This window comes from Bos javanicus, chromosome 12 (genome assembly GCF_032452875.1).
Source record: "Bos javanicus breed banteng chromosome 12, ARS-OSU_banteng_1.0, whole genome shotgun sequence".
Classification (NCBI taxonomy): Eukaryota; Metazoa; Chordata; class Mammalia; order Artiodactyla; family Bovidae; genus Bos; species Bos javanicus.
Window position 1 is genome coordinate 16,111,690 of NC_083879.1, and position 217,770 is coordinate 16,329,459.

At 40.1% G+C, this 217,770-nt stretch overlaps 2 protein-coding genes and 1 non-coding gene across 12 annotated transcripts; 1 reads left to right on the plus strand and 2 right to left on the minus strand.

Annotated features, from left to right (window-relative positions):
• Positions 1 to 51,168: 51,168 nt before the first annotated feature.
• Positions 51,169 to 154,734, minus strand: ZC3H13 (zinc finger CCCH-type containing 13). Of its 9 annotated transcripts, none has more exons than XM_061434562.1 (20): positions 154,643 to 154,734; positions 148,827 to 148,952; positions 148,409 to 148,518; positions 145,669 to 145,780; positions 124,090 to 124,198; positions 114,693 to 114,832; positions 113,255 to 113,415; positions 107,091 to 107,288; positions 89,472 to 89,782; positions 86,496 to 86,960; positions 77,530 to 77,721; positions 73,371 to 73,454; positions 72,472 to 73,024; positions 68,259 to 68,362; positions 66,724 to 67,902; positions 65,518 to 66,036; positions 62,944 to 63,093; positions 60,778 to 60,978; positions 55,547 to 55,710; positions 51,169 to 53,432 (listed from the first exon to the last, which is right to left on the minus strand). In XM_061434562.1, exons 2-20 carry the CDS (start codon positions 148,941 to 148,943, stop codon positions 53,262 to 53,264), a joined length of 5,040 nt encoding a protein of 1,679 aa, XP_061290546.1. In that variant the 5' UTR covers positions 148,944 to 148,952; positions 154,643 to 154,734; the 3' UTR covers positions 51,169 to 53,261. The 9 variants fall into 9 exon arrangements, with proteins under 9 accessions (XP_061290546.1, XP_061290544.1, XP_061290545.1 ...); XM_061434560.1 differs by having other exon boundaries at positions 62,944 to 63,096; XM_061434561.1 differs by having other exon boundaries at positions 62,944 to 63,096; positions 148,827 to 148,949; positions 154,643 to 154,732.
• Positions 154,735 to 155,664: 930 nt separating this feature from the next.
• On the minus strand, positions 155,665 to 216,918 carry CPB2 (carboxypeptidase B2). Of its 2 annotated transcripts, XM_061434582.1 has the most exons (11): positions 213,215 to 216,914; positions 197,339 to 197,414; positions 193,329 to 193,453; positions 191,420 to 191,528; positions 187,565 to 187,666; positions 185,338 to 185,442; positions 175,890 to 176,000; positions 173,121 to 173,214; positions 163,628 to 163,830; positions 159,334 to 159,421; positions 155,665 to 156,008 (listed from the first exon to the last, which is right to left on the minus strand). In XM_061434582.1, exons 1-11 carry the CDS (start codon positions 213,286 to 213,288, stop codon positions 155,824 to 155,826), a joined length of 1,272 nt encoding a protein of 423 aa, XP_061290566.1. In that variant the 5' UTR covers positions 213,289 to 216,914; the 3' UTR covers positions 155,665 to 155,823. The 2 variants fall into 2 exon arrangements, with proteins under 2 accessions (XP_061290566.1, XP_061290567.1); XM_061434583.1 differs by lacking the exon at positions 193,329 to 193,453 and having other exon boundaries at positions 213,215 to 216,918.
• Positions 198,897 to 198,969, plus strand: TRNAG-CCC (transfer RNA glycine (anticodon CCC)). Its single transcript has one exon. It is a non-coding gene; the product is annotated as a tRNA-Gly (tRNA).
• Positions 216,919 to 217,770: the final 852 nt, after the last annotated feature.

Sequence of the window (217,770 nt, forward strand, 5' to 3'; positions counted from 1 at the left end):
AGTGGGTTGCCAGTTCCTTCTCCAGGGGATCTTCCCGACCCAGGGATCAAACCTGTGTTTCCTGTTTGGCAGGCAGATTCTTTACCACTGAGCCACCTGGGAAGCCCTAAACACAAATGGAAAATAAACATATGGAATCTTAAAAACCTGAAGGATGTTAAAGTCACAGAGAGTGTGGTTCAGTTCAGTTACTCAGTCGGGTCCGACCCTTTGAGACCCCATGAATCGAAGCATGCCAGGCCTCCCTGTCCATCACCAACTCCTGGAGTTCACCCAAACTCATGTCCATAGAGAGTGTGGTAACTTAAGTCAAATAGGCAGATTCATTGGAAAAGTGAAAGGTGCTCAGTTGTGTCCAACTCTTTGCTTCCCCGTGAACTATACAGTTCCAGGCCAGAATACTGGAGTGGGTATAGCCTTTCCCTTCTCCAGGGGATCATCCTAACCCAGGGATCGAACCCAGGTCTCCCACATTGTAGGCAGATTCTTTACCAGCTAAGCCACAAGAGAAGTGCAAAAAAACTGGAGTGGGTAGCCTAGCCCTTCTCCAGGGGATCTTCCTGACCCAGGAATTGAACCAGAGTCTCCTGCATTGCAGGTGGATTCTTTACCAACTGAGCTACCAGGGGAAGGAGGCTTTATTGAAGGGAGTGTTTGGCTGGTGAAGAGGAAGGGAGAGGATAGCCCACACTGAGAAAGGAGGCGTGACAGGCAGGTACTGTCCTGGTGGCACCAGGTGGAACCCCTGCAGGGTCGTGCCCTGGTCGTGCTGACCGACCTGCTCCAGCCTGGATCTCTTGTCCCTTCTTCCCATTTAATCCCACTGCTTCTGCAGGGAAGGTGGACAGCAGAGCCTGGCAAAGGGCTAGCAACTCAGCCACAGTAGAGCACAGGGAACTCGGAGGCCAGGACATAGACAGTGTGGACTTGGGGAACCACAGAGGAGCTCCAAGCCACAAAAAATGCTGTGGGTTTTTTATATTGTTATGGGTTTTTATATTGTTATTGAAATTCCTAATTTTTAGGTCAAGCACCATAAACTGGAGGGTCTGTGCCATATGAGTCATGGCCATGCTTTCCTGCCTCCCACCCAGCCACCAGGTAGCTCTACTTCAGGCTCAGGACAAAGTCGCACGTTTCAGTTTTCAACCAGTTGACGTGAAACTAGTAAAACCATATGTAGCATTCCTGGAAATTCTGCCCTGATCTACATGCAGTGTGTTCCTGTGAGAACATCAGGACCAAGGATGGTGGTGCTGACTGACTACGTAGATGGGGTGAGAAGCCAAGCTCCTCTCTCCTTCCTTCCTTCCTATTACCCACAGCATTTTTTTACACTGGGGGGATGCATTACTTAGAAAATCATAGGGCTTTAAAATCTTAATGGAAAGAAAAATTTCAGCCTGGTCCCGATTAAGACTTGGTTAATGGAATGGTAACCCTTCCCAAACCATCCCAGGCCTGTGGAAAGAGTGGCAAATCTGGCATTTGCAGAGTTAACATTGTGCAGAGTCTAAGGCTCAAAACTGCTGAACTGGAGTCAGTCACCTAGTGAGCACCTCAGTATGACTTTATCTTTTAAAAAAAAAAAAAAAAGTTGGTTTTATGGGAAGATTATGTGTTTGGGAGAACTACGAAGGTTGCAGAATATTTCTTGCAAATATTGGAGTTATATATACATTCCCTGGTGGCTCAGACTGTAAAGAATCTGCCTGCAATTCGGGAGACCTGAGTTCCATCTCTGGGTTGGGAAGATCCGCTGGAGAAGGGAATGGCAACCCACTCCGGTATTCTGGCCTGGAGAATCCCATGGACAGAGGAGCCTGGCAGGCTACAGTCCACGGAATCGCAGAGAGTTAGACGTGACTTAGCAACTGAACAACGAACAACAAATATACCTTCTTATAGGCTATTTATATTTTATTTAGTCGGTCAAATTATCTGAGTGCCTACAATGTGTCAGGCATAGTTCTAGATGCCAGGGCTGTGCTGTGATTAAGACAGATAAGGTTCCTGCCCTCACTCACATCTATTTGGAAGTGAAGGAGAATAAACAAGGAGACAGATCATCTTAGCTTGTTATGCGTAGAAAGTAAAACAAAGCTAGAGGATGACTAGGGCCGGCCAGGGTCTCTGCGGAGGCGGTGTTTGGGCTAAGCCCTGGGGAGTGAGGCGCCAGCAAAGCCACAGAGCAGCCTCACCTCTCTTGGCTACAACCTGCTCATCTCATAGAGCGAGGGCACTGGGGTGACAGGCCAGTACTAGATTTTCCATGTTTATAAATAAGGAGCTTGGTTACACCACTTCCAACAGCACTTTGGAGCCATAAGCCCGTTGGTAGAGGCAGCCTCAGATCCTCTTCAGAGGATACTGGTGAGGTTCCAAGTTTCCTGGTGAATGATTGTTAGGTAGATTAAAGTTTGTGGAAAACAGTATGGTCGTTCCTGAAAATGTTAAACATTGTATTATCATACGCTTCAGCAATTCCACCTCTCAGTATGTATTAATAGCTCAAGAAATTGAAAGTAGAGACTCAAACAGATATTTATATAACACTATTCATAGCGGCATTACTCACATTAACCAAAAGGTGGAAATGACCCAAATGCCCACAACATATGAATAGATATACAAAATGGAGTATACGCCCATCCAATGGAATGTTATTCAGCCTTAGAGAATAAAGTCCTGACACACGCTGCAGCATAGATGGATATTGAGAACATTACGCTAAGTGAAATAGACACGGGAGAATAAATACGGTATGGTCTTATTTGTATGAAGTAACTAAATTAGGCAAATTCATAGAGACAAAGTAGAATGGAGGGGAGTGGAATGCGGAGTTATTGTTTAAGTACAAGAGTTTCTGTCTGGGGTCAGAAAGTTCTGGAAATCGGTAATGGTGACGGTTGCATAACAATATTAATGTACATACTCCCACTGAGTAGTACACCTTAACACAGTTGAAATGGTAACTTTTGTGTTGCGTATATTTTATCACATTAAAAAAGGAGCCCATGGGAATGGGTAGGGAGTTTGGGAAAGAACAGATGCATGTGTGTGTAAGGCTGAGTCCACCTGAAATTGTCACAGAATTGTGAGTCAGCTCTGCATGCTAAGTCACTTCAGTCATGTCCGACTCTCTGCAGCTCTATGGACTGTAGCCCACGAGGCTCCTCTGTCCATAGGATTCTCCAGGCAAGAATACTGGAGTGGATTGCCATGCCCTCCTCCAGGGGATCTTCCCAACCCAGGGATCATTATGTTTCCTGCATTGGCAGGAGGGTTCTTTACCACTAGCACCATCTGGAAAGCTATACTCCAATACAAATTAAAAAGTTTAAACAAAAGTGGATCAGAATGTAAAGACACTTTCAAAACAGTGAAGAATTAGAATCTAATTAAACTTTTAAAACATTTTTTTGTAATCTCCAAAAAAAAAAAAGCCCACAGGAAGCTGAGAAGAGGTTGATAGGCCCCTTGCTCTTAGATGTTATATAAAACAAACCAGAGGGTTGTGGAGGCAGAGGGGGATCACGCCAGGTCTGGGGAGGCTGGCATACAGAGGCTGCCTTTAATTCCATGCCCCTGGCACCTGCAGGACAGACCTCGCAGTTCCCAGTGGAGTAAGAAAGGCCTGGAGCCCTCAACTCGGGCAGGGGCTGCGGGAGGGAGATAACCCTCAGGCGATCCACTAGCAGGCCAGGCCTGCAGACCAGGAAGAGACACACTTGCCCACCTAATGCCTCTGTTAGCAGTCCCCGTGTGGAGGGTGTGGCTCTCAGGTAGAGGGGGCAGCCCTGAGTCCCCTGGGTCTCAGCGTGGCCCCTGGGAATATGTGATAAATGCAGATTCTCAGGCCCCACCCTGGACCTGTTGATCCGAAGCACCAGCTGTGGAGCCCAGACGAGTGTTTTCACGGGTCATCCTGTGGGAGATTCTGATGTTGGTGAACCACTGTTCTCAACCGTTGTGGAAAGAACTGGATGTTCTTCTGGGCGGTAACTCAGCACACTTAGTGAGCGCCTCCTGAATGCAGAGCCCCAGAATGTGTGCAGCCGGGGGACACCAAGCAGGCCATCTTGTGGTGCACCATCCCTAGGTGATGCTAGGTCCCCCAAGGACACCAGAAGGAGTGAGTGTCTGTGAGCCTGCCTCATACCCCCCTACACACCATGTGGGCACATCGGCAAGGTGTGCCCCAGCCCCTTCATCACAGTGCCGTGGTGCTGCCTTGTCAGCGCTGTGATCTCAACCCGGCCGCCTGTCTACATAAACCAGATGTGTCTCCCCCTCCCCCGACTTAGTGTCCCAGCCGGGCCGTGTGGACGCTCACCATACCCCTGTTGGGTAGAGGAGTCCCTCAGAGCATCTTGGCCAGGTACCTTTCAGATGACTGAAGACTTTAAAGTGCATTCCAGCCCGGTTTGAGACTTCCGGTCTCGTGGGCATTCCCAGCTCACCTTTTCCTCTTCCCAGGATGCCAGGACCTGTGGTGGGACGTTAGGAATGGCAGCATGATCCTCCCTTGAGCTGCCTCAAGAGAGAGGTGGCTCTCTTCTCAGAAACTGGGGGGAGTGAGGGAGGCTGGATGGAGTGGGGGAGGCACACTGCTCTGCCCCGGGATCCAGCACTATTTTTCTGATGCCCTCGGTGAGGCAGACGTCCCATCAGTGGCCCCCTCACAAAGTGTGTGAAGACTCTGAGTTCCTGAAGCGTCTGTAGGGCCTCCTCCGGGCTCAGTTCCCTGGTGTGCAGGGGCCTGCTCAGCCCGACGTCGTTCCCTATTCTATTCAGCCTCTACCATCAGGAGACTCCAGTTTTCTTGTTATCAGAGTGCTTTGCATGGGAGTGGATTTTTGTTAGGGTGTCAGTAAGATGGTTGCTGTCAGCCCTCCAGTGGTTGACCAACGGAAACCACTATATCCTTTCCATCTCAGATGCTGGGCAGTACTGGGTCCCCCAGTGCCACCCTCTCTCTGCTCTGCATGGAGCCACAGGATGGACAGCAAGTCCACTGCCTGGGAAGTGTCCCCAGATGATTGATGGCCCTCAGGATGGGCCCCTTAATTTTCAGGACCCAGTGCAAAACTATTGAACTGTTAAGCATTCCAAGATGGCCACAGCAGAGCATTAAACGAGTGGGACCCTCCTGGGTGCTGGCCCTGGGGGACTGCACAGCTCTCATGCCCACAAAGCTGGCCCTGAGTTGTCAGGCTCCCCTCCTCGATGACCCATCACTCCAGTGTGATTCTCTCCGTGCCTCCCTCGACTTGGGGCGGGGGGCGGGCAGGAGAGCACCCCTCTCCTTGAATGATCTCACTCCATCCACATGAGGTCTAAGCCCAAATCACTGTCCCCCTCTCTCCCTCCAGTCATCTCACAGGGGTTAGGAGGGCCCATCTGGCATGATGGTTGGGTCAGCTTGGTAATCTCTTGGGTACACTCTGGAGGTGACTCTCTTCACGAAGCAGGAGTATGCCTCCTTGTTTTTGTTTTGTTTTGTTTTTTGCTGGAGTTGAACTCACCATTTCTAGGCAACAGAAAAAGTCTCAACATCTTTTGACACTGGAGTGCTGCTGCTGCTGCTGCTAAGTCACTTCAGTCGTGTCCGACTCTGTGTGACCCCATAGACGGCCTCCTACCAGGCTCCTCTGTCACTGGGATTCTCCAGGCAAGAACACGAGTGGGTCGCCATTTCCTTCTCCAATGCGTGAAAGTGAAGTCGCTCAGTCGTGTCCGACTCTTAGCGACCTCATGGACTGCAGCCTACCAGGCTCCTCCGTCCATGGGATTTTCCAGGCAAGAGGACTGGAGTGGGGTGCCATTGACGCTGGAGTATGTACTGTGAATTCCCAGGCCTGGCCATGTTGATTTATCCAGGGCAGGACACCTGGGCAAGGCAGGCCAAAGAGGCCCCCAGGTGGGCTTCTCGAATTTGGATTCAGCAGTTGTGCCAAACTCCTGCTGGTGGTTGAGATTGAAGCTCTGAAGTTTGGTAACGTGGCGTTTACTGACACATGTCTCCGAACGGAGAGGAAGCTGGTGTGGAAGGGGTGGGGGTAGGTACAGGGGAGAGGGGAGAGGGGCAGACACAGTGTGGCCGGCCTGGTTCCAGCTGTCCCGACCCTAGTCCTATCTTGTCCAGGGTCCCCTGCAGGCCCAAGACTTCTGCAATGAGTTCTCCTTTCTGCTTAAGGAAGTCAGGGTTCAGTTTCTGTCACTTGCCCTAAAAATTCCAATCCTCCCCATTGCTCAGCAACAGTCTGAACTGCTTGGCTCCAATTTCCCTGGAACTGCAGGAAATAAAACGAGGAACCCAGAAAACAGGATCTGAGTGGGAAGGAGGGTGGTTTCAGGTCATGTGTGATGGGAGCTTGTCAGGTTCTACAGGGATTCAGGACATCACGTATCATCACACCTCAAACTAGTTCACCTGTGAAATGGAGGCATTCAGCCCAATTTGGTAGTTTTTGTTTTTTATGTAATTAATTTTTGGCTCTGCTGGGTCTTCACTGCTGCATGTGCCTCTCTCTAGCTGCAGCAAGCAGGTGGCCACTCTCCAGTTGCTGTGCTCGAGCTTCTCGTTGCAGAGCATCGGCTCCAGGGTGCACCGGCTTCAGTAGTTGAAGCACATGGGCTCGGGATTGCAGTTCCCGGGCTCTAGAGCACAGGCTCAGTAGTTGTGGCCCATGGGCTTATTTGTCCCATGGCATGTGGGATCCTCCCTAACCAGGTTCCAACCCATGTCTCCTGCACTGGCAAGCAGATTCTTTGCCACTGAGTCCCCAGGGAAGTGCTGGTAGTTGACTTCTAGCTAAATGGTAGGCTCTGTGCTGACTCGACAAGTCTTGCTCAGATGATCACTTCTGTTTAGACTGATTTGCCTCTGCACGGGCAGAATCACACACATTACCTGTCCTGCAGAGATTCAGTGTGATTCATTTATTCTTTCAACACTACTGAGAGAGATGGTAACTGGATATAACAGTGAGTAAGAGATATAGTTCCTGTTCTTATGGAGCTGAGAGCAGAGGAGTTGGATTCAAAACAACCCATCACGAAACGTATTAATGTGGTGGTAGTTAATTGTTCAGTTGCTAAGTCATGTCCAACTCTGCAGCCCCACAGACTGCAGCATGCCAGGCTTCCCTGTCCGTCACCAACTCTCAGAGCTTGCTCAAACTCATGTCCATCAAGTCGGTGATGCCATCTCATCTCCTGTCGTCTCCTCCTCCTGACTTCAGTCTTTCCCAGCATCAGGGTCTTTATCCAATGAGTCAGCTCTTTGCATCAGGTGGCCAAAGTATTGGAGGTTCAGCTTCAGCATCAGTCCTTCCAGTGAATATTCAGGGTTGATTTCCTTTAGGATTGATGTGGTAATTACTGCTAAAAATGAGTTATTTCAGAGATAAGAGATTCTATAATAGGAGTCCTAACCATCTTGAAGTTTCTCCTTTTGCTTTTTTCCAAAATCCCTCCCTCTCTCTTTCCTGTGATATATCGAGACAGCTAGTACCACTACTAACACTATTTCAGGGATTGAAATCCTCCTGTACTCCGTATAGATTTCCAGAAGGCCCAGGATGTCAGTCTGTCCCAATGCTACCTACACGTGTGTGTGGAACACTTGAAATACTGCTGGTTCAACTGAGGATCTGAAGTTTTAATTTAACTTATTTCGATACAAATTTTAAAATGGGACCAACATGAAATATTTTCCCATTAAACACAGCCTTGTTGTTTTGTTAGAACCACATTTCACGTCATCTGTTGAACACCTTGCATGTGAATGGAGATGTGCTCTGAGTATAAAGATGCCAGATTTCCCTCCCTACTTAGGAGAAAGCGTGAAAGCTCTCATGAATGGTTTTTATATTATGTTGATGTGATCAAAATTTGAATATATTGGATTAAGTTTATTATTTCAAGTTGATTTGGCCTTGTTTCCAGCCTTTTTAATGGGGCTACGAGGAAATGTAAAATTACATCTGTTGGGACAGTATTGTGTTTGTGTTGGCCAGTGCTGGAAGAGAGCATGCTGCACGGTGGAGAAGGGGTGGGGGTAGACAGGTTCCTGGGGGATCTTCCAGGCCTGAGTCGCTGTGGAGAGGTCCAGTCAGGCTTTTATTTCTCCCCTTTTTTCCCCTACTTCCTAAATGCCATGCGCACTGACTTGTGGGGTGGTGTTGAGCTCTTCCCAGGGGAAGATTTGAAGCAACCGGCGTGCAGGGCCCCGCTCCCTCCTCACCATCCTGTACTAAGGAAGGGCTTCTCTCCCTGGTCCAGGGGCCTCCCCGTCTCCCCTCCCTTCTTCAGGGACACTGGCAGCATTCTTAAGACCCCCACGCTTGCCAGGGTGGCTGGATGGCTAAGACGGTCACTTTAATACATTAAACTACTTTCATCCCCTCTTTATCTGAAACCTGCAGACAGATCATGGTCGCAGATAGACTCTGACAGACTGAAGAACTTGGTGAAATCCTAGCCTCCGCGACTGGGGGTGACTCCTGCTCCCGGGGATGGACTGTAACCTGAGGTTACAGGTCTGAGATAAAATCAGGAGCCATGTGACTGAAGGAAGACACCAGGGTCTGGGGCACCTTAAGTCTTTGGTGGTGGGGGAAGTGGGACTTATACAACTTTAAGGATCTGCTTTGAGAAATTAACATACAAATGTCTTCTTAAGTTTATAAATATTATGAAAACATTTTAGGGGTCTTTGTAAGAGAAGGAGACTCACCATATGGCAAGGGGTCCCCAGGCCAGCAGCAGCATCTGGGAATTTGTTAGAAATGCCAGTTCTTGGGCCCCACTACAAAGCTACTTAATCAGTAACTCTATAGTGGAGCCCTGATATCTGAGTGCCTCCTAGACTCTAGGTGATTGTGAGACCCACTCATGTTTGAGAAATATTGACACATTGGTCAAAAGCATGGATTCTAGAGTAAGACTATCCAGTTTGACTCTTTATTACCTGGATGACTTTACCAAGGTAACCAATCACTTTTAGCCTCAGTTTCACCATCTGTAAAATGGGGGAGTAATAGATCTTATGTTGTATGGATTAAATAAGATAATGGAAGTAGTGCTAAGCAGAGTACCTGTCATGCTGTATACATGTAATAAATTATGTAGCTATATTATATGGGCTTCCCTGGTGGCTCAGATGGGAAAGTATCTGCATGCAATGCAAGAGACCTGGGTTCAATTCCTGGGTCAGGAAGATCCCCTGGAGAAAGAAACGGCAACCTACTCCAGTATTCTTGCCTGGAGACTCCCATGGGCAGAGAAGCCTGACAGGCTACAGTCCATGGGGTTGCTAAGAGTCAGACCAACTGTTTCACTAACCGAGTGACTAACCTTTTCACTTTTCAGGATTGTAGGGTAACTATATGTTTGACTTTACTGGATGCTCCTGAGCAGTTTTCCAAAGTGATTTCCAGTTTGTGGGGTCACAAAGAGTTGGACATGGCTGAAGCAACTTAGCACGCACACAACATACACACTCTTTGGGGAGTCATGGACTGCCTTGAAAATACAATGGGAGCTAGAGGCCTCTCTCTAGAGGGCCGTGTGTCTGCAATACATGCACTGAAGTGACAGAGCATGTCAGGAAACCACTGAAGGGCAGGCCTTAGTTAACAGCCCTTGAGATACAGATGGTCACCCAATAATATTTTAAGAAGGAAGAAGTGAAAGCGAGGAGAGAGGACTGTGTTAGCCCAAAGGTCTGTTTTGAGTAATGGACTTGACTTTTAGCAGACGACTTCTGAACTCAATACCACATCCCTGTAACTGTGGGAATTTCAGGCGTTGTGGCAAGGAAGAAGTTCTGGGATCCGAGGCTGCCTTTTAGCACCTTTCAGATCACATCATGAAACTCCTTCAAACTCTTCTGATATGTCAGGGGAGTTTGGTGTGGAAACGCTCACTTCAAAAGACATTTACAATCCCAAAAGGACAATTTTGTGGCTTAAGATTATCTAGTGCCGATAAGTGTGGTTAAATCAGAAAAAAAGAGACAAGGCAAGAGATATGTGTGTGACATATTAATTTTTCAGCCTGTTTCTGTCATTCTCACTGAGCTTATGAGGTTTATGACTTGTTTGTGTTGTATTTAGCTGTCACCTAGCTGCAATTTACAGCGTTCCTTGGAATAATACTTTGGGTTGACTGGGTCAGAGAGAGATTCACAATAACAGTGTATGTGGCTTCAAGCGTTTCAAGTCCCTCTGATGATGGTTGTTGCTTGGTTTGAAATTAGATCAGAAAGAAAATGACACCTTTCCTGGAACAGAGAGGCCATAGGTCAGGACAAAGAGGTGGCATGTGTCCTAGGACTTGGGGAATTTTTCAGGACCTCCCTGACATTCCCTCGCGCAGGGTGCAGCAAGCAAAGATGAGGAAAGAGTGAGCCTGGAAGCTGGCCTATCTGACCTCCAGCCCAGGAGGCACCAGGGCTGTCCTCGCACCAGTTCATGGGAGGGGAGGTCAAATGCCAGGCGTTCGCAGCGGCAGCAGCGTGGGTCCCGGCAATGGTGAGACAGGAAGTCAGGGGGTAGACGGAAGTGAGGACGGAAGCCTGGGGCCGAGCTGAGGGGCCGGAAGAGTCCCTGACAGACTGGGCGGGGCTGAGGAGGAAGGTTCCGGGCTCTGCTGCCGCCTCCCTGCCCATCTCCACACGCACACACGCCTTAGTGGGGCAGCCTTCCACAGCCTGAGGGCGGCCCAGGGCAGGGGGGCTCCAGCCTGAGACACTCTGGCACCTCCAGCCCGCAGCTACCACCCCACCCTTCTCTTTCCAAACACCGGGCGCAAACCCCTGCGTGGCTCCCCCGCCCCGGGGCCGAGCGACTGCCCTCAGGCCGGCCCTGCCGCCTTGTGCCGCCGCTTTGGGAAGTTGGCCTGTCTCATCAGGGCGCGCTGAGGGACAGGGGCTCGCTCTACGCTTGTCTCCTTCGCCTCTTTGGGGAGGGGGCTTCCCCGCGCTGTCTTGGGAGGTCCTAACCGCCTGCCGAACGGAGCGTCACCCTCTGCCATCCTGCCAGGGCCCTCTCCCAGGAAGAGCCCTTGAACCCTGACCCTGAGCCTTGGCTTTGGAAGGAAAGAGAAAAGGAAGGGGGTCTAACTGAGATATTGGCCGGTCGTGCAGTAAGGTCCCCCTCCTCCCCCCCCAGCAGGGCTACTGTTTCCTGACGCTGGGGTGTCACCCGACTTTTCCGAGCCTCAGGTTTCTGCATCTGACAGCCTGGGGTGGTGAAGACCACGCCACGTGGGCAGGGGTGGCCGTGCCTTGTGGGTAAGGTGTCAGGCCCGTTCGCTCCTCTTCCTGTTCTCCTGGCGTTGGGAAGGTAGCACCTTCACTGTCTGAGGGCAGCTTTCGGGCAGGAAATGGGTGGTGGTGGCCGAGACAGCCCAAGCCACCGTGCAGACAGGGCCGAAGGTCCCAGGCCACCCCCTGGCCCTTCCTGTCTGCCCTCCTGCCCCTCCTCTTCTTCCTGTCCCCTCTTTATTTAAAAAAAAAAAATTATTCTTTAAAAAAATTATTTATTTTTGGCTGCACTGGGTCTTGTTGCTGTGGTGGGCTTTCTCTAGTTGCAGCGAGCAGGGGCCACTCTTTAGTTGCGGTGTGTGGGCCTCCCACTGCAGTGGCTTCTCGTTGAAGAGCATGGACTCGGGCACGCAGGCTTTAGCAGCAGCACACAGAGGAGTGAGTTGTCCCGTGGCATGTGGAATCTTCCCAGACCAGGGATCAAACCCATGTCCCCACTTCACTGGCAGGTGGATTCTTAACCCCTGGGCCACCGGGGAAATCCCCTTTCTCCTTTTTAAATGAGGCAGAGATAGGCAGTGGCTCACTCACAGCATTCTGTGGGTTGGGAATCTTTGCATAGATTATTAATTAACTTAATCCCTGCCAAAACACCACATTGACGCTGATGAAATAGATGTGAAGAGTGTAAGCACCTTGCTCCAGGTCACAGAGGTGGTGAAAGACAGGACCAGGACTCGCGCACAGGCCGTCTGACTGCCAAGCCTGTGCTTTAAACTGACTAGTCTGTCATCCAGTACTTCCCAAAGTGTGCTCCCTGTAGCATCACCCTGACCTGGGAATATATTAGAAATGCAAAATTCTTGGGCGCCACCTGTAGAACGACTGAATCTGAAAGCCGGAGCTTGGAGCGCCCTCATCGAGGTGTTCCCAACCTCTCCAGGACATTCTGAGCACAGGGAACATTGAGAACTACTGCCCTCAGGTCTTCCAGCAAGTCTGAGGCTTAATTTCCTTAATGTCCATGTGAACTTGGCTACAGCTGATAGCATCTTGTTTTTTAGGATACGGGAAGGAAATTGATGGAAAATATTGACGTGGAGGCAAAGAGTGGGGCTGGCTGGTTTGAGCTTCTTGTTGAGAGAAGAGGAACCATTGGTCCCAGGGAGAAACCTGAGTCTCAAACTGGCCTTTTTCTTGTTCCTCACCTTTGACCTGCTCTTGGAAAGTGACTTCTTAAAACCTTTATTTCACTGTCTCCCAGCCTTGATGATTAATAATGCAGCTCAGTACAAAGAGCCTGGAGTTGCTCATTTTATTTTTATTCTGTTCCTTTCACACATATTTACAAAAGATCCATGCATATGTGTATGTATGCATGTGTGTATTCTCTCTCACTAAGCTTGACTCAACCTTCTATTTCCAAAGGTATTTCTGGAAGGCTTTGAGCAAAGGTGGTGCTTCTCAGAGCTGCCAAGTATGGTTGCTAAGGGTGTGCACTGCACAATCCAGGAAGCACCATTTACAGACGTGACCACTCAACTGGCCCAGGAGGGTTGACTACTGTCAGCCACCTCCTCCCTTCCTGTTTGGCCTCAACCTCTAACCTAGGCCAGCCAGCTTTTTTTTTTTCCCTCTCCCGTGGCATTCCTGCTTTAAATGTTTGCCTCGACAGAGTATTGGGTTTGCCTGCTCAGAGCTCCACAGACTCTTGGTTTCTAGGATCAAGAACAAAATTTCCTGTGGGCCCCCTCCACCCTTCACCATCATTCCCAGATTATTCTAATCAGCCCAGGAGGACGGAGGAAGTAACACTGTTCTGGGTAAAGCCCCAAGGAGATGGCATCTGCCTGCCACTAAACACCATTAGGAAATGACAGGTTCTTACACACCAGTCAGCACCAGCAGCGCCTAGGAGAAGCATCTGTAGTCCTAGACAGCATGGGGAAGTGGTGACTCTGACTCTGCTGTTGTTTAGTCACTGAGTCATGTCCCACTCTTTAGTGACCCCATGGACTGTAGCCTTCCAGGCTGCTCTGTCCATGGGATTTCCCAGGCAAAAATACTAGAGTGGGTTGTCACTTCCTTTGCCAGGACTCTGGCCCTGACTGTCAGTCAAACACTGTTCACAGTGAGGGACGGGGTGAGAGGGAGGAGAGAATCTTACAGGAGAAACACCACTCCTTGAAAGTCTGCTTCCCTGGTGACACCGGAAGAGCTTACAGCTTCCTTTCCTACGTGTATCTTTTCCCATTTATTTCTCACATACCTATGGCTTGCAAGACTTTTGTTTGCTTTTTCAATTAGAAGATAAAAAGTTAATAAAATGTCAACTCTGGGGAATTCCCTGGTGGTTCAGTGGTTAGGACTCCATGGTCTTACTGCTAAGGACGTGGGTTCAATCCCTAGTCGGGGAACTAAGATCCTGTAAATCACATAGTGTAGCCAAAAATAATAATAATAATAAATATATCAACTGTGAATACTCCAGGCCCTTCTGGCTGATATTTCAGTCCCTGCAGGCCTTGAACTCAGGGCTGGGTCCCAACAGCTACAGGCTCCGTGTTCACTGTCTGACATGTTTTAAGAACAAACTTGCCTTTCTTTCCACCAAGACAATGTCACTTAGCCAGAAAGACTTGCTCAAAGAACTACCCTGTGGCTTGAGCCTCGCTTGTATCCGGATGTCTTCGATGTGAATCTTTATGTGGAACAAAAGCATCTGGCTTTCCATTAGGCTCTGCCAACCAGTTCTGTATCCTTAAGAAAACATTTCTGAGCCACTTGCTTTCATCCCAGGTTTTCCCGCCACCCCCCCCCCCCCAACCTGTCACTTGGAAATAACGATAGTAATTGCATTGGCCTCCTGGGACTGTTCACAGCAGGGCTGGCAAAGCTTTTCTGTGAAGGGCCTCCTAGCAACTAGCCTAAGCTTTGCATAATGGTCTCTGCAGCGACTACTCAACTGTGCCATTTTGGGGAAAACAGCCGTAGACAAAACGTGGGAGAAGAGGGTGGGGTGAGTTCCAGGAACAAAAATAGGCAGGATGTGGTCCATTTTGGGGGGTGGGGGGCAGTTTGCCAGCTCCTGATTTAGCCGATGAGACCAGAAATGGATTTGAAAGTCAACTGTAAAGTGTCATTGAAAAGTGAGGGACTGTGGGGTGATGAGGCTGAGCCAGCAGCGTCAAGTACACATCCGGAAGCCTCACTGGTACAGACAGAACCGCCACTGGAAGGGCCAACAGTCGTGCACCCCTGCCCCCGGGTGAGGTGCTGGGAGGCGGGTGTGCAGGTATGCTCGCCAGCAGAGGAGACTCCTTCCACTAACGTGCTTTTTTTTTTTTTTTTTTTTTTAATGTGGACCATTGTTTTACAGTCTTTACAGAACTTGTTACAATATTGCTTCTGTTTTATGTTTTGGGTTGGGTTTTTTTTTTTGGCTACAGAGCATGTGGGATCTTGCTCCCCAGCAAGGGATTGAACCCATACTCCCTGCATTGGAAGACCAAGTCCTAACCACTGGACCACCAGGGAAGTCCCACCAGCTCCCTTTTCATTAGAATAAGCCTCAGGGTGGAGTTGAAGCTCAGAGCAAAACCAGTCTATGTTTGGGCAGCAAATGATCTTTGCTTTGGTGCCAGCTGTTTGCAGCCATGCTTGGGTAAGTCGGCTGCCCACAGCTGGATACCTTGGGGGAGCTTGGCTCTGTCCATCTGCTAGGGGAAGAGGGTGTTGTTGCTGTTCAGTCACAAGTCGTGTCTGACTCTGTGACCCCATGGACTGCAGCACACCAGGCTTCCCTGTCCTTCCATCTCCCGGAGTTTGCTCAAACTCATGTCCATTCAGTCAGTGATGTCATCCGTCTCATCCTCTGTTGTCCCCTTTGCCTCTTGCCTTTAATTTTTCCCAGTATCAGGGTCTTTTCCAGTGAGCTGGCTCTTTGCATCAGGTAGCCAAAGGATTGGAGCTTCAATTTCAGCATCAATCCTTTCAATGAATATTCAGGGTTAATTTCCTTTAGGATTGACTGGTTTGATCTCCTTGCTGTCCAAGAGACTCTCAAGAGTTTTCTCTGGCCCTACAGTTCAAAAGCATTAATTCTTTGCCATTCAGCCTTCCTTATGGTCCAATTCTCCATCCATACATGACTAGTAGAAAAACCACAGCTTTGACAATATGGACCTTTGTTGGCAAAGTACTGTCTCTGCTTTTTAATACACTGTCTAGGTTTGTCAGAGCTTTCCTTCCAAGGAGCAAGTGTCTTAATTTTGTGGCTGTAGTCACCATCTGCAGTGATTTTGGAGCCTAAGAAAATAAAGTCTGTCACTGTTTCCATTTTTCCCCATTTATTTGCCATGAAATGATGGCATCCAACCCATGATCTTAGTTTTTTGAATGTTGAGTTTTAAGCCAGATTTTCCACTCTCCTCTTTCACCTTCATCAAGAGGCTCTTTAGTTCCTCTTCACTTTCTGCCGTAAGGGTGGAATTATCTGCATATCTGAGGTTGTTGATATTTCTCCCAGCAATCTTGATTCTGGCTTGTGCTTCATCCAGCCCAGCATTTTGCATGACGTACTCTGCATGTAAGTTAAATAAGCAGGGTGACAATATACAGCCTTGATGTACTCCTTTAGCCTCTGATAACTGCTGGCTCATCATAGGCCACCCAGAGAGAGTCCTCGGGCTCTTTCCAGGCAACCCTTCTTATTTCCATGGATGACAAGGGCAGTTGTACTGCCTGTAAGGGGGACAGTGTGGAGTCCTGGCAAGACTAGAAGCTACAGAACCAGGTAAAACTGGATTCAGGGACCATTCCCACCATATAATAGACAACATTTGGTGCCACTTACCTATAAATTAAGTAATTCTCTGAAATTCTTTGTCAGAGTAAAGAGTACTACTTATGGCTGTGGTGATGATCAAGTTAGATAATATACATACAGTATGTAGCGCATAGTATCCTTCAAGAAATCTTGGTCCCTTTCTTGGTAGAAATGTGTCATGAGATAACTTTCCTCCATGAGGAAGGCATGGTGATCTTGAATGCACAAGCGGAGGCTGAACAGGGAAGATGGCCCTGCTCTTCCTGGGGTGATGCTGTTACAATACTGAGACACCATGGTAAGCTATCCCTTTTCCCATATTGAAGATTATACAAAATTTAATGGGCTCACATTTCAGCATGAACAGTTCAAGGCTTCCTTTTAGACCTAAGAATTAATGACTTTTGGATGAAGGAAGACTTATAAAACTGAGTATCCACGAGGAGGTAGCATTTTATTACCTAGAAATTCAAGTTCTCGGATCAGGGCCAGAACCACTGTCCACGGGGTCAGTAGGTGGTATTGTCTGGGCTCCATCTTGACATTCAGAGATTGAAGACACTGGTTGTTGTTTAGTCACTAAGTTGTGTCTGACTCTTTGCTATCCCAGGAACCAGTTCTCCAAGAACTCAGTTTAGTGGGGACGACTTTACATGAACTGTGATGGTTGGTTCTAGGTGTCAGCCTGACCTGGGCCTCAGGGTGCCTGGATATTTGCCAAATGTTATTCCTAGTGTTTCTGTGAGGGCGTTTTTTGGATGAGGTTAATATCTTTTTAGTCAACTGATCTTTGTTATTTTTTTTTCTCATATAACTATTTTATTGAGGTATGTGGATATTCTAAAAGCTGCAGTTTTAATGTATACAACCTGATAAGTTCAGAGATAAGTGTACACCCATGAGGCCATCACACAATTGTGTGATGAGTGTGTCTATCACCCGTGAAGCTATCACAACCACACAACCTGTGCGGTGAGTATGTCCATCACTCCCAAAAGTGTCTTCCCACCTCATTATTTGTGTGTGATTAGAACACTTAACATAAGATCTACTAAATATGCAATCCAGTATTGTTAGCTCTAGGTGGAGGTGGAGATCTCTAAGACTTATCTCGCATAAATGAAACTTTGTACCCTTCAACTGATACTTCTGTTTCCCCCTCCCCCCAGCCCCTGACAACCAAATTCTTCTCTGAGTTGGAGTATGTTAGATTTCTCATGCAAGTGGTGTCATGTAGCATTTTTCCTTTTCATGTCTGGTAGATTTCACTTGGCATATTATCCTCTAGATTCATCCATGAAGTTGCAAAAGGAGGATTTTCTTCTTTATGGCTGAAAAATATTCTATTTTAAGAATATACCACATTTTCTTTACCCATTCATCTATCGGTGGACATTTAGGTTGCTTCCGCGTCTTGGCTATTGTGAACAGTGCTGCAAGGAATATGGGAGTGTAGATATAGCTTTAAGATCTTGGTTTCAATTCCAAGCAAAGCAATGAAGCAAAGCACAGTATCCAGAGTATACCAATATACTCACTGGGTATATACCCAGAAATTGGGATTGCTGGGTCATATGGCAGTTCTACAGACAGACTTCGTTTTTATTGAGCTTTGCTTTATCTCACTTTGCAGATGTTGTATTTTTTTTTAAACAGATTGAAGGTTTTTGGCTACCCTGCATTGAGCAAATCTATTGGTACCATTTTTTCAACAGTATTTGCTTACTTCCTCTCTTGATGTCACATTTTTGGTAATTCTTATAATATTTCAAACTTTTCCATTATTATATTTGTTATGGTGATCTGTGATCAGTGATCTTTATTATTGCAAGAAAATCATGACTCACTGAAGGCTCAGATGATGGCTAGATGTGTGTGTAATATATATATATATAATATATATGTAATATATATATATAAATATTTATATAAAATATGTGTGTGTATCCATCCTAATTTGTTGAGGTGAAATCTCATTGTGATTTATATTTCCCTAACGATTACTGATTTTGAGTACCTTTTTCATACCTACTGGTCGTTTATGTGCCGTCTTGGGAGAATATCTATTCAGTTCCCTTGCCCATTTTAGAATCAGGTCATGTGTTCTTGTTTTTGTTTTTTGGCCCTTGAACTGTAGGAGTTCCCTACACGTGGGGGTGGGTGCTGACACTGGGCCAACCAGGGCCTCTGTTACAGTCACACCCAATCTCTATGAAGAGTTTTAATAACAAGAATATGTATGGCGCTCTTATTATTTGCCGGACATGGCAGTAAGCGCTTTCCAAGCAGTTCTCAGTTAAGTCTCCCGACAAATGAGGGAAGTACCCTCTTCACCCTTTGATAGGTCAACTCCTAAGATGATCAAGGAAGTGCAAGGCAAAACTGGGGCTCAGACCCACATCTACCTGATTGAAAAGTGCATTCATTGCTCTAGGCATCGTGGGCTCCCCATTTACCAGCATCCAAGGCACTGGATTGTGCATCATCAACCATTTCTTCCCTGCTGCTGGCCCTCACTCCCATTCACCCTCGTGGATCTCTAGATCCCAACTCATCCTCATCTTTGTTCATTTATTCACCAAGTATTGGGCATGTACTAGTGTGCTCAGCCGTGAGCTGGGAATGGGATGTAGACAATGGATCAAATGTGCATAACCTACTGTCTTGGAGCCCACAGTCCAGGAAGGCAGATAATCACACAGGCAGAAATGTCCACGTGATGAAGGATGGGGTGAGGGGAAGCAGCGTGCGGTGATATTTGGTGCTGTTTGGAGGAAGGGCCACTTCATCTGAAACCTAAAGAATGAGAAGGTGTTGAAGGGGCAAAGACTCAACTCCTCTGAGTCAAGAGAGGCATGACTAGGTTTGAGTGATAGTTTGTAATTTTTTTTCCTTTGCTGTGCTGGGTTTTCGTTGCTGTGCACGTGATTTCTGTAGTCGTGGTGAGCAGGGGCTGCTCTTCATTGCCGTGCCTGGTCTTCTCATTACAGTGACTTCTCTTGCTATGGTACATGGGCTTCAGTAGTTTTGGCTCTTGGGTTTAGTTGCTCTGAGGCATGTAGGATCTTTCTGGACCAGAGATCAAACCTGTGTCCCCTGCATTGGCAGGTGGATTCTTAACCACTGGATCACCAGGGAAGCCTGAGGGTTTGTAATTCTATCAGATGCAATATGCCATTTTCTGTTTTGTTTTTAAATTGTATGAAAGCTCTTTTCAGTTGTAATTTATCTACATGTATAATTTTAAAAAAAACAATATAAAGTCCTAATTGTAATATAGAAGAAGCAAAGGGAAAACAGTTTGAGATTTTTTTGCTTGTTTTTTTTTTTTTTTTTTTTGGTATTTGGTTTTTGTTTTCTTTTTTTGGCCATGCTGTGCAGCACGTGGGGGTCTTAGTTCCCCAGTCAGGGATCAGATCCATGCTTCCTGCATTGCGAACATGGAGTCTTAACCACTGAACCGCCAGGAAAGTTCTAAGGGAAAGTAGTTTAAGTAAAATGGACTGCATTTCCATTTACAAGTGCTCAAGCACGACTACACTAGAAGATCCGATGAAGTAGGCAGAATATTACACCTCCCGGTGGAATGACAGTGGAAGGTGATGATCGTGTTGGCAACTCAGACACCATGAGCTGTGTTGCCAACACTGCTGGGAATTTCTAAAGCAGTGAACGATGTTTGGTATGTTCCAGATGACACAAAGTGCACCATTTCTTTGATTTACACAGTAGCTGTGTCCTTGGAAATCTTAGTTGGTGCAAAAAAACACAGAAAACAAAAACTGTGCTTACATGTAAAATGGAGTTTGGTCTAGGCGTTCATTATAACCAATTTTTCATCTGTTTCACATCTGATGGGACACTCAATGATGCACGTCATGGATAACTTTTCAGTTGCATTGGACTGTTCTGATAACTGTGGGACTAACCACGTTCCTCACATCCAACATGTTATATGTCTGGAGCATCTCTCCTAGGCAGTGTGACCCCAAAGAACTCTCCAAAATTTCCACAAGACTTTCCACGAGTGATAACAGCCTCCCACCACCTAAGAAACACCAAGCTACAGAAATTCTAGAGCACTAGTGTCTTACCGAAGTGTGAGTCACACAATGTAGTTTTAAATTGTTGTAACAATATTGAAAAAAAGGGAGAATGAAGCAGTTAATGTTGACTTTTTCCAAGTTTATTTTATTCAAGTATAGCAGATGACACCACCCTTATGGCAGAAAGTGAAGAGGAACTAAAAAGCCTCTTGATGAAAGTGAAAGTGGAGAGTGAAAAAGTTGGCTTAAAGCTCAACATTCAGAAAACGAAGATCATGGCATCCGGTCCCATCACTTCATGGGAAATAGATGGGGAAACAGTGGAAACAGTGTCAGACTTTATTTTTTTGGGCTCCCAAATCACTGCAGATGGTGACTGCAGCCATGAAATTAAAAGACGCTTACTCCTTGGAAGGAAAGTTATGACCAACCTAGATAGCATATTGAAAAGCAGAGACATTACTTTGCCAACAAAGGTCCGTCTGGTCAAGGCTATGGTTTTTCCTGTGGTTATGTATGTGGTTAGACTGTGAAGAAGGCTGAGCTCCAAAGAATTGATGCTTTTGAACTGTGGTGTTGGAGAAGACTCTTGAGAGTCCCTTGGATTGCAAGGAGATCCAACCAGTCCATTCTGAAGGAGATCAGCCCTGGGATTTCTTTGGAAGGACTGATGCTGAAGCTGAAACTCCAGTACTTTGGCCACCTCATGTGAAGAGTTGACTCACTGGAAAAGACTCTGATGCTGGGAGGGATTGGGGGCAGGAGGAGAAGGGGACGACAGAGGATGAGATGGCTGGATGGCATCACTGACTCGATGGACGTGAGTCTGAGTGAACTCCGGGAGTTGGTGATGGACAGGGAGGCCTGGCATGCTGCGATTCATGGGGTTGCAAAGAGTCGGACACAACTGAGCCACTGAACTGAACTGATAGTTGATTTTCAATGTTGTGTTAATTTTTGCTGTGCATCAAAGTAATTCAGTTATATATATATTCTTTTTCATATTTCCATTTTGGTTTATACAGAGTATTGAATATTGTTCCCTGTGCTATTCAGTAGGACCTTGTTCATTCTATACATAATAGTTTGCATGAAACTGACTTTAATATTTTCTTTAACCCAGTTTGGCCAAAATATTACCATTTCACCAACACAATCAACATAAAAGGTAATTACTCGTCTTCATACTAAGCCTTTGAAATCCAGTGTGCATTTTATACTCACAGTGCACCTGAGTTCAGGCTGGCCACATTGTAAATACTCAACAGCCTTGTCGGATGCCCTATGGATGGCGCAGCCTTGTTAAGTCCCCTCCTTTGGCACAAGGACTTCTTTTCTGAATCCTGAGTTTCCAGAACTCTGACACTTAGGGATATCTGGACTCGGGGCTGGGACCCTGCATCTCGGTGGGCACACGGCTCCAAGCGGACCACAAAGCACGTGAGCGTGGTGTCTGGGTCACACTGTCCACTCCCAGCTCCTGGACACAGCACGGTGGGGAGTCACCAGCAACTGCGATAATCACATGGCTCAATGCTGCCTGGAAATTGAAGGCCCCCTTGAAAATGCTGGAAACAGATGTTCGGAAATCTCTGACCTCTCATCATTAATTTCAGAATTTAAATGCCCGTTAATTTCCCCTTTTTATTGCTGAGCTCCACACCGCGGCATGCTCAATGTCAATGGGAATATCCTTCAGAGGTGTTCAATATATCACATCTGAAGGTCGCTGGAAATCTGAGCACTTGGAGGAGAGGACTGGGAGAGAAGGGAGGGGCTCCTGGGACACAGTGAGGCTGAAAGGAGGCTTCTCTGGTTTGGATCAAGGCCTGAGCAGAGCACCTGAACACATCCGATTGCCCTTAGCCTGGGCGCACACTGCTAAGGGCTCTAGAAAGGAAACGTACGAGAGCGTTGGAAAAATTGAAAGCTGTGGTATGAGGGAGCCTCGCTGCCTCGCTGGGTCTGACACCTGCCTTTCCCATCTGATGACCTGAAATGACTTCCTGAGAGCTGTGTCCAGGCAGCGGACAGCAGGCAGACCTAGAGGCAAGCTGAGCCAGGTTCAAGCTGCGTTTCAGCCTTCTATCCGGGATGGTCTACCAAGCAAATCACCTCCATTTGCATGGTAGAAAACGGGGGCAAGAGCCCACATTGCAGCGGTGGAATAAAATTCATATTTTATAGCAAGGCAAGACAAATTTAAACATAACATTTTTCCTCTGCCCTTTGATGACCTCTTTCACCCCTTACCGTGCACTGGGTATCTGCCTTATGCATTGACCAGCCCTCCCCATTGGCAGAAATACCTGCTCATCCATAAAGAGCAACATTCCCTTAGCATCAACAAGACAACTCCTTAAAAGATAATTCTTTCTTAATCCTGTAAGAAGCCACAGTGATCCATGACCCACTACTCACTAGACTGTATAAACAGTCAATAACACATCATTTGATGTACAGGCGTCTGTCTCCAAAATTTACATAAGTGTGCTTTGACCTCTAACGGGTAGAACTATTCCTGGATCTTTCTGAGAGGCTGATTCTGGCTTATAAGTCTCAGTTTGGCTCAAATAAAATTTTCCATTTCTTTCTTGGATCGACTGATTAATTGTTTTTTGTTGACACAGTTTTATGAGAACTTCATGCTCTAACATGTGCTGCATCTGCCTCGATGTCTGACACACAGCGAGGTTGTAACAAATACCTGTTCCCGCCTCTGTCTCCCTCCTCAGAGCCTACTGGATGGCAGCTACGGCATTTACAGTGGCAGGTGATGTCTTTAGAGAGCTGACGTTTTAACCATCGAAGGAATCTCCCAGACCCGTGCTCTGGGAAATGGAAGTGTTTTGAGCCCCAAATCTCTGGGAGAAAAAAATCAAGGCAGATTCCTCCTTAGACCAGAAGCCCTAGAAAAGCATCGTGGCTGCAACCAAGCTGGTACCTAGTGGGTCCACATGAGGAGCCCCTGAACTCAGCTCGTGTGACGCAGACCCCCCAAGTCCTTGGGGAGTTAGGGGAGGACACCACGCTGAGAACAGAGGGAGTGTCCCCCTTGTCGCCAGGGAGAGGAGACCCCACAGGGCCACTCTGGGCCACCCCCTCGTGTCTGCCTGTCCAGCCTGTTCAGGGTCAGCCACGGCCACGCCTTGGGATGTGACCCGGGAGGAGCTGTGACCTTGACTGCCTGTTCCCCCTCGATCCTTGGCCAGAGGTGCCCCCCTCCCACCATGAAATCACTTCTCGTCTAACCTCTTGGGCTTTCTTTTCTTTAGATGTTTCTCTGCAGTGCCCTAGTTTGGCCTGGGGTTTTCAACCAATTTTTGTGAAAGAAAATCATTATACTTTATTAGTACTTTGGGGCAAATACAGTTTCTTTCACAAAAGAAAGACCTCTGGGGCTTTTAACTTCCTGAGGGGGAAGCCCTCAGCAGACTACAGAGAGCCGGGCAAAGCTCCAGAGAACACCCCAACGTTCACTTTCACGTCGGCACTTTGTCGTTCAGTCGCTCAGTCATGTCCGACTCTCGGCGGCCCCATGGACTGCAGCACACCAGGCTTCCCTGCCCATCACCGTCTCCTGGAGTTCACTCAAATTCATGTCTGTTGAGTTGGTGATGCTGTCATTTTTTATGAAATGCTGTCATTTCTTATAATTTGGTCACTCCCTGGGGGGCGTGATGGAGGGAAGGGACACAGACGCTGGTAGGTCATCCCAAGTGTCCTGAGAGCTCCTCCCAAGTCCAGACGGGGAGGGGGAAGTGGTGCCCGCCAGCACCTTGGTGGCCCTCGTGCCCTCCAGCTGCAGAGCCTGCTGGTGAGATGACCTCACCAGACGGTCTGGGGTCACCGTGCCTGCCTTCACCAGCGGTGATGAGACATTTTCTCTACTGAACAGCAGTCACCAGACTCTCCAAATTGTGGCTTTGCTTTGGGCATTTGCACCCCTGTTTTACAGCCACCTTGACAGGTGTTTCCTGGTATTTGTTGGACAAAGTCTTCCCTTCTCCACCACCAGATGCTGTCTCAAGTTCCCTGCTGGCCAAGAGGGAGGCGCAGCAGAGGAGGGACCCAGTCTTACTGGTTTGTCAGGATCGGTTTCAGGACTGACATTCAACACTGACGTTGCAGTAGTGTCTCATCACGGTTCCATGTCGTAACGGGCCATTCAGATCTATGCGTGTGCTGTCATTCTGTGGCACCATGCGCTTGTGCATATACACACACGTGTGCATATTAAAGCTGGTAAAACCAAATGAAAGTTTCTTTTTAAAAATTATATTTATTTTTAATTGATTGATGATTGCTTTACAATATTGATTTCTGCCATACATCAACATGAATCAGCCATAGGTGTACCTATGTCCCCTCCCTCTTGAACGTCCACCCCACCTCCCACCCCATCCCAGCCCTCTAGGTTGTTAGAGAGCCCCGGTTAGGGTTCCCTGAGTCACACAGCGAATTCCCGTTGGCTATCTGTTTTCCATATGGTGGTGTAGACGCTTCAATGCTGCTCTCTCCATTCATCTCACCCCCTCCTTCCTCTCCCCTGCCCTTGTCCGTAAATCTTGAAACAGTTTCTTTTTTTAAACAAATTGTTTTCTTGAATATAGTTGATTTTCGGTGTTGCATTAATTTATGCTGCACAGCAAAGTGATTCAGTTATATGTACGTATACATTCTTTTTCATAAAAATTTCCCACAGAATATTGAATACCGTTCCCTGTGCCATACAGTAGGGTCTCATTGTTTATCTGTTCTATATATAACCGTCTGCATCTGTGAATCCCCAGCCCCGAGTCCATCCCTTCCCCAGCCTCCCTCCCCCTTGGCAACCACAAGTCTGTTCTCTGTCTCTGTTTCGTAGATTTTATGACATAGTTTATGTTTCCACATGTAAGTGATATCGCATGGCATTTGTCTTTCTGACTTATTCCACTTAGTACTATGGTAATCTCTAGGTCCATCCGTGTCGTCGGAACTGGCATTGTTTCCCTCCTCTTCTATATGAGTTGTGCTCCATTGTATTGATACACATACATGTATTCCTTGTCCACTCATCTGTAAATGGGCCTTTAGGTTTCTGCGTCTTGGCTGTTGTGAATACTGCTGCTATAAACACAGGGGCCCGTGCATCTTTTTGAATTATAGTTTGTCTGGACATATACCCAGGCGTGGGATCGCTGGATCATATGGCAACTCTATATTCAGTTTTCTGAGGACTCTCCATACTGTTTTCCATAGTGGCTGCACCAATTTACGTTCCCACCAACCATGTGGGAGGGTTCCCTTTTCTCCACACCCTCCCCAGCGTTTATTTGTAGACCTTTTTAATGATGGGCATTCTGACTGGTGTGAGGTGATACCTCGTTGTAGTTTTGATTTGCATTTTTCTAATAATTACTGATGTTGAATGTCTTTTCATGTGCCTGTAGCCATCTGAGACCTGCAGTTTAATTAACAGTATTGTACCAGTGGCAGTTTCCTAGTTGTAGAAGTGGACTGTGGTTGCATAAAATGTTATCACTGGAAAGAAGCTTGGGGAAGGGTACATAGGAACTCCTGATGCTTTTTTTTTTTTTTGGCAACTTCTTTTGTATCTTAAATTATTTCTAAATCAAAGGTCTTCTCCAGAAGGTCCCTCAGGTTCTCTGGGAAACAAAGGCCTGGAGACTGGCTCCCACCAGCCAGGGAATATTTCCTTGTGGGAGCTGTTTATCCAGCTTCCCTTTGGGATGTTGGCTCAGGAAGACTTTCCTCACTGGGCACGAGACAGTGGTTCATACTCGCTGTGCCTTTGGTCACTGGTTCTTTGGTTCTCAGGAATCTTTCAAAACCCAGTTTATGGTGTCCACTGCCTTCAAACTCCCCAAGAACACCATTCTTATCCTCTTCATCTCTGCACTCACCCAAGGGGTGGTGCAGCAGCTGTTGTGAGCTGCTTACATGCTACCAAGACCCCTCCTCTAGCTGATCACACATATATCTTTACCCAGCTCATGGGCCCTCCATGCTTCATTGCTCATCCTCACACATTTGAGTCAAATAATGTCCCAAATGTCACAGATGCTCCAACAGCACAGGAAGTTGCCATCTGAAAAATTGGTCAGAGATAGTGATCCCAGGAGATTTCTTGGATGTGGTGCATTTTGAAAAATAATCATTATTTAGAGTAAAAGGGCTCCCCACATGGCACAGTGGTAAGGAATCCACCTGCCAATGCAAGAGATGCAAGAGACATGAGTTCAACCCCTGAGTCGGGAAGATCTTGTGGTGTAGGAAATGGCAACCCACTCCAGTATTCTTGCCTCAAAAAATTGCATTTTGGGAGGGCTACCGTCTATGGAGTCACAAAGAATCAGACATGACTGAGCACACATGCAGAGTAAAGGGGGAAGAAGTGATGTCAGGCAGAGGAGCAGCATGTGGGGAACCACACAGGGCTGTGAAAGGGGCCACATGTAGCATCTGAAAGTTGAGCAGAGGAAAGGCCAGAAGGAAAACCTGTGTGCAAGACCCTGAAGGGGCAGAGTGTGAGGACCTAGGACGTGATGTCAAACAGTGAGCTTATCCTGATGGCTGCATAGAACCATGGAGAGTTTCAGGCAGGAAAAGACTTCAGAATTGTGTGCAAAGAATTATTCTGGTGGGGCATGAGTGTTCTTGGGCAAACGAAAGATAAGGAAGCTACTGTATAAATCTAGGCGAACAGCGATAACAGTCTGTGGGAGAATAGTGGACATTCTTGTGTTTTTTACTCCTGTCTTCTTGATAAAATGGGAGGCAAGCTGTTATGGCCTGAGTGTGTGTGTCCTCCCCAAATGCATATGTTGAAACCTAACGCCCTAGGGGATGGTATTGAGGCAAATGATTAGGTTAGGAAGATGGGGCCCCCATGAATGTGATTAGTGGCCTTATAAGAAGAGGGGTGAGAGCTTGTGTGTGCGCGCCCTCTCTCCCCACTCATCCCCCCTCTCCCCTCCTTCCCACCACGCGAGGGCAAAAGGAGGAGATGGCCATCTGCAAACCAGGAAGTGGATGCTCAGCACAGACTCTGGATCCACTGCTGCCCTGATCTGGGGCCCCCCAGCCCCGAGCTGTGAGGTGACAAGGTTCTGTTGTTTAAACCACCCAGTCTATGGGAATTTCTTATGGCAACCAAAACGGACCAAGATATGCTCATCAGCTGACCTTGAGGGTGCAGGGAAGATACAGGGGTGTTGGAGGTTTGAGGAGAAGGGGACTGTTCAGCCGTGGAAGTTTCCTGAGAAGGCAGGAGGGGATATCATCCAAGTCCCAGAAAGGACATTCAAGTTCTCATCGCGAAAATGGAAAAGGGGGCATGGCTGAAAGGAAGGTTGGTTGTGTGCAGATGACAGCAAGCCCCCTGGGGACCCTGGGTCCTGCTCTCACTAGTATTCCAGGGTGTACAACGTCAGTGGTACAACCCCTCCCCCACCGCCGACTCAGGCAGCTACTCCACAGGGCATGTTCAGGACCGCAGTGGTTTATACTGACAGGGGCTCCTACCTTCAAGCATCAGAAAGAGGAGGTTGGGGACTGTCCCTGGAGTCTCAGGAAGCCCCTGGATTGTTTGTTTGTTTTGCAACTTCACAGTCAGCCCCACCCCAAAATTCTGCATGCCAGGGAAGGACAGCCTCCACTTTACCAGGAATGACAACGAAGTCTGAAAAACTCAGAAGTGCTATTGCACTCTTCAGGCTTATTCACGAGGGTCACATAAGGTAGCTCGCTGTCACCGCCTCCAGACATAAAGAGAGGCTGGCTTCTTTGTTGTTCTACCCCAGCAGGTGCCTGCAGAGGCTTTTGAGAAGCTTTGGCAGAGTCTTGGGTTAAAGGGCCCCTCCTGACACCGCCATAGATGAGGAGTCTGGATTCCAGAGCCCCTTCCTCAATACAGTTTGCTGCTGCTGCTAAGTCGCTTCAGCCGTGTCCGTCTCTGTGCGACCCCTTAGACGGCAGCCCAGCAGGCTCCTCCGTCCCTGGGATTCTCCAGGCAAGAACACGAGTGGGTCGCCATTTCCTTCTCCAATGCATGCATGCATGCTAAGTCACTTCAGTCATGTCCGACTCTGTGCGACCCTATGAATAGCAGCCCACCAGGCTCCTCTGTCCACGGAATTCTCTAGGCAAGAATACTGGAGTGGGTTGCCATTTCCTTCTCTGCAATACAGTTTAATACAGTGAATTAGAATCTTGGCTTGTTTTTTTACCCTAAAATGGAATTAAATAGCTCTGCTGACTTAACCAGCCAGGGCACGCTGCTGTCCAGAGACCACACAGTCTTGCCTCATTCTGCGCTCACGCCATGTGAGGTCCCCCCCTTCCCATCGTCCTCTCTCTGACTCCTTGTTATTCTCTCCTCCTTACCTCCTATCCCATCTCTTCAGTTTCCTCTCTTCCCAGTTCCCCACAGAAGCCCCTCCAGCTTTGTTCTCTTCTCTCATTTCTCCTCTGGGAAAAAGGCAGAAGTCAAGCACTCAGGGCTTCCCCTAGTGTATCTCACACAGGGATGAAACCACGATGACATATGTAACACAGACAGCCAATGGGAGTTTGCTGTTATGACTCAGGGAATTCAAACCAGGTCTCCATAAAAACCTAGAAGGTGGGACGGGGAGAGAGGGGACATAGCTATACCTATGACTGGTTCATGCTGACGTTTGGCAGAAACCAACACAATTCTGTAAAGTGATGATCCTTCAATTAAAAATAAATTTAAAATAAAAAAACAACAACACAGTGAGAGACCAGCTCTCCTGGTCAGGGAGGTGGTGTCGGGGGAAGGGCTGGTCATTGCCAGCTGGAGGAGGCTGGCTGTCCCTAGGTGGCAACCCAGACCCACCGGCCCACGACTGCACCGCCAGGAAGAGGACTTCGTTCTGATGACACTGACTGTGTTCAGCAGTGTCACAAACACCACGCAGTCCCTCAGCATGAGAATCGAGGATAAAGAATTCCATGAAGAGTTAGACAAGAGCTGGAGATAAGGGAAAATGCCCAAATCACACATGCTGGCCTTTCTGGAGGTGTAGGAAAGTGTTAGTCTCTCTGTCGTGTTCAATTCTTTGCAACCCCATGGACTGTAGCCTGCCAGGCTTATCTTTCCATGAGATTCTCCAGGCAAGAATACTGGAGTGGGTTGCCATTTGTTTCTCCAGGGGATCTTCCCGACCCAGGGATCAAACCTAGGTCTCCTGCATTAGTAGGTGGATTCTTCCCTTTGAGCCAGCAGGGAAGCCCTGGAGGTGAAGGAGCTGGGAGGCTAACCCAGTGGGAGAGTGTGAGGCTTTCTTGTCCTCAGGGTTCATCCCATTTGCGACAAAAAGCTCCTTTGCTGGGGTCGCTTAATGTAAGATGCTTCATATGACAAGCAAAGGAACCAACCATACACGGAATGTCCAACTCTTTTGCGACCCCATGGACTATAACCTGCCGGGCTCCTCTGTTCCTGGGATTTTCCAGGCAAGAATACCAGAGCGGGTTGCCATGCCCTCCTGCAGGGAATCTTTCCCACCCAGGGATTGAACCTGCCTCTCCTGCATTGGCAGGTAGATTCTTTACCACTGAGCTACCAGGGAAGCCCGCTTATAAGATGTGTATGTAAAACACAGGTCAGCGGTGTTTGACGGAGCAGTACACCCAGCAGTGCTCCTTCGATAATTAAAGGGGAGGCAGAGGTCCTGCTCACCAAAACCATGGGTGTCCCGTGTATGCTGTGCTCACAAGCAGACAGGGAAGTGTGCGTTTACTCCTGCATGAAAAAGGCGATTGGCAGAGTATATCTGCAACCCCTGGGCCCAATCAGTGCCCCGCTTGTTCAAAAGATTAGTTGCAGTGAGAATTTTTTAATTTAATTTTTTAGTATTTATTCCTTTGGACGCACCGAGTCTTAGTTGTGTCATGTACATTTTGTTGTGGCACACGGACCCTCTAGTTGTGGCACACGGGCTTAGCTGCTCCTTGGCATGTGGGGTCTTAGTTCCCTGACCAGGGATTGAACCCACATCTCCTGCACTGCAAGGCAGATTCTTTTCCCACTGGACCACCAGGGAAGTTCCCCAGTGAGAACTTTTAAGAGTTCATATAAAGTGAGAAAGAAAACTGGGAGTCAGGGAGGGGCTGCTTCATCCATCCAAGGTTAGGAACTTTCCCCTTTTCCAGCTTAGATCTCCAAGGTTAAAACTTGTTCATCAGACTGTTAGCTGCAGAAGCTCTGAAGCGATGTCAAGCTATCAGTGACGCTATGAGTTCCCAGATGCTTATCACTGTGTGTGTCAGCCCATTGCAGAATAAACCCTGCTCATCAGAAACACATTTTGAGATTATTCTTGTTCTGAATAATAGAAATGCATCCTTAGGGAACATCCAGCAGAGTGCTTTGTTGATTGGAAATTTAGATAACTGGTAAGAAATTGTGCGTGAGAGATAGAATCTAGCAAACAAATTTCTTGTGACTGTTAGGCCACCCTTCATGCTAACAGGATATTTTCATTAGTTAATGGGTCTGCCCCAAAGAACTGATAAAGCTGGCTAAACATTGATCATTTGATCAGTATTATTTAAAGAACTCAAGGGACTGCACTAATTGGGAGTCTTTTCAGAACGTGGAGAAGGGCAAGAGTTGAAAGAAGCAATGCCAAAAAAAAAAAAAAATCCTATTGAAATACAAGGACTATAACAGAAAGGAAGATACACCATTTTTCTTCAATATTAAGCTAATTTCTCTTTAAGTTGCTTCCAGTCACAAAAGCATTTTATAAAGTTACTGAAATATGAGTCACTATTGACTATGATTTGTCGGTGGCGCCAAAAACTTTGGTCTTAAGTTTTAAAACTTGACAGAAAGAGCTGTCCTCTTCAGAGGGAACCTGTCAGCACAACAGGCTTCCTGGGGTCCTTTACAAAGAGTCCTCAGAATCATCTTACTGCCATCCCCACTTTGCAGCTGGGGCATAAGAAGGTTATTAACTCAGCAGAGGTCACAGCAGCTGTAATTCAGAGGAGGGAGGGTTTAACCCATCTCTCAAGCTTGCAGAGACAGAGTGTCATTTTCAAAATTACATACTGACCAGAGACTGGCAATCAAGTTACTTTTAAGGGACAAAACTTAACATTAATGTCAGACTTTTGAACTACAATGTTTTACACCATAAGGTAAGGGGTAGCAAATGTAAAAGAAAATGCAAGGCAAGCACTGAGACAAACTGGCTTTCAAGAAGAATGTCTACAGACATGTTGTTATGAATATATTAGAATCTGCTGCTGCTGCTACTGCTGCTAAGTCGCTTCAGTTGTGTCCAACTCTGTGCGACCCCATAGATGGCAGCCCACCAGGCTCCCCCGTCCCTGGGATTCTCCAGGCAAGAATACTGGAGTGGGTTGCCATTTCCTTCTCCAATGTATGAAAGTGAGAAGTGAAAGTGAAGTCGCTCAATCGTGCCCGACTGTTAGCGACCCCATGGATTGCAGCCTGCCAGGCTCCTCCATCCATGGGATTTTCCAGGCAAGAGTACTGGAGTGGGGTGCCATTGGCTTCTCCAATATTAGAATCTAGGGAATATCATTCCCATGAGGAATCTTTTTGAGAACAAGCTTGAACCAACTAAAATGATGAATGAGACATGGGCATAAGGACTGATGGGAAATATTAATGCACAGAACTAATACTAAATGATAGAAATATGGGAGATGGTGTACGAAGAACTAGGAGTTGACACTGTGTGGAGCACAACCATCAATATATAGAGAACATGGAGAGCATATGGAAAGTAGAAAAGCTAACTGATGACTTTGTAATATTTATTGTGAATAAACATAATTTTCAAATTAAATGCTGAATGATAGGGAAAGAAGTTACTTGCTACTGTCAAGATTGCTCAAAGCAAAGAATATGGACTTCCCTGGTGGTCCAGTGGTTAGGACTCTGCTGGCCACTGCAGGAGACACGGGTCTGATCCCTAGTCCAGGAAGATTCAACTTGCCACAGGGCGACTGGGCCCATGCACCACAACTGCTGAGCCTGTGCACCCCAGAGCCTGTGTTCCCAACAAGAGAGGCCGCTGCAACAAGAAGCCCGGGCGATGCAGCTAGAGAGTGGTCCCACTCGCTGCACTAGAGAAAGCCTGCGTGTAGCAATGAAAACCCAGTACTGCCAAAAAAAAAAAAAAATATTGATGGTATCCAAAAAAGTGGAATAAGGGTATGAAAAAGAAGCGTTCATTTAAAGGACAAAAACACAAACCTTCCTAAACACAGCAAATAAGACAGGAGTTTACATAACCAAAGAATATGAGGCAAAATATATTATCCAAAAGTTAATGAGCTTGATTTACCAATAAAAATAAAAAAGGCCTTCAGATGGGCTTCCCTGATACCTCAGTTGGTAAAGAATCCACCTGCAATGCAGGAGACCCTGGTTCGATTCCTGGTCGGGAAGATCCCCTGGAGAAGGGATAGGCTACCAACTCCAGTATTCTTGGGCTTCTCTTGTGGCCCAGCTGATAAAGAATCTGCCCGCAATGCAGGAGACCTGTGTTCAATCCCTGGCTTGGGAAGATTCCCTAGAGAAGGGAAAGGCTACCCATTCCAGTGTTCTGGCCTTGAGAATTCCATGGACTGTATAGTCCATGGGCTCACGAAGAGCCAGATACAACTGAGCCACTTTCACTTTTCAGACTGACTAACAAAGCAAAATTTTTAAATTAGGCTGTATTTAAAAATTGCTTTTAAAACAAAGATTCAGATAGGTTAAAAATAAAAGGATGAAAACTGAAAAAAATGCAAACCTATTTTAGCAATCATGTAGTAAGTGTTTGTGGGGCTTCCCTGGTAGCTCAGCTGGTAAAGAATCTGCCTGCAACGCAGGAGACTCGGGTTCAATCCTTGGATCAGGAAGATCCCCTGGAGAAAGTACACAGTTCATAGGATTGTAGACTCAGACACAACTGAGTGACTGAGCACAACAGGCAAATAACATCGTATTAGTTTCAGCTGTCCAACATAATGGCTATTGGACAGTATAGTATTCTTGGGCTTCCCTGGCAGTTCAGATGGTAAAGAATCCACTTACAATGCGGGAGACCTGTGTTTGATCCCTGGGTTGGGAAAAGGGAAAATTCCCTGGAGGAGGGAGGGCATGGCAACCCACTCCAGTATTCTTGCCTGGAGAAGCCCATGGACAGAGGAGCCTGGTGGGCTACAGCCCATGAGGTCTCAGAGTTGTACATGACTGAGTGACTAAGCACAGCAGTGTTTGTATCAATATTCTGAGGTACTACATTAGCTACTGAGGGCAGGGAGTAAATGACTAGTTATGCTGATGTTGAGAAGCAGAATTTTTTTTATTCAGATATAACAGGCTTCCCAGGTGGCACTAGTGGTGCCACGGTGCCACCTGCCAGTGCAGGAGACGTGAGGGACAAGAGTTCGATCCCTGGGTTGGGAAGACTGGGAAGATGCCCTGGAGAAGGAAGTGGCAATCCACTCCAGAATTCTTGTCTGGGAAATCCCATGGACAGCGGAGCCTGGCAGGCTATAGTTCATACGATTGTAGACTCAGACACAACTGAGTGACTGAGCACAACAAGCAAATAACATTGTATTAGCTTCAGCTGTATATATAGTGAAATTACTACTACAGTAAGTTTAGTTAACATTGATCACCACACAGTTACAACTTTGTGTGTGGTGAGAATTTTAAAGATCTACTCTCTTCAGCAACTTTCAAATATACACTACAGTATTGTTAACTGCGGTCCCCATGCTGTGTGTCCTTGGGGCTTATTTATCTTAAAACTGAAAGTCTGTGCCTTTGAACCACTTTCTCTCATCTTGCCTACCTCTACCTACACCCTGCCTCTGGCAACCAGCAATCTGTTCTCTGTATCTGAGTTTTTTTTTGTCTGCTTTAACGAGTTTCTAAAGATTTCACACGTAAGTGAGATTATATAGTATTTGCCTTTTATGCTAAATATTCATTTACCATAAGGCCCTCAATGTTCATTTGTGTTTTTGCAAATAATAGGGCTTCCTTTTTAATGTCTGAATAATAGTTGTGTTACATATACCACACTTTCTTTGACCATGGATGGACACTTTGGTTGTTTCCATGTCTTGGCTCTTATAAATAATGCTAGAATGAACAGGGGATTACAGGTATCTTTTCAAGATAGTGATTTCATTTCCTTCAGATAAATACCCAGGAGAAGGCAATGGCACCCCACTCCAGTACTCTTGCCTGGAGAATCCTGTGGATGGAGGACCATGGTAGGCTGTGGTCCATAGAGTCGCGAAGAGTCTGACACGACTGAGCAACTTCGCTTTCACTTTTCACTTTCACGCATTGGAGAAGGAAATGGCAACCCACTCCAGTGTTCTTGCCTGGAGAATCCCAGGGAAGGGGAGCCTGGTGGGCTGCCGTCTATGGGGTTGCACAGAGTCGGACACGACTGAAGCCACTTAGAAGCAGCAGCAGCAGCAGACAAATACCCAGAAGTGAAATTGCTGGATCATATGATATACTTTTTAGTATTTTGAGAAAACTCCATACTATTTTCTGTAGTGGCTGCGCCAGCTTACCTTCCCACCAACAGTGAGAAAGGGCTTCCCTTTCTCTAAACTCTAGCCAACATTTGTTATTTCTGGTTTTTCTGATAATAGCCATTCTAACAGGTGTGACATGATATCTCATTATGATTTCGATTTGCATTTTCCTGGGTGAATAATGATCTTGAGCATCTTTTCATGTATCTGTTGGCAATTTGCATATCTTCTTTGGAAAAGAATGTCTATTCAAATCTTCTGCCCATTTTAAATCTATTTAGGGGTTTTTTTGCCATTGATTTATATCATTTATATTTTTGATATTAACCCCTTATCAGATATATGATTTACAAATATTTCCTCCCAGTTGATGAGTTGCATTTTCACTTTGTTGATGGTTTCCTTTGCTGCACAGAGCCTTTTAGTTTGATGCAGATTCACTTATTATTGCTTTTATTGCCTTTGTTTCTGATGTCAAATCTAAAAGATGGTTGCCAAGACTCACATCAAGAAGCTTGGCCACTGGGTTTCTTTTTCTGAGTTTTATGGTTTCAAGGTTCACATTTAAGTCTTTTAACCCATTATCCTTTCCCCACTGTATAATCTTATTTCTTGTAAATTTATTGACTGTATGCATGGGTTTATTTTTGAGCTCTTTATTCTGTCCCATAGATCTATGTGTGTGTGTGTTATGCCGATAATCAAAACCATGAGTGTTTTGATTACTGGAGTTTTATAATGTAGTTTGAAATCGGGAGGTGTGATGCCTATAGCTTTGTTCTTCATTCTCAAGATCCCTTTGATTTTTAACGGTCTTTGTGATTCCATACACACTTTAAGAGTTTGTTGTATTTCTGTGGAAAATGCCGTTGGTATTTGGAGAGGAACTGCATAGAATGGACATTTTAACAATATTAATTTTTCCAATCCTTGAGCATGGACTATATTTCCATTTTTGTCTTCAATTTCATCCATATCTTAACAGTCTTTAGTGCATAGGTCTTTCACCTCCTCAGTTAAATTTATTTGTAGGTATTTTTTTTTTTGGACACACTATGCAACTTGCAGGATCTAAGTTCCCCAACCAAGGATTGAATGTGTCCTCTGCAGAGGAAGCATGGAGTGCTAACCACTGGACTGTCAAGGGATTCCTTATTTTATTCTTTTTCACTTATAAATGGGATTTTTAAAAACTCTGTATCTGATAGGTTGTTATTATATATAAATGCAACTGACTTTTGTGCCTTGATTTTGTATCCTGCAACTTGACTGAACGTGTTTATTAGGTCTAACAGCTTCTTTGGCAGCATCTTTAGTGTTTTCTATAGATACTACCATGTCATCTGCAAACAGAGACAGTTTTACTTTTTCCATTCCAATTTGGATGCCTTTTATTTCTCTTTCCTAATTGTTCTTGCTAGGACTTTCAATAATATATTGAATAAAAGTGGCTGCAGTGGGAGAAAGCAGAATTTTTAATATGAAAGAAAAACGATACTGATGTAAGATAGAAAAGATTAAGTGGAAACTTTGTAGTTGTGAATTGAATTGTGAGCATCAGTTCTAGGTGTAAACTCATAAAATGTATTTCATCTTTCCAAAGAAGTATATGTATTTCCTAGATCTCTCTACTGAAAGGGCCTAGAGGCAAGATCTTGGTCTTTAGATACCACCCTCATTAAAAGAAAGATGGACGTTTGGAGAAATGGCTGATTCTCCAAAAATGGCAAGAAATGTAAAAAATAATCGGGAAACATCTTATACTAGAAACTACGGAAACTTAAAAAAAGAATGGAGTCGTGTCAAAAAGTTTAGTAGTCATTTTGCAAAAGGTTCCCTTCATCCAGATGGGTCTAACTGCACATCAACAGGAATAGTAACTCCATTGGATTTAGTCAGATCAGATGTGTAAATGCATGAGTATTTGATTATATTTTAAAAACGCTCAGATGTAAGCTATTATATATAGAATGGATAAACAAAAATGTTCTACTGTATAGCACAGAGAACTATATTCAATATCCAGTAATAAGCCATAATGAAAAACAATACATATATATGTATATATATATAATATATAACTGAATCACTTAGCTGTACAGCAGAAACTAACACAACATTGTAAATCGACTCAACAGTACTTCAATTAAAAAAAAAACCACTCAGTTACTTTTGAGGGGTGGTGGTGACTGGTGAATAGAAGGAAACTGTAAGTGCTTATCTTTTTATCCATATGAATTATATCTTATTGTAATCAATTGATAAGGAAAGCTTCTCCTTATGAAAGGCTTCCAACTTATAAATGGAGAATGATGGAATGTAATTATATCAGTATATTTTCAACATGCAATAAAGTAATGGATATAGATAATAATAGTCAATGCCTAGTATTATCACAAACCAAAACATAAGCAGATAGTACATGTTCCTTTTGGAAGTACACACCACCACCCATGAAATATTTTTGCCCAAATCACCTAATTTCATTGTATTCAAGCCTCTATTTCTCAAAGAGGTTACCACTTTTTTTTTTTTTTTTTTGGCATTACCACTTTCATGTGGGATCTAGTTCCTTGACCAAGGATTAAACTCAGGGCCCCCCTGCACTGGGAGCATGGAGTCTTAGCCACAGGACCAGGGAAGGCCCCAGAAGAGGGCTTTTCTTTGATGGGACAAGAAACAGGGCTGGAGAGGACAAGAATGAGCACTGGGGATGAATGGGTGGTGCGACTGGAGCGCTGATCAGGGACTGTTCGTCTCTGCAGGCAAGGTAGGCGATTCTCATGAGGGTGTGTAAGGAGGAATGGCTCCCTGTTCTTCAAGATGAAGGTCAAGACCCAGGGGTTTGTGGGGAGGGGCAAGAAAGCCTGATTGAAGTTTCGTTAGGTTAAATTAGTGGATGTGTAGTGCTAATTGGCCATGGGGACCAACAGTTCAGCTTACAGTTCAGCTGATCACTTATGAGACAGAGAGTGGGAATTTGGAGGGTCTAGGTCTAGCCTTGTCATGGATAGACAAGCGGGTCATCCACGAGTCTATTTAAGTTTGTGGGGAACGGTGGGTCTTTGCAGAAAGCCATTTCTGGGACCCACAGGACAAAGCTTGGTTCAACATTGTCAACAGAATACCAAGAATTATGTAAATGATAGGAATGTGAGAAAGAAAAACAGCTGACTCCGGTAGTTAACTTTCACTTCTCTGATCTATTTGAATACATCATAATGCTAAGTCCTAGAAAGGATATACATCTAGGACAAAGTATACCAGGATTAGGACAATACTATGAGTTATGAAACACTGATGTTACATTTCAGTGTTATCCAGAAAGCCTCTGGCATTTGGGATTTTAATTCAAATAAAAATAGAAGTTCAGCCTGCTTGTGATTAAGATTAGGTTGAAGTCTTTCTGATTCAATAGGTTTTTAGTTCCCCATTTTCAATGTTTTAAAAACTGTTTTCAAATGAAGAAGTCTTAAACCAGCTTAAGCTATCTACAGCTTAAAGTATGTATGCACTTAAGAGAGTTCTTATTTAAACTTATATTTTATGAACTCACTCTTAGTCATTAAAGGCTGATATTACTTACGCTCAGCAGGTTCATTTCAATTCCCAGTATTTAAGCTCTTCACAGTTAAAATACCAAAAAGGCTTACTCTACATTATGTACCAACAGCAGGAAGAAACATTTTCATAATTGAAACAATTCTCAACTTATGCATACCAAACATGTTCAAGATCATGGAAGTACCTCCTACCCATCCTCGGTATCATCAACAGAGGAATTTTCTCTTCCCACACAAAGAGGAAAGAAATTTCCACACAGATGGTTTTTGGAGTGTGGGTGGGGGAAACGGCAGAAAGGAGTTAATGGCTAGCAATTGTCAGCCACTTCAAAAATAGGCACCCCTACCTCACCTGTGCTGCTAAAGTCTCCTTCCCTGCGCACACCCACCCCTGGGGGCAGGGCCTTTCATGTTTCCATTAATGACTGGTTTAGTTCACGTTCTGAATGGGAAGGAAAGCCCGTGCAACACTGGATACCAGTGTGCATGGGCACGGGTACAAGCCCTGACCCACAGGGCCACTCCTCCCCATACACGGACCCCACGTGACAGACCAATGCCCAGTAAACAGGTCTCTCTCAATTAAAAAGCAAACCAGCTTCCTCTGCTTTAATTATATGAAGTTCTGCATAGAATTTCCCCTAACCTAACAGATTCTTGACTGAACAGTGACACCACTGGCATGTGCTATTTCCCATCCCTGCTAAGTCTGCTTGTTGAAGATAAGTGCCCCAAGTTTAATTTATGCTGTATCCTGTGGAGTCTGATGGAAAATAAAAGCCAGTATCTATTTAAGAATTGTAATATGAGATTCTTTTCCAAAGGAACAAAGATCTTCCGGCGAGATGGTAATAATCTTATATGTAGCCACTAGAAATGTCATCGACTTATTATGAAATTATCCACTAGCCCTTTTAACTTCAAAATGACTAAAAGAGCTTCTTGGTTGGATGCCTGACTTTAATAGGAAACCTGTCCACATTTGCCCCTTAGGGAATTCACATTCTCTCTGAACCATCCAATTCAAGGATGAACCTATTTAACATTTTCATTAACACAATTCAAAGATTAATTAAACAATCATCTCTTCAAGGCTCCTCACCAGTGGTTGTTACCAGGTTTGCTAGTTAACTTCCAGAACCTAAATCCATGGTGGTGAATGTTCTAGGCAGCTGGTTAACCATAGTAACAGTATTGACAAAGTTTATTGCTGCATTTAATTGCCCTTGATAGTTTGGAACAGTTGTAATGAATTTATAAATACTTCGCATGAGACAGCAATGCAGATGGAAAGAATTGGCATTTATCCATGGGGGAACCTGAGACAGAGCAAGAATGAAGATCATAATCGAGACAAGATTGCTGCCACCAATGTAAAACCTCTAGTTTTCATTAAAAAAATAATTGTTATTTTAATCATTTTGTCCTCCCCCCATCACTTACAGATGAAACTGCCGTGGAAAAAATAATGCAGAGAACTAAAGTCTGGGAACTACAGAGTACAATTTAATGAGGCCTAAGAAATCTCCATGACCTGTATTTGCATGTTAATATGAAAAAAAAAAAAAAAAAGCTACACTAAAAGGATGGCAATTTTAAGTGAACTCAGCTAAAATCTGACCATTTATAATGGTTTTATCACAAAACTCCTGTCCTTACTTAGAGGAATAAATCCAAAGGAAAAAACTGTCCACAAATTGTAAGACAGAGTAGAAAAGTTTTAGCTCCTCCCATGCCTGGATTCAGTAAACACTTGTATTCTCTATTGTTAAAAGATAAAACTAAAGCATATAAAAGAGATTCAGAAACAGAATCAGGGACACAGGGACTAGATTAGTGGTTGCCGAGGGGCTGGAGGGATGAACAGGAAATCTGGGACTGGCAGATGCAAACTATTATATATCGGATGGACAAACAACAAGGTCCTTTTATATAGCACGGGGTACTATTGTCAATACCCTGTGATAAATCATAATGGAAAAGGATATGAAAAAGAATTCATGTAACTGAGTCACTTTACGGTACAGCAATAATTAACACAGCATTGTAATTCTACTAAAGTAGTAGTAGTGTTAGTCAGTCAGTGTTCAGCTCTTTGCGACCCCACAGATTGTAGCCCGCCAGGCTCCTCTGTCCAAGGAATTCTCCAGGCCAAGAATACTGGAGTGGGTGGCCGCTCCCTTCTCCAGGGAATTCTTCCCAACCCAGGGCTCCAGCATTCTTGCCTAGAAAATCCCAAGGAAAGAGCCTGATGGGCTGCCATCTATGGGGTCGCACAGAGTCAGACACAACTGAAGCAACCTAGCAGCAGCAGGGATCAACCAGTATCTCCTGCATTGCAGGCAGAGTCTTTACCATCTGAGTCACCAGGGAAGCCCAGTTTTTAAAAATTCTTAAGAGTTTCAAATGGGCAGCACCAAACCGGAAGTGATTAGGAGCCCCCTTCTCCAAGGGGAGCTGTGACGTGACTTTTATAGAGAAGAGGGTGAAGCAAAGCAAGGAAATGATTTGATGGGCTGTAGCTTAAGCAGCTGCCTCATTTGGGAAACGTTCGTTGGCTGTTTGTGATTGGTTATCCTTAAGTTTGGGGTTGTTTTTTTTTTTTTTATATAAAAATATAATTTTATTGAAATATTGATTTACAATGTGTTAATTTCTGCTGTGTAGCAGTGATAACAGTTATTCGTGTGTGTGTGTGTGTTCAGTCACGTCTGACTGCAACCCCAGACTGTAGCCCACCAGGCTCCTCTGTCCATGGGATTCTCCAGCAAGAACACTGGAGTGGGTTGCCATGCCCTCCTCCAGGGGATCTTCCCGACCCAGGGATTGAACCGAATCTCTTGCACTGGCAGTCAGATTCTTTACCATTGGCCACCTGGGAATCCTTAGTTACACGTAGATACATTCTTTTTCTATACTCTTTTCCATTATGGTTTATCACAGGATACTGACTACAGTTCCCTGTGCTATGCAGCAGGACCTTGTTTTCATCCACCCTATGTGTAAGTTTGCCTCTGCTAACCCCAAACCTCTAATCCATCCCTCTCCCACGTCCCCTCCCCGATGGCACCCACAAGGCTGCTCTCTCTGTGAGTCTGTTTGTTTCGTCGATAAGTTCATCTGTGTCACAGTCTAGATTGCACGTGTAAGTGACAGCACATGGTATGTCCTTAGACTTTGATTTCTTAACCGTGAAGCATTTTGGGCTGCGGTTTCAGGTGGCTTACATAAGCTGCTAAGGCATTACAGCCTCGTCAGTCTAATGGCCTTCTTGTTAAATTAACACTGTGTTCAAGTAAAAAAAACCACTAGAATGAGATGGAAACAGGGACTAAAAGGTACAGTTACAAATGGTGTTTGAATACAAGCTGTTCCTAATTTGGAAAACAATCTGGACATGCATCCCACCAGCGAGAATGTTAACTACAGGAGTGACATAACAGGGACTGTGATAACGTACAGAAGAGATGTGCCGTGACAGACAGAAAGTGCAGAGAGGAGAGAATGTTTGACTGGAAACAGGAAAAGAAAAAAATCACCAGGTGGCATTCAACTGTATCTAAAGGATAAACACCAATTTAATAATAAAGGAGGCACTGGAGTGTAAGCAGGCAGGTGTATTCAAGGAGGAAATGGCAAACATCAACATTTATTAATAAAGTATTTACATGTCTGGCTGTAGGGGAGAAAAAGTTTCCCTCAACCCTCTGAGGATCCCTAGCTGGGTCTGAAAATTAAACAGATTAACAGGAGAAAAGCATTCAGATTTATTTAATATAAATGTATGCAACACAGGAGCTTACATAAGAAAGTGACTTGAAGCAGCAGGTACACTCAAGTTTTTCTACTAGGTTTGAGTGGAAAGTTGTGGAGAAATACAACAGGACAAAGGGACTAGGACCTAAATGTAAGAAACTGGTGAAAGCTTTGCAAGACCTGCTTGCATAGATGCTTCTCCATATCTCACCATCTCGGAGATAGGGAGGGCACCTCTCACACGAGGGTCTTGTGACCTGTTTCACGGGAAAGGGAGTGGGAGAAGGTCAGAGATCTTTCTGCTTCTGCTGTTTTTCTCAAATTCCTTCAGCTTAAAATAGTTAATACACCAAGGGGGCATATTTGGGGGTAGCTTGTTCTGAACCCTGTCAGTGTCCTATATCAGACACACAAAAGTAGGCAAGATACAATAGCCACGATGCTAAGGCAATGGCACCCCACTCCAGTACTCTTGCCTGGCAAATCCCATGGACGGAGGAGCCTGGTGGGCTGCAGTCCATGGGGTCGCTAAGAGTCACACACGACTGAGCGATTTCATTTTCACTTTTCACTTTCATGCACTGGAGGAGGAAATGGCAACCCACTCCAGTGTTCTTGCCTGGAGAATCCCAGGGACAGCGGAGCCTGGTGGGCTGCCGTCTATGGGGTCGCACAGAGTCGGACACGACTGAAGCGACTTAGCAGCAGTAGTCTCACAGAGGATGAGCAAGCACATGGAGTCACTCGAGGTCCACTGGGTGTGAAAGAAAAATCGTGATGGGAGGGAGATGCAGCTAGAAGGTGGATTGGGGAGAGACTGTGAAGGGCCTTCACAAACCAACTATGTATTTGAATTTTGTTCTATGGAAAACAGGAACTGTTCACAGATTTCTAAGTGGAGGAGTGACAGAGAAAGTCCTGGAAACTTAAAACAGTCTACAACCCAACTTCCTTACTTTATAGATTGAGAAAGTGATGCTTAAGAGAGATTAAGTGACTCACTTAAGCTTATTACTTGACAGTGGCAAGGCCCCAGCCAGAAAAACAAGTCGATAACATCTGTATTTTAGAGTAACTTATTCTGATGGCAGCATGGAGAATGGATGAGGAAGCTGGGGCTAAGATAGGGTGTCTGAATATTAAGCAGCATGGTCCAAATCAAGAAATGAGACCTAGGATTTAGTATTAATGGATGTTTCTCTGTCATTTAGAAGTTTTTGTTTCGTTTCCAAACATAATGGGCTTTAAAATCAGAACCATCATTCATATCCCTTTCCGTACAGTTCTCCTGATGCTTCTTGTGCACACATGTGCACTTGGTCACATTTGACTCTTTGCAACCCCACGGACTGTAACCCACCAGGCTTCCCTGTCCATGGGATTTCCCAAGCAAGGAGACTGGAGTGGGTTGCTATTTTCTCCTCCAGGGGATCTTCCTGACCCAGAGATCGAACCCTCATCTCCTGTTTCTCCTACACTGCAGGGGGATTCTTTACCGCTGAGCTATTAGGGATGCCATCTGATGCTTATTATGATGCACTAAATAAGGTGGAATTCCCCACTCCCTGCCTGCAAGTGCTAGGAGCTGTCTTGTATAAACTGTAGGGTGTTTTGCCCTAACTTATTGGTTTTGCAAGAATGAACTATTGTTGGGCTTGATTAATTAGTAGATTGTTGGGGGTACACTTAACAGTTATTGGATGCTATTTGCAATGCTTAATAAAAAATACATTGAGTATTTTAACAATAATGCTGTGGACCTATACTTGGACTATGGCTGTGAGGACGTACAGGATGGATTAAGTGAAGTGACCCTCTGTATCCATTTGCTAGGGCTGCCATAACATGACATCACAGACTGGCTGTAAAACAGAAATTTATTTTCTCACAGTTCTGGAGGCTGCAAATCCAAGACCAAGGTGCCGACAGGGCGATTTCCTCTCTCCTTGGTGTGCAGATGGTTCTCTCTCTTGCTGCCTCTTTCAGGCATACACACTACTCCTGGTGTCTCTTCCTTTTCGTATAAGGGCAACAACAGTCATATTGGATTAGGGGCCCATCCTGTTTCATCGTAACTTAATCACCTCTTTAAAGACCACATCTCCAAATATGTTACCTTCTGATGTATTTGTTCATTGGTATTGGGGGTTGGGATTTCAACATACCAACTTGACAGAGGGACGAAATTCAGCCCATTAACATTACAAAGAACTGGTCAGATGAAAAGGAGAGCTGCAGGTATCTTGTAGAGTAGATTACAATTTACACAGCAGTTTTACATGCTTACCTCATTTAATTGGAACAGACCTTTGTTATCTGGTCCAAAGTTTTCTTGGATATAGATGTACCTACAGAAGGATTCTGCTGACAGATTTATCTGGAATGATTAAAGGATACAGCTTGAAGGATCTGCAAAATATATTCTAGTAATCTTCAAATCCCAGCTAGCTCTAGGTATAGCTTATATTGAGAATAATACACAAATGTTTAAACTGTGATTTAAATGGCACATCTTTTACCTCTTCTGATGAGGAACAAATTCAGTGAAAACAGCATTAAACTAAGCCAAGGAACTATAAAGAAGGCTTGAAGGCTTGACTGGGGCTGGAGGATGGTGCACTCAACCGGCTGGTGACACAAAGTCTGGGTTTCTCCATATGGACTTCTCTGCAAAATGGTTTGAAATGTTTTCATGACATGGCAGCTGGCTTCCTCAGAGTAAGTGATCTAAGAGAGCAAATAAGAAACTATTGTGTCTTTTATGACCTAGGCGTAAAGTCACTCACCTTTACCATTCATGTTTCTCCATTTGTTTTGAGTCAAGTCCAGTCCATGTTCAGGGAGTTCCCATAATTATTTTATTTTAAAATTGAAGTATAGTTGGCTTAGATAATTAAAGTGATTCAGTTATATATACTTTAAAAAAATATTCTTTTCCATCCTGGTTTATCATTGGAAATGGAATATAGTTGTGTGTGTGACACAGCTGGATCTTTTTTATCCTCCTATATATAAAGCTTGCCTCTGTTCACCCCAATCTCCCACTCCATCCTTCCTCCAACCCCTTTCCCCTTGGCAACCATAAGTCTATTCTCTATGTCTGTGACTCTATTTGTTTCACTGATAGATTGGTGTCCTATTTTAGATTCCACATATAAGTGATACCATTCAGTATCTTTCTTTCTCTTTATGACTTCACTTAGTATATAATTTCTAGGTTCATCCATGTTGCTGCAAATGGCACTGTTTCATTTTTTTTATGACTGAGTAGTATTCCATCGCATATATGGACATCTTTTTTATTCATTCATCTGGCGAGGGACATGCAGCTTGTTTCTGTGTCTTGGCTATTGTGAATAGTACTGCTATGAACGTAGGAATACATGTATCTTTTTGAATTAGTTTTTGCATGGATGTATGCCTTATTGCCAAATTCAGACTTAAATTGAAGAAAGTAGGGAAAACCACTGGACTATTCAGGTATGACCTAAATCAAATCCCTTATGATTATACAGTGGAAGTGAGAAATAGATTTAAGGGACTAGATCTGATAGATAGACTGCCTGATGAACTACGGACGGAGGTTCGTGACATCGTACAGGAGACAGGGATCAAGACCATCCCCATGGAAAAGAAATGCAAAAAAGCAAAATGGCTGTCTGGGGAGGCCTTACAAATAGCTGTGAAAAGAAGAGAAGCGAAAAGCAAAGGAGAAAAGGAAAAATTTAAGCATCTGAATGCAGAGTTCCAAAGAATAGCAAGAAGAGATAAGAAAGCCTTTCTCAGCAATCAATGCAAAGCAACAGAGGAAAACAACAGAATGGGAAAGACTAGAGATCTCTTCAAGAAAATCAGAGATACCAAGGGAACATTTCATGCAAAGATAGGCTTGATAAAGGACAGAAATGGTATATCCCTAACAGAAGCAGAAGATATTAAGAAGAGGTGGCAAGAATACACAGAAGAACTGTACAAAAAAGATCTTCATGACCAAGATAATCACGATGGTGTGATCACTCACCTAGAGCCAGACATCCTGGAATGTGAAGTGGGCCTTAGAAAGCATCACTATGAACAAAGCTAGTGGAGGTGATAGAATTCCAGTTGAGCTCTTTCAAATCCTAAAAGATGATGCAGTGAAAGTGCTGCACTCAATATGCCAGCAACTTTGGAAAACTCAGCAGTGGCCACAGGACTGGAAAAGGTCAGTTTTCATTCCAATCCCAAAGAAAGGCAACAGCAAAGAATGCTGAAACTACTGCACAATTGCACTCATTTCCCATGCTAGTAAAGTAATGCTCAAAATTCTCCAAGCCAGGCTTCAGCAGTACGTGAACTGTGAACTTCAAGATGTTCAAGCTGGCTTTAGAAAAGGCAGAGGAACCAGAGATCAAATTGCCAACATCTGCTGGATCATAGAAAAAGCAAGAGCAGTTCCAGAAAAACATCTATTTCTGCTTTATTGACTATGCCAAAGCCTTTGACTGTGTGCATCACAATGAACTATGGAAAATTCTTCAAGAGATGGGAATCCCAGACCACCTGACCTGCCTCTTGAGAAACCTGTATGCAGGTCAGGAAGCAACAGTTAGAACTGGACATGGAACAACAGACAGGTTCCAAATAGGAAAAGGAGCATGTCAAGGCTGTATATTGTCACCCTGATTATTTAACTTCTATGCAGAGTACATCATGAGAAAGGCTGGGCTGAAAGAAGCACAAGCTGGAATCAAGATTGCCAGGAGAAATATCAATAACCTCAGATATGCAGATGACACCACCCTTATGGCAAAAAGTGAAGAGGAACTAAAAAGCCTCTTGATGAAAGTGAAAGAGGAGAGGGAAAAAGTTGGCTTAAAGCTCAACATTCAGAAAACTAAGATCATGGCTTCTGGTCCCATCACTTCATGGGAAATAGATGGGGAAACAGTGGCTGACTTTATTTTTCTGGGCTCCAAAATCACTGCAGATGGTAACTGCAGCCATGAAATTAAAAGATGCTTACTCCTTGGAAGGAAAGTTATGACTAACCTAGACAGCATATTCAAAAGCAGAGACATTACTTTGCCAACAAAGGTCCGTCTAGTCAAGACTATGGTTTTTCCTGTGGTCATGTATGGATGTAAGGGTTGGACTGTGAAGAAAGCTGAGTGCCAAAGACTTGATGCTTTTGAACTGTGGTGTTGGAGAAGACTCTTGAGAGTCCCTTGGACTGAAAGATCCAACCAGTCCATCCTAAAGGAGATCAGTCCTAGGTGTTCATTGGAAGGACTGATGCTAAAGCTGAAACTCCAGTACTCTGGCCACCTCTTGGGAAGAGTTGACTCACTGGAAAAGACTGATGCTGGGAGGGATTGGGGGCAGGAGGAGAAGGGGACGACAGAGGATGAGATGGCTGGATGGCATCACTGATTCGATGGACGTGAGTTTGAGTGAACTCTGGGAGTTGGTGATGGACAGGGAGGCCTTGTGTGCTGCAATTCATGGGGTCGAAAAGAGTCGGACACAACTGAGCAACTGAACTGAACTGAACTGATGCCTAGGAGTGGGATTGCTGGATCATATGGTAATTCTATTTTTAGTTTTCTGAGAAACTTCCATACTGTTTTCCATACAGTTGCACCAATTTATATTCCCACCAACAGGTAGAAGGGTTCTCTTTTCTTCACACCCCCTTCAGCATATATTGTTTGTAGACTTTTAAACGTATCTCATTGTAGTTTTGATTTGCATTTCTCTACTAATTAGCAATGCTGAACATCTTTTCATGTGCCTCTTGGTCATCTGTATCTCTTCTTTGGAGAAATGTCTATTCAGAGCTTCTGTCCATTTTTGGGTTGAGTTGTTTGGGGTTTTTTGTTGAGCTGTATGAGCTATTTGTTTATTTTAGAAATTAAGCCATTGATGAGTCACATTGTAAATAATTTTTTCCCATTCCATTTTCCTAATTGGAGAAGTAGATAGGTAAGTAGATAGTTTGCTATCTACCTAGCTAACAGATATATCTAATGTACATTAATGTCAGGAGGAAAATCTGACCTAGAAGCCATAACTTTTTTCAGAAGCAAAAAGCTGAAGTTTCCTATCCTGTGCTCTGAGCTCCTGACGAGCCAACTGACACATCTTTGGCATGTCTCTGAACCACTCTGTCTCAAAGCTTCTAAAATTTCTCTTTTGATTTCTTCTTTGACCCACTGAAGTAGCCTCCAAATACTTGCAAATTTTCCAGTTTTCTTGTAATTGACTTCTAGTCATACTCTTGTGCTCAGAAAAAATGACTGATACTGTTTTGCTCTTAAACTTATTATTTTTTTGTGTCCTAATATATGGAGAAGGAAATGGCAACCCACTCCAGTATTCTTGCCTGGAGAATCCCAGGGACAGGGGAGCCTGGTGAGCTGCCGTCTATGGGGTCGCACAGAGTTGGACACGACTCAAGCGACTTAGCAGCAGTAGCAGCAACGTATTCCATGTGTGCTTAAGAAGAATGTTACTTTGAGTGGAATATTCTGTATTTTTCTTCTAAGTCCACTTGGTACAACATGTCCTTTTAAGGCAAATATTGCCTCATTAATTTTTATCTGGATGATCTATCCATGATGAAAATGGAATATTAAAGTCACCTACTATTACTGTCAATTTCTTTGTAGGTTTATTAATATTAGCTTTATTTTGCCTGGAAGGTCCCACGGATGGAGGAGCCTGGTAGGCTGCAGTCCATGGGGTTGAGAAGAGTCGGACACGACTGAGCAACTTCCCTTTCACTTTTCACTTTCATGCATTGGAGAAAGAAATGGCAACACACTCCAGTATTCTTGCCTGGAGAATCCCAGGGACGGGGGAGCCTGGTGAGCTGCCGTCTATGGGGCTGCACAGAGTCGGACACGACTCAAGCGACTTAGCAGCAGCAGCAGGTGCTCCTATGTAAGGTATGTAAATATTATAAAATGTTACATCCTCTTGTCAGGTTGACCTCTTTATCATTATACAATGACCTTCTTTGCTTCTTACTACAGTTTTTGTCTTAAAAGTCTATTTTGTTTGATATAAGTATTGCTACTCCAACTTTCTTTTGGTTTCCATCTGCAAGGAATATCTTTTGCTATTCCTTTGCTTTCAGTCTGTGTCCATAGATTTGAAGTGAATCTCTTATAGGCAGACTATAGCTAGGTCTTGGTTTTTTAATCCATTCAGCCACTTGATGTCTTTTGATTTGAGAATGTAGTCTCGTTACATATAATTATTGGTACTGCTACTGCTAAGTCACTTCAGTAGTGTCCGACCTTGTGAGACCCATAGACGGCAGCCCACCAGGCTCCCCCGTCCCGGGGATTCTCAAGGCAAGAACACTGGAGTGGGTTGCCTTTTCCCTCTCCAATGCGTGAAAGTGAAAAGTCAAAGTGAAGTCGCTCAGTCGTGTCCGACTCTTAGCGACCCCATGGACTGCAGCCTACCAGGCTCCTCCGTCCATGGGATTTTCCAGGCAAGAGTACTGGAGTGGGGTGCCATCGCCTTATGTACTTATTATCATTTTGTTGTTTTCTGGCTACTTTGTAATTCCTTTTTTTTCCTTTTGATCTCTTTGTGATTTGATTTTCTGTAGTGGGTATGCTTAGATTTTTCTATCTTTTGTGTATCTTTTATAGTTTTTGCTTTGTGGTACCATGATGCTTACATAAAACAACTTATTTATTACAGTCTATTTTAAGTTGATGACAAGTATGAGCTCAAGCTAATGGTAATTACAATTCTACACTGTAATCCCATTTTAAAATTTATTTATTTATAAATGTTAAAATTTGTACCTTTTTATTAACAAACATTAACAAATCATTATGGCAGAAGTTATTTTTACTAATTTTGTCTTTTAACCTGCACACTAGCCTTATAAGGACTTAACCCATTACTGTTACAGTAGCTTTTTCTGAATTCTACTATATATTTACTTTTACCAGAGATTTATACTTTGCTTTTCTTGTTAATAGTGCTTTCATTTCAGCTTAAAGTCCATTTAACATTTCTTATAAAGCTGAGACCAGTGGTGATTAACCACATTAGTGTTTCCTGTCTGCTACTGCTGCTGCTGCGTCGCTTCAGTCATGTCCGACTCTGTGCGACCCCATAGACGGCAGCCCACCAGGTTCCCCTGTCTCTGGGATTCTCCAGGCAAGAACACTGGAGTGCGTTGCCATTTCCTTCTCCAATGCATGAAAGTGAAAAGTGAAAGTGAAGTCGCTCAGTCATGTCCAACTCTTAGTGACCCCATGGACTGCAGCCCACCAGGCTCCTCCATCCATGGGATTTTCCAGGCAAGAGTACTGGAGTGGGGTGCCATTGCCTTCTCCGAGTGTTTCCTGTCTAGGAAAGTCTTAGTCTCTCCATTAACTTTGCCAGGCAGAGAATTCTTGGTTCGAAGTTTTTTTCCTTTCAGCACTTTGAATATCTCATCCCACTCACTTCCTTCTCGGATGTAAAGTTCCAGTTGATGAAGTCTGCTAAGAGTCGTATAGGGCTTCCTTTATTAAGTATCAAGTGGTTTTTTCCCTTGCTGCTGATAAGATACTCTCTTGGTCTTTAACCTGAACCTTAATTACATGGTGTCTCAGTGTGGGTCTCATAATTTATGTTGTTGTTTAGGGGCGTTGTCTCTCCAGGGCAGGTCTTAGAAGTTGGGATGCAAGATGTGGAGTTCAAACTCTTCACTCCTCAGGGAGAATGCAGGGTTGCAACTTCCCTCCTGATTGTGGGTCTCCACACTGAGAGTGGAGTTGATGGTGAGATTTTTGTCTCAGCCTCTACCAGCTTAGAAATGGGTTTTTCCTTGTAGGAATCTCTCGGCTAATGCTGTTTTTTCTTTTTTTCAGAGGAAACTGTTATCTTGAGCTGGAACCCATATCCTTTTAAAATAACAAATTGAAAGCATCACTGACACTATAGATACTGTTTACCTTAATCTTTACCCAACTGAACAGTAAGGAATAACAGAGGATGTTCTGCTGATGCCACAAATTCTCAGATTAATAGAGATAAGTCACAAGTGGTCATGGGGAAGGATGGGAAAGATAACCTGCAGTTACTGATCAGAATAAAGAGAAGTGACAGGTCAGATTTTAACATATTAAGGTACTACTTGAGTATGGTGAGAATTTTTTAATGAAAAAGTTAGTACAAGACTTTACAAAATAGGAAATCTGTCCTTCGCAAAAGAAACCAACTGATTCAACAGAATGTAAGTATCTGTTAACTGTCATTTTATTTACTGTGGATTGCAGACACAGTCTTGCCTCTTCTCTAGCTGGACAAGTCCTTATTGCAAGCAGCTAGAGTCCAGTTGTGACAAGTGGACAAACTTCATCAGTTACGAGACAGAAGACTTTACTAACAAATAGTTCATAGATCAAAAGATGTTTCCACAAATACTGGTCCAAGAAATTTTATGGAAAATCCAACAAAAGTTCACTTCAGAAAAATTTTATGGGTATATGATTAGCAATACATAGAATGTTGTTGAGACTTAACACTGCATTCCCATTGGGAGCATAAAGCTCTGAGTACTGTGATTAAGCAAAGAGAGAGTTTAAAATTTTTCTTTTACAACTTAACATATTCAAACTAAAAAGGCAACAGATTTGACTAAATGGCAAATCTACCTGTATAGTTTTCATTCTGTAAAGAAATATTCCTAAAAGTCAATGGACAGAACAGGATAACCATAACTTTTGTTATACTCCACATGTCTTTGAACTCAGAGAATCTAGGACTTTAAATCTTTATGCTACAGAGAACACTATTATCCACTAAAACAGAAGGTAATTTTCTAAAGGGTATTCATTCTCCAGGTCATTAAGGAATTTTACATTTTTTCCTTATTCAAAAGATTTACCAATTGGTAAGAAGAAACAGACACCTGAAAAATCTTTTTGCTTACCTTTTTGGTTTTTGCTTTGCTACTTGCAGTTTTCTTATACACGCTTTCCAGGTCATTTGGAAATATGACTACTTCCTTTTCTGGTTAAGTATTTTATAAAAATTAAGTGCACAATGACTACAATATATGTTCCTGAATATAAACTTTCAACCTGTTATTACCCACAGAGACAAGGTACAAAACTACTGAGACAGCTAACGTAGAATTACAGTTTTAACAAAAACCTGTGAAAGGCAATTGGAAAATTACAATTTTGATTGGTTTCCTTCATTATTTTTACTGTCTGCCCACAAATTCTGCACTTTGGAGTCCATTTCAGATACTTCTAGGAGTCCACTTCATGAGTTAAATATGTACATACAAAATAAAGCAGATATACTGTAACTTATAAAAAGTAAATTGTTTATATATTATAGGTTAGAGGCAGATTAATATAATCAAAGGTTACAGTTCTGAAAAGTATGGTTTGTTTCAAGTATTACTGAGCTATACTTAAAGTACATCCTCAACTCTTATCACATTATTTACAGCCGTCCAATAACTCAAGCAGTAAAATATGTTAAGTACGAAACATATAATGTTGATGACAAATGTTTTTGAACATCAGGAATAAGATTAATGAACAAAGTAAATCTAGAACAAGGAAAGGGAAGGTACATTTATTAAAAATAAAAAGTTGACAATCTCTGATAACAAAACCATTGAGAATTGAAATATATCCAATATACATTGTAACAATGCACATATATTTTAACAAACTGAAGAGTCATTAAGTAGTTCTACTTAGAATTTCAGAAAACAGGACTGTGGCTTGCTCCTGCGGGAGGCCAGCCTACACACAGCAGCACCCCTCTGTGTCCTGTGCATCACGGTGGTGCATGGTGTGTGTATGTTTATTCAGTGAACACACTGTTTCTGGAGAAAATCGCAGTTTCTGTAAGGATGATCCAGTACATAAGTCAGTGGCTCTGGCTCCATTTCATAAAAAAATCTGTGTAGGCTAGAAGCGTAAGGATGACTGTTTTCAAAAGCTTCAGTTTTACCAAAAGGTATAGAATAAATTACAACTCAATCTAGATGCTTTCACATTATTTTGGACAGTGTAAAAATTTATGTAAAATCTTAAGCTCGCCAAACTAGTGTCTTTAAACTTTATTAAAAAAGTTCATCACTATTTTAGCATGGCTGGTAAGTCTTTTCTGTCTTTGTCACTAATAATGCTTGTCACACCACAGAACTTTGAAAAAGAATACACACTGCTGAAGGAAAATAGTACCAAAAATGTACCTGGACTTCAGTCTTAAGACACACAGAGTTCCTGTTGGATACCGGACTGTGAAAGTTTATCATCTTCAGTCTTTTCAGGTCCTGGGGCTTGGCACATCGTCTTTCGCTTAAATAATCGAAGACTCAGTCGTAACAGTTCATTGTCTACCACTGGAGCATTTGTATAAGCTTGTTTTACGGTGCCCTATTTGGAGAAAAAGTTTAAAAAGATGTAGATTAGGTGACAGTAGAAAAGACAGGTTTAACTGCTAACAAAAATCAGTTATAAGAAAAATCAGTTTGCGATAGGTATTAAGTTAGCTGTGTGTACATGCTCAGTCGCTTTAGTCGTGTCAGACTCTTTGTGACCCCATGGGCTGTAGCCTGCCAAGCACCTCTGACCATGGGATTCTCCAGGCAACAATACTGGAGTGGGTAGCCATGCCCTCCTCCAGGGGGCATTCCCAACCCAGGGATCAAACATCTCCTGCATTGGCAGGCAAGTTCTTTACTAGTAGCGCCACATGGGCTGTACTGGATATTTAAAAGCAAAATTAAGTAATGCTGTTTTCAGACTCAAGGAATCTTACAAAAGAAAGCAATCTTCTTGACAATCCCTGACAGGTAATCAAGTAGCTTTCACTTCACTGTTTCCAATGACAAAACAACAAAAACACATGGCACATTGTATGAAGTTCCACACTAATTCAATCTTACTTTCACAGGGCACCGAACATTCCACACTCCTTACTGGTCTGCTAATGTGCCATAAGATGCAGGCTCTAGAACTGAACAAATTCTCCAAAGACAGCTGATCCACGCCATCTACTGCGAAACTACCATCTCCTTTGTTCTAAGAGGTAGACCTCTATTATTGGAACCTAAAGCTATCTTAGAGGAGAAGGCAATGGCACCCCACTCCAGTACTCTTGCCTGGAAAATCCCATGGATGGAGGAGCCTGGTAGGCTGCAATCCATGGGGTCGCTAGGAGTCGGATACGACTGAGCGACTTCACTTTATTTTTTCACTTTCATGCACTGGAGAAGGAAATGGCAACTCACTCCAGTGTTCTTGCCTGGAGAATCCCAGGGACGGTGGAGCCTGGTGGGCTGCGGTCTATGGGGTCGCACAGAGTCGGACACAACTGAAGCGACTTAGCAGCAGCAGCAGCAGCAAAACTATCTTAGAAGTTTTGAAAGTTACTGTCGTGAAATTTTGTTTAACATTCTCCAACCATGAATAATGAAATAAGGTAAGATTTGCTATTTCCAGCATTCTGCTATTTCTCTTCTAGAATCCTTAAAGGAACAATGATGCCTTGGTCACATTTGCATTACAAAAAAAGATTTTTTTTTAAGTTGTGATACACTAAAACTAGCTTTTTATGTATACAGTTCTATGAGTTTTTAACTCATGTTTATAGTTAAGAAACCATGACCACAATCAGAATAGAATAGAGAAATTTCATCATTCAAAAAAAACCAAAACCTTCCTTTGTTTTCCCTCTGTACTCCACCGTCTTCCCAACTCTAAGCCCTTATAACCAATGATACAAGGGCCAAACCATAACAGAACTTTGATAATGTCATATCCATGGTCTACCCTGAACTGGAAGGATTTACAAGGTTCTGAACAATGGTTCTTAATAAGAAATTTGCAGGGGTGTTTTTGGGCATCATAATTTTTGAAGGGTACTATGGCACATTAGAGAAGGAACCAGGAAATGTTACAAAATATTTTTTATAAAAAGGGAGCAGGAGTCTGATGATACTGCAAACCATACAGCCTCTCAACTGGGGTTCCTTACCTGAATCAAACAGAAAATAGCTGGGTTTCAAGTCCCTTTATTCTGCTCAAGTAAATGCTTACACATAATCACTTCTATTTGTTTCCTCTCTTCAACTTGGTATATTTTCATAAACACTATATATATAAACATGCTCTATATAGTAATAAAATCTCCTTACCACTCTGTATCTGGGAAATGTTTTTCCTTGATCTTCAATTTAAATAAATTTCTAGTATATTTTATTACTGAAAGAAACTTTACAAATGAAAAGTATTTCACAGGAATATTTTAAATTTTCTTTAAGCCTCTAACAATTTGCTATTCAAAACAAATGTTCTTCAACAGTATTAAAGTAAAATAAAAGGTATTATAAATTCTAATAAAATTTTTTCTCTTACATGTGTATATGACTGGGAAACCAATGCATAAAAACAGGTAATGAGACCTGAACCTCACTGTAAAGCAATCAAATGAAAAATATGTCCATACGACTCAACACTTTCCGATTTTTCTAAGGAAATAACAGTACCTTCTCATTTTTAACAAGCTGCTTTCGGATTGCAGAATCCCGTCTGAAGCATAATGCTTTACAACATGGTCCAAGATTACTAAGCAGATTTGCTCTTTCCTCTTTTCGTAGTAATGCAGCCATGTTGAGAGCCCCAAGTTCATGTTCAAAGAGACTGTCTGTATCTTTCAAAAAAAGAACACACATTAAGGCTTCTGAAAACAGAAGTGTTAACTGCTTGGATGAATAGTCCACAAAGTCTATATATTATCGAAGTTACCAACATTGACTTCCTTGGTGGCTCAGATGGTAAAGCATCTGCCTATAATGTGGGAGACCTGGGTTCAATCCCTGGGTTGAAAAGATCTCCTGCAAAAGGAAATGGCAACCCACTCCAGTATTCTTGCCTGGAGAATCCCATGGACAGAGGAGCCTGGTAGGTGACAGTCCATGGGATCGCAAAGAGTCGGACACAACTGAGTGACTTCGCCTCACTTCACCAACATTGGTGAAAATTATTTTGTAATATTAAATGCGACCTGCGCTCTGTGAGAGAACGCCAACATATAGCTTTGCTGCTGCTGCTGCTTAGTTGCTTCTGTCATGTGCAACTCTGTGCGACCGACCCCATGGACTGCAGCCCTCCAGACTCCTCTGTCCATGGGGATTCTCCAGGTAAAAATACTGGAGTGGGTTGCCATGCCCTCTTCCGGGAGCTCTTCCTGACCCAGGGATCAAACCTGGATCTCCTGAATTGCAGGCAGATTCTTTACCACTGAGCCACCAGGGAAGCCTAGTTTTACTGCTAGTCTCAAACAAAAATAAATATTCGGATAGTCACTTTTTTTAAGATATAAGAAAAGCAAAATGGAGAGACAGAATTTAGACATGGGTTATATACACAGTACATCATGAGAAACGCTGGACTGGAAGAAGCACAAGCTAGAATCAAGATTGCCGGGAGAAATATCAATAACCTCAGATATGCAGATGACACCACCCTTAGGGCAGAAAGTGAAGAGGAACTAAAAAGCCTCTTGATGAAAGTGAAAGTGGAAAGTGAAAAAGCTGGCTTAAAGCTCAACATTCAGAAAACGAAGATCATGGCATCCGGTCCCATCACTTCATGGGAAACAGATGGGGAAACAGTGGAAACAGTGTAAGACTTTATTTTTTTGGGCTCCAAAATCACTGCAGATGGTGACTGCAGCCATGAAATTAAAAGACGCTTACTCCTTGGAAGGAAAGTTATGTCCAACCTAGACAGCATATTCAAAAGCAGAGACATTACTTTGCCAACAAAGGTCCGTCTAGTCAAGGCTATGGTTTTTCCTGTGGTCATGTGTGGATGTGAGAGTCGGACTGTGAAGAAGGCTGAGTCCCGAAGACTTGATGCTTTTGAACTGTGGTGTTGGAGAAGACTCTTGAGAGTCCCTTGGACTGCAAGGAGATCCAACCAGTCCATTCTAAAGGAGATCAGTCCTGGGATTTCTTTGGAAGGAATGATGCTAAAGCTGAAACTCCAGTACTTTGGCCACCTCATGCGAAGAGTTGACTCATTGGAAAAGACTCTGATGCTGGGAGGGATTGGGGGCAGGAGGAGAAGGGGACGACAGAGGATGAGATGGCTGGATGGCATCACTGACTCGATGGACGTGAGTCTGAGTGAACTCCGGGGGTTGGTGATGGACAGGGAGGCCTGGCGTGCTGCGATTCATGGGGTTGCAAAGAGTCGGACACGACTGAGCGACTGAACTGAACTATGAGAAGAAAAGTTCAAGTTAATTAGTAAAGTCAAATTCAATATATTGCTTACCATCAACCACTAAAAGTTTTAGGTTCAGGACTTTACTACATTTGAATCTTGCTATAATAATGTGACTACAGTGTGATCCCCGAAAATCTCTGTTAGGAAAGTGATGAGGTGTTTAGATCTACAAATTTTATCCAATATTCAGTCACTATAAAAACCAGGGACAAGGTATCAAATTAAAATCACTGTAAGTTACAGCTTGCAAGGTGAGGAGAAAATCTGTTAAAAGTAGACAAAAAGGAAAGAAAAATTCAGAAAATAGGACCAGTCAATAATTGAAAAGAGTAAGAATAGTAACTTCAAAGCTAGCACTCTAAGAGCTGGTCAAGAGTGCAAAATGGTACTGGGTAGTGTTTCTATAACAACACGATCAAACAGGTTACTGCTAGCAAGGAAAAGAGTAAAGAACCACCAGATAAAAACAAAATGGACACATGTGACTAAAAATTGATGGACTTGCATTATATATTTCATTTCCTGAACTGCTAGGCATAAACAGTGAGATAAGATATTTAGTTAAGAAAAAAGTTGTCTTATGTAATATAGTTGATGATAAAAAGCAAAAATGTAAATAAAAACTCAAAAATAGTTCACAAACTCTGATGTCTATCTGAATCATCTGCAGAGCTTTTTAAAATACAGTGGGAGCGTCTTCCCACTAGATCTACAGACTCTCCACAGTTGGAACTAGGTTACCTTGGGAAAAGGCACTTCCTCACGTGATTCACACAAAGCAGTGTTTGAGCCGATGACACAGCCATATAATGCACACTATTTAAAAAAACAAACATTAACAACCATTCTACTGTAACTACAAAGAAAGAAACCTGCATTTAGTCCAAGCACTTCCTTGAAAACTGCTCATTAGGACAAATTACTTTTATAAAGTACAAAACACACTTGCAAACATCACTGGAAAGTGTAACATGGCTAGCCTTAGTCCCTTCCTGGATCTAAACTGACCAGTACCAAATGACTCGAGAAGATTAAACCTAAGTGCAAGTAAACCAAAGAAACTAAAATAACTGGGAAAGTTTAGTTCAAAAGTACTTAATCATACTATAATCAAAAAACCTAAGACAAAAGAAATTTAGATTTTAGTACACATGCAAGTTTTCTGCTTTAAGCCTTTAGAATTTAAAACATATCCTGGGAAATTAGGAGTGACATATACACACTGCTGTGTGTAAAATAGCTACTGGGAAGCACTGTACAGCACAAGAAGCCCAGCTCAGTGAGGACCTAGAGGGTGGGATCGGGGTGTGGGGGGCGGCGGAGATGGTGGGAGGGACGTCCAAGAGGGAGGGGACATATGTATACATATAGCTGATTCACTTCACTGCACAGCAGAAGCTAACACAAAATTGTAACGCAATTATACTCCAATTAAAAAATTACATACTGAGTAGGGATATACTTTCTTCAGTATTGGGACACAGAAACAGACAAAATGGATTAGAAAAAAAAATCAGTATCAGTTATTTCACAAATATTTATCAAATACTATGTGTCACATACTATTCAAGGCAATGGCAAAATTAGTAGTACAGATCATCAGACACTGGATATAGCAGTAAATACAGTCCTATTCCTTAGAGAACTTCTATTCAGTATCATATATTAGTTGTCTAATAAAGCTACTCACCACCAAAAAACAGGACTACTTGGTAAAGTGTTAGTCGTTCAGTCGTGTCCGACTCTTTGAGACCCCATGGACTGTAGTCCACCAGGCTTCTCTACCCATGGGATTTTCCAGGCAAGAACACTGGAGTGGGTTGCCATTTCCTTCTCCAGGGGATCTTCCTGACTTAGGAATCGAACCTGGGTCTCCCACATTGCAGGCAGATTCTTTACTGTCTTGAGCCACCAGGGAAGCCTGGACTACTTGGTAAGGAAAAATCAAATCCTCCTTCACAGTGTATATTTTCATTGTTTAAGTGATCATTAGGGACAAACTATAGTCTAATTTTGCTAACTATGCAACAGATTTTAACTTGAAATGCCATTAACAAAAGTCACAGAAGCAAACAGCTGCAGATATGGATAAGACCTTAGGGATTTCACTACATCATTTTATGCCCACAGGAGTTACATGCTTAAGATCACAGAGCCAATCAAACAAGGGGGAAAGAATGGGGCAAGAACTTAAGACAGTGGTCATTTGTCAGATTAACACATATTCACTTGTAATTTATGTTCTATGTATATTGGGCCGTATTAAAACCAAGACAGTTTCTGCTTATGCTAACAGCTGAAGAGAGAACATGTATTCATGAAACATAAAACAAACTTTTTCCAATTTTATATTAGTAAAAAGCTCAATTCTTTTACCTCAAACTTTTTCACTCTCATGAACATGATAAAACATTAAATAATCTTACTGCTTTCATCTTTTACCCCCTATCCTTTTCACATTCCTCTTCCCCATTAATAAAGTATTAATAAGCTGCCAAAACACAGGGGATCTTCCCAACCCAGGGACTGAAACTAGGTCTCCTGCATTGTAGGTGCATTCTTTACCATCTGAGCCACCAGGGAAGCCCAAGAATACTGGAGTGGGTAGCCTATCCCTTCTCCAGGGGAACTTCTTGGCCCAGGAATCAAATTGGGGTCTCCTGCATTGCAGGTGGATTCTTTACCAGCCAAGCTACCAGGGAAGCCCAATAAGCTGCCAAAACACCGTGAGGTAGGTTTCAGATAACAGGAGGAAAAAAAAATTCTACAAACTAAAAATGTTCTGGAATAATAAAAAGCTGTAGCTGTTTTCACTGTCTAAAATCAATGTGATAAAATACTTTCAAACTAAACAGCAGTAGTAATATTTACTAGGCATCACTGCATGTCAGAAACTATTCTAAGTGTTTTACTTGTGATAACTCATTTGCTCCTCCTAACAATCAGGTGGCTTGGCAGTATAATTTCTCCCAGTTTGCAGATGGTGACAGTAACATATAGATTGCCTATAGCTATTAAGTGGTGTACCTATTGGAATCCAGGCCATCTGGTTCACAGACTGAGTTCTTAAGCACTTTCTAAGTCTCAATCTAAACATCTGCATTTGAGCAAAATTCTCCATTTCCCAGGGGAAAGCCCTGCCAAGATTATCAATCTGCTTAGATAAGAGAAATATCTAGGTTCACTTTCCTAAGATCTACCTCATTTGGCCCTGGGCAAACCACTGAGCACTTTCACACTTACCTGTTAAAAAGTAATTGTGATGCAGAAAGATCATTGCGCTATGTTTACAACTCATCTGTAGGTTTAAATTTCTCTCAAAATAAAACAAACTTTGACCATGAGGATTAAATAATGAAAATAAGTGATTCTTAAAAAAAAATTCTTATATCATAACTGCTACATGAGAACAGAACAGAATCCTTTTCAAAGGCATCTTTATATTTATATTAGACATTACACACTTAAACTGGGATGCAATTACCTTTGGGCTTTTCTAAAAGTCTCTGACATGTTTCCTTGACTTTCGTAAAGAGCTCAGGACCAGCCAACTTTTTAGAAATGCCAACTCGCAGCATAACAGCTCCAGGTGTGAATTTTAAGAGCGCGGCTCCAGGCTCTCGTGGCTCTTTTGGATGCTTTGGCATAAGACCAGACCAATCCACGTCTATCACATCTAGCGGATCTACAAAAAGTTACAGAATTTTCTTACACCAAGAAATACCATTCCTGTTATCCAGGGAGAAATACAGATTGCAAGACACAGGAAAGCAAATGATAAGTAATTTAAATTAAAAAAGGCATATTCTTAAAAAGATTTTCTATAAAAACTAGTATTTAGAGTCTAAGAAATTTTACAAATAAACTTCCTCACCAAAGGAAAATAGTAAAGAGGTCATAGGCAAGTGCTCCCACCCACCTGCATTTCTTTTATTTGTGGAATCTAAAAGAATCAAACAAATAAAAAGAAATCCAAACTCATAGATATAGAGATTGGTGGTTTCCAGAGGGGGAGGGATCCAAAGGTCAGACAAAATGTGTGAAGGGTATCAAGAGGTACAAACTTGCAACGATAAATAAATCATGGCAATGCAATGTAGTGTGTGGTGACTCTAGTCAACAACATTGTATTCCAACATGAAAAGTTGCTGCTGCTGCTAAGTCACTTCAGTTGTGTCCGACTCTGTGCGACCCCATAGATGGCAGCCCACCAGGCTCCCCCGTCCCTGGGACTCTCCAGGCAAGAACACTGGAGTGGGTTGCCTTTTCCTTCTCCAATGCATGAAAGTGAAAAGTGAAAGTGAAGTTGCTCAGTCGTGTCCGACTCTTAGCGACCCCATGGACTGCAGCCTACCAAGCTCCTCCGTCCATGGGATTTTCCAGGCCAGAGTACTGGAGTGGGGTGCCATTGCCTTCTCCTAAAAGTTGCTAGAAAGTATGAAAAGTTCTCATCACAAGGAAAAAAACTATGTAACTTTGCATGGCGGTAGATGATACCATGTCAAGGTAACTAGACAATGTGGTGATCATGTTGCGATGTATATACAAATGTCTAATCACTATGTTGTGCACCTGAAATTAATGTAATTTATGTCAATTATACTTCAATAAAGAAAAATCCAAAACAAACAAAACGCAAGCAAACAAGCACCTAAGCAAACCCATTCCTACAAATAATGCCTTTAAATTGCTTGAGAGAGTCTCAATGAAAGAATTCCACTATTTCACTAAGACTAGGTCTGACATTTTGAAACTTGGTACCAGAATCATCCAAGGGTTAATTAAATCTAGGAATGTATTTAGTTTGAATGTGTACATGCACAAACAGACAAATACACAGACACTACTTTTTAAAAAACAAATAATTCATTATGAAAACTTTAAGAATCAGGCAGTGGCTATAATTAAAATTGAGAATAATCTATCCACTGACAGGGAACAGTTTAGGAAATTAACAAAATAATGTTCTATTCAGAAACACCTAATAGCTGATAATAATAAAGATAACATACATACATTATACATTAGTATAAAAAACTGTAAAATACAAGAGCAAATTAAGTCAAAATAAAGATTTAATATTCTACATACCCCAAAACCCTTACTATGATAAATTGTTAGTAACAATTAGACTAATTGGGATGATTCAACAAGAACAATAAAGGTTGTTGATTCATGGTGTAGTCACTGGAGTAAGCTCTGGCAATGAATAAAACACTGTAAGTGAAAATATTACTGAATTTGGAAAATCAAGAGAAGTATAGAAATAGTGTTCAAATACAACCTCAAGTTACTAAGTTTCTGAATGGTCATTTCAACAGTTTGTGGAACACAGCTGTGAAGCTCTGTACCATATACCTACCATCTGTTTTAAATTCCAGGTCCTACAATAGGAATCAAACTCTGGAAAGGAAATCTTACACTTGTGCTATTTTAGATACTGCCCTTTTCAATTTATAAGCAATGTCTATTTAAAAATGAACAGAGCATAATAACTATAATTTTCACTTTATTGGCCTTTCAATGTTAATTAAAACACAACTGGGAAGATTCTGTGTTTTATCAATTCTTACAGCATGAAAGGAAACAAAGAATACCTCAATATCTTAATTAAATACCTTTTATGTTTAACCACCTCTGCAATGATTACCTGGCATCTTCTCTTCATCCTGTTGGTCCTCCCGCTTTTCAGCATCACCTGCCAGAATTTCATCTAGTTCATCATCACTAATTGGCTCGTATCCTTCTCCAGCACCAGATCCCAATGAATGTGCATCATCTAGCTTGGATTCGTCGTCTCCTGCTAAACAGAAAAATTAATTTCATGCCAAAGAGAGCATTAAAAGAAAGGGACATCTAAGTGAAACCAAAGAGGAGAGGCTGGGCACACTAAAAAATTGAGAAGCATTTTTTAATTTAAAACTACTTTTCTTAATTATTCAAAACACTTGATAATTTCAAAAGAAAACTTAAAAATGAATTAATTTAGTTTTAATGACAAGAACACAGTATGGACAGCAATATTAAAATAGGTTATAAGAATACAACTAAAATATGAGAAATAAAATCCACCACTAACATTAATACTAGTTAACTTTAATAAAACTGATTCAGAAAATCTACTAATTTCAAAAGGATGCATTAATTTATCAAAATTAATTCAATTTTTAAAAGCTTGCAAACTAATTACTAGAATTAATTCGAAGTTTAAGTCTTAGCTCATAATATTTTATTCATGATATGAAGACCTAACTCTACAGTGGAGAGGTAGAAATGTAAGTGCCATTAATCCCCATCCCCCTCCACCACCGATCTCCCAATTATCTTCCCTATGCCAATGTTTTCCTTTAATTAATAAATGCAATTTTAAAAGATTGCTGTAATATAATTTTAAAGTATTTTTGTTATTAACCACTAGTGTATCTTCCATTTCTTTATTTACCAACTTGTCTCAACTACCTACACTAAAGCTTTGTCTCTTGGTGAGTTACTTATAAACTTGAATTATCACAGTACTACACAGTACATTTAAGATTTCTAAGCAGGTTCTATCCATATACTTTACTGAGTTTACAACACTAGGTTTCAAAATGCAACAGTATCCTTTATAGATATAAACTTGCAGCAAATAAACTATGGGATGTTTCTAGTCATTTCTAATAATTTTCTACTGTATTAAATTCTGTACTAATCTCCTCATACCCCCACCAATTCACTTCTAAACAATTTTAACTTCATTATACAAATATACATCTAAACATAAATGCAAATAAAAGGGTTTTTAACTTCTCAAGCTTATCAAACTGTCCTACCTTAAGTGGGTAAAGTTTTTCATTTCACTTCTAAATCTCCATGCCACATTATCCATGATCACAAACAATGAATGGTATATTTTAGGGATGAAGGGCACAAATTCTAGTCACAGGAGAGTGATTATAATGATTAATTCAAATTACATTCAATTATACCCCAAGGTTGTACCTCCAATAGTACTATGGCTGACAAATTGATGCTACTGAAATTCAAATTTTAGATAAAAATGATTGTGACGACCACGAGGTAGAAACGTTTTTGTCAAGTAGAAAAAATATGTTAACAGTTTGGTGTACTGAAATATATCTAACCAAATAACCAAAAGATACAAGGATGTTTATAGTTTTAAAAGAATGTGAACAACTTTATTCTGGGACTAGTACAACAATACAGCAAATAAAAGGAATGTAAAATATTACTGCTCATGTACTAAGCATCCGAGAAGTTTCTTGGGGGCTTGAAGTGGAAAGGGCACATAAGCACTGGTATCAGAACTGGACAGTTCATGGAGGCAGAATTTCCAGGAGCATTCTCAGGGGAGGCCATTACTGTTGTTACCCTGGGCTATAATTCACCACAGAATAAGACGTAGGACAGGTATGGACAGGCAGGACAGATTTTCACGCATCAGCTATTTATTGTGTCCTTGCTAGCGGCTCGAAGATAAAGAAATAAAAACCTATGGTGCCTAACAAAGGAGTACAATATAATGGGGAGAGAACCATGGAAAAATAATTTACAATATGGTGCAGAGATGCTATTAAAGATGTATAAACAAGGTGCTTTGGCAATTTTAAAGAGCACCTTTAGCAGAGACGGTTTCACAGAGGAAATAATGCATAAACTGGGACTTGCTGTTTGAGTAAGAAAAGATAGAAGGGAAAAGGTCTGTCAGGCAATGGGAAGAGCAGACTCAGAGAAGGCTTGAGGAGGGAGACCATCCAGAGAACACAGAGGTGAGTCAGTTTGTACAGCAGGCTGGGGGTGAAGGATGGACAATGGAGGGCCACACAGCGGAGGCTGGCTCTGACTGGGTAAAAGGGTGTACGTGGCCTTCTCAGAGTCCCTCATTCTAGGAGCTGGGAGTCAGTTTTAATAAAGGACCTGAGCATCCTCAGATTTTACTACCTGTGGCAGGCTCTGGAACCCACTCCTGCAGAATCTGAGAGACTGAAGGATGACTATAATTTTATCTCATTTAGGCTTATTAGAACCAAGTCTACCTTAAAAGTACTAACAAGGGGAACAAGTTTTTTAAGTATCATAGGCCTTTTCCTTATAAAATCTATTTTCCCTAAAACAATGGAGTCAATAATCTTATCAGATGACCCTTCAAAAGGGAAGTGCTGGTTTCCTATGAGATCTGAGAAGAAACGGGGCAGTGAAAGAGACGGAAAGGAGTGACACTCACCTTCCACACTCTCAGTCCTCTCAGCTCTACTTGTATCTTCAAATCCCTGCACAGATCCCAGATCTTTATCCAGCCTTTCTTTATCCAAAGCTCCAGAGTCTCGGGAACTGCCTTCTAGGTCTCTGTCATGCTCACTCTCCAGTTTGACTTCACTGCGTTTCACAGACTCTACTTGAGAACCCTCAAACGTTCTGTCCCTGTCCCTTTCCCGGTCCCTTTCCAGGGCATCGGAGAGTAGTCTCTCCCTCTCCCTGTCCAAGTCTCTCCTTTTGTCCCGTTCCCTCTCCCGTTCCCGCAGTCGATCCCGGTCCCTATTCCGGGGCCAATCTTTATCGGCATCCCGCTCCCAGTCTCTCTGCCGGACGTCCCTCCTTTCTCGCTCCCGCTCTCTCTCGTGCTCATAACGGTCGCGCTCTTGAAGCCTCTCTCTGCTGTCAAACGACCCTGATCTTGAATGGACCTGTCGATCTGACTCAGGAGAACTTCTTCTGGAACTATGGCTTCTTGAATCCTGGCGATCTAAAATCAATGAAGCATATACAAAGACTTAACACATGATAAAACAGAAATAAAACGCTTTAATACAAGGTCTTTTAAAACTTACAATTTCTCTTTTTCTGTACTTATTTTAAATTATCTAAAGAACTCATCTTAAGGAAAAAATCCATCTCAAAGAAAGGCATCCACCACTCTTCAGTAGTGTCAAATATGCAAAAGGCATGTTTGTTTCCTTGTTTATTTCCACTATAACCACAAAAGATCTTTAAAGAAATAAGTATGTAAAAATAAGTAAGCATTAACAGAACTGATCATTTCATTATGTACTTCCTCCTCTCCCCCTACCTTATTTACGCAGTCAACAGAGAAAAAGCATTGGTTGCAAGAAGCAGAACCAGAAGGTTAAAATTTTTAGGCATCAATAGAGAGACCCTTAACATGTAAGTGCTTTCCACCAAGATATACTACTAATATGCTGGTGTTAAACTGAGTGACATCACTGAATGTACCTCTACTCTATTGGTATTAATGTGATAATAGGTAACATCATGGTGGGATGGCTAAGCTTTTTAAGCTCCTTGAAAAATTTAAGGCAGTGTATAAACAACTTAGCATTTACTTTAAAATTATAATTCGAACAAAACATAAAAATGTACAAAATATACTCACATAAGAAACACTGGTTAGGTTATAATTTGTTTTTATTACCTGAGGAAGTACTTCGACTAGGTTCTCCACGCTTTAGCTGATCAATTCTGGATTTTCTCTCTCCTGTGATTTCCAGACTTTTAGTTTTTTCTCTGTCTCTTGAGCCGCTATGCAGCACTCTCTTTCGACCGTTCTGGTCATCCCCACTTCGATGAGCAGAGTCGTTGGATGGGGAGCGGAGACGGCCAGACGTGTGACTGCGATTGCTCCGGTTGCTGCCGAGGCTGCTGCTCCGCTTCTGATCCACTGGCTTGCGATGTGGTGCGTCTTCTATAGTAACATGAGGCGCCTCTACCTTTTCCGCCCGTGTTCTGTGGCACTTCCTATGGGAGTCTTCACTGGTAAAAGATGTATTGGTGGTGGGGAGGGCGGAGGTGGAAATGGTGGTGGTCGATGTGCTGAAGGCTGTGGCAGGGGTGGCCGCGGTAGCAGCCAAAGGAGGCGGTGGAGGAGGGAGAGAAGACGGCGAAGGGGTCCTTCCAGGGGTAGTGGCAGTGGCGCCGTGCTCTGGCTCCGTCAGGTCCGTGCGGTCAGGCACGTCCTCATCAGACCAGTCACTGAACGCTGTATCCTCTTTCTTCTGAGGGTCCTCCAGAGCGCCATCCTTATCACTGGGCATGTCAGCCGGCTCCTCTTTGGCTGTGATAGGCGGAGTCCTCGGGCCTCTTTTCTTCTTACTCTGCTGCACCGTTTCTTCATCAGAGATGTCAGAATCACCTCTGGACCGCTTACGCTTCTTTTCAACACTTTTCTTCTTCTGTCCTTTTTTTGGTGAAAATACTTGACCATCTTCAGACGCTATCTCTGTGTTACCCCTCCCCATTCCAACATCATCATCTTTCTTTCTCTTAATAGGTTTCTTTTGAATCTTTGCTTTTCTCTTGCTCTCCTCATAAGCTCCATCAGAGGTGTCTCGATCTTCAGATGGGTGGTGTCCTGTCAGGTCTTGTGAACGAGTTCTGGAGCTCTCTGTGATTTCTGTTTGTTCTCTCTGCTTATCTACAGAAGAAACTTTCTCTTTGAAATCCTGCTCTTCATAGCGCCTTGAACTTTCTTTTCTTTCTGGTTTACGATCGTCTTCTCTCCATCTACCCTGCCTGTCTTCTGTAAGGTGTGATGGACTAAGAGAACGTGATTCTTGAGGTCGAACAACCTGGCTCAAGAGTCTATGTTTTTCATCTAGACCAAAAGATAAAAGTCATCAGACTTTCATCATGTTAACAATACTGCATGTTACCTATAAATAACAAACCAGAGTCTCCCTTTTCATTTTAAGTGTAAAAATAACAATAATTTCAGTAAAAACCGAAGTACAGCTTTACTACAACTAGTGGGAAATGACAAGTGCCACTGTGGTAAAATGACTATATAGTTCGAACACATACTTTTTTTAGTCGCAATGTGATATATTCAGAAGCAGCAGAGCAAGTAAAAATTTTAAATCTTAATTCATCATTTCCTATTGATGTAAAAGAATTGTCTCATGGTTACAAATGAGTCTGACTCTAGAAACAGGGAACACAGATTCTGCTTACTTTTATCATCTCCACTGTTGTAGGCATCACTGTCAGGAGAATGCTCTCGCCGGCGCTTAGGTGACTGCCGAGGGCTAGGACTCCCTTCATTTCTATAGCGCTTCCTAAATCAGACAAACATAATTTGTAAGATTCCAGGGGATGAAAAAGATTTCCTTGTTTTTTACTATTATTTTTTACTATAAGATATAACTGCAGGATAACAATACTATCAGAGCTATCTGTATCATACAAAGGGCATTTATTTAGTATCTTTAACAAAATTCTTCATTTGTTGAGACTTAATGATTGTGGACTTAAAATACATGGTGCCATCTCTGCTTTTTTTTTTTACCATACATGTAGAATCGCTCACTGAAATTCGCCCAGTTTAATTACTATAAAGTGGTGACACAGCAGAGGATTCAACTCTACTAAAACTTATTCATCAGTTTTACTGTTTTATGATATAGAAATACCTTTCGTTGGAAAGACAAATGAGAAAACCTAGTATTGGCTTTGTGGTCAAATAAGACTTGAGTTCAACTTTTAGTCATGTTACTTATTATGCAATTTTAGGTAAATTCCTTGAAGTCATTCTTAGCTTTTTCATGTGAATATAGGTGAAAAATGGGGGTCCATCTCATAAAACTGCAGTGAGGAATACATTTGTTATGTCATAAGCCCAGTGCCTGTCATGTTGTGGGCACACTAGGAAAAACTGGTTCTAACTCACCTCTTAGAACTAAATCATCTACTTAATGACAAATTAATAAAATAATTCATATGTTCACTATTTCTTACTCTTTAAACTTTAGATGACTAGTGTTCTCTGTATCTCTGGATACTTGCGTTATTCTAGTGTTTTCCTATATTTTCACTGAATTTTGACCACTTTTTTTTTTTTTTAAACAAACACTGTTTATAAATACTATGACCAGAAGTTGAGTAACACTGTAGCACATGTACCTTCTTGATGGCTCATTTATACAGATGAGCAACCAGGTAGAAAATGAGGCCCCAGATGTAGTATGACGCCTGCAGGCCCAAGCTTGTAACAATTCCTTATCTAAAGCTCCTGCCATCATCAGGTAGTCTATTTCCCCATCCTCTGAATCTGGGCTAACCCAGTGACTTACTATATATGACAAGAGGATGTGGTGAAAATGACACCGTGTAAGTCTGGAGATTTAGGATTCAAGAGGCCTTTCAGCTTCTGCTTTTGCCTTCTTGGTGTGTATCTATTATCATATGCAAAAACAGAGTTTAGAGTATTAGAGGAAAAGAGGTCAAGATGCCCTAAGCAACAACCAGCACCAACCAGCACATCGCCAGACATGTGAGGAAGGCCATTTGGGGTCATTCAGACCTAGCTGACCTGCTAGATTGACTGGAGAAACAGAGTGATCCTACATGAGACCAGCAGAAGAGCCACTCTGCTGAGCTGAGTCAAACTGCCAACCCACAGAATCATGACCAAATAAATGGTGGTGGTTTTAAACTTCCACCATGACAATATACTGAGATAACAATAGATAAAAACATCAAGATATTTATCTCATATACCAAGTTACTTTATTGAGCAGCTGACTACTAAATTTCTGGGGCTCTTGTCAATGCTTGGAATATTTAACCACAACAAGCTCCAAGAAATTCTGGCTACTGTACATTGAGATTAGAAGCATGAAAATATAATCAAAGCATAGGACTAAAAAACAAATAACAAATATTTCAGAATTTTAATCTTAGAAGACAGAGAGTTAAAGAGGCCAGAGTAAAGAGAAATAATACATATTTTGCTCTACATGTGTTAAAGGTAGTATCTGAATTTTATGTTTAATGTGAGATATTTTCTTTTAATGCAGAGTGAGGGAAGCCAGAGAGTGAACTATAGAAAACCACCGCTGCAGACTGAAGGGAAGGCAAGACCTAATGGAAGAAGCCTCCATTTCTGTGGTATGTTGTTTGTTTATAACCAAAATCCATAACAGCAATGATGAAAATGCCTAAAGCAGAGAGTGTATTCACCATGAGGCAAATGAGCTAGAAGTAGGGGCAAAGAAACTGAAGCTATATAAATGATTTTCAGTTTGTCTTAACAAATTTAACTGCGTCCTCTATTCTAGTTGGCATTAAAAGAAAAAAAAAGGCCTTTAATTTGGATGTTTGGTTTTAGGTCTGTAAAACCTGAAAACTGACCAATCAGAGTCTGGGATTCTTGTGGCTATAGTGACTGGCTTAGCTCTCTTGTTTACTCCTCAAATGAAGGCTTTAACTGAGCTGACAGGTATAACCCTGGGGTCATCCTAGCCGTCATTTGGGGAAAAGCTTTCTAAGTCTAAAACTAACACATAAGAAAATAGTGCAGAAATACCATTCTTGATGCTTTGAGAATCTGAGTATAATCACATCAGAACAAATAAAAACCCTGGACTTCCCACATATCTGAGCAATAAGTTTTTTGGTATTAAAAAAAAAAAAAGAGTAAGAGAGAAAAGGAAAGGGAAATGTCCTCGGTATATAATAACAACACATCTAGGTCTCCAAATAGGAAAAGGAGTACATCAAGGCTGTATATTGTCACCCTGCTTATTTAACTTCTATGCAGAGTACATCATGAGAAACACTGGGCTGAAAGAAGCACAAGCTGGAATCAAGATTGCTGGGAGAAATATCAATAACCTCAGATATGCAGAAGACCCCACCCTTATGGCAGGAAGTGAAGAGGAACTAAAAAGCCTCTTGATGAAAGTGAAAGAGGAGAGGGAAAAAGTTGGCTTAAAGCTCAACATTCAGAAAACTAAGATCATGGCTTCTGGTCCCATCACTTCATGGGAAATAGATGGGGAAATAGTGGAAACAGTGTCAGACTTTATTTTTTTGGGCTCCAAAATCACTGCAGATGGTGACTGCAACCATGAAATTAAAAGATGCTTACCCCCTAGGACAGTTATGACCAACCTAGATAGCATATTCAAATGCAGAGACATTACTTTGCCAACAAAGGTTCGTCTAGTCAAGGCTATGGTTTTTCCAGTAGTCATGTATGGATGTGAGAGTTGGACTGTGAAGAAAGCTGAGCACCGAAGAATTGATGCTTTGAATTGTGGTGTTGGAGAAGACTCTTGAGAGTCCCTTGGACTGCAAGGAGATCCAACCAGTCCATTCTGAAGGAGATCAGCCCTGGGTGTTCACTGGAAGGACTGATGCTAAAGCTGAAACTCCAGTACTTTGGCCACCTCATGCAAAGAGTTGACTCATTGGAAAAGACTCTGATGCTGGGAGGGATTGGGGGCAGGAGGAGAAGGGGACGACAGAGGATGAGATGGCTGGATGGCATCACCGACTCGATGGACATGGGTTTGGGTGAACTCCGGGAGTTGGTGATGGACAGGGAGGCCTGGTGTGCTGCAGTTCATGGGGTTGCAAAGAGTTGGACACGACTGAGCGACTGAACTGAACTGAACCTTTGCAATGCCATGGACTGTAGTCCGCCAGGCTCCTCTGTCCATGGGATTTCTCAGGCAAGAATACTGGAGTGGGTTGCCATTTCCTTCTCCAGGGGATCTTCCCAACCCAGGGATCTAACTCACGTTTCTTGCTTGGCAGGCAGGTTCTTTACCACTCTTCCACCTGGGAAGCCCATACTAAACAAAACAACTATAACTCCACAGTCCAGAGAGGACCCCTCTCTCTCTCTCTTCTTTGGTGGTTCCAGAAGTTCCTCAGTTCTAAGACATTATGAATGCTTCTGTAGCCTGCCAGCGGTGATTCTAAACTTCTAAGTACACCAAACTCATAAAGGACTATCAGGAACGGGACAAGCATTATGTCCTGGTGACAAGCCAACTCTATTAACTTGTTATACAGTGGATATGAAGGGATGGGATACAAATCCATTGGTTCTACCACTGTTAGGTTGGATTCCTGTTAAAAACAAGTCTCCAGCAGTCAAACCAATGTGCCATCAAAAATGGCTGCAATCAAACAGTAAACAAAAATTATTAACTGTATCTGTTGGATACAGAAATAAAATAATGGGAAAACTGTTACTTTTTTCCGTCGACAATTCAAAAGATGTTGCATGCCAAATATAGAAAATAAAGCTGAGATACACGAAAATGCAGAGAGGAAAAAGAATGAACAGGGTATTAGGTGCCGCTGAGAAACTTAATGTAAGGAACTTTCTGAATTCCTCCACTAAAATGTAAAAGCCTGGCTCGCGGTCACTTACTTGGACTTTCTCTCCTCGTGGCCGTCTCTGGGGTTCCGGTCTTCTCGCAGATCTTCCCGCTTTTCCCTGCGGTCCTCGCGAGCTTTCTCCTTGTCTTCCCACTCCCTCTGGCGCTCGCGCTCGCGCTCCCTCTCCCTCGCTCTCTCCCGCTCGCGCTCGCGTTCGCGCTCCCTCTCCCGCTCACGCTCCCGCTCTCTCTCTTCGCGCTCGCGCTCCCGCTCTTTCTCCCGCTCGCGCTCCCTCTCTCTCTCCCTCTCTCTGTCGTGCTCCCGGTCACGCTCTCGCTCCCGGTCTCTCTCCTTCTCTCTTTCTCTCTCGCGCTCGCGCTCCCGCGCCGCCCGCTCTCTTTCCAGTTCTCTCTCTTTCTCTCTCTCCCGGTCCCTCTCCCGCTCGCGCTCCCTCTCCCGCTCGCGCTCCCGTTCCCGGTCTCTCTCCCTAGCCCTTTCGTCTCTTCTATCATCCGTTCTGTCTACTCTTCGTTCCTCTCTTCGTTCATCACGCTCAAGCTCGTCATTCCTTCCCTGATGTCGAATTGGTGAGCTTGGTCTTTGATCTACAATGAAAATCAAGTTTCATCAGTGATTAATTTGACAGATTAAAGCTATTGTTAAGACAGTATGGCAAATCTTAAACTTTATCTGTGTATAGGGTCACACTGGCAACAAATATAAATCAGGTACTATATTTACTTTTAATCATCCAAATAATCACCACTAGATGTTTAAAAGTATTCTTTTCTTAAAGGTCAACTTTATTTGCCCTCTAACTACCGCGTTTTCTGCTCCCATCAACCCCGCTCCCACCTCCCGCTGATCCGCCTTTCATCTTTCTCTGCATGCTCCCTACCCTGCCTCCAGCCCACTGCTCCAACCCCATTTTCTGCCATCTCTACCCTTCACCTCTGATCTTCTCTGTCCCCCCAGCAGGGCCTGAGAACACTGGTGGCAAAGGATAGGGGCAGCAGGAGGTGTAGAACATAGGAGCTAAAGGAAAAAAAAAATTTCCCTCGTAAGTCACACCTCTAATTTCAGGCCGAAAATATATACACAAAGTGTAGCTACTATGTGAGGAAAATATAGAAGAACAAAACATCTGTCAGTAATTGTTGCTGTGATGTCAATTTACCATAAAATAGAATATAAGGGTACTGATGCTTAGCCATCTTGAAATAAATATAAAAAGTGTTTCATATTAGTGATCTATATTTATAAATACTAATAAACTGAAAACTTTAATCATATAATTACTCAGATGAAGAGCTGTTTTCTTAAAATGCTAAATGATGATAACCTCATCAAATTTATATATATATATATATATATATTTTAATACACGAATCATATAAACACAGACTGAATGCATGCTGCCCAATATGCCCAATTGAGCAAAAAATTAGTCTGGGATCAAAAAATGTCTAAGAAAATGGCATGAACCTTTCCACAGAGATAGCCATGTTTGAAAAGCAGGTCACTGTGCCTGGATCTAGGCTACTATGATGTCTCTATTTTCACACTACAAAGTAATGTTTACTAGTTAGTCATAAAGGTCCAAAACAATATGGCCAACAGGGTTGGTACATGAAATCTCTAGCATCAACTTATTAATCAGAATAATTTTAGGATATCTGTAGGGAAGGGGCCAATATAGTAATATTGAATTTCCTTTCTTATCACAGGTAAAAGAAATCAGAATTATCCATGCTTATTCTTTATATATCAAGCTATGAAAGTTCACAGAATTTTAAAACTTAAAACTGAAAGAAAACTAAACTCTGTCCACCCCTCCTTTCCTCCTGTTCTTCTTAGAATTTATGGTCCAAAAGTTGATTTATCAAAGTCACAGAGATGGTAAATACATGAGGCTCTCAGGACTAGAAGTCAGTTCCCTTACACCCAGTCCCCCTCTTTTTTTTTTTTTTTTTTTGCTGAAATCAATTTAAATTTAAAATGGTTCCATGTACTATACTCTAGTTCCTGGAAAGCTATATACTCATGTCTTTGTCTGAATTCCTGGTTTGGGGGTCATACTAATGTCACAAAGCTTACAAAACAACCTGAAACAAATTCAATACTGTAATTTATAGCAATTCATATTTGAAATTTCTGATTATAGCAATGTTAGGAAATAGACTGCTTTACTCAGGCAAGCTTTTTCTGACAAATGAAAACTTATCTTCCCAACCACGCTGACAAAGTTCCATACTTCAAAGAAAATGAAAAGGAACATCACTTAATACATCTCATCTTCTGTATCCTTCCCCAAAAATGTGTTTTTCAAAGGTACACCTCTCTTCATATACTTCCTTACTTTAATGAATGGCATGCCCACTCATGAAACCCATTCTGAGTTGTCCAAGTCCCACTGTATTCAAGTACCATAAATTTCACTCTCAAAATATTTCTTTTTTCCATTTCCTCTCTCAATTCCTACAATTCATATTATTAACTTAGACTTTGGTCAGTTCTTCTTGGATGCCCATGTTATCAGGGGTCTAATGTTGTCTTTGGTCTTTTCGTAGACTCTCTAATGTTTTTATTTTTATTGATGAAAACTAATTTTTTCCCCCAACTGCTTAAAAAAAAAAAAAAAAGGCTGTTTAAAAGCACTTATTATAGGCAGTGAAAAAGGCAATTAAATCCAAAATTTTTAGCCTGACTTATTAGGCTATTTACAACATGGTCTATGGTCTCTCACCCATCCTTTTTCCTAGCTTCTTTCCTTTCCTTCCAATTGTAGCACACCTCTGCTCCAACCTCATGATTCTTTACTCTCCAAAGCATATTTTTTTTCCAGTCCTGTGTGTCTACACATGCTAGACTCTCTACCTGACAGTGTTTCTTTCATGGCTCCTTCTAGCCAACTCCTATTCATCCCTCAGGCCCTAATTCAGATGTCTCTTCTTCAGGATGCTTTTGTGGATTGCCTCAAAATTCTGTGTGCATCTGTCTTCTCACAGAACTTCACACAGTAGCAGTATTTATCATATCTGGTTGTCTACCCTAATCAGCCTGTGAAGAACATGAGAAGATTTAAATTCCTGAGCACAAGAACAAGGTCCTGAGCACATCTCTACCTCTGACCTCTACCCATCTCCCTTTGCTCACTGTACTCTAGTCACACTGATCATCTTCCAAATTCTAGGACACATGAAGTTATTTCCCATCTCAGAGAACTGGCACATATTCTTTTCTCTCCATATAATGTTTCTACCCTCAATACCTACAATGCTAGCTTCTTTCCTTGCATTTATGCCTCTAAATATATGTCATCTCAAAATTTTTCATAAGCACACTATTTAAGGAAAGTAGGTCCCACTCATCCTTTATTTCTATCTGGATCTCTTGTGTGTTTCCTTCATAGCATCCACCAATCATTTCTTTCTTCAGGAGGCATACTGTCCCTTTTATAAAGTTCTACAAGTGCAAGAACTGTTGTACTCCAAAAACCCAGCAAAGTGTGGTTGTACTCCTTAATCATTTGTAGAATATATAATCAAAAGTATATTTCAATTGTACAAGTGATATTTACTGAGGTAGTTATAGTAAAGTAAAATAGAAACAACAGGACATGTAGTCAGAAAACCTATAGTTTGAATTTTAGCTTTAGAACTTTATTCTCTGACAATGAAAAGAATCATTACCCTTCTCTTGGCCCAAGTCTCCTAAATTATAAACACAGATTTCCTTATTATACCTACGCTCACAAATATTGAAAGATAAAAGGATTTAAAACATACATTTTCTGACTTAATACTGTAAAAAAATATTAAGCCAGAGAGTATATAAAGAGCAACTTTCAAAGTTCTTGGTAACTCAATACATATGTGGTTGAACTAAATAAGGCTGAAACCAAATGTTATACTGAATTCAGGCATGAGATGAGAAAAATCTGAGAGGGACATCAAACTAGAAAAAAAAGAAAAATAAATAAGATATTAAAAAAGCATTACCAGAACACAGTGTTAGATTAAAGAAAATAAAGACTGGTGAATCAGTGTTTGGGAAGAAATCATTTCAGGCATTAACACAGGTCGTATCAACTCCAGCCTCATCTGTAACTAAGGAAATCATACACATCTTTCAACCCAAACGTATTAGGCTTGCTATAACAAACTCAACTCAGCAGCGCGCATCTATGTCTCTGATCTCATCTATGCTCTCAAAAGTACAAGGTTTCTTACTGTCTTTGCTCTCCTCTTATTCCTACCCATATCAAGATGAATGTTGCCTCATATATAATGCAGCCCACTCTGAAGCATCAACACTCAGTCCCCTACTCCAAGTTATATATGATGTTAACTTCAGCATTATAGCAAACCTTACTTTAGTAACTAGGCAAAGTTAGTAAGACCTTCATAAGGTCACAAATGCTCAAAGGCCTAACACATACTGACAATAAAAGCTTGTTTAAGAAAGTACTTATAACCCTTCTAAACTGCTTTCTAGTATCTTGCTTCAATACTGATTTAAGAGGTCTTCTAGTAGAATAACAGAAAATGTTTTAGCTTAGCTTAACATATACAAGAATATAAAGTTAGCTAAACTAAGTATTACATATTCTCAGGAAGAAACACGAATAAACTATTTCTCCCTAACCCTATCATCACTGCCTTTGTCTTGTCCCTCCCTGGCGGTCCTTACAAGTCTGTGTATCACAGCTAGTGAGTGAGTGAGTGCTCAGGACACTCAGATGAGACGCTATCTCCTGAATCAGAAATACCTGAAATGGCACCCAAGCACCTATGTTCTTTAAAACACTGTGAGCTGTTTGGTTAAGGTAAGAGGCATACAGCAAGGCACCTCAACTCTTGCAGTATACAAGTACCTACTAATTCAGTACCTGCTCTGTTACCAAGTGAGTACTGGTAGCCAGTTATTTAGATAATCTCTACTAAACTAAGTAAAAAAAGATTATATGAATAAATAGTTTAAAATGTGCCAACGAACAAAAGACTTAAAAGATATTTTATGTTAAAAAGTAAACTGATAATGGTTGGAAAAAACTACAATTCTCCCAATCACTGTTGGTGACTATTTAATAGTATCTCAGTTAACAAACCTCTCTCTCTGTTGTCGCGACGGTCTCTCTCCCCGTGTCTTCTCTCAAATGAAGAATCTCTTGCTTGCTCTCTGTTGTCTCTCTCAGGGTATCTGTCTCTTTCAGGATAGCTGCTTCGCGTCTCCCAGCTGTCATGATAGTTGCTACTACTACTGTGACTATCAATCTGAGAACCTCTTGTGCCTCGACTTCCTAAACAAAGAATATTCACACAAATATTTAACACGTACACTTCATTCAACAAGTTGTAAGTCACAATCCTTCCTCCCCCAAAACATATAAAGATGTGTGGGTTGTTGTTGTTGGGTTCTTTTTGGTGAGTTTTTATATTTGAAAGTGTGATAACGTTGAAAACGATATTATATGCTGGATTAGAATACTCAAAATGTCTAATGACTGACTTGAGTAAGCTTAAGTCCTCGTTTTCCCTTCCTATAAAAGAAAGGGACACATAATGAAATCATAAAGCAAACAGACTCATTTCAATTAAGCCAAAAACAATGAAACAAAAAATAAAAACTATTAATGCATATCTAAATTACAGAAATACCATAAAAACATTTAAAATATGAATTATGGATATATCACATTGACTACACTTTATAGTGAAAACATTCTAATATAGAACCAAGGTACTTTGTTGACAGTAGGTGATACCTGAAAATTTTCATTAAAAAAATTGGGAAATGAATGTTCACAGTTGCTTTATTATAGCCCCAACCGTAAAGTACCCAAATGTCTTTCAAATGGTGAAAGGCTAAACAAACTGTGGTACATCCAGATCATAGAATATTATAAGTTACAAACTACTGATACATGCAATTACTTGGAAACTTAAGGAAATTCTGCTAGTGAAAAAGCCAATCTCAATAGGATACACACAGCAGGATTCAGTTTATGTAATACTTGTGAAATAATAATTACAAGATGATAGACATATTAGTGGTGGCCAGGGGTCAAGGACAGGGGAGGGGGTCTGAATGTGCCAACAAAGGGATAACAAAGGGAGTCCCATGATGATACAGTTGAGGATCCTGATTGTGGTGATGGTAATGCAAGACTACAGAGTCACTATGGAAAATATTGAATAGTATGGAAGTTCATAAAAAAATTTCAGAACTACTATCTGATCCACCAGTTCCACTTCCGGGTACAGAGCCAGAGAAACTGAAATTAGGATCTGAAAGAGGTATCTGTATTCCAATATCTGTATTCCCAGGTTCACTGCAACATTATTCACAACAGCCAAGACAGAAACCACCTATATGCCCAATGACAGATGAATGGGGAAAAAATGTCGTATATACATAGAATACTTTGGCCACCTGATGCGAAGAGCCGACTCATTGGAAAAGACCTTGATGCTGCGAAAGACTGAAGGCAGGAGGAGAAGGGGATGACAGGAAAAGATGGCTGGATGGCACCACTGACTCAATGGACATGAGTTTGAGCAAACTCCAAGAGACGGTGAAACCTGGCGCATTGCAGTTCATGGGGTCGCAAAGAGTCAGATGTGACTCAGCGACTGAACAACAAGAGATATATATATATAATGGATTTCTCTTTGTTGTTTTTAGTCACAAAGTGGTGTCTGACTCTTTTGCAACTCCATGGAATAGAGCCTAGCAGGCTCCTCTGTCCATGGGATTTCCCAGGCAAGAATATGGAGTGGGTTGCCATTTCCTTCTCCGAGTGATCTTCCCGACCCAGGGATGGAAACTGCGTTTTCTGCATTGGCAGGTGGATTCTTTACCCCTGAGTCACCTGGGAAGCCCTATAAAGGATTATTCACCCTTTAAAAAGAACACAGTTCTGCCATTTGCAACAACATGGAAGACATTTTGCTAAGTGAGATAAGTCAGACACAGAAGGACAAATGCTACATGATACCACTTACATGTGGAAACTAAAATAGTCACACTCATTGAATCAGAGAGTAGAATGGTTTTACCAAGGGGCTGGTCAGAGGGGGAACATGGAGGACTAGTCAAGGGGTACAAAATTTCAGTTGTATAAGATGAGTAAGTCACAGAGACCTACTGTACAGCATGGTGTCTACAGTCGATAATACTGTACTGGAAACTCAAAAATCTGGTAAGAGGACAGATCTTATATCAATAACATTCTCATCACACACACACACAAATAACAATAGAGAGGAAACTTTCACATGTTAATGGCACAGATTTCGGTGGTGGTTTCAAGGGTATACACTTATCTCCAAGCTTATTAAGCTGTATATATTAACTGTGTATAGATTTCTGTATGTCAATCATACCTCAGTAAAGTGATTTTAAAAAAATTGCATAGAGCTACACACACATCTTACAGGTAACAGGTTTTGAGCACTGAAAGAATTATAGTATAATTCTAAATGCTTTAATTGTGATGTTTTAATAATCAAAATATCTATAAAGACTATTTTAATAATTAAAGACTAGAGAAAGAAATTTAAAAAAGACTACAAATGAGCTACATATAACATCAAGGAATGAAAAGGTAAATGTCAGATAGATGCTAAGAGAAAATTGGTTAAAAAAAGTCACGTCTGAGGATACAACTCAGAAAATGAAAGAGAGAAACAGAGATGGAAAACCTGAAAGTTAAGAATCAAGGAGAACACAATGGGAAGACCGAACAAATGTCTGAAAGTGAAAGTAAAGTCACTCAGTTGTGTCTGACTCTTTGCAACCCCATGTCCATGAGAAGTATTCTCCAGGCAAGAATACTGGAGTGGGTTGCCATTTCCTTTTTCAGAGGATCTTCCTGACATAGGGATCAAACCCAGGTCTCCCACACTGCAGGCAGACTCTTTACTCTCTGAGCCATGAGGGGCTCAAACATATATCTAACTATATGCTAAGACAGAAAGATTGAAAGGATAGAATAAGCTATATCATACAAATACTAACCAAAAGAAATCTGTGAGTGGGATAATCTTTTTTAGACAAAAAGATAACATTTAGGATGAACAGGATCATTCTGTAACAATAAAAGGAATAATTTGCCTTACATGTGCCTATGAGCAAAGCCTCAAAATATTCAAAGCAAAAATTGATCAAATCATACAAAAATCAACAAATTCAAAGTAATAATGGAAGATTCGGCTCACATCTCTGTAATGATAGAAAAAGCAGACTAGAAAGAAAATGAAATGCAGTTTTGAAAGCATGATTAACACACCTAACTTCAGAGACACACTTTACATACTTTGCAACCATTAAAAGCACATGCAGAATACATGAAAACTGACTGACAAGCCACAAAATAAGTCCTAACAACAACAAAAAAAAGCCAAAAAACTGAGTTCAAATAGTCTCCTCCAATAACAATTAAAATTGAGGGTAGGGGATTTATTTTAAAAAGCATGACTGGAAATTTAAAATCCTATTTCTACACAACTCATGAGTCAAAGAAAAAAACCATACCAAACTTCAGAAAGTGTTTAGAACATATAAATATAATCAGACTGTCAAAGAACAGATAAATGCTCATTTATACACAAACTGTTCTCTTTTAGAAAAGAGAAAAAACAGAAGCAACACTTTCCAACACATTTTGATCTCCAAACCAAACAAAGACAGTATTAAAAACTAAAACCTATGCAATGGTATGCTGGCTCCAAAGAGCCACCAGTGTGCTTCTCTTCTCATCTTCACACTGAGTGGCCTTGTTAGCAGCTCAAAATCTGCTATGGTAGGAGTAATTTATACTATGGAAACTGGCATTAGCTACAAGCCAGGGCTTTCTTTCTGAAGAGTAAGTTGCTAAATATTTACAGTCATACAGTGATTATATACCAACCTCAATTATAGAAAAAGATTTTTTTATTTAAAAATTAAATTTTAACAAACCTATTTTCGAACTTTTAAAAGAAATGAAATATAAATTTATTTTAGAAATGCAAGAATAGTTCTGACAATGAAAGTGTTAGTCGCTCAATTGTATCCGACTCTTCGCAATCCCATGGACTGCAGTCCACCAGGCTCCTCCGTCCATGGGATTCTCCAGGCAAGAATACTGGAGCGGGTTGCCACTTCCTACTCCAGGGGATCTTCCCGACCCGGGGATTAAACCCTCATCTCCTGCATTTGCGGGCTGATTCTTTACCACTGAGCCACCAAAGAAGCCCTGCTGCTGTAGCTTCAAGCTATTAGCTCTTCTTTGAACCTCAGTTAAAGGTGGTCTCCTGCATTGCAGGTGGTTTCTCTACCATCTGAGCCACCAGGAAAACCTATTTAGAAGAATAGTTGTAAATTAAAAAAAAAAATTAACATAAGTAACAAGGTAAAAGAGAATGACTATATGATCTTCTCAAGATACAAAAAAACAGGCATGACAGAAGCTGCCGGCTAAGTTAGGAAAATAGGAGATTCCCTTTGCTGGTAGCTTAGCTGTAAGAAACCTCCTGACAACGCAGGAGCCGCAGGAGACACGGGTTCCATCCCTGGGTCGGGAAGATCCCCTGGAGGAGGGCATGGCAATCCACTCCAGGATTCTTGCCTGGAGAATTCCATGGACAGAGGAATCTGGCTGGCTATAACCCCTGAGACTGCAAGGAGTCGGACACAACTGAAGCGACTTGGCACACATGCACGCACCCTAAACACAATAAAAAGCATCTGCAAGTGGAAAAGAACTCCCCTGCCAAGGGAGAAGACTAGGGTTTGATTCCTGGGTTGGGAAGATTCCCTGGATAAGGAAATGGCAACCCACTTCAGTATACTTATCTGGGAAAAGGAAACCCCACTAACAGAGGAGCCTGGTGGGCTACAGTCCACGGAATTGCAAAGAGTTGGACACAACTTAGCAACTAAACAAACAACAAAAATCTACAAACACCATGCTTAATGGTGAAATGTCAGCAATAATTCCTTAAAATATGAAACAAAGCAAAGAAGCCCATTATACCACTTGTAGTCAACAGTGCGTTGAAACAGCTGCTCAGCAGGTTACTGACAACAAATAAATATTACTCAGAAAGAAGAGCTAAATATGTCTATTCCCAGATGTAAATGTTTAAGAGAATCTAATTATATCTACCAAGAAAATACAGCAACATCATAATGTAAGATGAATATAAAAAATTTAATTAACATTCCATACACCAGCAATAAGCATCAGAAAATGTTTTAAAATATATCATTTGGTGTGCCTGTATGCATTTACTTAAGCACTATTAAAAACCAAAAAAAAAACAGTCACTTCAGTGAAGTTCAACTCTTTGCAATCCTAAGGACCATAGCCCGCCAGGCTCCTCTGTCCATGAGACTCTACAGACAGAATACTGGAGTGGTTTGCCATGCCCCTCTCCAGGGGATTTTCTCAACCCAGGGATCGAACCCGTGTCTCTCAAGTTTCCTAAACTGGAGGTGAGTTCTTTACCACTAACGCCTCCTGGGAAGCTCGAACATAAAGGATTCAATAACTTACGGCATACCCTACAATATACACTATGCACCAAAAGGAGGATGTGGCTGTTTACCAAGCTGACTTATATGTAACTATCTCTAAGATATTTTAAAGGGAAAACAGCAGTGTACAGAATATATAGTTGTTTTTTTTTTAATAAAAAATTCTTAAAAATTATATTTGTAAAACCAGAAGAGAAAGTGAATAAACATACATATTTGCTTGTATAGCATGTTCTTCAGCTGGTTACATACAAAATTGGCTAGGACCAGGTCAGGAACAGAGGGGAGGCTTTCACTATGTATCTTTTCATAGCTCTGAAATTCTGCACCATGTGAACACATTATTAAAAAGAGAATCTTCTGGAAAAGAAAATGGCAACCCACTCCAGTACTCTTGCCTGGAAAATCCCATGGATGGAGGAGCCTGGTAGGTTACAGTCCATGGGGTCGCAAAGAGTCGGACATGACTGAGTGACTTCACTTTCACTTTTGACCAAAATAACTACATCCCTATGGAAGAGAGAGACAAGAGGCATCAAAGTGTTTGAGTTTCTCCTGCCCTGTACCTTCCTTTTCTAAAGCCAAAGCTATATCCAATAGAAAGAACGTATGGAATTTGAGAATTAATGGAATCTTGGTTTATTTCTCCTTCTGTTTACTCTATAATGCCCTGAGTAATGCCTTATTTGGGGCTTCCCTTGAGGCTCAGATAGTAAAGAATCTACCTGCAATGTGGGAGATGAGGGTTCAATCCCTGGGTTGGGAAGACCCCTGGAGAAGGGATGGCAACCCGATCCAGTATTCTTGCCTGGAGAATTCCAGGGACAGAAGAGCCTGGTGGGCTACAGTCCATGGGGTCACACACAGTCGGACACAACTAAGAGACTAACACACACACACACACACACACACACACAAAGTAGTTTAAAAGTCAAGTGGGAGACTTGATTCGTTATTGGTGTACTGGCTGGGGCTAAAATTAAGGTGATCTTGTTACAGTTAACATATAGGTTGAAGCCACAAGACTCATGACCTGGGTCACAGAAAATTATCATAATGCCTTATATATCATTTGTAAACTCTAAGGCAAAATGTTGTTAAGGACTTCAAACTTGTCACTGATTTGGCATCAATCCGGTATTAACTTTTTGTAAATTTCTAAATAAAAGCAAATCTACCCTGTGGGGCCTCCAGAACAGAAACCCAGAAGCATCTGCTTGGTATCCATCCACGTGCTTATACACATGTGATTTTAAATAGAGTTCTTTAAAAAAAGAAAATGTTGAGGCTGCTGCTAATGAAAATATATACCATGGTGCTAAAATTCCACCTATAATCTATTCTTTTGTTTTTATTTCACTAGAGTTTGGGTTAGGATAATTTTGACATAAATGAAAGTCTATTGTTTAAACAGTCAGAATTTATAATACTCTGCTGTTTCTAGCTAATACCCTATAATTACCATTCAGTGTGAGTTTTTTGGTACATATATATCAATGCATAACAAAATTTAAAATTTTATAAAGCCAAATAAAATAAATGTTTTTAAAAAAAGAGAATTTTTTAAAAAAATACCATTTACAATGGCAACAAAAATAGAAGTTACCCAGGAATAAAACATGCACAGGACCTTAATAGAAAAAGTTACTAATCAATAAATTTAATGTATTTGAAGTAAAAACCCAACAGTTTTTTCATGAAGCTTTAAAAAAATTCATTTTTAAAAGACAGCCTTCAGAATGGCAGAAAATCATAGCAAACGAAGCAACTGACAAAGAATTAATCACAAAAATATACAAGCAACTCCTGCAACTCAATTCCAGAAAAATAAACGACCCAATCAAAAAATGGGCCAAAGAACTAAATAGACATTTCTCCAAAGAAGACATACAGATGGCTAACAAAACACATGAAAAGATGCTCAACATCACGCATTATCAGAGAAATGCAAATCAAAACCACTATGAGGTACCATTTCATGCCAGTCAGAATGGCTGCGATCCAAAAGTCTACAAACAATAAATGCTGGAGAAGGTGTGGAGAAAAGTGAACCCTCTTACACTGTTGGTGGGAATGCAAACTAGTATAGCCTCTATGGAGAACAGTGTAGAGAGTCCTTAAAAAACTGGAAATAGAACTGCCATTCGACCCAGCAATCCCACTGCTGGGCATACCCACCAAGCAAACCAGAACTGAAAGAGACACGTGTACCCCACTGTTCATCACAGCACTGTTTATAATAGCCAGGACATGGAAGCAACCTAGATGTCCATCAGCAGAAGAATGGATAAGAAAGCTGTGGTACATATACACGATGGAGTATTACTCAGCCATTAAAAAGAATACATTTGAATCAGTTCTAATGAGGTGGATGAAACTGGAGCCTATTATACAGACTGAAGTAAGCCAGAAAGGAAAACACCAATACAGTATACTAATGCATATATATGGAATTTAGAAAGATGGTAACGATAACCCTGTATATGAGACAGCAAAAGAGACACAGATGCATAGAACAGTCTTTTGGACTCTGTGGGAGAGGGCGAGGGTGGGATCATTTGGGAGAATGGCATTGAAACATGTATATTATCATATGTGAAACGGATCACCAGTCCAGGTTCGATGCATGAAACAGGGGGACAGGATGGGGAGGGAGGTGGGAGGGGGGTTCAGGATGGGGAACACATGTACACCCGTGGCAGATTCACGTCAGTGTATGGCAAAACCACTACAATACTGTAAAGTAATTAGACTCCAATTAAAATAAATTAATTTATATAAAAAAATATATATGAAAAAGCAAAAGGTTAAGAAAAGCCAAGACAACTATGAAGGAGAAGGTGGCGGGCCTTCATCTTACTGTGAAACTATAATAAACCAACAGGCCTATAGAAAGAGTAAGAATGGTCAGAACTCTGCAGCAGTGTTTTGGGGAGGGGAGCAAAGTGGGTGGAGGAAGAGAGATGTCAAAGTTGACCCAGTCCAGGAAGTGTGGAGATAGTCAAATTCACTTAGGTAGGTGGTTATTGATGATAATGGTGATGCCAAATTCTTTTTAGAGGAAGGTAAGAAAAAATGGCTCAAGATTCTGACATGGGATGTTTTGAGGTGGCTTTGAAGCAAGCACAAGTACTGAAGAACACATGAGTCAGTCATTTCTGACACCACCAACTTTGAAAGTCTATCGTTTTAAATTCCATTTTAATGATCATTTTATCATATATTTACCTATTTATTAGAAATTACTTCTTTTTGATTTTTATTTCCTGATAGCAATTTTCTTAGTGTTCCACATTAACCAAGATGGTAGCCATGACTGGACATAATTCAAATGGGGGGGTGGGGGGAGGGGTCCCTAAGTCAGGCCCCGTTTATCTTCTGCAATTTTAGCTAATAATTCCTACTCAGAATTTATAGAGAAGATGATAAATGCAATTAATTGAAAATTACTTTGACAAAGTGATAATGAATGTCAGAAATAAATCTTAGGAGATTTCATAATTTCTGTATGAACATACAAGACACAGTTCACTGACAAGTCAAACACCTTACCCTTTTCAGGCATCTCTGGAGCTCTTCCTCTACTTCTGCCCATCCGGTCATTCCTAATCTCACTTCGAGACTCATTTCTGGAGTCATTCCTTATTTCAGTGCGAGAACTTTCTTCCCTCAGATGGTTTCTGCCATAACTTCGGGATTCTTCCTGATAGGCGTCCTCCTTTCGATGAGCATCTCGACTTTCACGGTCCCTGTAGTCGTGGGCATCACGAGTAGACCGAGAATCCCTGGGGTCTCGGCTCTCTTTGTTATCTCTGCTATAATCTCTCACCTCTCTGGAGTCCCGAACATCTCTAGAGTCTCTTAGTTCCCTTCGGTCTCTAGTATCTCTGGCATCTCTCCGATCCCGCCCATCTCGAGGTTCTCGGTCATCCCTGTGGTCTCGAGAAGAGCTCTGATCCTGTTCATACTCTCGTTCTTCTCTTGTGTCCTTTTCTCTGTCCCTTTTACCTCTAGTCTCTGTAAACATAATTTAGGAAATACACTGTAATTCCTTTCACAAAACTGTAGGAAACTAGACAATGTATTCAATACACAGCTTTAATTTTTATTACAATGGTAATTCATGTTCTTTACAAAAACTAAAAGGAGAAAACATGGGCAAATAAGAAAATTAAACCTATCTGTAAGCTAAAATTCCAAAGGTAATTTCATTAACACCTGGATTATTTGTCTTGATTGAACAAGATATTCTGGTATCAACATACCCATACGTAAGATGTGAAATAAGTAAGCTGATCTCCTATCAATCCTATCAATGATGGAGTACTTTTAGAAATCACTTTGAGATTCAAAGGTACAAGTGACTTTAACTCATCTCTACTAAGTATTAGGCCAGACTAGTTCACACATGACCTCCAATGTACTTAAGCACTTGAGAGTAACCTATACTTAATAAGCTGGTGGCAAAAAGATACTGCTATTCACCCTTTCTCTCTCTCTCTTTTTTTTTTTAAGCTATTTAATGGACTCACACTCCCATCTCTAAAGCTTTTTCTACTTAAAGCACTTTCTAACATTTCATGGGAAAACTTTAAAAAACAACTTCACTTTTAAAAAAGCTGGAATGAACCTCAATAGTTATTTAATTCAAACTCATCACTGTATACATGAAGGAACAGAGGTCAAGAGCTTAAGTGGTTTAGTCAGCCCCATACATGGTGGGAATTTGCAAAGATTAGAAACTATTCTTTAGAGACATCTGGAGAAACATAAATTGATGACAGCATAAATTGAAAAGAACTGAAAGAATTAACGAGAGACCCTCAAAGAACAACCCCTGTACTTTTTTTTTAATCAGATTCCTTTGTAAATTACTCTTATACTCTGGAACAACCACAAGATCTGACGCTATTTTAGCCATTTTATAGTAGCCTAGGACCTATGGGTAGGTCCGTAGACTTTCCCTGTCTAGTATCCACAAGATCCTCATCAATGACTTATCTCCTCTGCCTACATCCATAAACGCCACCTAAGGATAGAAGCCCTAGGCAAGAATCTGACAATGTCTCAATTTTTTTTGACTACATCTATGACTTCAAGTCCTCCTCCAATACCAAGTGTGCCTAGAAATTTGATCACTTCGCACTAGGTTCTCTTTTATGATGCCCCCAGCTGTCTTTACCAAAGACACTCAGTTCCTGTATTTGCTCCTTACCTTCCTTCCCATCCTTTCACTAAAATTATTCTTATTTCAAAAAATGACTTTCGGAAGATTAAAGAAACATCCTCCTTACAAACAATCAAAAAGTGTATGATTTATTATTAAAAGGATTCATATACCATAAAACTCCCTTACCACAAAACAAAGCATTCTTGTAAGAATCAACTGCATACTAAATTTTCCTTTCATTAAGGAAACTGTGTTTAATAAATAGTATTTTGAAATAATTAAGAGTTTTCATTCAATAAGTAGTCACTAAAAATATACCATATTCCCAGTCAACCTTAGTTGTTGATAGGTGTAAGAGCATTTTCCCCACTTACCAATGTTTTATATATACTGCTGTGCTGATCTGGTTCCAAAATCATGTATACAAGCAATAATTCTCTAAAATACATGCCCTGTCTAAGTCCCTATCTATGCATCCATCATTTCTAGAAAAAAATAATTATTTCTTGCACTGTTGACTGGAGAATAAGTTCAACATGTTTCACAGGAGATGCTATGTGATACAGAGACTTTAAAAGTGCACATTAAATAGAAATGCTGTTGCAAGTAAGCACATATTTCCTGAGTATTCTTTATGTTAAAAAAAACTAACTTAGAAGATTTTAGGAAAAAGGCTTGCTAAGTTAAATAAACAACAAGAAGCTTAGACAAGAATTACAGAAAGAGATGAGAGTGATTCAATTGTACTGCTTCAACTGTACTACTTCAATCTCAGTTTGAAGACGGAATAGCAAATTCAAAGTTAATGTAATGCTCAGGAATCTAAAAACTGTCTTGCTTACTTCTTTGTTGAGTTAGACCTGGAAAATTGATCACTTGGTTCCCATGGACCTGCTGAACATTCCCCCAGCCCACACCTCTTTGTTAAGACATCTCTGATATGTTCCAACTCTGCTCCCTGGTTTGTTGCTTTTCTTTTAACCTCTTCTGTTGTTTTTAAAGAATTAACTAAGCAATTAGACGGACACTCTTAAGAACTATATAGTCCCAAATTTCTAGAACTTGAGACTACTCAAGTAAAACAATGTACCGAAAGAAAGCAACAACTTAATATACATATAAATGCCCAATTACATATATCTATAGCTTACATTTCCATGTCCTTAAGCATGGAAATTGCCTATTGCCTATTGCCCTAAAGAGCTCTGATCCACGTGTTACAGAAAACGTAGTATATAACACAGTTCTCTTCTATCCCTTATTCTAACAATAAATCTGAATGTCCGATTTTTTAATAAAGAAAATATCCACTTACATAAAAGAACTCTAAAAAACCCACAACACTGCCGAGTATTTACCTTCCCTCCTTTCATGACGCCGATCGTGAGACTGTGAAGCTCGCTCATGATCGTGCCTCCCCTTCTCTCTCACTGGAGAGCGATGTCTTGGAGGGCTTTGCTTTCTCTGAGGAGAAGCCAGAGAATGTGAAGGATAGGGAGAAGCAGAGCGGCGTAAAGGTGGAGTTATTGTCCTCTGATAAGATGGTGAAGGAGTTCTTTTTCGGCGAGGAGAAGGAGAATGTCTTTGAATCGATGATCCTGACTGTGAGGAAGATGAGTGATGTCTAGAAGATATTGGAGAATGATGTTGTCCTGCTGGGGAAGTGGATCTGTAAAGAGAAACAATAAAAAACTGGGTTCAAGAGCCTTCACTTTCCACCAAAGGAAAGTCTTTTAAAACAACAACAAAACCCTGAATATAAAAGTTAAAGCTAAAAGTGTGAATAATAATTTTAATTCAAAATGATGTAAATCATTAACAGGTTGATTTTTAAGTCAGTTTGAGGCAACAGTTCTAGATGAGACACATATTGACCTCCTGAGCTTTGGCTCCAAGGCACACTTCCTTTTTCCAGGTAACATTCTCCCTGATCACAAACGGTTCTTATTATCACATAAAGTACGGAATTCACTCTTAACCAGAGATGATCCCTGACAGTGTGAATGGGTACTTAGAGGACAGAATCCACAAAGAACTAAAGAGAAAACATACCAGTGAGATCTAGATAGATATTACTGGCTGTGAGAATGCCTATAATTCAGGGTTGTGGGAGAAACGAAAAGCTATCACCAGCTATACCAAACATAAAGTTTGACTGCCTGGGCTGACATGTAGGATGGGGAAAGAACACTAGGGTTAAGGACAGGACATACTGCCTATACTGTCTTTATCTTAAATAACCTACCTTTCACTCTTGGGCAGTACAAATTGAAATTTAGTTCATAAGCTTTGGTTTAACTAAGGCTCCCTCTACTCCCTTCAAATCATGTTGCTTGACTGCTGCCAGAGAAATAACTTAAAAACACATGAAGCACATCTGAATCACTCCTATGATTTGTTAGGTCCTGGGCTCTGTCTACAATGAATATGCAAAAGTTAAGTGTGACGGAGAGCTAGAACACATGCATTTGCACATTAACTGAAAAGAAACATGACTAACATATAAAAAAACAGCATTCCAGACATCACATACTGAGATACCACATACTGAGATAAATATCATATTTCTCAAAGCAATCATTTCAAGGCTACATGGTTGCTCAAAAAAATTATGAGTTTCTGTTAACATATTATGGAATTACCTTCAGTGTCTATGATGAGTATTTTTTAACTTCTGCAATGCTGACAAAGTTATTAAACCAAGATTTCTCAATCTTGGAACTACTGGCATTTTGTATGCAGTGCTTCTTTGTGCTGGGGGCTATCCTGTACATTGGAGGATGTTGAGATCATCCCTGGCCCCTACCCATAGAAGCCAGTACCATCTGACTCCCACCCCCATTCATACCAGTAAAAATTACTTCATATAGCTCCAAATGTCTCCAGGCAGGTAAAATCAAACCTTCTGGAGAATCCTTGCCCTAAACTATGTTGTTTATAAATGATGCCTTAGTAGAACTTTTATCAATAAAAGGTTTAAATCTATGAAATACATGTTGCTGAGCCAGGAAAGTGGTCTAATACATTGGAAAGGATTTTGTAAAATAATGAGTTGAGCGAACAGAAACACTTTTTGGATAAAAGTTGACAGTAAAACAACAACAATCAATAAATATCAGCTAACTAGAACACCACACTTATCTAAACATTCTAGCTATTTATGATTACAAAACTTTCATACTTTTAATAAAAACTGTTATTCTTTCCTTATATACAAAAAATAAGACATAAACCACCAGAGTTAAACTGACTCTAAACTGGAATATATTTACTAACAGGTATGAGCAGAAATGCTCCATGAGTCTTAGCCAAATCTGGAAAACCATTTATGACCAAAGGCTACTCATATACTGAACAGAAAAATTATTGCAGGACTGAGAAATTCTCATTCTAATTTGACTATTGTTTGGTGCTTTCCAAATTCAATTTCCTTAGGTTCTGATCAATTTGGAAACACCTAAATTGAAAAAATAAACAATGTAGCTCTCCACTGAACTGACATTTTGCTTAACTTTGAGTTTATTTCTGAGATAAACTCAAATTGTTTCAGGAATGTCTGCAACTCCTTTTGGTGATTTGTTCACAAACTTAAAACAGTTCACAATACTGTCTTTTAAAAAACACATTACAGTCTAATCACATCTCTGTTCAAATTTGGTGTCTACTGTTGCTGTTGTTCAGGTATTAGGACATGTCTCTTTGTGACCCAATAAACTACAGCATGCTAGGCTCCTCTGTCCTCCATTCTCTTCCTGAATTTGTTCAAGCTCGTGTTCACTGAGCTGGTAATGCTGTCTACCCATCTCATCCTCTGTTGCTTCTTTCTCTTTTGCCTTCTATCTTTCCCACCGTCGAGGACTTTTCCAATGAGTCAGCTCTTCACATCAGGTGGCCAAAGTATTGGAGCTTCAGCTTCAACATTAGTCCTTCCAATGAATATTCAGGGTGAATTTCCTTTAGGTTTGATCTCCTTGCAGTCCAAGGGACTCTAAACAGTTTGCTCCAACACCACAATTCAAAAGCAACAATTCTTACACACTAGGCATTGTTTATGGTCCAACTTTCACTTCCAAATGGGACTACCTGAAAAACCACAGCTTTGACAACACAGACCTCTGTTGGCAAAGTGATGTCTCTGTTTTTTAATACACTGTCTAGGCTGGTCATAGCATTCCTTCAAAGGAGCAAGCATCTTTTAATTTCATGGTTGTAGTCACCATTAACAGTGATTTCAGAACTCAAGAAAATCTGTCACTGCTTACACTTTTTCCCCTTCTAACTGTCATGAAGTGATGGGAATGGATGCCACGATCTTAGTTTTTGGAATGTTGAGTTTCATGCCAGCTTTTTCACTTTCCTCTTTCACACTCATCATGAGACTCTTTAGTTCCTCTTCACTTTCTGCCATTAGAGTGGTATCATCTGTAAATCTGAGCTTATTGATATTTCTCCCCGTGATACTGATTCCAGCTTGTGATTCATCTAGCCCAGGATTTCACATGATGTACTCTGCATATAAATTAAATAAGCAGGGTGACAATATACATCTTTGTCATATTCCTTTCCCAATTTTGAACCAGTCAGTTGTTCCATGTCCAGTTCTCACTGCTGCTTCTTTACCCAGATACAGGTTTCTCAGGAGACAGGTAAGGTGGTCTGATATTCCCATCTTTTTACGAATTTTCCAATTTGTTGTGATCCACACAAAAATGGAAGAAAAACTTCAGTTCAAGCTTAGATAATCAAGCTATCATATTAAGGACTGAACACCAATGTGTTGTCAAGTTATGTTCAGCATTTTAACCATATTTTTCTACTTATCCTTTTGGGCAGGGAGAGGGGAGTTTGTTGATTAAATCATCTGTTATCAAATGAATGTTTGCGTCCCCTCCCCCTCCTACTCCAAATTTATATGTTTGAGGCCTTAACCTCCAATGTGATGCTATTTGGAGGCAGGGCCTTTGGGAATAATTAGGTTTAAATGAAGTCCTGAGGATGAGGCTCCCATAAGGGGATAGTGTCCACATAAGAGGACAAAGAGAGAGACTACAGAGTTCTCTCTCCCCTGTAAATGAGGACACAGTGAGAAGACAGCCACCTACAAACCAGGAAGAAGGCCTTCACCAGGAACCAAATCTGCTAGCACCTTGACCTTGGACTACCCAGAAACCAGGTCTGTGAGAAATAAATGCCTGTTGTTTAAGTTACCCAGTCTATGATATTATGTAAAAATCACAGCATTTTTACATTTTTTTCTGTTACTATTTTTTTTTTAAGTCTGAAGACTGAAAAATAGTGAAAAGACAGAGAGGATCTATTACCAAAACAAGATGAGTCAAATTATGGATATAAGCCTAATTGGTCCCACACCTATGTTCATTCTGCATATATAAAAGACGTGACTCTAGGTTATAAAACAGTTTTGAAATCTGACCTAAACTATTAGCAATTAGGCTTCTAGAATATTGCAGGGATGTAGTAAAATACATTTCACATTAACTAGTACACTCTAGTTCCTGAAGAATTATGGATGGAGGTTCAGGCCATTGTATAGGAGGCAGTGATTAAGACCATCCCCAAGAAAAAGAAATGCAAAAAGGCAGTCTGAAGAGGCCTTACAAATAGCTGAGAAAAGAAGAGAAGCTAAAGGCAAAGGAGGAAAGGAAAGCCATACCCATTTGAATGCAGAGTTCCAAAGAAAGCAAGGAGAGATAAGAAAGCCTCCCTCAGTGATCAACGCAAAGAAATAGAGGAAAACAATAAAATGGGAAAGACTAGAGATCTCTTCAAGAAAAGCAGAGATACCAAGGGAACATTTCATGCAAAGATGGGCTCGATAAAGGACAGAAATGGTATGGACCTAACAGAAGCAGAAGATAGAAAGAAGAGGTGGCAAGAATACTCAGAAGAACTATACAAAAAAGATCTTCAAGACCCAGATAACCATGATGGTGTGATCACTCATCTAGAGCCACACATCCTGCAATGTGAAGGCTATGAACAAAGCTAGTGGAAGTTATGGAATTCCAGTTGCGCTATTTCAAATCCTAAAAGATGATGATGTGAAAATGCTGCACTCAGTATGTCACCAAATTTGGAAAACTCAGCAGTGGCCACAGGACTAGAAAAGGTCAGTTTTCATTCCAATCCCAAAGAAAGGTAATGCCAAAGAATGCTCAAACTACCACACAACTGCACTCATCTCACACGCTGGTAAAGTAATGCTAAAAATTCTCCAAGCCAGGCTTCAGCAATATGTGAACCGTGAACTTCCATATGTTCAAGCTGGTTTTAGAAAAGGCAGAGGAACCAGAGATCAAATTGCCAACATCATCGAAAAAGCAAGCAAGTTCTAGAAAAACATCTATTTCTGTTTTACTGACTATGCCAAAGCCTTTGACTGTGTGGACGACAACAAACTCTAGAAAATTCTCACAGAGATGGGAATACCAGACCACCTGACCTGCCTCTGGAGAAATCTGTGTGCAGGTCAGGAAGCAACAGTTAGAACTGGGCATGGAACAACAGACTGGTTCCAAATCGGAAAAGGAGTATGTCAAGGCTGTATACTGTCACTCTGTTTATTTAACTCATATGCAGAGTACATTATGAAAAATGCTGGGCTGGAGGAAGCACAAGCTGAAATCAAGATTGCTGGGAGAAATATCAATAATCTCAGATATGCAGATGACACCACCCTTATGGCAGAAAGTGAAGAAGAACTAAAGAGCCTCTTGATGAAAGTGAAAGAGGAGAGTAAAAACGTTGGCTTAAAACTCAACATTCAGAAAACTAAGATCATGTCATCTGGTCCCATCACTTCATGGGAAATAGATGGGGAAACAGTGGAAACAGTGGCTGGCTTTATTTTCTTGGGCTCCAAAATCACTGCAGATGGTGACTGCAGCCATGAAATTAAAAGACACTTGCTCCCTAGAAGAAAAGTTATGACTAACCTAGACAGCATATTACAAAGCAGAGACATTACTCTGCCAACAAAGGTCTGTCTAGTCAAAGGTACAGTTTTTCCAGTAGTCATGTCTGGATGTGAGAGTTGGACTATAAAGAAAGCTGAGCACCGAAGAATTGATGCTTTTGAACTGTGGTGTTGGAGAAGACTCTTGAGAGTCCCTTGGACTGCATGGAGATCCAACCAGTTGATCCTAAAAGAAATCAGTCCCAAATAATCACTGGAAGGACTGATGCTGAAGCTGAAACTCCAATACTTTGGCCACTTGATGTGAAGAACTGACTCACTGGAGAAGACTCCAATGCTGGGAAAGACTGAAGGCAGGAGGAGAAGGTGATGACAGATGATGAAATGGTTGGATGGCATCACGAACTGGATGGACATGAGTTTGAGCAAGCAAGTTGGCGATGACAGGGAGGCCTGGCGTGCTGCATTCCATGGGGTCTCAAAGAGTTGAACATGACTGAGCAACTGAATAGAACTGAACTGAGTACACTCTAAAACTGAATGATTTCCTATCAGAAGGGAAAAAAGAGGTGACATTTGACACTCAAATAAAGAACAAAGGAAAGCTTATTGCACAAACAGAAGCCTCAATACCTTAAAACAGAAAACTGTAGACTGTCAGCAAGTGCACTGTGATTTATAAAACACAAGGAAAGCTAATCTTTAGCTTGAGTTGATGCCATTCAAAAGCTTTTTAATGCTGCTATAATTACGACACAACATGGAATGAGAATATTCAGGGTATACTTGAGGAAAAGATATGAAAATTTATGCAATTTAAAATGAAAGTTCCTTTCATTTGAGATGCAAGTAATTCCACCTACAAACTGATATGTTTACTCCAGACTTTCTTAAAATTTGTAACACCAATTTTTCTCAATAAATGGTTTCTATGTCTCAAATATGAAAATATGCTTATATAATGTAACTAAGAGAGTCAATTCTTAGGTTGATAAGAAGTCCGGGGTCCCTGAGGAGGAGGAGGATGGGGAGGAGGAAAAGAAAAGGACACATGTTTTTTTCTTTAAGCCCAGAGCTGATGATTACACAACAAAACAACTCAGCTTAAACTCTGTACTAAGGATTATATAACAACAATGTATCACCGATTCAATGGACATGAATTTGAGCAAGCTCGGGAACTGGTAATGGACAGGGAAGCCTGGCGTGCTGCAGTCCATGGTATCACAGAGTCAGACAGGACTGAGTGACTGGACTGAACTGAACTGAACTGAACTGAACATAACCTGCTTGAGGACGTGTTTCTCCTTCTTGAGAACCTTCTGACTAATCCTGTCATCTTAAAATGTATATTGTGGGAGTGGGTCTTATAAAATCTTTTTATTGTTAGTTCTAATTCCGTTACTTTAAAATGTATATTATGGGGGTGGGTCTGATAAGGCCTTTACAACCTTTAAACATTCTTTTGATTTACTGTAATAACCAATTACAAAAGTATATAGCTCCCTTTGCTAAGACTAGCAGGGGGCACTGTCCATCCCCTTCTGATGTTGGTGTCAGAAGCTTTCTCTGTCCCTTTTTCACTTTAATAAAACTCTGCTACACAAAAGCTCTTGAGTGATCAAGCCTGGCTCCTGGTCCCGAAGCTAAATCTTCTTTGGCGATCACAAATCTAACATTGTTCACTGTAAGCTATCAGAGCTAAAATTCATAATTCAACCTTTAAAATCATCATGCAAAAAAGCACACTTAAAAAACACTAAATGAACTATGGACACTATCAAAATCAACTCTCCTTTCAGTGGTAAAATAGAACACAAAATGGTACACATTTCACACATAGAAATATTTAGGCTTTATTGTTTACATAAGAAACTTATTTTAAAAAGTAAGTCACTACTAGGTATAAAATAAGCTACCAGGATTTATTGTACAGCACAGGGAATATAGCCAATATTTTATAATAGCTCTAAACGGACTCTATATAAACAGGGGCTTCCCTGGTGGCTCAGATGGTAAAGAATCTGCCTGCAATGTGGGAGACCTCAGTTTGATCCCTGGCGTGGGAAAATCCCCTGGAGAAGGAAATGGCAACCCACTCCAGTATTCTTGCCGGGAAAATTCCATGGACAGAGGAGCCTTCTTTATTGTAAGTTTCAGGTGTACAACATAGTGATTCAACATTTTTGTAGAGTATGTGCTTAGTCGCTCAGTTGCAACTGACTCTTTGCAACCCTATGGACTATAGCCCGCCAGGCTCCTCTGTCCAAGTACTAATAACTGTGGTTCAATTTCATTTTTGTATTTATGTAGAAATGAATTATTTAAAAAACCTCAATTAAAGAATAAAGAAGAATGTTAAGACTTATTATCAGCACACCCTTCAACCATATTCAAGCCCAGAATTAGGTGCCATTTAAATAAAGTGATTTTTCAGAATCTGGCTCAAGAGACTTACATGACTAGAGTGAACTAAAAATTGTACCCATCACTGTGATCAAAAGTCAGAAGAAAATATTCAGCATCCCTAGCACACGAAGAGACTGTTTCCAAGCTCTTGGACTGCAAGGAAATCCAACCAGTCTATTCTAAATGAGATCAGTCCTGAGTGTTCATTGGAAGGACTGATGTTGAAGCTGAAACCCCAATACTTTGGCCACCTGATGCGAAGAGGTGACTCTTTTGAAAAGACCCTGATGCTGGGAAAGATTGAAGGCAGGCGGAGGAGGGGACGACCGAGGATGAGACGGTTGGATGGCATCACCGACTCAATGGACATGAGTTTGGGTAGCCTCCAGGAGTTGGTGTTATACAGGGAGACCTGGCGTGCTGCAGTTCATGGGGTCACAAAAAGTCGGACACGACTGAGCAACTGAACTGAACTGAAGAGTAAGACAGCTGGTAGTTAAAATGTAATAAAGCCCAGAAACAATGCACACCAGCATAACACAAATTTAAGACAACTGGCTCCTATCTTCTATTTGGCGCATCAAGTTAAAGTTATCCCTTTCTCCTGAAATAGGATGGAGTGGTGAAGAGATAGAGGATCAGCCCCTGCCAAGAAACAGCAAGCAATCCAGTCTTGGGGGAGAGAGAGGTAAAGAATGGTTTTCAAGTCCCTAGACCAACTACTCAGACTCCCAATGTTTTCAGCTCAGGCCAACAAACTGTATGTCAAATTAGGGAGATTCTTGAAATCCCTGCCACTGTCTCGGGAGTTCTATCCAATGACAGGTCATTTAACTGTCAGTAAAAAAAAAAAAAAAACAAAAACAAAAACCACCAGACAGAATCGAACCATAGCCAGCAATAGATTTCGATAGTGTGGCTGGTTATCTGTTATTTCATTAATCTCACTACATACAACACAGTCCCACATATTTACTGGATTGAATTTTCAGCCTCTATATGCTATTTTATGCATTTCTGATTGGATCAATCATTAAATAGGGCTAAACTTTGCAACTACTTAATGCTACTGAAAACCTCCCTGAAAAACAATTTTCTTCTTTAGTCTCTAAACATCATAGACAAAGGGTTGAGAGCACAACTTCTGGAACATAAATACCATTCTAGATTTTGGCTGCAAAATACAAGCTTCTCTTTTGGTTCAACAAATTTTTTCAATATCACACCTATAAAAGAGAGCCCAAGCCTTGATCAACTGGACTAAATATAAAAGATTTTGCCCCCCTCAATGCAGTTATTTTGATATTTATAAAATAATTTCATTTTAACACAAGGTTACCATGAATAGGGGCTTCCAAGTGGTACAGTTGTAAAAAATTTGCCTGCCAATGCAAGAGACACAGAAGACATGGTTCAAACTCTGGGTTGGGAAGATCCCGGGAAGAAGGAAATGGCAACTCACTCTAGTGTTCGTGGCTAAAAAACCCCATGGACACAAGAGCCTGGCAGGCTATAGTCTATGGAATTCCAAGAGTCAGCTACAACTTAGTGACTAAACAACAATTATGAATTTAGCATATAATTATGTTGAGCTATATTTATTTAAGTGTCTTAATTTTATATCCCTAGCCTAAATTATGCACCTAAAAATACTTTTTAGGTCTACAGACAAGGCTCAAATAAATGCAGAAAAAAAGACACCAACTCAATCAATTCCCTACCTGAATACAAAGGTTCCATATTACTATTAAAAGGTTTGCATATCCTTCATGATATTATTTGTGCTAAAGTCCACTAATTAGGAAGATATTACAAATTCACCAATGATTTTAAAGTTTGAATTTTAAATTTATATTATACTCCTTTTTTCCTTATAGATGTGATACTGGCTTTTTCTTTTTTGGGAGTACGGTTCATTTACAACATTGTGTGAGTTTCTGGTGTACAGCAAAGTGATTCAGTTATATTTCTGGTGACTGCGTATGTGCGTACAGTGACTATATATTTTTAAGTATCTTTCTTTTTGGTGATATATACTAAAATATATGCAAATGAAATAAAGTAAGATGTCTGGATCATCAAAAAAGCAATAGAGTTCCAGAAAAACATCTATTTCTGCTTTACTGACTATGCCAAAGCCTTTGACTGTGTGGACCACAACAAACTCTAGAAAATTCTCAAAGAGATGGGAGTACCAGACCACCTGACCTGCCTCTGGAGAAATCTGTATGCAGGTCAGGAAGCAACAGTTAGAACTGGACATGGAACAACAGACTGGTTCCAAATAGGAAAAGGAGTACGTCAAGGCTGTATATTGTCACCCTGATTATTTAACTCATATGCAGATTACATCATGAGAAATGCTGGGCTGGAGGAAGCACAAGCTGGAATCAAGATTGCAGGGAGAAATATCAATAACCTCAGATATGCAGATGACACCACCCTTATGGCAGAAAGTGAAGAGGAACTAAAGAGCCTCTTTATGAAAGTGAAAGTGGAGAGTGAAAAAGTTGGCTTAAAGCTCAACATTCAAAAAACGAAGATCATGGCATCTGGTCCCATCACTTCATGGGAAATAGATGGGGAAACAATGGAAACAGTGACAGACTTTATTTTCTTGGGCTCCAAAATCACTGCAGATGGTGACTGCAGCCATGAAATTAAAAGACACTTGCTCCCTGGAAGAAAAGCTATGACCAACCTAGACAGCATATTACAAAGCAGAGATGATACTTTGCTGACAAAGGTCCGTCTAGTCAAAGCTATGGTTTTTCCAGTAGTCATGTCTGGATGTGAGAGTTGGACTATAAAGAAAGCTGAGCACCGAAGAATTGATGCTTTTGAACTGTGATGTTGGAAAAGACTCTTGAGAGTCCCTTGGACTGCAAGGAGATCCAACCAGTCCATCCTAGAGGAAATCAACTCTGAATGTTTATTGGAAGGGCTGATGCTGAAGCTGAAGCTCCAATACTTTGGCCACCTGATGCAAAGAACTGACTCATTGGAGAAGACCCTGATGCTGGGAAAGATTGAAGGCAGGAGAAGAAAGGAATGACAGAAGATAAGATGGCTGGATGGCATCACTGACTTGATGGACATGACTTTGAGCAAGCTCTGGGAGTTGGTGATGGACAGGGAGGCCTGGCGTGCTGCCATCCACGGGGTCGCAAACAGTCAGACACGACTGAGCGACTGAACTGAACTGAAGATGTCTGTTGGTTTGGTTTAGTCACTAATTCGTATCTGACTCTTGTGACCCCATAGACTGTAGCCTGCAGGCTCCTCTGTCCATGGGATTCTCGAGGCAAGAATATTGGAGTGGGTTGCCATTTCCTTCTGCAGGAAGTTGTCTGGGGTTTGCTTCAAAATAGCACTGGAGTGGGGAAGAAGACAGGGGTACAAATGAAACTATGGATATGAGGATCATTATACTACTGTCTACTTTTGTGTGTGTGAAATGCTCCATAATAATGTTACTGTAACATTTTTCCATTCTCTCTATATAACTGAGTAACATTAGCATACACTTACTCAAGAAACCTATCAGTTCATTTTATAGACATGCTTATTGAGTGCACCCATGGATTCCTCCCTGACCTGTCCTTAATGGACACAGAATAAGATTCACCAGTCCACACTATGAATGGCAGATACTTAATAAATAAGATGCTGAATAAACCAAAGAATTAATCCAATATGTAACAGTCTTTGTCAAAGGTCTGAAACATTCTGATTTTAATTATTCCGATGTGCACAATCACTGAAAGAAAATAAGACTATCAGTTTGGTGGTAAGCTGTTTATTCTAGTAAGGTGATGTCAGTCAACAAATTCAGAATGATCACACCTGTCTTTAAAATATCTGGGTAAGACTCATACAGGCATTTATATTTGATACTATCAAGACATATTCAGGTTAATTACAATAAAGTGATAAAAAAAAACTTACTATGCTCTTTATATTACCTTATTAAACCATAAAATTCTGCAACCTAGTATTCTGATTAAAGCATATTAACCATCATAAAACTGTATTTAACCAGCAGAATGAACTATATGCAATAATTAGCTAACTTTTCTGGTTAACTACTATCCAAAAGGATTTTGTGTTTGCTTAATCCCTTGTTCTTAAACTACACTAATATACTGCCTCACATTTGAGATTCAGCAAAGTGTATAGAATATTTTCATGGACATTATTTGCTTCAAAAACAACTACATGACAGAATTTAGTGTTATTCAAATTAACAAACTATTCTGGGAACAGAGTATATTCTTAAGTTTGACATGGACAATAAAGATTTAGGAGGAAAGTACTTGAATTCTCGATGCCAGTAGTGCCAAAGGCCTAAAGAATGATTAATAATTCTAAAAAACTTTTAGAAGGCTATGGACATACTCCCCCTCACCAAAACACACACAGGCAAATTCTAACTCACAAATCAGACCCTAAAATCCAGGTCAGTCGCCCTTGATATAGAAAGTTGAAGAACTAACTGAGACACAGAAGACAGGGAGAAGGACTTCAAAGTCATAGAATCATGTGGCTTTGTGGCATCATCTGTCTCACATGTAGGCACATACATTTGGACCACCCTTTAAGAAATGTAAGTGATCCCCTAAATCCAACAGGCCTAGTAAGTCTTCTTTACTTGAAAGGAAAAAACAAAAAAACCCTATACGTGCAAAGATGTTATTTTACACATACATGATTACTATATTACTTCCACCTGTGGTAACAAAGCTTTGGCTAACATTTTAGTTCACTGGTGCATCACTATCTTTTAAAACAGTGTCCCCCCACCACACCCCACACACTAGGAAGGCAGTAACAATTGAATGAATAAATGTATCAGCATACTTTCACTTAAGCCCAGCACATTCTGATAACCAAAACACTCCCAATAAGCCCATTATAACAACTAAATTAATTTTAAAGTACAATTGTCTCCAAAAGGAATTTAGATACTAATCTTCAACCATATATCCCAGAATCTGAAAGCAATGACAAAGATTCTTAAATACATGGTTTGGCTTTAGAATTAATAAATTCCTTATAAAAGTGAAAGAGGAGAGTGAAAAAGTTGGCTTAAAATTCAATATTCAGAAAATTAAGATCATGGCATCCAGTTCCATCATTTGATGGCAAATAGATGGGGAAACAATGCAAACAGTGACAGGATTTTTTTGGGCTCCAAAATCACTGCAGATGGTGGTGACTGCAGCCATGAAATTAAAAGACACTTGCTCCTTGGAAGAAAGCTATGACCAACCTAGACAGCATATTACAAAGCAGAAATGATACTTTGCTGACAAAGGTCTATCTAGTCAAAGTTATGGTTTTTCCAGTAGTCATGTTTGGATGTGAGAGTTGGACTGTGAAGAAAGCTGAGCACCGAAGAATTGATGCTTTTGAACTGTGGTGTTGGAGAAGATTCTTGAGAGTCCCTTCGACTGCAAGGAGATCCAACCAGAACATCCTAAAAGAAATCAGTCCTGAATATTCATTGGAAGGACTGATGCTGAAGCTGAAACTCCAATACTTTGGCCACCTGATGTGAAGAACTGACTTATTGGAAAAGACCCTGATGCTGGGAAAGATTGAACACAGGAGGAGAAGGGGACGACAGAGGATGAGATGGTTGGAAGGCATCACCAACTGGATGGACATGAGTTTGAGCAAGCTTCAGGAGTTGGTGATGGACAGGGAAGCCTGGCAAGCTGCAGTTCATGGGGTCACAAAGATTTGGACACAACTGAGCTCAACTGAATGGAAATAAGTTAACAAATCTGCCTTAAAAATAAACAAAAACCTATTAATCAAATCAGTTTCTCCTAACTCAAAGCGGGCCCTTTCAACCTTGTCGAACACCAAAGTCAAACTGGACCCCTTTAGGGGTTTCAGGCTTTAGGACTCCAGTGCCAACAGGGTACCTGTGCAGCCCTTCAGTAATCTGCTGCTTAGTTTCCTTACACAGAAGAAATAAACCAAATTCAGAGGTTTCCATACAGAGAGCAACAGGTGAGTCCTAGACATATCTTATTACTTCTGATACAGACAGTCAAGGAGAAAAACATGGAATGGCAAACTACCCCAGGGACATAAGAATCACCTCTCACAACAGATTTCTGGGTCAAAATAACAAAATAACAGCACTGAGAAGAATAAAGACTTCAGCAAGAACATTTAACATGATTTATACCTGATTTACATGTCATTTTCAAAAACTAACCTATCAGACTGAGTAAGATAAAGAGTATATTTTAGGAAAATATGTTCAAGAATTATGGATGTTCCAGTTAACCAATTCTTATTGCTCCACTAAGACATAATGTTGCTAGATCCTACAACAGCTGACACAATCATTCTGGTTCTTTCAAGTCACCGGAGGGGGGACAGAAAGAAAAAAAAAAAAAAATTTTCACCTAAATGAGTTAGACAAGATGATCTCTCACAAAGACAAAAAAAGTGGTGGCGGGGGGCGGGGGGGGTGGTGGTGGGGTGGTTAAGCGTATCACCAAAATCTATTTTGGGGAAAAGGATGGGTTTTATTGAACTTACATATTATAAAGTTGTATTAACTGCTTACTGAGTGGATAATTTATCCTGAATGATCTCAATATAACACAGGCTGTTTATGAAAAATCCACAGCAAACATCCCTCTCAATGGTGAAAGACTGAAAACTTTTCTCTAAGGTACAAGGCAAAGATGCCCACTTTCACCACTTCTATGTAACTCAGTACTCGAAGTTCTAGTCAGGACAATCAGCTAAGAAAAAATTTTTAAAGGCATCCAAATTGGAAAGAAAAAAATAAAATCTCTACCTGCCGATGGCACGATCTTATATTTAGAAAACACTACAAATTTCACATTGCTAGAATAAACAAGTTCAACAAAGTTGGAGGATGCAAAATCAACACACAAGATCACTTGTGTTTCTACACAGTAACAACAAACAATTTGAAAAGGAAATTTAAAAAATAATTCCATCTACAATAGAAAACACAAAAAACACAACATAAAAAATACTTAGGAATAAGCCTAACCAAAGGGGTCAAAGACTTGTATACTGAAAACTACAAAACTATGTTAGACACAAATAACCAGAATGACGTTCCATGCTCACGGACTGGAAGATTTAATATGGTTAAGAGGTCCATGCTGTCCAAAGTGATTTACAAATTTAATACAATCCCTGTCAAAATCCTAAAGGTAGTTTTTGCAGAGGATTAAAAAACCACCCCAAAATTTACATGCAATTTCAAGGGATTCCAAATAGACAAAATCATTTCAAAAATAACAGTCAGAGGATTCATGCTCCTGATTTCAAAATCAGTGCAGTTCAGTATTATCAGTTCAGTCACTCAGTTGTGTCCGGCTCTTTGAGACCCCATGGAATGCAGCATGTCAGGTTTCCCTGTCCATCAACCAATTCCCGGAGCTTACTCAAACTCTTGAGTAGGTGATGCCATCCAACCATCTCATACTCTGTCATCCTCTTCTCTTCCCACCTTCAATCTTTCCCAGCATCAGGGTCTTTTCCAAAGAGTTGCTTTTTCGCATCAGGTGGCCAAAGTATCAGAGTTTCAGCTTCAGCATCAGTCCTTCCAGTGAATATTTAGAACTAATTTCCTTTAGGATTGACTGACTGGATCTCCTTGCCATCCAAGGGACTTTCAAGAGGCTTCTCTAACACCACAATTCAAAAGCATCAATTGTTCGGCATTCAGCTTTCTTTATAGTCCAACTCTCATATCCATACATGACCACTGGAAAAACCATAGCTCTGACTAGACAGACCTTTGTTGGCAAAGTAATGTCTCTGCTTTTGAATATGCTATCTAGGTTGGACATAGCTTTTCTTCCAGGGAGCAAGTGTCTTTTAATTTCATGGCTGCAGTCACCATCTGCAGTGATTTTGGAGCCCAAGAAAATAAAGTCTGTCACTGTTTCCACTGTTTCCCCATCTATTTGCCATGAAGTGATGGGACTGGATGCTATGATCTTAGTTTTCTGAATGTTGAGTTTTAAGCCAACTTTTTCACTCTCCTCTTTCACTTTCATCTAAGGTAATCACAATGTGGTACTCGCACAAAAACAGACAAGAAGACCAACAGAGTAAAACAGAGAGCCCAGAAATCCTTCCTTCCATATATATGGTCAAATGATCTTTAAGGGCGCCAAAAACACTCAATGGGGAAAGGAAAAGTTCCTTCAAAAAACAGTGCTGGGAAGTGTGCTTTTCTACACACAAAAAATGAAGTTGGAAGCTTATCTTACACCATACACAAAAAATTAACTTAAGAGGTATTGAAGATTTAGATGTACGGTCTAAAACTATAAAACTCCTACAAGAAAACATAGAGGAAAGTCTTCATGACACTGGAGTTGGCAATGATTTCTTAGTTCTCATATCAAAAGCACAGGCAACAAAACCAAAATCAACAAACAGGACATATCATACTTTAACAACTTCTGCGCATCAAAAAACACCATCAAAGGAATGAATAGGCCACGTATGAAAAGGGAGAAAATACCTGTAAATCATGTACTTGATAGGGAGTTAACATCCAGAATAATGGATTTCTATAATTCAACAAGAAGAATCAAATTAACTCAATTTAAAAATGCATAAAGGACTTTAAATAGACATCACTCCAAAGATGACATACAAGTGGCAGGCAAAGAAAAGATGCTCCATATCACCAATCATTAGCAAAATACAAATCAAAGTCACAGTATCATCTCACACCAGTCAGGATGACTGCTATCCAAAACACAGAAAACAACAAGTGTTGATGAGGATGTGGAGAAACTCAAACTCTGTAACCCTCTTAACAGGACTGTAAAGTGGTGCAGCTGGTATGGAAAACAGTTATGAAAGTTTCTCCAAAAATTAAAAATGAAACGAAACTACCATATGATCTGGAAATCCCATTTCTGAGTCTATGTCCAAAAGAACTGAAAGAAGGGTCTTAAAGAGATGTTTACATACCCATATTCATAACAGCACTATTCACAATCGCCAAGAGGTGGAAGCAGCCTGTATGTTCACTGACAAATGAATGGATAAACAAAATGTGGCATATCGGTGATGGAATATTATCCACCCTTAAAAAGGAAAGCAATCCTGTTATGTGCACAGCGTGGGTAAACCTTGAAGACCTAATGCTAAGTAAAATAAGCCAGTCGCAAAGAGACAAAGTGATTCCATTTATGAGGTATCTAAAGGAGTCAAATTCACAGAAACAGACAGAATAGTGGTTACTAGGGACTGGGGAGTTGGGGATAGGTTGTTTTAGGGGTACAGAGTTTCAGATTTGCAAGATAAAAGTTTTGGAAATCTGTTTCATGACACTGTGGAAAAAATATATATATATATACACACACGCATATATAGAACAATACTGAACTGCACATTTAAAAGTGGGTAAAATTAGAAATTTTATGTTTCTTAGGTAATAATGATTTGTTATGTTATTAACATTTATTGAAGTAGTCATACTTCAATATGGTAATTATTAGGTAGAGTTTAAAAAACACTAAAAAATCCAGGATAGTAATGCCTGAAAGCTTCTGAATAGTATTACAGATTTTAAGAAAGTAAGATTATTAAAAATCCCACTTACCTCGGCTTGTCTCTTTTTTCTCTTTGTCTTTCAAAATCTCGTCCTCTGTCCTTTCCATCTCTTGGTTTTTCCTCTATCCTGTCTTTCAATTTATATTTTTCTTTGTATTTTTTCCCCAGAGCAATATCTTCCTGTATAGGAGGGGGAGGGCTAGGAGTTCGAGGTCCTTTCTTCTTACTTTGGTTGCTTTTTGAATTCCTAAAGTTAACACAAAGCTGTCAGAAGTCTAAAGACTTTTAGAAGGTGAAATAAGGTGTTTTTTGTTTTTTGTTTTTAACAAAGCATGATTAAAGAATGGTTAGCACTCCTTTCAGTAACTTGCCATTTACTATTTTATATACTAGTAATCAATATCCCCCCCCCAACAACAACAAAAAAAAAACAGAGAAATGAGGAAAGATTTACTTGCTACCTATTTCATTAACAGTGCTTACTATATAATTTTAAAAGGTAGATTTCTGAGAAAAGAAAGAGGTGGAATAGGAAGAGATTCAGGAAAGAAAATGTCATTAAAAAAAACTGAAAAAATTTTAAGATTATAAAAAAGTAGATAGAAAAGTAAAAATCACCTACAATTCCATTACCCAAGGACAGCCAATAGTAACACCATGGATAAACGTCCACACTTTTTCTGTCTCTTTTCCTTTTTTCCTCCCTGCCCACCCCCATATGCACAGTCATAATGCAATGTTTTTTAAAAATTGTCTGTACTAAATACAGTATTGGTACATTTCTATAACAAAAAGTGGATTCCTATAATTATTCTTATGGACTGTACAGAATTCCCTTAATAGATATGCTCTATAACTTCTTTCAACAATTTCACATTTATAAGGTTTTTAGGTGGCTTCCATGTTTTCAGCATTATAAAGGACATCAAGTATAAATGAAACCCTAAGCATTATTAGTAAATATTTATTTAAATCTTTGTTTTGTATCTTAAATATTCATTTAAACCTTTTCCAACTCTTAGACTACAGAGATGATCTTTTAAATTTTAGAATTTTGTCTTTCATGGTTTTACTCCATCTGGAACTAAGTGCTATAACTCTGAGCCCTTACACATTACAAATTGTCTGTCTTCATACCTTGACAGTGGTTTGACTGAATACTAGAGCATTTCAGAATGATATCCTTTTCCCTCAGAGCTCTATAAATACTGTTACACTATCTTGCAGCATTTAGTGTTTTGGATGAAAAGTCCAAAGAGTCAATTACTTTTCCTATGCAGGTTTTTCAGCTTTGCTGTTGGTATGCTTGTAATACATTATTCCTTGGAAATTAAAATTTTCATCAAGATAAATCTAGGTTTTCTTTTTTAAACTTTTCCAGTACTCAATGTGCTGTTTCAATCTGAAACCTTAAGTGTTTTGCTCATTGTTTTTCCTATTCTTATTTCATCCGTTCTCCATAGGACATAGGACCTCCTAAAAAGACCTATGGTCTCACTAGGTCTCTCTAGTGTGCTTTATTGCAGTTACTGCATATCTCCTAGGCCACTTCTCCATTATTTTTCATTATTCCCATCTCTCCCTTTGCTTTCCAGTATCTTAAATGTGTTTTCAAATTCAGTAAGTTTTCTTTTATTTCTAAATTTGGCAATCTCATTATTCTGCTATTCCCAGTACAAAAATCATTTTCATTCCAAAATATCCTTGTTCACAGACTGCTTTAATTTTTTCACGATCAACTGCTCTCAACAGATCAATGCAATATCCTCTCAAATCATACTAAAATTTTGAATGAATTTATTGTCTAAATTCATTCCTATTTTCTGAAACATGGATGGTCAGTCTGGTACTGAGTTTTAAAGGAGTCCTTTCTTTTCAGATATCTGGAAAGTTTTCACTAGCTATATATTTCAGTACCTATTGATATTTATAAATGATGACCTAAGCCAAAATCCCAGAACTTACTACCTGTGACCTAGAGTTCTCTAGCCCAAGATTCCTTAGCTAAATTAAAAAGTAACCAGTAGTATCTTCCTCAAAATTGCTGATGAAAAACAGATAAAAAAAGGCAACTGACTCAGAGTGGGCATTCAGAAAATTTGCCTTAGTCTTTCTCCCTACTTATTATCACAGACAGGGTAAACCATCTAGCAAGTCAGAAATTATTAAAATATGACCAAATCTGCTTTTCATCTTCGTCTTCTGCCAAAAACCATTATTAGCTACATTATCTCACTGCATATTTATGAGATGACTGAAACTTTTAAAGTATTTAACAGATAAGTGATAAATGTCTTTTTCATTTAAAAGACACACTGGGGGTGGGGGAGGGAAGCAGAAGAGGAAGGGGACATGTATACTTATAGCTGACTCTAGTTGTTGTATTGGAGAAGGCCATGGCACCCCACTCCAGTACTCTTGCCTGGAGAATCCCATGGATGGAGGAGCCTGGTGCGCTGCAGTCCACGGGGTCTCGAAGAGTCAGATACGACTGAGCGACTTCACTTTCACTTTTCACTTTCATGCACTGGAGAAAGAAATGGCACCCCACTCCAGTGTTCCTGCCTGGAGAATCCCAGGGACGGGGAGCCTGGTGGGCTGCTGTCTATGGGGTCGCACAGAGTCGGACATGACTTAGCAGCAGCAGCAGTTGTGGTATAGCAAAAACTGAAACATTGTAAAGTAATTGTCTTCCAATTAAAAAAATGACACACTAATCAACAGTTGGTACAGATAGTATCAAAATTACTAAAAAGCCATTTTTAACCATTATCATTTCAAAATGATAGAGGAATTCTTGACACAAACTGTATTTTCACATTACTGCCTGTGACAGAGACTAACTAGGTATTTACTAAACTTTTGTCCTGGCCATACTGTTGAACAATACTCTAGACATTTATAAAGTTAGATGTGACCAAATGACCAAGTTCTGGCCAAAAGAACATAAGAAGAAGTGATGTATACCACTTCCAGGCCTAATTAATAAAAAAGCCTCTCATATTCCAGGTAATTATAGACTATATAACTAAATAAGTACAATACTCTTTTTTTCTTTGCATATTTCATTTTTTGATCCCAATAATATAGGATAGTGAAGCCACAGTCAGGAGCTTAGTTACTCAATATCCATGTATAGGAGAGTCACCTCTTAATCAGAAACACCCATTTCTTACTTGAGTGAGAAATAAACTTCTGGTTGTGTTAAAAGTTTAAAAATAAAATAAAATTAAAAAAATAAATAAATAAAAGTAACAGTAGAACTATAATTGGAAAATGTTGAAATTTTTATTTCTGTTCAACTAACTCCAAATAAACTTTTAATTTAAAAAAAAATAAATAAATTCACATTCTGGGAGTAAGCTATCATAACAACCAAGATTATGCCATTACACTCATTCAAGTGCAGAATTTCTTCAAATACCTTAAAAAATATATGTATTCAATAGTTGGGAAACAGTTGTGTTACAGATAAGAGTTTACAAGTGTCTTCCAACAGAATGGGCCAAAATTGGTCTTGTGCACTCTGCAGTCAGCAAGATCTTTCAACATTTTTTTAAGTCAAATGATCGTCCTTTTAGGGGCACAGAGCCCACTTCCTATTTGTGGCACAGAGCTCAATTATCTACTTCCACCACTTTTTAGAGCCTCTCTCTCTCTCTCTCTCTCCCCAAAACTTAATTCTTTTGAATAGCTTTTGACATACTTCATGTATCATCTTAGCATAAAGCTTAGTATCAGACTATCTCTCACAACAAATGTCACAGAAAACTGCTAACTTTCAGGGAGAAGTGTGAGTCTTAATTTGTCTGTGATTATCTCTGCCCCTTCAATATGATAACCACGTAAAACCAAGGAGTTCGTTTACCTGATTTCCCCCTCGGTTTACTTACTGGCATTGGTTGCAATATTCCACTGAATTTTAACTGAAATTCTAATCATTATTTGTTGTTGAATGTCTTCAAACAGTTTATCATATGATCCACAATGAAACTATAAGTTGATGATCTGACACACACTAGGCAATTTAAACTGCATGACTACAGAAGTGCTATATCCAACTCAGTGTTTTCTTTGTATCTTCAATGTACTGTTTTTCAGATCCTTCTGTTTCTATTATTAAATTAATGATGCATCTTAAACTCAGGATCACATAATACAGAAATATAATAGTTAAATCAATATAATTATTCATGTGTGCATGCTAAGTTGCTTCAGTGATGTCTGACTCTTTGTGACCCCATGGACTGCAGCTTGCTAGGCTCTTCTGTCTATGGGCTTCTCTAGGCAAGAACACTGGAGTGGATTGCCATTTCCTTCTCCAGGGATCTTCCCAACCCGGGGATTGAACCTGCGTCTCTTAAGTCTCCTGCATTGGCAGGCGGGTTCTTTACCACTAATGTCACCTGGGCAGCCCCCAATAATTCATGCTCAATATTGAAAGGATAAGTGAATCACCAATAAGAGTGTTAGAGAAGACTATAGGAAAAACAGAATGAAACTAACCCTTCAACTAAATAGGTATCAAAACTTTCTATGAAGAGATTAAATACTGAAGATTTCATAAACACGGATAAGAAAATAAAAAGGAGTATTTCTGGCATGCTGGGTTTTGGGGGGGAAATAAATGGAATTAGGGGAATTTATATAATTGGTTAGTTAAAAGGAAAAAGAGCAGGTGGGTTAAATAGTATCACTCTGTAGTTTGACTTCTTTCATATCCCTTTACTCAATTCCAGGAGCAAAGGAGAGAATTAAGCCTGCTTTACAAAGTGTCTTATTACAGCGCAAAGCTCTTTGAAGAGTAGGTACTATGAAAGACAGAATAGTGAACCATCAAGATGCCAGTCTTCAGGGAGCTTAAGTTTAATAAAAGTTGTAAAACATGTATGCCACAGCTAAAATATAATAATAGAAATAGCAGCTAGTATTATGCAAAAGGTATAAATAAAATCTGATAGATATACAAAGGGAGCAGAAATTATATTCAGTAAGGAGAAATGTGAAATCTTAATGGAAAGACAGAATTTGAGCTAGACACTGAAGGACTAAAGATGATGAGTGTAGGAGGAACATTGGACAAAAACATGGACAAGACTGAGAAGATCAATGTATGAATTCCCTTCTAAAAAATCTGAATTTCATTCAACAGAATGGAAAACTACTGAGTTTTTCAATGGCGTAATAAATTAATAGGAATTTTTCTTTTAAGATAACTCTTACAACATTTGTAAAGTGAACGGTTATGGCAGCTGAATGAATATGTTTACATGTGTGAAGGAATGGACCCTAGATAAAGTAAATATAGTTTGTAGGATGATATATTAATAATAAACTAGGCAAGAAGTAAATGAAGTCTAGAATAGGGTTAAAGCCTCCAGAAACTAGAATATAAATTTCATTATAGGATCATACAGACATCTACCAACTGGTCAAATATTGAGAAAAGGTTTAGCCTTGTTCTTAAATAATAAATTACTGTATGCCCTTTAATTGAAATCAAATTTAAAGAGTACAGATGACACTATATGGAAAACTATCTCCTGCCTTATTTTCAACCCTCCAGTGTAATTTATTTCTATCCTTATTCTTTCAACTGGCTACTACAACAATTCTAAAAAATGCATTCATACTGCTTCATACACCAGGAGACAGAAGAATGTTGTTCACTGTGCATAATTTGTAATAACTAAAACCTGGAAATGACGTAAATGTTCAATAACAAAAAAGTAAATATATATATTAATATGCAAGAACTATGGCTATATATATATCAACATAGGTAAATGTAAAAAACTGCAAAAAAAAAAGCTAAGTAAAACAGTAAATTGCAGAAGAAAAGTTATATCTATATTAAGACTAAATAAATGAAAATATTATATACTGTAAGATAATACGATATGGAAGTATAAACACACATGCACAAGTATCATAAACAACAAATTCAAGAGGGAAGGACAGGAAATACACCTGCTTAGTTTTTTGGGGAAAAAATGTTCTGAAGCATATATAGGTATGACACAGATCTTTGTTTCATTGTTCTCTATAATTTTAAGTGGAAACTTTCCATACTTTTTTATTTTTTAAGAAAAAAGCTTATATGAAATGCTCAATGTATTTAAAAGTATCCTTTTGTAATCTACTAAGTAATTCTTCTGAATATCATGTCAGAAAAAGCTATTTCATTCTGGCACTATTTATCACCCTACTGACCTCTGCTGGTCCAACAATGGAGAGGAAACTGCAGTTGTCTTCCTGTCTTTCTTGCTAGTTGAAGATGATGACTTAGGGCTTGATTTTCTCTTTGGAGATTTGCTAGACTTTCTTAGAGAAGGTGACGGAGACAACTTTGATCTAACCACTTCTGGTGAAACCTTTCAAAAGAATTCAGTAAGTCAGAAAGTATACCAATCATGGTTGCTTCAATCAGACAAAAAGCAACAACAACAAACTTCAGATAAAACATTAAGTGTTATGACAGCCACCAGACATTACTATCAGCCTGGCTTCTAAACCTATACTGTTAACCAATACCCTAATTGCCCCAACATTAATATCAAAAGTCAAAGTGAAGTTGCTCAGTCATGTCTGACTCTTTGTGACCCCGTGGACTGTAACCCACCAGGCTCCTCTGTCCATGGGATTCTCCAGGCAAGAATCCTGGAGTGGGTTGCCATTTCCTTCTCCAGGGGATCTTCCTGACCCAGGGACTGAACCCAGGTCTCCTGCACCGCAGGCAAACTCTTTACCATCTGAGCCACCAGGGAAGTCATAGGCAGTTTGTAGGCTATTATTTGGAGCTTATGACTGTTAACAGGGAAGCGACAGCAGGGTTGCAGAGAGGACTGACTGGAGCTGGCATGGCTGGGGCAGGATGTTCAAGTTCATCACAGACAGTCTAAAACAAAACTCTGCTCAGCACCTGGGGGCATCAGGTTCTCCAGCCCCTTCTATATCTGCCACACAGCTATTAACATGAGTATCAATAAAGCAAACTAAAATTATGAAATTTCAAAATCTCCTCAGAAAAATCACAAATTATATTCAAATATATTTTATCTCTTTCTACTCTTTAGAAAAGAAACAAGTACTCTATAGAGATACTGCTAAGTCGCTTCAGTCGTGTCCGACTCTGTGCGACCCCATGATCTGCAGCCCACCAGGCTCCCCCGTCCCTAGGATTCTCCAGGCCAGAACACTGGAGTGGGTTGCCATTTCCTTCTCCAATGCATGAAAGGGAAAAGTGAAAGTGAAGTCGCTCAGTCGTGTCCGACTCTTCTCGACCCCATGGACGACTGCAGCCTACCAGGCTCCTCCGTCCATGGGATTTTCCAGCCAAGAGTACTGGAGTGGGGTGCCATTGCCTTCTCCACTATAGAGATAACATGGGCCTAAAAATCAGGTGTATATAGATTCAAGTTCCATTTCACATTAGTTGGTGACTCCAGGCAACAGAAACTTAGCTTTGTTTGTCTGTTTAATATTAAAAATATGCCCTATTTATCTAATAGAGTAATGTGAAGATTAATTGATTAACACGTATAAGTATCAATATCCCAATACAATTTTAGATGTAGCAAGCAGTTAATGAGTTCTCCAATCAATATCCATGTTGATGTTAATTACTAACATATTTCAATAAATAGCATACCTCTTTTTTAATAATAATTTCTTCTCTTTTCTCCATGTTTTCTTGTTCCAGCTTCATTAATTCCCTCTGTATCTTTTGACGCTTCATTTCCAATGACAACTCATGAACATAATCATAATTAATATCTCCGTTGTCAGAATCTTTAAAATAAAAATTCCATTACTTTTCAAAAACTATTATAGTTATCTATACCAAAAATTATAGCAATTTTTTCAACTATTTTTTATACAAATTAAAATCATAGATTCTTTAATAAGAGTAACACACTTCTAAAAAATAAAGAAAAAATATACTGTTTCTACCTGGAGGAGGGCATGGCAATCCACTCCAGTATTCTTGCTGAGAGAATCCCCATGGACAGAGGAACCTGGCGGGCTACAGTCCATGGGGTGACAGAGAGTCAGACACGACCGAGTGACTAAGCACACTTAGCATACTGTTTCTATAAACACTTAAAATTGATATAGCTAATTTCTTTATGAAAAACCAGTCTTAAGGTTCCTAGTTTTCTGTAAGTCATTTTGGGTTGTTTGGGGGTTGGGTTTTTGGTTCGATGGAATTTTTAAAAGATATAATTAAAATACTCAGCTACAAATTCTAAGTATTAAGGCTACCAAAACCTTTAATATTTCATACTGTAAATGATGTGATTCATTATCTCCCTGCTTTTCTTAAAGACTCATTAGTATTAAGGTTATATTAAATGTACAATCCTGTTTCTGTAGTTTTGTTTTTAAATTAATATCATTACTAAAAGTAATTTTAATACTAATGTGTACATGAGCTCATTTCTGAATGATCTATAACATTTTCACTGTAAGTGGTTTGTAGCAGTTCCTTAGATTAGAACTGTCCATCTCTTCAATAGATCTGATACCATGTATCTATTTCTATTTACCCTTTCAAAGAAAAGAATATGAAGATTAAAGAGGGGAAAACAAGGAAGAGTGACGTACAGACTATTTCATTACAAATGCATATAGATGTCTTCAGAGCCAACTGGCACTGTTATCTCTTTGTCATTAATGTCAACAAGCCTAGAGGAGGAAATTTCACTGACTGGTATCCTAACACCTGACCACATTGGGACTGACCACTTACAAACTGAAGAGCCTTCTCAAGTCACACATTTAGCACTTAAGATCATCATTTCATAACCTGGGGTAAATAAATAAAATGAAGAACTAAAAACAAAGATAAAGGAGTCCTACTTGATTGCTTAAAGCACAAAAATATGGACATCACTGACATTCTTTATATATAAAGAATTCCTACTAATTAAAAGGGAAAATGGTCAAAGGACATGAACAGGCAATTCATAAAAAGAAATGCAGATGATAGAAAAATAAGTCTTTTTTATGTACTAAAGAGCCATTTTCCCCCCTTAATGGTAATATTTGGTACTGGCAAAGGTACAGATAAAAGCCATGTTCATTCTCTGGAGGTAGCAATGTAAACTAATACATCCAGCCTGGACAATAATTTGATAGCCATGAATAAAAGCCTTAAGAACATTCATACCCTTTAATATCACAATTTTACTTTTAGAAATCTATTGCAACTAATAATAGATATAAAAATAAAGCTTTAAATTTATAGTCTTCTACACTGCCGTACAGAAAGATCTCTCCATGTCATACACAAGGTCAAACAACTTCATTTTAACATCTGCGACACATTTCATGATATGAACATATCATAGTTTATTTAACCATTTTCCTTCTGACAATTAGTTTGTTTTCAATATTTTGCTATTATAAACAAGACTTCATTGAACATTGTGATACCTACTTTGGTTTACAAGTGCAAATATTGTCTTTTCAGAACATATTTCTTGAATTAAATTTGCTGGAGTAAGTGTAATTTTTAATTTGCCAAACTATACTTGTTTGTTTGGCAAACAATATATTTTTTTTTCCTGACAAACTATACTATTGCCAAATAGTAGTATATTGCCAGATATACTCAGAATTTGATTATATTAATATTTATATTAATATAATTTATATTATATTTTTATAATATTGCCAAACTATACTCAGAAATTTTGGGGGCTTCCCTGGTGGCTTAGATGGTAAAGAATCTATCTGCAATATAGGAGACCTCAGTTCAATCCCTGGGTCAGGATGATCCCCTGGAGAAGGGAATGGCAACCCAATCCAGTATTCTTGCCCAGAGAATTCCATGGACATAGAAGCCTGGTGGGCTACAGTCCATGGGGTCACAAAGAGTCGGACATGACTAAGAGACCCCACTTTCATACTCAGAAACAGATTTACCAAAGTAAACTTCCACTTGATAATATTAGTCAGATAATATTTTTTTATTATTTAAAAATTATTTTAATTTTTATTTTAATTATTTTAATTTATTATTAAATTATTTTAATTTAATTAACTTAATTATCTCTCACTTCTTCCAGTATGATGGGTGAAGAATGTTATCTATTTTCACCAGTATTTCCCTATAGTAAAGCTGAGCATTTACTGGCCATTTCTATTTCCACTATGAATCACATATTCAATTTTTTTATTTTTTGCCCTCATGTATTTGTGGAAGTTCATTATATGTTAATACAGTGTTTTTACTATATGCCTACACATGACACGTCAAATATTTTCTTTTGTGATCTATTTTTAATAGATGACGTCTATGTTTAGTTAGATACAAAATTTTAAATCCTTATACAATCAAATATTTTATGGATTCTGCATTTTATGCTTATTTTAGGAGAATGTACATACCTCCAAGATTTCCTAAATATGTTCATACATTTTCTCTTCTACTACAATGGTACTTTTGCTTTTTATATTACTGCATTGTATTTTGTAGTAAACAAATATGGTAAGTTTAGAGAACCAAACAAAAAATAACCACTTGGGGAATGGGAACTGGAAATACATAAAACAACTGGGATGATGAAAAGTTTTACAGGTACATAAGAATCTATATTTGATCCTGTAGGCAATGGGAAATCAGAGAATTTTAAACAGGGGAGTGAAATGAACTAATTTATTCTTTTAGAAGTTCACTCTAACTCACAGAGTGAGAGAAGATATGTATAATATGTATACTGATTAAGAGATTTCATATTTAGACTATATAAAGAACGTGCTGTGTGCTTCAGTCATGTCCGACTCTTCGTGACCCTATGGACTGTAGCCTGCCAGGCTCCTCTGTCCATGGGATTCTCCAAGCAAGAATACTGGAGTGGGTTGCCATTTCCTTCTCCAATATAAAGAAAATTCAACAATCAAAAAAAGCAGTAACAATAAAGAAGTAGGCAAAAGTCTATAGAGTTTACAAAACAGGTGGTACAGTGGCCAGTAAATGTGAGAAAACTGTCAACTTATTACTCATTAGGGAAATGTACACTAAAATCACCATAGTAAGAAACAACCACCTATCTCTAGAATGATTATGATGAAAAAGGCAAAAAATACCATAGAAAGGAGAACTATTTTTGACTTGACATTATCTACTGAAGATGAACATATGTAGACTCAATGGCCCAACAATCCTACTCCCAAACATAAACTCAAGAGAAATGAGTACATGTTTATCAAAGGTATGATTAGGAGTAGCAACTTATTCAAAATAGCCCCAAACTAGAAATTAACCAAATGTTTATTGACAGAAAAATGAATAAGTTATGGTATACTCATACAATGAACTACTATATACCAATAAGAATTAATGAACTATAACTATGTTCAAAAATCTCACAAACATATAGTTTTGGCTAAGAATAGAAAGAGTACATGCTAAAGATTTCATTTATGTAGACTTCAAAAACAGACAAAACTAACCCATGGTAGTAAAAATCAAGACAGCAAGTACCTTCAGGAGGTGGAGGCTGGGAAAGTAGTGACTGAAAAAAGGGAGTATGAAGGGGCTTATGGGATATGAGTAATTTTATATGTATTGATGTGTGCTGCTTACACAAGCCTGTTCTATTGGTGAAAATTCAGTAAGTTGTACACATGAATCATGTACTCTTCTGAAAGTTATTATTATACTTTAATAAAAAGAAATCTTTTGTGAAGATTAGTCTGGGGTTCAAGTGGAGAATGATTTAGAAGACAAGACTAACCTCAACGCATGAGGTTAGAGAATTATTTGTAAAACACACTTATAGCCAACAAATAAGTATCTTAAGAACTAGAATATTAGTACTAATAATTTAGAGAAACAGGTGGTTTTGAAAGACACTCAACAGATAGAAATGTTTAGATTTATCTTAAGTGTCTGGGTTGATCAGAAGGACTCTCAATAATGACCTTTAGACTTTCGGGAAACCAGTAGGAAAACTGGTGCCTTTAAGATATGGAACTCAGGTAGAGATATCTAATTGGTAATGCCTCAATTAAGAGCTCTACATATTGGAGTCATTAATATGTAGATGTTAATGATGCCCTGGGAGCATGATTTCATCTGGAGAGAAAAACTGAAAGTGAGGGGGAAAAAAGTTTTGGAAAGTGGGAAGAGGAAACAATTAAAAATTTTTAAAGCAGCTTCTAAAGACAAGTGGGTCTCAAAGAGCAGTATGAGGACTCCCTGAGATCCCCAAGACAATTTCTGGAGTTCCAGAAGATCAAAAGTATTTCCATAATTCTACACTATTTGCCTGGTCCACTCAATCTCTAGAGTATATTGTGGCATTTTCCAGGTGTCACATGATATGTGATATCATTAACAGACTGAATCTGGAAGAAGACACAAAAATCTAGGTATCTTTCATTAAGGTGGTTAAGAAGTTTACTTTAAGAAGTTAAAACGATTTGCAAAAACATTTAAAACATTGCCACCTCCTCCAATTTTTATTTTTGCTTTGCAAAGCATGGCTGTTTTCCATAAAACTGTATGCTAGATTTACTACTGTCAGTTTTATGGAAAACAGCCATGCTTTGCAAAGCAAAAATAAAAATTGGAGGAGGTGGCAATGTTTTAAATGTTTTTCCAAATCATTCTAACTTCTTAAAGTAAACTTCTTAACCACTAACTTCTAAAATGGAAACTACTGAAGCAGATAATCCACAACAAGAAAAGCCCTCCAGGGTCCTTAAAAAGAGCAACAAGTGTCCTGAGACCAAAATGTTTGGGAACTACTCATACAGACCAAACTTCTTCTGAGTCTAGCTAAAATTGCTATTTAGATTGAAAATGCAGAGGGTAAGCACATTAAATGAAGTCAGTCCACTCTCTAACTCTATGCTTCAACATTTCTTCAAACAGAAACTTTTATTTATTTATTTATTTTATTTTTAAACTTTACAAAATTGTATTAGTTTTGCCAAATATCAAAATGAATCCGCCACAGGTATACATGTGTTCCCCATCCTGAACCCTCCTCCCTCCTCCCTCCCCATACCATCCCTCTGGGTCGTCCCAGTGCTCTAGCCCCAAGCATCCAATATCATGCATTGAACCTGGACTGGCGACTCGTTTCATACATGATATTTTACATGTTTCAATGCCATTCTCCCAAATCTTCCCACCCTCTCCCTCTCCCACAGAGTCCATAAGACTGTTCTATACATCAGTGTTTCTTTTGCTGTCTCGTACACAGGGTTATTGTTACCATCTTTCTAAATTCCATATATATGCATTAGTATACTATATTGGTGTTTTTCTTTCTGGCTTACTTCACTCTGTATAATAGGCTCCAGTTTCATCCACCTTATTAGAACTGCTTCAAATGTATTCTTTTTAATGGCTGAGTAATACTCCATTGTGTATATGTACCATAGCTTTCTTATCCATTCATCTGCTGACAGAAACTTTTAAACCACAGCGATTTATAATAATCAGAACCTATGAGTTTTAAAATCAAAAGAAAACCTAAGAAACAGCCATGTGAATATTTTGTATGTAAAAGTACTATAAAAGACATTTACTCACCTTTTAAAAGAATTTTACATATAAAAGGCTCTTGCAGTAAAAATCAGTTTAGTTTTTTAAAAGATGAGTCTAGAGCAAAGCGTTGGGAAGGGATAGATAGCACACAAGGGGCCTCTGGAAGGCCAGAGTTTGAAGAGGAAGACAGAAAACCCCACGAGTGACATATGGATGCCAAGGGGAAAGTGTTTCAAGAAGAAAGGTTATGGGATGTGTCACATGCTGCAGGAAGATTACAGGAGAGAGGGACAAGTATGTCTTCATTTATTTAGTAAAAAGGAGGTTATTGTGACCTTAAAGAGCAGTTTTAGTGAAGATGCGCATCAGAAGACGGAATAAACATGAAGTGAAAAGGTACAATTTAGCTGTAAAGTGGGAATAAACAAGGAAATGACTAAAAATAATATGGTGAAAAGAGAAAATGTGCCAAGATGGATCTTAAAGCTAAAAAACAGAATGTAAGATAAATGAATAAGATTGCAGAGGTGGAAGGAAATCAGGGGACTCTAACCTATATTAAGCCTCTTATTAAGAACACGAAGGAAATTTAAAAACTTTAGTGAATAAAAACTAGTTTACAGATGTGCTGGCAGGAAGCTAAGAGAGTCTGTGGATAAAGAGTTACATTATTTGTGTGTTATAAATAGCAAGCAGGAGAAAGGGCTTGGAAGGGTGGAGATTTAAGGACAGGGTTCGAAAGAGCTACTATGAAAAAAGGAGCAAACTGACCTAGGCTTTTCTGAACCATTAAAATATTCAACAATTAGGATGTACTACTGTAATGGAAATACAGAAGTTTCTATTTTTAAAAATAAGTATCCAATGTATTTCAGAATGCTTTTTTCAAAAAAATAATTAAAATGAGAAGGAAAATCTTAAGCGTTAATCCCTTAGAATTTAGAAAAAGCCATTTTTGAACAGTCAAGGTTTGGAATATTTACTGCTATTCTGTAGGAGGTATTACTGTTACTTTTGAAATCCCAATGAACTAATAGAGAAGTTTCCTATTCTTAGAAGCAACTTTTTAACAGACAATACTGTATAAAGATGAAATGGATTTCCTTAAAAAGTACTAATGTTCAAATTGCTGGAGCTAGTGGAGGTGATGAAATTCCAGCTGAGCTATTTTAAATCCTAAAAGATGATGATGTGAAAGTGTTGCACTCAATATGTCAGCAAATTTGGAAAACTCAGCAGTGGCCACAGGACTGGAAAAGGTCAGTTTTCATTCCAATCCCAAAGAAAGGCAATGCCAAAGAATGCTCAAACTATTGCACAATTGCACTCATCTCACACTCTAGCAAAGTAATGCTCAAAATTCTCCAAGCCAGGCTTCAGCAATACGTGAACCGTGAACTTCCAGATGTTCAAGCTGGTTTTAGAAAAGGCAGAGGAACCAGAGATCAAATTGCCAACATCCGCTGGATCATCAAAAAAGCAAGAGAGTTCCAGTAAAACATCTATTTCTGCTTTATTGACTATGCCAAAGCCTTGGACTGTGTGGATCACAATAAACTGTGGAAAATTCTGAAAGAGATGGGAATCCCAGACCACCTGACTTGCCTCTTGAGAAACCTGTATGCAGGTTAGGAAGCAACAGTTAGAACTGGACATGGAACAACAGACTGGTTCCAAATAGGAAAAGGAGTACGTCAAGGCTGTATACTGTCACCCTGCTTATTTATTTAACTTACATGCAGAGTACATCATGAGAAACGCTGGGCTGGAGGAAGCACAAGCTGGAATCAAGATTGCAGGGAGAAATATCAATAACCTCAGATATGCAGACGACACCACCCTTATGGCAGAAAATGAAGAAGAACTAAAGAGCCTCTTGATCAAAGTGAAAGAGGAGAGTGAAAAAGTTGGCTTAAAGCTCAACATTCAGAAAACTAAGATTATGGCATCCGGTCCCATCACTTCATGGCAAACAGATGGGGAAACAGTGGAAACAGTGGCTGACTTTATTTTCCTGGGCTCCAAAATCACTGCAGATGGTGACTGCATCTATGAAATTAAAAGACGCTTACTCCTTGGAAGGAAAGTTATGACCAACCTAGATAGCATATTAAAAAGCAGAGACATTACTTTGACAACAAAGGTCCGTCTAGTCAAGGCTATGGTTTTTCCAGTGGTCATGTATGGATGTAAGAGTTGGACTGTGAAGAAAGCTGAGCACCAAAGAATTGATGCTTTTGAACTGTGGTGTTGGAGAAGACTCTTGAGAGTCCCTTGGACTGCAAGGAGATCCACCCAGTCCATCCTAAAGGAGATCAGTCCTGGATGTTCATTGGAAGGACTGATGTTGAAGCTGAAACTCCAGTACTTTGGCTTGATGCAAAGAGCTGACTCATTGGAAAAGACCCTGATGCTGGGAGGGATTGAGGGCAGAAAGAGAAGGGGATGACAGAGGATGAGATGGTTGGATGGCATCACCGACTCGATGGACATGGGTTTGGCTGGACTCCGGGAGTTGGTGATGGACAGGGAGGCCTGGTGTGCTGCATTTCATGGGGTTGCAAAGAGTCGGACTCGACTGAGCAATTGAACTGAACTCTTAAGGTACTTTTCAAGTATTAGTCTGTAAGTTTTCAGGGATATTTCTTAAATATTATAGTAAATAGTTTAGGTTTGCAGTCTCTTGGCTGTCACACATATTCAACTCATCTACTGCAGCTCAAAAGCAGTCACAGAAAATACGTAACCAATGGACATGGCTGTTCTCCAATAAAATTCTACTGCAAAAACAGGTGGTTGGTCCACAAGCTATAATTTCCTAGCCCCTGGACTAAGTTTTTGGCTATCTGATGAGGAAGGAAGTTACATTCTAAAGTCTTTAGTTTTGTCAACTACAGTAGAGTAACAAAGCTGAATTACTAAAATAATTATATAAATCATATTAAAATGCTCAGTGTAACTACAGATGTGAGTTCCCTCTCTCTGTATTTGGTAGTGTGAGACTATAGTGCTCAACTTCTAGATCACAGAAGAGAAGGCAGAACACTCATGGGGTGGAAAACAAATGCTTATTTGTCAAAAGACAATGACTTAAAGGTGATTTTCCTAATTTTCCATGAACAAATCCCCCCGTTATCATCTGATATCACTTTCTTGAAAGATGAAATCCAACAATTTCTTGCAAATAATCTTCCTAGGTCTTTAAGGTTTAAAAATCTCACTTTTAATATTTTATGGAAAACAATAAACATAAATTTCAATTCTCTTAAACCTTGATACTGAGAAACTTAAAGATTGACAAGTGCAATAAATTTCAAAGTAGCATGATGCTTAACAGGTAAGTTCTAGAGAGAACAGCTTTCTTGGCTTTTATTCAGCTACATGCTATTTCCTGCCTTATAACTCAGTAAGACACACAAGTCAATTAGATTCTGAAACAATAGGGAGATCACAGCTAGAAAGTGTTTTGAACCCCACAGAAAAACCTACAAAGTGAACAATCAATACACTGACTATATAAGCAAAGATTTTTGAAACTCACCATCTCTATTAGTTTCCCATTCTACATTTTCTTCTTCACTTTCTGGAGTTCTCTCCTTAGTGATTTTTATGTCTTCCTTTTCCCTATGTCTCCCTCTTGAAGATTCTTTCTAAAAAGTACATACATATATACATATGGGTTATTACATTTATACAAACTACAAGAGGTAGTTACTATAATGCAGAATATTTCTAACTTCATCTTTGTTTCATTAAAGAATCATTTTTGCACTCATCCACTAAGTGGAGGAAGTAACAAATTCTAGAGTATCATCACAATGAAAAGACTGTACTATTATCTATTTTACTAAAAAACAGCAAATGTATGAAGTTTTTAAAAGATACAATGAAAATCAAATACTTTAATATGCATTTGGTAGTATACTACATATTCAGTTTCTATATGAACATTACAGGGGTAAAGTTTAAAACAGATAAAATACAACAGGAGGAACTGTGATTATATTTTAAAACAACTAGAAAAAGGTTACACTGTTCACAGTAGAGTCTCAAAAATAACTGCTGATCCAGGACGTGTTATATATTACTAACAAACGAGCATTTAAAGACACCTAAAGGTAAATCCAAAGTCATCTAATAATTTTATAAATGCCTTAAAAGAGGGGATTTTCCCTATTTTGGTGTAGTAACTACAATATTTAGAAAAGTTATCTTTATATTGCAGCTGCAAAGTGAAAAAGTTTAACATTTTATTCCAGGTATAACAGTAGCCTACACACAAAGCAGGATAATAGTAATTCAGCTTGTAAAATTTAATGAAATATCCTATTATTTAAGATGAAAACTTGAAACCACATTTTACTAAGTGGAAAGAAAACATAACCTGTGTCATGGAATTCTCACCTTCCCATCACAGTGTCTCACTTTTATTAAGACTAAATCTTGACTATGAAAGACACTAATACACAAGGATATTAAGTGCTGTAAATTCTTTCCGGGCATTACCAGACATAAAATTTGGCTGCCTACAACACAAATTAACTTTTCTTTGTCTTCTTTTTAAAGAACTCTAGTGCCCCTAAATTTTATTTATTTAAGTAGGAAGTCATGTTTTAAGTATTACTTGCTAAATGACATATATAGTTGTTGATACAACAGAGGCTGACAAATATTAAAAGACTATATAACAGAACCAGTCACGACAAAATGGTGAAAGATCAAAAAAAGAAAAGGAAAAAATAAATGCAGTCCTATCTGTACATGAGATAAAAGGAGAAAAAGGAACACCATCTATTTTTACTCTTAAAATATATTGTGGAATATTAATGAAGAATTATTCTATATGCCATGCAACTTTTGAATGTTCTGTGAATTAAACCCACATACAAATGTGTGTATATAAATATATTTATGTAAATATTTAATAACATTTACCCTACATATTGAAATTATACAATTTTTGCATTGCCTATTGTTTTCCAGTATGACTCTAATACTGTCTCCAAAGATCATATATAACTGTTATTAAGTACTAGGGTAGGCTTCAATATGTGGTGGAATTTCAAGTTAGGAGATATGCTTTTGCCTAAAACTTTGTCACTATCTCACCTCAAATCAAAATCCTATGGACAGAGGAGCCTGGTGGGATACAGTCCATGCGGTGGCAAAGAGTTGGAAATGACTGATGGATTAAGCACACCTCAAATCATAACAGAGGAAACAATTTTGATAATACCTAAGGCTCAGGTCATCTTTTAAAATGTTGTATTTCCTCATTTTTTCCTCTTCAAACAACAGTGTATAACTTGTTAGGCATGTTATTCCTTGTAAAATAAAATTATTTCTCTCCTCTTGTCATATTCAAATGTAAGGGGTCTGCCATTGCTTGTCTCATGTAGTACAGAATGGTTTGCTCTACAACTTCTTGTATTTCTTGAATAGAATGGTTTGTCATCTTGCTACTCTTAAATGCAAATTACAAGTACAACCATTTGATTATTATGTATTCTAAATTAATCATTCTGGAACATGTACATGCTGAAATATTTGTTAGAGAACCGCAATATTTTAGCCAATACCTATGAGATGAGATATTTTATGAATTCAGAATTATTTGGATTTCAAAATATACTAAGTAACAATGCCAACAGGGTCTGGAGCAGCAACCTGTGATCAAACATTCTGTTATTTTTGCAGCAAAATATATGAATTCACCAACTGGATAAAGGCTATATAATAAGCTTCTTAACAATTAAGATCTGGTTTTGTTGCCAAATAAGTCTTTACCTAACTTAGGAAAAATGTTTCTTTTAGTAAAAGTCTTTTACGTTTCAGAAATGCAGTAAATAATTGTGAACTTTTACTTTCACTTTATTTCTACTTTATATCACTCATATTTAGTTCTTAAACATTGTATGTATGGACAGATTATATTTATTACAAATTTTATTTCTAGCTAGTAAGGAGCCATTAACAAGATTATGATTTGAAAAGAAGTATTGAGGCTAAAAGAACAGAAAGACAATATTACTAATATAATAAGTGATTAGCAACCATAATAATAAAATAATAGGGGTCCTTGAAGGAACATAATCCAACCTCATACCCCATGTAGAAAATTTTTTCCTAAATTTTGTGTAGTTGTACAAGTTTTCTATTAGAAGAATTTCAGGGGAAAAAAGTTACTCCCAAGGTCTCCACTGATAGTTCTCCACTACTGCATTGCTCCCATTTTTAGACAGTTCTAAACATTAGAAAATTATTTCATATACAGATCACAACTTTCTTATATTGCTACCTCTCCAGAATGTCTACTGATTGGAACTACTTTTGACCTCTACAATCATGTAAAAAATCAATTTACATGATTTGACATCTAAATCATGTAAAATCTAGTAATTCTTCCACATTACTAGAAAGTGGAATACTAGTACTAAATCTTTTCAATATCTTCTTATATCAGGACAAAAGTACTCTTCACACTGATCATATATTAACATTTCATATTTTCATACCCTTTACTACTCTCTCATTTTCTCTGACACACTAATCTTGCAATGTTGCTTCAATAAAATGTGATAACTAAAATTAATTTAGTCTTGCCAGAGTAGCATTGAGTATATAGCTTCTACCTCTCCCAGTACAGAATCGAAATTATTCTTGTGTTAATGAACTTGTTTTTTGGGGGAAAGGTGTTTGGAGGAGGGAGAGGTGTTTTGGGTGGAATTTAAATAAATTATAATTTTAAAAGCTATATAAATGTAAACTACAATTTCACATATAATGAAGCCTGTGTGTCGCACAGTCGTGTCCAACTCTTTGCAACTCCATGGACTGTATATAGCTTGCCATCTCCCTCTCCAGGGTATCTTCCCAATCCAGGGATTGAACACAGGTCTCCTGCATTGCAGGCAGATTCTTAACCCACTGAGTTACCACGGAAGCCCCATCAAAATGAAGCCTAGAAATAGGGTAAACTTCAGGGCTGGGTAAAGTAGTAATACAGTGAAATCATTGGAGATCAAATTTTCTTACTGTTTTTCTCCTTTCTCACAACACTGCTATTCCTATTGTTGACTTCACATGAAGGCACATTTCTTTTACCACAAGGACAAGCAATCTAGATTCACCCAGTATGCGCCTTTCTCCAATCAAAAAATAATGTTTTCTTTTAGTCTAAATAAGCCAACTTCAGTCACATGGCCACATCTGAATCAATAATTAATAAAGATAACAGCCACCAGCTAAATCAATTAGGCCTGGTTCCTAAGTCAACTGAATTAGCAAGGAGAATGGGATTGTTATGACTGCTGCTACTGCTGCTAAGTCGCTTTAGTCATGTCCGACTCTGTGCAACCCCACAGACGGTATCCCACCAGGCTCCCCCGTCCCTGGGATTCTCCAGGCAAGAACACTGGAGTGGGTGCCATTTCCTTCTCCAGTGTGTGAAAGTGAAAAGTCAAAGTGAAGTCGCTCAGTTGTGTCCAACTCTTAGCGACCCCATGGACTAGCAGCCCACCAGGCTCCTCCATCCATGGGATTTTCCAGGCAAGAGTGCTGGAGTGGGGTGCCATAACCAATGAGGGTCCAGCAGTGAATCTGGGGTCAATTCCCCAAATAGCAATGCAGCTTCAAAACGAAAAAGCGAATGGATTCTGGGAAGTTCAAAGTAATTTACACTATACCTTTGGAACTACACTTTACTTCCTCAAAGTACTGTACAATACAACACTTTTGAGAGGACTCTTGAGAGTCCTTGGACTACAAGGAGATAAAACCAGTCAATCCTAAAGGAAATCAACCCTGAATATTCATTGAAGGACTGATGTTGAAGCTGAAGCTCCAATACTTTGGCCACCTGATGCAAACAGCTGACTCACTGGAAAAGACCCTGATGCTGGGAAAGATTGAAGGCAGGAAGAGAAGTAAGAGAGTAAGATGGTTGGATGGCACCCCTGACTCAATGGGCATGAGTTTAAGCAAACTCCAGGAGATGGTGAAGGACAGGGAAGTCTGGCGTGCTGCAGAAGTTTATGGGGTTGCAAAGAGTCGGACATGACTGATGGACTGACCACAACACTTCTGACAACCGCAGAGGCCATAAAAGTAAAAAAATATACTTTCCAACCTACTGAAGATTTTCTTTGTTCACCTTGACTAATGCATTTCGGACCCTCATTCTAAGGTCATTTTCCATCTTCCTGATGTATATCCTTTTAGAAATTATGTAATCAAAGTTTCCTAGTAATCAACACCCTCAATTTTACCAAAAATTTTCTTTATTATATCTTCATTCTTGAAAAACAGTTTTTCTGGGCAAATAACTATGGGTTCACATATTCATCTCAGCTTTGAAAATATCATTCCACTGTATTTTGGCTTCTATTGTTGTTACTGATGTTGCCCATCATCCCTTTGTAGAAAGATCTGCCTTTTATCTTTGGGTGTTTCCAATATTTTCTCTATGCCTCTCATGTTCTGCAGTTTTAATACTCTACTTGATGATATGTATTGTGCTTTCTGTATCTGCAGGCATATGTCTCATCAATTATGGAAAATTCTCAGCCACTATTTCTTTCAACACTGCCTTTCCCATATTCTATTCCCCTCCCCCAAGGATTCCAATTAGATGTACATTAGATTTACTAAGTTTTTCACCCACAATTATGAATTTCTTATATATTTTTTATAACCTTGTCTTTATAGGCTACATTCTGGATAAACTCTTCAACACCACTTTCCAACTCACCAATTCTCTGTTTGGAGATTATGGTTCTCACCTTAAGGTTTTCAAACCTTTTCAGTTGGGACACTTTTGACCAAGGCTGAAAACTTAAATGAACAATGCTTCATTGTGGCTTCTGGCCTGAACACGAGCCCAACAACTTAGCTCACTATATGCCTTTTAGGATACACATAACTGACATTTTGAAATTTTAAAATGATTCACAGATGTGAAATTTTGGATTATTTCAACATTATAGAAATATGGACAGCAAAGAAATTTAGATCTACACTTAGGAAACTATATTTTATTTGTACTATACTGAAGAAAAATCCCATAATAGGGTTATCAGAGGTTTTCTTTTATGAAGAAAAAGAAAACCTAGCTTGTCTCAGAATAAGCAGAGTCACAAATAAATAAGATTATAAACTTCAAAAAACATTCAACAGATAACAAAGATCAGGTCATCTTCAAACACCACATTTTAAAAATACAAACGGGAGAGGACAATTATTAATATCTTTGTAACTATGTACCTAATAATATTGCACTGAACAGCACAAACAGGGACAGGGAGAGAACTAGATAGAAACACACTGCTACTAAGATACTTTAAAAGGCATCCTCAGTGTTCCAGTTCAAGATAGCAGAGTAGAACAATGTACACTTATATCCCCCTGTGAGAGGACCAAAATCACAGCAAGCTGTGGAACAACCATTGACAGGAGGATGCTGGAACCCTCCAAAAAATGATAGCCCAAAGTATATCAAGTCTAAAGACAAAGAAGCTACAATGAGATGGTAGGAGGGGCACCGACATGATAAAATCCCATACACACCGGGTGGGCAACCCACAATCTGGAGAACGATAATACCTAAGAAATTTTCCCACTGTTGTCAAGGTTCTGAGCCCCATGTCAGGCTTCCCAGCCTGGGGATCTGGCAAAAGGACAGGGAATCTCCAGGGAATCTTGACTTTGAAGGTCAGTGGAATGTGCTTACAGGATTTCCACAGTACTGGGGAAAACAGAGACTCTACTCTTGGAGGGCAGCACAAACAAAATCCTGTGTGCATCAAGACCCAGATGAAAGGAGCAGTGATCCCACAAGAGGCTGAACCAGATCTACCTGCTAGTCCTGGAGGGTCTCCTGTGGAGGCGTGCATCGGTAGGTGCTCACCACAAGGACTGGGGCACTGGCAGCAGTTCTGGAAGGGGCCCCTTTGCATAATCCTCTTGGAGGTGGCCATCAACCCTAACACAGAGCCTCTAGATCCCAGGGCTGGGTCACCTCAGGCTAAACAACTAACAGGAAGGGAGCACAGTCTCACCCATCAGTTCAGTTCAGTGGCTCAGTCGTCTGACTCTGCAACCCCATGGATGCAGCACACCAGGCTCCCCTGTCCATCACCAACTCCCACAGCCTACTCAAACTCATGTCCACCGAGTTGGTGATGCCATCCAACCATCTCATCCTCTGTCATCCGCTTCTCCTCCTGCCTTCAGTCTTTTCCAGCATCAGAGTCTTCTCCAATGAGTCAGTTCTTCACATCAGGTGGCCGAAGTATTGAGTTTCAGCTTCAGGATCAGTCCTTCCAATGAATATTCAGGACTGATTTCCCTTAGGACTGACTGGTTTATCTTCCTGCTGTCCAAGGGACTCTCAAGAATCTTCTCCAACACCACAGTTCAAAAGCATCAATTTTTCGGCACTCAGCTTTCTTTATGATCCAACTCTCACATCCATAGATGACTACTGGAAAAACCATAGCTTTGATTATACAGACCTTTGTTGGTAAAGTAATGTCTCTGCTTTTTAATATGTTGTCTAGGTTTGTCACAGCTTTTACTGAGCATGGCCCTGCCCATCAGAACAAGACCCAGTTTTCCCCACCACCAGTGCCCCCATCAGGACTCTTATACAAGCCTTCTAGTCATCCTCTCAGCCGCTGCCTGTGACCTCGGGCATCGGGTAGCTCCTCTAGGCCGCTGCCCCTGACCTCGGACGTGGTAGCTCAAACTACCACACAATTGCACTCATATCACATGCTAGTAAAGTGATGCTTAAAATTCTCCAAGCCAGGCTTCAGCAATACGTGAACCGTGAACTTCCAGATGTTCAAGCTGGTTTTAGAAAAGGCAGAGGAACCAGAGATCAAATTGCCAAAATCCGCTGGATCATCAAAAAAGCAAGAGAGTTCCAGAAAAACATCTATTTCTGCTTTATTGACTATGCCAAAGCCTTGGACTGTGTGGATCACAATAAACTGTGGAAAATTCTGAAAGAGATGGGAATCCCAGACCACCTGACTTGCCTCTTGAGAAACCTGTATGCAGGTCAGGAAGCAACAGTTAGAACTGGACGTGGAACAACAGACTGGTTCCAAATAGGAAAAGGAGTATGTCAAGGCTGTATATTGTCACCCTGCCTATTTAATTTATATGCAGAGTACATTATGAGAAATACTGGGCTGGAGGAAGCACAAAGCTGCAATCAAGACTGCCGGGAGAAATACCAATAACCTCAGATATGCAGATGATACCACCCTTATGGCAGAAAGTGAAGAAGAACTAAAGAGCCTCTTGATCAAAGTGAAAGAGGAGAGTGAAAAAGTTGGCTTAAAGCTCAACATTCCGAAAACGAAGATTATGGCATCCGGTCCCATCACTTCATGGCAAATAGATGGGGAAACAGTGGCTAACTTTATTTTTCTGGGCTCCAAAATCACTGTTGATGGTGACTGCAGCCATGAAAGAGAAACAATATATAAATCCAAAAGCTTACTCTGAAAATAAACTACTGACTAATCTAATGAAGAAAACAGGGAGAAAATAACAAGTATTCAAAATCCTCTGACAATGTGAAAACAGTTATTAGAACAGAGAAAAAGGAAAAATGTGACTTCACACAACTCTATGCAAACTAGTTTAAAAGTCTATTCAAAATACACAATTTTCTAAAAAAAATATTTAACAAAACTGACTGAAAGACCAAAAGTCTATTCATTTCCATTGGAAAAATAAATTCTTAAAAATAAAGAACTTCTTCATACAATAGTACCAGACTCAGGTGGTTTCACATAGGAATTCTACCAAATCTTTCAAGAGCAGAAAATCACAATACCACTTAAGATATTATTAGAGCAACTACTATGTATAAAATAGATAACTAATGAGAACCTCCTGTGTAGCACAGGCACCTCTACTCAATGCTCTGGTAACCTAAACAGGATGGAAATCCAAAAAAAGAGGGGATATATGTACAGGCTTCCCCGGTGGCTCAGCTGGTAAAGAATCCACCCGCAACGCAGGAGACCTGGGTTTGATCCCTGGGTTGGGAAGATCTCTTAGAGAAGGGAATAAATGGTTACCCACTCCAGTATTCTCACTTGGAGAATTCCATGGACTATATAGTCCATGGGTGGGATCACACAGAGTCAGAGGTGACTCAGCAACTTTCACTCTCATATATACAGCTAATTCACTTTGCTGTACAGCAGAAGCTAAAACAACACTGTAAAGCAACTTCAGTAGAATACACACTCTTCTCAAGCTCACAAAGAATACTCGCCAATGTGGGCCACATTCTGGACCATAAAACAAACTTTTAAAAGAATAAAAATCATATAATGTCTAATCTCAAACCACAATGGAATTAAACTTGAAATCAATAACAGGAAGATGGCTGGATAATTCCAAAATATGTGGAGATTAAATAAAATACTTCTACTTAACACATGGGTCAAAGAAGAAATCTCAAGAGAAAATTCAAAATATTTCAAACTAAATGAAAATACAATTCAATTTCTCTAAATTTGTGTAATGAAGTGAAAACTGTTGAGAGAAATTTATAGCATTGAATTCATATAGTAGAAATGAAGAAAGTTCTAAAATCAATAATCTAAGTTTCTACCTTAGAAAACTAGAAAAAGAGCAACTGAAATCTAAAGTAGAAGAAAAACAACAAGTAGAGCAAAAATCAGTAACAATGAATATAGGAAATCAATGGGGAAAAAAAAAATCAACCAAAGTCATTTCTTTGAAAAGATCCAAGTTTCTATACAAGCTAAGAAAAAAAGAAGAGAAAAATTACCAACATCAGAAACAAAGAGAGACATCAATACAGATTCCAAGGATATTTAAAGAATAAAGCAATACTATAAACAATGCTATGCCCACAAATCTGATAACCTAGACGAAATGGACTAATTACTTGAAAGACATAATCTGCCAAAACACACACGTCAACCATAAACAATCTGAACAGAATTATATCTATTAAAGAAACTGAGTTAATAGTAAATCTTTCAAAACCTAAAGCACCAAACCCATATGGGTTCATGTGTGAATTCCATCAAGCATTTAAGAAAGAAATTATACCAATTCTCTACAATCTCTTCCAGAAGACAGAAGCAAAGGGAATACTTTCTGATTATTCTAAGGATAGCATTAGTATCTAAGTATTTGATACCAAAACCAGATGAAGACATAACAACAACAACAACAAAAACACACAATTATTTCTCATGGACATCAATGTAAAAACCCTAAACATATTAGCAAAATATAAGCAAATAAAATCCAACAACATGTAAAAATAATTATACACCACAACCAAGTGAGATTTATACCAGATATGCAAGGGTGGTTCAACATTCAAAAATCAATCAAGGTAATCCATCACATTAACAGACTAATAAGAAAGAAAAGAAAAGATGACATGATCATATCAATAAACATAAAAAGTATTTGACAAAATGCAACACTCACATTTGTGATTAAAAATCCTTAGCAAACTAAAAAGGGAACTTCTTCAACTTGATAAAGAACATGTATACAGAGCCTACAGTTACCATTATATTTAATGGTGAGAAGTTTTCTTCCAGTAGGATTGCTAACATGTTTCTCTCACCATGTCTTTTCCCCATCATAATGGAAGTCCTAGCCAATGCAATAAAAGAAAGAAAGTATACAGATTGAGAAGGAAAAAATATGTGTCTTTGTTCACAGATGACATGACTGTCTATGTAGAAAGAATCAACAAATCTGTGGGTTGCTTTGAATAGCACAGGTATTTTAAGAATACTAATTCTTCCAGTTCATGAGTACAATATATCTTTCCATTTGTGTTGTCTTCAATTCCTTTCATCAATGTCTTAACAGTTTTCAGTGTATAGATCTTTTACTTCCCTGGTTAAATTTATTTCTATGTATTTTAATCTTTGTGATCCAGCTGTAAATAGGTTTTTAATTTCTCTAATAGATCATTAGTGTATAGAAATGCTACAGATTTCTGTATACTCATATCCTGCAACTTCACTGAATTTGTTCATTAGTTCTAACGGCTTTCTGATGGATCTTTAGGGTTTTCTATATATACTACCATGTCACTTGCAAATAGTCAGGTATATGTGTGTGTATATATGTTGGTATACTGAAGTGGCAGGATAATCCAATCATTTAGTTTCTAGGTTACCTATAGAGAAACAAGTAGAGAGATCAAGAAGATAAAAGGTAGATTTTTCTGAATGTAACCCATTCTGTAGATTTAACTGTGAAACCATGAGGTCCTCATTAGAGCAGTAGGAATCAGTCTCATAACTTTGAAACCATGGAAATGTTCTACATATTTAACAAAATTTAAAAAAACCCTAAAACTAAAATCAAACTGTAATGAATCAACTCAACCACATCATATTTGTGGTTTAACCACACAGACTGCTCAAGTGACTTAAAATACAATAATTTGCACTTTGCTGTACAGCAGAAACACACTGTAAGTTAATGAAAATTAATTTTTTAAAAATACAATAATCTGACTATCTATCCCTAACAAATTCATGGGGCAGGAAGATCCCCTGGAGAAGGGATAGGCTACCCACACCAGTATTCTTAGGCTTTCCTGGTGATTCAGATGGTAAAGAATCTGCCTGCAATGCAAAAGACCTGGGTTGGATACCTGGGTTGGGAAGATCCCCTGGAGGAGGACATGGCAACCCACTCCAGTATTCTTGCCAGAAAAATTCCCATGGACAGAGGAGCCTTATCAGGCTACAGTCCATGGGGTCGCAAAGAGTCAGACACTACTGAGTGACTAAGCACAGCATCCCTAACATCAATTTCACAGATATTTCCCTCATGGGTTATAGTCTAAGAACTACAAAGATCTTAAACTGTTCTAAGTAATCGTATTATTAGTAACACTACTGTTAATTATTCTGTAACTATTAAAAAGTAAGATAATGCAAATGAATGTCAGCAGGGACTAAAATCTTTAGCACAAAAGTGATACAACTATAAAATCAAAGAATTAGGTAAAAGCCTTTCAATTCTAAATTTGAATTATTTGAATTTGTGCTTGTTTGCAAATTTTTAAAGAGTACTTTTAAAAAGTACTTGTACTTTTGTACTTCCCAGTTGAGATGCAATGAAAAGTCCTAAAAAATGACTAAGTTAGTGGTTTCCAAGTAGTGGTCCTGAAATACCGTACCCCAATAAAAGAACCTGGACTATAGGGGAAAATGGCTGACTGAACAGAGGGTATAAAATACACAAAATGAGCTGCAAACATCTTAACAGAAACAAAGAAACTATCAAGGACTACTGAAGCTGTGTCAATATACGGCAGGATATATTAATAATTGGACTTCATCAAAATTAAAAGATATCTTAAAAGACACGACCAAGGAAATGAAAAACCAAGTCACAATACTGGGAAACAGCTCCCTTGGTTGCTCAGCTGGGAAAGAACCCGCCTGCTAATGCAGAAGACACAAGAGACGTGAGTTCCACCCCTGAGTAAGGAAGATCCCCTGGAGAAAGATACAGCAACCTGCTCCAGTATTCTTGTCTGGAAAATTCCATGGACAGAGGAGCCTAGCGGTGGAGTCAGGCAGAGAGTCAGACACAACTGAGTGCACATACACACACACGTACCAGGAAAATATATTTGCAGTACATATATCTTCCATATGACTGGTGTTATTCAAAACATATAAGAACCATAAATCTGTATAAGACAAACAGCACAACTTATAAGCAAAAGATGGAAACAGACACTTCACCAAAAAAAAGGCAATAAACACATGAAAAGATGCTCAACATCACTAAACACAGAGAAATGCAGATTAAAACCACTAGATACCTAGCAGAACAATGTCAAGTGTTGGCCAAAATGTAGAGCAACTGAAACTCCCATACACTACGGGCTGAGATGTAAAATGAAATAACCATTAGGGAAAACTATCTGGCAGTTTCTTATAAAGCTAAAAGTACACATGACGTAAGACTCAGCAATTCCACTTTTAGGTATTTACCCACAGAAAACATACATCCACACAAAGACCTGTACACAAATGTTAATAGAAGCTTTATTCATAATAGCCAAAAACTAGAAAACAACTCTTAAGTATCCATCAACTGGGGAATGGATAAACAAATTCTGTTTATCCATTTGTCCCATTACATCCATATAATAGGACACCAGTCCACAATAAAAGGAATAAACTGTTGACACAAACTACAACATGGCTGCATTTCGAAAGTATTATGCTAAAGGAACCAAGATACAAGAATATATAACATCTGACTCCATATAATGAGAGACCAGAGGTTGTCAGGAGCCTGGTTTGGGAGGAAACTGACTCTAAAAGGACATGAAGATAGGTTCTGGAGTTGACGGAAATGCTCATATCTTGACTGTGGTGGTGGTTATACAGCTGTGTACATTTGACAAGACTCAAATGGTACACTTTAAATAAATACATTTTATTCTTTGCAAATTATTCACAGCAAACTTTTTAAGAGCTCAGGATCTAATACCAAGACCTCCCACAAGCTAAGGAAGGAACATTTGAGCAAAAAAAAAAAAAAGAATAAAAGAATAGTAGCAGTCTTTTGGACTGTGAAGAAGGCTGAGCGCCGAAGAATTGATGCTTTTGAACTGTGGTGTTGGAGAAGACTCTTGAGAGTCCCTTGGATTGCAAGGAGATCCAACCAGTCCATTCTGAAGGAGATCAGCCCTGGGATTTCTTTGGAGGGAATGATGCTAAAGCTGAAACTCCAGTACTTTGGCCACCTCATGAGAAGAGCTGACTCATTGGAAAAGACTGGGATGCTGGGAGGGATTGGGGGCAGGAGGAGAAGGGGACGACAGTGGATGAGATGGCTGGATGGCATCGCTGACTCGATGGACATGAGTCTGAGTGAACTCCGGGAGTTGGTGATGGACAGGGAGGCCTGGCGTGCTGCAATTCATGGGGTAGCAAAGAGTCTGACATGACTGAGCGACTGATCTGATCTGATCTCTGATCTGAGCAGTCTTAGATTAAGTCAGAGACATCAATAAGAACTCATGTTTAGCTCAATACAGATAAAGACTGTTACTAGTAATATTTATAGATATATGGATATAAATCAGTTAGTATACACACATGTATTTCTTTGCTCTGTCAGCTGAGAGGGCCTAAAAGGAAGACCAATCCAGCAGGAACAAGCACACCTAGCACCCAGATTTTTGCTCTCTCCTAGCCATCAGAGAGGGCAATGGCACCCCACTCCAGTACTCTTGCCTGGAAAATCCCATGGATGAGGAGCCTGGAAGGCTGCAGTCCATGGGGTCGCTGAGGGTCAGACACGACTGAGCGACTTCACTTTCACTTTTCACTTTCATGCACTGGAGAAGGAAATGAAAACCCACTCCAGTGCTCTTGCCTGGAGAATCCCAGGGACGGGGAGCCTGGTGGGCTGCCGTCTCTGGGGTCGCACAGAGTCGGACAAGACTGAAGTGACTTAGCAGCAGTAGCAGCAGCAGCCATCAGCGAAAAACCCTGTGCTACCAATACAAATAGGCCCACATGGAAACTAAAGACACCAGCTGACTACCAGCATCCACAACCAGACATGTGGGTACAGAAACTTCCAAATGACTCCCACCTCCAGCATTCTAGTACTTTACTGAGGTTACAGACATAAAGGAAGAGGTAAGTCATGCTTACTGTATCCTTTCTGATTTCCTGACAGAATACATGAACAAAACAAATGGTTGTTTTACACCAAGGTTTGCTAACTGGAACTCCTTTTAATGCTATCAAAGAAGTATTTGCAGATCATGCAAGACTAAAAAACATACTAATTTTTTATATAAAATAAACGTTTTTATCTACACTTAAAAATTACCATAATCATTCCTGTACTATACATTATCAAAGTCTTCAGTTCAGTTGCTCAGTATTGTCTGACTCTTTGTGACCCCATGGACTGCAGCCAGGCCTCCCTGTCCATCAGCAATTCCTGGAGCTTGCTCCAACTCATGTCCATTGAGTCCGTGATGTCATCCAACCATCTCATCCTCTGTCATCCCCTTCTCCTCCTACCTTCAGTCTTTCCCAGCATCAGGGTCTTTTCAAATGAATCAGTTCTTTGCATCAGGTGGCCAAAGTATTGGAGCTTCAGCTTCAGCATCAATTCTTCCAATGAATATTCAGGACCAATTTCCTTTAGGATGGACTGGTTGGATCTCCTTGCAGTCCAAGGGACTCTCAAGAGTCTTCTCCAACACCACAGTTCAAAAGCATCAGTTCTTTGGCGCTCAGCTTTCTTTATAGTCCAACTCTCACATCTATACATGATCACTGGAAAAACCATAGCCTTGACTAGACAGACCTTTGTCGGCAAAGTAATGTCTCTGCTTTTTAATATGCTGTCTAGGTTGGTCATAACTTTCCTTCCAAGGGGCAAGAGTCTATTTCATGGCTGCAATCACCATCTGCAGTGATTCTGGAGCACCCCCCCCCCCAAATAAAGTCTCTCACTGCTTCATTGTTTCCCCATCTATTTGCCATGAAGTGATGGGACCAGATGCCATGATTTTAAAGTTTTTTGAATGTTGAGTTTTAAGCCAACTTTTTCACTCTCCTCTTTCACTTTCATCAAGAGGCTCCAGGTGGTTTATACTGTATTTCCACTTATACCCTTATCCTTCTCTTCTAAACCTTTTCCTTTGAAATAAATAAGACTACTCACCCATTCTACTTAATCCTATAGATTCACTTCTCAAATTTTTAATTTGATGACTCTCTACTCTTCCTGTTTTACATTTACTGTGTTTTATTCTTTCCAGAGAATTTTCACATGTATGTAAATTCCAAAGAACTTTCACATATATGCAGTTATAGTTATGTTCTCACTATAACTTGTGACATATTGGTGCAGGTATCTTTATTCTAAAGATGAAAAGCAAGGCCAAGACACTTACTTAAGAATAGATATAAAACTTTAATTACCCTTTGTGACTTAAAGTCCTCCACTACATGAGTCAGCTTTTTGTAACAGATCTAGTCTTGTGCTCTTCCTTAGTCAGTGCGACTTCTTTTTCATCTAGGCAGATGCACCAAGATGCAGAAAAACAAGAAGGAAATTTTTTTAGGTGATGAGGGGATGGCAATGGGGAACAGGAATGAACTGTGTGGGGGACTATGAAGCAAAACTAATGATTCTGTATACATTCTGGGAGGTACAGATCCCAGAGATAGAAAACTTCACGTTAGAAATCAGTTCTCAATGCATGCCTTAATCATCAACAAATGCTTAAATATTCCTCCTGACTCTACAACAGAATTTGGCTTTCAAAGCTATTTATCTTTGTTTTCGAATTACATAAAATAACAAACCTCTGTTAGAGAAAACACAATTCAACTACGGCATCTGGAAAGCTGTACAGATTGGGTGAAAGTTTCCAGCACCGTAAGAATACACATACTATTTCATAAATGTTCTAAAACCACATAACAGTGTCTGCGCAAATACAGAAAACAGTGTCAAAAAATAGTTGTCCATGATGCTATGAGCAGAGTGTACAAAAGAGCCAGAAAGCAATTTTCTCTCATTTCCATCTTGGTTAATGGCATGGAAAGCCTGTAGTTACACTTAACAGCTTCCTTCCACTCATTCTGTTAGTCATCAAATCCTACCTGCTCTATCTCGTATAAGCCTTTCACCATGTTAAATTCAGTTCCATTATATCAAGTTTGGTTTAGATCACCCAGACCAGCCAATATGTCCAAAATACTGCCAACACACAACCAACATAAAAGTTATTAACAAGATATTTGACTTTCTTTTCATACTAAGTCTTTGAAATTCAGTATGTTTTTTATACTTAACAGCATATCTCAATTTAGACTAGCTACACTTTAGGTCATCAGGAGTTCTCAACACTGGCTACACATTAGAATGACTTTTCATTCATTCAATAAGTGACCTTACTAGTTCCAGGGTATGGAGGTGAATTGGTAAACAAGATAGATCTCGTCAGCCCTCATCTCACATACGCATGCAATTCAGTTTCACAGATTCTCAAACACACCAGTCCTCTAAAACCCCATATTGTTATAACGTGTTGGTTTTCTTCCTCTTCCTAGACTTTCACCTCTCCCCTCCATCTATTCTTCAATACCCATTGCAAATGTCACTTCTCTCTGAAGTGTACTCTGCTTCCCCAGGCAGTTATTTTTTCCCCTCCATTGTGAGCTTTGCTCATCTTTCTAACACCACACTCTATAGAATTAGAGTCTATGAATTTGTCTCTCCACAAAATCAGGGTGTGTCAACCTCCTAATTCAGACACATTGGAGTTGAGACCAGTGACAGAGAAACAGTGGACTCACAGTTAGTTTGTGGAAAACCACACACATGCTATCTTAGTTACGCTATGTTATCTGCTATAGTTGCCCCCACCTAAACTACATCTGATTTGCCCACAGAAATTCATCACGTGAAGATCAAGAGTCATACATGTTACAATAGGGAATGTATCACAGAAATGATCAACACCTGTTTTCATGCCAGATATGTAACTCAATATAATTAATACCTGGCATCCTAACTTATTAACAGTTTTCTCTAAATTTGAATAATGAATTCCCTAAAACCTGACTACTTGTGAATCTTGAGACTTTATCCCTTAGGTGTACATGAAGCTCAGTGTCTTTGAGGGCTTTCTCATCAAGGAAAAGGGAGAATCAGGCTTTGAATTTCTTAACAAAATAGCAACTTTGCTGTCTACTAAAATGATATGAACATATAAACTTTTATGATCAATAACTACTTACATTTAGGTATCTGTTAAAAACCTAAATCTTCAATGTCTATATTCATCTTCTATTAACAGCCTCAAACTATAATAGAGAGAAAAACCTAAAGAGCTATTCTTATACAAGAACATACCATTTATTAAGCTGTCATCATAGTCAGTCATGTTACTTGATTTACATATATTTTCTTCACAGTAACACAATAATATGGATATCACCTCCGTTTTACAGATAAGAAAAATGACAGTAGCATTAAATAATAATTCCTAAAGTAATGTGTTCAGAATATGAATTCTAGATGTCTGCCTTTTACATTAAGTACAATCCAGCTAATGGTATGCTAGAGCCAGCTCACACTGATTCGTAAGAGGCAACTGTTAAATTTTTAGAAAATGCACAAGCTGTAATTAAAAATTAAATCATATAAACTAACAATTAAGTAATATTAAAAACAAAGGCAATAATTACTCAAAACTCACTTTCTAAATATTTTACTATAGTTTCTTTTGTGGTTTTGTGTGTGTGTGTGTGTGTATTCCCACACTTTCCAACTCTGTACTCAGTGATACCATTTTAGTAGCTTGAAACTAACCATGATGGGAGTATGTACGCCAAAGAAACTGGTAAATCCTACAATTTTTTTTTTCTGAGTGGTTGTCAAACATTTACCAGCAAACCACGGTGTCCACTCATTATCCTGATACATTTCATTATTCTTTATATATTTTGGATCCAAGTCCCTTAAATATGTAATACACATGCTTGCTCAGCTCCTAGCCAGAAATTCTGATTCAGTAGATTAAGGGTAGAGTATCAAAAAAAAAAAAAAAAAAAGGGTAGAGTATCTGCATGTGTGTTTTGAAAGAGACCATCTCTCCTCCAAAAGAATTCTGATACACATCACCAGCCGAGAACTACCATGTGAGATTTCTAAAAGGGCTTAACATATCACATCAGACATTAGAAAACTACATACTTAAGACTGTATTCAAGTCCCCAAAGATAAGTCTTTACAAGCTACAATATAAAATTGTGACACAGCTTTTTTTTTCAGGATCAAAACAGCCATAAGAAAGCTTCTATATTTCTAAAACTATCAAAGAGGTTGTTGCTCAAACAATTCAGTAACTTTCATAAAAAGGCTATAATGAGACAACCAGATATCCACATGCAAAAGAATGAGGTTGAGCCCTTCTCTCACACCATAAAAAAAGGACTGGCCAAAAAGTAAGCTTGTGTTTTTCCATAACACCTCTGGAAAAACCTGAACGAACTTTTTGGTCAACCCATTAAAAATTAACTCAAAATGGGTCAAAGATTTAAATGCAAGAACTAAAGCTCTAAGATTCTTTGAAGAAAACAAGCATAAATCTTTCTGATCTTGAATCAGACAACAGTTTCTTAAATATGACACCAAAAGCAGAAGTAACAACAAAAATATAAATTGGATTTCATCAAATTAAAAACATTTGTGTTTTAAAGGACACCATCAAGAACATGAAAACACAATCCATAGAAGAATATTTCTGCCAACTGTATATATAAGGGACTTGGATCCAAAATACATAAAGAATTCTTACAAATCAACAATAAAAAGATAACCCAATCTAAAAATGGACCCAGGATCTGAACATTTCTCCAAAGAAGATAAACAAATGGCCAATAAGCACACAAGAAGATACTCAACATCACTAGCAATCAGAGAAAAGTAAGTCAAAACCACATGACATTACCAATAAAACAGCTATATCAAAAAGTAGGATAACAAATGTTGGCAAGGATGTGGAGTATTAGAAATCTCACACACTACTCTAAGGATTTTAAATAGTGCAGCTGCTTTGGAAAACATCCCAGCAATTCCTTGAAAGATTAAATATAGTTACCATATGACTCAGCAATCTCACTCCCACACATAAACTCAAGAGAAATGAAAACACATGGCCACGCAAAAACCTGTATACCAATGTTCATAACAGCGTTATTCGTAACAGCCAAAATGCAGAAATAACCCAAATATTCACCAACCTCACATGCACTCATCTCACACGCTAGTAAAATAATGCTCAAAACTCTCCAAGCCAGGCTTCAACAATACTTGAATGGTGAACTTCCTGATGTTCAAGCTGGTTTTAGAAAAGGCAGAGGAACCAGAGATCAAATTGCCAACATCCGTTAGATCATGGAAAAAGGAAGAGCGTTCCAGAAAAACATCTATTTCTGCTTTATTGACTATGCCAAAGCCTTTGACTGTGTGGATCACAATAAACTGTGGAAAATTCTGAAAGAGATGGAATACCAGACCACCTGACCTGCCTCTTGAGAAATCTGTATGCAGGTCAGAAGCAACAGTTAGAACTGGACATGGAACAACAGACTGGTTCCAAATAGGAAAAGGAGTATGTCAAGGCTGTATATTGTCACCCTGTTTTTTAAACTTATATGCAGAGTACATCATGAGAAACGCTGGGCTGGAAGAAGCACAAGCTGGAATCAAGATTGCTGGGAGAAGTATCAATAACCTCAGATATGCAGATGACACCACCCTTATGGCAAAAAGTGAAGAGGAACTAAAAAGCCTCTTGATGAAAGTGAAAGTGGAGAGTGAAAAAGTTGGCTTAAAGCTCAACATTCAGAAAACGAAGATCATGGCATCTAGTCCCATCACTTCATGGGAAATAGATGGGGAAACAGTGAAAACAGGGTCAGACTTTATATTTTTAGGCTCCAAAATCACTGCAGATGGTGACTGCAGCCATGAAATTAAAAGATGCTTACTCCTTGGAAGGAAAGTTATGACCAACCTAGATAGCATACTGAAAAGCAAAGACATTACTTTGCCAACAAAGGTCCGTCTAGTCAAGGCTGTGGTTTTTCCAGTGGTCATGTATGGATGTGAGAGTTGGACTGTGAAGAAGGCTGAGCGCCAAAGAACTGATGCTTTTGAACTGTGGTGTTGGAGAAGACTCTTGAGAGTCCCTTGGACCTCAAGGAGATCCAACCAGTCCATTCTGAAGGAGATCAGTCCTGGGATTTCTTTGGAAGGAACGATTCTAAAGCTGAAACTCCAGTACTTTGACCACCTCATGAGAAGAGTTGACTCATTGGAAAAGACTCTGATGCTGGGAGGGACTGGCAGCAGGAGGAGAAGGGGACGACAGAGGATGAGATGGCTGGATGGCATCACTGACTTGATGGATGTGAGTCTGAGTGAACTCCAGGAGTTGGTGATGGACAGGGAGGCCTGGCATGCTGCCATTCATGGGGTCGCAAAGAGTCGGACACGACTGAGCAACTGAACTGAACTGAACTGAACTGAATGAATGGATACACAGAACGTGATGTATCAATACAATGGAATGTTGTTTGGCAAAAACAAAGAATGAAATACTGCTACATCCCATAAGCTGACATGAACCTTGAAAACACTATGCTAAGTCAAAGAAGCCAGTTACCAAAAACCCCACATACAGTATGACTCTATATGAAATAACCAGAACAGGCACATCTATGTGACAGTCTAACTGGAACAGTGGTTGCCTAAGGCTGGTGGTCAGTTGAGGGGCCAGGGAAATGATCACTAAAGGGTATGGGGTTTTCTTTCTGGGGTGATGAAATTGTTCTAAAACTGACTGTGGTAATGGATATAGGACTCTTATGAATTTATGAAAAACTACCCAAGTGTACACTTTAAATGGGTGAACTGTATCTCTATAAATTTGTTTCAAATGCACACACAAGAGCATGATATATTTCTTTTAAAAATATTTACTTCTGGGAAATTTCCATTCCTGACAAACATCTGTATTTTCTTTTAATCAATAAACTACATCATAAACTGTGCTCTCTTTTCATTTCACTGGCAGGAAATTCACACTAAATTCTGTGATCATAGTTCAGTTTCTGCCACCACCATGCCTTGCCTTCATTGTTTTAATTTAAAAGTGTTTTACTGCAAGCCTTTTCAGTCTTTCTTGGAAGTAGGCAGGAATTGATGGCTGGCTACATTCTGAAAACTTAAGAATACATTTAGATATTCATGATGTCCACCAAGGTACAGAAATCCTATGAAGTGCAGCTGGCGCTCTGCCAACCACTTCCCATCATCTTAACCAAGAACTAAAATGGTGAAATTATGAATTTTCCCAGAGGACTTTTTTCCTCTAAACTACATTATCCATATAGAACATTATAATGTAATATTACACACTTACCATATATTTAGCACATAAGCTAATATTTAAAATAGAACATATATAATAAATCACTGCTAAAATTTAACTTTGTTTCAGGAAATTCATTCCTACCCTAACAGGTGAGGATGACTCCTCTGTATTTCGTTTCTGGGACTCAGAGTCCACATCTTGGCGCTTGTTCTTCATTCTTTCTCTAAGATCCCCTGTAGGTCTTTCTGGTGACCTTTAAACCAAAAAAATAAAAACAAAACAAAAAAACAAAATAACAAAAATCTGTATTTATATAACATTTCATAAGAATATATTTATAGAAACAACCCTACAAAACTCTAATTTTTCTACTATCCATGACTACTAAAGTTCAGAAAAGTAAATTTCAGCTTAAACATTAATATATAAAAAATATATCACTTACAAGTTTTCTCCCAATACCAATCAAAATGCATACATTAAAATTCCATGGGGTGGCAGGTGCTGGTGATAGTAATAAGGAACTATACATGAGCTGAGAGAAAGGAAGTTGTCATTAACAGTTTGTTTTCCTATTAATCACACAAATATACTAGTTATATTTGAAAGCAAACAGCAAAATTAATCTAGAAACAACAATATTATTTACACATGTATGTGGCTGGATGCAACATCAACTATGAAAATATTTTATGCATCTCAAGAATCAAAGCAAATATTCATATATTTTTAATGTTATTTAATGTTAATGTTAATGTTATTCTTAATTGTTCTTAAATTTGAAATTATTTCAGAATAAAAAGCAGTTGAAAAATTCAAAGTAAGATTTGAATTTTATACTTTTTACACTTTGCTATGGACTGGTTTTATTTAGGGAAAATACACATATTAATATTCAATACTGGTAAAGCTTCATAATTTATACTAGCCATTTGATAAATGGCTGTTCAATCATTTTCACACCATCACTAAGAAGAAAAACAAAAGTAGAGACAGAAAACATACTGCCTTAAAAAATATTCCTAGAGCACCAGTAAAAGAGGGCAAGAATTAAGAAATGCTATGGCCCTCTTTAGCCACCAAAGAATACTGTATATAATATTTTTAAAAGATATAAACAAATTACATAAATATTCACATCTATTTCAAGTAATAGTTGATCAATCAACTCCTTTATCAATCACTAATACAAATCACATGGTTAGTGAAATAATAATTTTAGTCAATTCTTTTTAAGGGATCTCCTAACATTTACATTTACATGCACATTATATAGACCTATATTAAATGTTTTAACAGTTAAAGCTGAACTGGTAAATGGAATTTCTTATTAAGAACCAGCACTTAACTGCTTTAAATTATAATTATGATGCACATGTCAATTTTATGTACCCTAGTTTCCTTTATATAATAAGACAGTTTATGGTAACTTGTTTCTATCCTAAATAGTACCTAACAGAATTCTCCACATATAGTAAATGCTCAGTGACTTAAATCATTTGTGACTAAACAAGTATTTCTGAAACACAATGCTTTTCTTTTCATCTTTGAATCACATTATGAACTATATTTTTCTTCCTTCCTTACAAAAAAAGGGAAAATACACAAATACAAAGAAAGTTATCAGGGGAAAAATGCACAAAATAGCAAAATTATAACAGAAATCCTTTATTCTATATCTAGTAATGACACTACTTTTTTCCATTTTAGACAAATTTCTGTGCCCATTTTCCTTACAACCACTTGTATAAAAATTCTGAGTAAGTTGATAATAAAAGTCAAAGATGAAATAAAGCATGTACTAAAAATACAGTAATATAAGCAAGACATTAAAATTACTGTAACAGTTTCCCCAGGTATGTATTTACTTATACATATTAAACTTATAAAGATTAATTTTCCCACATTGACAGAAAGGACAGATGATAATCTAAATACAAATAAAACAGAGTATTCAGCATCACAAGTAAACTAAAATGTACATTTAAGGGAACAGAAAATCAGCTAATGTTATGGTGAATTTTAAATTGTATTAAACTTCAAACTCAGTACACATACACAAAAATTCACCCAATTAAAAAACACACCTCCAAAGGTTAATGTGCAGTTTTTATACTGATGCTGAAACCAAAGCAATCAGCACACCCAATTTTAAGACTAGGTAAATTAGTTGTTTACCAATCAAGTTTAAACTCTTGTGACAATCTTTATGTATGTGACATCTTTAAACACCGTAACAAAATCATCATGAGGGAGCCGAAAGAAAAATAAAAGATTTTTTATTAGGAAGGTCTAATTTAGCCATGCCTTTATTAAAGGCAAAATGACATTCTAAATAGGTAGTATACTTATCCACATATAAATACATACTTTCATCTACCTCAGTATATTGTGATAAGAGATTTGGCAAATGTATTTTAACCTATGAAGCTTGCATTATATTATTTTTTGCAATGAAGTTTTGAATTTTGAACATCTTAAAAAGCTAAAAATTATATTCTATTTAAATTTTACTATTTCAAGAGTTGAAAGTAGTCTCTCCTCACTAAAAACAAATCCATGAAATTCTGCCATCTTAAACAGCATTTTAACATATATAACTGGGGAGCAGGGCATGAAAATAAGCCATACACATATTACAAAAACAAATTTTTAAGCAAATAAATTTTAAAGCAAACATTTTTATTAATCTTGAAATTAACAAGTAAAATAATCTTGTCAATCTTGACTACTGATAAGACTACCACCAAAATAGAAAACCTGACCAAATATATAGCAGTATTTCAAATTTTATATTAGATAAATTACAAAAGCCAAAAAAAAAAAAATTACAACAGCCATCTTCTAATAGCATAGGAACAATTCAAAGTTCTCAATTTACCTTCTATAATTGCTGCTATAACCTTTACCACGGGGTGAAGGGCCATGTACGAATCTACATGTGTTTCCATAGAGGCAGTTGCCAGTCTTCAGCCAGTTACGGCACTGTGTCTAAGAGACAGATATTACTATGTGAATTTCATATTTAGTCATATTTATTTCTGGAAAAAAAATGCTAGTGGGACAAAATTAAAATAAATGCTATCAAAAATCCAGCTAACCTGAGATACATTACTCCCCAAATAATGAAAACATCAGGAAAAAGAGGCCTATAAACCCTAATGCCCATCTCACTCCTTTGCTATGAAACACATTTAACCAATATTCCTACAACATCCTATTCACTTTTGTGATATAAATAAGGATCTGAAGAACAGTAATTCAAGAGAACCCCTGTGACTATGCTAGTGACAACTCACCTCTGCTGTACTGCCAGTGCTGGGTCCAAGCCTTTCAAATACACTGGGTCTTCGGGATGTGCTATCAGATATGGTCTTGGTATTTTCCACAGTGACCTTCCTTCTAATTTTTGACATTTTGTACTACTTTAACCAAAAAAGAGAGAGGCAAACTGTAAAATTGTTTAGTTTTAAATATCTGAGCCAATAACTTACAAGTAAATAAGATGGTAAATAACACTATAAAATTACAAGGGATTTTTCTCAGAAGGAAAAAAGACATAGAAGAGGTCACAAGTAAACAGAGGAACAGAAGAAACTATCTTCTAAGACACACCTTGTTAATGAATTTATTAGGACTTTGATTCTTTGGAGCTAGAATTTTACCTCTTCTACAGAATGAATAATATTCCACTCACACAGTTTCCACAGTACATTCAATTTCAGAACACACTATGAAAAAGTTTCTAAGTTCCTTATAAAAGCTGTTTCAAAATTTAGTAATTATCTTTTAAAGAAAAAGTGTGCTATCATTCTCCATCAACTGGTCTACTGGAAAAGAAAGCTATGCCAAAAATTTCTTTCAATTTTAGAGTAGAAATTGTGTTTTATACAACTTAAGTGATAACATCAGGTACATTCCAAAAATCAGCCTGGGAGAAATTTTTAAGTATTTTCTTTGTTTTACACAAGCCAAAGATGAACAGTATAATCAGGAATATTCTTTTGCAGTATTACAAAAAACAGAAAAAACCCTCAATATTGATAAAATAACTTTCTTTCAAAATAGGACAGGCTGAATGAACAACTAGAAACAGTGAAGATGTTTTGATAATCTATACTGCACTGACATAAAAGCCAAAGGTGCTAAAAGAAATAAACAGGCTATTTTACCATTATTAGTAACAAGAAAAGAAATTATGAAAATATTTTACAAAAGCAAATAAAACATTAGAAACTAAAACATACAATCAGGTGATTCAACTGGAAATGAAAATATCAGATAAAAGCACTATGATAAATGTTAGAAAACAATCTTAAATTCTAGACCTAGAATAATCTAGATGGGCAAGAAACGCCTAAGAAAAAGAAAAGGAACCAATCATATCACATTTATACACTAAACATTAGTTGAAATTTTGTTAGTAGTCAAATGCTACTAGAATGAATGATGTCAGCTAAAGAAGTAAAAACTCCATTTGGTAAAGAACTGGTCTCTATAAAGTTTACAACGTTTGTTACTGTGATGTCAAAGTAAGGTCCCATGACTTGCAAGGAAGTTAAATCATGGTAGTACAGAATCAAAACTTATAAAAAAAAATTACAAACAACGTTTGGTCCAGTTAGATACTTCTTGTCAAGTCACATTTTAAAAATGTCCAAAGATTAAGGACAACAGTTGACAAACTAACAGGTAATGAACCAAAAGAAAAATATATGATATGATACAATATGGTAGTTTTAAAATGGAAATATGTATGATTATTTTCTAATATACACTGTAAACATTAGGGTTAGAATTTATTTTTAGTGATTCAAAAAAGTTAGAAAGTAACTTTAAATTACAAATTTTAAAAAATTATGTAAAGCATCCGTAAGTGAACAAGAATCTGTTCAACATAAAATCACTTATGTATCAAATGTTCTTCAGCCTCCACACAACAGTGAATATTATCATCTTTGATTTAACTTTTCCTGAGCTCATTCTCAGTCCTAATGTGAATTTATAAAGGAAAAGGTGGGTAAATTCCATACACACATTTGACTTAAGAACTTAAAGAACTTAAAGAACTTAAAGAACTAAAAGCCAAGATAAGTGATAAATGAAGTTGAAAAAGATCTAGAAAATGCAGAGCTTTGATTAACTGAGAAAAACAACTTTTTTATAATTTATAACTGAGATTCAATAAGAAATATGTAACAAGATAAATTTTTAAAATTTCATCATCTGTTACTATAAAAATATATAGGCATACACTGAAATTCACATTCACTAATTGAAAAACATTAATAACTTAAAAATGAATGTGTTCTAAAAGTTGATTAGCTATTTCTAGTTATCTGCAACTTGGGAGTAGGCACACTATCCCACCACGCTGCATCAAGATGACTAACCCTAACTTTACATTTTTCCTTCCAGTATCAAAGGAAACGATCATGTCTGCCCCCCAAACCTCTATCCCCAACCGGACCCCACTTCCAACATGTCTTCCCTTCTCAAAAAAAAAAAAAAATCAACAGTAGTGTTTTCCACAATTGGGGTAACAAGCTATTTCTTAGTATACATGAAACACTGGTCATCAATTATCTCTTTTCTTGTCTTTCTGAGGGCTCCAGATATTAACTGCCTCTCTTCCCTGCCTATAACCTGTTAGCTGGATCAGGAGCCTCTCCTTCTCTGACCTACTGCTGGGAAGCATGGTCCCACAGCTTTTCTCCCGTGTTAGATCCATCCCTAACACAAGCTTTGAAGACTTCAAGGGGTTTGGACTGCAACAGACAATGTAGTGAGGACTACTGATCCAACCTTACCCCTCCTTTGTATTCTTGACTGTAAAAGTTTCTTCCCATTGAAACAAAGTAGCTTTCACCAGAGACATGGAGTACTACAAGATTCACCTATAGGGTGATTATCCCAAGAATTCTACTTCTGCTATTGTTGAGTCTTCCAACTTAGGGAAGATGAGCAACAAAGTAAAGACATAGTCACTTCTCTCAGAGAGTCAACAGTACCAAAACATGACCTAAAATAACACTGAGTTTCAGAAACAGGTCTAGGTTACAGGGAGGTCCTAGACAGAAAAAAAACAAAACCCTGCGGTAAAAAGTAGAAATTGAAGTTTTTTAATTGATAGAGAAATTTTTCCGATCATCTATCTAGGAACTTCTATCAGTAGTCAACAAATTATCTAAATATTACTATGAAGCATTTATGATTTTTGTACAGATAAAATGCCTTAAGCTTGCATTAAAAATATAAAATAATTTTAAATCCTATTTGTCTAAATATACACAATCTACAGTACAACAGAAAAGCATTTGCTCATATATATTAATTAAAAATTAGGTTGCATATAATGTGAGAATTAGAATTTTTAATCTAAAGATTTGGCACAAAGAGAAAGACAAACCACAAAAGAATAAAATGTAGATTTGACTGAGAAGGGGAAAATTCTTTCAATTAATATATGAACAGACTTCAATAAGTAAATGCTTCAACGTATATGGGAAAAATTAGAAATATGATTAAAATGTAAATAAAGTCTTCCCTATCTCAGAGACTTTGAAGGCTTCCCCTCAGTTTTCAATTTATTCTTTAAAGTTGGCATCACCCTCCCACTCACATTATCATGCCTTTACCAAACACCAGCATTAACAGTGCCACTGATGAAAGTCCATTGAGTAATTCTCATATTTTTCTCTCCATTTGCAGAGAAATAAATATCAGAAGCTTTAATATTTTTTCAATTGAAAAAGAAAATAAGGGTAATTCCCTGGTGGTGCAGTGGTTAGGACCCAGCGTTTTCACTGCTAGGGACCCAGGTTCAATTCCTGGCTAGGGAACTATGATCAAGCAAGCCACGAGGTGTGGCCAAAAAACAAAAAACTGGAAAACATGGCCACAAAGTTTGAATCTATTAAGACACAACAAAAAGTCTTAATAAATGGGAAATGTCTTCCTTCCCCCGGAAACTTACAAATATCACAATGTATTCATAGCTTCATATTACAAAAATATTTGTGAAAAGAAAAACACAAATGGGCCTCTTTTTAAACAATTATTTCTGAAGCCTGATAACCAAAACCTTTCAATAAAGCATTAGTTCTAGTAGTCTCACTTCAATCCACAATTACATCTTTGAGACTCATCCTCCACTAGCATAAACGAAAGCATGAAGACACTTCAATCTGGATCAGAAGCACATATTAGGGAACTGTCAGATAACCAAGCAATTACAGCTACGGAATTCCTGGTACCAACTGGTGGGAGAATAAATCCCTATCCACTGGCACTCTACAAGTGTTAAAGATCTCATCATATTTATGTCTTAGTTTTGAAAGAAAAAAGTTTATTTGATGCATACTGTGAGTTTTTCCTTCAGAATTTTAGAATGAAAGAATTTTCACAAACGATCTTGCAGATTGCTTATATGTGGATAGACTAAAACAACTTAATAAAAGCAAATTCTGAACAGAATTGTCAGATCTAAACTGACTATGCAAGCATACTAGTGCTGTGTGGAAGACACATTTTGTTAAAAAGACTATGTAGGGAGAGTATCCCATGCTGGCAACTACTATAAAGTGAAATACAAACAAACAAAACTACCAAAACAAAGAATAAAAGACACTTTGTAAACCAACCAGTTAACATTTCAACTGCTACTAAATATCTGCTGAAATAGCTCCAACTCAACTCTACAGGAAAAGGAGAGCAAGGTGGGGGGCGGGGATGGGAGCGGGTAGGAAAGACTAACACTGAAAACCAATTCTGTAAATAAATATGCTAAACAACTGCTTTCTATAAGTAAATGTCAGTGCATATTACAATACAAATTAACACCAGACTGTTAAATTTTCAATAACTTGTACAAAAATTAAAACAGCATCCACCTGTGGGATTTTAGTTTTCATTTACAAATATGCAAATCAGATAAACGTGCATATCTTAAAATCCGCAGTCAATGTTCATTTCAAAACACCAATAGTTCGGAGGCGAGAAAGAGGCGTGCATTTGACAAAACTAGATCCTCCCAGATCCCCCCAGTCTTAATGTCACAATATTTTTCACAAAATTTTCACAACTATTTCTGCAGACACAAATCGCTACATCCCAGCATCTACATTCTTAGTCTCCTGTTGAAATTGTCGTTATCATCTAAATACTTCATTAAATTCTCAATTATTCGAAAATCAAGAGATATGTCCACAAAACTGTCCAAAATATTGACGCGTAGATTCTAAAGTCAGTAAATTGAAACACTGCAGGAGACCCCGGTAGTCGGCACCACACACGAATGAACTGTCCTGCATAAGCATCTGGGTTTACTGCAACAGTATGTCTGGCAAAACTTTGAAAACTTGAGGTGTGAAGATCCTTCCAGACTTTTAAAATTATTTCTTCAAAAACAAATAAAAAACCTAAAGAGGGTGAGCACGCCCACAATTTTCAAAGCAGTTCAAATGATCTGAAAATCTCAGAATATAACCCAGTGGTTTGACCCTAGGCTCCACAACCAATATCCTAGCGACAGCATCGGTCTCATCAACTCAAAGTTCCAGCCACATAAATTGTGTGCACCTGTTTAGAAAGAGCTGATGCCAAAACATGAGCCTCGCCTTTCATCCCGCCTTTCCTGGTTTCTGACAGATAGCTGCCAAAAGTAACTACCGAGGGACTATGAAGACAAAGTAGCACTCCTTAACTCCGAGAACATTGAGTCGGTATCACTGCCGGGAAATAAGCAAGCCCAAATATAACCAAAAGTAAAGACACCTTTCCCTAAGAGGTCTGGGGAATGCGTGACCATATTCCGGCACCCTTCCATCTCACACAAATGAGAATACCACGCAAGAGCTCCCAGGCTCACATTAAATGGTAGTGACCTAGCAAAGTTTTCCGTCTGAATTCACTTGCCCCCTCAGGATGACAGCGAGAAACCCGGCACTAGCACAAGGGTCTTCTGCAGAGTTAAGGGTGGGACGCTCACGGAGGGATGAAACGCCCGGCGTGACCCAAGCAGGATGGAGGACCGGTTGGGCCTCCCCATCCTGGGCGCGTCCAACCAACCCCTTCCCCCCCGGTACCCACACCAATTCACAGGATTCAAGCTTACCTCCTCCCCGAGCTTCTTTCGCAAGCGCAGTTCGGAGGTGGCACGGCCGCCTCAGCTCCGAGGAGCGGGGGAGGCGACTCTGTCCCCGCGCCCGGCCCCGGGGAGACGACGGCGAGAGGGACGTGCGCGCGCGGCCCCCGGGAACAGGCCCTCGGCTAGCGAGGGACTCCGGGACGGCTGGGAAGCAGAGCCTGCTCGCCGCTTCGCCAGGGTCGAGCCAGCCTGGGACGTAGGGGAAAAAAAGAAAGAAAGAAAGAGACTGGGGAGTAAGAAAAGACAAGGAAAACACTGCCAGGCCTCAAAACGCCACCGGAAGTCAAGAGTTTGCCCTGTTCCTCAGAAGACCGAGGCAACTTCCGGCCTCCAGATTAGTCGTCAGAGCGCAGGCTCCGCCTCCCTTGTGGACACGCCTCCCTTGTGGACACGCCTCCCTGGCGTGACGTCGGCCCCGAGGCGTTCGGTGAAATCAACAAATCTGTGCTACAAATCTGTACTTTACCTGAAAACCCTGGAGAAGAAACCAGGAATCCGGGAGAGCAGAAACTCCCACTTTTAAAGTGAATTTAAGAGGAAGAGCTTTCTCCTTTTATTACATAATTTCTTACAATAAACGGCTATTGTAAATGTGCAGAATGGCACATTTGTTGTCGAAATAACTGCAGCCATTCATTTCCCTCAAAGTTTTTATTGAGCAGCTGAACTGGAGAGACGAGCGGTATTTGTCTTGTTTTTCATGCCCCTCTGACTTCTCAGACAGTAACAGCTGTCGCCTATTACTGTGGAGCAAAAGGCAAGCACGACTGCGTCTTTAAAGGAGCCAGCAGAAATTTACTGTAAATTGGGAGCAGAAACCTTGACTGTACTTCTAACAACCTTCTTTCCTTGTTTAGGATACAATGATCTGCATGAAGTTAGTTACTGAAATTGCTTGAGATGGCTAGTCAAATGTCACGGATCAAGAAAAACCCAGTACCTAGCCTCTCACAAATTAAAAAAAAGAAAAATGTAAACCCTGGTCGGCGTTAATTTCAAGGTACCGTTTATTTTGTTCTTTGACAAAACCAAAGAATGAGAAAACCTTTGATCAAAACTACTGATAAAACTCAAAAAGAAATGGGTACAATGGTTTGGCTGAAATCAGTAAATTAAAATATGGGAACAGAGTGAAAAAATCAAGGGCATTAAACATTCTTGACGACATGCGAAGCTATTTTAGCGACAGCAACTAGAGCTTCTGAACACGTGGGTCTGATGTAACTCTCTGGCAGCAAGAATCCATATTTGCCTTTATCTCGAAGTTCAAATGTAAACGAATATTTGATGCCCAAGTCATAGATCCAGTCGTCTGAACCTCCAGGAGCTAGATCTACAAAAAGGAAAAAAAAGAAATTACTTTCTGAAATACAGATGTTTCGAGTTAACTAATAAGGTGGATTTTTTTTTTTCTAAAAATGAAAATAGCCTTGCTTTTTTTCTGATTATTATATAAGTTTCTGGAAGAAAGTAGAGATTGAAGGAAAGCAGTTTAAGGAAGAAAAGAAAAATTATCCATGTAACCCTACCAAGAACTGATGATCACCGTTTATATTCTAGTGCTTTCTTTTTCAGTGCATACTTGAACATAATTTTTTCCTACATAAATAAGATCATTCCGTGCAAGCGGTTCAGTAACATTTCTAAACATAATCTATCCTGAGCAGCTGTTTGTATTCAGTTCAGTTCAGTCACTCAGTCCTGTCCGACTCTTTGCCACCCCATGAATCGCAGCATGTTAGGCCTCCCTGTCCATCACCATCTCCTGGAGTTCACTCAAACTCACATCCATCGAGTCGGTGATGCCATCCAGCCATCTCATCCTCTGTCATCCCCTTCTCCTCCTGCCCACAATCCCTCCCAGCATCAGAGTCTTTTCCAATGAGTCAACTCTTCGCATGAGGTGGCCAAACTACTGGAGTTTCAGCTTTAGCATCAGTCCTTCCAAAGAAATCCCAGCGCTGATCTCCTTTAGAATGGATTGGTAGGATCTCCTTGCAGTCCAAGGGACTCTCAAGAATCTTCTCCAAAACCACAGTTCAAAAGCATCAGTTCTTCGGCACTCAGCTTTCTTCACAGTCCAACTCTAACATCCTTACATGACTACTGGAAAAACCATAGCCTTGACTAGACGAACCTTTGTTGGCAAAGTAATGTCTCTGCATTTGAATATGCACCCCACTCCAGTACTCTTGCCTGGAGAATCCCATGGACGGAGGAGCCTGATGGGCTGCAGTCCATGGGGTCGCGAAGAGTCAGACTCCACTGGGCGACTTCACTTTCACTTTTCACTTTCATTCATTGGAGAAGGAAATGGCAACCCACTCCAGTGTTCTTGCCTGGAGAATCCCAGGGATGGGGGAGCCTAGTGGGCTGCCGTCCATGGGGTAACACAGAGTCAGACACGACTGAAGTGACTTAGCAACAGCAGCAGCAGCAGTTCATAGTCAGTCATCTTACTCAACTCTTGGAATGTTAATAATATTTTTGGTTGATTTCCTACTGTTTTCCAGGTAGACAATCATATAATAAGCAAAGTGACCACTTTTCTTCTTTCTAATACCTGTACTTGAATTAATTACACAAGTCTTTACTGAAGTGCTGAAAAATATTAATCAACAGTGCATTAGTTAAGTTACTCATTCAGCAAATGTTTCTAATAGTTATTATTAATATCTGGCATTTATTCTTCCAACTATATTTTTATACTTACACATACACACAGATTTGTATTGAATGAATGCATGCATGAAGATGGAATTATTTCATCAAAACAGGATGTTTGTCTACAAGTTCCTCCAGCCCTGAAGGAACAATAGTAGAGAAGACGATGGGAATCAAGAAAGGGGTGATTTGTGAAAGGAAGCTGTGGCCCAGAGCAAGGACCTGGGTCAACAAAGGCAGAGACAGACTGTGACAGCAAGAGACAGAAATACCATGTGGACCAGTCTGGCCTCAGTTTGTACTGAGATTGTCTGGAATGACTGAGGAGGAAGAGGAAGATTCTGAACTTTCTGGTAATAAAGCCTCATGTACTCAGGTAATTTATTCAGTATGAATGTTTTCACCCCCCTGTAGATCATTCCAGTTGAAGGAAATTCTGGGACTTCAAGTATATCATCTCAAAGCCTTTTCACATGCCATTCCCACTCCCTGTATCTTCCCCACACCTTTGTTTGGCAGCCACTTGCAGGGTAGGTCTCACAGACATGTCACCTACCGAGAAAGATCTTCCCAGGCCACCTGGGCTAAGTTGCCTCTCTCTCTGGCAGTCATTTTCAAACCTTTACAGTTATTTAGAAGACTCTTGAGAGTCCCTTGGACTGCAAGGAGATCAAAACAGTAGATCCTAAAAGAAATCAACCCTGAATATTCATTGGAAGGACTGATGCTGAAGCTCCAATGATGTGAAGAACTTACTCATTGGAAAAGACCCTGATGCTGGGAAAGATTGAAGGCAGGAGGGGAAGGGGATGACAGGGGATGAGATGGTTGGATGGCATCACTGACTCAATGGACATGAGTTTGAGTAAGCTCTGGGAGTTGGTGATGGATAGGGAGGCCTGGTGTGCTGCAGTCCATGGGGTCACAAATAGTTGGACATGACTGAGCGACTGAACAACAACAAATATGCTTATTTTATGTTCTTCATTATCAATGGGATTATATTTTACTATTTAATTGTTTACATCAGAGATTGGCAAGCTTCTTCTGTAAAGAACCAGATAATTAATATTTTAGGCTTTGAGGGCCACATAGTCTATGACACAGCTACTCAATTCCACTGTCATGAAAGTTATATAGACAATATGCAAATGAATGAGTGTGGTATGCTCGAATAAAACTATTTGTGGACATTGAATTTTATGTAATTTTCACATGTCACAAAATCTTATTCTTCTTTTGGTTTTCTTCAACCATTTAAGAAATGGAAAAACCCATTCTTAGCTTACAAGCTATCCAAAAACAAGCAGTGGGCTAGATTTGGCCTGTGGATTATAGTTTGCTGATGGCTTCTTACATGCTTATTTTCTGTTTTCTCTTCTCCTGTTGAAACCCCTCCAGTTTCAAAAAGAGCTAAATTGTTTGTTATTCCCTCTGTGGATACAAAGGAATCCCTCAATAAATACCTCCCGGCAGAGATTAAGATATTTGTTAAGAACTTGCCACATACATGTTCTCATCAGTGTGATATAAACAAAGGATGTTCAACTCCAGCATGCCATGAGCTATACTCTTGGACACAGGTTGTCAGTTAAAAACACCTAATGTAAATGGCATGCCTAGATTTCTACAGTGTTCAACCTGCACAACCTTACATGGTGGCCTTGGACATCTTAAACATTCTTTTGAACTTGTATGACCTTTTCTGCTTCAGTCAACTAATGTGATACCAATTCTATAATCCCTACTCTATAGGAAAGAGCATAATTTCTTAAGTATCATTTTGGTTCCTTTTTAGTATGTATATTAATGTAGCTTTGTTCAACAATGTCATAGCTATTATTCTTCCATCTCCAGTTGTTATAATCCAATTGTTTTACATGTGACCATGTTTTAAAAGATTCTGCTTAGAAAAATTAAATCCACACAGAAAAACCAAACACAAATTTCTTAGTAACTCACAGTCCCCCAAGATCTGAAGAAGAAATACTTACATAAACTTTCTGAACCACTGCCATGTGTGTATCTGATATTTCTATGAATATTCTCCATAGCGAAGACTGCTTCTCTGGCCACTAGAGACTGAAATCAACAGAATATGGAATTTCAGTTAATGTGCAGCTTTAAAACAAGACAGGTACAAGTTTCTAAAAAAAAAATCATGTAGTAGTTGAATCAGGCTGTAGATATGAAGAAATAGCAGAATGGTTGTTGTCAGGGGCTGGGGTGAAGGTAGGAAGAAAATGGAGATACTGGTCAAAGGATACAAACTTCCAGTTATATGGTGAATAATTTCTAAGGATCTAAAATACAGTCTGATGACTCTAGTTAACAATACTATTTTATATACTTAAAAGCTGCTAAGAGAATAGATATTAAGGGTTCTCACCACAAAAGAAAAAAGAATTATGTGAGGTGATGAATATATTAATTAACTTTATTGTAATCATTTCACAATATATATATGTATAAAATAACCACACTGTACACTTTAAATTTACACAAAATTAAAAGTCACTTATATCTCAATAAAGCTGAGGGAAAATGGTACAATGAAAATCTGCATTTATCCAAAAGGTAAATTGAAAAGAATAAATTAACTTTTAAAAATGTTTCTCTCTTTATGGAAATCACAGTTGGGTGGCTAAAAACACAGATCCTTCCAATATAATGAAATTCTTATTTAATTTGAAGAAAAAAGAATTCTAACATGCCTTTTTAAGGAATTCATTTATTTTGTAAACAAAGCCTGCATAACAAAGTTATACTGTAAGACAAAGTATAACTATATTTCAAAGACAAACAACTAGGCAAAATTATCACCGAGCTTTAAACTCAGCTTCTCTAAACAACATGCACATCTCAGGTATGGATGATTCCCTCCTCATCCTTCTCACACACTCTATTTCTTTTTGTGTGTAAAATGTGCAAAGACTCATCAAATAAAAAAGATTATATTCCTGGAGTGCAGCAAGATGGTAACTAAATTCCCTGCTCCGTTATTTTTGTTTCTAGCTTATGCAGATCTTTCCTGAAACTGGCACTAACATTATAGTATTTACTGTCACTCCTTTGAATGACCCCGAGGAATATCAGTGGATATGATGCTGTGTCACCCCCTGCTCAAAATAAGTTTTAATGGAACCACATGACCTACAGAATAAAATGTAAATTTATTCTGACATTCAAACAAGCTAACTGTTCTTCACAAATGGACCTCATCTGCTTTCTGAGGGATCAACTTCCTTTTCTTGCCCCTACATTTCCCTGAACGTAATTCCTGTGGGGAAGCTATGGCCTCTGCTTAGAATGTCTTCGCTTCCCTGTCTACTTACAGAAATCCTATCTTTCAATATTGTCTGAAACAGTACCTGGTCCTTGACTTCACTAGCACTTTACCATTCCTTCTTCTTTACAGTACGTTACATCTTCAGTTCTGTTCAGTTCAGTCACTCAGTCGTGTCCAACTCTTTGGGACCCCATGAACTGCAGCACGCCAGGCCTCCCTGTCCATCACCAACTCCCGGAGTTTACTCAAACCCATGTCCATTGAGTAGGTGATGCCATCCAACCATCTCGTCCTCTGTCGTCCCCTTTTCCTTCTGCCCTCAATCTTTCCCAGCATCAGGGTCTTTTCAAATGAGTCAGCTCTTCGCATCAGGTGGCCAAAGTATTAGAGTTTCAGCTTCTACATCAATCCTTCCAATGAACACCCAGGACTGATCTTTAGAATGGACTGATTGGATCTCCTTGCCATCCAAGGGACTCTCAAGAGTCTTTGCCAACACCACAGTTCAAAAGCATCAATTATTTGGCACTCAGCTTTCTTTACAGTCCAACTCTCACATCCATACATGACTACTGGAAAAATCATAGCCTTGACTAGATGGACCTTTGTTGACAAAGTAATGTCTCTGCTTTTTAATACGCTATCTACGTTGGTCATATCTTTCCTTCCAAGGAGTAAGCATCTTTTTCATGGCTGCAATCACCATCTGCAGTGATTTTGGAGCCCCCAAAAATAAAGTCAACCACTGTTTCCACTGTTTCCCCAGCTATTTGCCATGAAGTGATGGGACCAGATGCCATTATAAGTCCTCAAGGTGGAGACTTTATCCCCTCACTTACCTGTTTCCCTCTGAATGAATTAATAAGGCCACCCTTAGCTATCCCAGTCAGAAGGGAGTTGTACCATCTGTGCCACTTATTTAACAGTTACTCCCTTGAAGAAGGGAATGGCTCTCCTTCCCAGTATTCTTGGCTGGAGAATTCTATGGACAGAAGAGCCTGGAGGACCACAGTCCATGGGGTCGCCAAGAGTCAAAGACGACTGAGTAACTAACACTTCCACTTTTCATACTATAGAGCAGGGTCACCAACCTCCGGATCACAGAGTAGAGCCAGGCCGCACAGCAGGAGGCGAGCGGCAGGCAGGCTAGTGAAATTTCATCTGTATGTACAGCTGCTCCCCATTACTCGCATTACAGCCTAAGCTCCACCTCCTGTCAGATCAGCAGCGGCATAACAGGCTTGAATCACCCCAAAACTATCCCCACCCACCGATCCCTGGTGCCAAAAAGGTTGGGGACCACTGCCTTAGAGTATAGCAATCTGTAACATTTGCTAATGCATGAGCTCTGTAACCATATAATATTCTCTTAAAGGGCAGGGCCCTACCCAGTGCTTCTTTCAGTGCCCATCAAACACAGTATTTTACACATAATAACTCAACAAACACTTGTTGAGTTATCAAACAGCAGTCCAAAAATAACTCAAAATCACATTAAATCTATTTCCAGATCATGATAAATACCCTCTCACTTCTCCAATCACCAATCAAGGAGCTTTCCTTAAAAATTTCCCCTTGAGAAGAAAAAGGAATCCTAAGAATATTCAAAAGCAGAGACATTACTTTGCCAACAAAGGTCCATCTAGTCAAGGCTATGGTTTTTCCTGTGGTCATGTATGGATGTGAGAGTTGGACTGTGAAGAAGGCTGAGTGCCAAAGAATTGATGCTTTTGAACTGTGGTGTTGGAGAAGACTCTTGAGAGTCCCTTGGACTGCAAAGAGATCCAACCAGTCCATTCTGAAGATCAGCCCTGGGATTTCTCTGGAAGGAATGATGCTAAAGCTGAAACTCCAGTACTTTGGCCACCTCATGCGAAGAGTTGACTCATTGGAAAAGACTGGGATGCTGGGAGGGATTGGGGGCAGGAGGAGAAGGGGATGACAGAGGATGAGATGGCTGGATGGCATCACTGACTCAATGGACATGAGTCTGAGTGAACTCCGGGAGTTGGTGATGGACAGGGAGGCCTGGCGTGCTGCGATTCATGGGGTCACAAAAAGTCAGACACGACTGAGCGACTGAACTGAACAGAAGTATCAAGTATGTTTCTGTTCTAAAGGAGTTATTTTTAGCAACTGCAAAGAACTTTACATTTGTCATCAGGAATTGCTAGCCCCTAACATGGCTATAGTTTATTCTGTTAAGAGAACCAGGACAAAACAAGTCAATGAGAAATAAACCACTACATAAAGATCAGAACTTGGGCAAGAACTGGAATGTTGCCACAGCACCTCCATTGACTAGAGAGCATCTGGGGTGATGATTTGCTCAAACCTAATCACAATCCATCAAGAACCTTTGCATCCTCATCTTTTGTCATCTTACCCAAGCATAGAATATCTGTGACTAAAGAGTGGTTGAGGGACTAGCAGGCTGTGTGAGTCCTCTTTGAACTCACTGTACCATCCACTGCATTCCACAAAAGGAGGGATGGTCTTGCCTCAATGCTGAAACTGGAGTTGCTTTTAATAGGACCAAATCCCTGCAAGTAAGGGAGGTCAGTGTAAAAGCAATTCCCAATGCTAATATCAGATCAGTAAGTACTGTGCTAAGACTTGACCTGTGGCAGGCTTGCCATAGAAAACTAGTCACCACAAACAGACCATTAATTCCAGAAAGTCTTGTCCTTGGCTTCATATGCAGGTCAGGTCAAGGTGGACTGGTTCCCTCCTGACATCCCAAGAGCTTGTCTGACGCTTTCCTAGGTAGCCCCTCTGCTGGACAGAAGTTCATGTCCTCAGAGGAAGGCTCAGTCCTTCACAATCTCTCAATGAACCCTGGCCCAGGGTGACTCTCAAAAGAGTTAGATCAAGATAGAAAACATCTGTCCCCCTTCGTACTCTATGGGAGAATAGTTTCCCCCACAGTTTTCGATTCTTGAACTAAGTATTATTTTACTTATGAAATGCTAACAAAAAATGAATTAAGCAGCACTTACCAGCTCCTCGTGATCTTTGCTTCTGCTTCGGCTGTAGGAATATGGAAACACTATCTTCTGGGAGTAGGAATGCATGCTGATGTAAGCTTTAATGTGCTTGATATTTCTTCTCAAGAAATCAGCCACCGCCTTCACTTCTGGTTCCGACTCAGGGTAAGTTCCACAGTAGATTTCTGAGCACGAGGAACTTGAGGCACCCTCTCCTGGAGTGAAATCGATGGAGTGGAATTATAAGGGGCTACATGTCCTATTGGCAACCCACTCCAGAACCCCTGCCTGGAAAATCCCACGGACAGAGGAGTGTGGTAGACTACAGTCCATGGGGTCGCAAAGAGTCGGACACGACTGAGCGACTTTCACACATCCTATTTATGATCTCCCTGGCAGTGTATTCTCCTAATATCTAGGGAGTAACATTTTTAGATAAACAGATTTAGTTGAGCGCTCTAAACATGTTTGTGACAATGTCATCGATGGTCTGTACTCCCAATGCAGGGGGACTGGAGTTCAGTCCCTGGTCAGGGAACTAGATCCCACAAGCAGCAACTAAGAGTTCACATACCGAAACTAAAAAAAAGGAAAAACAAAGAAACCACATGCCACAGTGAAGACTGAAGATCCTTCATGAGACAACGAAGACCCAGTGCAGCCAAATAAATAAATAATTATTTTTTAAAATGTTGTCTGTGTTTATTTTGAATTCAAAATTTATATGCCCTCATAGCAAACAATCCACCAGTTATGGCCTATCTTGCTATCTTGCAGCTATGTTGCAGCCTCAAGAAAGTGGCTGTGAGAATGTCAGAAATGCCACCTCTGCCTCTGAATGTGTGGTTACATGAGAAAGATCTCTAATCATTGTAAGGTTGGTTTTTCTGAAGTGTATAGTTTGGTTGTTCTTGTGCTCAGTTGAGTCAGACTCTTTGAGACACTTTGGACTATAAGCTCCTCCGTCCATGGGATTTTTCAGGCAAGAATACTGGAGTGGATTGCCTTTTCCTTCTCCAGGGGATCTTCCCGACCCAGGGATCGAACCTACTATGTGTCTTGCGTCTCCTGCACTGCAGGCAAATTCCTTATTGCTGAGCCACGGGGAAAGCCAGATATGTGTAGTGTAAAGATCACCCACAATATAGCCCACAATAGAAAAGTCTCATTTGGGAACTCAGGTCTGCTTTCAGTGCTTCTTCTAACCTGCTAAAAAGATTAGTAAATAAAATGGGATGGCAATATTTGGTGCCAGAATAATGCACGTCTATTCCTTTGAGAAATTAGAGTAAACGTCATTTTAGATGGCAGCCTGACTCTTAACACTTTTCTGTACCTAAGTCAAGGGTTGGGGCCCAGGGAGCCACCTCTGTCCCCAAAGATTATCTCTTCTAGAAACAGTTTATTAGCCTCAAATTGCCTCCTTCACTTGTGTTCTGCCAATCAGAATCCTCCACCGATAGCTTGAAGTGGAAATGCAGTTTCTAGTTTTAAGCTGCTCTCTTGAAAACAAAGAAGATAACAATAACAGTGCCAGCTGGCTTGCAAAGAACACAAGTTGTATGTCAGGAACTCTGCTAAAACTTATAGGGATATCTCATTCAATCTTCACAGCAAATCTATGAAGCAAAGGCTGTTATTTTAGGAGATGCAAATTGGGCATTAGGGGTGGTGACCATTGTTTACAGTAGATGCTATGGAGCATACTGTTAATCAGCTTATCACTTGATTTCAATCTTGGCATTGCTATTTAATAGTTATCTGGCTTGGGTGATTTTTTTTTTTTTTTAACCTATGAGTCAAAAGTTGTCCAAATTAGTCTTTATAGAAAAGAATAATGGTAATTAAAGATGAGGCCTTAAATTGAACACCACTTTTAGACTTTCATTATAAGGACTGTCAGGAATTTCCATTCTATGTAACATCAAGAGAACTTACTTAGCCCCACAGGAAATCTGACTGCCCATATGTTCTCTGGCTTTCTGAAGCAGCCAAGCAAGACAAATTCTTTTAATTCAATGGATGCTTTACATTTAAAAAAAAAAAAAAAAAGCCACTTTTGGCACAACATGGGTATTTGGCACCATCAACTTCTAACAAGTTAGAACTTTTCATTTCAAATATATATTTTTTGGTTTTATTTTTAAAATGCCATTTACTCCATAAGGCACTGCTAATTGTTAAGACTCAACAGTAACAAGAACAAAAAAAATTCTAATCTTCTATTTTGGCCATTAAGCTGTTTATCCCTCACTTGTATTTCCATCAGTCTTCTAGTTCAGTTCAGTTTAGTTCAGTCGCTCAGTTGTGTCTGACTCTTTGTGACCCCATGAACCGCAGCACGCCAGGCCTTCCTGTCCATCACCAACTCCTGGAGTCTACCCAAACCCATGTCCATTGAGACGGTGATGCCATGCAACCATCTCATCCTCTGTCATCCCCTTCTCCTCCAGCCCTCAATATTTCCCAGTGTCACAGTCTTTTCAAATAGGTGAGAAAGAGTAGAATTCTTGTACATGCCCTAAGAGGCAAAGCAATATTGATTTTTTACAAACCTATCTATACTTTAATTTCTTTTATCTATTAAATGGAAAAATCATAAAATGCTTTGCCCAGTGCCTGGTATATACGGAGTGTTCAGTAACTGTTGTTTATCATCATTGTCGTCATCATCACATGGATTGGGACACAGAGCAGGCCAGTGTGCATTGCAGAGATGAGATGAGCAGAGAAAGGACCCACTGAGTCCCCTAAGGTGCTCCAGGCCGTTTCAGTCTGTTTCCAAGGTCTGCCTGAATCCTGGTCCTTGGGTTCCATGGGCTACTCCATTATCCTTACAGAGTCTGCCTTTCTTACTTAAGCTTGCTTCATTTTCTTCCTTTTATTGCAACAGAAACAAACTTAATGTTTGTTAAACATTCCGCCCCCCCAACCCGGCACCCAAGGAAATGTTGTGCTCAGGTCTTTCCATATATTTTTGTTAGTTTTTAATAAATAATGTCATTGGACAAACCATATTTGATAGTTTAGTTACCTTTGAATACTTTTATTTAACCCCATAGGTACAAGTTTATCATTTCAAATGTAATCAACATAAAAATTACTTGTGAGATATTTTGTGTTACTTTTTCATTCAAAGAGTCTGGTGTATATTTCACCTTCATTGCATGTCTCAGTTTGGACAAGCCACATTTCCAGTGTTCCATGGCCACATGTGGCTAGAGGCTACTGTAATGAACAGTGTCACCTCAGATTCTCATTTTATGACTGTCATTCTAGAGATTTCAAACTTTTGTTCGAAAGAGTCATCTAGAGTCAATCTGTTTTTCAGATTCTTTTTTGCCTTTAAATAGGGATGTTAATATGGACAAGCCACTGCATCGCTCTCAGCCCAAATGCTTCATCTGTACCAAGAGGTGCTTGGTCTTCCAGGTCCCTTCATGTTCAATCATTCTTTGATCTATAAAAAGTGGGATCAAAAAATACCTGGAACAGCAAACTCATTGATACAAAAAGTCAGTTAGAAACCACCAGGGGCTCCTATGGGTGGAGAACAAGAAGCTATTGCTTAACTGTTTTAGAATTTCTGTCTGGGATGATTAAAAATTTGGGGAATGGATGTTGGTCATGGTTGCAAAAGATTGGGAATGCAGTCAAAGTCACTAAACTATAGTTTTTAATGGTAGAAGTGGCAAAATTTTATGTTATATATGTTTTACTATGATTAGAAAAATTAAAAGACCATATGGTCTCTAGGAAAAGAAATGAAATACTTTCTATCTCACATCAGTTGCAAAACCTTGTAGTTTAACTTCACGTTTCAAAAAACTTGTTAAAAGAAGTTTGAGACCAGAGGTCCTCACAAATACCCCCAGTTGGAGACTGAATTCTTCTTTCCCCTGTATGTGTGCTAAATCGCTTCAATCATGTCAGACTCTGTGACCCTATAGACTGTGGCCCACCAGGCTCTTCTGTCCATGGGATTCTCTAGTCAAGAATACTGGAGTGGGTAGTCATGCCCCCCTCTGGGGGATCTTTGTGACCCAGGGATCAAACCCAAGTCTCTCACTACTCCTGCTTTGGCAGGCAGGTTCTGTACCACTAGCACCGCCCGGGAAGCCCCACTCTACCCCCAATTCCTGTGCTGAAGCCATAAGACATCATGTGTTATATCTGGAGATAGGGCCTTAAAGGAGGTGATAAAGTCATAAAGTAAGGCCCTGATCCACTATACCTGGTGTTCTTATAAGAAGAAAGGAACACCAGGGCTGTATGCACACAGTGAAAAGGCTGTGTAAGGACACAGCAGGAATGCAGCCATCTGCACGCCAAGGAGAGAAGCCGCAAGAGAAACCCACCCTGCTGATAACCTTGATCTTGGACTTACAACCCCCAGAACTACAAGAAATACATTTCTCTTGTTTGAGCCTTCCACCCTGTGATATTTTGTTATGGCAGCCCAAGCAGACTAAGATATCCCTACCTCTATTTCCATACTCCAAGGCCAAATTTGCCTGTTACTCCGGGTGTTTCTTGACTTCCTACTTTTGCATTCCAGTCCCCTATAATGAAAAGGACATCTTTTTTGGGTGTTAGTTCTAAAAGGTCTTGTAGGTCTTCATAGAACCATTCAACTTCAGCTTTGTCAGCGTTGCTGGTTGGGGCATAGGCTTGGATTACCGTGATATTGAATGGTTTGCCTTGGAAAGGAACAGAGATCATTCTGTCGTTTTTGAGATTGCATCCAAGTACTGCATTTCAGACTCTTTTGTTGACCATGATGGCTACTCCATTTCTTCTGAGGGATTCCTGCCCGCAGTAGTAGATATAATGGTCATCTGAATTAAATTCACCCATTCCGGTCCATTTTAGTTTGTTAATTCCTAGAATGTTGACATTCACTCTTGCCATCTCCTGTTTGACCACTTCCAATTTGCCTTGATTCATGGACCTTACATTCCAGGTTCCTATGCAATATTGCTCTTTACAGCATCGGACCTTGCTTCTATCACCGGTCACATCCACAACTGAGTATTGTTTTTGCTTTCCCTCCATCCCTTCATTCTTTTCTGGAGTTATTTCTCTGCTGATCTCTAGTAGCATATTGGGCACTTACTGACCTGGGGAGTTCCTCTTTCAGTATCCTATCATTTTGCCTTTTCATACTGTTCATCGAGTTCTCAAGGCAAAAATACTGAAGTGGTTTGCCATTCCCTTCTCCAATGGGCCACATTCTGTCAGACCTCTCCACCATGACCTATCCGTCTTGGGTGGCCCCACATGGCATGGCTTAGTTTCACTGAGTTAGACAAGGCTGTGGTCTGTGTGATCAGATTGGCTATATTGTCACCCTGCTTATTTAACTTCTATGCAGAGTACATCATGAGAAATTCTGGGCTGGAAGAAGCACAAGCTGGAATCAAGATTGCTGGGAGAAATATCAATAACCTCAGATATGCAGAAGACACCACCCTTATGGCAGAAAGTGAAGAGGAACTAAAAAGCCTCTTGATGAAAGTGAAAGAGGAGAGTGAAAAAGTTGGCTTAAAGCTCAACATTCAGAAAACTAAAATCATGGCATCTGGTCCCATCACTTCATGGCAAATAGATGGGGAAACAGTGTCAGACTTTATTTTCTTGGGCTCCAAAATCACTGCAGATGGTGATTGCAGCCATGAAATTAAAAGACGCTTACTCCTTGGAAGGAAAGTTATGACCAACCTAGACTCCATATTCAAAAGCAGAGACATTACTTTGCCAACAAAGGTCCGTCTAGTCAAGGCTATGGTTTTTCCAGTAGTCATGTATGGATGTGAGAGTTGGACTGTGAAGAAAGCTGAGCACCGAAGAATTGATGCTTTTGAACTGGAGAAGACTCTTGAGAGTCCCTTGGACTGCAAGGAGATCCAACCAGTCCATTCTAAAGGAGATACGTCCTGGGTGTTCACTGGAAGGACTGATGATGAAGCTGAAACTCCAGTACTTTGGCCACCTCATGCAAAGAGTTGACTCATTGGAAAAGACTCTGATGCTGTGAGGGATTGGGGGCAGGAGGAGAAGGAGACGACAGAGGATGAGATGGCTGGATGGCATCACTGACTCAATGGACACGAGTTTGGGTAAACTCTGGGAGTTTGTGATGGATAGGGAGGCCTGGCATGCTGCGATTCATGGGGTCACAAAGAGTCGGACACGACCGAGTGACTGAACTGACTGACTGAACTGACCTCTTTTTCCAGCTCACACATACACACAATTTTAATGCAGAGGAAAGGTAAAATGAACATAAAGTGAGTAAGTAGGCTTTGCAGGACAGTGATGGAGACATAGATATAGACAACAGACTTTAGGACACGATTGGGGTAGGAGGAAGGAGAGGGTGGGAAACCTACATTATCATATGCGAAATAGATAGCTCATGGGAATTTGCTGTATGACTCAGGGAACTCACAACAGGGCTCTGTAACAACCTAGAGGGGTGGGATGGGGAGGAAGGTGGGAGGGAGGTTCAAGAGGGAGGGGACATATATACCTGTGGCTGATTCATGTTGTTGTTTCACAGAAACCAACACAATACTGTTAAGCAACTATCCTTCAGTTAAATATAAAAAAGAATAAAAAATTTTAAAAAATAATAAATAGGCTTGATATTATCATTTCCTGTTCCTAAGTGAGGTGCTGTTTCAGATTCTTTACAAAGTATTATAAAGGCTGCTGCTGCTGCTGCTAAGTCACTTTAGTCAAGTCCGACTCTGTGCGACCCCATAGATGGCAGCCCACCAGGCTCCACTGTCCCTGGGATTCTCCAGGCAAGAACACTGGAGTGGGTTGCCATTTCCTTCTCCAATGCATGAAAGTGAAAAGTGAAAGTGAAGTCGCTCAGTTGTGTCCGACTCTTAGCGACCCCATGGACTGCAGCCCACCAGGCTCCTCCATCCATGGGATTTTCCAGGCAAGAGTACTGGAGTGGGGTGCCATCGCCTTCTCCAATTATAAAGACACATTCTATTAATAGTTGTAGGGACAAGGAAGAGATAAAATTTCATTCTTTTTTTCTCACTGTCTTGCTCATAAAGTACTGAAGAGATTCTGGGGCACTCAGCAAAAAAAAAAAAAAAGAGTTCCTTACTGTTTTTTTTTATTTGGAAATCTCTCTTATGTATAATATATTACTGCTGCTTCTATTCCTGCTTTTAACTCTTGTGACATATAATAATACAACCGCAGGCCTAATCAGGGGTCTGAGATATTTTTTGATGACAATAACAGAAGATATTTTGACTACTTGGTTATTCAAATTAGGTAACATTAATTTCACCATAAAAAACATTAGGTAAAATAGAGTAGTAAAAAACAAACAAACAAAAAAAGCTTGCAGATAAAAGGAGTTTCAAAAAGGAACTTATATCTGAAGAGTGATTGTCAGACTCAGAAGAATTTCAGCAAATTTGAAGCCAGGCAGCCTGGCTTTATATCTTAGCTCTGCCGCCTCCTAGCTCTGTGCTCTTGAGCAAGGGACTTAACCTTTTCAAGTCTGGGTTTCTTCATCAATGATGTGTAGATAATGAAACCCAGGGGATGAAGTATATAAACTACTCACCACTTAGCAACTGTCAGCTCTGTTTATTCAGAGGCCTTTGATAATTAGCTGCTGCTTCTCTGACTCCCTCCTCAGTTATTACTGCCCATGGGGGTCTTTATGCTTCGGTGGGCAGTTTTATTGGACAATCTTAATGATGGCTTTTACAAAGAAACCACTAAATGATTCCCTTGAGCCTGAGGCAGGATCAGCTATTATTTCCTGTGTTTTCTTACTATGTCTGTGGCTTTCTTAGAATGCACAGACTCATTTGAATAACTTTCTGAGACCTGTTCTACGTGCCAGGTACCGAGCTAGGTAATGGATAATCGTCCTTAACCTCATGGAGTTTCTGACTGAAGAGGGAAGAGGAAATCAAGAAAAAAGTACTCTATTGTGAAGTTTTTGTATCTATTAGGTTGGCCAAAAAGTTCATTCAGGTTTGTCCTTAAGCTCTTACTGGAATGAAGGTTTTGGCCAACCCGATACATTGTGACAATGATGAAATTATGAGTTTTCACCTGGGCTTCCCAGGCGGCACTAGTGGTAAAGAACCCACCTGCCAATGCAGGAGACATAAAAGACATGGGTTCAATCCCTGAGTCCGGAAGATCCCCTGGAAGAGGAAATGGCAACCCACTCCAGGATGCTTTCCTGGAGAATCCCATGGACAGAGGAGCCTGGTGGGCTACAGTCCATGAGGTTGCAGAGAGTCAGACACGACTGAAGCAGCTTAGCAGGCAGCACTTCTTTTCTAAAGGAAATACAGAGGATCATGTGGCTATGACTGCGTACGGTAAAGGAATGGGAAGAAGAGGCTATTTGCGTGGCTTCAACAGCTTTGCTCCCTCTATGGTGTCCTCATAGAGCCACATGCTCCCACTTTCAAAAATATAGATGACTCCAGCTCATTGTTTAGCTTTGTAGTTGTTTCCCAAATGTAGCAACTATGAAATATCCTTGGAGGGTGGGCGAACTAACACCTACCTCCCTGAGAGCAGACAATATCCTTGAAAGCCCAAGTCAGTGTTCACTGAGTACTGTAACTCATTTGAATCAAGGAACAAGGAATTCCTACTGTGCTGAACACAAGTTTCTGTTTATGATATTCATGAAAGAAAGAACTTAAGAAAGTGAATGGTAAGAGGGAACACAAAATGTTTGGGGACTTCCCTGGCCATCCAATGGTTAGGACTCTGCACTTCTACTGCAGGGGGTACAGGTCTGATCCCTAGTCCTCGTCAGGAAAACTAAGATTTCACAAGCCAAACAAACAAACAAAGGTTTTGCAACACTATAGAAGTAAATATTTTCCTAAACAATTGAAAACGAGAGGTACCTATCCAACTCTTGTCTTTGATATCCCCATAATGAAAGCTATTTGTTTATGAAAGTAGGAAATTTAGCGGTCAATCCCTTATGATTCTAGAGAAAAAGAATTTTAGAACTTTGAAGCTAGAAAGAACCTTACAGAACTGGTCCAACTGGCTTCTTTTAAAGACATGGCTATTAAAACAGGGAGCACAGGTTAAGGATGTTCTGCTGATTTTAGCCAACCTTCACATCATTGCATTAAGCAAAAAGTTTCTTATTTCAATTATTCCCTGATTCAGATAGTCCTCCCCTCTAATTAGCTTGAATTAATGGTAGGCTGCAGTCCATGGGGTTGCAAAGAGTCGAACACAACTGAGTGACTTCACTTTCACTTTTCACTTTCATGCATTGGAGAAGGAAATGGCAACCCACTCTAGTGTTCTTGCCTGGAGAATCCCAGGGATGGGGGAATCCGGTGGGCTTCTGTCTCTGGGGTCGCACAGAGTCGAACACGACTAAAGTGACTTAGCAGCAGCAGCAGCAGCAATGGGTTTTTAGGAATATTGCCTTTTAAATGAAGAGACGTTGCTAGAGTTTAAGCAAACAACCTACCACACCAGTGTTTGGAGGCAAAGTTCCTGTTCAGGTCTGTTCCGACACAAGCATTTTTTTCATGTAAAGAACGATTCTTTCTCCACATTCGATCCTAAATAAACAAAACACAGATTACCAGAGCACCCATGTTTGTGGTTTAGAAAAGACGCCACTTTTGATGACAAAGTGGCCAGCGTTGTGTTTCTCTCCTTTAACCCCATCTCTTCACCCGGTCACTGTCTTCACAGTACTTCTTGCATGGCCCCTGTTCTATTCAGGTCTTAATTGGGTTCACTCAAACTTGAATCAAATGAAATGGTGATATTTGATGAGCTTTGACCTACCAAAAAAAAAAAAATGTCAGCTGGTTTTTGTAGGCTGCTTACTGGCCTTCTTGTTAGGTCTCGTTTCCTTTAATTTTATGCATTGCCATTTTCTATCTTCTGTCGTTCTAAGAAAAGTAAAATAACTTGGTGTTTCAACTCAAAACTATGAGTCATGAGTTTCTTTTTTTTTTAATTGAAATGTATTTGACATACAACATTGTATAAATTAAAGATGTTCAACATGTTCATTTGATTTATTTACATATTATGATTACTACTATTGGGATAATTAGCACTTCTAACCTGTCACATTAATTCTCTCTTTTTTGTGGTAGAAACGATTAAGATCAAGTCTTTTAGCAAGTTTGATGATGATAATACAATGTTGTTGAATCATGTGTTTCAGCGCTCTTTTTAGATTGAATCCAACATTCACTTAAAACCTACAGGAAGCAGAAAATATCTCTAGTTTGATGGTGCCTGTGATTGTAGTGGTTCAACTCCGGTTTCTAAATGTAAAGCAAAAACAGCCCATTGGGTTCTTGGGGTAATCTGGGAATTTAGTCTTGTAAACAGTTGCATAGACTTTGTTTGAGTTCCGGGTTGGGATGCCATGGCACCCTTCCCCTATTCCACCAACCCTTCTGCCCAGCCTCCCGGTCTGTTTCCAACCCCAGGCCTGTGAGTCTGGCAGCAACAGTTGCTCTGAGGAAATTGGGTTCTCATACTTCAGGAGTTAGTTGGCAGAGTTAAGATACAAAGGACGGTTGCAGAGTAAGACTATCTAAAGCGTGGCTGAACTCCACTGGGAGTCCAGTGAAGGCATACATTTATTGTAATAACAATCTATAAATGTGACCACTTATTGAACTCCAATTTTATGTTAGATACTATACAAGGTATTTCCCATTTACTTAGTTCAGGGTTTGCTCATTCCTACCTAAAAACTTTTGTTCACAGTATTCAGCTTCCCTGAGATTTTTCATCAATCTTCTTCACCATTCCCATCTCTTCTGCTTAAATTAACCACTACATAAAATAATTCCTGTATAATTCCTTATGTTTCTAATCACAGCAATTATGCCCATTCTGCTGAGTGTTCAAATGTGCTATTCAAGTATGTTTTTCATATATGTTTGACTGTTTTTATAATTAAAAAATTTTTTAATTAAAAATTATTATTAGAGTTTAGTTCTTTACAATGTACTCTTTTTCTTTTTTTTTACACACAAGAATTAATTTATTTCAACCAACATTCACAAGTCAGAAAATTGAAGTTTTTATATGCCTGCACTCGGACACACACACACCTATGAATAAACTCAAGCAAGAAGTTTGCAGAAGTGTACAGGCCAGAGTTTTTATGTGCTCCTCATTAAAGTAGAAAGGGCCGTACTTCATGTTGCTTGAGTAATTTTACGTGAATCATGATGCTGTTGGATTAAAACGGTTTCCAGTGTAGACAAGACTGACCGAGATACTCCGACATATGTTCATGATTGAGTTAAAGCGTACTAGGATTAAATTTGCATATTGGTTAGCGTGCAATTCTGTTCTGATGCACATTCCATTAGAATGCCGTTCTAATTCTTGCAATTCATGATTTTTATAAATCAAAATACCATCCAAACAACTCCTAGTAAGAATGAACGGATGGGGGCACCATGTATCAAGGCGGCTAACATCAAAAAAGAGATAAAACCAGACCTGCGCCACTCTTGCTGGGAAAACACCCCATTACAATGAAGTAGCCTTGCCAAAAAAGCCAAACCTACATCTTATTAACCTTCCAGAATCCAAATATCAAGTTTCAGAAAATACAGAGGACAAAGGAATGTGTTAAACTACAACATGGCAACACAATGAGTAAATCCAGGCAGGAAACTCTCTTCTTCAGTGAAACAAGTTGCAGGGAAATAAAGAAAAAGAGATATGGGGAGAGAATCTATGGATTAAAATAAAAATAAAGGCTATAAAGCAATCACAATATATCAACCTTATTTGGATCCTGCACCAAGGAAATGAACATTTTTAAAAAGCTGTGGTATGATAGGAAATTTAAATACTGATTAGAAATTTTATGATAGTAAATAATTATTGTTCACTTTTAGGTATAATTGTATTGCTATTTTTTAAAACCTCAGTTAGATGCATCCTGAAATATTCATTGATGAAATGATATCTGAGATTTGCTTCAAAAGGATATGGGTAAGATAGAAGGGAGTTGGGGATACAGGTGAAAAAACATTGGCCATGAATTGATTGGCTGTGTGATAAGCACATCAGAGTTTACCATACAATTATTTCCACTCATATATGTTTGAACTTTCCCATAATGAATTAAACAATTTTTTTTCATAATAAAACCATTATGCTGGGATCCAGGATTCTATGAATAATTCTGTCTGTGTATCCTGTATGCTCTAAAGGAGTGTGTTTTGTTTTCTTTGCCTTCACCTACCTTTTTCCATGTGTAGTCATAACCATCCACATTAACCACTGGCATAATATAGAAATCCATGTGCTTCAGAAGATTGGTATGCATCTTTTCTTTCCCGTAGTAATAAGTTACCTACGGATTAAACCAAGTATATTTGATAACGTATCATTTACCTCCTTCTAAACTTAGCCTGTTTCTTTTTTTTAATTGAGATATAATTGACACATAATCCTGGAACAACACAGGTTTGAACTGTGTGGGTCCACTTGTAGACTTTTTTTTCAATATTAAGTACTAGAGAACTACACGATCTGCAATTCATTGAATCCACAGATGCAGAACTGTGCACAGATGGAGGGTCTACTTATAAACACATATAAACTTATGTGAGGATTTTTGAGTGTATGGAGGGTGGGTGCGCCTAACCACTGCATTGTTCAAGGGTCAACTATATTAGGTTCAGGTGTATTACCTAATGATTCAATATTTGTATATATAGTGAAGGAATCACTGCAATAAGTCTAGTTAATATCCATCTAGCTAACATCCATTAAACTTGGTCTATGGTTGTTGTTTTTTTTTTAATTTGACATTTAGATTTGCAGATTTAACTTTCAGGAAGAGTCTTAATTCCTTGGAAAGTCTAGACTTAGGGTACTATGCTGACTACTACTACTACTAAGTCACTCAGTCGTGTCCGACTCTTAGCGACCCCATGGACTGCAGCCTACCAGGCTCCTCTGTCCATGGGATTTTCCAGGCAAGAGTACTGGAGTGGGTGCCATTGCCTTCTCCGACTACGCTGACAAGTGATGGTGAATGTCCTGGACATGGGACAACTGGTCCTCCTATTTAATGGAGTCAGAAGACAGAACTATATGTTTTCTAAAACTTCCTTCAAGAAACAGAAGAATTCTTTATTAATACATAAAGCCCACCACAAAGATTTAAGGAAACAAAACCTAGATATATTTCTACTCTTTTTATAATAATCTGCATCAGTCACCACTTAAACTAACCTTGTCTCATTCCCAGACATGTCTAGATAATATTTTCTGCATTGTCTTATAAGTCGTGAGCTAAATGTTTGCTAGAATTGAGTGTATTTCCCAAGCATTCAGTCATTTGGCTTTAAAGTCGGTGGTAGCTTTTCCTAGGTACTGACTATGAGTTTCCTATCAGACATTATCTGACACTGCTCTTCTGTGCTTTAGATTCATACCCAGCTAGGGTCGCATATTTTCACATGATCCAAGGACATCCACATTCCAGTGACTAAGAAGTTAATCCCCAAATGACTGATTATAGATGCAGGAGAACCACAAAGACAAATTTCAGGTAGTTAAATGACTTCATCTGGTGACTTAGAGGTAAAGAACCTGCCTGGCTAATGCAGGAGACGCAGGAGCCGCGGGTTAGATGACTGGACTGAGACGATCCCCTGGAGAAGGATATGGCAGCCTACTTCAGTATTCTTGCCTGGGAAATCACATGGACAGAAGAACCTGGTGGGCTACATACAGTCCATGGAGTCCCAAAAGAGTCGAACACAACTTAGTGACTAAACAACAACAAAGCTTTGGCATAAATTCTTCATTTGTGGTTACATTGCTACATTTAAATGCGTGAATTAGTTCACAATTTTTTGCTGATTTAAACTTACTCAAAAGACTTTGTTAAGAAACATTTTTCATTATTGATAGAAGAAAAATGTCTTTTTAAAAAATTGAAGGATAGTTGCTGTATAATTTTATATAAGTTACAGGTGTATAATACAGGTTCACATACACCCACAAAGGAAACCATCAGCAAAACAAGAAGACAACCTACTGAATGTGAGAAAGTATTTGCAAATGATATGATCAATAAGGGGCTAATATCCAAGAAAAATGTCTTCTAAATCTTACCTTTGCTATAGCTAAATGTTACCATTTTTCTTTAAATATTTAAAATACTATATCCTTATCTCCCTAGAACAACCATAATAGTCAAATTTAAATTATTTGCCATAGGTAATCATCTAAAAAGCAAGAGAGTTCCAGAAAAACATCTATTTCTGCTTTATTGACTATGCCAAAGCCTTTGACTGTGTGGATCACAATAAACTGTGGAAAATTCTGAAAGAGATGGAATACCAGACCACCTGACCTGCATCTTGAGAAACCTATATGCAGGTCAGGAAGCAACAGTTAGAACTGGATGGAACAACAGACTGGTTCCAAATAGGGAAAGGAGTACGTCAAGGCTGTATATTGTCACCCTACTTATTTAACTTATATGCAGAGTACATCATGAGAAACGCTGGACTGGAAGAAGCACAAGCTGGAATCAAGATTCCTGGGAGAAATATCAATAACCTCAGATATGGGAGAAATATTAATAACCTCAGATATGCAGATGACACCACCCTTATGGCAGAAAGTGAAGAGGAACTCAAAAGCCTCTTGATGAAAGTCAAAGAGGAGAGTGAAAAAGTTGGCTTAAAGCTCAACATTCAGAAAACGAAGATCATGGCATCTGGTCCCATCACTTCATGGGAAATAGATGGGGAAACAGTGTCAGACTTTATTTTCTTGGGCTCAAAAATCACTGCAGATGGTGATTGCAGCCATAAAATTAAAAGACACTTACTCCTTGGAAGAAAAGTTATAACCAACCTAGATAGCATATTGAAAAGCAGAGACATTACTTTGCCAACAAAGGTCCGTCTAGTCAAGGCTGTGGTTTTTCCAGTGGTCATGTAATGGATGTGAGAGTTGGACTGTGAAGAAGGCTGAGCACCGAAGAATTGATGCTTTTGAACTGTGGTGTTGGAGAAGACTCTTGAGAGTACCTTGGACAGCAAGGAGATCCAACCAGTCCATTCTGAAGGATATCAGTCCTAGATATTCTTTGCAAGGAATGATGCTAAAGCGGAAACTCCAGTACTTTGGCCACCTCATGCTAAGAGTTGACTCATTGGAAAAGATTCTGATGCTGGGAGGGATTGGGGGCAGGAGGAGAAGGGGCCGACAGAGGATGAGATGGCTGGATGGCATCACCGACTCGATGGATGTGAGTTTGAGTGAACTCCAGGAGATGGTGATGGACAGGGAGGCCTGGCATGCTGAGATTCATCGGGTCGCAAGGAGTCGGACACGACTGAGTGACTGAACTGAACTGAACTGAACCGCTTACTAAATATGGGAGAAAGGAAATAAAAAGTACAAGTTAATTTTTGGCCCACTATAGGTCAGAAAGAAAAGCTTAATGAAAAGGAAGCAATTTTATAGAACGAAAGAAGTAATACTTTAAGTAGTTGAGCAACTAGTGAAATCATTTTTATGCTATAAATCAGTAAATTTATGTTAGAGTCATTTTTTTCAATAATAATGTCGCATTCATTATCAGAAAAAAATTGGGAGATCTTATTTTCTTTAAAATGAGAAAGTATCATTTTTATTTCTACAGCGATTGCTGGACTTTTAATAGGTATGTCATGGTCAGTTTCTTTGTCTTTTTCATTCTCCTTATTTCCTTCCTACTTTAGCAATGGTTGGATGGAAGTCTTTCAGCAAAAAGTTAGTCTCTGAGAGAAGATCAAATATTAGCCCGGAAATTTGTTTAATAAGCAGGGCTCCAAACAGAAAGGGTGAGTGAGAGCTGAAATACAGCGTCTACTCTATGTATCAAGCCCTACCCTCATGTGGGGCTGCAGCTGGAATCCCAGAGGAAGGGGGACCTATTATTTTTTAACAATTTATTGAGACATTATTCATATACCGGAAAATTCAGCATTTTAAAGTGCACAGTTCAGCGGGTTTTATATTTCACAGAATTAAGCAACCATCACCGCTGTCCAATTATACGATATTTTCATCACCACCCCCATCAATGTTGCTGTTGTTCGGTCACCCAGTCGTGTCCGACTCTGTGACCCCATGGACGGCAGCACGCCAGACCTCCCTGTCCCTCACCATCTACCAGAGTTTGCCCAAGTTCACGATCATTACATCGGTGATGCTGTCCAGCCATCTCATCCTCTGATGCCCTCTTCTCCTTCTGCCCTCAATCTTTCCCAGCATTAGGGATTTTTCCAGTGAGTACTCTGTCCGCATCAGATGACCAAAATACCGGAACTTCAGCTTCAGCATCAGTCCTTCCAGTGAATATTCAGGGTTGATCTCCCTTGATCTCCCCAATCTTATTGACTGGTTTGATCTCCTTGCTGTCCGAGGGACTTTCAGGAGTCTTCTCCAGCACCACAGTTCTAAATCATCAATTCTTTGGCATTCTGCCTTCTTTACGGTCCAGCTCTCACAATCCCCATCAATACAAAAAACTCCCTTAGGAGTTACCCCTTTCTCCCTTCTCTTCCCCCAGCCTCTGGCAACCATTAATCAACTTTCTGTCTCTGTGCATTTGCGCATTCTAGACCTTTCATGTAAGTGGAATAATCAAATATATGGCCTTTTCTGTCTGACTTCTATCACTTAGCAAAATGTTTTCAAGATTCATCCATGTTATAGCCTGAATCAGTACTTCATTCCTTCTCGTTGCTGAATGGTATTCCATTATAAGGATATGCCACATTTTATTTGTCCACTCATAAGCTGATGGACATTTGGATTGTTTCCACTTTTTTTTTTTTCAATTTTTTGGCTGCAGCATGCAGCATATGGGATCTTATTTCCCCAACCAGGGATTGAATGGTGCCCCCTGCTTTAGAAGCATGGACTCTTAAGCACTGGACTGCCAGGGAAGTCCCTGTTTCCAGTTTGGGACTTATGAATACTGTTGCTATGAACATTTGTAAACATATGTGTTCAAGTCTCTTGGCTATATACCTGAGCGGAATTGCTGGGTCAAATGGAAACTCTACGCTCAAACTTTCGAGGAACTGTCAAACTGTTTTCTAACATGGTTGCACCATTTTATGATCCCAACAGCAATGGATAAGAGTTCCAGTTTTTCCACACTCTTACCAATATTTGTTATTTGCTATTTAAAAATTTTTGTCATCCTATTGGGTAGGAGGGCTTCCCTTGTGGCTCAGCTGGTAAAAGAATCCGCCTGCAATGCAGGAGGCCTGGGTTCAATCCATGGGTTGGGAAGATCCCCTGGAGAAGGGAACAGCTACCCACTCCAGTATTCTGGCCTGGAGAATTCCATGGACTGTATAGTCCATGAAGTCGCAAAGAGTTGGACACGACTGAGCGACTTTTACTTCACTTCACTTCATTGGGTAGGAAGTGGTATGTATATCTGTGGTTTTGACTCACATTTCCCTAATGACTAATGCTGTTGAGCATCTTTTCATATGCTTATTGACTATTTGTATATCTTCTCTGAGAATTGTCTTTTCAGATATTTTGCCCATTTAAAAACTAGATTATTTATCTTTGCATTATTTATTTGTTAAAGTTATTTATATATTTTGGATATGAGTCCCTCATCATCTATAATTTGCAAAGATTTTCTCCCATTTTGTGAGTTGTCTTTTAGCTTTCTGGATAGTGTCCTTTGAAAAGCAGAAAGGTTTTTATGCCATTCTCCCAAATTTTGATAGTCTCATTTATCTCTTTTTTCTTTGGTTGCTATGCTCTTGGTGTCAGATCTAATAGTTCGTTGCCTAATCCAAAATTACAAAGATTCACTACTTCTAAATTTTCTTCTAAGATTTTTGTAATTGTAGCTTTTAAACTTAGGTGTCTGATCCACTTTTAGTCAATATTTGCATATGGTGTGAGATAGGAGTCCAGATTCTTTTTTTTTTTTTTTTTTGGCATATGGGGAGCTGATTGTTTCAGCAGTGCATGCCCCCTTTTGATTATGCACAAAGGCACCATCTGGACTGATGGAGAGCCTCTTCAGGTCTTCGATTAAAGAAGATGACAGTCCAGAGCAAGTGGGAATTGGTGACAATCTGTGGAGCAACAACAGAATGAAACCAGGACCTCAGAGGAACGGATGAGGAAAGGGAGAGTAGAGAGAAACTGCAATGAGGAGACTTCTTAACGCCTGTAAGTGGAGATGTGGGCCCCAGTGGAAGGATGACCTGAATGGATTAGTCAGGTAACGTTTCAGGATCCTTAGGACCTGGGGTATTTTTCTGATTGGCCAAGGGAACTTGGTAATGGGGCAACCTGTGTTTCCTTCAGGCATGTGGGGATTAAAGGTAGGGTTACATACAGAGACATAGAAAATAAACTAATGGTTACCAAAGGGGAAGTGGGGGAGGAACAAATTAGCAGTTTGGGATTAACATATACACACTGCTGCTGCTGCTGCTGCTGCTGCTGCTGCTAAGTCTCTTCAGTCGTGTCCGACTCTGTACGACCCCATAGATGGCAGCCCACCAGGCTTCCCGGTCCCTGGGATTCTCCAGGCAAGAACACTGGAGTGGGTTGCCATTTCCTTCTCCAATGCATGAAAGTGAAAAGTGAAAGTGAAGTCGCTCAGTTGTGTCCGACTCTTAGCGACCCCGTGGACTGCAGACTACCAGGCTCCTCCATCCATGGGATTTTCCAGGCAAGAGTACTGGAGTGGAGTACCATTGCCTTCTCTGAACACTACTATATATAAAATAGATAACAAAGATCTACTGTATAGCACAGGAAACTATACTCAATATTTTCTAATAATCTATAAGGGAAAATAATCTGAAAAATAGTATATAAAACTGATTCACTTTTCTGTGTACTGAAACTAACACAACATTGTAAACCAACTATGCTTCAATAAGGAAAAGTGGTTGGAGGGGCTTCCCTAGTTGTCCACCAACCAAGACTCTACACTTTAAATGTAGGGGGCCCAGGTTTGATCCCTGGCTAGGAAACTAGATTCCACATGCTGCAACTAAGAGTTGACCTGCCACAACTGAAAAGAAAAAAAAAAAAAAAATCCTGCACACCAAAACTTAAGATTCCAAGTGCAGCAACTAAGACCCAACGCAGCCAAATAAATACATAATCAAAATATTTTTAAATAAATAAAAACCAAATGGTTAAAGTCATATATTTCGCTGAAAAAATCCTACCTAAAATAAATAAAATATAAAACAAGGAGGGATAGTGAACCAGTGAAGTTGCTCAATCGTGTCCAAATCTTTGCAATCCCATGGACTGAAGCCTACCAGGCTCCTCCATCCATGGAATTTTCCAGGCAAAGGTACTGGAGTGGGTTGCCATTTCCTTCTCCAGGGGATCTTCCCGACCCAGGGATTGAACCCAGGTCTCCTGCATTGTAGGCAGATGCTTTACCATCTGAGCTACCAGGGCGAAATCAATATTCTTAATTAACTTTGTGAATGATGTTGTTATTTATAAAAATATTTTCATATCTGCCATTTATCCAGTTATTTATACTTCAAAAGTATGCCATCTAGATATTTAATCATGATCCTGAAGTCATGTAATCTCTCTCTATAAGCCTTAAAATTCTGACTTGGTGTATTTTAACTGTGTTGAAAGACATGATTTTTAAAAATAACATTTTCAACCAAGTTGAACATGTTCATGAATCTAATTCTTTACTATGAATTTAATCTGTGTATCATGGGGCTCTCCAAGCATATGTTTTCTGATGAGTTTTCACAGTAATCTATAAATATATTTACAGTTATGGTTCTATATCTAGTGAATGAATCACTCAGTGAGGATGATCGCTACAGAAATAATGTCTGACATACAAAGACAACACATAAATGTTCGTTGATGGAATGATTCACCAGAAAGATAAGTAATATAACTGAAACCACTGTCTTGCAGTTAAAAAAGCAAAAAACAAGAATAAAGATGAGGAGCAAGGGTGGCAGAGGAGAGAGCACAAGAGCGAGTGAGCAATTAGAGGGCAGGAGATAAAGGCTTGACTAATTCCCATCCCGTGACAGACGATCGCTCAGCTCTCTTTGCCTGGGGGACACTGAAGCTTTGTCTTTCTTATAATCCTAGACAAGAATAACAATGCCTGCCAACAAGTTAACCAATAACCATTCGACAAAGAATAAATCTGTACATAAAAGCATATAAGACATTTTGAATGGAAGATTCTGAAATAAGCTATCATGCTCATGACCATTAAAAATACAACAAAGAGCTATCCAAGTCTTAGTGTGTGGATGAATAATTTAGACCTTATCCAATGGTAAGAACCTATTTAACCCAATAGTAGGTACTGTTTAAGTCCTCTCTGGACCCCAGAGTTGTATTTCAGTTTAAACCTGCAGCATTAATTTAAATTTCCAATGCAGGAAGCGGATGTTGAGCACTGATTAAGTGGGCCAAAAAAATATAGTTATAGGGAACAGAAAAGTGACTTTTACTGTTTTCATTTGTTATATAGATTTACAGTCATTATAATTTTTACTATTATGACATACTCTTTGTCTCATACATGGATTTTTTTGATTACAAGGCCTTCTTTAGGGACAAAAGTACCTACGACGATATATGGAAAAAAAATATAATCTGCTCTGCAATGGGGTACTTTATGTTCAATTTCTAAGAGCAGAATATGGCAAAAGATACCTGGATAATTCAAAGCAAAAGAAAAAAATTAATTGGGACTCAATTTAGACAATTGCTTCAGTTCTTTCTTTTAGTTAGTAAATGTATTACAACTGCAGGTGTGTATGCTCAGTCGCTCAGTCACGTCCAACTCTTTGCAACCCCAGGGACTGTATCCTTCCAGGCTCCTCCGTCCATGGGATTTTCCAGGCAAGAATACTGGAGTGGGTTGCCATTTCCTGATACTATTTCTTAATTATGTTGCAGTGTTTGAAAAGTGTGTTAGTTGCTCAGTCATGTCCAACTCGTTGCGACCCCATGGACTGTACCCTGCCAGGCTCTCTCTGTCCATGGAATTCTTTGGGCAAGAATACTGAAGTGAGTAGACATTCTCTTCTCCAGGTGATCTTCTCAACCGAGGGATCAAACCCAGGTCTCCTGCATTACAGGCCGATTCTTTTACCATATTAGCCACCGGGGAAGCCCTCCAGTGTTTGTGTGCTTAATCACTCAGTCGTGTCCAACTCTTTGTGACCCCATGGACTGTAACTCACCAGGCTCCACTGTCCACGAGGATTCTCCAGGCAAGAATACTGGAGTGGGTTGCCATGCCCTTCTCCAGGGGACCTTCCCAACCCAGGGATCGAACCCAGGCCTCTCACATTTCAGGCAGATCCTTTACCATCTGAGCCACTGGGGAAGCCAGTGTTTAGTACCAGCTGGAAATGTAGAAAAGATAAGGCAGATAATCTTTAGGGTAATTTAAATGCTTAAATTCATGGTTCTCAATATGCATGAAAGTCACCTAAGAAGCATGAGATCATTGTAGATTCCCAAGTCTCACCCCCAGAGATTTCAAGCTGAGAATTCTAGGAGGTGACCTAGGAAAACGCATCTAATAAACAGGCCAGTTGAATCTACTGCAAGTGGTCTGAGGCCACATCCTGAGAAGCTCTGGGCTTTCAGAGAATGTGAATACTTACAGAGCCCACGAACCACAAGCAGAAAGCAGGAGAGATCCACTCTCTGGCGTGGATTCCACAGTCAATCCACATGGCATTTTTGGCCCTTTGTTCTTTTTTAGAAACCTGCTCAGAGAAAATCAAAAAACAAGTAAGAAGCAGCTTTAGGATAATAACTTCCTGAATACCAGGGCTTCGATTTCATCCTTTTAGCAAATCTATGAAATATCCCCTATTCTCTTCATTTCTTGGAAAATTCTTGGTTTAAAATTCTTTTTATTCCTAAACAAATACCCGATGATACCAGAGCTACATGAGAAATTGCAGAAGTAGAGACCCAAGAACTAGTGCTTCAGGCCATATCTTCACACTGCAGTTAGAATGAAATGAGCCTGTGTTGGGTGGGCAGCTCTCTGTGGGAAGTGGGCACAAAGAAAGGCTTGGGAGAGGGAAGTTAGTGGTGCCCAAGACAACCTTGGACTCCCTCACCATTTTCCCAGGGTGCACACTTTTGTTTAACGTGTAGATCATTTCCCTATTTCACACAAAAATAAACACACATCTAACTTGACATCAATTTATTATCAACAGGTCTGGGGACAGAGACCTTATTCTGATTTACCATCTAGGGTACTAGTGTAAGCCGCCAACTTTCTGGAATAAGAACTACCAACTTGTCTTCAATGATAGCCTTTGATGACTTTAGAAGAATTCTCACAAACACCTCTATATAAAATGAATCATCATTCATCTACTTTTAAATATTACACAATTTTAGAGTATGGAGGGAAGGGAGAAGAGTGTTGCAAAATCAAAGAAATATGTGGGGTTGGAATTCCAAAGCAAGAAAAAGAGAGGGTTCCATTTTTAAATTGCCATCTATACCACTCAGGGAGTTTTCTTCTTAACAAACCTGAAGTTACTGATGTCCAACAAAAAGGCAAGTGTGGAAAGCTTTGGCCACAAAGGATCAAATTGTACAAAGAGAATTTCCCAACTGATTTAATCTCCTCAACTTAAAAGACAATCCTGAGTTGTTTTGACTAGTTGCTTTATTCGACCTTCTGTTTAACTGTGGCTGAGCAAATTCTCTTGGTACCCATTCTGACACTGAGGAACCCTAGGGACTCCCATGATGTGCACATCCTTGATTGAGACTGGGACTAAAGCTTGCAGGAAGCATGGTTTTCCAACATGTATATCAGGTCCCAGAAACACAAGTTCCAAAGAGTACATACAACAGGGCAAAAAGTAAATGTCATAGGTGGGTATGCCATGATTACATGGATCCAGCCCAGTAGACTAACTCAGCTGCCAAGAGAACCCAATGTTGCCTAGGGTCTGACTTTGTACTGCAAGCTCTTGTCAGAACAGATTAAAACCCAGAAATCCTGACTCCAAATCTTATCTTTGGACAGTCAAAGAGCCTCACCTATCACAGTTTAGAACATGTGAGGAAACCATGTGTGAATGAAATTTTACTAAATCAAATGTATTTCTCCAATAATTAAATTTTTTCAGACCTTCTTTTTAATTTTTTTTTTTTTTTTAGGAGAAAGAGTGGTTTTAAAAATAGCAACAGAACTGCAGAATTAGAAATGAACAGGCAGAAATCAGTTTGGTTTCATGGTTCCCAATATTCTTCCTGTGGCCCAATTCACTGACTTTACTAAGACCAGTTTGTTCAACTGAGAATAAATAACCAAACAGATGGTAACTGAAGCAGAAACGGTCATATCAGCCCTACTGCCAAGAATCCCAGCATTGCTCTGGTTCCTATTCTTTCCTAGTTCCTGTTGTTCAACTCCTTTGGTTCTAAAAACTATAGTAATGTCAATGTTTATTCAAAACAGATCCCTTTCCTTTTTTTTTGGCCTAAGTCAGTCAGTCAGTGGTGGTGCTGAGGGTGGTGGTTGTGGTGGTATAAATAAAAGAGGACTTGAAAGATAATCCAGACCACTCTCCTTGTTTTATGAAGGTAGGCATTGAAACCCAGAAAGGTTAAATGACTTATCTATGTCACAGAGTAGATTCTAAAACTGAGGTTACTACTCTTAGGTCAACACTGTAGTAGCAAAGGAAAACAATTTAAAGGTAATCACCAATCACTGAAGATCTGGATATTAAAGTTGAGGATCATTTGTAATACACATATTTCCAGAACTCAAAAGAAAATCCAAGTAATAACAAGCACCACTGGAGAATTAATAGCTCCCCAAAGTTGAAAAATCAATGACTCTTCCCATACCTTTAAAACATAAAGTGGGTACTTCTCGTATGAGGATCCAATGTGGATTTTTTCAACCATATCAGGATACCGCTCAGTCATAACTTCTATCCAAGAATAGATCTATCAAAGCAGAAACCAGTGGTCACAGAGCAAGTTCAAAGCATTTCCCTGACAAAGGAAACAGACAAATTCTTCCAGGAAGGGTTATCCCTCTAGAAAAAATTTTGTGGAGATAAAGAGGAACTAAAACACTTGAGGCAGAGTGTTTCTTCTGCTGCTTAGGAAAATCAATAAAATTAAACTTTTGAGAAGTATCAAGGTTTAGGGAAAGTGGAAATGTACTAAGAAACTTACGACAAAGTAGGGAAATATCATCTTTAAAGGATAACTCCTTAAGTTATTTTTAAAGGCTGATAATGTCGAATCCTCACCTCTGTGTATGAAATCCTATTTACCATTCAAGAGTTCATTTTTATATGAGATTTTTAAAAAAATATTCACTTTTCAAGGGTAACCTAAGGAAGCCCCGGGCACTGTCTTTGCACAGGATAAATGGAGCTGCCTTTTTTTCCCAGTGGAGACTTGTGGACTCACAACAAGGGGTGTGAAATGATGAGAAGCAAAGGGGAGAACAGTCTGGAGGAAAAAAGAATCTCTTCTATCCAGGGAAGGAGTTTGATTCTAAAACTCTCTCCTAGGTGGAAGTCTAGTGGTTTGCGATTCTGACAAGATTATAGTAGAAGGAAACAAACAAATAAATTTCTAGTCCTGACTTTAGGCTAGCCCCCACTTCAAAGCAGGTGTTGAGTGGTGGAGCCTGATCATGTTTTAAAGTAGACCAACTTCTCAGGGGCCATTTAAAAATGTTTACACCTTTTGTAATGGAAATAACCAACCCTTGGCCTCATTTCTAGGAAATTTGCTGAAGGTAATTTCAAATAGCAGTCCTAGCTGAAGGGAAGAGGAGTACCATTTATCCTTGGGTCTTCTTACAGGAGCGTAACTAGGGCGAGTGGTATGTGTGATGGGTTGTTCTGTGCGAGGAATTAAGATGCTTCTGGAAGGTCTACCTGCTGCCAAGTACCAATGCTGTCAGTGTCTGTGGTGTTGAAAATTTAACCATCTGTGATTTCCTCTGTTTACTGTGCTACTCTTCTAAGGCACGCACACATCTAAGAGAACTGCTCCATCCACCTATTTTGTGTTACAGCACTGACAGTTCAGTAGATTTCCTCCAACAAGGGAGGCTGTATTATATTAATTATAGTAAGGCAGCTTTATAGAAAACTTTAAATCTAATCTGCAATAATCAAGGTTACATCCTTTGAATAATGCTCTTCTTTTGCCATTTGTTTTAAGACGTGTTTTTTGGTCATTTGTTTTTCTCCCCTACTGTAGCTTACTTAAAATTTCCTAGTGAGAGTCAATGACAAAAGAAACCCCTTTTGCTCTCCAAGTGAACATGAATGCGGACTGAAGAGCAGAGCTGAAGGGGAAGAAAGGCAGAATTTGGGGGAGAAAGATTGCCGCAATTGCTACAAACCTCTTAGAAAAGATTCAGGATGGGAAGGATGAAGATGTCCAAACTGTTTTCTGAAATGTCATTGTGATGAAATGAATTGTGTTCCCCCTCAAATGTGTATATTAATCCCCAATACCTTAGAACATGACTGTATTTGGAGACAGGGCCTTTAAAGTGGTAATTAAGTTGCACTGAAGTGTCAGTGTGGGCCCCAACCCAACCCAACTGGGATTCTAATAGGAAGTGGAGACTACAATGGTCAGCGAGACTTCAGGGATGTGCGCACACTAAGAAAAGGCCATGTGAGGAGGTGGCCATCCACAAGCCAAGGAGAGATGTCTCAGAACAAACCAGCTCTCCTGACACCTTGTTCTTGGACTTCCAACCTCCACAACTGTGAGAGAATAAATTTCTGTTGTCTAAGCCACTCAATAAATGGCACTTTGTTACAACAGACTGTAGCTCAGGTGGTAAAGAATCTGCCTGCAACGCAGGAGACCCAGGCTCAATCCTTGGGTCAAGAAGTTGCCCTGGAGAAGGGAATGACAACCCACTCCAGTATTCTTGCCTACAGAATCCCATGGATGGAGGAGCCTGGTGGGCTACAGTCCATGGGTTACAAAGAGTCGAACAAGACTGAGTGACTAACACTACTACTACTGTGGCTAACTAATACTGTTTTCCTCCCATGTCTTTCCAACTCTTTCCTGGGGAGAGGATAAGAAAAAAAAAAAAATAACCTCTTTGAACAAAATATTTAAAATATACCCCCCAAAATACTCTTTTTAAATGTTCAAATCCTTTGTTTATTTAGTTAGGCTGCACTACACAGCTTGTGGGATCTTAATTCCCTGACCATGGATTGAACCTAGGCCCTTGGCACTTAACACAAGGAATTTTTCCTGGTCTGCCAGGAAAAACCCAGCAACATATTTTAAATACTTCTGTTTAAGGCATCTCGTTCTTCCCACCAAACCCAACACAGCCGTGACACTGTCACCTTCTCCACTTGTCAATCCTGCCTACCCAACCTCTCAACTCCAGGCCTCAAGGTTACTCATGCAGGGCTGATGTAGGCGGCTGGATGGAGATAGTTTAGGTGGAACAGACAAAGTCAAGGTAGGAGAGAGAAAGCAGAGGGCTGAAATGTTAAGATCCCCGTCCACCAGCCCGGCACATCAGTCCTAGAAGCCTGCTGATCTCTGGTTTGAAAGAAAGTGTTAGTCACTCAGTCATGTCCGACTCTTTGCGACCCCATGGACTGTAGCCTGACAGCTCCTCTGTCTCTGGAATTCTCCAGGCAAGAAAACTGGAGTGGGTAGCCATTCCCTTCTCCAGGGGATCTTCTCGACCCAGGGATCGAACCCAGTTCTCCTGCATTGAAGGCAGATTCTTTACCATCTGCGCCACTAGGGAAGACTGAGTTCTGGTTTAACTAACTGGAAAGGAACAGATGCGTTTGAAGATTAAATAGAAAATTGATGCTTATTATTTAAGTGTTAGATGTCACAAAAGTATGGATATGGTTCTTAACAGTTTCTGGGCGCCTAGCCAAAAATGATAAAAAAAAAAAAAAAAACACAACTTCTATTAAGGAATATAGCAGTACTCCTATGAAAGAATAAAAGGTATCAAGGGATTTTGTACTACTTGGAGAGTATTATATTGAAAAGAAAGGGGTTTAGCCTTTAAGGGAACAAATACGGGGAAATGGCTCTTAAAGTATGATGTGAAAGCTTATTGAGGTCAACTGAACATGGTATCAAGCTTAGGTTTCCTCTAGGAAAATTGGAACCCATAAGTACTAAGAGGAAAAGAAACCAATTTCTTAAATATTAAAATACAGGCATCATCATAATCATTACTATTACTATTAGTATTTTAAACAGGTTCCTTCTGAAAAGAATAAAATACACTTAAACACTTTTGCATCCTAAATATAAGTGAATAAATTCCTTTAATTCAGTGAGATAATGTGGCAGTTATTCGGTAAGAATTCATTTAGGATAATGGCTGGAGTGCTATTTTTTGTGTGTGTGGCAGTTTCAATAAAAAGGTCTTATTTTTTAATTTTCTGTTGTTCCTTAGAATGTAGTGTTACTCCTGACAATCAGAGATATTCTTAGCTATGGACAAATAGCCTGCTTAGAGGGGCAAAGTCCAAAATATGATGCAATCTTTCCAGGCAAGATGTCTACAAAAGGACCAATTACCTCTGTATAATCAATCTAATAGTGATTTTTTTTCACCCTCTTCCACTAATTATGATTCTCTTATAATTTCCCATGGCTGAAATGGCAATGCTCATTCAATGAAAACAGGCAGTTTGGAGAGAAACGTTGACAACTTACCTCATTTAGTGAGTGATACTGTTCATAGTAGGAGGAGGATGCCCGGGGGCTGATGGTGTCATTGGAAGTCTGCTGCCGGATAAGATCTTCCACATTTTCCACCAGGACCCTGGGTGATGAAACAAGAATATGAGCTGGTTTCCAAACAGGGCTCTAATTTTCCCTCGTGGCCCATCGCAGACACAACAGGCAAGTGTGGGGGGAAAGTCACTAAGAAATCTAGCAAGCTCAAGGTGAAAACACCACTAGCATGACAATTCACAAGCCCTCTGCATAGAGCCGCATGGGCGCTGGAGAGACAGTGGCTCCTGTAGAATATGCTTTCAGGGCCTTCAAAACCTGACCCTTTCTCCAACATTATCAACATTTCTTGATGGTGACTTATTAATGCCTTTTAAATGAACACAGGAATAAGGAAGGTATAGGAAAGTGATCTCATTTAATTCCTCTTGCAAGGGGTCACACAGTTAACTTAGGCACAAACATTTTAACTAAGACGAAATTGAGCCATTCTGTCACCTGGAATGCACAAGAAAAAGTTAGCTGCCATTCTAATAAAGCTTTCTGTACTTTTATTTAGAGTTAGTTGTTCAGTCGTGTCCAACTCTTTGTGACTCCATGGAAGAGGAATTCTCTTGCATGGAATTCTCCAGCCAAGAATAGGGGAGTGAGTAGCCATTCCCTTCTCCAGGGGCTTCCCTGGTGGCTCAGACTTTTATTTAGACCAACAGGTAAAAGCCAAGACTTTGACATCAGAAAGTTCTGAGTTAGAGTCCTGGATGTGCCACATTCTAGCTGGTTGACCTTGAGAAATTCCTTTGTAAATCTGAAACATTTTTTCTTACACACAGTGAGGATAGTATCTACCTCACAGGGTTTAATAAGGGTTAAAAGATACAATGTATAGAAAAGCTCAGTACCTTTCCTGAAAGGCATCAGATACTAATAACATGTTATTATAATAATCATAATACGTTATCCAAAGATTGCTTAGCATCCAGGAAGTGCTAGGGCGGCAGGAAAACACTGATGCTTGGGTAATGGATGCGAAAGGAGATATGGACAGGAGACTCTAAAAGGAAGAAGGCATGGGCTTTGAACAGAAAGCATACCTAATGCATATTTTAGTTTAGAGCCAGACATTCCAGAATGCTTGCTGACCTCTTGAAGCAAAATTCCCTTTAGCAGCTGCTTTTTTAAGTGATATCACAAAGCCTACTAAAGTGAATGACATTTTGCTTCCTAAGTCCAGGAACAGAGTAGAGGAATTTTAAGAAGGAACTGGGAGAAACCATAAGAGGCTCCACAGATCACTGAGTCTAACAGTCCATTTCAGACAAGGGACCAAGGTCTTGAGCAGTAAACCACTCGTTCAAGGTCATGGAGCCAGCCTCTTGGGCTTCATCACAAGTCCATTCCAGAGATTTCCATGTGGCATGCTTAATGTAAGTATACATTTTTCTAGGAAGCAATGAGACCATCCACTAGCAAATGCATGGTGTGTGTTGCGTGTGTGTGTGCTCAGTTGCTCAGTCTTGTCCAACTCTTTGCAGCCCCACGAACTGTAGCCCACCAGGCTCCTCAGTCCATGGAATTTTCCAGGCAAGAATACTGGAGTGGGGTGCCATTTCCTGTGTCAGGGGATCGTCCTGATCCAGCAGTCAAACCTGAGTCTCTTGCATTGGCAGGTTTCTTTACCACTGTGCCCCCTGGGAAGCCCCAAATGCATCACAGGTGCTTATAATGTCTGTATGCTCAGGTGCTAGTCGTGTCTGACTCTTGGTGACTCCATGGACTGTAGCCCACCAGCCTCCTCTGTCCATGGAATTTTTCAGGCAAGAATTCTGGAGCAGGTTTCCATTTCCTAGTGCTTATAATAGTTACTCAATAAATATGGAATTAAGCCTACCTGAATGGAATTCTGCTCGCATTTAAATGGGCTTTCACATTGCTTACATCAGATGCATTCACAAAAAAATGGACTTCGTATCCCTTCACAATATATTCAGCTGCTACTGGCTGCCAGAGAACAATCTGCAGTTTCAAGAAGGAAAATTAATAAAGACAGTTTTTCACATGGTTCTCATCTGTAGCTAACGCCATAAAAGAGTATCTATAAAGGAAATGAAAAATAATTTCTGGTCACTGGTCCACTCACAGTCACCAATCCCATTCACACATGTGGTAGTGTAAACATTTATTCTGTACGGGGCTTGTTTTATTCTGTAACCCCAGTGGCTAATGAGGGCCTGGCATTTACTAGGTACTCAATAAATATTTGCTGAGGCAATGAACTGATAAATGAACGCATGAATATTTAGAGTCCAACTGTAGGACTGGAGGTGTATGTCAGATGCTTAAAGAGAAATGAAAGTTGGTCTGGAAAGAAAGTTGATTAATGGCGCTTTTCTTTAATAAAAATCCCATATCCTTGATTCTAACATCACATTGGTGTTTCTTTCCTTTAATCTAATTGCGGCCTTTGGGCAAAACCTTTCCATAATATTTACAGTTTTGAGTTTTTTGTTTTTTTGTTTTTTCTGGCTTTACTGTGCTTTTTCAAAGCACTTTCACACCCATTGCCTATGATCTTTTTACTAATTCTTTGCCATAATCTAGGCAGCAGTTATTATTTTGATTGTTCAGATGAAGAAATTAAGGCTCGAAGCTAAGTCGTCTAAAAATCACAGGCCAAGTAGTGGCCAAACAAGACCTAAATGCTGAATCTGTGATGCTTCCTCTGGCAGTGCTTCCTCTGCCTGCAGTGTGGTGGCTGTGGAAACACAGCGGCCGCTCTTCTGCTGGGAAACGCCTAGTTCTCTGACCCTGTGTGCTGCTGTCCGTCTATATCCCCTACAGGCTGAGGTTGCACGGCTCCAGGGCTGCAGCCAGTCAATGATGGCATACTGCAGGCATATTTTCGCAGGCCCATTCCTGCCAGATTAGGGTTTCCTCTTGCAATTGACTTTGTCTTAAGGACTTACGTGGTCCAGTCAAACTTTTATCGGGATTGTCTTGCAGTCTAGAGGTTGTCCAGGCATGACCCTCCTTTTTGCACAGTGGCGGCTGCTCAATGGTCTGCGGGTGCTCCCCGCCATCTCCAGCTCCTTCTTCATCCTTCACAAGCAGACCCCATAACAAGTCTCTTATATCTCTAATCTTCTCAGAAAACCTTAGCCCGATATCCATGGAGCCAGCAATTTTTTTTATCATGATATTTTGTAATTCTTAACAGTTTTCTACATTCAGGGGAGTTCAGTTCCAGGCATGAAAATGTTAGCCAGTTTTCTTCTGTGTTTTTATGCTTACACTTTAGCTAAATTTTTAAAACAAACACCTATTCAGTTTAGTTCAGTTCAGTCGCTCAGTCATGTCCGACTCTTTGTCACCCCATGGACCACACCACACTAGGCCTCCCTGTCAATCACCAACTCCTGGAGTTTACTCAAACTCATGTCCATTGAGTCGGCGATGCCATCCAACCATCTCATCCTCTGTCGTCCCCTTCTCCTCCTGCCTTCAATCCTTCCCAGCATCAGGGTCTTTTCCAAAGAGTCAGCTCTTCACATCAGGTGGCCAAAGTATTGGGATTTCAGCTTCAGCATCTGTCCTTCCAATGAATATTCAGGACTGAATTCCTTTAGGATGGACTGGTTGGATGTCCTTGCAGTCCAAGGGACTTTCAAGAGTCTTCTCCAACACCACAGTTCAAAAGCATCAATTCTTCGGCGCTCAGCCTTTTTCACAGTCCAACTCTCACATCCATACATGACCACTGGAAAAGCCATAGCCTTGACTAGACGGACCTTTGTTGACAAATAATGTCTCTGCTTTTTAATATGCTGTCTAGGTTGGTCATAACTTTCCTTCTAAGGAGTAAGCGTCTTTTAATTTTATGGCTGCAGTCACCATCTGCAGTGATTCTGGAGCCCAAAAAATAAAGCCAGCCACTGTTTCCACTGTTTCCCCATCTATTTCCCATGAAGTGATGGGACCAGATGCCATGATCTTCGTTTTCTGAATGTTGAGCTTTAAGCCAACTTTTTCACTCTCCACTTTCACTTTCATCAAGAGGCTCTTTAGTTCCTCTTCACTTTCTGCTATAAGGGTGGTGTCTTCTGCATATCTGAGGTTATTGATATTTCTCCCAGCAATCTTGATTCCAGCTTGTGCTTCTTCCAGCCCAGCGTTTCTCATGATGTACTCTGCATATAAGTTAAATAAGCAGGGTGACAATATACAGCCTTGACGTACTCCTTTTCCTATTTGGAACCAGTCTGTTGTTCTATGTCCAGTTCTAACTGTTGCTTCCTGACCTGCCTACAGGTTTCTCAAGAGACAGGTCAGGTGGTCTGGTATTCCCATCTGTTTCAGAATTTTCCATAGTTTATTGTGATCCACACAGTCAAAGGTTTTGGCATAGTCAATAAAGCAGAAATAGATGTCTTTCTGGAACTCTCTTGCTTTTTTGATGATCCAGCAGATGTTTGCAATTTGATCTCTGGTTCCTCTGCCTTTTCTAAAACCAGCTTGAACATCTGGAAGTTCACAGTTCATGTGTTGCTGAAGCCTGGCTTGGAGAATTTTGAGCATTACTTTACTAGCGTGTGAGATGAGTACAATTGTGTGGTAGTTTGAGCATTCTTTGGCATTGCCTTTCTTTGGGATTGGAATGAAAACTGACCTTTTCCAGTCCTGTGGCCACTGCTGAGTATTCCAAATTTGCTGACATATTGAGTGCAGCACATTCACAGCATCATCTTTCAGGATTTGAAATAGCTCAACTGGAATTCCATCACCTCCACTAGCTTTGTTTGTAGTGATGCTTCCTAAGGCCCACTTGACTTCACATTCCAGGATGTCTAGCTCTAGGTGACACACCATCGTGATTATCTTGGTCATGAAGCTCTTTTTTGTACAGTTCTTCTGTATATTTTTGCCACCTCTTCTTGATATCTTCTGCTTCTGTCAGGTCCCTACCATTTCTGTCCTTTATTGAGCCCATCTTTGCATGAAATGTTCCCTTGGTATCTCTAATTTTCTTGAAGAGATCTCTAGTCTGTCCCATTGTAGATTTCCTCTATTTCTTTGCACTGATCATTGAGGAAGGCTTTCTTATCTCTCCTTGCTATTCTTTGGAACTCTGCATTCAGATGGGTATACCTTTCCTTTTCTCCTTTGCTTTTCACTTCTCTTCTTTTCATAGCTATTTGTAAGGCCTCCCCAGACAGCCATTTTGCTTTTTTGCATTTCTTTTTCTTGGGGATGGTCTTGATCCCTATCTGCTGTACAATGTCACAAACCTCTGTCCATAGTTCATCAGACACTCTGTCTATCAGATCTAGTCTCTTAAATCTATTTCTCACTTCCACTGTATAGTCATAAGGGATTTGATTTAGGTCATACTTGAATGGTCTAGTGGTTTTTCCCACTTTCTTCAGTTTAAGTCTGAATTTGGCCATAAGGAACTCATGATCTGAGCCACAGTCAGCTCCTGGTCTTGTTTTTTCTGACTGTATAGAGCTTCTCCATCTTTGGCTGCAAAGAATATAATCAATCTGATTTTGGTGTTGACCATCTGGTGATGTCCATGTGTAGAGTCTTCTCTTGTGTTGTTGGAAGACGGTGTTTGCTATAACATCTATTGACTTCTGTTATTGTACCATCTTTGTGAGTTTGCACTTTCAATCACAAGTCACTATTATTTTAACTGGCTGTAAAGTTAATAGCACAAATGAACAAAGTGTTATTTGGGGAATCAAGTGATTAGGGGAAAGAAGAGAAAATTACAGGAAGAGGGGTATATACCAACCGTATATATACAAGTCAGACAACACATAGGCGAAAACAGGGCACACCATTCTTTCATAAACTTAATACGAAGATACGAAATATGAAGATAAATGATGGAGAAATTACCTTGTATGTTGTAGTAACATTCTGCAGAATTTGAACTTGCCTGGAGGTTCTAGGAAGAGCAGATAAAACCTGGCCCCTGGGAGAAAAACACACACAGGATTTTGAGGTTATGTAAAAAATGAAAATAAGATAAATTATATAGGGAAGGGATTCTAGGTAATTACGAAAAGGAAACAAAATATTGAAATAAAAGAGGATCTCACCATAGATTTTTAAATAAGCTAGATTTTGCTTCACTCTAGGTGGAGAAATAGGAACCAAGTTTACCCTTCCTCCTACCTGAAAACTAATATATATGTGTGCATACATATACCCACACATGTAAAACAATGCACTCAAGAAATTGAACATATAAAACATGATGAAACACAATTTCCTGTATGGGGTCCTGGAACAGAACAGTGGAGAAACTGGTGAAATCTAAATAAAGCATGCAGTTTAGTTAATAGTAGAGTACCCATGTTGGTTTCCAAGTTTTGACAAATAATACCATGATGATATAAAATGCTAACATTAGGTGAAACTTGGTGCAGTGTATACAAAAACTCTCTAATATCTTTGCAACCTTTCTGTAACTCTAAAAATATTTCAGATAAAATTTTAATTAAAAATTAAAACAAAAACGTGTATCAGGAACTCTAGAAGCTCAAAAGGTTACGATAACTTCTGCTTGTCACTATTAGGAAAGGCTCCATGGAAGAGGCAACTGGGTAAGTTAGCAGTTGAAAGGCAGGCTGGCAGAAGACAAAAGGGCATTGTTTGGGAGATGGAAAGATGTTTATTCTTGCCAAGTGTAGGATTTAAGTGTTTAGGGCAAGAGAATAATGGTAGCCAAACAGAAGTGAATTTGGAAACTTACGTTCATTCTCCCCTAGAGAAGTTTTCCAATGCACAGTGAGAAATTTAGCCTTTATCTTGTAGGCAATTAGGAGTTAGGAAACTGATATCATGTGACATGTGATTTGTAAGACTAATTTTGACAACAGGGTGGAGGATGGTTTATTTTGAAAAGCCTGATTAAAGGATTCTAAATTCTAGAAATAAATCTATGGAAAGTTGATTATCAAAAGAGATAAAGAGGAGCTCACAGAAACAATAAATTCAGAGGTTTTGTGTCAATTATTGGTACAATTTAAGCATAAGCTCTTCAACCAGTGGTTAAGGGTGTATGTCCAGGGATATGTGTTGCAGGATGATTCATAGTAACAATAACTGGGAACCACATATGTGAGTGCTCCATCATGTGCAACCCTTTGAGACCCCATTAACTGTAGCCCACCAGTTCCTCTGTGCATGGAATTTTCCAGGCAAGAATACTGGAGTGGGTTGCCATTTTCTACTCCAGGGGCATCTTATCGACCCAGGGATTGAACCTGCGTCTCTTGAGTCTTCTGCTTTGGCAGGTGGATTCTTTACTACTTGTGCCACCTGGGAAGTCCAGAAACCACACAAGCACTTATCAGTAAGTGAATTTTTAAATGTTGGTGGTGTCTCCACATTCTAGAATGTTTTGTTGCTGTTATTAAGAGTCAATTTAAAATAGTTAACTTAAGGGATTTCCCTGATAGTCCAGTGGTTAAGACTCTGCATTCCCAATGCAGGGGGCACAGGTTCGATTCCTGGTAGGGGAACTAAGATCCTGCATGCTCCATGGCATGGCCAAATAAATAAATTAAACTAAATAAATAGAACAGTTAACCTAAGGGAGATTTACGTTATTTATTAAGAGACCGAAGAAAGAAATAAGTGGAGAATTGTATTAAATATTATCCCATTTTTGTAAAATAATAAGTTGGAAAGCAAAAATAAAATTATTAAGTGTTGAAAACAGGAGAAAAGTTCTAAACAAATGGACAGCCCGTTGTTAACGTTGATTTGGATGGTGGGGAATGACCACCATCATTGGACTGGGTAGGTAAGTAGAGGGAGCAAATAAAGATTGTTATTAAAAGAAAGGTCTCCATACTTCCACATGAGAGATGATACTCAACTAATGTGAAATTGTACACAGGTATCCTGGTAGCTCAGCTGGTAAGGAATCCACCTGCAATGCAGGAGACCCTGGTTTGACCCTTTCTTGGGTTGGGAAGATCTGCTGGAGAAGGGATAGGCTACCCACACCAGTATTCTTGGGCTTCCCTGATGGCTCAGCTGGTAAAGAATCCACCCGCAATGCAGAAGACCTGCGTTCCATCCCCGGGTTGGGAAGGTCCCCTGGAGAAGGGAACTCCAATATTCTGGCTTGGAGAATTCCATGGACTGTACAGTCCATGGGGTCACAAAGAGTCGGACATGACTTTTTGAGTGACTTTTGCTTTCACATAAATGTATAGAGAAATGCATGAAAGAACAATCACCAGAATGTGATATCTTCTCAGGGTGATGAAATTTCAGTGTTTTTCTTCCTAATTGTATAATTTTCCATATTGTTTACTTCTCTAACCAAAAAGAACTCTTTATTTTTTAATCAGGGGGAAACTACATTAAAAAAGTTACTCTGGCTGTGAAAAAAAACACTACCAAGCTTCTTAACAATGCTGGTGGCCCTCTCACAAGCACATTCTTTATTGTTTTCAAATGTCTCTGGCTCATCACTGGAACATAGTTACTGGTGACTTTCCTAGCCTTCCATAGTACTTTTATTCTGGCATATCCTGCCCTTGGAATTTTTTTTAGTATTTATTTATTTGGCTGCACTGAGTCTTTGCTGCAGCACATGGGATCTTCAGCCTTCAATGCGGCATGCCGGATCTTTAGTTATGGCACGTGGGATCTAGTTTCCTGACCAGGGATGGAACCTGGGCCCCCTTACATTGGGAACACGGAGTCCTAGCTGCTGGACCACCAGGGAAGTCCCATGCCCTAGGAACATTTTGATTCCCCTTTTCAACATCTGCCACAATAGTTCTGACATTCCTGGTTCACTTAGAGCAGGCCATTATTTTCTCCAAGCTTCCAAGAGTCATCCTGGTCGCGTTAGCACCACCTCCCAAGGCTCTAACTAGAATGTCAAATCTAGTATCATGGGCAAATGCAGCCCTTTAGGGATAGAGATCTTTTCTCTTATTAACACACTCAGCACTTGGACACCCAGATCTGTCATGACTTAACCCTAGGTATTAGTTTGGAAACCAGTCGGGGGAGGTAGGAGTAGACGCTGAAGGCTGATGGTCAGAGATGACACTACAGAGAGAAGTCCTGATAGCAACGGGGATGATGAGATTGCTTTGCTTTAAAGCCAGGTGGCAGTGCTTAACCGGCTGTAACACGCTGGACACAATTATTATAAAAAGCAGCAAGGTCAGAGTGGTACCCAGAGGGACGTGACCCTCAGAAAACTGGAATTAGTTAAGAGAACACAGAGTTCTTAAGGGCAAGAAAGAGGGCAGCCAACAAAGGTATTGCTCAATCTTTACAGTCGAAAGAAGTCAGGGAGGGTGTCAGTGGCTAAGGACAGTTGAACTAGTCAAAACGCTCAATCCACTGTCCAGCTCCCAGGCCTGGGCCACTTCTTAGCCCAGGATCTCTTGCCTGAGGGAGGAGTCAGGTCCGCACAAAGAAAGACCTGCTGCGGTAGAGAGAACGTGCTTCCTCAGTCCTTTCCGAAAGAAAGCTATGGCTGTTTACTCAGGTCACTCTGTCCACTGGGAAAGAGGAATAGTTACGCATGCGGAGGTGGGGTTTTTTTTTTTTTTTCCTTTTCTTATTGGAGTCTATTCGCTTTACAATACTGTGTTATTTTCTCCTGTACAGCAAAGTGAATCAGCTATTATGTACACATATACCCCTCTTTTTTTTTGGATTTCCTTTCCATGTAGGTCACCAGAGACCACCGAGTAGTTCCCTGTGTTACACAGTAGGTTCTCATTAGACCAACCATCCTGACATCTTTACGGTTGATGTCTTTAAGAATCTGTCATGAAGGCACAGCTGAGGCCCTTGTTAAGACTGCATCACAGTTCAATTCCTCCTCAGCTCGTATCTCCTTCCTTTATTCCTCCACACATGTTGCCCCTGAGATCCTATTCCAGTATATTCCCTACATGCTAATCTCTATCTCAGAGCCTGCTTCCTGGGGAAACTAACCCACAGAAGTACAAATGCCTACTGTGCGAGATAAAACATGAAAAATTGCTATACAAATGGTATCAATACTCTGCTATAAGAATGTAACATCCGAAGTTACTGTTGCCTGGGGTAGTCAGAGGATGGAGACATTCTGAGCTGGACTTTTGAAATAGGTAGGATTTGACTGGTGAATGGGCAGTGAATGGCCTAACACTAAGACAGATGGAATTTTGGCAAGTGAACTGGAGATGAAATGGTGTTAAGTGCTGATGCGTAAGTGGAAACAAAATCAGAGTTCAAAGAACGGCATGTGACCCAGGAGGGCAGGAATATGGGGCGCACGTTGGGATATACCAGGAAATATAACCAGGATAAATGGGCAGCCTAGGATCTGATCACTGAAGGTCTTAAATCCTGGGTACCATTTTGGAAGTTTGAACAAAAAAGTGACCAAATCAAAGATTTCTTTTGAAGTGAAGTATAAAGAAGTGGGCTTCCCTTGTTGCTCAGCTGGTAAAAAATCCGCCTGCAATGCTGGAGGCCTTGGTTCGATTCCTGGTTGGGAAGATCCCCTGGAGAAGGGAACGGCTACCCACTCTAGTATTCTGGCCTGGAGAATTTCATGGACTATATAGTCCATGGGGTCACAAAGAGTCGGACATGACTGAGCAACTTTCACTTTCATAAAAAAGTAGGGATATGTCCTGAGGAAAAAGAACAAAGCTGGAGGCACAATCCTCTCAGACTGCAGACAATACTATATGAAAAGATGAAAAGACACCCTACCGACTAGGAGAAAATACATGCAAAAATAGCAACAGACAAGGGGTTAATTTATAAAACATACAAACAGCTCATATAGCTTGATATTAAAAAAACCAAACAACCCAATCAAAAAGTGAGCAGAAGACCTGAATAGACATTTCTCCAAAGGAGACATACAGATGGCCAACAGGCACAGGAAAAGATACTCATGTGAAATAAAATTAATTTTTTATGGCAGGACAGGAAAAATTTAAACATAAAAATTTTCTCTGTTCTTTGGCCTCCTCTCTCCCCCATACCTTTCATCTGAATTACCCCCAATCAGGAGACATGCCTGTCTAAAGAGCAACATACTCCTAACATCAGTAAGACAACTCCTTAAAAGATAACACTCCTTGATCTTATAAGGGTCACGATGATGCATAGATCTGGATTTTGTAAACTGTCAGTAATATGTCATTTAATAGTCAACCCTCTATCTCAAAAGAAACTTATATTTAATATAACCGTGCCTTAACTTCTAACAGATGGACCATCCTCCAAGCTCTCTGAGATGCTCTTCCCAGGTTATAATACTCAACTTGGCTCAAATAAAATGTTTTGTTTCTTTCTTAGATCAAAGAGATTAATTTTTCTTCAACACTCAGCATTGCTCATTATTTAAAAAATGAAAAGCAAAACTACAGTGAGTCATCACTTCACACCTGTCCGATGGCTCTCATGGTAAAGTCTATAAACAAATGCTGGAGAAGGTATGGAGAAAAGGGAACCCTCCTGCACTCTTGGTGGGAATGTAAATTGGTGCAGCCATGAAGGAAAATAGTATGGAAGTTCTTTTACAAACTAAAAATAGAAGTATTATATGATTCAAGATTTCCACTTCTATGCATATAACCGGAAAAGATGAAAAGTCTAATTTGAAAAGAGATATATGTATTACAATGTTCATAGCAGCACTAAGCTAAGATATGGAAGCAACCTAAGTGTGCATCACCAGATAGATAAAGAACATGTGATACACACACACACACACTGGCTTCCCTCCCTGGTGGCTCAGCAGTAAAGAATCTGCCTGCCAATGCAAGAGACACAGGAGATGTGGGTTCAGTCTCTGGGTTGGGAAGATCCCCTGGAGGAAGTAACGGCAACCTATTCCAGTATTCTTGCCTGGGAAATCACATAGCCAGAGGTGCCTGGCGGGCTATAGCCCATGCCATCTCAAAGAGTCCAACACGACTTAGCGACTAAACAACAAACAACATACACACACAAAGGAATATTACTCAGTAGTACAGAAAGAATGAAATATTGCCATTTACACCAACATGGATTGACATAGAGATTATCATACTGAGTGAAATAAGTCAGACAGGGAATATGATATCATTTATATGTGGAATCTAAAAAATAACGCAAATGAATTTATTTGCAAAGCAGAAACAGACTCACAGATGGAAAACAAAGGGGGTTTTGTTTTCCCTTTGTTAACCGTCCCTTATGGTTACCAAAGGGGGACGGGTGGGAGGAGGGATAAATTAGGAGTATGGAATAAACAGATACACACTGCTGCATATAAAACAAATAAACAACAAGGATTTAGTGCATAGCACAGAGAACTATATCCAATGTCTTGTCATAACCTATAAACTAGGAATCTGAAAAATATGTAATGTATAACTGAATCACTTTGCTATACATGCAAAATTAACACAATATTGTAAAATCAACTATACTTCAATTAAAAACAGGATGTGAGGATTTGTATAATTAAATCATTATACTTTTAGAATTTACTTCTAAATTTTAAAATGAAATTCCTTACAAGTTAACCTAACAATGAAATACAATGCCTTACAAAACAACGAGCTCTTCATTATTGGAACAGAGGTTGAATTGCAGTTCCATGTAAAGGAAATTTTGTGTTGACTAGAAGATAAGATGCTTGGGCATTTTTAAATGTATTAAGGGACAAGAAAGTACTAAAATGAGTCAACAAAAGGAAAAATAAAAAATGTGGAGGAGTACAATGATGGGGGTATAAATTTACCATTAATATGTAACACCAGCCATTAATATGTAATTACCATAATACCACTAATATAACAATACATCCAAGTTCCAGTTGTGGTGAGCTGGACTCTTCCTATCTCCAGTTTGACCAAAGGGCAATGCAGCAGAATCAAATAATGAGATGGGGTCAGTCAGATGCTATGTAGCCCAGGCCCCAGGCACAGAAACTGGTCTTAACCGGACAGTCTAGCTGGGTTTTGTCAACAGGACGCTAGGAAGGCCCACAACAAAACCAGACTGAACAGGCCAGATCCTAGATAGAGGGCAAAATAGGCTAAAGGCTGTCCTGGCCTTGATTTCTCTCTGAGTTTGTTTCAGAAGTACTGGAGTTCGGCAGAGGTGCTTTGCAGCTGTGTTTTGAGACATACAAGGGTCAACCACTTCCAACTAGCTCTGACTTGACCACAAGAACATGCCCACGCAGATAAAGTCCTGGAGTTAACTTTGCTTCATCACCGTGCTTAGATCTCCACTGGAAGGGGGTCTTTGTACTCTGCTGGCACAATTCTTGCTGGGTTCAAAGGAGTATTAGATTGCACGAGGGCTGGCACTGGAATTCTCCACCCAGGGAATTCTCCGCCCACTTCCTTGAGCCCTAATAACCAGGCTGCCTCTTAACCCTTAAATTCCCGTACTCCCCTCCCTTGAGAGAGAAAGTACCTTTGGAGTTTGAGTTCTCTTTCTCCATCCTCTGACCATTGAATAAAGGCCTGTCTTGCTTGCATCAAACTCAGGTTCATCATTGGCAACAGGAACCAGAGCAGGGAAAGAGCTTCCTGACCCAGCCAGACTTCCTGTTCAGCCAGACTTCAAGATGGGGGCCTTTCGTCTCATTTAGTAATGAGAGCACTTTATGTCGAGCCTTCCATTTTTGAAAATCCATTTCCTGGCTCTGTGCCCCCTTACTTAGAGACCAGGAAAAGTGGTCATAGGGGAGAGAGAAGGAGGATTTGTGAAAATAGTTCTGTCAACTACAAATTGGCACTTGCCAAGGGTGCTTGCCATCTATTTCTATAAGCATGAAATCAGGTGCTGCTGACCTTCAACCCCTGCGAAGGGAGTTCAGGGTGGAGAGGAGAAATGAGGCAAACTGGAAAAATGGTCAGGACAGGCCTTCAGATGGTTAGACGTTCTCCAGACCAGATTTAAGAGCCCAGTTCTTGTATCTCCTCATATCTAAAAAAGCATCAAAATATTTCATGGCAACAGCTGCTCCTCATGACTAGCAAAGGCTTCACAAAACCAGCAGAAATCTGGAAAAAATATGTGCCTGATTGCATGTATTTCCACTTCACCAAAAATCACAGATACACTGAACTCCACCCCCTACCCCCCACCCCACCTATTTGGAGCAGTTTCTCAGAGCTCTCTGGGGTGCTGTGTCCTGGGCTGCAGTCCTCATTGTGCCCCCCTAAAAACTTAACTTGAGACTCTCACATTGTGCATTTATTTTTAAGTTGACATTCTTTGCAACAAGTTGCTGTGATTCTCTCAATTCCCACTCTCCCAAAGGGATAAAGTTTGGGGGTGTTACTTCCTTCAACTCAGCCTAGTAGGGAGGATGATGGGCCAGCCCTCAAGTTTATAGACAGAAGGACTGGTGCCTGAGAAAGCTAAATCTGAGAAAAGCTAAACCTGCAAAGGCTGGCCTCCAGTTGTCTATGTGTGCATGCTCAGTTGCTTCAATCATGTCCTACTCTTTCTGACCCCATGGACCATAGCCCTCCAGGCTGCTCTGTCCATGGGATTCTCCACGTAAGAATATTGGAGTGGGTTACCATGCTCTCCTCCAGGGGATCTTCCAGACCCAGGGATCGAACCCACATCTCCTGCATCTCCTGCACTGCAGGTGGATTCTTTACTGCTGAGCCAAAAGGGTCCAGGTTGGTAAATAAAATCCAAAGAAAAATCACTTCATGGGATGCAGTTTTTGCTCATATGCCATCCAATAGTGCCAACCTAAAGGTGCGGTGAGATCTTACAGCGGCAAGAATCTGGAGGTAAAAGCGAGATTCTTAGAATTGAAGAGGGAATCACAACTGACTAGAAACAGGTAACTTTATCCTGTAGAGGGTGATACAATTAACATCACCATGCGAAGTTGTTAGAGCTGAAGATTAATCAAGGGTTCATTACAGAATTTAGGATTATTGTTCCCATTCACATTTTGCTATGTTAGGTTTTTGTTCCAACCTTGTATCCCTGGTGGCTCAGATGGTAAAGAATCTACCTGCAGTGCAGCAGACAAGGGTTTGATCCCTGCGTCGGGAAGATCCCCCGGAGAAGGAAATCGGAATCCACTCCAGTATTCTTGCCTGGAAAATCCCATGGACAGAGAAGCCTGGCGCACTTCAGTCCATGGGGTTGCAAAAAGTCAGACATGACTGAGCCAATAACACACACAGTGTATATTATAAGTGAAAAAATTTCAAAAATGACACATCGTGAAATTTTAAGTGAAGAAGAATTTTTTGGTGAATTTTATGCATATCCTTTCTCTGATTGTCCAAGCAACATGTATACTAATGAAGATGATAATTCTTCAGAAGATAGTTCTGATTCAGACAATGTGAATATTAGACCACAAAAAGACAAAAAACCTTAGTGACTGATTCTGATAAAGAAAGTGAAAATGAAGCTCACAGTGCTGAAGAATGCTCCTTTACTTCTATGGAAGAGTGGATTGAAGACAATATTTCACAAAAATTAGACACCACAGGTGTGTCAGGCATAACTATTGAATGTAATAACCTGCAAAATGTTAGTAGATTAACAGAATTAATTTTTGGCTGGCCAAAAGAAAAATCACCATAGGTGTGCATTTCTGCAAAAATCTCCCAGTCAATAATTAAGAGAGGGCTAAAAAGCCATAGAATTTTCTAACTTTCCATGGAAGGGCAGGGAAAGGTTACTCTGCCATGTAGAATATGTTGGGGGGAATGGGAGATGAAAAATAAAGATATGTTTTGATGAAATCTCTGAAGGGATAGAGTTACAGGATTTAAGCAATAATTATTTGGTGGTGGGGGAAGGCTTGCATCAAAAATAGAGTGAAAAATACAAGCACAGTGAAACAGCAGGTCACTTTAAACCAAGGCTCAAAGACAACTCAAATTGCTCATGACAAGTAGCAGTCCTGAGGTTGAAACTCAACCTTCCAGCTCCTGAGTTTTAATACCTAGGCAACATTTCCTGCTTTTTCAACTGTTCATGGAACAACAGACTGTTTCCAAACTGGGAAAGGAGTACCTCAAGGCTGTATATTGTCACCCTGCTTATTTAACTTATATGCAGAGTACATCACGCGAAATGCTGGGCTAGATGAAGCACAAGCTGGAATCAAGATTGCTGGGAGAAATATCAATAACCTCAGATACGCAGATGACACCACCCTTAAGACAGAAAGTGAAGAAGAACTAAAGAGCCTCTTGATGAAAGTGAGAGAGGAGAGTGAAAAAGATGGCTTAAAGCTCAACATTCAGAAAACTAAGATCATGGCATCCAGTCCCATCCTTTCATGGCAAATAGATGGGGAAACAATGGAAACAGTAACAGACTTTATTTTGGGGGGCTCCAAAATCACTGCAGAGGGTGACTGCAGCCATGAAATTAAAAGACTCTTGCTCCCTGGAAGAAAAGCTATGACCAACGTAGATAGCATATTACAAAGCAGAGACATTATTTTGCCAATGAAGGTCCATCTAGTCAAAGCTATGGTTTTTCCAGTGGTCATGTATGGATGTGAGAGTTGGACTATAAAGAAAGCTGAGCACTGACGAATTGATGCTTTTGAACTGTGGTGTTGGAGAAGACTCTTGAGAGTCCCTTGGACTTCAGGGAGATCCAACCAGTCCATCCTAAAGGAAATCAGTCCTGAATATTCATTGGAAGGGCTGATGCTGAAGCTGAAACTCCAATACTTGGCCACCTGATGTGAAGAACTGACTTATTGGAAAAGACCCTGATGCTGGGAAAGATCGAAGGCAGGAGGAGAAGGGATGACAGAGGATGAGATGGTTGGATGGCATCGCTGACTCAATGGACATGAGTTTGAGCAGGCTCTGGGAGTTGGTGATGGACAGGGAAGCCTGGTGTGTTGCAGTCCATGGGGTCGCAAAGAGTCGGACACATGGAGTGACTGAATTGAACTGAACTGAACTGCTGAGTCCCCTCTAAGAATATGATTATGCTGCTCAAGGTCTGTCCTGTGTATGGTTTACAGGGATGGTTCACACTTGCCTTAGCTCTGAAAGATTGTTTTGTAATTTAAAAAGCTGGTGAGATGCCTCTGAACAGCAGAACATAGCCCAAGGCTGCAATTTTGTTTTCAGCATTACAGCATTTTAAAGCTACTAGTGCCCTGTTCCCTAAGATGAAAATAATATATCAGTGGGAGCTAAGTGAAAGAGAACAAGCTGGTCTCCAGGTGGCAGATAGTATATGAAGTCAACAGAAGGAACACTTCCTCTCGTCTATTAATAATTCAAAAGCCCTCTAATCCTCAACCCTTCTTCACTCTCCAATTCATTGTCCTTCTTTTCTTCCTACTTCTTTTCATTTCCTCTTTCCAGATAAATAGCCTCAGCTGACTGCCTGCACTTAGGTAATCAGAACACAATGCAATTAACGACTGTTTACAAGATTCTTGCTAGTATTTTATTTTTACCCTTTATAGTGTTTGGCCTTTAAAAGCAAGTGAATATGGAGACCTTTTTTTTTTTTTTTGGCTGCCTTTCTCTTTGGCATATGGTATTTATGCCTTTAAAACTTTTTTTGTTTCCGTTCCAGAGCATTTCACTGATGAGATTTATCAAAACACACCTACAAATCAGCCACTCAGACATTGCCTGAACACTAAGCATTATTAGGAAAATGATCATGCCAAGAAAATGATAACAAAGAGCAGGTTTAGAAAAAAGCCAGACCTCTAGCTCTTTTTAGGAGGGGTTATATATTTTACCCCCAGAAATAATTCATCCAAGTCTGTCACCCTGAATAAAATTAGATTTTTCTTTTAGCTTCAGTAATAGACAATTCCTAGAAGAGTGATGCTCAGAAACATTTGGTAAAAAAAATTATTTTTACTCAGAATCAAGATTTGTGATTTCATTTCTAGTGGAGGAATGGAACCCAAGAATCAGATACGCATCTGCCTACAAAGCTGCAGTTCCTCCCTCCCCCAATACTTGGGGACCTGCATGGTAGGCACAAAATATTCAGTGTTGTCAATATAATATAATTTGATTAAGACATAGTCATAGTCTCTTCCCTCTTTTCAAGCATAAGTATCAATCACACTCTTGAGAGTCCCTTGGACAGCAAGAGGATAAAACCAGTCAATCCTAAAGGAAATCAGTCCTGAATATTCACTGGAAGGACTGATGCTGAAGCTCCAATACTTTGGCCACCTGGTGTGCAGAGCCGACTCATTGGAAAAGCCCCTGATGCTGGGAAAGACTGAAGGCAGGAGGAGAAGGGGATGACAGAGGACGAGATGGATGGATGGCGTTCCCGACTCAATGGACATGAGTTTAAGCAAACTCTGGGAGATGGTGAAGGACAGGGAAGGCTGGCTTGCTGCAGTCCATGGGGTTACAGAGTCAGACACAACCTAGGAACTGACCAACAGCCAATCAGATGTTAAAGTATATGGTTGGCCATAAGCTTTGTTTGGATTTTTTAAAAACAACTTATAGGAAAACCTGAACAAATTTTCTGGCCAAACCAAAGCAAAGAAAAAAACAAAAAAAGTAAGAACAGCCATGTATGAGGGAATTTTCCTCATTCATTTACTACTTTCTTTCAGTGTATTTCTTTAATATTTAGTCCTACTGAACTATTATAAACTTACTCATTTTGTAAAAACATGGTCAAGCTTTGGTATATCTTGCTAATGTCTGTCTTACCAAGGAGTTAAGTTCACTCTAGGCTACAGATGGGGGTCTGTAGGTGAGCCCACCAAACTCTGCCACAGCCAGCGGTGATGATGCTTGTCCTAGGCGGGGCTGGGCTGGGCTAAAAGTGTAAAGTGAAGTGAAAGAGTTAGTCACTCAGTCATGTCCATTCTTTCCCCATGGACTATAGTCCACCAGGTTCCTCTGTCCATGTGATTCTCCAGGCAGGAATCCTGGAGTGGGTTGCCATTCCCTTCTCCAGAGGATCTTCCTGACTCAGAGATTGAACCTAGGTCTCCTTCATTTCAGGCAGATTCTTTACTGTCTGAGCCACCTGAGAAGCCCTAAGGTCACCATCATACCTGCTGCCGTAGACCCCCAACACTAGCCCGTCTCCCAGGCTACCTTCCAGACCAACCGTCTGTGCCGTCTCACTGTGACTAAATCTGACCTCTTCAAATTGGCTCTCTTCCTAATTTCTGTAATTTTTAGAGGCAGTGCTACGCAGTAAAAAGAGTTGAAATGATGAAAAAATGGGATTGAGTCCAAACTGTACGTTTATTGCTTGATATGGGGCCAATGTTCTTCTCCCAGGAGGCCTATTTTCCTCCTCTGTAGAATGTCAGGGAAACTATCCCTGGAGTGGAGGATTTGGGGGGTTTAACAGGATAACATTCCCAAGGGCCTATCCTAGTGCCTGGGACAACACAGAAGCTAAATCCTCGTGCACTTCCTCCCCTTTCCCTCTCTGGGAATGATGCTGCCGTTGCCTACAGTATCCAGGTTGGATGTGTTGATAGCAGTTCTTCTATCCCTCTCCTTTACCCAAGTAATATCCAATTACCTGGATAAACTATATCCTTTACCCAAGTAATTCAATATTCAAACTAGCAAGAACCTTAGAAATCATAGCCATCTCATTTCTTGATACTACATAGAGATATAAGGAACCAATTACCCTAGCAATTTGACTTCTGTGTCAATTTCTTAACAATCCTTCTTTGGTGGTGGAATTTGTTACTTGACACTTGGTGATCAGAAAAATAAACCCCATTGAAAAATGGGCAGAAGACCTAAACAGACATTTCTCCAAAGAAGACATACAGATGGCCAATAAATACATGAAAAGATGCTCAACATTGCTCATTAATAGAGAAATGCAAATCAAAACTATAATGAAGTATCACCTCACACCAATCAGAATGGGCATCATCAAAAAAAATCTACAAACAATAAATGCTGGAGAGGATGTGAAGAAAAGGGGACCGTCTTGCATTGTTGGTAGGAATGTAAACTGATACAGCCATTATGGAGATTTCTTTAAAAACTAGGAATAGATCTACTATACGTTCATGCTCAGTCGGTTCAGTTGTGTCCTGCTCTATGACTCAGCAACTCTGCTGCTGCTGCTGCTAAGTCGCCTCAGTCGTATCCAACTCTGTGTGACCCCATAGACGGCAGCCCACCAGGCTCCCCGTCCCTGGGATTCTCCAGGCAAGAACACTGGAGTGGGTTGCCATTTCCTTCTCCAATGCATGAAAGTGAAAAGTGAAAGTGAAGTCGCTCAGTCGTATCGGACCCTCAGTGACCCCATGGACTGCAGCCTACCAGGCTCCTCCGTCCATGGGATTTTCCAGGCAAGAGTACTGGAGTGGGGTGCCATTGCTTTCTCCACCAGCAATTCTACTACTGGGCATATACCCTGAGAAAACCACAATTCTAAAAGACACATATACCCCAATGTTTATTGCAGTGATATTTACAGTAGCCAAGATACGGAAGCAACCTAGATATCCATTGACAGATGAATGGATAAAGAAGTTGTGGCACACTTAAATAATGGAGTATTACTCAGTTATAAAAGGGGACAGATTTGAGTCAGTTGTAGTGAAGCAGATGAACCTAGAACCTCTTATACAGAGTGAAGTAAATCAGAAAGAAAGAAACAAGTATTGTATGTTAACACATGCATATGGAATCTAGAAAACAGTACTGATGAACCTAGCAGAGAACAGACTTAGCGGACACAGCAGGGGAAGGTGAGGGTCAGATGAATTGAGAGAGTATCATTAACATGCTGCTGCTGCTGCTGCTAAGCCATTGCCTTCTCCGATCATTAACATATATACACTATTATGTGTAAGATAGATAGTGGGAAGTTGCTAAATAACATAGGGAGCCCAGCCTGGCATTCTGTGATGACCTAGAGGGGTGTGTTGAGGGGAAGAGGGGAGGCTGAGGAGGGCAGGGATACACACACACACACACACACACACACATATTTAATTATGATTGATTCCTGTTGTTGTATAGCAGGAACAACACAAAATTGTAAAGCAATTGTCTACCAACTAAAAAAATAAATGAAAAATTTAAAAAGAGAATTCCAAAGGAAATAATATCAATTTTGAAAAGCTTAAAAACTGACTAGTTAATAACAATAGTGTGTATAGCCTCAGAAGTATTTACATCATGTTTATATATGCTAGAGTACTTTTGAGTGGTTTATAGTAGAAAGTCCTAAGGGAATCACTCTGCCAAGCAAAATAAGAACTAGATATGTTCACACATGTGTTCTTATGCCACACCTGTTCTTCCTTTCGTGTTCCATGCTGAACACCCACGCACAACCCAGACCTCCAGTGCGATAACTTTACCCTCTTCCCCTCCCATGTTCCATGTACGAAAATAAATAAATCATCTGCAGTCAACACATCATATATGTGGAGACAAGAAAAATATAAATCATGTGAAGTGTTAAGGTACAAGTAGTTAAATACTTAAAAAAAATCAGAAGACTCAATTTCTTTAATTTGCATAGCTGCTGAATATACATATCATTCAGAGTTTTCTCAGTAATAAAACTAGAGCCAGAAAAGAAAAAAAGACCCTAGATCTAGTGAGAGCCTTATTGTACTGAAATCTACAATTTGGAAGAGCAACATATGGAAAGTTTCAGGAAGAGGTGACCTTCAGACTCGAATGTTTTGCTCCCTAGCCCAGGGCACTGACTAGATTCCAGGAGGGTCAAGCAAATGGGGAAAACAACCCACCACCACCTAGGAGCCCAGCGGATTACCTCTGAAAGGCGAAGGCATGCTCCCCACAGAACAGGACGGTGGCGACAAGGACTCCCAAGCTATAAAGCTTCATCCCCACAGCAACTCGCTATAAAACCAAACTCTCCGAAGAGAAGGGTCCAGATAGCTGGTTACACAAGAGCCTTCTTTACACACTGGTTAAACTGTAATGGCCTGTTCCCTCTCGTTTCTGTGATCAATCGACCTCACTTCCATTTCCACCCTCAAAGAGAAAGTACGCTGAGTTGTTATTCTCCGTGTAAACCTATCCAGAAAGTCTTCAACTCTTCAGGGGAGATGAGCCAAGAACACAAAAGACCGTAATGTGGCGGAAACATGTCTGCTTTGTTGAAGAACCATAGCCATAGAGTATTGATCCCTGGATCACAGCCCATGCTGGGGGAGGTCCCCTGTGGAGTACTAAGGAGGTCCTCACTCGCTTTTGTCTTTTTCAATATTTTCAACCTAGGCGAAAACACCGAAGGTGAGTTTTTCAAATTTATGACTGAGAAGAAGCACTTGTATGGAAGGTTATAGTATCTCCCTTTGGAGATCCATGGCCTTTCATGCTCTTAAAGTGTGTGAGCGTGAAAGTCGCTCAGTTGTATCTGACTCTTTGCGACCCCGTGGACTATACAGTCCATGGAATTCTCCAGGCCAGACTACTGGAGTGGGTAGCCATTCCCTTCTCCAGGGGATCTTCCCAACTCAGGGATTGAACCTAGTCTCCCGCATTGCAAGCAGATTCTTTACCAGCTGAGCCACCAAGGAAGCCCCAAAACCATCATCTTTGTCTTGGCATGCTGAGGTCTGGGTTCATTTCTTAGCATTATCTTCAAATACAATAATCCATGCTCTGTGTCTGGTTTAGACTCATACTCAATTGAGGTGGGTTTTTTAAAAATGTCAATAGCTATGTAAGTATTTTCCAAGTTTTGCAACTGGCTCTTTTTCACATTTATCCATGTTGTTTTTACATCTGCATTTTAAAGTATCACTTAAAATATTTTATTGTTCAGTAACCAGGTCATGGAAGCAACCTAAATGTCCATCAACAGAGGAATGAATAAAGAAGCTGTGATGTGCATATACATCACAGAATATTACTCAGCCATAAAAAGGAACGGAATTGTGCCATTTGCAGAGATGTGGATGAACCTAGAGTCATACAGGGTGAAGTAAGACAGAAAGAGGAAAACAAATGTCACACATTAAAACATATATGTGGAATCTAGAAAAATGGTAAAGATAAACTTACTTGTAAAGCGGAAATAGAGACACAGACATACAGTACAAATGGATGGATACCAAGGGGGAAGGAGGGATAGGACGGATGGATTGGGATTGGCATATACACACTATTGATACTGTGTATGAAACAGATAAATAAAGTAGATAAGTAATGAGGTAACTGATGAGACTGTATAGCTCAGGGAACTCTACTCCGTGCTCCGTGGTAACCAAAATGGGAAGGAAATCCAAGGAAGAGGGGCGACATGTACGTGTGTGGCTGACTCACTTTGCTGTACAGCAGAAACTGACTCAACGATGTAAAGCAACTATACGCTAATAAAAATTATTTTATTGTTCGATTTTTTATGAATACTGTTTCTTCAGAGCTCTTAACTGAGAATCGTCAGAATACTTATCTTTAAGTCTGTGCCAGGCTGCTCTAGAAGTTTAATTGTATTGGGGATGATTTTATGCTCTGGACTTTGGTTTTATTGGCTGCCTCCCTTAGCATTTGATTTCTTCTGTGTTTTGGAACCTGGGTTTCTAAACTCATTTGGAAGCCTTTTGTTTTCTTTTTCTGTCTTTCTTTCTCTTTGCTCACTCCTCTCTGCTTTGCACAAGTCTTCAAGAAACCCCTGGGCTTCCAAAGGTCTCACAGCGGTTTTCAGAGTCTCTATGCCATGGTAACACTGTGACCTTCAAAGATCCAGTAATCAGTCATGTGACATGACTTAGTCACTGCCTTATTTACTCCTGGTCTAGTTACTTTTTTGTCTCCTACAGACCAGTAGCCATTATAAACTGTCCTAGAAAGCAGTGGGCAATGTCTTTTAAAAATTGGGGTACATACAATGAAATACAGATATTAAGTATATAGTTAGAGCTTCCAAAAAACACGTACCTTGAGTAACCCACACTTCTGTCTGGTATAGAAAATTTTCATGACTTCAGAAAAATTTTGCATATTCCTTCCAATGAATTACTACCCCCCACCCCAACAATAGCTGCTCTGATTAATTTTGCCTGATCTAGAACTTCAAAGAATCATATGTTGTCCTAGTTTCTTTGCGCTACTGAAAAGAAAATACCATGGACTAGGTGGCTTAAACAATAAACACTTTCTCACAGTTCTGGAGGGTGGGAATCCAAGATCAAGGCACAGAGTCAATGTCTGATGAGGATCTGCTTCCTGGCCCCCTTCTTGCTGTATCCTTCTGTGGCAGAAAGAAAGATGGAGAGCTCTCTGGGGTCTCTTTTATAAGGGCACTAACCCCATTTATGGGGGCTCCACCATCATGACTTAATCATCTCCTAAAGACCCCCACATCCAAATACCATCACACTGGGGCTTAGGTTTCAACAAGTAAATGAGGGGCAGGTCGGGGGCAGGGCCACAAACATTCAGTCTACATCACGTGGCATGTACTCTTCTGGGTTAAACTTTCTTCACTCAGGGTATTTAAAAAATTCTTTCATGTTGCTGCATATGCGAGCAATTCATTGCTATTTATTGCTGAGTAATATAACACTGCTTATCCATTTTGCTACTAATGAACATCTGAGATGTTTTCAGCTGGGGACTACTATGGATAGAGTTGCTATGAATATACCTGCACAGAGCTTTTTTGATGGACTAATGTTTTTGTTTCTCTTGCATAAATATTTGGGAAGGGAACTGCTAGGTCAGAGATGCTTAGTTTTACAAGAAACTCCACTGTCTTTTTTCAATGGTTGTATCATTTTACATGCCCCCAACCATATATTGGACTTCCCAGGTGGCTCAGTGGTAAAGAATCCCTCTGCAATGCAGGAGAACTGGGTTCGATCCCTGGGTCAGGAAGATCCCCTAAAGATGGAAATGGCAACCCACTCCAGTATTCTTGCCTGGAGAATCCCTGTGGACAGAGGAGCCTTGCAGGCTACAGTCCATGGGGTCTTAAAGAGTCAGACATGACTAAGTGACTGAACAATAACAACCACCATGTGTCAGAGTTCTAGCTGGTCTCTATCCTTGTTATTTGATGCAGTCTTTTTCATTTTAGCCATTCTAGTAAGTGCACGGTGGTGTCTAGTTTGGGCTTTAAATTAAATTTCTAAGACTGATAATGTTGAGAAACTTTTCTGTGCTTATCGGCCATAATTATATGTGTGTGTGCGTGTGCACGTGCATTCCAATTGTTTGCCAGATTTTTAATCGGATAGTTTGTCTTATCACTGATTCGTAGGAGGTATTTATATACTCTGGACATCTATGGGTGCTACTGGAATGGGTTGGAATACTGGAATGAGTTGCCATGCCCTCCTCCAGGGGATCCTCCTGACCCAGGGGTCAAACCCACGTCTCTTATGTCTCCTGCATTGGCAGGTGGGTTCTTTACCACTAGCGCCACCTGAGAAAGCCCTGGACATCTATCTATGCTGCTGTTGCTGCTAAGTCGCTTCAGTCGTGTCCAACTCCGTGCGACCCCAGAGATGGCAGCCCACCAAGTTTCCCCGTCCCTGGGACTCTCCAGGCAAGAACACTGGAGTGGGTTGCCGTTTCCTTCTCCAACGCATGAAAGTGAAAAGTGAAAGTGAAGTCGCTCAGTCGTGTCCGACTCTAGTGACCCCATGGACTGCAGCCTACCAGGCTCCTCCGTCCATGGGATTTTCTAGGCAAAAGTACTGGAGTGGGGTACCATTGCCTTCTCCGACATCTATCTATATGACACCATAAAAAGCAAAACTGCAGATACAGAAAATAGGTTAGTTGTTGCCAGGTGTTGAGACTGGGAAGGACGTGATTAACCTATGAAGAGGTACATGAGAACTTTTTGGAGTAGTGGGAAATTCCTGTGTTTTGATTATAGTGGTAGTTACACAATTGTGTACAGCCAAAATTCCTCAAATTTCCTGACTTAACTCTTAAATATATTGCATGAAGAGCAAGAGAGACAGACAGAAAGAGAGAGAGAGTGAAAACACAACAGCTTTATCAGGAGGACTCCATCCACCCTAGCTCACAGACAAATCTCTTAGCTTCTCAGAGGTGCAGTTTCCCCTTCAGAAAAATGAGGTTAATGATAAGCTATCTCTGAGGACTATTGTGGGAATTCAGAGGTATCTCATCTGAAAGTGACTGGCAAAACGGGTGTTCAGTATGTCCCAATCATCAAGAAAAAGGTAAGTCAGGAAGGGAGCTGATAGGGGCCAAAGTGTTCTCTGCCCAGAGCTTTATCCAGGTCATGGTGACCTTGGGGACAACTGTCCTCACCTTTTGCTGCTCCCAAAGAAAGGATGAGACACAGCCCCAGAAGCCAATCTGGTCCTGGGGGATTGATTT

Excerpts from the sequence above, each read along its gene's own strand:
- ZC3H13 (XM_061434560.1), bottom strand. The coding sequence starts at position 148,943 with ATGTCAAAAATTAGAAGGAAGGTCACTGTGGAAAATACCAAGACCATA. Across the intron at positions 86,961-89,471 it reads GCGTCATGAAAGGAGGGAAG|AGACTAGAGGTAAAAGGGAC; the intron begins GTAAATACTCGG and ends TTATGTTTACAG. Across the intron at positions 55,711-60,777 it reads ACTTTTAGAAAAGCCCAAAG|ATACAGACAGTCTCTTTGAA; the intron begins GTAATTGCATCC and ends TTTTTTTGAAAG.
- CPB2 (XM_061434582.1), bottom strand. The coding sequence starts at position 213,288 with ATGAAGCTTTATAGCTTGGGAGTCCTTGTCGCCACCGTCCTGTTCTGT. Across the intron at positions 197,415-213,214 it reads CATGCCTTCGCCTTTCAGAG|GGGCCAGGTTTTATCTGCTC; the intron begins GTAATCCGCTGG and ends TTTTTCTCCCAG. Across the intron at positions 156,009-159,333 it reads CAGTGGTTCAGAAAGTTTAT|ATCTAGCTCCTGGAGGTTCA; the intron begins GTAAGTATTTCT and ends TCCTTTTTGTAG.